Source organism: Stegostoma tigrinum, chromosome 5, assembly GCF_030684315.1.
Source record: "Stegostoma tigrinum isolate sSteTig4 chromosome 5, sSteTig4.hap1, whole genome shotgun sequence".
Lineage (NCBI taxonomy): Eukaryota > Metazoa > Chordata > Chondrichthyes > Orectolobiformes > Stegostomatidae > Stegostoma > Stegostoma tigrinum.
In genome coordinates this window covers 122,851,517-123,139,874 of record NC_081358.1, presented here as the reverse complement: position 1 = coordinate 123,139,874, position 288,358 = coordinate 122,851,517, and the positions used below count along the sequence as shown (strand labels likewise).

The following is a 288,358-nucleotide window of genomic DNA, read 5'->3' as shown; positions in this document are numbered from 1 at the left end:
TCCATGCCGACCAGATATCCTGAGTTAATCTAGACCCATTCGCCAGCATTTGGCCCATATCCCTCTAAGTCCTTCCTTTTCCCAACCAGCTGCCTTTTAAATGTTGTAATTGTACCAGCCTGCACCACTTCCTCTGGCAGCTCATTCCATATATGCACCACCCTCTGCGTGAAAATGTTGCCCAGTTTAACTGGGACAAGGTATCCGTAGTAAGCCAAGCCAAACATAAACATTCATGGAAATTCCTAGAGGCATGGTTTTCCACCCATACTTCAATCAGCAAACGTATGTAATTGGACCCCTATATAAACCCATACAGATCAAAACCAGAAATGACAGTCCTCACCACAAAGACTGGACAGTATAAATTCCAAGTGGAGTAGAATAATGATACAATGTGAGGCTGGATGAACACAGCAGGCCAAGCAGCATCTCAGGAGCACAAAAGCTGATGTTTCGGGCCGAGACCCTTCATCAGAGAGGGGGATGGGGTGAGGGTTCTGGAATAAATAGGGAGAGAGGGGGAGGCGGACTGAAGATGGAGAGAAAAGAGGATAGGTGGGGAGGTAGGGAGGGGATAGGTCAGTCCAGGGAAGACGGACAGGTCAAGGAGGTGGGATGAGGTTAGTAGGTAGATGGGGGTGCGGCTTGGGGTGGGAGGAAGGGATGGGTGAGAGGAAGAACAGGTTAGGGAGGCAGAGACAGGTTGGACTGGTTTTGGGATGCAGTGGGTGGAGGGGAAGAGCTGGGCTGGTTGTGTGGTGCAGTGGGGGGAGGGGACGAACTTTAGGGTTTAGGGATGCGGTGGGGGAAGGGGAGATTTTGAAGCTGGTGAAGTCCACATTGATACCATTGGGCTGCAGGGTTCCCAGGTGGAATATGAGTTGCTGTTCCTGCAACCTTCGGGTGGCATCATTGTGGCACTGCAGGAGGCCCATGATGGACATGTCATCAAGAGAATGGGAGGGGGAGTGGAAATGGTTTGCGACTGGGAGGTGCAGTTGTTTGTTGCGAACTGAGCGGAGGTGTTCTACAAAGCAGTCCCCAAGCCTCCGCTTGGTTTCCCCAATGTAGAGGAAGCCACACCGGGTACTATGGATGCAGTATACCACATTGGCAGATGTGCAGGTGAACCTCTGCTTAATGTAGAATGTCATCTTGGGGCCTGGGATAGGGGTGAGGGAGGAGGTGTGGGGGCAAGTGTAGCATTTCCTGCGGTTGCAGGGGAAGGTGCCGGGTGTGGTGGGGTTGGAGGGCAGTGTGGAGCGAACAAGGGAGTCACGGAGAGAGTGGTCTCTCCGGAAAGCAGACAGGGGTGGGGATGGAAAAATGTCTTGGGTGGTGGGGTCGGATTGTAGATGGCGGAAGTGTCGGAGGATGATGCGTTGTATCCGGAGGTTGGTGGGATGGTGTGTGAGAACGAGGGGGATCCTATTGGGGCGGTTGTGGCGGGGGCGGGGTGTGAGGGATGTGTTGCGGGAAATACGGGAGACGCGGTCAAGGGCGTTCTCGATCACTGTGGGGGGAAAGTTGCGGTCCTTGAAGAACTTGGACATCTGGGATGTGCGGGAGTGGACATCAGTTACAAGCTGGTTGCCTGAGATGGAGTCTGTAGGAAGTGGGATCAACCCTAACCCTAACCCATCCCACTTCCTGCAGACTAAAGGGGTGGCCATGGGCACCCGCATGGGCCCCAGCTATGCCTGCCTCTTTGTAGGTTACGTGGAACAGTCCCTCTTCCGCACCTACACAGGCCCCAAACCCCACCTCTTCCTCCGGTACATTGATGACTGTATCGGCGCCGCCTCTTGCTCCCCAGAGGAGCTCGAACAGTTCATCCACTTCACCAACACCTTCCACCCCAACCTTCAGTTCACCTGGGCCATCTCCAGCACATCCCTCACCTTCCTGGACCTCTCAGTCTCCATCTCAGGCAACCAGCTTGTAACTGATGTCCATGTCAAGCCCACTGACTCCCACAGCTACCTAGAATACACCTCCTCCCACCCACCCTCCTGCAAAAATTCCATCCCCTATTCCCAATTCCTCTGCCTCCGCCGCATCTGCTCCCACGATAAGACATTCCACTCCCGCACATCCCAGATGTCCAAGTTCTTCAAGGACCGCAACTTTCCCCCCACAGTGATCGAGAACGCCCTTGACCGCGTCTCCCGTATTTCCCGCAACACATCCCTCACACCCCGCCCCCGCCACAACCGCCCCAAGAGGATCCCCCTCATTCTCACACACCATCCCACCAACCTCCGGATACAACGCATCATCCTCCGACACTTCTGCCATCTACAATCCGACCCCACCACCCAAGACATTTTTCCATCCCCACCCCTGTCTGCTTTCCGGAGAGACCACTCTCTCCGTGACTCCCTTGTTCGCTCCACACTGCCCTCCAACCCCACCACACCCGGCACCTTCCCCTGCAACCGCAGGAAATGCTACACTTGCCCCCACACCTCCTCCCTCACCCCTATCCCAGGCCCCAAGATGACATTCTACATTAAGCAGAGGTTCACCTGCACATCTGCCAATGTGGTATACTGCATCCACTGTACCCGGTGTGGCTTCCTCTACATTGGGGAAACCAAGCGGAGGCTTGGGGACCGCTTTGCAGAACACCTCCGCTCAGTTCGCAACAAACAACTGCACCTCCCAGTCGCAAACCATTTCCACTCCCCCTCCCATTCTTTAGATGACATGTCCATCATGGGCCTCCTGCAGTGCCACAATGATGCCACCCGAAGGTTGCAGGAACAGCAACTCATATTCCACCTGGGAACCCTGCAGCCCAATGGTATCAATGTGGACTTCACCAGTTTCGAAATCTCCCCTTCCCCCACCGCATCCCTAAACCCTAAAGTTCGTCCCCTCCCCCCACTGCACCACACAACCAGCCCAGCTCTTCCCCTCCACCCACTGCATCCCAAAACCAGTCCAACCTGTCTCTGCCTCCCTAACCTGTTCTTCCTCTCACCCATCCCTTCCTCCCACCCCAAGCCGCACCCCCATCTACCTACTAACCTCATCCCACCTCCTTGACCTGTCCGTCTTCCCTGGACTGACCTATCCCCTCCCTATCTCCCCACCTATACTCTCTCCACCTATCCTCTTTTCTCTCCATCTTCGGTCCGCCTCCCCCTCTCTCCCTATTTATTTCAGAACCCTCACCCCATCCCCCTCTCCGATGAAGGGTCTAGGCCCAAAACGTCAGCTTTTGTGCTCCTGAGATGCTGCTTGGCCTGCTGTGTTCATCCAGCCTCACATTGTATCACCTTGGATTCTCCAGCATCTGCAGTTCCAATTATCTCTGGAGTAGAATAACATCACTTCATTGGAGTCTCCACTGATGATATCACCCAGCATGGTGATAAAATGCCTGAATGAAAACAAGTCAGCTTTGCGAGCAAGTCAACAAGCTAAAATGCAATGCCTCATATTTATCTAAATTAAGCACCATCTGTCAATCCTCAGCACATCTGATCAAGGTCCTGTCATACTCTGAGTTAACCTTCTTCACTGTCCACTATACCACTGATTTTGGTGTCATCTACACACTTGCTAACCGTCCCTCCTATCATTTATATAAATGACAAAAATCAATGAACCCAGCACCAATCCTTGAGGCATACCACTGATTGCAGGCCTCCAGCCGGAAAAACAATCGTCCACCAATGGTAGTATATCTTTCCAAAGATGCACTTGCTGTAAATCAGTGATCTGATGGATCAGAAAGTTCCAATTCAAATCCCACTCGGGATATTAAAATCTAGACCAACTTTCCTCATGTTTCATTTTCTGTAGTATTGTCTTTCAGATGAGACATTAAACTGAAACTCTATCTGACCCTTAAAGAACATAAAAGATCCCCGTGTGCTGCTTAGCGAATTATAAGGGAAAGAAGGATGCATTGAACAATGTAACAGGGAATAATCTCTTCTGCATGCTAAAAGTGAAGAGGAGGGAAAACATGTTTGGTGGTGATATTACTCTGAAGTTGGTGGAAGATGAAGCAGGGAGAATGCAATGTGTGGAATATATTTATTACAGGAAGAAGAGTGTTAGGAACTGCAGTCAAATTAGCTTCACAAATGGGGAAAGGGAAGGGAGCTCAAAAACAAAGAGAGAGGAGGGGTGGAGCTGGGGAAAGTAGGTGAGATGGTGATAGATGAGTGCAGGTAGGGAGTGGTGGGAATTGGTCAGTGAGGTGGGAGGACGGATAGGTGGGAGAGAAGATAGACAGGTTGTGTCAGGCCAAGGAAGTGGGGATGAAAGGGAGGCTGGGGGTGGGGAGATTTTAAAGCTGGTGAATTCCATGTTTAGGCTATCAGACTGTAGGCTCCCAAGGTGGAATATGAGATACTGCTCCTCCAGTTTGCAGGTGTCATTATTGTGAAACTGGAGGACGCTCAGGATGGACAAGTCACTGAGGGAGTGGGAGGGCCCCCACATTGATGACACCAAGCGGAGGTTGCTTTGTAGAGCACCTGCACTCTGTACGCAACAACCCACAACATCTTCCAGTCATGAACCATTTTATCTCTCCCTCCTGCTCCTTCTTCATAATTGGGGAAGGGGAGGGGAGCTCAGAAACAAATATAGAGAGAGGAGGGGTGGGGCTGGAGGAGCAGCACTTCATATTTCACCTTGGGAGCCTACAGCCCAATGGCCTAAACACGGAATTCACTAGCTTGAAAATCACCCCATTCCCTGGCCTCATCCCCGCTTCCTGACCTGACCCGACCTGTCCATCTTCTCTCCCATCTGTGCACTCCTCCCACCTCATTGACCAATCCCCACCATTCCCTACCTGCACTCACCTATCACCATCCCACCTACCTTCCCCAGCCCCACCCCTCCTTTCTATTCATTTCTGAGCTCCCTTCCCCCTCCCCCTTTCTGAAGAAGGGTCTATCCCGAAATGTCAACTTTCCTACTCCTCTGATGCTGTCTGGCCCGCTGTGTTCCTCCAGCTCCATACTGAATTATCTCTAACTCTAGCATCAGCAGTTCTTGCTATCTCTCTTTAAAAACATGGTTGCTGGAGCACATCCAGTTGTTAGTACAAATTGCAAGCATGCTGTAATGGCTGTGGAGTGGCTGAATGGTTAGGCTGGTGGTTCATCCAGTTCGCCAGGATTTTTAATTTGATGTTTTTGTATTCAATAACCCAATGATTATTAACTTACGTAGTAGAGATTTGTGATGAACACCAAAGTAGAAAAAGAGAGAATATTCAAGATAGTTTAGGGTAGAGGAAAGTGACTGACTGACTTCAGTGTGGAGATGTATGAGAGATGTACTTTGGATTGACTGATATAGAAAGTACCATGGACAAAACGCATGATATATTTCTGAATTTTCTCATCTCCAGAGTGGGTCCGAAGGAAATAATTTGATTGGTAAGTTTTTGTGACTTTAAAAATGCATTTATTTGTTCTCACACCCCCAATATTAACGTTATGTGCTCAGTCTGTCATATACATATACAAAGTTAAGCTGGCCAACGTAAGACATTTTCAATTTATGGATAACTTGGCATCTGAATTGTGATTTCTGGTTTCTTACAAGGTAAGCTTCTAGTATAGAAAATAGAACTGTACCCCACAGGAACCGTCTACGATGTTGTGCCAAACATGACACCAAATTAAACCAATCATTTCAAAGATATCTTGCAAAGATATGATGCTTTAAAATTAAACCTTGCTTCTTGTGAAGCAAAGGATAGCAGGATGTGAGGATTCCTGTCATCAAATTTATAAGAGATTGATTCTCAGGAGAAGTTGAAGCTGGGACAGTTTAGGGAAGTCTGTATCTCTACTTGGATCTCCTTGTAAGATAGTGCTGTTAGTTGTCTTGGCAGCTTGAATTACCTGCAGCATAAAAGATAGTTTTTGAGGCATTTCCGACTAGAACCAGCTTCTAGCTCATTTTAAGGCTGTGCCTATTGTCGCCACCTGTGACAATCTTCAGCCAGAAGTGTTGAGTGGATGATCCATCTCAGCCTCCTCCAGTGGTGCCTAGTGTTACAGATATCAGCTGTCAGCCAATTTGATTCACTCCATATGGTATCAAAAAAGAGTTGGAAACACTGCATACCGTAAAGGCTACATGCATTGACAACATGCTGGCAATAGTACTGCAGACTTATACTCCAGAATATGCCACACCCAAGCTGCTCTAGTACAGTTTCACAAAAAACAGGACAAATCCAAACTGGCTAGTCAGCCTACTCTCAATCATCAGTAAAGTGATGGAAGGTGTCATCAACAGTGCTATCAAACAGCACCTGCTCAGACATGACCTGCTGAGTGACGCTAAGATTGGTCTCTGCCAGGACTGCTCACGTTCTGACCCCATTACAGCCTTGCTTCAAACATGGACGAAAGAGCTGAATTCCGAGGTGAGGGGAGTGTGACAGCCCTTGATATCAAGGCTGCATTTGACTGAAGGTGGTATCAAAGAGCCCAAGCAAAACACAATTCGATGAGTGTCGGGGATAGATTCTTTGGTGGTTAGAGTCGTACTGACACTTCAGAAGATGGTCATGGTTGTTGGAAGTCAGTCATCCCAGCTCCAGTGTATCTCTGCATGCATTCTTCAGGCTGGTGTCTTAGGCTCAACCACCTTCAGCTGCTTCATTAATGTCCTTCCCTCCATCATACGGTCAGAAGTGGGGATATTCGCCAATGATTGCACAATGTTGAGCAGCATTCATTTCTCCTCAGATGCTGAAGCAGTCCATGTTCAAATGCAACAAGATCTGGATAATATCCAGGCTTGGGCCGACAAGTAGCAAGTAACATTCATGTCACACAAATGCCAGGCTATGACCATCACCAATAAGAGACAATCTAACCACCGCTCCTTGACAATCAAATGTTGGCATCACTGAATCCCACACTATCAACATCCTTGGGGTTACCATTGACCAGAAGGTCAACTGGACTGACCACACAAACCCACAATGCCATTAGGGAGGGAATTCCAGGATTTTGACACAGTGACAGTGAAGGAACAGCAATATATTTCCAAGTCAGGATGGGAACCATTCATTTGATAATACCCTTCTGGACTCACCACATAAACTTAGTGGCTACAAGGGCAGGTAATAAGCGAGGAATACTGCGGTGAGTAACTCATCTGACTCCCCAACGTCTGTCTGCCATCTACATGGCCCAAGTCAGGAGTGTGATGGAATACTCCCCACTTGCCTGGATGGGTGCAGCCCCAACAACACTCAAGAAGCTTGACACCATCCGGGACAAAGCAGCTGCTTGATTGGGACTACACCCACAAGCATCCACTCCCTCCACCACCGACACTCAGTAGTAGAATTGTGTACTATCTACAAGATGCAGTGCAGAAATTCACCAAAAATCCTTAGACAGCATCTTCTAAACCCATGACCACTTCCACTTCGAAGGATGAGGGCAGCAGAAACAATGGGAACACCACCAAGATCAAGTTCCCCTCCAAGCGACTCACTGTCCTGACTTGGACTATATTGCCATTCCTTCACTGTCACTGGGTCAGAATCCTGGAAGTCCCTCTCTAATGGCATTGTGGGTCAACCCATAGCAAGTGGACTGCAGCAATGAAGAAGGCAGTTCCACACCATCTTCTAAAGGGCAACTAGGGATGGGCAATAAACTTTGGCTAGTCAGCGATGCCCACATTCCACAAATGAATAAAAAAAATGCATGGGTGCAACACAGTGCACGTTTAAATGGGGTTGGCTTTAAACTTGATTTGGCTGTGGGGTGTGGTTGGATCTATGGGTGTGGGGGGAGGGGAATCAGACAATAACATGGCTCCTTCATCATGTGACTTCCTAAATGTTCAATAAATTTACCAAGTAAGGATAATGTGTATATTGATTCCAACATCTTCTATTGTTGTTTAATATATTGAAACTTTCAGGCAGTATCTGACTTTGATTGGCCCATTCAATTTGATAATACCCTGCTGAATTAGTTTCTGGAAAGAAGATATTGATTCAATATCAGTCTGGAATATCGCTTTTGTTCTCTGTTGAGAGACAGTAATGATTTCAATCCACTAAAGAAACCAGGTGACCTTTGCTTTTTCTTTCTACCCTTTCTCCTCCAGTTTTAAAGAAAAAAAGTACGTTGAAGGTGGTTGGCTCGCTGAGCTGGTTTGTCATTGTTCCGCAGACGTTTCATTACCCTACTCGTATTGATGAAACTTAATGACAAAGGCAAAAGTCAGTGGTCTATGAATGGTGTGATTTGGGAAGTGTAAGTGAGAGAGACATTTTACTATTTATGTATAAAATAAATGTTTTTGGATGGCATTACAGATTGATTAGATGAGTGAAAATATGGAAAACATACTTGTATATAGCAGCATGGAATATGAAAGAAAAATACTTCTAGAATTCATGGATTAGATGACCTGAGCTGGTGTATTGTGGAAAATTCCAATTTTTGAAAAGTACCTATGATGTGAGCATCATTGTCAAGACCAGCATTTATTGCCCATCCTGATCGTGCTTGAGAAGGTGGTGAGTAGCTTTTTTGATTCTCATTTAGTGGTTTGGTACACCATTTCAGAGAGGAATTAAGAGCTAACCATATTGCTGTTTTTCTGGAGTAAGTCAAAGATGGCAGATTTCCTTTCTTAACTGTTCCAGTACAGTCAGAAAACTGGCATCTACCCAACAATGTGAACTTTTTATATTGCAAAAATATGCTTCATTCATAGAAGGAAATATTTATGTATATCCACAGTTAATGTAGCCATTCTGATCTATACTGTCATTATTTACAGAGAATAAAATAAACATTGGTGTTCACCTTTCTCTATATTTACAATTAACTTCTTGGCATTTAGCTGAGGCAACAGCAGGGTCTATTTACTGAATGAAACCCCTGCTTTGCTTTGGCGGAAGGACCTTACACAGTGAACTTGCCCCACTGCACCTTGGCAGCAGTTGCCCCAAACTTTATTGTGTCCCTCAGCACGTAGTCCTGGAACTTTGAATGTGCCAGTCGGCAACACTCAGTCGGCGTCAACTCTTTCAACTGGAAGACCAGCAAGTTTCAGCAGACCAAAGTGCGTCTTTCACTGCATTGATGGTCCTCCAGGCACAGGTGATGTTGGTCTCGGTATGCATTCCGGGAAACAGACCATAGAGCACAGAGTCCCCAGTCACGTAGCTGTTTGGGACAAGCCTTGACGAAAACCACTGTATTTCCTTCCAGATTTCCTTTGCGTAGGCACATTCCAGAAAGAGATGTGTCCCCTCCGCAGCCACTTTGAGGGCAACGTGCTGTGGCGCAGAGAGTCCGGGTATGCATGAAGGATCTCACAGGCAGATTCCTTTTCACCGCCAGCCAAGCAATGTCCTGCAGCTTGTTGGAAGGCTCTGATGATGAGGCATTCTGCCAAATACTTTGGCAGTCTGCACAGGGAACCACTCGACAAGATCCACCCTCTCCTTTTCCTGAAGGTATTTGGTTTGGAGGGGCTGGGGCATGCACCAGAATTTGGGAGAAGCATGTCACCAAAGTGAGGCAGAAACTAGTCAGATGGGAGCACCAGCCCCTCTCCGTTGTGGGGAATAAAACCTGGTCATCAGATGTGAGGTTCTCTGTTGTTGCATGGCACAAGTCTGGCCTATTCCCCAAACCTGCACCGCTGCAGTCACCCAGGCCATCTTTCACTTCATTTGGAAGTCAAAGATGGACCAAGTTCAAAGGAACATTATGTATAAAGAACTGGACAGAGGGGGAAAGACATACCCAATGCTACCTTTATGTGTGGCTGCATCAAGCTTTGCGTAGACCCTCAGTATGCAAAAACCAAGTGTCACTACTTACTGAGGTTCTATCTGTCCCCAAAGTTGCAAAGGATAGGCTTGGCCTCATTGCAAACGCTTCATGTAGTTGGACTGTCCCGTATCACCTGTCTTCATGGTCCTTCCTGACCACAAGCCCATCAGGCAGTGATCGGCATGAACCAAATACTCAGCACCTTCAGGTAGTCTGCCCTAACGGTAAAGGGAATGAAGGATCGGTCAGCCTATTTCCCAAAGAACATGCCTTCACTCTTGCCCCTATTGACCTTGGCACCAAAGGCCAGTTCAAACTGGTCGCAGATGCAGATGACTGCAGATCCGTGCAGAAAACGGTGGCGTCATCCATGTACAGGGAGGCTTTGCGCTGCAGGCCTGCACTGCCAGGAATAGTCATCCATCTCAGGCTCATATCCTTCCTGTTGGACTCAGCAAAAGACTCTGTACAGCATACAAACAAGGCCAGAGTGAGTGGGCAACTCTGCCTGACTCCAGATCTGATATGGAAGATTTCCAATTTCCACCCAACGGTGTGGAAAATTGCCAGATATGTGCTGTATACAAAAAGCAATTTCTGTGATTTTAGCATCTGCTTATCTCTTCAGTTGGTGATAGTGGGGATTCAATGATGACAATGCCATTGAACATCATGGCGCAATGGTTTGACTGTCTCTTGCTGGAGATGACACTTGTGTGATCCACATGTTACTTGCCACTTATCAGCCCAGCCTGATATTGTCTAGGTCTTGCAGCATTTGGAAATGAATTGTCGCCGTATCTGAGGAGTCACAAATGCCGTTGATTGTTGTGCAGTTGTCAGCAAACGGCTCCACATCTGACCTTGTGATGGAGGGAAGATCATTGGTGAAATTACTGGTGATGGTGATAATGATTAGGCCTAGGAGAGAACCTGACAAATGAATACAATGATGTCCTGGGACTGAGATGACTAGCTTCCAACAAACACAACCATCTTCCTTTTGTATTATGTTTGACTCCAACCAGTGAAAGGTTTTCCTCTGATTCCCACTGATTCCAGGCTTGTGACGGTCCCTTGACGGGATTTGAACTCGTGTCCTCAGAACATTAACTTGGGCATCTGCATTACCAGTACATAACCACTATACCACAGGCTCTCACAGTGAGTGTAGCTCCAAAGAACACTAGAAGAAACTTGACAACATCAACGAAAAGCATTGCTTAGCAGCCCATTCACCACCTTAAGCATTTGCTGCGTTGCCATCAGTATTATGTACCATCTGCAATAACACCAAGGCTGTTCCAACAGTACCTTCCAAAATACAATCTCCACAAGGACTTCTAAGATGGCGGCAACACGGACGGCAGCATTTGGCTTCTGAGCACGATGCTTGGCCACTCATGGCTCATACAATGGGTTCTGCCAAATCCACACAACTTCTATATTGTCTTTCCAGCTTGATAATTTTTTTTTCATTTTTGTTGTCCTGGGGCCAACTCCTGCTGGAAGCCAGGGCCCGTGTACCTCCATCACCTCTTCATCTCAGGTGGTGGCATTGGAAGATGAGCCGGGATCAGTCAATTGACGGTCAGCATCAGAGGAGGTGTGGACACGGAAGCAATGGCAGAAAAGGGGCGCATTGCCAGGATGGGAAGGACAGTGTCAGATGGTGGTGCCAGGAGGTGCAGAGAGGGTGATTTCTATGGAGAAGGAAACATGAACCTTTTGAAGCTGTTTCAGTTTTAATAATATAACTTTAACATTAATTTGTACAGTATTTTGCCATTTATATAACTTATTCAATAATTTATTCCGTAATCCAAGATGGTGAGGGAACATGGTGACATTATCCACTTTTCCCTGTACCTAGGTATAAGAGATAATATATTCAATAAATAAATCTAAACCATCTGGAAGAGTCAGAACAGCACCACTCCAAGCCCAATTATATCACCATTTCTTTATTGTAGCTGAACAATATCCTGCAACTCCCTTCCTAACAGCTTCATGTCATTTTTTTTATGTTTCTGTAGGTGTCAAGGTATACAGGGAGAGAGCAGGAGCATTGTTGTTGAGTCATGCTCATACTGAATGGCAGAGCAGGCTGAATGAGCTAGCCAGCTGACCCCTGATTCTCACTTCTGTTTCCACATATTTAAGGCATTTTAGGGAGTCTTGAGGTTGTGAAATGTGTTGTATGAATTTGAGTCTTTTTTAACACAAGCTCTTCACAGTCCTTTCAATATAATTCGTGCTCAGACATTTGAGGTACGTTTTCTTTCTCATTGCACTTCAATCCTTTTATACTTGAAATAAGATGCAAAGTGAACGTTTGATCCACTCCTCCCTGCTTCCAGTCCAAATTTAGGTAAGCTTCAAACCCATTGGAAAATATACCCTTTGCTTCCTGTTTGCAGGTTGCTGAGGGAACGCTTGCCATATTAATTATGTATTTAAAAGGCACAATAGAAATAATTCTACTCCATTTTCCTGTCATTAATATTTTATAGATGCTGTACATTTTTCATCACTAAAATTTCTTAACAGGAGAGTATCTTTAAGATTGTTCAGTGCCATTAACCTGTGTTATGTTGAATGGTACCTCGGCTGGGCAGGTAATGTTTACTAGGTTGATTAACAATCTTGGCTCAAAGAAATTATACAATTGGAAAAACGAAGCAACCTAGTGCATATGTTATAAATATTTCAGGTACCATAGCATGCTAGAATGTAGCTGTATACTGTAGATTCCCCACCAGGGGAGTTCCTGTTTTGAAACTGGCTGCCAAAGAGAGCTATCAAATAGAGATGAAACATATCACTTCTGTGCTAGCTTATAACAAGCACAATTGGCAGACACCTTAAAATGGCTTATTTGTCAGGCCAATTAAAGAGTTTTGCATAGTCCAGGATAGAGCAGGAACAACATGTCAAAATGGGCAAGAAAATGTAAGCATTAGTTTAAAGATGCATTCTGTTCCAGGAACCGATATCCTACCAGTTAGAGTCATAGAAATGTACAGCGTGGAAACAGACCCTGCAGTCCACTTCGTCCATGTCAACCAGGTATCCTAAACAAATCTAGTCTCATTTGCCAGCACTTGGCCCATATCCCTCTGAACCATTTCTATTCCTATACCCACCCAGATGCCTTTCAAATGTTGTAATTATACCAGCCTCCACCACCTCCTCTGGCAGCTCATTCCATACACGCACTGCCCTCTGTGTGAAAAAGTTGCCTGTTAGATCCCTCTTAAATTTTTCACCTGTCACCTTAAACCTATGCCGTCTGGTTTTAAACTTTCCCACTCCAGGGAAAAGACCTTGTGTATTTACCTTATCTATGCCCCTCATGCTTATATAAACCTCTATAAGGTTACTCCTCAGCTTCCTATGTTTGAGGGAAAATAGCCCTAGCCTGTTCAGCCTCTCCCTATAGTTCAAGCCCTCCAACCCTGGCAGCATCCTTGTAAACCTTTTCTGAACCCTCTCAAGTTTTGCAACATCCCTCCTAAAAGAGGGAGACCAGAATTGCACACAATATTCCAACAGTGGCCTAACCAGCTGCAACATGACCACCTAACTCCTATACTCAATGCACTGACTGACAAAGGCAAAATGTGAAATGCCTTCTTCACTATCCTATCTAACTGTGACTTCATTTTCAATGAACGATGAACCTGTATTCCAAGGTCTGTTTGTTCAACAACAATCCCCAGAACCTTACCATTAAATATCTAAGTCCTGCGCTGATTTGCCTAACCAAAATGCAGCACCTCACCTCTAAATTAATCTCCAACTGCTACTCCTCGACCTGTTGGCCCAACTGATCAAGGCCACGTTGTATCCTGAAGTAATCTGTGTCACTGTCCACCACATCTGCAATTTTGGCGTCATCTGCAAATTTAATAACCATATGTCCTATGTACACATCCAAATCATTTTTATAAGTGACAAATGGCAATGGACCCAGCACCAATCCTTGTGGCACACTGCTGGTCCCAGGTCTCCAGTCTGAAAAGCAACCATTCATTACCACCCTCTGTCTTCTACCTTTGAGCCAGTTCTGTATCCAGATAACACGGAGTGAAGCTGGATGAACACAGCATGCCAAGCAGCATCAGAGGAGCAGGAAAGTTGATGTTTCGGATCAAGACCCATCTTCAGAAATGGGGCAGGGCAAGGGGGTTCTGAAATAAATAGGGAGAGAGGGGGAGACGGATAGAAGATGGATGAAGGAGAAGATAGGGTGAGAGGAGACAGACAGGTCAAAGAGGCGGTGTTGAAACTGGTATGAAATTTCTGTTTCTACTGAAGTAGAAGGTCAATGACCTTTGTTCAAGCCAGATACTTCGGCGGCTTGAAATCGCATCCTGTCGTTATCAGTCACTTTGTGAACGATCAATGCTGTATCCTGTTCTCTTTATGTTCCAAATGTATTAATTGTTTTATATATCAGCCAAATAGAGAATAAAAAGCGGGGACTGTCCGCTGTTCGGGGAGAATCGCTTATGGAACTCTGCACTCTGTGCTGGGTTGAGTACAGCAATCCTCTGCACTTTGTACTTGCTTAATAATAAAGGATGTGTTTTTGTAGCCAGGTCAGTGTCTTGCTATTGCATCAAGTCCGTGAGGATCTCCGAAAAATGAACCTAACATTTGGCGCAGCGAGCAGGGTTCCAACATTTACGGAGGTCGTACGTGGAGGACTGAATAAGTGATCGTTTGGGTGTTAGTGATGTGAGACGAAAAGGCCCACAAGGTATGATTTACCTTGGTCCCTCTCACTAACCTACCACCCATGCGACCCCTTGTCCCTATGTGGCTCTGTACTGACGGAACCCCGAGACTACTCACGATCTTGGACACTGATAAATCCTCATGCCTGGAGGTTAGAGTCCCTAGGGCTATGATAAACTAATTCCGGGAGGTTAGAGTCCCCCAGTGACAGGTGTTCGAGTCCCCAGGTCAGTACAAATTGACAAACTAATTCCAGGAGATTAGAGCCGCTAGTTGTCCTGGGTTCGAGCCCCCAGGTAAGGGTCGGGAATTCGGAGGTTAGAGCCCTCCAATACTGGGGTTCGAGTCCCTGGGACGTAGGTAAAAGATAACTACAGTGCTTGTCTCAGCCTCCCCGCCTTAGACTGGTTCTTAAGAGGGGAGATCCCCCACCTGAAGGTCAGGACCCTGAAGTGGGTGTGGGCACCAAGGACATTGGATTAGGAAAGAGACGCAAGAAGTAAAAGCGTTAAAATGGGCCAGACGTTGGATAAGTCGAGTGTCGGAACTCCCTTACATCGGTTGTGTCGGGATGACCCTGAAAATGAAGTACTGTTCAGACGTCTGTTGGCATGCCTAAACAAAAAATTGGGAAATGGGAATTGGCCATTAGGGGGAGCGTGGGATGTAGATCTATGTATTGAAGCCGAGGAGGCAATATGGACACATAATGCGGGAAGCGAATGGAAAGAGTTAATGTCATCCTGGAGAAAAAGAGCTGAGGAGCTGACTGAGAAATCAAAACTGGCCAGTTGGGTGGATAATGCATGTAGGAGAGGGATTAGCGCCTGTGATAATGAGGGGAACCCAAAAACTTGGGACGTTTTAAAGCTGCAGTGTGAGGATCATGAAATGAATAAACAGGAAAGGGTTAAACAAGAAAGGCTGGAAAGGGAAAGACGAAACAGAGAACGGGGATTACAGCGGCAGGCTGAGTTGACGGAAAATAAAAAATCGGAGGTACCTCCTGACACATCTGGCTTGCCGATGTTGTTCCAAAGCAATGACACAGACGAGGAGGACGGGGGAAGGCACCCCTCTGCCCCATCGGGACCACTACCCCCTCCACAACTCTACCCGTCTTTGGCCAACCTACACCTACAGCCATCCCAACACTACCATAAGCCCCAGCAATCGTCTATGTCCTTAGCACCGCCACTATATGTTGTCCAAGCCCAAACCAAACCTCCTGCCATAGAATCTCCAGTACTTACAGTAACCAGCCTAACATGATTCACTTGCTGAACCCGCGGCTTCTCTTTCTGCCGTGCATCCGACTCGGGGCCATTCACAGACTCTATCTCCTGTTGTACTATGTCTAAAACTAAACATGGAACAGACCACCAGTGGACAAAAGGAGGGAGGGCATGATTCTTTTAAGACCCACAGGGAGAGCCCGAATAAACATAAGCCCCGCGTGCAGTTTTCTCGGCCCTTTAGTGCCTGCCTAGTGTCCCCTAGCGATTCTGCAAATAGTGAAGAGTATGATCGTCCCGATTCACAGGCAGAGGATAATGAATCTGAGGACAGTGTTTGGGAGGGACCCTCATATAACCATCCCATAAAGAAGGACTCCTGTAAAAAGAAATCATCGACAATTTCCTAATCGCACAGTCCCTCATCCGAACCCACCATAGGGGGGTCAAAATACCATGCAGGTCTACACCCCTTGGAAGCTGCAAGAGATGTGTTTAATTATGTCAAGGGTCCCTGATTGAAAGACTAACCCTGACGACTTCATAGATTACATCCTGGGCACTATTCAAATGTACCAAGCCAGCCCCCAAGACCTCTTTAGCCTATGCTGTATGGCTCTTACTTCTAGTGAATGTACTAGGTGGAAACCCAGCTCCCCAAGATTGGGATGCTTTTTACAGGTCTTGTGGCTGAAGGTCTTTGGCTGCAAACCATTAAAAGATGCACTTAAGCGAACCTTACAGCAGCCGGTAGATGTTACCAAGGTGCTAGAGTGCAAACCCAAACCCGGGGAGGATGGCCCTGATTTCTGGAACCGTTATTGCTCCAGCTATGCCACCTATACTGGTGGTACTGCCTACGTTGCAGGGAATCCCTCAACACAGTTCAATGCTCTTTTGCTGCAGTGTTTCCCTGAGGCTGTGGCGACAGCTACTCGCACTAACAACATGGATTGGCCAGATAATACTCGTCCCCAGAGGAGAAGGGCCTTGACTTATTACTGGAACACTGCTATGGAATCCAAACTGACCTGGGTCAAGTATGACATGGTGCAGCATCCCCCACACCAACCCAGGCGCAAAAACGCAGCACCTCTAGCATCGAACTTTAAATTAGCGAGGGCATATCAAATGGAACCCCAGTACTGTGTTCCTGGACGGGTCGACAATTACAGTAAGGGTTATGCTACCCATCCACATGGTCCTGCTGCTCCTCAGTATGGAACTCCATACTCACCTGCTCTCCCGTTCCGTAGATCCAGTGCCCCTCTGCCGTGAGGCAGAACACCCCGCTCTGCCCAGGGATGTTTTAACTGTGGCAGTCGGGATCACTGGAAGAGAGATGGTCCTCAGAATCAACTTCAAGGGAGACCCCAAGGAAGAAGGCAACCTTTTTCCACTAGTAATCCTTTTTCAGCCTGACTACCTTCGCCTCATAATTTTCCCATTTTAAGTAGAGATCCAGAGGATGAACCAATTGTTAATCTAACTGTACAAGGTGTAGGGATTCCCTTCATGATTGATACTGGGGCCACGGCATCTACGCTGGATGCTTCATGTGTACAGCGATACGGGTTGAAGTTGTCACCCGTCTCAGTAAGTCCTAGCCGGCTTACCAGGTGGGAAAACACCTACTCTCTAACAGAACCGTTGACAGTCCGATTTGGCCCTCAAGCCTGTGTTATTCGATTTGCCCAGACCCTCAATTTGGGAGTTAATTTAGCGGGGAGAGATTTGTTGTGCCTTCTTCAAATTGAAATTCAAGTCTCAATGAGGACATTAGCATAAAAAGTGACCGATTAAGCGACAGTTTTGGGTTTATCAATCGCCACAATGGTGGCCAACTGACTTATCTCCTCGAGATTTCACCCCTTCTCTACAGATCCCCAGCCCTCATGTTACCTTGTGTTCTGACCCTACAAGTACTTCCCGTGAATTGGCTGTTATTTAAGCCCCCTATCTAGGATCACGTTTATCTGTTCCCATTGTAGGGTTTATTGAGGGAAAGGAAAGATCAGCGTTTCTGGTGGAGGTGCCACCCCACCTATGGCACCAATTAGGTCTGGTGTCCCCTCACCTCACACTGACTGTGAATACTGGCTATAGGGCTAAGTCCTTGGGATTTCTGGCACACCACTTGATCCAACATTCAGACCCGAAGTGAAGGGTTCTTCACAGTGGTTGGCTGATGGCCTCATTACATGTTATTGCAATCCTTTTATTGTCTTTGGGCCATTACATCACCACCACCCTCATCATAGCCCCTCTGAGGAGCCTTCTCCAGACCTGTGGTCTGCTTCCACACATGAGGTAGGATATACTCCGGTCACCCCCATAAAAATACAGGTAATCCCGGGAGCACCCTTACCCTCGATACCTCAGTACCCAGTCAAACCTGAGGCAGTGGAAGGAATAGCGTCCTTGATAGATTCACTCCTCCAACAAGTTATATTGGTCCCTTGCCAATCGCCTTGCAATACTCTTATTTTACCCATCCCTAAACCTGGCTGCCAGGAATGGAGACTGGTCCTGGACCTCAGACAAATAAATAAGGTATTCCAACCCTTACATCCAATTGTCCCTAATCTTGCCACTATCCTTAGTAACATCCCCTCGGATGCGTGTGTCTTCACTGTTGTGGACTTGGAACATGCATTTTTGCTGTTCCCTTGGACAAGGTGTCTCAGTATCTGCCTGAACTTTTAAGGGCCAGCAGTATACCTGGACTCGTCTCCCCCAAGAGTTCGTTCACTTGCCTACCCTATTTTCCCAGGTCTTGCACCGCCAGCTCCAAGATGTCCAACTCTTGGACGGCTCCACAGTTATCCACTATGTTGACGATTTGCTTTTAGTCAGTCCATCAGAATCTGCTAATGTTGCAGATACTAACCGGCTTTTGAACGCTGTCCACTCTTGGGGATATGTTGTGCCCACCGCGAAGGTTAAGCGTACCCAACGGCAGGTACAGTTCCTAGGAATTCTGCTCAGCGCCTCAGAACGAACGCTCACCCCTGAGCGAATTGCCCCTATTCTTTTGACCCCCTCACCCACCACCCCTAAACAAATGAGGGCATTTTTAGGGTTGGTTAATTATTGTTGACCATGGGTCTCTAATGTAACTTCACTTATTATACTACTGGCCACTTTGGCTTCTTGTAAAGCCCCAAAAACCGTCACCCTTTCTAACAAACAAAAATCAGCCTTTACAGACTTAAAGGCCGCCCGTGCTGCCGCCCTGGCTTTGGGAAGACCTTTATATGACAGGCTTTTCCAGCTATATGTTAATGTTCTGGATGGGTGCGCCACTGGAGTCTTGACACAGACTCACGGCGATCGCAAACGTCCGGTTGCCTACTACTCTGCCCGCCTGGACCCTGTAGCTCAGGGATTACCCCCTTGTTCTCAGATTCTTCCTGCGATTTATTCTTTAGTCACTGAGGCCTCTAATGTAACTCTCCACCACATGAGGTATAGACTTACCGTCTATACCTCATGTGCCATTGTAGCCCTTCTCACCTCCCACCAGACTCAACACCTTACCCAGGCACGTTTAAGCCGCTACGAAGTTGCACTCCTTAACAATCCCCTCTCGATATTCTCTTTCTGCTCCACTATTAACCCAGCCACATTTTTGAGCGCCCCCCCCCCCCATGAGTTCTTAGAACCCCCACATGACTGCTTACTAAGGAACCAATTTCTAACCTCTCCCCGCCCAGACCTTAATGGCGTCCCACTCCCTTATCAGGACCTTGTCTTGTTTGGTGACAGCAGTTCCTCCATATCCCCCAAAGGTACCCCGCTCTCTGGACACGCGATTGTTGATGCTGCCTCCACATTAGAATCAGCAGCATTTGAGCCCCCGGTGTCTGCTCCGAAGGGAGAACTTTTTGCCCTCACCTGTCCTGGCATCCTACCCTCAGAGAAGTCAGCAAATATTTACACTGACTCTCGGTATGCCTTTGGTGTCTCCCACGACTTTGGCCAACTGTGGTCTCAGCGTGGGTTTTTAACATCTTCAGGTGCTCCCATCCAAAATTCCTTGTATGTCAAAAACCTTCTTCAGGAAATCCTCCTCCCTACACAATTGGCTGTTATCAAATGTGCTGCCCGTGCCTCCAATGACTCTGTAATTACTCAGGGCAACACTCGGGCTGATCACGCTGCTAAACAGGCTGCTGCAGATCAAACATTTATTGTGCCCTCTATGAACAAGCAGGTGATAAATCGCTCGCCTTTTTCGAACATGACGGACATGCCAGATATTGTCACTGTTCAGCACTGGCAGGGGGACACATCTGCCTCTGAGAAGGACATTTGGAAGGCATATGCATGTTCGCATTCTGCGTCATCAGGCCTTTGGGTTAGTCCAATTGGCCACGTGTGTGTACCCGATGCTTTGTTGCCTTTGCTCATTGTCTTCATTCTGATACCCACCTTGGCAAAGAGGGAATGAGTGGTATCATGCTCCGTACCTGATGGGACCCCTGGCTGGCTGAGGCAGCCCAGTCTCTTATAACATCATGTTTGACATGCCAGCAAAACAATGTTGGTCAGGGGGTGAGATGCTCACCAGGAAGAACACCCTTGCCTGGTGGACCGTTTGAATGTATTCAACTAGATTTATTGAATTACCACATGTGAATTGTTAGAAGTATTGTCTTGTGATTGTTGATGTATTCAGTAGATGGATAGAGGCTTTCCCAACGACAAATAACAAAGCCTCAATGGTAGTAAAATTATTATTAACTGAGGTAGTACCAAGGTTTGGAGTGCCTCGACAAATTAGTTTGGATAATGGCCCCCACTTTGTAGGAAAGATTAATAAGGAATTGTATGATGCGTTACACATCCAACAACAATTCCACTGTGCCTACCACCCCCAGGCGGCAGGAATAGTGGAAAAAGCTAACGGAATTCTCAAAGCTAATTTGACTAAGCTAACATCCGAAACCAGCCTTAACTGGTTAAAGGTTTTGCCCCTAGCTCTGTACCACATGAGAATAACACCCCACTCTACCACTGGACTCTTGGCGGCAGAGATTGTCTATGGGCCAACCCCTGGGATGCCAATACCAGCCCACCCGCCCAGATAGATTTAAATGTTATGGGAGAGGAAATGCAAAAGTACTTTCAGCAGTTAAGGTCGTCTCTAAGGTTTCTCCATTCACAGGTAAAGTACGCCTTTGGACCGCCTTCGCAGATATCAGACCAGGACCTTAAGAATCAGAATTGCTCTTCGTGGGCACAGATAGGAGATTTCATGCTCATTCAGGACTGGGATCGTCCCAAGCTTGGACCAAGATGGAAGGGGCCATTTCAAGTACTTCTCCAGACTCTGACAGCCCTTAAAGTCAAGGAGCAGAATTGCGGGATCCACCTAAGTGACTGCAAACGAGGGTCCCCTCACCAGCTTGCAACTAATCATTGGACTGAGTATTATTCTGACCGTTTGTGGGTTGGAGGACAATTTGTTTTATAGGACACATTTCCAACTGTATGGTGATCGAACAGCATGTTATCCACTAGCACAGTCTGTAGAGGCTTCTTTATTTGTACCAACACCAGGATAGAACCTTCACTAACTCTATGAAGTAGATTATTCTGGTAGGCCTTGCCAAGGAGAGGGAGGAACTTGGAAGAGGGGTAAATGCATAGAATTGGTGTTTGAGGGCCCCTCCAATTGTACAGGTACTAAACCTAAGCCTGGGAAGGAAGGGACCAACTGTACGAATCCTAACAGCGATCCGCTTTGTTTTAATGGTGCTGGAACTTGTTGTGTACATGCTTTAGTAAACGTCACTAACCATCCCCATGATGCTTCATGGCCCCATCAGTGTGTAAAAAGAACTTGCACAACTAACAGAGGACTATTGAACTGCCCCTGTTTGGAATCAAAACCGGTGAATGTGACTTCGGGGTATAGGACATTTCCATTTCACTCCTCGGACTTCCAACCATTTAAGAGTCAATCCTCCTGGAATAGTTACAAGATAGTACGTGAGTCCATTACCTGCTACTGTGCTAAGAAGGGAGTCGTTTTCCTTCTCAACGGGACCTTTCCAACTGCTGCTCCAACTTTGCTGGTGCTGTTTGCCGTTGGGACCATTGGGCCTCTCACGGTCCCTTGTAGCCAACGAGCACACACTCGATGACGAATTGTCACACGCTCCATAAGCGAGGAGTTTTGTCCTGAGTCGCAGAATCTGGTCACCTTGGGCTCTCCCTTGGGATGCAGCTTCCTGGGAACTGTCAGTTTGAGAGGCTGCTCAGGGGTAGTGTCCACTAAAAACCAAAACTACCTTACGTGTGGACTCACCACCCTAGGAAATAGTACAATGTTGGCGTTGGAAGCAGTAAATCAAGAATTAGCCAAACTTCGGCTCTATGCTCAGCAAACTCGATACGCAGTGGACTATCAGTTGGCCAACAAGGAGGAGTATGTACAATTATAGGGGATAAGTTCATTACCCATGCTACCGATGAATCCTGTAATATTACCCAGGCCATTCAAGCCATACAGGGACAGTTGGACCGGTACAGAGAGGAACCCCGACCTGGGGAAGGATGGTTGGGATGGCTTCTCGGTTGTTCTTGGGGCTCATACCTACTGCATGGGGTGGTTATCTTGTCATAACTGTTTGTTGTGTATTTGTGGTATGCCTGAACTCCTGTTGCAGAATTACAGCTGACAGACTAGTACCTCCCTTCTTAGCCCCGATATAGGTTATCGTGGAATGATAAAAGGTTGGAATGAGATGTTAATGGGATAACAGCCCATTAATTTTTATGCTCCTTATCTTCTTACACAGGTATATGTGGAAACTGTCTTAAACTTCCTGCCCGAATAGGATTGGGTGGAAAACATTTGCAAAGGTGTGAGACTTCTGTAAAGATAGGAAACTTCTGTTTCTACTGAAGTGGCCAGGTCAGTGACCTTTGTTCAAGCCAGACACTTGGGCAGCTTGAAATCACATTCTGTCATTATCAGTAACTCCATGAATGATCAATGCTGCATCCTGTTCTCTTTATGTTCCAAATGTAGTAATTGTTTTATGTATCAGCCAAAATAGAGTATAAAAAGCAGGGACTGTCCGCTGTTCGGGGAGAATCACTTATGGAACTCTGTGCTGGGTTGAGTACAGCGATCCTCCACAGCTTGTACTTGCTTAATAATAAAGGATGTGTTTTTGTAGCCAGGTCAGTGTCTTGCTATTGCATCAAGTCCGTGAGGGTCTCCGAAAAACAAACCTAACAGGTGGCCTTGCTGATCTTTAAGGGGCCCTATTCTCTCCCTAGTTACTGTTTTGTCCTTTAATGTATTTGTAGAATCTCTTTGGATTCTCCTTAATCCTATTTGCCAAAGCTATCACTTATGTCCCCTTTTTGCCCTCCTGATTACCCTCTTAAGTATACTCCCAGTGCCTTTATACTCTTCTAGGGATTCACTCAATTTCTGCTATCTATACCTGACATGTTTCCTTCTTCTTAACCAAAACCAAATGAAAAATTCTCCCTAAAACCAGTGGTAGGAATATTACTCAACCTCTAAAATAAAACAGAAACAAATAGTTCCATTTGAAACTCTTTAAGTACGAGCAATGAATTAATTCCAAGTCTACAACATTTAATTATTAGGGGGTAAATTTTACTTTTATGTATATTTGAAATCACTCGACAATCTCATTGAATCTCTGTTACACTATTTGTCTTGCGCAATGCATAGCACCAAAGGGTGCTAGCTCATTGTATGTGTAAGTAGCCAATTTCATAGCAACAGATGTAAGCCACTCAACCCCTCAAGCCTCTTCTGGCCTTCAATTAGATTATAGCTGATTTCTCTATTCATTCCAACCTAGCTATGTACCTTATAGATTGACTCTGGGCAAACAAATTTATTTCATCAGGTTATGCCTGTGTGTTGTTTTCATAATGCTTAATGCCTCAAATTACCTGGAATAATAGCTGACTCTCTTGTGGTCTCATCATTTTCTATTAAGAATATATTTGCATATATTTAAAACTAATAATGCTTAGGACAAATGTTGAAAGTTTAATCACATGCGAATTCAATGCAACTCTGAGCACTTCCATGCTCATCTAATACATGTTCTAATATATTAGAGCAAAACATTAAACACTTTTGGTCGAACATTGGTACAAGTGTGGAATAATTTCCATAATTATCTTGAATTCAGCTGAATGTCACAGGAGGTTAGGCACTTATGACTTTGAAATGGCACATTTTATTTTAATATAGCTTTGCCCCTGATTAATAGTTCTGGAAATGAACTGCAAGAAGCAACTAAAATGGATCACTGGAGATTCTGAAACAGTTAAAGGGGACAGTATAGAAGGGTAAGGAACAACTTTCCTCTCCCTTGAAGCTCCTAATTTTCTGATCATGGGCAGAAATCCTTTGAATGAGTCAGTATTTTATCATATCTCTGTCAATATTAAGAGGTACGAGAAACCTTGAAGTCAACAAAATTAAAAACATGCATTGATAGTGGTAGGCAAAAAAATCACTTGCTTAGAAGTGACTGTCCAGATAAACTTGAACAAGGAAGGGCAGCAATTCCAGAGAAATTAACAGTCAACACATATTAGAATAATCACGTGGCATTTCCAAAATGAACTAGTTACACTTTAGCAGCAGTTAGAAGGGAAATTTTGAATTTGCAGTGATGTAGTCAGGCAAATAGAACACAAATCATAGCTCAATCTTTTATAATTCTGGATATTATTTAATAACAAGGACATCCAGGTTTTCATGCAGAGAATGGTGATTAAATTAATAAATGGATACATGCCAGTTGACTAGGTCTTGTGGTACAAGAGGTACCTGCCTGTAAGCTGAGGCAGTGATAATGGGAACTGCAGATGCTGGAGAATCCAAGATAATAAAGTGTGAAGCTGGATGAACACAGCAGGTCAAGCAGCATCTCAGGAGCACAAAAGCTGACGTTTCGGGCCTAGACCCTTCATCAGAGAGGGGGATGGGGTGAGGGTTCTAGAATAAAGGGAGAGAGGGGGAGGCGGACCGAAGATGGAGAGAAAAGAAGATAGGTGGAGAGGAGAGTATAGGTGGGGAGGTAGGGAGGGGATAGGTCAGTCCAGGGAAGACGGACAGGTCAAGGAGGTGGGATGAGGTTAGTAGGTAGGAAATGGAGGTGCGGCTTGGGGTGGGAGGAAGGGATGGGTGAGAGGAAGAACAGGTTAGGGAGGCAGAGACAGGCTGGGCTGGTTTTGGGATGCGTTGGGGGAAGGGGAGATTTTGAAGCTGGTGAAGTCCACATTGTTACCATCGGGCTGCATTGGACAGTTGTGGCGGGGGCGGGGTGTGAGGGATGTGTTGCGGGAAATGCGGGAGACGCAGTCAAGGGTGTTCTCGACCACTGTGGGGAGAAAGTTGTGGTCCTTGAAGAACTTGGACATCTGGGATGTGCGGGAGTGGAATGCCTCATTGTGGGAGCAGATGCGGCGGAGGCGGAGGAATTGGGAATAAGGGATGGAATTCTTGCAGGAGGATGGGTGGGACGAGGTGCATTGCAGGAGGGTAGGTGGGAGGAGGTGTATCCCAGATGCCCAAGTTCGTCAAGGACCGCAACTTTCCCCCCACAGTGGTTGAGAACGCCCTTGACCACGTCTCCCGCATTTCCCGCAACACATTCCTCACACCCCGCCCCCGCCACAATCGCCCAAAGAGGATCCCCCTCGTTCTCACACACCACCCCACCAACCTCCGGATACAACACATCATCCTCCGACACTTCTGCCATCTACAATCCGACCCAACCACCCAAGACATTTTTCCATCCCCACCCTTGTCTGCTTTCCGGAGAGACCACTCTCTCCGTGACTCCCTTGTTCGCTCCACACTGCCCTCCAACCCCACCACACCCGGCACCTTCCCCTCCAACCGCAGGAAATGCTACACTTGCCCCCACACCTCCTCCCTCACCCCCATCCCAGGCCCCAAGATGACTTTCCATATTGAGCAGAGGTTCACCTGCACATCTGCCAATGTGGTATACTGTATCCATTGTACCCGGTGTGGCTTCCTCTACATTGGGGAAACCAAGCGGAGGCTTGGGGACCGCTTTGCAGAACACCTCCAGTCAGTTCACAATAAACAACTGCACCTCCCAGTCGCGAACCATTTTAACTCCCTCTCCCACTCTTTAGACGACATGTCCGTCATGGGCCTCCTGCAGTGCCACAGTGATGCCACCCGAAGGTTGCAGGAACAGCAACTCATATTCCGCTTGGGAACCCTGCAGCCCAATGGTATCAACGTGGACTTCACCAGCTTCAAAATCTCCCCTTCCCCCACCGCATCCCAAAACCAGCCCAGTTCATCCCCTCCCCCCACTGCATCACACAACCAGCCCAGCTCATTCCCTTACCCCACTGCATCCCAAAACCAGCCCAGCCTGTCTCTGCCTCCCTAACCTGTTCTTCCTCTCACCCATCCCTTCCTCCCACCCCAAGCCGCACCTCCATTTCCTACCTACTAACCTCATCCCACCTCCTTGACCTGCCCATCTTCCCTGGACTGACCTATCCCCTCCCTACCTCCCCACCTATACTCTCCTCTCCACCTATCTTCTTTTCTCTCCATCTTCGGTCCGCCTCCCCCTCTCTCCCTATTTATTCCAGAACCCTCACCCCATCCCCCTCTCTGATGAAGGGTCTAGGCCTGAAACGTCAGCTTTTGTGCTCCTGAGATGCTGCTTGGCCTGCTGTGTTCATCCAGCTTCACACTTTATTATCTTGGATTCTCCAGCATCTGCAGTTCCCATTATCTCTAACACTCAATATCAGTTTGCTGCAAACCTATTGCTTCCAATTCCAATTGTAGACCTACTCCCACCTCCCAACTGATTTCTCCTTCCCACCCAGTCCTGATTTGCAATGTACCACCCTGTTCTTCATGGCCTGCCTCCCCACCCAAATGATTTCCTCCTGCAGCCCTACTTTCAGCCCAAACCTGTCTCTCCACACCCGTGGTTACATGCCTCCTCTGCATCCTCTGACCGCCAATCTCAGGGCCACTCCCTCTCTCTGTTGGCAGACAGGGGAAGAATGTAACAGAACAGTATGGTTATGACGGAAGAATTTAATTTTCACACAGACTAAGAGAAGCCATACAACCATCACCATTATACAGGACCTTTAACATAATAAAACATCACAAAGCACTTCACAGAAGCATTTTAAACCAGAATTTGGCACTGAGCTACATTAGGGCTGATGACCATGATTTTTTGTTTCAAATAGTGCTTTAAAAGAGGAAAGAGATTTAATTCCAGAGCTCAGTCCCCAGTCAGCTGAAGGTACAGAACAGGAGGTAGTAGTCTTAGACATAGTAGAAACTGCAGATGCTGGAGAATCTGAGATAACAAGGTGTAGAGCTGGATGAACACAGCAGGCCAAGCAGCATCAGAGGAGCTGATTGTGGCAGAACAATAAAAATATGGACAGTCAAAAGGCCAGAGTTTGAGGAGTGCAGCAATCTTGAAAGTTTCTGAGGAAAGGATGTGAATTTTAAGGTCAGGAATCAGGTATTAAGGATCAAGATGATGTGTGAGCAGGGATAGGGACAAGGAAGGACATAGGCAGCAGAATTTTGGAATGAGCTCAAACGCACAAGAGGGTAAAATGTGGGAATCCGGCCTGGAGTATATTTGTCCTGTCAAGTCTCGAGGCTCAAGTCATAAAGGTGGCAAATTTCTATAACAGTGCTTCCTAACACCTTTTCCTGGTGTGACCCCATTTTTATTTATTAGTTTATTTGGTTATGGGATGTGCCTGTCACTGGCTAAGTCAGCATTTATTTCCCATGTCTAATTGTCAACATTAAGTCAACTGCATTGCTGTGGCTCTGAAGGCACATGTAAGGCAGCCCAGATGATGATGGCCAATTTTTCTCCCTAAAGGACCAGATAGCATTTCTTTTAAACAATGATAATTACACCATCACAATTAGACTTTATTCCAGATTTTTATTGAATTCAAATTTTCACCAGCTGACATGGCTGGATTCTAACTCTCATCACTTGCATAAAACCCAGGGTTGGGGTGTGGTGGTGTCTGGATTACTATGCCTGTGACATTACGCTACCTCGTCCCCACAAATTTTAATGCCTCAGACTTTGCAACTCTCAGAGAAAGTGTGAAGTTTAGGAAACCTGCTTAGCAGGCTGTTGTGGGGAGAGTGACTTCAATTCTCAATTGGAATGGTGGAGAGTGTTTAGTTCTTCATTGGAATTGCATGGGGAACATTGAGCTTGAGAAGAATTGATGAAAAGGCAGGGTGTCTACTCTTAAAAAAAAGCTTCCTTTCCATAGACTTTTCTTACAGCAGCAATCAGGCCTCAGAAAGCAGTCCACTTGGCAACCTCTATCGATGGAAAACATGCAAGGATGAAAAGGGGCCTTGTAGCTGCCAGAGATCAGTCCAAGCTCCCATGGCTGCCACTGCTCCTTAAGAATTCACAACCAGAAATTGTTGTCTCACGACCTCACTAAGGAATTACTACCCAGACTTTTGAAGACTATAATCTAGAATGTATTGAGGCTGGTTTTCTGTTACAATGTCAACATGTGAAAGTGCCAGATCAGAAATGACACTACTGCATCAAACCTGTACCACACTCTCATGATAAATTGTGAATCACATAAACAGTCTATGCCTCCCAAAATCCATGTGAACTTGCAAGGGAGAAGTCTGTACCAGATGATTAATGAACCAGGATGAGTTAACAATCTGATGGTAAGAGAAAATGTTTCAAATAGTGATTGTGAACTAACTGAATTTGATGGGAAGCTTGAAGAAGAAGAGTTCATTGCTGAGGTATGAAGTTCTTAAATTTCAGTAAGGCCAACTTCAGAAGGATCAGAATTGAATATTATGGTAAATTGGACTGAGGTTTTAACAGGCAAACCTACAGCACATTGGGAAGAAATGGAAGATGTCTGACAGCACACAGAATTGTAGGGAGGTTCATAGATTAGCAGGTGAGACATGACATATTTCAACAATTGATGTTTGGTGCATTGGTTCTGTTACCATTGCTCACAAAATTGGGGGCGGTGTGGTGGCTCAGTGGTTCGCACTGCTGCCTCACAGCACTAGGGACCTGGGTTCAATTCCAGCCTTAGGCAACTGTCTGTGTGGAGTTTGCACATTCTCCCCGTGTCTGCGTGGGTTTCCTCCAGGTCCTCTGATTTCCTCTCTCAGTCCAAAGATGCACAGAGTAGGTAGATTGGCTGTGCTAAATTACCCATAGTGCCCAGGGATGTTTAAGTTAGATGGGTTAGACATGAGAAATGTAGGGGAAGGGTTCTGGTTGTGATGCTCTTTGGAGGGACAGTGTGGACTTGTTGGGCCAAATAGCCTGTTTCCATACTGGAGGGATTCTATGGTAAAATTCATTAGACAAATAGACATTGGACATTTAATGGAGAATATAAATTCTAACTAGGAAAGACTGTAAATCTGTGATGCTTACATTTTAACCCTCATGCCCTTATTCCACTCATGTTCCATAATTCAGCTCCAGTAGTTTTTCATTTGCCCCATCTCTCAGCATGATTATCCTAATTATTTTTCACTATGCAAGTGTTGACCATTCACAAGAAGCACTCAGGCAACATTAAATTTATTATCAACAAAACTACATCCAATTAACAGTGTAGTATTTAACCACCCACACCAATGTAAAATAAATGCAGTGAAAAACAGTAATTAAAATCTATAAGTTTTTGATTCGTTTAGTCACTAAGCTGCAAGTGCATAAGGTGAAAACAATAAAATGAAGGTTACATGGAAAAACACAGCCTTTGTTAACTGCAAAGAAGTGCCTGTAAATGAATGCATAACGGCCAGAACTACATGGCTAGATTTTAAATGGGAGCCAGTGGGTAGTGGTGAGGAGGTCAGGCAGAACAGTACTCAGCAGTGGCTTTATAACCTAGCCACCTCCTTCATCCATTATTTCCAGGTTGCTGGGCAAATTAGTTTGACTTGTCAGATGACCAATTTTTTCTTTCCTTTATTCATTCACAGGATGAGGGTGTTATTGGCTAGGCAGCATTTGTTGTCCAGAGGGCAGTTAAGAACCAATCATAGTGCTGTGGGTCTGGAGTCACATGTAGGCCAGATCAGGTAAGGATGGCAGTTTCCTTCCTTAAAGGACATTAGTGAACCAGATGGGTTTTTCCAACAATCAACAATGGATTCATGGTCATCATTAGATTCTTAATTCCAGATATTTATTGATGCAGATTCCACCATCTGCCATGGTGGGATTCAAACCCAGGTTCCCAGAATGTTATCTGGGTCTCTGGATTAACAGTCCAGCAATATTACCACTTGGCAATTGCCTCCACTACTTGCTCTGTTGATTTCACCTCCAGTGTTTAAAGGGGCTTTGCAAACATGAAATTTATCAGGTTTTGGAGCTACCTACCATAGAGACATCAGGGCAAGTCCTTCCCCCCCATCACATCTCTGCTATTTGATAAGATCATGGCTGATTGTGGCCTCAGTTCCCTTTTATTGTTTAAACCCCACTACTGAAATGCTGAATAGTCACTTGGTAGAAGAAAACATTGCTGAGAAGAGATGTGCTATCACAGTGTCCATCTTGCACTCATCAGGACAGACCACAAGAATACCAAATCTCAAAGGGAGTAACAATTTATCCTCCATGAAAAGTGGGTTCTGATTGATTAGTAAGTGCATGGACTTCTTTTTATTGTTCATGTGATGCAGCATCCATGGCCAGATAAGTATTTATTACTCAATTCTAATTGCCCAGAGGGCAGTTAAGAATCAACCACATTGCTGTGGGTCTGGAGTCACATGAAGGCCAGAGCAGATAAGGATAGCAGATTTCCATCCCTAAAGGGTATTAGTGAACCTGATGGATTTTTAATAAGAATAAGAAATAACTATGGCATGGTTGCCGTTATCTGGCATAAAATGCTAGCCTTTTTATTTAATCCAAATTTCATCACCTGCCTTGGTGAAATTTGAGCCCATCACCCCAGAATATTAGCCTGGGCCTGTGAATTACAAGTCTACTTGCCTTTACATCACTGGCTCTGCTTGGTAGACAAGTTGGCATAAAGAATACATCTGGGAACAATTAATCATCAAACTTCAGTTTAAATTCAAATAAGGTAAATTGACTCTGATTGATCAAGGCATAAATAGCCTTTTTTTTTCCACTTCTTCCTCATGTTGCCCTTTAATTGCCTGCCAAGTGGTCTTTCTTACCTAGGAATAAATTGATGCTGAGCTATAGGTGGTTATGAAAGGTGTTAGTGTGGCTGCTTTGCTTGGAGGAAGTGGCCTTTGAATGCATCATGCCAGCAAAATAGGCTAGTGGACATTAAGTGAATGTTGCAATAATGGATAGATACCGGACAGCAATCATTGGTGCTTTGGCCAATGCATCTGTCCTCCTATTCTTCCTTGGAATCATTTGTAGGGGTTCTGTTCTCTTCTTGTTTCTTCTCCAAATTTAAACAACACAAACAGCCATTGTGGAGATTCAGGCTGTATGCAGTCTTACCATGTCCCCAGAGTACTGGTTCAGTGATTTTACCATTACACTGCCATCTCTCCTATGATAACACATAGGAGCAATATATTTTCAAAATACTTCATTAGCCGTAAAGCATGTTGTGCTTGGGAGCTGAAAGAACGCTAAAAATTATAGGAGCTGGAGGAGGACACTCAGCTCCTGACTCTGTGCCACCATTTGATTAAGATCACAGTTGATCCAATTTTGGCCTTGACTGCACCTTTCAGTCTGCCCATCACCCCATAACCTGTCCAATCTGTCCAACTTCACCTTGAAGATATTCAATAACTTGTGCATTTCAAGGAGGCCACAGATAAAGTATGTTTTAAATTGCTGTCATGGAGCAACTGAAATTGACACCCAGGCTACTGAATGAGCTATGTTAAATTCAGAATTTGGAGTGAGATTGAATGGTTGCCATTTGCTTGGTGCTATCAATCTCCCATACATTTGATCCAATCCCCACTGCTCATAACCCACAAGCTCTCCAAAAGTTAAAAATTTAACCCCCTCTCCAAATCCAAGTGCTTCTTGGGCTCCTACTTCTTTCCAGAATTTGTTACCATGTCTGCTGATTTTCTCGCAACTTTTCTTTACATAATATTAGGATTGTTTGATAGCTCTCACCATCTCTATCTCACTTAAAATGAAGGAAGCTAGAACCACTGAAGGAAACTAACTTGTACCCACATCTTGCTTTTTATTTTAATTTTGCTGACTTTGTTTCAACTGCCTGCATGTCACAAAGTCTGGAAAGAAAGCTTCTCAATCAGCTTTGACACAAACTTGCTGTATTCGCTAATTTCTCTCCACATTGCATAACGACCTGCCTATGCTACCTTGAGTCAGATCTCCTGAATTCACATTCTCCACCATGGAATGTTCTACCTTGGAAAGCAGCAATCTTTTCAAGACTCACATGTCATGTTATATTGGTGGTGTCTTGACGGTGTTAGTGCTAGGGAAAAGAATTTACAAATATTGATCTGGGTGAAAGTACATCATGCTGTGGAAGGTATATGTAAAAAGCCAGTAGTGATGAGGTGAGCAGAAATGCAGAACCAGAAATGCAGAAATGAGCCTGACTTTATAAAAGATCTTAAAGTAAGGGAACACTTACGAGGCAGCGATCATAATATGGTAGAGTTCAGTCTGCAGTTTGAAAGAGAGAAGGCAAAATCGGATGTAATGGCGTTACAGTTAAATAAAGGTAATTACAGGGGCAGGAGAGAGGAATTGACGAAAATCGACTGGAAGCAGAGCCTAACGGGGAAGACAGTAGACCAACAATGGCAGGAATTTCTGGGTGTAATTGAGGACACAGTACAGAGGTATATCCCATAGAAAAGAAAGATTATCTGGGGTGGGATTAGACAGCCATGGCTGACAAAGGAAGTCAGAAATATATCAAAGAAAAAGAGACAGCCTATAAAGTGGCCAAGAGCACTGGGAAATCAGAAGATTGGGAAGGCTACAAAATCAAACAGAGGATAACAAAGAGAGAAATAAGGAAAGAGTGGATCATATATGAAGGTAGGCTAGCTAGTAATATTAGAAATGATAGTAAAAGTTTCTTTCAATACATAAGAAACAACCAAGAGGCAAAAGTAGATATTGGGCCACTCCAAATTGATGCTGGAAGGCTAGTGATGGGAGATAAGGAAATAGCTGAAGAACTTAATAAGTACTTTGTGTCAGTCTTCACAGTGGAAGACATGAGTAGAATGCCAACAATTAGGGAGAGCCAGGGGGCAGAGTTGAGTATGGTAGGTATTACCAAAGAGAAAGTGCGAGAAAAGCTAAAAGGTCTAAAAATTGATAAATCTCCTGGCCCCTGTGGGCTACATCCTAGAGTTCTGAGGAAGGTGGCTAAGGAAATAACGGAGGCTTTGGTTGTGATCTTTCAAAAGTCACTGGAGTCTGGGAATGGTTTAGAAGGGGTGGATACTAGGAAGTTGTTTGCGTTAGGCGGGGAGACTAGGACCCATGGGCACAGCCTTAAAATTAGAGGGGGTAAATTTAAAACTGAAATGAGACGACATTTCTTTAGCCAGAGAGTGGTGGGCTTGTGGAATTCATTGCTGCAGGGTGCAGTGGAGGCCAGGACGTCGGATGCCTTCAAGGCAGAGATCGACAAATTCTTGATCTCAAAAGGAATCAAGGGCTACGGGGAGAGTGCAGGGAAGTGGAGTTGAAATGTCCATCAGCCACGATTTAAATGGCGGAGTGGACTTGATGGGCCGAATGGCCTTACTTCCACTCCTATGTCTTATGGAAAGTACCAGATGATTGGAAAATCACTGTTGTAACCCCCTTGTTTAAGAAAGGATCAAGACAAAAGATGGAAAATTATAGGCCGATTAGCCTAACCTCAGTTATTGGTAAAATTCCAGAATCCATTGTTAAAGATGAGATTTCTAAATTCTTGGAAGAGCAGGGTCCGATTAGAACAAGTCAGCATGGATTTAGTAAGGGGAGGCCGTGCCTGACAAACCTGTTAGAATTCTTTGAAAAAGTAACAAGTAGGTTGGACCAGGGAAACCCAGTGGATGTTATCTATCTAGACTTCCAAAAGGCCTCTGAGAAGGTGCCTCACGGGAGGCTGCTGAGTAAGGTGAGGGCTCATGATGTTTGAGGTGAGCTACTGGCTTGAATTGAGAATTGGCTGTCTGACAGAAGGCAGAGAGTTGGGATAAAAGGCTCTTTTTCGGAATGGCAACCGGTGACAAGTGGTGTCCCGCAGGGTTTAGTGTTGGGGCCGCAGCTGTTCACTTTATATATTAATGATCCGGATGAAGGAACTGGGGGCATTCTGGCAAAGTTTGCTGATGATACAAAGATAAGTGGACAGGCAGGTAGTACTGAGGAGGTGGGGAAGCTGCAGAAAGATTTAGACAGTTTGGGTGAGTGGTCCAGGAAATGGCTGATGAAATTCAACTTGAGCAAATGTGAGGTTTTGCACTTTGGAAAGAAGAATACAGGCATGGACTATTTTCTAAACGGTGAGAAAATTCATAAAGCAGAAGTACAAAGGGATCTGGGAGTGTTGGTCCAGAATTCTCTAAAAGTTAACTTGTAGGTAGAGTCTGTGATTAAGAAAGCAAATGTAATGTTGTCGTTTATCTCAACAGGGTTGGAATATAAAAGCAGCAATGTGCTTATGAGACTTTATAAAGCTCTAGTTAGGTCCCATTTAGAATACTGTGTCCAATTTTGGGCCCCACACCTCAGGAAGGACATACTGGCACAGGAGCGTGTCCAGCAGAGATTCACACGGATGATCCCTGGAATGGTAGGTTTAACATACGATGAACGGCTGAGGATCCTGGGATTGTATTCATTAGAGTTTAGGAGGTTGAGGGGAGATCTAATAGAAACTTACAAGATAATGTATGGCTTAGAAGGGGTGGACGCTGGGAAGTTGTTTCCATTAGGCGGGGAGACTAGGACCCGTGGGCACAGCCTTAGAATTAGAGGGGGTACATTTAAAACTGAAATGAGACGACATTTCTTCAGCCAGAGAGTGGTGGGCTTGTGGAATTCATTGCCACAGAGTGCAGTGGAGGTCCAGACATTAAATGTCTTCAAGGAAGAGATTGATAAATTCTTGATCTCACAAGGAATTAAGGGCAACGGGGAGAGTGCAGGGAAGTGGAATTGAAATGCCCATCAGCCATGATCAAATGGCGGACTTGACACAGTGGGCTGAATGGCCTTACTTCCAATCCTATGTCTTATGGTCTTATAGAATCACAAAGAGAGTTGGTACAGAGCTGAGACAGAAAGGTGACAGATGAGGAAAAGGGATGGCTTGGAGACAGAAACAGAAGAGATAGAAAGCCAGTAAAAGTTTAAGTAAAAGCCAAGCTACAGTGAAATCACTTTTACAGTTTCAATCTTCCCTGTTCCCTTCAGTCTGACTGAATTGATTGCGACAAGGTACAAATTCTTCCATTATCTTCTGTCTCCCAGACCATTTTAAGATGATCTATTCTTCCTTCAACATTTCTTCCAGTTAAAGCTTGTTGGACAGTGCTCACATGCTAACAGGCCTGTTTGAATTAATTCCACTCTGCTCCTCGATGCTTACATGCACTGTGATTCTCCAGTCAGGCCTAAAGTTGGGCCTTGAGCCATCTCACCAACGATCCCTTAATCAGGCCACCCAGTCATCTGTTGTACTGACCCAGACCTCAAGTCTTGCATTTACAGCCACCTTGTAATCAGTGCTGACTTAGCCAACAACACCCATGTCCTGTGAATGAATTAAACAAACCTGCCTTTTCTCAGGCTCTGCGACAGCCCATTTTCACTTTCTCTAGCTTTTGGATTAGGAGTGTTCTTCTGAAACTTGGCTGCCTGCAGAAATTCATCATCATCTCATTCCTGCAGCACGATATCATGTAAGCTGTGGTCCTCATCAACGGAACAAATATATCCATAAACTGGGGCGAGGATGGCTGTGTCATCACACCAACAGCCTGCCCTATCTTCCTTGTCAGCACGCTCCATGCCCTGTCCGTGGAGCTTCCCACTAGAGTTACACTTCTCTATAGAACAAGTGGGAAGCCGTTCATTCCCCCATTGCCTCTAGCCCAGAACCAAAATTACCTCAATTTCCATCATTGAACTACAGTATACAAATGAAGCTTTTGTGGGCACATATTCAACGGCCAAGGTCCAAATGATTCAGAGCCATGTATGAGAGAAAGGGCTATCAAGTAAAAATCTGAAAGGAAAAGCCTATTTCCACTGGTCAACACTGTTCCCCACTATCAAGATCTATGGTGAGACAGTAGACAACATGGATTGTCACACCTTGGTGCTTTCTCTCAATGAGGGCAAGTTTTGATGATGAAATTCAGCGTTGTCTCCAGTGCGCAAGTGCAGCTTTTGGTGATGGTAAGGACCTCAAACCCAGCACTAAATCTATGGCCTACAGAGCATCAGTTTTACCAATCCTTCTGTCTGTGTCTATGTAAGGGCAGCAGTATGACAACAATATCACTGAACTAATAATGTAGAGCCCCCAGGCTAATGTTCCGGGGTCCTGGGTTCTTGGACGAGTGAGACTGAAGGGTCTGTTTGCATGCTGTACATCTCCATGACTCTATAAATCCCACCATTGATGAATGGTGAAATTTGAAGTCAATAAGATCCTGGAATAAGAAACTACTCTAATTTAACCACTGTCTTAAATAATTATGTTCACTATCGGTCTTTTGGGAAGAAAACCACCTTACTTGATTAACCTACATGTGACTCCAGACCAACTCTTAAATGCCCTCTGAAATGTCCTTGCAAACCACTCAGTTCAGGGTGAAATTAGGGACTGGCAAGGGCAGGCCGTCCATTAGCTGTGACCTCTCTCAAGCCAACATCCCCTGTGTTTAGACACAGCTTACTTTCAGGCAGCTGTGTTAGCCAAGCTACATCTTACACATACTTGACGCAAGATTTCAAAAACAGACAAGCTCTGTATTCCAAGCTTCATCACGGCAAATAATTACCAGGAAGATGGAAGAAATGCTTCCAGGGAAGACAAGGTTGAGTCAAGTGTCTAGGATAACTGAAAAATTAGAAAGAAAACAAAGAACTATCTGGCTTAAGATAATAAAATGTGAGGCTGGATGAACACAGCAGGCCAAGCAGCATCTCAGGAGCACAAAAGCTGACGTTTCGGGCCTAGACCCTTCATCAGAGAGCTCTCTGATGAAGGGTCTAGGCCCGAAATGTCAGCTTTTGTGCTCCTGAGATGCTGCTTGGCCTGCTGTGTTCATCCAGCCTCACATTTTATTATCTTGGAATTCTCCAGCATCTGCAGTTCCCATTATCTCTGAAACTATCTGGCTTGGGGTGAGTTCAGGATAAGTGCAAGAACATTATAATTAGACACAGGCAGGCCACTAACATGTGATGTCAGGAAACACTTCTTTGCATAAACAGTCATGGGAATGTGAAACGCTTACGCCCCCAAAAACGCCATTGAAGCTGGCGTTTGAGTGAAGAACTTAAGATAGATAAATTTGAGTTAGGTATGAATGGTTAAGATTAAGAAGCAAATATGGAGCTCAGAAGCAGGTTAGCCATGAGGTAGGAACAAAACTCTGTGGTTGCTGAGATCTGAGTTGGTGAATATTTCCAGCATTTTCTGCTTTTTGTACATGAGGCTGTCTGAATCCTTCCTCTTCCTAAGAGATCTCCATGTCCATGTACACAGATCCTTGAAATTTGCCACCCAGGTTGACGGTTGTTAAGAAGGCATACAGCGTTTTAGCTTTTATTAATAGAGGGATCGAGTTCCGGAACCAAGAGGTTATGCTGTAGCTGTACAAAACTCTGGTGCAGCCACACTTGGAGTATTGTGTACAGTTCTGGTCACCGCACTATAAGAAGGATGTAGAAGCTTTGGAAAGGGTGCAGAGTAGATTTACTAGGATGTTGCCTGGTATGGAGGGAAGGTCTTACGAGGAAAGGATGAGGGACTTGAGGCTGTTTTCATTAGAGAGAAGAAGGTTGAGAGGTGACTTAATTGAGACATATAAAATAATCAGAGGGTTAGATAGGGTGGATAGGGAGAGCCTTTTTCCTAGGATGGTGATGGCGAGCACGAGGGGGCATAGCTTTAAATTGAGGGGTGAAAGATATAGGACAGATGTCAGAGGTAGTTTCTTTACTCAGAGAGTAGTAAGGGAATGGAACGCTTTGCCTGCAACGGTAGTAGATTCGCCAAGTTTAAGTACATTTAAGTCGTCATTGGACAAGCATATGGATGTACATGGAATAGTGTAGGTTAGATGGGCTTGAGATCGGTACGACAGGTTGGCACAACAGCGAAGGCCGAAGGGCCTGTACTGTGCTGTAATGTTCTATGTTCTATGTCTTGCACATGATGTAGTATTGGGAGCAAGAGCTGGAGAACTGGCGACAATAGAACTGTATTAATTGGTCTTAGTGAAGTGTTTATTCGGGTTATATTTTTGTAAAAGCTTATCAAGGAAGATAGTTTGCAGATTTCTGCTGGAATTGAAGCCAGGAAGCTGTTGCAACACCCACAGCTTTTGAGTGCAGTGACCTCTTGCAGCACAGTGCCAGTTAATTGTTCACTTTGCAGCTGCCGCTTGTGTTCAGATTTAATGAAGTTGTGAACTCATTTCTCTTCACAATTAAGATTGTGATCAGAATCCATAATTAGAAGAATTGCTTCATGATAGCTTGTAATAGCACACAGTAAAGATATGCATGTATTGTAAAATAAACATCCAATCACATTAATTGTTTCTTGTTACAGTTATAGTGTCAGTGGAAATTTCCAAAGCTTTTTACAGTAAAAACTATAAAAGTAAGATTTACTGAAGTATTGCAAATTTGTAAAGTTGTTCTTTAGAAATGAACTTGAAATTATGTTTGAGGAAACCCGTGAGAATCTCACCTCATGATCATGGGAATTGAAGAATGTCACAGCAGAAAAAAAACATCATAATCTATTTCCATTTAAATTGAGCTATCTGATGTTTGGAAAGAACAATTTAGTCGGCTGTACAAGCAGGGCTAGAGAATCTTTGTAACCTTTCATACACAAAGCTTCCCTGGCCAAATTTCCAATCCTTAGCTAGGTTTCACAAGTGGGAATGACGCTTATGGTTGGAAAATCTACTACAAAATGAATTGTCTGTGAACTCTGACATTTTTGTTTCTGTGCCATATGGTCAACCTTTTGTCATTCATAATCTTGCTAACTCATCTGTTGTGTCATGTTGCATGCTCTTGCTTATACTCATGTGGAATGTTGTGTGCAGTTTTTACCACCATATCGAAGAGGGGCATTCTTGTTATTGATTAGATTAGATTCCCTACACTGTGGAAACAGGCCCGTCGGCCCAACAAGTCCACACCGCCCTTTGGAGCATCCCACTCAGACCCATCCCCCTATAATCCGCACACCCCTGAACACTACAGGCAATTTAACATGGCCAATCCACCGAGCCTGCATATCTTTGGACTGTGGGAGGAAACCGGAGCACCTGGAGGCAACCCATGCAGACACAGCGAGAATGTGCAAAGTCTGCACAGGCAGTTAAACGAGGCTGGAATCAAGCCCGGGTCCCTGGTGCTGTGAGGCTGCAGTGCTAACCAGTGAGCCAACATGCCGCCCCTTGAGGTTATGATTAGATTCCCTACAGTGTGGAAACAGGCCCTTCGGCCCAACAAGTCCACACCGCCCCTTGAAGCATCCCACCCAGACCCATCCCCCTATAACCCACACACCCCTGAACACTATGGGCAATTTAGCATGGCCGATCCACCTAACCTGCACATCTTTGGACTGTGGGAGGAAACCGGAGTACCCGGAGGAAACCCACGCAGACACAGGGAGAATGTGCAAACTCCACACAGACAGTTGCCCGAGGCTGGATTCGAACCTGGGTCCCTGGTGCTGTGAGGCTGCAGTGCTAACCACTGAGCCACCGTGCTGCCCTTATCTATAATTATTATTCCATATATCTAGAAAGATGCATTGAAAAGTGTTTTGTTGCCACAATCTGGTGCCATTTTGAGTTAGAAAAGAATAAAAAGAAATTACATCAATAGACTTCCTCTTCTATACATGGGACATTGCAACATGGGTCCAGAGCATCTCCAAGGCGACAAGGAGAACTCACGCTTAAGGCCTACTGAAACCAGGAGTCCTCACAGCAGACACTGCCACAGCCAAAGACCTGCCAAATTCCCAAGTCCACTCTCCAGGCCTACAGTATCCAGACATCCTTGTTCCGGGCATTGCCATTGCAGCCAATGACCCACCATGCACCAGGATGTCAGAGATGAAATAAAGAAATAGAGGAAGTGCAATAAAGGTTTATCAGACTGACCCCTGGGATGGTGAGACTGACGTATGGGGTTGAATTAGTTAAGATTATGTTCACTAGAGTTCAGAAAAAAATGGGGTGCGGAGTAGATCTTATTCGCAACTCATAAAACTGTAACCAGATTAAGCAAGGTAGATAGAGGAACAATGTTCTAAATGGCTGTTAGTCCATAGGTCACAGTCTAAAAAATTATGATAACCGCTTAGGACTGAGGAAGAGAAATTTCTTCACCCAGAGAGTGGTGAGCTTCTGGAATTTATCATAGAATCCCTACAGTATGGAGGCAGGCCATAAAGCCCATCAAGCGCACACTGATCCTCTGGAGATCATCTCACTCAGAACCACCCACCCAACCATTGTATCCCCACATCTCCCGTGGCTAATCCAATTAGCCTTTACATCTGTGAACAGTATGGGGAAACAAGTACCACAAAAAGAAGTTGGATATATCTCTCGGGGAAAAAGAGAGAAAAGGACATGGGGGTGAAGAAAACGGATACAGTTGGATGAGCAGCCATGATTGTTGTAATGGTGGAGCTAGCTAATTGGACCAGACTGCATTTTCCTGCTCCTAATTTCTGATTCTGTTGTTCATTGCGACAGAAACTGAAATATGTAAACTGGAGAAAATATGCCACTTGTACGTTCATCAGATAGACCAGACCTGGAAGTGCACATCAAAGGTTACCTTATAGTCCACCTATGTGTGACTAGTTGGTGAGGAGTTAAATAAAATACGAATGATTTTAGTAATCTACATTTTCACAAATCATCTACTTTCTCTTTCATTTGAAAATGGGCAAGTCCATTTTAAACTATTGCTTAATGACACAACCTATTCATAATTAAGGTAGTTGTCAAAAGAACAAATGGGAATATCTGAAGTAAATTATTGTGATCAGGAATATGGTGCCAAGGGGGTAGAAGCAGATTTAACAATCTTTCAAAAGGCAATTAGATAAATACTTTAAAATGTATGCTTATGAGGCTTTGAGGGAAAAGCAGAGGGAGGAGGACCAAGGGGACATCCGATTGCACCTTCCTCGTAGGGGATAGATGGGTAAAGGGATTGTATGTCCATGGTAAAGGAGGCAGCTGGAGCCTGCAAACTAGAAATTTTGAAACCGGCGTAAAGTGGAATCGTGGACATACATGGGTAGGGCCTGAACCAGGGGAGAGAAGAGGGGGTCAAGGTCGGAAGAGATGGGTTCTGTGGAGCAGGAAGGAGCAGGTTGAAACAATGGGTCTGCCTGGACAGGTCTGTTAGTGAACTTTTGGAATAAAGGTAGAAGTGAGCTGTGTGGGTCTTGGGGAGTATCTGCTTGAAGGTGGGGGACCGGTGGAAATCACCAAATGAAAATGTGGTCAGTGACCGTAGTTGATACAATGCCTGATGTGTCATGGTGGGGTCATGGTCCAGAAGAAAATAGGAGGAGGTATCAGCCTCTGCAAGGTAGAGGACAGTATGCCAGACGACAACAGCACCACCTTTATCGGTAGGCTCAGTTACAAAGTCAGGGTGAGATCCAAGCACATGGAGTGCAGTCGGTTCAAAGGGAAGTAGGTTGGATTGGGTAAGGGAGGGGGAAGCAGAAAAATTGAGGCAACCAGTATCACATTGTCAGTTCTCAATGAATAGATAGAGTGCAGGTAAAAGGCCAGATGGAGGGGTCCAGATGCAGGGAGTGTTGAAACTGGGTGAAGGAGTCCATGGGATGGGCAGAGGACTCTTGTCCAAAGAAATGAGCACAGAGGCGAAGATGGTGGAAGAAGAGTTTGGCATCACGTTGTGCCCAAAATTGGTTAGGGTGGGGACATAGAGGGTTAAAGCTGAGGCCTTTACTGAGTGCAGAATATTCAGCATCAGAGAGCAGAAGTTGAGGAGGGATGATGACTACTTGACAGGATATGGAGTTGGAGGAAGGGATGGACTCAGAGGGAAGGGGGAGGAGAGGAAGTTTCCAGAGGGCCAAGGGTATCTCCTAGTTGTTGCATCTTGTGGGCCTTCATGTCTGAAAGGAAATGAAACAGTTTCTTATTAGGACGACCAATGAGCTGGATAATGAAGTGGAACTGCAGAGTAGTGCAGGACAGAGGCAGTCACTGAGAAATGTGATATGGCTGCAGGAACGGGTTTTAGCAAATTCTTGGTCGAATACCAGGAGTGACAGTGAAATTAATAATCGGGTGGACAAGAAGAATGATCAGAATGGAAATCCCAGAGGAGCAGAACTTCTTCAAGGTGGCATGCCTAAAAGATATGTGGGAGTGAGTTAAATACTAAATAAAAACCGAAAGAACTATGGATGCCGTTAATCAGGTACAAAAGCAGAAGTTGCTGGAAAAGCTCAGCAGGTCTGGCAGCAATCTGTGACGGAACAATCACCAGTCACTAACAGTCTCCATTAACAACTATTTACCCTCCTAGCCAGATTGTTATCAGCTCCTTTGTCTGTCCAACTGCTCATCTCTCTCTCTCTGGGCTCTATCCTTTATCGTATCGTTCACTCCCTACCCTTCACCCACCTTATTTTCTGAATTTAAATTGATGTTATCCTAGCTACCATCAGTTCTGAGGGTCATTGGACCAGAAACATTAACTCTGATTTTCTTCTTAACAGATGCTGCCAGACCTGAACTTTTCTAGCAACTTCTGTTTTTCTCGCTATCTAAGGAGCCTTGTTGAATACTTAAGTGTATCAACCAACAAACTGGCACCCTCCTCTGATGCAGCATAAATCCCTCTCAGTTTGGCATTCTTGCTATTCTGTCCTGCTGAGTGCAAGATGAAAAACCTCAACAGCAGTTCTCTTTTATCAGCAGTCCTTAAATAAGGTTCTCCTAAATTCTCAAGACAGTCACTGATTATTTCAATTATGGTCGATGATCCTTATCTCTCATCGCCAAGAATGGAAATCTTTTCGACATGTACCCTAACAAACCCTATTCTTACAGGCCACTATCAAGACTCAATTTCAGAGAAAAGGGCAACTGATGTGTGTTTCTCAATTGATACCACCTCATTTTGTCAACAAAATGTAGCTTGAAGTGATTTGCTGGCAACATTTACACTGTCAGCAAAATTCCTATAAACCTGCTTGTTGAGTTCTGAAATTTCTATGGCAATACAGAGTTTCAGGGTTAACCAAAAGCCTATTTCTCAGAACTGGAAACACAGCCAACAAACACAGTGATATCCACATCCTGTGATCAAATTAGAAAGGGTTTACACATTCAAATGAAGCTGCTGGAAAACTATACTGACCAGCAATTCAAACATCAGACTTTACCAAATGGCTTGACTGAAGGAAACATGGACTATCAAATTAAATATAAAGTGGGCCAGTTGCATTCTCAATGTCTATTAGTGTTAATATCTAAACTCTGAAGGAACTTCAATCACTAAGTTCAATATTCAAAACTTATTCATTTATATGCCACATATGCCTTTTATGCATGTTTGGTGTAGAAAATAAACCATTCAAGCTAATGAAAGACAGTGCTAACTGTATTCTGCAAGAATCAAGACCGCACTGCCATATCACCACCTTGTGGGCAAGTGATAATTGAATTCACAGGTTAATCTGTATTTGTCACTAGTTTACCAGGCAACTTTGTGTGGACTGGGAGTTATGTTCAATTTGCAGAGTTCAGGTCAAGCAGGAGAGAACAAGGACAAAGCCATTCAGCCCGTTGAACTTATTTCACCAGTGACACTTGAATGGGAGTGTCACAGGGAAAGCCAGGTCTTGTTGCCCATCCCCAAGTGTTTTCTGAATACTTCACCAGACTGTGCACTAAAAATCAATCATATTGATCTCAGAGCAGGTACAGTTTAACTTCCATGAATTACATTGGATAGTTAACACTTCTACCTCTCAGTTCCAGGGTCCTAGGTTCAATTCCACCCTCTGGCGAACGTACAAACTCCACACAGACATTCTCCTTCGGGTGCTCCAGTTTCCTCCCACAGCCAAAGGTGTGCAGGGCAGTTGGACTTGCCATGCCAAATTGCCCATAGTGTGCAAGGATGTGTAGATTAGGTGGGTAATAGGCTTGGGTGGGACCCTCTTAAGTTTCACTGTGTGCTTGTTGGGCCGAAAGGCCTGTTCCCACAATGTAGGGATTCTACGAATGATCATTTATTGCCCTTAAGGTGGTTGGTCAAAAAGCTTTCTTGAACCACTGCAGTCCATACAGTATAGGGACACCCACAATGCTGCTAGAGAAGGATTTACAAGATTTTGATACAAAGGAAGAGAGTGATGTTGTTCTAAGTCAAGATGGTGAGTGGATTGGAAGGGAACTTGCAGATAGTGGTATCCTAGAGAACTGGCGGGTGACAGTATTCCCATTTACCTGCCCTTGTCTTTCCAGGTTAGGAAAGTGCTGTCTAAGGAGCCTTGGTGAATTTCTGCAGTGCATTGTGTGGATTGTGAACACTGCCGTGGGGGAAGGAACTGTCTGTGGCCTAGGTGCCAATCAAGCAGACTGCTGTGTCCCGATCAGGGTCAAGCTTCTTGACTATTGATGGAGCTGTGCTCAACAAGGCAAGTGGAAGTATTCCATCACACTTGCGCAGCATAGACAGGTTCTGGGGAGTCGGTTGGCAAGATTTACCATACAGACCTGGCCTTCTCTCCACAGGTCAGTTTCCAGCCAATCCAAGGATGCTGATAATGGTAGATTATGTAATTATGACGCCATTGAACATCAACATTTCATTGATTATCTCCAACAAGGGAGAATTTAACACACATTATCTAGGACAAATGTTACTTGCCACTGATCAACTGAAACCTGGTTGTTATGGAGGTATGGCTGCTTTTAAAAGGGGTTTTACAGCATGAGTTGTGAATTTATACTCAATGTTGTGCAAACATCAGTGAACATCCCCATTTCTCACTTTATAACGGACGGTAGGTTGTGGATGAAGCAGCCGAATATCCTTAGGCTTAGGACACTATGCTGAGGAGCTGATATGACTGACCTCCAACAACCCCACTTACCCTAAACTGGGCCAAGTATGAGTCTAACCATACTTTTCCACCTGATTCCCATTGATTACAGCTTTTCCTGTCTTGATACAGGTACCCTCACCTCTGGAATTCAGCTCTTTCATCCATGTTGGAATTATGATTGTATGAGGTCAGGGACTGATTGGACCTGGTAGAACTCAGCATCATACCTGTCTTCGGTTTTCATTATATACAGTCACAGGGATGGTTCAAGCAGAAAATAACAATCAGATTGGGGGGGGGGGTAAGAATCAGCAGATAAAGAAACAAGAAAATACAGTCTAAAGAAAAGGACACTAGCACACTTATTAGTATGGATATTCAAGAAATACTGCAGAAATATTTATGTATGTTGCATCTGAATCCCAGATAAGTAAATACCAATTTTAAAATTAAATTTCCCACTTTGAACTCTCAGTTACATTGTTACTTTGTTCAATTCAAGCCAGTTTTTAGTTCTCTAGAATCTAAATCACAGACCAAGTAAATCAGGGATACATTTCCTAGTATCAACGTTCTGAACTTCCCACCCTACCCCACCCCCAAACCTCTGCTTCTCTACCCTTGAAGAGACTCACTCAACCTGATTTTAAGTCAGTTGATCTACTATCTCCTTGTCACATTTTTCTGATAATATTCCTGTGAACCATCTTATGATTTTACTACACTAAGGACGCTACATAAATGCAGCCAGTCCTTCAAAACCCTCCTTTCACACTGCCAGTGTAAGGTAGTGTAAGTTGGCTTCTACACTCGCTAGTCACCTAGATATTCTAAGTTAACATTGCGACTCCACTGGAGACTGAACTTGATCATTTTGGACAGTTATAATTAAATTTGCCAATGCTAAGGGCACAGTTTTGATTTAGCCCATTGCTCATGGGAACAACTGAAAGAAAGGATGAACTTGCACTTATTTAGCACTTTTCACCACCTCAGAACACTCCAAAATCATTTACAGACAATGAAGTACTTCTAAAGTGTAGTCACTGTTCTGATGCTGGAAGATCTTATAAATGGTAAGATATTTGTTTGTTTTTATGTCAAAAACTAGGGTTTGACTACTGGATATTTCTGGTCACAGCTCCACTGCCCTTTCCTCAGAAATAATACCACCAGATCTTATGTTCACCACTGGACAACAGCTTTTAGCATGTTACCCATTACTTTAATTCCATAATTTAAAAAAGCTTACGGCAATGTTATTTCAGTAACATTATTCAATGTTTAAGATTGAGCAGCATATACATAAAAATGTTGGTAATTAAAGGAATTATAATAAAATAAAAATACAACTTGACCACATCCTCACCAATTGTTGCATTATCTCCATGGAATAATGACCACCACACAGTCCTGTCTTCATAACCAAGAATACCCTCCATGGCTGTGTGGTACAAACACCATTCTAAATAGCTGAAACTTCAGACAGATCTAGCAGCTCAAGACTGGGTATCCCTGAGGCCATCAGCAGCAGCATAGTACTTTAACAATCTAACATCTGGGCATGGCACATCCCCAGCATGGGGATTAACCCTGGTTCGAGGACAACTGCAGGACAGCGTGATAGGAGCTGCACCAGATATACATGACAATGAGGAGTCAACCTTGTAAAGCAACAAATTAATGCTGTTAATACAGTTTGGCAGGCAAGTAGTAAATGCTGGACAGAGCCAGTGATCCCACAACTAGACCAGATCTAAGCTTTAGCATGTGAATGGCACATTTAAAAACTCAGTGGAGGAGGCACCAAAAATATCCCCATCCTCAACATTGGGGGATCCCTGCACATCAATGCAAAAGTTAAGGCCAAAGCATTCACTCCAATCTTCAGCCAGAAGTGTCAAGCTGATGATCCAGCTTGGGCCCTTCCAGAGTCCCCAGCATCATAGATCCATCCTGCAGTCACTTTCAACTCACTCCAAGTGATATCAAGGAATGGCTAGTGGCACTGCACACTAAAAAGTCTATGGGACCTGACAACATTCCAGCAGTACTGAAGGCTTGTACTCAAGAGCTTGGGGCAGATATAGCCAAACTGTTCCAATACAGTTACAACACTGGCATCTATGTGACCACATGGAGAACTGCTCATGTCCTGTAAACACAAAGCAGGACAAACAAATCCAACCTAGCCAATTACTGCACCAGTCTACTCTCAAATCAAGAAGTGATGAGAGGTGTTGTTAATGGTGTTATCAAGTAGCATCTGCTCAGCAACACTGAGTTTGGATTCTACCAGGGCCACTTAACTACCTCATATCCAACGTTGCTTCAAACATGGGAAAAACGTGAATTCCAGAGGTAAGGCAAGAGTTATAGCCCTTGACATCAAGGCTGCATTTCACTAGATTTGGCAAAGAAATGTAGCAAAACTGAAATCAAGGGGAGTTGGAGAAAACTCTCCACAGGCTGGAATCCCCTACCTGGCACATAGGAAAATGGGCTGTGGTTGTTCAAGGTCAGTCATCTCAGCTCCAGCACATCTCTGCAGAAGTTCCTCAGGGCAGTGTCCTCAGCCCAACCATCTTCAGCTGCTTCATCACTGACCTTCCCTGCATCACAAGGTCAGATGTGGGGATGTTTGCTGACAACTGCACTCAAACTGAAACAGTGCATGTCCAAATGCAACAAGATCTGGACAATATCCACATTTGGACTGACAAGTGCCAGCCAATGACCATCTCACCATGACCCTTACACAATCTTCACTCAATGCCCCATCAACATCATCCTGGGATTAGCGCCAACCAGATATTCAATTAGCCATACAAATACCAGCATGTTAGAGGCTAGGAATTTTGTAGTGAGTAACTTGCCTCCTGACTCCCCAAAGCCTATAAAGACACAAGTCAGGAGTGTAACGGCTTACTTGCCTCTTGCCAGAACGAGTGCAGCTCGAAATAAAACTCAAGCAGTTAGAAACATTCCAGAATAAGCCACATCCACAAGCTCCACCAATGCTCAGTAGCAGCTGTGTGCGCTTTCCGCAAGATATGCCACAGAAATTCAAAGCATGGCAAATAATACTTTCCAACCTCAAAGCCAATATCAAGAACACCTGATACATAGGAACACCGCTAGCAATCTGGGAGTTCTCATCCAAGGCATTTGGATTTCCCAACTTGGAAATATATCACTGTTTCTTCAGTGTTGCTGAATCAAAATCTTAGCCCCCAAAATACTGCTGGGGAAGGAGTGCCATCTATAGCATAGGGGGTGGTTCAAGAAGGCAATTCACTACAATCCTCTCAAGGGCAACAAATGCTTTCCCAGCCAGCGATACCTACACCAAGAATAAATGTTTTTAAAAATTACTTTTCCATGTGACAGTCAGAAACAAACTCAATTATATATGTGTTATGTTTTATTCTATTTACAGACATTAGCTATAAATATAATACATCATTTCTTGAAAAGACATTTGTGTTCATTTTAATTCTGTTGATACATTAAATAACATTACATTTGCAAAGTTCCATCATAATGTAGCTAACTGGGTCCAACTCAAAACCCTGTGGCTGTGAAAGAAACTTGGGCTTGAATTCAATCAAACCAAAAAGACAGATCGAATAGGTCTGCTTCATTATTCAGCTTTATCTTTCAAACCTGAGATAATATTGAGGAAACAAATGAGTATGTAAAACAACAGGGCAGAGGAATAAGATGTATAAGCAATGGTTAATTTTACACCTTAAAACGGTGAACATGAATGATTTGCTTTTGCACAGTTACCAAATGAGGAGTTAGCTCATGCATTAATGCGGTTTTCCCACAAACTACACAGTTAGTGATCACCGGTCTTTTGATTTAGCGAGAAAGAAATGAAGGCTGAAGAAAAAGCCAAAATTACAAGAGACATCCTCTCGGACAACTGCAGATATTCAAACAATTGATGGAAAAGCAGTTTTAAACTGCATTATTAACAGATGGCCCAAAACTGCACATCTATATTCAATGTTCGCATTAAAAAAGGTCTAATTATAAGCAGGGATGAATGATAAATATATTCAAAAATCATCTTACATATGCACATCCAAGTTCAGAATTCCTTTTATTGTGAAAGACAAAATAATTTTAGGTCTGGTTTAGTTTTCATTTCCTCCACCTACCAACCACCCCCCACCCCTTCCCTCCCATTTATTCTGTACAATTTTGTGATATTAGTTCTGTATTTTTTGTGGGTGCAGGGTACAACTGCAGGAAATTTCAACAATAGCTACAAAAGAAAGCAATCAGTATACGATTCTTTCCAAGACTGATGGTGATCGGGATGTTTGGTTCTGCCCGTTCCTCACATATTGTTGATAATTATCAAGGCTGGTGTTGAGTTCTGTTGGCTGGTTTCGCACTGCACATTCTGGTCAGCAAGCCTGGCAAAGACTCTGGGTGTCCCAAGATTATAAACACCAGCGTGAACAAAACAAGCCTTCAGTGGAACTGTGTAAACCTCCTGACCCTTCAGCTGAATTTTGTATTGAGTCTGCCCAAGCCAGGTGAATGAACCATGGATCTCCAACATTTCTGGACTGGAAGAAAGAAAACAAACATTCACAGTTCAGTCACAATCTCAACGAATAGCAAGTTGCTCGATAAATTACTCTTGCTCCTAAACCAGTTCTAACTTTTTTTTTGAAAAAAGCAATGGAGGGGGAGGCAACTGGAAGGAAGACGAGAACAATGTTGCACCTATCACAAAATTGCAAGCAAAGCTCCAACCTATAAAGGCTTCAATAGTAAAACTTCGATTTAGAGAAAGTAGGTGGAGTTATAGGGGAAGCTGTTTGATGCAAGGACAGCTTCAACCACTTGGGAGTAGAGTGGACGAAAAGGGACTGCTTGTGCCTCTGCTCTAAAAGGAGAAACAAAGCGGTCTCCCACTATTTTGCTGCAGACAGATATGTAGAAATGGAGTCAAGACAAGGAAAAGATTGGGGCCAAAAATACTAAGTGTAAGGTGACTCACCTGAAATGTTAATTCTGTACTTTCAACAAATGGTGATGAACATTAATTTTGGTTAAAACACGCTGGAGCAACCCAATTTCAATTCCAATTGTACTTTAGATAGTATATAACATTCAAGTAATTTTTAAGACCAGACTAAATAGATTTGTCCAGTGCAAAATAAATGATCCAAAGGGATAAAATTAACAAGCTATCAATGGAGTAAACATAGGAAGTAATTTTGTGCTGAGAGGACAAGTAACACACCAACATGGCACCCATATTCAATAAAGGTAACATCTGACCTGTTAGTGATGCAAAGACTGATAGTAATAAACTTACGAACAATGGACAACAATGATTCAGAACGGGAGACCCTATCTATCTCAAAAGCTTCTCTAATGAAGTCAAATCCCAAATGGACATTCCTGGCTTGTAAAAACGTCTGACAGCAGTCAATCGTGCAAGTTTATTTAAGCTTCAGGGAATTCAGGTTTTAGAAAATCCAGAAGAAAAAAATTATCCGGAAGGTAGAAAGAGAAAAGACAACTTTCTCTGCCAGCTTTCAAAAAATCTTAGGAGACCCCAAAGTGCTTTACAATCAAAGTGGAGCTGAACTAGTCGTTACAATTGGTGAGTGTTTAGAGGAATTTTGTCAAGTGGCTCAAATCACTAACCGCGGTCCCCCCCGGAATGGATGCTGGGAATTTAACAACCAGGATTCACAGGTGCAAAGCAAAATTCTTAAGTTTTCACACAAACCGAAAGGCAGTTTGGGGAAAAACAAAGAAGCTGATTGCAAAGTATCTAGGAATAGCAAGATGAAATTAACACAGACAAGTGTTAATTACTGCACCCAAACTGAACTGACATCAGTACTGCATAATTATAAAGAAAAAAGTTAGAAGATGCTTTGAGAGGGATTTATGTATTGATAACATTTAGCAGATGTACTGACATCACTGGTGTTCGTACTCCTGAAGAAATATTTCCAATACACAAATTGTAAAGGTTGTTCCCACTCCCTTTGAACTCCAACTTGTTATTCAACCTGTTCTGCCTTCCACTCGATCACAGATCTTCCCATGTCAGTTCTCTCCACACTATCAGCTGCTTAAAACATTTAATTTTTAAACTTTTCCCATTTCTGTTGAAAGATCATTGATCTGAAACACTAACTGCTTCTCTCTCTACCCCTGCTGTCAGACCTGAGTATTTTCAGAACTTAGCTTTTAAATCAAAAATAAAATGAAATCCAACCAATGAGAACAGATAAGGATGAAAAGCTCCAGGCTATTCGTAGCAAAACTACAGGGAGTCAGGCAGCACTTTACTAGTCACCGAAATGTACACAATAGTGAGACCTTGGTGCAAGTCATTGAAGGTGGCAGGACAGTTAAGAAAGCACATTCCCTAAACTTTATTCATAGGGCTATAGAGTACAAGACCCAGGAGGTTTTTGAACTTGTACAAGTCATTAATTTGGCCTCAGTTGTCTAGCTTTGGTCACTACAGTTTAGGAAGGATGTGAAAGCACTGGAGGGAGAGTTATGATTGCTTTCCTTTGAGAAGTAGGTAGCTCAGAGAAGATTTGATAGAACTATTCAAAATCATGAGGGCTCCGGACAGCATAATTTAGCAGAAACTGTTCCAAGAACGAGAGGGCACAGATTTGAAATAATTGGTAAAAACAACAAGAGGAAAACATTTTCGTGCAGCAAATGACTCAGATCAGGAACACACTGCCTGAGTGCGGAAAGACAGGTAGGTTTAATCAAGGTTTTAGAAAAGGAATTTGACCATTATTTGAAGGTGATAAATAGGTGAGATACTCATTTGGAGAGGTGACAAATTGGACTGGGTGAATGGCCACCTTCTGCATTGTAACAATTCTGTGGCATGCATAATAAGGCAAAGCATCACGGGATGATAAAAGCTGGAGTAACTGAACAGCTACAAATCTCTGGAGGCTTGTTTATGATGGATTGCTGTCCAGCACTGGAATAGGAGAAGAACACTTAGACAATTCGTGAGGCCTGTGCTCTCCTCCAGATTGGGTAGATGATGCATAGACTGGGTGACCGCTTTGCAAAGCGCCTAAGTTCTGTCCACAAAAGTGACCCGAGATTTCGGCTGCCTGCCATTTCAACGTATCACCAGGTTTGCTAGTCTATATCTGGCATGGACTTGCTGCAGTGTTCCAGAAAGTCTCAACCCAAACTCGAAGAATAACACTTCATTTTCTGGACTCGATATCAAGGTCAATAATTTTTAAGGTCTAAGCACCTTCTCCCATGACTTTACTCTAACACACACATACAAAGCCTTGATCCTTGTCATCACATAGCCTGGTACCACAAACAATCCACTGTCAGCCAATAACAGTCCCCATTATCAGCTAAATCACTCTCCCAGGCTGATGTCGGTCCCTGGGTTCCAACTTTACCTATCATTTAGTCCTTTCCCCTCCAGCCACCCCTCTCCCAGCACATATACCAAACTCTTCCTAGCACAAATCAGTTCTGAAGCATTACTCGAACTAAAATTTTAGTTACACCCTTGGCTTCCATTGATGATGCCAGAGTTTTTCCAGCAATTCTTTTTTTAAAACATCTTACACAACTCTCCAGTTACTGAACACAGCCTCAGTGAATTTGTTACCAGGGTTACTTTTGAATGCATATCAGCAACAAGCAACATACACAATACATAGCAGCAGCTTTATCAGAGAGATTTTGTGCTAAGAAAAAGAGATTTTAACAGAGGATAATATCAAGTTTTCTTCTCCAGGGGATATTAGTGAACCAGTTGGGTTTTAATGCCAATCCAAACAGCTGCATTGTCACCATGACTGATGCCAGCTTCCTCATTCCAGTTCAACACTTCCTAATACTATACAAAAGGTCAGTTTAGTTCAGGAGGCTGGATGATTATTTTGTGAACAGCGTGACACCGACAGCACAGGTTTAATTCCCAAGGACCCTCCTTCTCAACCTCTCCCCTCGAAGGTGTGGTGGCCCTCAGATTATAGCACCACCAGTTGTCTCTCTCTAATGGGTGAGCAGCCCAATGGGCTGTAAGACTGTGACAATTTGATTGTACAAAACAGAAATCACATTCCTTGCAATCAGTGCTCTAGTATAACAAACAGCATGCTGGAGAAACATAACAGATCTAGCAGAAGCTGTAGCGAAAGAATCAGGGTTAACGTTTTGAGTCTGGAATGACTCCTCCTTCATATGTTCACACTGGACTCAACGTTAACTATTTCTGCCCACTGATGCTCCCATACCCACTAGCTTTTCCAGCATTCTCTATACTTATTTCAGATTTCTATTATCTGAAGTATTTTGCCTTTACTCCAGAAAAATAACCACTGAAGTAACAAAAAAATACAAAGCATACTTATTATTTTTGGTTTACGTTCACAATGGCAGTTTGAAAACAAAAACTTAGAAGTTTTAGAATCAGCCGTACCTTGTGGCCTTGTGTCGTAAATCAATGATAACATCCACTTCAATCTGGCAGCAGTTGAAAAGAACAAGAGTAACAGGTACTATACATAAACTGCAGAACAAAGAAGACAAAATCACAAAAGTTAATAGATTCCAAGTGCCTGAACAAACTTCTAACATAATATAAAGCTGATATACTAGAATTCTAAATACTTCTAAACTGACCTATCTTTGACAAAAAGGCCATAAAAGTCAAAACTATTTGCTTCTATCTGAATGCAGGGAGAACATTAAGCACTTGATTTACCAATCACATGCAATTATAAAAACTGAGTCAATTATGGTATAACTCAATAACTCCAATATTTTCTTAACCACCACTAACTTGCCTTTTATCCATTTCAGTCCTGTGACCGAACTAAGTATTTTGCTGCAATATGTCTTTCTAGATTTAGTTATAAAATTATATTTTAGAAATCATAAATTGTTCTAACTAGTTTATCAGTAAGTAGAATTAATCCAGATTCAAAAATATTTTCAGCTAAAGAGTAAATACCAATCTTTTAAAATCAGATTTTGCTAAATACATTGTCGTGGACAAGACCAAACCTACTTCAACTGAATCAACACGACAGCCTTCAGGTTTATTTAAAGGCAAGCATAAGGTACGATGTTGCAGATGTTACTCAGCTTTAAGCAAAACATTATTCTTTAGACCCAACTAAAATACAAAACAACGAAAAAAAGGAGAGAAGAATTGGTGTCACTAACTCTATTGGAAAACTTAATAATAGATTATTTAACTAAACAACAACTGTTCCAATATAGTAACATCCCATAAACACATCCTTGGCAAAAGGCAAGTTCTGTAAAATAGATTGTCTCACATCATTCTGACAGAGAGAAACAATTCTACCTTTATACATGGCTGAGGGGGATGTAACAGCTTCCACAGCCAACTTCAAAAGCACAACAACTGAAACGCAAATTAAAACGCTGGTTCTGCGGGAAGGCATTTTCACTTGCTGATGCTGCTTCTACTGTTGCAACTTGAAAAAATGTGCAGGGCCTCACAAGCTGTTTGCTTTCCTGGACTGGAAGAGACAACTCTACACCTCTGGCTCAAAACCTCTCCAAAAACCAGAAAAAAGAACAAAATACACCTCCCAAAACCGTAACATCATCACAATATTATGATGAAAGGTGTCCAATTCATTATCACATGGGAAGTTTGTGTTTTAAAAGTAGCAGAATTGGAATCTGACAAAATTCAATAGTGAGTCAAAGGTGCAAATATCCAGAAAGGGTAACTAAATACTTCAAAGAGAAAGGTTTTAACAAAGGTCTTGAAAAGGAGGGTACTATGGAGAAACAAAGTTAAGAAATTCCAGGCCATAAAGCGATTACCAAATAGGTAAACAGAGGGCCCTTGGGAAGGTTAGGCCAGATTTGGAGCTCTGCATTATCTTATAGAAAATCATGAGATGTGAGAATCACTGGCCGGACTAGCAATTATTACCCATCCTATATTGCTCAGAGGACAATTAGGAGTCACATTGCTGTGGATCTGGAGTCACATATAGGTCAGACGAGAAACAATAGGCAGTTTCTTTCTATGAAAGACATAAGTGAACTTGACGGATATTTCCTAGCAGTCAATTTGACACTTAGAATATAGAACATAACAACACAGTACAGGCCCTTCGGCCCTCGATGTTGTGCCGACCTGTCATACCGATCTCAAGTTCATCTAACCTACACTATTCCATGTACGTCCATATGCTTATCCAATGACGCCTTAAATGTACCTAAAGTTGGCGAATCTACTACCGTTGCAGTCAAAGCGTTCCATTCCCTTACTACTTTCTGAGTAAAGAAACTAAATTAATTCCAGCCTTATACGGAATTCAAAGTCTGCCTGCCATGACAGAGGTTCTGGATTAACAGTCCACAATAATACCACTAGGTAAAGTTTAAGAACATTAGCAATAGGGAGAGGACAGGTACAAAGTGATTTAAACACGACCACAAGTGTTGGATCATGTAAACTGATGAGCACGAGGGACAGTAGAAGAGCAAGGGTGACATATTTCAGAATAACATGCTTTGGTCTTCATGTTTAAGTGGAAGAAACTATAGGACATTTAGGACTGAATGTTGAAGTGATATGACAGAACTGAGTGGAGGAGACAGATGTGTATACAGCAAATATTTATACAGTGTCTTTAGCATGATAGAAACAGGGCCCAAAGCATTTCACAGAAATGTTATGAAAAAGTATGAAATTAATTCACCCAACATGTTAGGAGACCAAAGGTTTAACTAAGAGAGCAAAGTGCTTTCAAGGGGTAAAGACTGGAGTTTGCAACATGGTCACCAATGCTGAAGTAATTAAACTTGGAGGTTCACAAGAGGCCTGAACCAGAGACCCACAGAGAGGTCAAGGGTCGCAGGGCTGAAGTAATTGGGCCTCACCTTTGCTCATTAGGTTATCAAAGAAACAGTTGTAAGTGAGGAAGAGGTGGCAGCTAAGGATAGATACAAGGAGCACTCTTATAGCTAACAATTGGGTATTGGAGGAGGTAGATGAAAAAGATTTTGCTGATACTGACCTAGCTACATTTGAAAAAGTAAGAGTAAAAGTAATCAAGGTCAAAAGAGGAGAGACACCGGAGGGGAAAAGGTCTAAGTGCCCAAATGACAAGTCAAGGAGGAGAAAGGCAGTGCATGATGTTCACAGGTATGCCACTGAAAACATCGATCTTTTAGAGCTGTGGCAGAAGTGGAAACCTAAAAGGCCTGAGAATTGGAAAAACGGGAATGGGACATGACAATATGCTCATGAACTATGCAAAGCAACGGGAGATTGGAGGTGGGACTCCAGTTTGGCAAGCGTAGAAAAGAGGAAGACAAAGATCTTTGGAGGCCAAGGGCAGAAACCATTTGAAATATCAGCTACCATGGGTGTCAGGAAGAAAATTTGCATAGTCAGCAATTTAGTCAGGTGAGTTTCATGGCAAGACTTAGAGATACGGTACAGGACAGAGACATGTCAAGTGGGAACCTGTAAGGAGGCTTGGTGGGAAAGGAGAGTGATTGCAGAAGCAACTGAACAGATGGTATCAAGGTCAATGACAAAATATGGGCACATGAGATCCTGGCAATATGAGAGAGTGGAGGGAACAGGTCAAACAGTGAAAAAGATGCTATTTGTTTGGAACTAAGCTAGAATTTAACAACTCCCACCTCCAAGATGATCCTGGCATAATATTTTGGTGATAGCGATCACAATTCTGTTATGTTTACTTTAGTGATTCAAAGGGACAGGTGTATACCACTGGGCAAGAGTTATAGCTGGGGGAAAGGCAAATTACAATGAGATTAGGCAAGATTTAGGGAGCATAGGATGGAGAAGGAAACTGCAGGGGATGGGCACATTAGAAATGTGGAGCTTATTCAAGCAAAAGCTCCTGTGTGTCCAAGATAAGTATGTACCTGTCAGGCAGGGAGGAAGCTGTAGAGCGCGGGAGTCGTGGTTTACGAAGAAAGTGGAATCTCTGGTCAAGAGGAAGAAGGCGGCGGTTTATGTTAGATGAGATGTGAAGGCTCCATTAGGGCGCTTGAGGGCTACGAGGTAGCCAGGAAAGACCTAAAGAGAGAGCTCAGAAGAGCCAGGAGGAAACATGAGAAGTTGCTGGCGGATAGGATCATGGTAAACCCTAAGATTTTCTATAGGTGTATAAGGAATAAAAGAATGACAAGAGTAAGATTAGGGCCAAATCAAGGATAGTAGTGGGAAGTTGTGTGTGGAGTCAGAGGAGATAGGAGAAGCACTAAATGAATATTTTTTGACAGTATTCACAGTAGAAAACGAAAATAATGCAATTAAGGCCATTGGAGAATAAAACTGAACAGTGCATAAAATGGGAAACCTTTACTCAAGAATCTAACAAAATGACATTTATATGCTGTAGTGAGGAACAATTTTTCAATCTTACATTCACAATCTACCATGATACTCAGCCCAATAATTAATTTTTCCCTATCAAGCATATTTCAGCATGGTTAAGTCCATGCCAGGACACTGCCAATTAGTCATGCTTAAAAAGCAAAATTACAAACCTCTTTTGATGAAATGGATGGTCATAGTATTCAGGGTAATGCAGGCTGATCTTAATAAGATGGGAGAGCTGTTCCATGCTCGGTCTTGCAGGCAGATGTGGCTGTTCAGGTCGCACAAATTTCAACAGACCCATTTCCTGTGCTTCCTGGAACATGCAAGACAGGGATCAAAATAAATATTCAAACTTGACAACTCTTATTTCTTCCCAAAACCGAACACAACAGGAATCATTACCCAAGGTGTGGAAAATTTCTGCAATTCACACAACACCTTTAAATGCATGGGATAACAAGGTGTAGAGCTGGATGAACACAGCAGGCCGAACACAGCAGGCCAAGCAGCATCACAAGAGCAGGAAAGCTGATGTTTCGGGCCTAGACCCTTCTTCAGAAATGCCTTTGAATGCATGGTTGCCAGAAGCAATTATAGAATCAGAGACCAGCTCTAGCACATGGCCACATTCAGGCAGTGCATTCCAAATGCTAATGCACGTGGACTGCAGTGGTTCAAAGCAGCAGCAGCTCACCACCACCTTCAAAGGCTCTGCAGACAGACAATAAATGCTGGCCCAGCCAGTGACAGGCACATCCCATGAGTGGAAAAAAAAGTCACTCACTAGCGAGTTTTGAGAAGATTTATAGCTCAGGTTGAGGTTCTGGATGCGAGTTTGCTCGCTGAGCTGGAAGGTTAGTTTTCAGACGTTTTGTCACCATTCTAGGTAACATCAGCGAGCTTCCGGTGAAGCGCTGGTGTTATGTCTCGCTTTCTATTTATCTGTTTAGGTTTCCTTGGGTTGGTGATGTCATTTCCTGTTCTTTTTCTCAGAGGATGGTACCTCTGGAAATGACAGAGGTACACCAGCGCTTCACCAGAGGCTCGCTGATGATGTTACCTAGAATGGTGACGAAACATCTGAAAACTAACCTTCCAGCTCAGCAAGCAAAACTCACATCTAAAATCACTCACTGCTTGATGATGCTTCTTCTCAGGTCATCATTGTTGGCTGTCCTCCAGGTCCTCTGGCACTCCTCCAGTGGACAGAGCGGACTTGAAAATTCATGCCAAAGTCCCTGCAATCTCCCTTCTTGCCTCCCACAGCAGCCTTGGACACATCGTATATCAGGCTGAGGATTTATACACGAAGCCTGCTAAAACCACAAATACCACCTACCTCAAAGCTAATTTGTTCAAGTACATCACAGTTCTCCTCCCTTGGTCTATATGAATAGATACAAAGCATTCACTGAAAACTTCAGCTGCATCTTGGATTGTCATTTGGGTCCCTAATGGGCCCTACTCATTCCCTGTTTGTTCTTTTGCCTCTAATATACTAATAAAACACCTTTGGATTTTCCTCAAAGTTACCTGCAGTGTTTCCCCCCACCCCCGACCAAACCCCGGATTTCACATCTTCACTCTCCTAACTTTAAGCAATCCCCTGCATTTTCTATACTCCTCTGCACACCTGCTGCTGTTTTGAGACTTCAGTACCTATAGCAAATTTCCTTGTCCCAACCCTCCCCCTCATCTCTCCAATCCTGTATATCTTCAACATCCAGGGTCTTTTCATGTGTTGGTCCCACTCTTCATGAACACAATGACTTGATCCAAGTTCAAGTGATCTTGTTGCGACTACATGTCGAGGAGTGGCTGCAGTTTTGGTCTCCATATCTACATACACACTTACTACAGAGGGAGTGCAGCAGAGGATTACTAGCTGATAACCAGGGATAGTAGGAATGTCCTATGGTGGTAGTTTGGTTTGACTAGGCCTGCATTCACCGGAGTTTAGAAGGATGAGAGGGGGATCTGATTGAAGTGTATAAAATTACAGCAAAGCTGGTCAGACTAGATATAGGGAGCATGTTTCCCTTGGGCTGGGGAGTCTAGAATCAGGGAATACAATCTCTGGGTATGGGATAGACCATTTAGGACTGAGTTAAGGAAACATTTCTTCACTCGTAGCACAGTCAACCTATGGAATTTTCTACTATGGGAGGCTGCAGAAGCTGATCACGGACTATTCAAGAAAGAGATTAATCCATTTTTATAGATTAAAAGACACGGGTCATGGTGGAAAAGTGGAAATATGGCAAATAGGACAGATGATGATCAGCCATAACCATACTGAGTGGCAGAGCAGGTTTGAAGAGCTGAATAGCCAACTCCTGCTCTCAGTTTGGAATGTTTCCCCAAGTTGTAATTGAAAAGAGGCATTGACATGGAGAAAGCACCACAACCTACTGACCCCTACAACTACGTCAAGAGTTGCCTATTCAGAAAGCCTTTGCAGACACAATGAGCTTGACAGCCTCATTGGGCGGTCTAACAATTCTGTGACACCGAAAGTAACTTATGTTACTGTTGAAGTAAATTTCAGGAGGGGGCAGATTCAAATTAAGTGTAAATACAGGCCTGATATTATGAGCTCATTCTTCACACAAAATTGTCAACATACGACAGAAACTTCCATTATGGAGATGAAACCACGTGGAATTATTTTACATAAACATTGCGTTGTTACATGGGGCGTGGAAAATATTTCTGGCTGGATAAATCAATAGGCTTGCAGAGATAATGGGAACTGCAGATGCTGGAGAATTCCAAGATAATAAAATGTGAGGCTGGATGAACACAGCAGGCCAAGCAGCATCTCAGGAGCACAAAAGCTGACGTTTCGGGCCTAGACCCTTCATCAGAGAGGGGGATGGGGAGAGGGAACTGGAATAAATAGGGAGAGAGGGGGAGGCGGACCGAAGATGGAGATTAAAGAAGATAGGTGGAGAGAGTGTAGGTGGGGAGGTAGGGAGGGGATAGGTCAGTCCAGGGAAGACGGACAGGTCAAGGAGGTGGGATGAGGTTAGTAGGTAGCTGGGGGTGCGGCTTGGGGTGGGAGGAAGGGATGGGTGAGAGGAAGAACCGGTTAGGGAGGCAGAGACAGGTTGGACTGGTTTTGGGATGCAGTGGGTGGGGGGGGGGGGGGGGGGGGGGGGGGGGGGGGGAGAAGAGCTGGGCTGGTTGTGTGGTGCAGTGGGGGGAGGGGACGAACTGGGCTGGTTTAGGGATGCAGTGGGGGAAGGGGAGATTTTGAAACTGGTGAAGTCCACATTGATACCATATGGCTGCAGGGTTCCCAGGCGGAATATGAGTTGCTGTTCCTGCAACCTTCAGGTGGCATCATTGTGGCACTGCAGGAGGCCCATGATGGACATGTCATCTAGAGAATGGGCCTCCTGCAGTGCCACAATGATGCCACCCGAAGGTTGCAGGAACAGCAACTCATATTCCGCCTGGGAACCCTGCAGCCATATGGTATCAATGTGGACTTCACCAGTTTCAAAATCTCCCCTTCCCCTACTGCATCCCTAAACCAGCCCAGTTCGTCCCCTCCCCCCACTGCACCACACAACCAGCCCAGCTCTTCTCCCCCCCCCCCCACCCACTGCATCCCAAAACCAGTCCAACCTGTCTCTGCCTCCCTAACCGGTTCTTCCTCTCACCCATCCCTTCCTCCCACCCCAAGCCGCACCCCCAGCTACCTACTAACCTCATCCCACCTCCTTGACCTGTCCGTCTTCCCTGGACTGACCTATCCCCTCCCTACCTCCCCACCTACACTCTCTCCACCTATCTTCTTTACTCTCCATCTTCGGTCCGCCTCCCCCTCTCTCCCTATTTATTCCAGTTCCCTCTCCCCATCCCCCTCTCTGATGAAGGGTCTAGGCCCGAAACGTCAGCTTTTGTGCCAATAGACTTGCAAGTTGCTTTTCACTTTTAATAATGTGCAATCCAGAGCTCCAGGAAAATAACAACATGGATCATATTTAGATTGAGAAAATCAATTTCAGAAGCAAATTAAAAGAGCAAAAGACAAACAAACAATCCCATTAATGGAATGGTCTGGACTGGATTGGATTGATCTAGGCTGCAACAAGTCACAGCAGTGCAGCAGCAATAGGCGAGTCAGTAATGTGTTACCTGTACTTGAGGCAAAGAACTGGCTTCTTTTCCAATTGACTCCAGAGCAACATGAAGCTGGCCTTCCAATATAAGCTGCTTATTGTCTTCAACAACATATGCCTGTAATAAGAACGGTAAACTAAATTTCCAAGCCATAAATATTTCATTGAAACTTCAGCCATTGTACAGTGAGAAACTGTTCCTTCTCTAAACTACATACTGTATTAAGAGAATATAAACCAGGTACAAGACTTTTATCAGTTCACATATGAAGCCTGTTGCTCCCTTACTCTGTACATAATTAGTCTAGTCGTGGTCAGTCAACTTTTCACTAAGTTGCAAAAATATGTTCTACACCTAGATGGCCATTAAAGCTAATCAAGTCAATCCCAAAACACTAACAAAGGTGGATGCCTCCCCAAACCCCATGCCCCGACTGTAACGTACACAGCAAATTTGTACATTTTCATACAAATTAAGAAAACCCAAACGGAATAAGGCACTAGGTAAAAATAAACACATCAATACAAACAATACTACAGTTTTCCTCATTTCTGGAGGCATCTTTTGAGTTGGATACTACTTTCAATCAGGCAGGCATCCTTTGGCAGGAAGTTTCAACTCATGGGCTATCAGCTACACCTCATGACACTTCAGTATCCTTTTTCAGGCAAGAGCAAGCTGAGAACCTCACTTGGTGGCTGCAACAGAAGATTCTGAAGAGGCTGAGAGAATTTTTCCATCAAGGTAGGATCTGGGACCAGCAGGCGGAGTCTCAGAGTAAAGGCGCACCAATTGAAGGCTGAAGTGAGGAAGAATTTCCTCTCTCGGAGGGTTGTGTTTGGAGTTCCTTTCCGCAGGAGAGCTGTGGGGGCGAAGTCCTTGTATACATTTAAGGCGGAGTTTGACAGATGTGGTGATCAGTTGGGGAATCAAGGGTTATGAGAAAACAGGCAGGAAAGTGGATATGAGGAATGTTCAAAGAATCCCTACAGTGGAAAAACAGGCCGTTTAGCCCAACAAGTCCACACTAACTCAAGGGCATTCCACCCAGATTCACCCTTCGACAGGATCCCTGTAACCCTGCATTTTCCAAGGCTAATTCACCTAATCCACACATTCCTAAACACATCGGGCAGTGTAGCATGGCCAATCCACCTAACTAGCGCATCTCTGAATTGTGGGAGGAAACCAAAGCGCCCAGAAAAAACCCGCATAGACATGGGGAGAATGTGCAAACTACACACAGCCGGTTACTCAAGGCTAGTCTCAAACCTGGGTCCCTGGGCGTTGTGTGGCAGCAGTGCTAACCGCTGAGCCACCGATGTTGTCGGATTAGCTATGAACCTATTGAATGGCAGAGCAGGCTCAAGGGGCTGAATGGCCTATTTCTTGTGGTCTTATGGTTTTCTGACAGACCACTACAAATGATAAGTTGCTTCCTTTGACCCCATGACAATTAGCACTCAAGTAATCCACCTCAGCAGAACTAGATTGACCCATCATAACCAGTAATAACAGTGACTACTTCTGCTAATCAGTTATTGAAGTGTTACCCATATTTTGTCTTGAACCAAACCACTTTTGCCCAGCATCCAATGCTATGTCAAAGATATCAACGGAGTGGCCAGGTGAGCAGAGAAGTGACAAATGGAATTTGACACTCAGAAGTGAGGGGTGATGCATTTGCAGAGATCAAACAAGGTAAAGGTGTACAATTAATGGAAAATGCAGAGGGGTAGAGAAGTGAGGAACATTGAAGCAAGCCCATTGTTACCCGAAGTTAGCAGGGCAAGTCAATAAGTCAGTTTGGAAGGCATGTGAAATCCTTTATTAGTTGAGATACAGAGTGCAAGAATCAGGTGGTTACACTAAAACTGTAGAAATCATTGATTAGGTCAAAATATGAGCAGTAGTTTTGCTCACCTCTTTGCAGAAAGGATGCAATTACACTCGGAAGGGGACTGTGCAGATTTACCAGGATGGTGCCGGGACAGGAAAAATCACAGCTTGGGAGGAGGACTGGATAGGCGCAGGTTGTTTTCTTTGGAACAGAAGAGACTGAGGGGAGAATTGATTGAGATGTACAAAATAGTGGGGGCCCCAGAGTGGACGGGAAGGACCAATTTACCTTAGAGAGAACAGAACAGTGCAAATTTAAGAGTTAATGTGGCCAATAGAGAAGTTAGATGGTTGTAGTGGGTGGGTGGGGGGTGTGGAGAGAAGGAAGAGGGGAGCAGAGAAATAAAACATTTCAGAGTGCCTGAAGGCTGAAATTTGTTACCTGAAAGCATACTAGGGGCAGAAACATTCAACTCATCAACAGGTGAATGAATTTTCACTTCATGAGCTGGAACGTGCAGGGGTACTGACAAATTGCTGGAAAATGGGATTAGACTGGGTGGCTTGCTCTTCAGCTGCCTCAGGCACACAGTCGCCTCTTTCTGTGCTGTGAACATAGACAGGTGTACATTTTCTCCTGGCGCACCAACCCTTCGAAATTATGGCATGTTTAAATTCCTGAAAGCTTTACCACCCCGGTCTTGCTTGTGCACTACAATCCCTTCTTGAAACATCTCTTCACCTTTAAGGCTTAACTCAATGCCCAAGGTTTTTTAGACCCATTATTCTGATCAGGCTAAGTAATGCTTTGAGAGGTTTCTCAATGTCATAAATGTCACAAAACAACAAGTAATCATCGAGAATTACTGCACCTTGATGATTCAGTCAACCTGAGAAAATTTCCCATCAGATATTGATCAGAAGAGGTAGAGAATAAAAAGTATAGTGAAGAAAAGCTCGATATCACACATTTTTAAAGACAATAGGAAGAAAGGAGATGGCCATTTGGCTTTAGAGGACAATTTGAGTCAATTTACGATGTTAATACATTACTGGAGACTGCACTGAGCAGAGGAAAAATGGGCCAATTGGCCTCCTTCATTGCCACATATTCGCTGATTTCTACGGTTCTATTTGAGAGATTTACTGAAAATAAACAAACAAATAGCTTAGCTCCACAAAATGCTCACAACATACACTGGAAACTGCCAGAATCTCGAGCTGCACTGTCACCATCAAATTAGAGTACATTGTGGAACTTTCTTAATATTTCATTATTTAATATAACAGGGTAAGCAAGAACATTTTCAAATAACTGTTCATTTAGAAAGTGATTGAAACAAGTGTTTTCCGTATACTCTCTGAAGTAAAAGAATCCTGTACATTATTCAAAAATAAACCCTCCAACTGGCATGGCCTTTGAAAGCTCACCTCATCATGAATGTTTAAAGTATTATACAAACCTTCCATAGTACTATTACATTGAGATCCACCTCACTGCACATCTGCACCAATTTGGCAAGATCAGTAGTTTTTGGTCTCCCCGGGCCTGGCGTTGTATGTGGTATCATCTTCCGAGATCGTGCAGCATAGCAACTTTGAAAGAAAAAGTCTGCACATGGAGTGGTTGCACTGATAATCTGTAAAACAAAGCAGAACCAACTCTCAACGATACAAATCTCGTGGCTTAGTTTGTATTTGCCAATTGCTCAACAACTACCTTACAGAAACAAAGGGCCTCCAGGGCAAAATACATTGAACTTTTTGCAAAAGAAAACAAAATGGACATGGTTCCAAGAATCAAACAGATGGAAACCATGTTACTTAATAAGAGTGATCAGAGATAATGGGAACTGCAGATGCTGGAGAATCCAAGATAACAGTGTGAAGTTGGATGAACACAGCAGGCCAAGCATCTCAGGAGCACAAGCGCTGAAATTTCAGAACCCTCTCCCCATCCCCCTCTCTGAAGGAGGGTCTAGGCCCAAAACATCAGCTTCTGTGCTCCTGAGATGCTGCTGGGCCTGCTGTGTTCATCCAGCTTCACACTTTGTTATGTTACTTAATAAAACTGCTTTTGATTTCACTGAAATTTACAATTGACAGGTCTGTTGAAAGTACGCACTAGACCCAGGTGTGCATGCGAGAAAAGGGTGGGGAGGGGGTGCTTGGGACAGAAACGCAGAACTAATGTCAAAGAAGAGTCTTTAGAACTGTTTTAAAGTTGTATGCAATTCAAAACAACAATTTCTCTCTCCAAAGATGCTGCCAGACCAAAGTATTTTCAGCACTGTTTTTGTTGAGATTTTCATCATCCACAACATTTGCTTGTATTTTAATGAGTTTTCACTCCTGTTTCAACAGTTTCACTCAATCAGAACTTCCAGCGTAGAACTTGATCTTTTGAACTACAACAGACCAATAATTCAGTTTTAGCAGAATGTAACTATTGTTATGCAAGGAAAATAGTGTAAAGCATCCCCATTTCTACCCCAGACTAAATAAGGTTAAAAATCTAATGCTACTCACTGCTCCAAGAAAACAGTGAACAATAATGCAACAGTCAACTTAAGCAGTGTCCTGCCAACTCTTCTGGTCACTATTTTAAAAGAAATACAGGTATCAGACAAAGTGCAAGAAAGATTTGCAAGGATGACACCACTTAAGGGTGGCACATCAGTAATGCCCCTCAGGGTCCCAGGCTGACACTCCGAGGAAATAAAAACAAATTGCTGGCAGCATCTGTGGAGAGAAAGAAAGAAGAAAGTTCACATTTTGGGTCCAGTAGCCCTTCTTCAGAACTGGGTTCAAATCCCATTCATGGTAGATGGTGGGATTTGAGTTCAAACTACAAATTTTGCATAAAAAGCTAGCCTAATGGCGATCATGTAACTGCTGTTGATTGTCACAAATGCCTTAGTGGGAAGGAAATTTTCTATCATAGCCTGGCCTGTGTGTGACTCCAGAACAACAGCAAAGTAGTTGATTCTTAACTGTTCTCTGAAATGGCCCTTCAAGCCACTCAGCTCAAGGGCAATTAGAGATCAGTAATAAATGCCAGCCTCGCCAGTGATGCTACATCCTATGAAGAAATAACAAACAAACTTCAGGATGCACCTATAAACAGGAAAGATGAGAGGATGGATCTTTTTCCCTCTTCAAAAACACTGGGGTGGGGGGGGGGGGGGGGGGGAAGAAGATTAAAGGTTTTGAGAGAGAGAGAGTGGGCAAACAATGCTCCTATTTTTGGAGAAGTGCAATACCAGATGCCACTAATAGAAGAAAGTATCAGAATCAGAACTGTTATAGTACAGGGCAGTGATGCAGCCCATCACGTCTGTAATGGGTCTCCAAAGACAAATCGCATAATGCCATTTTCCTGCTTTTTCATAACCCTCCTTATTGTTTCTCTCATTTCCTTTATGACTTTGCTCTGAAAATAACAAGAATGTCAAAGTCTCAACACTAAAAACAGCATAAAACAGACAGTATAGATGCAGTGAAGGAGAAACTAAGCAAGCAAATGAGGAAGAAAGGAGCAGAGGTCTACAATGGAAGTTTAAGGAACAAAGCCAGGAGCAAATTCAAGTGGAACAGAAATCCCAGTACTGGCCGAGTCAAATGGCCTGAGGCTACACAACCTACAAAATCCCCAAGTCCAAGAGAATTAGCTGAATCGCCCACTACAACGTTCCATGCATTCTACTTGCAAGAGTTGTTAAAAGTGAGTGTTCACATCAATTACTCTATCAAGTTAAATTATTAGCAGCAATGTTAATTGCTGCTAATAATTTACTTCCTCTTCAAGAGAAAAGAGCTTACCTTTCTTACCATTACAAACTATCAAATGATTGAGTCATGTTGGAACTGCCTAGAGCAGCAGGCAATCAATTTTCAGCTTTTGCCTCTGAACAACCAATACTTGGAAGCACAATCTGGGAAATGTGGAACGATCTTTCAGGGTGGTTACGAAGGCATTTAGTACACTTGCCTTCATTGATCAGACCGTTGGGTATAGGAGTTGAGACATAATATTGACATTGTACAGGATGTTGGTCAGGCCACTTCTGGATTACTGCGTGCAGCTCTCATCACCCTGCTATAGGATTTGAAGAAAGTTCAGAAAAGATTTACCAGGATGTTGCTGGGACTGGACGGTTTCAATTAAAAGGATTGGCTGGAACCCCCCCCACCCCGTAGTATGGAAGGTTGAGGGGTGACCTTATTGACGTTGATAAAATCATGAGGGGTATACATACAGTGAATAGCAAAGGTCTTTTCTCCACAATGCTGGAGTTCAAAAGGAGGGGAAATATTTTAGGGTGACAAGAGTAAGATTTTTAAAAAAGAGCCCCAGCAGCGACTTATTCACAGAGGGTGGTTTGTGTGTGGAATAAAGTGCCAGAGGAAGCTGCAGGAATAGTTACATTTAAGAAACATTTTAACAGATACATGGATAGAGAGTTTTAGAGGAATACAGACCAAATGCAGGCAAGTGGGACTAGTTTAGTTTGGGAAACTTGGTTGGCATGGATGAGTTGGAAGGAACGGTCTATTTCTGACCTGTGGGACTTTATGACCTCTACCAAGACATGCAGAAAACGAATTTGTAGGATGACCACAAAATTACAAACCTTGCTGTAAAATTCACTGGCTTGCCAAGGTCACCCAACAGAACAAAATCTGCCACATTACAGCCCCACACCAGCTGTAGCAACAGCAAACGGCAAGGAAGCTGGTGCATTCCAAGTCATCCCAAATACATTTGCAGGATTCTGTCAAAACTGACCCAGCTTAAAAACTCTGCAGAGATTATCAGCAATAAGCTGCAAGACCCAGCTAGAAAACTGAGCTACCAACATCAAAGTCAAAAAGAATAACAAAATCCTGCTGCAGGTTAAAGATCACAGCACATTACATAGCTGATTCTTATGGAAGCACGTTATCTAGTTATAATTTTTCTTGCGTATAAAACATGGCTTCAACTGCTTCCATCACCTTTTCAGACCAACTGCCAATGTTAAATACTTAAAAGAATAAAATCCCCGACATGTTCCAGCAATCACAAGCACAGCAGAAAATTAGTTGCAAGAAATGCACTGAAATTGAGTGGTAAGGAATTAAGCTTACTCACTTGTTCAGTCCCCAGAACGATATCTGCAAATATATACTTTCCTTCTATACATGAGGTAGCTAAGAAAGCAAAACAAAAGAATATTCACCTTTATTGCTGTCACCATTCTAAATGCTAAGCTATTAGAAAAAAAATTAAAGACAGCAAACATCCAGATTTTATGACCTCACCTTCTGAATTCTGACACCTTATTGCGCGAAAGCAGAGTTTTGCCCTCTCCCGACTGCCAAGTTTTGCATCTGAAATGTCAAAATGCAAACAGAGGAAAAAAAGTTACACAAGGAGCAGAAAAAGAATTGTTAAAGCACAGAAAAAACACCATTCAGCCCATCAGGTCAACAAGACTCTCAGCAGATGGAGAAATAACAAGGTGTGCAGCTGGATGAACACAGCAGGCCAAGCAGCATCGGAGGAGCAGGAAAGCTGATGTTTCAGGTCTGGACCCTTCTTCAGAAAAGGGGGAGGGGAAAGGGATTCTGAAATAAATTAGGGGGAGGTAAGGGAGTAGATAGAGAAAAGGAGAAGATAGGTGGAGAGGAGACAGACAGGTCAAAGAGGCAGGGATGGAGCCAGTAAAGGTGAGTGTAGGTGGGGAGTTAAAGAGGCGATAGGTCAGTTCAGGGAGGATGGGCAGGTCAAGGGGGCGAGATGAGGTTAGTAGGTCGGGAATGGGGATGGGGCTTGAGGTGGCGGGCGGGGGGGGGGGGGGGAGATAGTGGGAGGAAGGACAGGTTAGGGAGGCTGAGATAAGCTGGGCTGGTTTTGGGAGGCAGTAGGGGGGAGGGGAGATTTTGAAGCTGGTGAAGTCCACATTGAGACCATTGGGCTGCAGGGTTCCCAAGCAAAATATATATGAGTTGCTGTTCCTGCAACCTTCAGGTGGCATCGTTGTGGCACTACAGGAGGCCAAGGATGGACCTGTCATCTAAGGAATGGGAGGGGGAGTTGAAATGTGAATGGAGGTGCAGTTGTTTAGTGCGAACTGAGCATGGGTGTTCTGCAAAGCGGTCCCCAAGCCTCTGCTTGGTTTCCCCGATGTAGACAAGGCCACAATGGGAACAGCAGATGCAGTATACCACATTGGCAGATGTGCAGGTGAACAGCTGCTTGATGAGGAAAGTCTTCTTGGGGCCTGGGCTGGGGGTTGGGGGGGTGGAAATGTAGGCATAGGTGTAGCATTTCCTGCAGTTGCAGAAAGAAGTGCCCGGTGTGGTGGGGCTGGAGGGGAGTGTGGAGCGGACAGGGGAGTCACGGAGAGTGTGGCCCCTCCGGAAAGCAGATAAAAGGGTGGCGAGGGGAAAAAAAAAGTAGTGTCTTTGGTGGTGGGATCAGATTGCAGATGGCGGAAGTATCAGAGGATGATGCATTGGATCCGGAGGTTGGTAGTGGAGTCGTCTGTTTTGGTTGTTATTGCAGGGAGGGGCTGAGAGGGATGAGTTGCAGGAAATGCAGGAGACGTGGTCGAGGGCGTTCTCAACCATTATTTTGGGGTGGGGGGGGGGGGGGGGGGTGGTGTGTGGGGTGGTGTTGCGGTCCTTAAAAAAAAAAAGGACATCAGATGTTCAGGAGTGGAATGCCTCCTCCTGGGTGCAGATGCAGTGGAGGCAAAGGAATCGGGAATAGGGGATGGCATTTTTGCAGGAAGCTGGGTGGGAGGTGGTGTCTTCTAGGTAACTGTGGGCTTGAAATGACTAATTGGTTTCCAGGTGATCCCCCTCCTACTGCCTCCTTGATCGTCACCCCACCTCTGACCACCAAAACATCATCTCCCAAATCATCCACAACCTCATCACCTCAGGTGACCTCCCACCCACAGCCTCCAACCTCATCGTTCCCCAACCCCACACCGCCCACTTCTATCTCCTTCCCAAAATCCAAAAACCTGACTGCCCTGGTCGACCCATTGTCTCCGCTTGCTCCTGCCCCACCGAACTTATCACGACCTATCAACTCCATTTTCTCCCACCTTGTTATCTCAGATTCTTTACTATCTGAAGTTCCTACTATCTCAGCAGACAGTTTACCTTGTGCCATTGCCCTGGCTTCTCCTCACAACACACATCTTTGCTTTTCAAAGAACAATCCAATTTCCAGGTATATTACATCTATTGTTTTTCTTCATCTACCTTGATTGTTACTGCCTCAAAAGAATGCTATTAAGTGTGTCAGGTATTACTGCCTCTTTGTGCAGCCATGCTGACTCAGCTTGATCTAAATGTTCTACTACATAAAGACTACTGCATAACAGGCATTCAGTTAATTGGCCTTTGGTTATGTGTTTTGTCGTCACCCTCTTTTGAATCAAAGATGTTATGCTGACAGTTTTCCAATCCCCTCAGACCTTTCCAGAATATGAAGATTCTTGGAAGACTACTCCCAGTATATCCACTATCGTTGGAGCCACCAAGTTTTTTTTTTCCTGTATTCATTAACAGAATGAGGGCGTCACTGGCCAGGCAGCATTCAGTGCCCATCCCTAATTGCCCAGAGGGCAGTTAAGAGTCAAACACATTTCTGTGGGCCTGGAGTCATGTGTAGGCCTGACCAGGTAAGGATGGCAGTTTCTTTCCCTACAAGAACATGAGTGAACCAGACGGGTCTTAACTGACAATTGACAATGGGTTCATGGTCATCATTAGATCCTTAACTCCAGATATTTCATTGAATTTGAATTCAATCATCTGTCATGGCAGGATTTGAACCTGGGTCCCCAGAATGTTATCTGGGGGTCTTTGGATTTACAGTCCAGCAACATCACTAGGCCATTGCATCCCCTCTCATACCATCAATGCATCCATCAATACTAGGAAATTATCAGTCTTTAGCCTCTTTTCATGGTCAGCATTATGAACCTAGTTTTATAACCCAGTTAGAATTTAAATTTGATTAATAGTATCAGCTGCTATACGGGATTTAAAAACATGGCCACAGAACTGGTTTCGTGCTCCAGTGAAACTCTACAGTCAGTGTCTCCCCAAACTGCACTGCATCCCTGATGGTGCATTACAGCACTTTCCTTTATTAAAGGCACCATATGAATGAAATTGGCAATGGGATATATTCAACTTCTCAATCTTAATAAACATTCTGAAGAATTAAAATGGTGTTTCTTAACAGTATAGTTAAATGATAATAGTTCATGATTCTACATTTACAAAATTGCCCAACGAAGCATGGCACATGCTCTCTGATTTGATCGGTCTTCACACACATTCTGCAATATACATGGGATATTTTAACCCGAGCGTGTACAGGGAGATCAGATATTTGCATTTATTACTGTCACATGAGATTGCAAACAAGAAAAATGAAAAGGGAACAAGCCAACCTTTATCTTCAGTGGGATTAATGCATCTTTGCAACTTCCAATGTTCACTACCACTGGACACCTGGATTATGTGGAATTCCCTCACACCTGCTTCGCTCTGAAAAATTAAGGCTTTTGTTAATACACTACTCATACCATATGAGAAACAACAAAATGCTAGTTGCTCTGAAAACATTTAAAATTTGTTGCTTTTAAAAGCAACAAGGGAATATTTTTGTTGTTCATGATCTGAATTGCCCGGAAGGTTTGCGAACTTCTCCCCTTGAAACAGTCTGCCAAACTGGTTGGTGCAAAAAAATGCTGGCACTGTTCTTATTTGGCTACCTGCATTTATGGGCAATGCCACTGCTAGGTGGAACAATGAAAGTGCAAAAAAATGCACTTTTGCTGAGAACTCACTGATTGTAGTTCTGCCTGTTCACTGTGTGTGCGTGTGCAGGGCGAGAGATGATGGTTATGAACACCTCAGGAAACTCAAATCCGTATAAATCGCTATATTTTGTGACCAGCAAATTATATCTTTACCCAAACGAATGATTTTGATTTCATGGCAGACAGCATCACAATTTGCCAAAACCACCACGTGGAATCATTTACCCACTCAATAACCATTTGAGTTTATACGTACCTCATTCAATTTCTACAAATTAATTATTCTTCAAAACCACTGAAATTGTGAAATCTTAGAAGACCCAGTGCAAACACCTGTGTAGCAGCAGATGCATTAGCATACACCTCTGCATGTGTAAATGGGTCACAAGGGAAATTTAATGGTAGCATTCTCACACTCACATTTTACATTTGCAGATTTAAGTATTTACCCACTTCCTTCACGAAGCAGCCTCCAGCCAGCTAAAATTGAGTGTTCCCTTTCAGATGTGGTTATACCAAGGCCCTGTATATTTCTACCACTGTGTTTCAGTCCCCTTGCAATAAATCAACATTACAGCTGAATAGTCTTTCTTCACATGAAAGCAGAGTATTGCAGCAAAGAATTTGGAGGGCCTCATGCACGTATCGGAAGAAGTTAGCATGCAAGTTCAGCAGGTAATATGGAATGCAAATGGTATGCTGGCCTTTGTTTCAAAGGGAATAGAGTATAACACCAGTAGGTCCTGCTGAAACTAGTAAGGCACTCATATGGTGCCTTAAAAGGTGGAAAATGAACAGTTTTGGGTCCCTTACCTCAGGTAAGGCATACTGCCATTGGAGACTGTCCAGAGGAGGCTCATTGGGTTGATTCTGGGTATGGTTGGATACTCTTAAGGACAGATCGAGGAGGTTAGGCTTGTACTCATTGGAGCTTAAAAGCAGAGGAGACCTGATAGAAACACACAAGATTCTTAGGGGGCCTGACAGAGCAAGTATAGAAAGGGCATTTCCTCTTGTGGGAGAGTCTAAGACCAGAAGGCAATTCTCAAATTAAGAAGTCATTTATTTCCAAGGAGAGATGAGAAGAAAACTATTCTCAGTCGGTAGTGAACCTGTAGAATACTTTCCCCAGAAGGTTGCTGTGGCTGGGTTGAGACACAAATTTTTAGTTAGTAAGAGAATCAAGAGTTATAGGGAAAAGGCAGGAAAGTAGAGTTGAGGATCCAGCCATTATTGCATCAAATAACGCAGCAGACTCAAAAGACTGTGTCTTATTTCAGCTCCTAAATCTGACAACCTTCCCAATAACCCGCTGTACCTGCATACTAACATTGTGATTCATGTATCAAGGTAGTCAGATCCCTCCGAATTCTCCAATCTCTATCCAGTTAAATGCATACTTGTCTGTTTTGGGAGGAAGGATAGACAAGTTCATGTTTATCCATCGGACCGTCCAACTGCCAAATATTTGTCAACTCACTTAACTTACCAAATGAGCATTCTTTAACTCTAGCCAATCATTTACTGTTCCTTTCTCCTGCATGTAGGAAATTATCTTGCCCTAAATGCAGCAATTTTTCAGGATTTTCTTCATTACTGCAGTCAGTAAGTTTAAAATTCTAAAATCATTAGTACTTTTTTCGGCAGAACAAGAATATTGTAATTCACAATTGCTGGCTTAAATGATTCAAAATCAAGTTTACTAGAATTTCCAAATGAAATTATCATTTAGGAGTACACAATCTTTTCCCACCACATACACAAAACAGCAGTTTGTGCTGTGGGCGGTAGTTCATCCTCTGTAGCATAAGTTTACTTTGTTTTTGTTTGGGAACATTCCTGCATCCCATTTTGTGACAAAAGTGTTGTAAAAGAGGATAGGTCATTCAACATTTCAGTGTAAGTAACTTACCGTATTAATATTTGCTACATCCAAAAACACCAACAGATTATCGCTGTCACTCTTCCCTTCAGCCTCCAGGACATTACTTCTACATGCTGTCGCTTTCACACTTAGAGAACGGCTGGTGCATATTATCGCTGTGTGTCTTAGCACTCGATGACTGTTAAAAGAGAAGATTTTTAAATTAGTGGGCTTGCAGTTTAAAAGCGCTCTGTAGAACAGTACAAAAGAAGTTGTACAGTCTTAGAATATTCCCGAGCACACGAAGCTACATTTGATGTTGATACTGGCATATGCCATCTTGGTGTTTATATTGTATTCATCTCAGACTATCAGCATATACCGGTGAGGCTGCAACAGGAGTACTGTGTATAGTATTGATACACGAAACTGACATTGGAGAGAGTTCAGAAGGATTTCACCAGGCTCATTTCTGGGATGAAGGAGCTGACTTATCAAAAAGTGAACAGGTTAGGACGGAATTCATTACAAGTTAAAATAATAAAGGGGTGAACTTTTGAAACAAGCAACATTGAGGGATTTCAACAGGGTGAACGCTCAATTGATGGTCTCACGAGTTGGGGAATTTTGAAGTAGGAGACATATTTAAAGAATAAGCAAATAATCATTTAATACCAAGATGCAAAAGGAAATCCTGAGAATTATGGAGGTTATATCATTCAAGTATCAAGGGAAGGTAAACAGATTTTTGAAATATGGAGTTAAGACCTGGGTCAGATCTGGCACGATTTTATGGAATGATGGGGAAGGCTTGAGGGGCTGAATGACCTAATCCTACTCCTATTTCTTAGGTTCTCTGAACTGCTTCCAATGCAAGTATAATCAATCCTCGAATAAGACCAAAACTGCCTGTAGTATTCCCAGTGCTGTCTCAATGCCCTGTACACTTGTAGCAAGTCACTGGCTGTACCTGCATACTAATTCTGCGAGAATCACAAAAGGATATGCTGAACCCTCCATACTGCAGTGTTCCGCACCAAAATAACATGATGGCAATTCTTCAATTCCTCTACCATATGTCAATAAGTACATTTTATCTGCTTCATCTCAATCCCTATCGTTACACAGGCAGCTTTCGATTTACGTGCCCAACCTTTCCCCTTCATGGAGATGTACTTCGACAGTACTCAAACACTTATTTAAAGACAATGTATTTTTCTGCTAATCTTCAACTGCAATTATCTGGGCCAGATCCATTATGATTTCATTTGTTGGCTTTCCTCTGGTTTATTATTTCCATTCTGGGTTGCTTCTGGTCTGCTTCCACAGCCAAACTAATGCTTATGACACAAATACCATTATCCTCCAAATATTCTCCTACTAATACTTGATCCACCTTATTCAAGATGATGATCCAACAATTTCTCCCTTTTGGCTCCTTTCAATTTACAGTCTCCAGTTTAAAATGAATAAACTGGGTGTTTCTGTGGGCTAGAAAATCAAATCGCCTACAGGATGTTTCTCCAGAATTCCCTTCAAAATACATCTAAGCTGTATCTCTCCCTAATTACAGCTGGCTCTAAATTTTATTTCAAACTCTACACTGCAATCCAAAGTTCTACTGTTTGCAGACTGAGATTGTTCCACAGTGTGGTATTCAAGTGCAAGCTGCTCCATTTTCTTGAGACCTTGAAAGGGATACTTTGGTTAGTATAGCTAGAAACCTGTAAAACTGTTGCATCACTACTATTCTAACATGAAAATATCTGATCATAGAACCTGCAAATGTCTTGGATGAAATAAACTAGCAAATCAGTTCACACTCAAATGACCAGGCTAAATGCACAAGTCACTGAAGAGACACAAATGTATCTCTGCATGAATTTTATTTCAATCTTCAATTTATTTCCAAGTTTCTTGGGCAAGTCAAACATTTTCAGTATCTCACGGCTGAAAAATAATTGCCTCAGTATGTTACTTACGAAAGTGACAAATCTATGGACTGCTTACATCTAGCAGCTTCCAGTAGATTCTAGTATTCCTAGCAAGTGCAGATTTTAAATTGTCAAGTAGCCCAGTGTCACTGCAGATTAAATTACACCCATTTTGAACACTTCTAAACTCCACACAAGTTTATCCATTGCATGAACAATTTGTACACAATAAAAAAAGTCACAAAAAGCAAAGTCCAAAAAGTGATTTCAGCTTTGAATCACCCCCACCCCACCACTCCTTTGGACGTGGGTGGACTATAGTTGGCCAAGGACCTGTTAATTACGTGAAAGGAAAAAAGTCACCGAATCTTGCTGGCTGACCAGTACCTAGTGCATGTCATTTGCCAGTGAATACGTTCAATAAAGAACAGAATCCTGATCAGGTGTGGTTTCTCTCTCATAATAAGTTGCCTCTACACACCCAGACTCGCAAACTAAAGGAACAATAGGAAGTAAAAAGCACGTGTGAAATGATTCCCAAAAGACTGAAGAACTGGAGAGAGGCCGGACACTGAAATAAAACAGGTTCGTAAAATTTCACACACTCCATCTCTCACAGGTTGGAAAGTGAAAGGTGAGATTACAGACCACCAGATCAAACCAGCTATCACTTTTTAAAAACCTACCTCAGCTTCGAGTGTGGTTTTGTACTTTCATAATAAAATAAAAAGTTTATTTCATGAACTCCCTCTTCATCTGGTCCACGTAACCACATAGGGAGCTGCACAGAAGCCCCGGGCAACAACACAGAGTCAGGAAGTGGCACATGTGTTACCCAAAGTGGATTTCCTGTGTCCATTCCAAAGTCCGTAGGGGAAACGGATGATGTCACAGCAGAAGACGTGCACGCGCAGTCGATCACAACTGTCTTGTAGGCGCTACAGTTTTCAGAAGCCGTCGGACTAAGTGGTGTCAACACAGCGGTTTTGCTCCCAAAGGAAAAGAAATCTGGATCTTTGCACACAACTTTCAATCCAGTAAGAGGGCACTTGCTTACATTCACAAATTCCACATACGTTTTTCTTATTTCTCCACAAAGTAGTCCCGTAGGAAAGTTTATGAAGAACACCTGCACACAGAAAACATCCCATCAATATATAGTTAACCTTAAAGTTGAATCTGATGTTCATGTAATACGTCATTTATCCATTCGAGTCATTAAAATAAACAACGGTCCCAATGAAAGTCGCAATGTTTATTTTCGATCAAAGTGCTCAAAAATCACAATGGGACTAGCACGGAATGCAGCAGTTTAGCCTTTCATTTCAGGACTGGGTACTCAAAGGGAATCCTCTTCCCATACCATGCAATTCTTCTTTTGCAGATAATCTAATTCCCTTGACAAGATCTTGTTTGAACCTGCTTCCAACACAAATTCAGGCAGTGCACTCCCAATCCTAGTCCACTCACTGCATTCAGTTTTTCATGTCTCCATTGCTGGTTTTGCCAGCTATCATAACTCTGCACCCTCTTGTTGATCCTTGGCCGGTGTGAACAGTTTCTCGTTAGCTACTCTACCCAGACAGGAAGTGTCCTGTCCAGGTAGTTTTGAGCACTTCTATCAAATCCCCTCTCTACTTTCTCTTGTCCACAAAGGGATAAACCCAATTTTTCCAGTCTAGTTACATAACTGAAGTTCCTCATCATTGGAATTCCTCCTTCAAATGCCTTTGGATTTTTCTAAAGCTATGGCACTCAGAACTGGTCACAGAGCTCCAGTTGAGGCCAAACTGGACTTTTATGCAAGTTCAAGACAAGTCCTTGGTTTTGTATCTCATTCGTTAATATTGAATTTAATTGTTCAGGGCACTGCTGTGATAAATGAGCTATCAAAAAGCTGTCAGCTAATGAGTTTAAACAGACGCAGTGTGCAGATTGTTGAGGCTGTATTGAGACTTACAAAGCACAGGCCAATAACAACACAGTCCTTCTCAGACTACCACGGAAGGGCAAAGTATCTGAAAGGTTTGAGCAACAGGTGAGGTTCACTGTTTCATGCAGCTGCTAATGCAGTAACACAAGTGGCATTGCCACTAACCAAATGCAGCCAACAAGCCAAAGAGATAGTCTGCCTCTCATGAGGAATGTGGTATGTTGCTGGTATGTTACCAGGTATGTAAGGTTTCACAGCCCAAAGAATTGCAGCATGTAACAAACAGCTTTTACTTTAACTGTTCACAACAAGAGCCTGACCACAGCCAGTCTGCGCTGCAAAACTCAACAATGCATAACATTAGATGAGATTCTGGAACTGGACCACATTTGATAGATAACCCTGAATGTGCAAAGAATTACACTGTGAACCTTACAATCCTTTTAGTGTATGAACGCAGGTGGCAATTTTCTGCCAACTTGCACGTACCAGAAGCTCCATGTGTTAGTACACAGGATCCTGTTCTTTGCTATCACAAAGACCGGTGCAATTGTTTCAACTCGACAAAACCAGTGATTGCCATTTACTGCTTCATTTCTTGGGGAAATGTCCTAACTGAACGTAGAGAGTGAACTTACCCATTTAAAAATTTAAACAAAGCCTAGGATGTGTATGGTTTACGATACCAATCTCAGCCTTTAATGATGTATTTTATATCATCCCTTCAGAATTCTGCAAACAAAATTAATCAGTTTACACCTATCTGCATAGAATTTCATCTATCATTTCTTCAATGATTCCAACAACTTAAATCCTTTTGATCCTCAACGCTACTTCCCATGGTTCCCAATGCTTTGAAGTTTTGTATCACTAAAATGTTGAAATCGTTCCACAAACACCAAAGTCTAGATCATTTCACAGATCAGGAAGAGCAGGGATTATAACAGATACCTGGGTAACTCCACCATAAACTTCCCTCCAATCTGGAGGAACAGCTGTAAATGCCAGTTTCCTACTGGCCATCCAATTCTGAATTCATATTCTGTCCCCTTTATTCTATGAGCAATAGCCTTGCATACAAGTCTGTTGTGCAACAGTTTAAACATTTTTATACTGACAGGAATATTGTTCTCAATGTAAACGCTCAAGACTGAACCTCATTATGTTAGGCTTTTGTTTTTATTAAACATTGAATTTTCCACAACTTAAAAATTGCTTGTCAAATTTTATATCCTTTCATAATTTGTCATTACAAGTTTGAATGCAGGTGGCAATTGATTTTTGCTGAAATTCTGTTCTTATGGCTGTGCTGTAATGCACTGGTATATGCATAACTGCACACCTACTGAGATGTCTTTTAAATATTAAGATAGGAACAAAATACAGAAACACAAAGCTAATTTCAGAGACAATAAAATATCCATATGGCAAGCTGATCAGAGTTATTGAGCCAGAGAAATGAAGGACACAGCAAAAATTGGCTCCCTTTTAACTGTTAGAATTTCATATTTCTATTGTTCCCAATACAGATACTCAAAATTATTGTTCAATTTTCTAGTAACACAAATTACTTTTTTTCTGCAGTTGAAAAATTGTTACTGAAGGCTTATGAATCTGTATTGCTTTTACGATTCATTCATGGGATGTAGATGTTGCAGGCTGGGCCAGCTTTTATGGTCTACCCCTAACAGTACAGAAGGCAGGGGGGTGCAAAGAACATTTCTGTGGGTCTAGAGTCACATGTAGGCCAGACCAGCAAGGAGAGGTTTCTTTCCTGAAAGAACAAGACATGGGTTTTTACAACAATCAACATGGTGCATTACATGATGACCAAATCAGCTCATTTTTTTTTTTGAGTTTCATAGATTTTAAATTTCAAATTAACACTGCCAGAATCTTCAACGAATTCAGACTTAACTATTTCACTGCTCATCGTTCGAAAGTGGCCTCTGACAGGCTTCTCCCAGATTTACTGCAACACTTGACAATGCAAAGAAATCAAAACAGTAAACAGAGTTTTACTTTTATTCTTTATTCATTCGTGGGATGAGGGCATCACTGGCTAGGCAGTATTTATTGCCCATCCCCAATTACTACTGGGTAACTAAGCATCAACCACATTGCTGTGGGTCTGGAGTCACACATAGGCGAGTCCAGGTAAGGATGGCAGTTTCATTCCCCAAAGAACATTAGTGAACCAGATGGGTTTTGCCCGACAATTGACAATGGATTCATGGCCTTCGTTAGACTCTTCACTCCGGATATTTATTGAATTCAAATTCCACCGTCTGCCATAGCAGGATTTGAACCTCGGTCCCCAGAACATTATCTGGATAAACAATCCAGCAATACCACCACTAGGTCATCCCCTTTACTGGGTGTGTTTAAGCTTCCAAAGTTCACAATCACATGAACTTCAGAAATGTAAACTTACATCTTAGAATTGCCCAATTTTCTTTCACTTGCTGCACCAGCAACCGGCAGATCACCAAGAGCTCATCACAAAGCTGCAAACTTTGCTATAAATACTGACCAGCGAGGCTTGAAAAGTAGCTCCTAAAATGCTGCTCCACTGCTACTTTTTTTACTAGGCTACTAGATATAAATTTTTATTTCATTATCTAACCAGAGTCCAACTACCAGAAAGTGGGGAGGACTGATGCGAGGTTTCTGGAGTGGTGGGGCTAATTCATGTCACAACGGATATTACCTCCAATAAAGGCATTGCTTCTGTGATGATGGGGTCTAGCCGTCGATCCGATCCATACTTAACAGATGTTTTCTCCTCTTTAGTGCTATTGAGCCTAGGTCCCTGGATTTCCAAATCTTGCCGTCCTCTTACCGATAATCCATGAGGTGCCTCGCCTAAACCAAAGGGAAATGGGTGCATGAGCAAAACTATGATGTCACAGAATATCAGAATCACTACAGTACAACACAGACGCTGTTTGGTCCATCAAGTCTGCAGTGACCTTCCAAAGAGCATCCCACTCAGACCCAGAGCCTGCATTCAATATGATCATGGCTTATCAAACTCAGTAACCCATTCCAATTCTTATCCATTTCCTTTGATCCCTTTAACCCAATCTGTTATATTCAACTCCTCCTTGAAATCAGTGGTTTTGTGGTAGCAAATTCCACAGGCTCACCAGATTCTGGATAACACATGAAGCTACTTAACAAGGGCCCATGGTGTTGGAGGTAGTAGTATTAGCACGGATAGAGGATTGGCTAACTAAAAGAGGGGGCTTGGAATATGGAGGCATTTTGGGGAAGGTGACCTGTAATTAGCAGGATTAGTTAAGAGCCACAATTATTTATAATTCACTTGGATGAGGAAATTGAAGGAGCCAAACAAAAAAGGCAGGTAGTGAAAACGAAGTTGCAGACAGTATAGACAGGTTAAGCGTAAGAACTAGAAGCAGAAGCAGGCCATTCGGCCCTTCGAGCCTGCTCCACCATTCAATAAGATCATGGCTGATCTTTTTGTGGACTCAGATCCACTTATCTGCATTCTCACCGTATCCTTGAATGCCTTTATTGTTCAAAAAAATTTACCCGAGTCTTAAAAACATTGACTGAAGTAGCGTCAACTACTTCACTGGGCAAGGAATTCCATAGATTAACAACCCTCTGGGTGAAGAAGTTCCTTCTTAATTCAGTCCTAAATCTGCTCCCTCTAATCTTGAGGCTATGGCCTCTTGTCCTAACTTCACCTGCTAGTGGGAACATCCTCTCTACTTCTGTCTTATCTACTCCCTTCATAATTTTATATGTTTCTATAAAGATTCACCCCTCAATCTTCTGAATTCCAATGAATACAATCCCAATCTACTCAGTCTCTCCTCATAAGCCAACCCCCTCAACTCTGGAAACAACCTAGTGAACCTCCTTTGCACCCCCTCCAGTGCCAGCACAGCCTTCAAGTATGGACACCAAAACTGCACACTATACTCCAGGTGCGGCCTCACCAGCACCTTATACAGCTGCAACATAACCTCTCTGCTTTTAAACTCAATCCCTTTCACAATGAAGGACAAAATTCCATTGGCCTTCTAATTACTTGTTGGACCCGCAGACCAACCTTCTGTGATTCATGCACAAGGACACCCAGGTCCCTCTGCGTAGCAGCATGCTGCAACTTCTTACAACTCAAGTAATAATCCCTTTTACTATTACTCCTACCAAAATGTATGACTTCACATTTATTTACATTGTATTCCATCTGCCAGACCTTCGCCCACTCACTCAATGTATCTATGTTCCTCTGCAAAGTTTCACAGTCCTCTGCACGCTTTGCTCTGCCACTCATCTTCGTGTCATCTGCAAACTTTGACACCCTACATGTGGTCCCCAAATACAGTGCAATATAAATTGTAAATAATTGTGGTCTCAATACCGATCCGAGGCGCACCACCTATCACCAATTGCCAAGTCAAAATAGCACTCATTTATCCCCACTCTTGGCTTCCTGTTAGTCAACATATGCTCTATCCATGCTACTACACCTAATGCCATGCATCCTTATCTTATGCAGCAGCCTTGTGTGCAGCACCTTGAAGGCCTTTTGGAAACCTAGGTACACCACATCCACTGGGTCCCCATTGTCCACCTTGCTCGCAACATCTTCATTATTGGCAAAGTGGGCAAAGCTTGACAGATCAATACGAATCCAAAATAGATCATTTGCTCAATTTCAACTTTGAATATGAAGAAAAAAACTACAATATATTCTCTCAGTTAATACTGACAAGAATTACAAGACTTAAAGATGAACAGCTCAAACAAATTATGAAGTGGCCTTCAACTAACAGTCAGTTTGGCTAAATTTTGGTGTCGAACACAGGGAGTCAACTTTAATGTTCTCAGGCTTGGCATGTAATGAGTAGACAAATTATTCTTGTCTAGCACATTCACCAGAACTACTCTAGTAGCTACTCCACCACCACTCTTCATCAATTCAACTAACCTTCTGTCCAGCTTAGTCCTTGGAAGTATTCTAGTTGATCTGAAGGGCTGGACTGATGGAGGCTGTAAGGAGCCTGCTGTTTGCTTCCAGACTTTCCCAGGCGGAGGCTGCTGGCATTGAGGTAACTGCCTGTGTAAACCGATCAGAGAAAAAAAGTGACAGGAGCAAGTCAACACAATCTTCCCACACATAAAATAACACAAAGTGCTTAAAATATGCAATAGATCAGCCAGTGGCGAGAGAAAATGTTTTATGAAATAAAAGTAGGAATAGGCCATTTAGTCCTTCTGCCATTCGATACAATCACAGCTGACCTACTACCAACTCCACCTTCCTATACAAAGCACAGACGCGTAGTATCTCAAGTAAAAAAACTGTCAATTGCAGCTTGACTATATTAATGACTGAGCTTCGAAGTTCTCAAGGTGAAGTTCCAAAAACTCACCATTCAAGTGAAGGAGCTTGCATTTTATCCTCAAATGAATTATTCAGAGATTGAGAACCACCTGCTATGCTCACCAGCAAAGGAAAACATGCCACCTCAGCATTTATCCTGTCAAGTCCCTAATGAGTTCTATAAGATTCTATTACACCACCTCAAATTCTACCAAATTGCACACTCTGCAGACGGAGGCAACTCAATCTTGTCTCGGAGAACAATCACGTCACCCCAGCCATCAACTTAACGAAATGTTCTGGGACTCAGGTTTGAATCTTATCATGGATTAAGGCAGAATTTGAAATCAATAAAACCTCAAGTTATTATGTCTTATTTGACATGATGCCTTAATGCAGAGCATCCTAGGCTTGCCCTCGAGGTGGATCTTGAACTCTGAATCTTCTGACTTGTGATAGGATGTGGACCATGAATCCATTGCTGATTGTTCTAAAAACCCACCTGGTTCACTAATATCCTGCAGGGAGTGAAAGTGCCATTTCTACCCAGGCTAGCCTATGTATGTGACTCCAGAACCACAGCAGTGTGGTTGACTCTAATATAAACTGAAAGAACAGCAGGCACCGTATATCAGAAACAAAAACAGAAATTGTTGGAAAGCTCAGCAGGTCTGAGGAAGGGTCACTGGATGCAAAATGTTACTTCTGATTTCTCTTCAGAGAGAAAACTGCTGAGCTTTTCTAGCAATTTCTGTTTTGGTTTGTGGTTGACTCTTAACTGCTTTCTAGGCAATTAAGGGTGGGAAATAAAGGTTGGCCTAGCCAGCAATGTCCTCATTCCACGAGTGAATTAAAAAAGTGTTGCACCTGCTAAAGGTAGGTACATCCTTCCTTGGTAAGGAAGCAAAAACTGTACTCTACTCAGACGTGGTCTCACCAAAACCCTTCCATGAAACAAGGCTCCTGCACTTCAACCCCTTTATAAATGTAACAAACTTGAAAAACTGAAGGGCTCACAGGCACTTCCTGACTTGAATACTTCTAGTCTTTTCTGCTTTTGTTTGAGATTTCCAATATTCGCTGTATTAAAAATATAATGTGCTTTCAAAAATGGCGCAAGCTGCTTCATTAGATAGGCAGTATTTGCCCACATCACGTGCCCAAATCAACTGGGCACGTGCAGGCTCCAGAGTCACACATGCAAGAGAGTGCGCATACAAAAATCTGAGTATACTGTGCGCGCTCCAGTGTCAGAAAATGCAGCCCATTCAGTAAGATACCTGAGAACCAGATGGTCTCACCTCCTATCTGCATTCCAGGACTGTAGTCCATTCCATCTTGTGTAGGAGATGACTGTACAGTGCTAAGATTATATACAACACCAAGAATGCGCAACTCTCCTGTCTGATGAGGAAGCAGTTTTAATCTTGCCTAAAATCACAAAAGCACAAGTTATTTTCAAAAATATTCTTGACGTACAGGGTTATCATACATTGAAAACGTTTTCAAAGGCTGACGCAAAATATAAGCATATGGTGCCAAGCTGAAATAACATTTAAAAATGCTAGATCTGTCAAGATGGTTTTTACTGGAGATCAGTGTTCTGGTCAGCAACAGGTTCACAATGAAAGTATTCGTGAAAATTATTTTAAAACAGGTACTTAAAGGAGTAACTTGCTTTACTGATCATATGTTGTTTACGATTATACAATTTGACAGCCACTGACGGTGGTGACACTCCTATCACGAGTCAGAAGGTTCAGAGTTCAAGATCCACCTCGAGAGCAAGCCAAGGATGCTCTGCATTAAGGCATCATGTCAAATAAGACATTAAAGCCAAGTCCACATTGGACTTGTCATCAGGAATGTGGCTATTAGGATCCAGGGCTGAACTAAATGTCCAAGGATAGTCAGCCTATTGAAAGAGCAGGCACATTAGCAGAAGGGTGACTTGTTAGCAGGACATTAAATGAAATCATTAGCAAGAGGGTAGTAAGAATCACAGGGTGAAGAATCTGCAAAGGCAGAGCTGAGAAGCCATAAAAAAGGAGAAAAGACTCTAATGGGAATTATGCACAGATATCCCAGCAGTATTCAGTATGTCAGTAAGAAATCAGGAAATAGTGCCTTTCTGGGATGTCTTTTCTATTACAATAATCATGAGGGACTTGAAGATTTCAGGTGGATTGGGGAAATGAGGTTGGTAACTGATCTCATGAAAAAGGAATTCATGGAATGTTTATGAGATGGTATCATTTTTTTTGGAGCAGCTGGTGATTGAGCCCACCAGGGAATAGGTAATTCAGAGCCTGGTGATGTGTAATGAGGTAAATTTGATAAAGGAGCTAAAATTGAAGGAATCCCTAGGGGACAGTGATCATGAGAGAATACACACTACAGTTTGAGGGAGACAAGCTGGAATCAGATGTAACAGTATTACAATTGAGTAAAGCTGACTGCAAAGGCATGAGGGAGGAGTGGAAGGGGAGTCTATTAGGGAAGACAATGGTGCAACAACAGCAGGGATTTAGATTAGATTAGATCCCCTACAGTGTGGAAACAGGCCCTTCGGCCCCACAAGTCCACACCACCCTTTGAAGCATCCCACCCAGACCCATCCCCCTATAACCCACACACCTCTCAACACTACGGGCAATTTAGCATGGCCGATCCACCTAGCCTGCACATCTTTGGACTGTGGGAGGAAACCCGAGCACCCGGAGGAAACCCACGCAGACACGGGGAGAATGTGCAAACTCCACACAGACAGTCGCCGAGGCTAGGGTCGAACCCGGGTCACCTGGCACTGCGAGGCTGCAGTGCTAACCACTGAGCCACCTTTCTAGGGGTAATTTGAGAGGCACAGCAGAAATTCACTCAAGGGAGAGTAAAAAACATATGAAGGGGAGGACAAGGCAACCGTGGCAAAATAAAATGCATACAATGCAAGGATTAGTGTAAAGCCAGAAGATAATTGAAAAAGCAATAAGGGAAGAGAAGATGAAATGTGTGGGTGAGCCCAGTAATATGAAAGATGCTTGCAAGAGTTTAAGATTATATAAGAGAGGCAAGAGTAGACACTGAACTGTTGGAAAAATGAGGCTGAAGTAGATGTAAAGGGAACAAAGAAATGGTGGAGAAACTAAATAGTCCATATGCGATGGCACTTTAAACAAAATATGCACCTGAACACTTAAGTCTCTGTTCAACAACACTCCTCAGGGCCCTACTATTACATGTCCAAATCCTTTCTCTGATGAAGGGTCTAGGCCCGAAACGTCAGCTTTTGTGCTCCTGGGATGCTGCTTGGCCTGCTGTGTTCATCCAGCCTCACATTTTATTATCTCAAATCCTTCCCTGGTTGGTCTTATTGAAATGCAAAACACCTCACACTTAACAAAATTAAACTCCAACTGCCACTCCTCCGCTATTCAATCCAGCTAATCCAAATCCCACTGTATCCAATATACCATCAATTTTGGTATCATTTTCAAGCTTATTAACCGTGCTATCTACATTCACATCCAAATCATTTATATGAATGGAAAACTGCAGCTAAAGCTTTCAGATGACGACAATAGGAGGAAGAGCAGGCAGAAGCTGGGAGACTGCAGAAGGACTCGAACAAGCCATAAGAGTGGGCAAAGTAACAATAGATGGAATAGTGGGAAAGAATGAGGTTATGTACTTGGGCAGCAAGAACAGAGGCATAGGCTATTTTTTAAACAGGGAAAGGCTTTAGAAATCTGAAGCCCAAAAGGAACTTAAGGGAATCCTGAACTAGGACTCAAGGTTAACATGTAGGCTCAGTCGGCAGTTAATATGACAAAGGCAACGTGAGCATTCATTTCAAGATGGCCAGAAAATATAGAGATATACTGCTGGGGCTGTACAAGACTCTGGTCAGACCACATTTGGAACACTGAACAGTTTTAGGTCCTGTATATGAAGGTATGGTGTGGTGGTGGTTTGTTTGTGGTGTGGGCAGCAGAGGAAGTTTACGAGAATGATCCCAGGGATGAATGGCTTCTCATTTGAGGAGTGGTTGAAGAATCTAGGTCTGTATTCAATGGAATTTAGAAGGATGGAGGGGGAATCTCATTGAAAATTTTGGGAATGTTGACAGGGCTGGATAGAGTGGACTTGGAGAAGATGTCTCCACTAGTGGTGGAGACTAGCACCCAAGGACACAGGATCAGAGTAAAGAGATAATTTTAAGAGCCAATATGAAAAGGAAATTTTTTCAGTCAGATGGTGATGAATCTGTAGAACTTATTGCCGCAGAGGGCTGTGGTGGCCAAGTCACTGACTGTATTTAAGACAGAGATAGACAGGTTCTTGATTAGTAAAGGGATCAAGGATTACAGGGACAAGGCAGGAGAATGCTGTTGAGAAACATCTCAGCTATGATCAAACAACGAGAGATAATGGGCTGAATAACTTAATTCTGCTCCTATATCTTTCTGATTTGAGGATACCTCATGTAACCCCACTATTTAACAGAGATCACAAGAAAACAGGCAAGGTCAGCATGGCATTGATAGTGAGGAAATGCTGAAGTCCACTATAACAGATTTTGTAGCAGAGCAGTTGGAAAATAGGGATGTGGTAGGGTAGTCAGTGTGGATTTACGAAAAAGGAAAAGGAGGAGATCATGCTCGATAAATCTACTGAAATTCTGCAAGGGCATTAACTGGTAGAGTTGATAAGGGGAGCCAATGGATATAATTCGTTTGGACTTGGAGAAGGCTTTCAATAAGGTTCCTCATGAGATTGTGTAAAATAAGAGCACATGGGAATGGAGACAACATACTGACATGGAGAGAGAACTGGTTGACAGATTGGAATAAGTGGGTCTTTTTTTCCTGTATGGCAGATAGTGGCTACTGGGGTACTGCGGTGACCAGTGGTCAGATCACAGCTATTAAGAATATATATTCATGATTAAAATGTAAACTAAATGCAATATCTCCAAGTTTGCAGATGACACAAAGCTGGGTAGTACAGTGAACTGTAAGGAGGATGCAAAGACACTCCAGGTGAGATTTGGAAAAGAAAGCAAGCGAGCAAATACATGACAGGGTGAAATATAATGAGGATAAATGTTGAGGTTATTCACTTTTGCAGCAAAAACACAAAGCAGATTATCTGAATAGTAATAGATTGGAAAAGGGAGTGGTGCAGTGAGACTTGGACGTACTTATACACCAGCCACTGAAGGTAAACATGGTGTAGTGAATGGGAAAACAGTACATTGAGCTTCATAGTGAGGGGATTAGGAGTGCAGGAGCAGGGATGTCTTCCTGCAATTGTACAGGACCTTGATCAGACCACACCTGAAGTAATGTGTGCAGTTTTGGTACCTTTTTCAGGAGGATAGATGTTCTGGCTATGGAGGGAGTGCAACAAGAGTTTACCAGAGGGATTTCTGGAAACGCAGGACAGACATATGAACAGAGTCAGTTAAAATTGTATTCACGCAAGTTAAGAATGATTGTGCACTTGGGGCAAACAGGATCATAGGTTATGGGGAGAAAACAGGATTAGGCTATTGAGTCAGGTGATCAGCCATGGTTGTGGAGAATAATGGAGCAGACTTAAAAGGGCCAAATGGCCTCCCTCCTGCTCCTACCTATGTTTCTACGAGAAATGATCACATAGAAAGGGTAAACACAGGAAGGTGATTTCCAATGACTGGGGAAATCAAGAACCCAGGGGGTCACAGTCGACAGGGCAGGCCATTTTGGTCTGAGATGAGGAGAAAGTTCCTTATCCATGGAGTGGTGAACCTGTGGAATTCTCTGCCACTGAAGCCAGTGGAGGCCAAAACACTGAATGTTTGAGGAGGAGTTAGATTTAGTTTTTATGGCTAAAAAGAGACCAAAGGGTAAAGGGAGAAGACACGAAACGGGTGCTGAGTTAGATGACCAGTCATGATCATAGTGAATGGCACAGCAGGCTTGCAGGACTGAATGGTCTAATCCTGGATTCTGCACCCCCACCCCAACCCAGGAAGCCATTGTTCTGTAATGATCTGTCCTGCCAAACTTTTGATCTAATTCACCCAGGATAGCTCTACACTCTAATGTAATGAATTTCTCTCACCTCTAACTATCTTAGTCTAAATTAGTACCCATTTTAGCTTGTACAGGTTGGAACGGCCCAAAACACCTACCCTGCTCCAAAACTGAGGCTTTCCTTCTGGATTACAAGTAAAAGTTGAGTTGAATATTTTGATCCTTCCAAGCATGCTCTGCTAAATTCAGCTTGAGCTTTTTTTTTTAAATCTCAACTTAAACTATGTTCTAAATAGGCAGGATATCACGGACAAAATTTTGATTGTGTTCTAACTGTAGAGTAAATATGTCATTCAGTGGCTGCTAAAGTGCCAGTGAGCAGACTACATACATTGATTGAACCACGAAAGTTTGTTGTTACACCGAGCATGCTTTTTGTTCATCAGCACTTTACGTGTGTCGTTCACTTTACAACAATGTGTCAAAAAAAAAAACAAGCAGCTTGGATTTAAATGAGCATTTGGAAGGCCACTTAACAAGAATAAGCAAAGCACAGGCTCTGCTTCAATTCTTGTGTTGAAGGAAATGATCTCAGCCTCTGCAGTCACAGGATACGATAACTGGCCTCCAAACCCTCAGGGAGGCAGACAGGACCATGTTTAAATCTGTGTTCCCATTGGTGGAAATGTTAATGTGGATTAGGATTAGCCTCAGTTATGTTACTCTTTATGGAATTATTAAGATGCAAAAAGGGAGAAAAAGAGCCACCCAGAGAAGCTGCCAGGAAGCAAGTGGAACACACGTTGCCATTCAACAAGTTAACGTCTGCTGGGCGGTGGGGGAAGAGCTAGAGATGAAAATCGTGATTTGCAAAATAAGAAGTAGCATACATTCTATTTCAAGACCAATCTCACACTCACCACTTTAGTCTCTTCACCATTTATTTGAAATTCACTTATTACCTCTGTGGCAATACCAGGGGATGTCTGTAATCATGAAAAACAGATTTTAATTAATGCACACAACACGCTTCCTCTGACCGGTAGTTTTCATTCTCCAAACAAACTTAAAAGACAAGTTTGCTTCAAGCCATAATCGTACTTAAAAACAGGCATGCCTTTCTTGTTCCAACTTAATCTTACAAGAGTGCATAAGATACATAAAAGATCATGTCTAAAAAAAAAGTGGCGAAAAAAGTCAATAAACCGACTGTCCACAACAGATATGTGACAACTATTACTGGGGAAGTGCTATTTAAATTACTATCTCACAGAAACAGTGACCACAGCTGGACAGAATTCCAAACAGGTAGCACTGGTTAAAAAAATGGCTTCCTTGGCTGAAAAAAGATTGACCAAAAATATCTCCATGCCTGCATATCAATTAAGTATGAACAAACTCTTTAACACCGAGTTTACTAAATTAAACAAAGTCAAAGTCAGTCAGTAACTTAAACACATACAATTTTTTTAAAGATTTATACACAATATAAACTCAAGAACAGTAAATATCACTTAGTTACTCAAAAGTATTTTACACAAAGCACAAACAAGTATGCTGGCTCAGTCCACATACTTGACTTGTTACTGTATCATATCCGAGGCCAGGCTGCTTTAGAGGCAATAGATTCCTTATGATAAAAATAGCACAAGATTATATTGAAATATCTAATTCCTACAGCGAATAAAATGTAGATGATCAGAGGCTACTCCAAATGCTTGGCAAAGTCTACAAACTTTAGAAAACAATTTTGCATGTTGCATCTTGAAATTAAGCACTTAGGGGAGAAGAATCTTCTTAGCTTAAGGTTTGTGGATTATTGGAATTCCTCACCTCAAAGTGGAGTAGTCAAATGAAATCCTTATCCCATTCTTGAAGAGTTGGGCTCTTCAAGCTAAGCGATCAAGTCAGGAATATGAGCAACACACCACAATGTGGTGCAGCAGGTACTTCTTGTAAGGCAACGGGTAAGTCACTTGAGGTGCAAGCAGACTTAAACATCTTAGATACGGCCAATGAGAATTGGCACAAGGTGACGGTAGTAACTCACCAAGCTAATCTAACAGCCACTGAGCCATCGGAATACAATCACAAGCAAAAAAGGTAGATAAACTAAAAAAAAATGTTTACCTTGAGATCAGCAGCTTTTTCATTGCTAATTGATTGCTTTGCATCTTCCTCTGGACTTCTATTAAAATCTCTAAAATTAAACTTCCACAACAGCGAGAGATCTTTTAACAGCAGAGGAACCTTCAATGGATTTTTGAACACAACTTCAACTGTGACTGGTTCTACACACAAAAATAAAAAACACACTAAGAATGACAAAGGAAATTGCTTGATAGCATATTACCAAATCAAATCACTTGTTTAAGGCTCAATGAAGACAGCATGTCTCTGGTGCTCCGAAGAAAAAAAGCCGTGATGAATGTAAAAAGAAATTAGACCCTAAGAAATTCCATTACTGAATTTTTGGAATCACTCTGGAAAATGAAGGTGTCAATACTGATAGGGAACTTGGAGGCTTTGGCTCAGGCAGGCTACAGCTTAAGGCTGCACTTCTGAAATGAGATTCAAGGAATGGTGAGAAATGTGTGGTGTCCTGTATTTTAAGAAAACACATGATCAAGGCCAAAAAAGTGAACTCTCCAACCTCACACAAAGCAAACCACAACACTTTTCAACTGAAGTGTAAACATTGCTGCAATGTAGAAAACTTTGCAGGCAACATGCACACAGCAACCTCCCACAAACAGCAATTAAATAAACAAGTCAATAACTCATATTGAATCATGTTGGAGGATAAAGATTGGCCAGGGCAGGAGTACTTCCCAGATCTCCACCAAATACTGCCGTGACATGGGAAAGAACAGAGTGGGTGTCAAGTTAATTCAAATAAGCGAACAGGATTCTGTCCAATAGGTTTCAAACCGGGATCTACTAGGACAGAAATTTTAAACCTTGCATTAATTGGTTAAAGATTTACATTCAATACATAAGCATCCATACAGAAGAAATCATTGAGACCAATTTACCTTCCACTACAGCCACAGGAAATCGCAGGTTGTCTGTCTGGGTGTTTAGGCAGTACTGAGTTGGCTGAAAATTGAGTGGTACTGCTCCTTTATTCACCACGGCTACCACCTGCTCCTCAAGCTCCTTCCACTGCTGTGAGGCTTCACGCTCATATTCCTGATCTAAACTCACATGGGTGGCCGCTTGCTTTTCTCCTAATAGTGTGAAGAAAAATTACTTAAATATGCAGTGAATTAACTAACAGGGCTCCTTTACAGTACTGTAAATTCACTGCTACAGAGCAAGGAAATAAACAAGGGCAAAATCTCCTTGAAACACAATATAATTTGCTTTATTTGTTCTATTTGGAAACAAAGTGATGTAACAGAGCTTCAATTTTATCTAGATCTGTAACTCCCAAAAATTAATGGGATAAATTTTAACTGAGCAAACAAAAAAAAACTTTGACCAAAGACTTTAGAACTTTCTCCCCAACTCCTCAGGTGAAAATGATACAAGCCAAAAAGATTTGGAGGACTTGCAGGAAAATGGGGGATGCTATATTTAGCCATCAAATTACAGTTAATAGTTTAATTACTGAACAAAAAAGCTGACTGCTCAAGTAGTGTAACCAGATTCAGGACAATGCAGCCTACTTGAATGGCAGCATAACCACAAACATTTACTCCTTCCACCACTAACACTCAGTAGCAGCTGCGTGTACCATTTACAAGATGCGCTGCAGAAATTCACCAAGGTTCCTTAGACAGCACTTTCCAAATCCATGGCCACGACTATCGCGAAGGACAGGGGAGGAAGATAAATGCTTCCACCAGCTTCACCTAGTTCTCCATTTCGACTTTGAAACACAATTGTTCCTTCAACGTGACTGAGTCAAAATCTTGGAACTCCCTCCCTAATGGCATTGTGGGTCACCAACAGCACATGGGCTGCCGCGGCTCAAGGCAGCAACTCACCACCATCGAGAGCAACCAGAGACAGCCAAAGGCCAGTGACAAACATGGCTCTAGAATGAGTAAGGGGGGGAAATATCTCCATGCAAATGTGTGTGAAACATAAAATTTGATTAGTTTCTCCAGATGGTGGCGTTACTGGGCTAGCAAATCAGAGGCAAAGTCTTTTAATACCAAGACATGTTCAAATCAAAGTATGATAAACAATTGAATTCAAATTCAGAAGTTTTTAAAAACAAATAAAAAGTTGGTTACCACTAAATGTGACCACAAAATTATTAGGCTGTCAGTAAAAGTCAGCTGGTTCATGAAAGGTCTCTGAAGGAAGAAGGCTACTATCAATAGATCCAGTCCAGCCAAAATTTAACCACACACTCAGCAGATGGGAGCAATGAAAGGAAGCCAAACAAAAACAAAAGAAAGAAGGTCTAGCAAGCCAGTTACATAAGCTCAGGCTGCAAGATAAGCAAAAAACTAGTACCACTCTGAAGCCCAGAATGAATCAAAGGAAACCCTGCTTGTATCTTGTTGGAAGGATGCTAATGCATTAGAAAGAGTTCAGAGAAGGTTTACTAGACAATACCTGCAAAGTACACATTGCAGTATGAAGTGATACTAGACAGGTTAGGCTTAAATCCACTTAGGAATGATTCAATTACAACACAAGATCCTGACAGGACCCGACCAGAGGGATGTGGAAAGGATGTTTCCTGTTTTGGGAGAAACTAGAACTAAAATGGTGGTGGTGTGGGAAGACACTCAGGATAGAGAAGGGAGGAAAAAAAAGAGAAAATTCTCTCAGACAGCTGTCTTTGGAAAACACAAAAAAAAGCAACGGATACAAAATCTCCAAATTTTAAAGCAGTGGTCAATAGACTTTATTACCAAGGGGATGAAACATCAAGAGTATGCGAGAACATAGTTTAAAATCAGGTCAGCCATGATCTTATCAAACGACAGAGCAGGCTCAAAAACAGAACCAAGTAGCCTACTATTGTTCATATGCTTGTTCTTTTTGAACAGGGGTAAAAGATACAAACTCTAACAAACAACTAACCTTCAGAAGGCCGCCTGTCATGTCCAAAAAATACCCGAGTTGCTGAGCTGTTAATATAGGGTAGAGGAAGCTGGGGTAAAGGTCCATCAGGTGACAACTGGTTCACACTCTGAAATGTAAAGCGAAAGAAATTCAGACCCTGATGAAATCTGTTGGAGGAGAACCTAAAAATCTATTTAGAGAACCTGAAGAGACAGAAACCTTAATACTGTTTCGAAATTCATTCGCTTCTCCAGTCCCACCACACATAACTTCCATTTTTGTTTCATTAAAATTCATTGTTCTCACTACTTAATTTATTACAGTGAATAACCTCCAAAAGTGCCTTATAGGCTGTAGAACACTTGGATGCCCTGAGGCTAAGAAAAAGGACAATCTGAACATTTAGTACATGCAGAGAACATCTCAACAATGCACGTGATTTTTCTTAAAGTTCAAAGGTTCAGTACTTCATCAGTTCGCCAAATTAATTGCGGAAATGAAAAGAATGTGCTACAGTGAGAGACTGAAAAGAATATATGTATACACTAGGAACGGTGATCTCATTGAAACACAAGTTAAGAAGAGGGATAATAACATGTGAGGCTGGATGAACACAGCAGGCCCAGCAGCATCTCAGGAGCACAAAAGCTGACGTTTCGGGCCTAGACCCTTCATCAGAGAGGGGGATGGGGTGAGGGTTCTGGAATAAATAGGGAGAGAGGGGGAGGCAGACTGAAGGTGGAGAGAAAACAAGATAGGTGGAGAGAGTATAGGTGGGGAGGTAGGGAGGGGATAGGTCAGTCCAGGGAAGACGGACAGGTCAAGGAGGTGGGATGAGGTTAGTAGGTAGATGGGGGTGCGGCTTGGGGTGGGAGGAAGGGATGGGTGAAAGGAAGAACAGGTTAGGAGGCAGAGACAGGTTGGACTGGTTTTGGGTTGCAGTGGGTGGAGGGGAAGAGCTGGGCTGGTTGTGTGGTGCAGTGGGGGGAGGGGACGAACTGGGCTGGTTTAGGGATGCAGTTGGGGAAGGGGAGATTTTGAAACTGGTGAAGTCCACATTGATACCATTAGGCTGCAGGATTCCCAGGCGGAATATGAGTTGCTGTTCCTGCAACCTTCGGGTGGCATCATTGTGGCACTGCACGAGGCCCATGATGGACATGTCATCTAAAGAATGGGAGGGGGAGTGGAAATGGTTTGTGACTGGGAGGTGCAGTCGTTTGTTGCGAACTGAGCGGAGGTGTTCTGCAAAGCGGTTTCCAAGCCTCCGCTTGGTTTCCCCAATGTAGAGGAAGCCGCACCGGGTACAGTGGATGCAGTATACCACATTGGCAGATGTGCAGCTGAACCTCTGCTTAATGTGGAATGTCATCTTGCGGCCTGGGATAGGGGTGAGGGAGGAGGTGTGGGGGCAAGTGTAGCATTTCCTGCAGTTGCAGGGGAAGGTGCCAGGTGTGGTGGGGTTAGAGGGCAGTGTGGAGCGGACAAGGGAGTCACGGAGAGAGTGGTCTCTCCAGAAAGCAGGCAGGGGTGGGGACGGAAAAGTGTCTTGGGTGGTGGGGTCGGATTGTAGATGGCGGAAGTGTCGGAGGTTGATGCGTTGTATCTGGAGGTTGGTGGGGTGGTGTGAGAGAACGAGGGGGATCCTCTTTGGGCGGTTGTGGCGGGGGCGGGGTGTGAGGAATGTGTTGCGGGAAACGCGGTCAAGGGCGTTCTCGATCACTGTGGGGGCAAGTTGCGGTCCTTGAAGAACTTGGACATCTGGGATGTGCGGGAGCGGAATGCCTCATCGTGGGAGCAGATGTGGTGGAGGCGGAGGAATTGGGAATAGGGGATGGAATTTTTGCAGGAGGGTGGGTGGGAGGAGGTGTATTCTAGGTAGCTGTGGGAGTCGGTGGGCTTGAAATGGACATCGGTTACAAGCTGGTTGCCTGAGATAGAGACTGAGAGGTCCAGGAAGGTGAGGGATGTGCTGGAGATGGCCCAGATGAACTGAAGGTTGGGGTGGAAGGTGTTGGTGAAGTGGATGAACTGTTCGAGCTCCTCTGGGGAGCAAGAGGCGGTGCCGATACAGTCATCAATGTACCGGAGGAAGAGGTGGGGTTTGGGGCCTGTGTAGGTGCGGAAGAGGGACTGTTCCATGTAACCTACAAAGAGGCAAGCATAGCTGGGGCCTGTCTGTTTTCTGGAGAACAGACAACGAGCGTGCAGCTTGGGTGAAGGAGTCACTTACTTCGGATTAAGGTGTAGTGTAATATCTTCCCAGCGAGGTACAAAGATTGAGACTGCTGGATTTTTGCACTCTTGAAGAATTACTGGCTCAGAAAATAAGAACATACAGCTCTATAAAAGACATCTTTCAGAGACACTTAACGTCCCAGGTAAAAAGAAATTTTAATAGAAACAGATTGGGCTTAAAAAGGAGGTGGAATAGCACTCTTGGTCAAAGATGGAATCTAGTCCTTGTACAAGATTCATTAGAAAGAAGAACTAGATTCTACATAGTTGGAAGAGCAAAACAGGAAGGGAGCAGTGATTTTGCTAGGTATTTTAGAGATCTCCAAATTAAGTGGGAAGGAAACAGGAGAGCATTTGTATGTAGATTATGGGAACCTGCAGGACAAGTAGGATTAGAGATGGTTGGAGATTTCAATTCCTCTTGGGCAGACTGGGGGGAAAGGTAAAGTGTGGGGCAGGGAAGAGGAAAAATTCCTACGACATATGCAGGTGAAGTTGCTAGAGCAGTACATTTCCAGTCCTTCTAGAGAGGATGTTGTGCTGGATATGGTCCTGGGAAATGAAGACGGCCCAGTGGAAAATTGGGAAAGTGATCCTAATACAAAAAGTTCAATATTAAGTTGGAAAGTGATAAAAATCCAAAGATTAAAAGATCCCAGCCTGGATAAAAGGACAGATTTGAGGTCTAGAAGTTGAACTGGAGCTGACTGCTTAGAAACACATTTTGATAGACAAAAGAGTGGTTGAAAATGGAGACTTCGAAGACAGAAAGAGGAATAGGGTGTAAGCTAGGTACATACCCATGAGAAATGGATACAGAGTATCTAAAGTTGGGAGGACCTTGGATACTGATGAGAAAACAAGGCAAAAAAGGAAGCATTATTTTGTCTATTCATTTGTGGGATGTGGGCATCGCTGGCTGGCCAGCATTCCTTGCCCATCCCTCACTGCCCTTGAGAAGGTGGTGGTGAGCTGCCTTCAACCGCTGCAGTCCTCCTGCTCTGGGTTGACCCACAATGCTAATGATACATTCCAGAACAGTTACAACAAAAGAAATCAAGGAGGGAGTGAGTGCGCAAGAAAGAGGCTCAAACAAAGCATGAAGGATGGATGACAGGCTGCACTAAAACAAAATAGGTATATACTGTCCAAACATTAAGACAGAAAGCAAAGGATTGCTTGGGGTCCATATGGAACTGCTCACTAAGCAAAGGGCATGGCATGAGTACTAAATGAGCAACAAAACAAACAGAGGTTCTGGAAAAGCTCAGGAGATCTGGCAACATCTGTTAACAGCAAGGGTCTCTGGGCCCAAACTAGTAACTGATTTCTCTCCAGATCCTGCCAGACCTGCTGAGCTTCGAGCAACTCCTGTTTTTGTTTCTGATCTACAGTATCGACCATTCTTTCAGTTTTGATTTAGTACTAACTCGACACTTGCTTTCTGTCTTCACCAACCTAAAAAATTGGCGGCAACAGTCCAGTTGAAAATGTGGGTGTCGAGCAACTGAACAGTATAGCAAGGGGAAAAGGAGGTGCTAAAAAGTCTGGTAGGACTCCAGATAGAGGGGTCACCAGACACAGATGGGATGCATCCTGCATTTTTTTTGGGGAGGGGTGCGGGGGTAGAGGGAAGCAAATCTCAGTTATTGAGAGAAATTTTCCAGGCTCTTGTGAACACAGGATCTGAAAATTTCACGCAACACTAGGTGCAGTGTCATTCATGCCTTGTAGCTAAACTTGCTAACTTTTATACTCTGTTGCAAAATAAAGTACAAAAATGCCAAAATTTCTCTGGCTACTGGAAATCCCATCACTGAACGTGCTTTTCCGCCCACTTTACCTGCTTTGCTTGTTACATCTGACAATTTAAAAAATTAATAGATTCTAACATTTCCCCAATGACAGATGCTTGACGAACTGTCCTATACTTCTCACTTTCTCCCTTCCCTCTCCCCTGAAGGATGTCAAAATGTACAGTTCTTCAATCTACTCACACCTCTCCAGTATCTCAGGAATTTCAAAGATTGTAACCGGTGCATCCAAAAATCTCCTTAGTCACTTCCTTTTAGACCCAGTATGTAGGCAAGCAGATTCAGGGACTTGAATCCTCATATCCTTCATCCCCACTACTGTTCCACTCAAGATCTTCATTGATTATTCCCCACTTTTTGCACGGCACTTTATATGTGTCCCTCTTCAGAGGAGCAGACAATGTGTTTTCCATTCCCAATCCTGTCCTACTTAAAAGGGACCAACACTTACTTCAGCTGCTCTTTTCCCTACTGTATACAAATAGAAGCTTTCAAAGTCATTGTGTTTCTTGCTCATCTCGAAAATTTCCCCTCTTCATCTTTAGTAATCCTTGCACGTTACTAAAACAAATTCCCAATCTTCTGGATTAGCAGAACTTTAAGCATTGTCCTTTTTTTTCCTTCAATTTGATACTAATTTAAACTTCCTTGGTTAGCCAAGAAGAGAACATCCTTCTACTGTCTCTTTCAGTGGACCACAAGCTGTTTGAGAGTTTGGAAGTATCTCCTAAAATGTCTGGTCACTGCTTCTCTACTATTTTACCTCTTGCCCTAGTTTTCAATTTTACTTTGGTCATTCTTGCCTTCATTCCCTTGCAATGTGTTTTGGGCACAGAACAGTAAAGCATAGTGCAGGCCCTTCGGCCCATGATGTTGAGCCAACCTATTATCCTATAAGATCCATCTACCCTGCATACCCTACATTTCACTATCCTCCATGTGCCTATCCAAGAGTCATTTAAAATTCTCTAAAGTATGACTCCACCGCCACTGCCGGCAGTGTATTCCACACACCCACCACTCTGTGAAGAACTTATCTCTGACGTCTCCCCACACCTTCCTCCTATCACCTTAAAATTGTGCCCCTTCGTAATAGTCATTTCTGCCCTGGGAAAAAGTATGACAGAAGGTTCAGCCTCAAACGGAATCTGAAACTTTATCATGTTTTAATTGCTCTCCTAGCTAATCGTTTTGAAAGAGATAGTGTTTGTGGAGGTAGATAATCAAATCAAGTCACCAAAGAGAATCACCCACTGTTCCTCAAACTTAGAAATTTTTACATCTGCCCGTGTGCACAAGAGGCCTCAAGTTTATCATCTCATGATAACTAAAAACTGCTTCAGTATGAAAATGAACATAAATAATCCTTATAACTACAGTGCATATCATAAATAGAAGTTTTGATTATAATCCAGGTTGCATTTTTGTCTGACAAACCAAATTAAACAGAAAACACAGCAAATAGCCTAATAGTTCTGGTATGACCAGATTAGATTACCTACAGTGTGGAAACAGGCCCGTCAGCCCAACAATTCCACACTGCCCTTTGAAGCCTCCCACCCAGACCCATCCCCCTGAACACTATGGGCAACTTAGCATGTCCGATCCACCTAGACTGCAAATCTCTGGACTGGGGGAAGAAACCGGAGCTCCCGGAGGAAACCCAGGCAGAATGTGCAAACTCCACACAGACAGTCGCCCGAGGCTGGAATCAAACCCAGGCCCCTGGCAATGAGAGGCCACAGTGCTAGCCACTGAGCCACCGTGCCGCCCAAAAAATAGATCTAAATTTTAAAGGCAGAAGTATAATATCAAACTATAGAGTTTTGGTGACAAGATGAAGATAACAAGAATTGAAGTTTGTATCAGAGATAATGGGAACTGCAGATGATGGAGAATCCAAGATAATAAAGTGTGAAGCTGGATGAACACAGCAGGCCAAGCAGCATCTCAGGAGCACAAAAGCTGATGTTTCGGGCCTAGACCCTTCAGAGAGGGGGATGGGGTGAGGGGTCTGGAATAAATAGGGAGAGAGGGGGAAGGGGACCGAAGATGGAGAGAAAAGAAGATAGGTAGAGAGGAGAGTATAGGTGGGGAGGTAGGGAGGGGATAGGTCAGTCCAGGGAAGACGGACAGGTCAAGGAGGTGGGATGAGGTTAGTAGGTAGGAGATAGAGGTGTGGCTTGGGGTGGGAGCAAGGGATGGGTGAGAGGAAGAACAGGTTAGGGAGGCAGAGACAGGTTGCGCTGGTTTTGGGATGCAGTGGGGGGAGGGGACGAACTGGGCTGGTTTTGGGATGCAGTGGGGGAGGGGGAGATTTTGAAGCTGGTGAAGTCCACATTGTTACCATTGGGCTGCAGGGTTCCCAAGCGGAATATGAGTTGCTGTTCCTGCAAACTTTGGGTGGCATCATTGTGGCACTGCACGAGGCCCATGACGGACATGTCATCTAAAGAATGGGAGGGGAAGTTGAAATGGTTCGCGACTGGGAGGTGCAGTTGTTTATTGCGAACCGAGTAGAGGTGTTCTGCAAAGCAGTCCCCAAGCCTCCGCTTGGTTTTCCCAATGTAGAGGCAGCCACACTGGGTACTATGGATACAGTATAGCACATTGGCAGATGTGCAGGTGAACCTCTGCTTAATATGGAAAGGCATCTTGGGGCCTTGGATAGGGGTGAGGGAGGTGGTGCGGGGGCAAGTGTAGCATTTCCTGCGGTTGCAGGGGAAGGTGCGGGGTGTGGTGGGGTTGGAGGACAGTGTGGAACGAACAAGGGAGTCACGGAGAGAGTGGTCTCTCCGGAAAGCAGACAAGGGTGGGGATGGAAAAATGTCTTGGGTGGTGGGGTCGGATTGTAGATGGCGGAAGTGTCAGAAGATGATGCGTTGTATCCGGAGGTTGGTGGGGTGCTGTGAGAGAATCTTGGGTGGTGGGGTCGGATTGTAGACAGCATTGCAGGTCAGTAACTCAACATTTGACTACTAACACAAGGAAAACTAATTAGGAATTAGGTAAAACTGGATCTATTATTAATGTCCCAATTTTTCTTACCTTGTAAACATACAGGTACTCCCTAAGGAAAGCTTCCTGCTGAGCAGCTGTCTGCTTACTGTCATTGATCAAAATATGCCTGAAGGCTGACACTGCATTATCAAGCTGTCGCAAGGTAAAGGACTGGCGTCCAATTGTGAAGTTAATATGATCCTCTGCCAGACTCCATCCCTTGCCTTTGTAAACTTGCATGGCTTGGCTGTAACACCGCAAGGCATGCTTTCGCTGTAACAAAACAGGGGAAAAAAAAAATCAGTTTGTCTCAGACTCGAATTTGGGAAAGCAGAACAAGTCTCCTGCTGAAGATTCTATTGTCACATGGAAGTTTTAATGCACAATTGTTAGAAATTTTAAACTTACTGGCACTCTGCCCATTGTTTAGATACTTTTGGAGGACGTCAGTTAGAAAAGTTGGTGAAAAGCTGGTTTTCAATCACATTGCAGTGTGATTCCAATGTGGGTTCAATTCCTGCACCAGCTGAGGTTACCTCAAAGGGCTCTTCCCTTGCTGGTGACCCTCAGGTTAAATAACCAGTCATTTTAACCTAATGAGAGCAGCAGCCATAGGTTCTGGTCAGACTATGGCAACTTTTATCTTCTACTTAAGAGATTTTTTTTTAAAAGTTGCATACGCTTGTTTCCAATATTTACATGATTCACTTCCATATACATGGTACACATCAATTCTCGACATATGTGAGCATATGAACAAGGAACAGTGCTAGGGAACTGGGCCATTCAAGCTTGCTCCGCTATTCAATAACAACACAGCTGATCTGTTTTTAATCTCAACTCTACATTCCTACATATCTTGATGATCTTTCATCTCTCGGGTCACCAAGAATCTACCTCTGCCTTAAAAATACCCAAAGATTCTGCATCCACTGCCTTTTTGGGAAGGGAATTTCAAAGAGAACCTTCAGAGCATATTTTTCCTCATCTGTCTTAAATAGGCAACCCTTACTTTTAAAGGGATGACCCCTTGATATAGATTCTCCCAGAGGAAACATCTTTTTGACTATTTTCTCCTATTCATTTGTGATGTGGGCATCACTGGCTGACCAGCATCTATTGCCTATACCTAGTTGCCCTTAAAGGTGGTGGTGAGCTGCCTTCTTGAACTGTTGTAGTCCTCCTGCTGTAGGGAGAGCCACAATGCTATTAGGTTGTGAATTCCAGGATTTTGACCCAACAGACAAGAAACAGCGATATATTTCCAAGTCAGAATAGGGAGTAGCTTGAAGGGAGCTTGGAGGTGGTGGGGTTCTCCTATGTCCGATGCCCTTGTCCTTCCAGATGGAAGTGGTCATTGGTTTGGAAGGTGCTGTCTGAGGATCTTCTGTAAATTTCTTGCAGATAGTACACACAGCTGCTACTGAAAGGAGATGAAGGGAGCGGATGTTTGTGGATGTGGGGCTAGTCAAGCAGGCTGCTTTGTCTTGAGTGTTGTCAAGCTTCTTGTGTGTTGTTGGGCCTGCACTCATTCAAACAAGTGGGGAGTATTCCAACACACTCGTGACTTGTGCCTTGTAGCCTATAATTCCCCATTTTCTCTCTCTCTCTCCTTTCTTTAGAGGAGTTTTACATTAGCTACCCTCCAGTCCATTGGAACTCTTCCAGAGTCTACAGAATGGTGGAAAACAAATCACCAATATATCCGCTATTTCAAGGGCCATGTCCTCTTGTACTCTGGAAGGCACAGCATCAGGCCTTGGGTACTTATCCCATCAATTTCCCCAACAGAATGGTTTGAGCCAACTATAAGTCATTTTATTGCAACATTTCCAATAACCTATTAACTTCCATCTTAACTTATGCAATGATTGAGCCTCAACAGAAAAACATGGAGCACTCCACAGTTGTACACAGTCACTGTATAAACATATATACAAAAGTGCTGTATTTCAGAGGTAGCTCAAAACAAACGTTTGATGGCTTCCTTAATACACCGATTATAATAAGATAGCTCCTACTTACAAAAAAAGTCTGTGTTATCTCTGGTCCTGATTATTCCAATGCTCTCCTGGGTCAACTTCCCACATTCTACTTCTATAAGCTGGGGATCAAACAGAATTCTGGTGCCTGTGCCCTTACCAAGTCCCAATCACAATTACTTCTCGGCTCAATGACCTATCACGGCTTCCAAACTGATGTTGCCCATTCAACATAGTAAATTATTTTCAAATCCTTCTATGCCTGAAACCTCCTCAAGCTTTACAGCAGAGCTATCTTCATTCACTTAATTCTGACTTCTTGAGTATGTCCGATTTTAAATTACACCGTTGATGGGCATACATGCAAACACACAGACCAGCTGCTCCGGAAGAACTTCCCTAAATATTTTCATCTCTATGATGTGGTCCTCCTCCCCCCAGATGTTCCTTAAAACCTAAAGCCTTTGGCTCAGACTTTTGGCTGAGAAATATACAACATTGCAGCAGGTGAAGACCATATGGCACTTCAGGTTTGCTTCAGTGTGACCATAGCTACCTTAGTACCCTGTTCCAGTTTGCTCCTCATATCCTTAGATCTTCCTAGTCCTGAGAACTATATCTACATCTTTATTGAAAGTCTTCATTGTTTTGGCCTCAATAGTTTACTGTGGAAAGAATTCACCGGGTGAATCTCAGAATTAATAGGCCGATCCCTTATCCTTCAAATGTGACCTCCAATTCTGGGCTCACGAGTCTCAAGAACATCCACTTTGCACCGATCCTAACTAATTTCATTAGAATTTTAAGTTTCTATGGGAATTCTCTCTTATCCTTTGAAACTCCAGTGAATATAAATCGAAAGTGATCCAGTGTCACCTTGTATATAGGTCCTGCCATCCCAAAATTCAATTTGCACTCCCTCAATAGCCAGAATAAGGTGACCAAAACTGCACACAATACTCCAGGTGTGGTCTTACCAATGGAGTACAACTGCAGTAAAACATCCCTGGTCCTGCACTCGAATCCTCTCACTATGAAATTAACATTATGCCTAAGTCACCATGTATGGCATCTCCAAGTTCATTTTTGGCAACTGGTGTACCAGGACACCCAGGTCTTGTCACACCTCCCACTTTCCCATTTCAGATAGGGATTTGCCATCCTGTTTTTGCTATCAAAATGGACAACCTTACATTTCTTGACACTACATGGCATGTGCCATATATCTGCAAAATTAACTGCCTCGTGTGGCTTGTTTATCAACATTCCCATGAAGCAGTGTGTAATAAAACATTCAAATAACCTGCAAATAGACATAATTGGTTGTATTTATACCAAGAGAGAATAAACAGTGGTTTATGTACAGTGATATAATGTGTTGCGGACCGTCTTGACAACGACATGCATTAGCCATTAACTTCATGAAGCTTGCATTACGTACGATGATTCAGAAGTTAAAGAGAGCAAGTTAATTGGACAAAGTAGGCAAGAGCAAGTCAGAATGAGGCAACTCTGAAATAAACGTAGTTTAATTTCTCAAAGACAAGTAAGGCAGATGAACTCAGGGCCTGCTTGGGAACATGGGCCTGGGACATCATAGCTATTACAGCATGTGGGGAGGCGATGGCCTAGTGGTATTAATCACAGGACTGTTAATCCAGAGACCCAGATTCCATTCTGGGGCCCAGGTTCGAATCCCACCACAGCAGATGGCAGAATTTGAATTCAGCAAGTAACTGGAATTAAGAATCTAATGAATCTAAATGATCACCAACTTGACAGAATGCTTTGAGGAAGTTACAAAGTTGACAGATGAGGGAACGGCTGTGGATGTCATATACATGGACTTCAGCAAGGCATTTAATACGGTTCCCCATGGTAGGCTGATGGAGAAAGTGAAGTCACATGGGGTCCAGGGTGTACTAGCGAGATGGATAGAGAACTGGCTGGGCAACAGGATACAGAGTTGTAGTGGAAGGGAGTTTCTCAAAATGGAGAACTGTGACCAGTGGTGTTCCACAGGGATCCGTGTTGGAACCACTGTTGTTTGTGATATTCATAAATGATCTGGAGGAAGGTATAGATGGTCTGATTAGCAAGTTTACAGATGATACTAAGATTGGCAGAGTAGCAGACAGTGAAGGGGACTGTCTGAGATTGCTGTAAATATTAGCTAAATTGGAGAGTTGGGCAGAGATACGGGAGATGAAGTTCAATCCAGGCAAATGCGGGGTGATGCATTTTGGAAGATCCAAATCAAAAATGAACAAGACTGTAAATGGAAAAGCGCTGGGAAAAAGTGATGCAGAGAGATCTGGGTGTTCAGGTCCATTGTACTCTGAAGGTGGCAACGCAGGTCAATAGAGTAATCAAGAGGCATACGGCATGCTTTCATTCATTGGCCGGGGTGTTGAGTACAAGAGTTGGCAGGTCATGTTACTCTTGTACAGGACTTTGGTTCGACCACATTTGGAATACTGCTCACAGATCTGATCGCCACATTACCACAAGGATGTGGATGCTTTGGAGAGTGCGCAGAGGAGGTTCAGCAGGATGTTGCCTGGTATGGAGGACACTAGCTATGAAGAGAGGTGGAGCGGATTAGGATCATTTACATTAGAAAGGCGGAGGTTGAGGTGGGGGGAAACCTGATTGAGGTCTACAAAATGAGTGGTATAGAGAGAGTGTGACAGACAAGAAGCTTCTGCTGCCCACAGAGTGGGAGGCTCGATTACTAGGGGGTCACGCTTTCAAGGTGAGGGGGGAACAATTTAAGAGAGATATGTGTGGAAAGTTTTTTTTTAAAAACGCACAGGACGGTGGGTGCCTGGAATGCATTGCTAGCAGAGGTGGTAGAGGTGAGCACGATAGCATCATTTAAGACATATCTAGACAGATACTTAACGGGCAGGGAGCAGAGGGATATAGATCCTTGGAAAGCAGGCAACAGTTTTAGACAGAGGATCTGGATCGGCACAGGTTTGGAGGGCCTAAAGGGCTTGTTCCTGTGCTGTAATTTTTTTTGTTCCTTGATGATTATGAATGTATTGTCAAGAAAAATCCACCTAGTCCTCTTATGTCTTGTTAGGGAAGGAAATTGGCATTCTGACCTGGTCTGACCTGCGTGTGACTCCAAATCCACAGCAATGTGGTTGACCCTCAACTGCTTTAGGGGCATTTAAGGATGGGCAGAGGCACTCAAATCCCGTAAATGAATAAAGGAAAAAAAAACATGGTTGAGTGAGGGACAGGACTTGCAGCTCACTGCTTGGGGGTTTAGAGGCTGCTATAGGAAGGATAGAAAGGGAGGCAAAAAAGGGAAGCAGGAATGGTGTTTGTGATTAGGAAAAATATCATGGCAGTATTTAGAGCAGACATTCCTGAGGATGCGGCCAATGAAGCTACACAGGTGGGATTCAGAAATAAGGGGATGATCATCATCGTGGGACTGGACTAGAGACCCACCAATAGTCAGCAGGAAATGGAGGAGCAAGTACGCAGAGAGATCTTCAATGTGTAAAAGTAACAATTGTAACAGTAGGGGATTTTAACTTTCCAACAATATGGCATTACCTGTCTAAGTACTTGGACGGTGAGGAATTTGTTAAATGTATTCAAGAACATTTTCAATAACTTCTTTACCAATTAGGGAAGGAGCCAAAAAAACCTTCGCCTTCTCTTGGGAAATAAGGCAGAGCAGATGACGGAGTTGTCAGTGGGGGAGCACTTAGGGATCAGTGATTATAATTTTAGATTTAAAACAATTAAGGAAAAGCTAGGCCTTGCATAAAAGTTAAAGCTCTTAATGGAGTACGGTCAATTTCAACAATATGGCACAGGAACTTGCAAGAGTTGACTGGAGTCGACTGTTCGCAGATAAAGAGACGGCTTTCAAAAAGTGAGATAATGAGAGTTCAGAGGCAGTATGCTCCTGTTAGAGTGAAAGGTAAGGCTGGGTGAAGAAGGGAAGACTGAATGAATAAACAGATTAAGGCTCTGATCAATAGTAAGGAGAAGGCATGTATTAACTATTGACAACTGAGGCAGTGCGAATTTCTTGAAGAATATAAGAGGCGTAGGGGCAGCCTTAGAGGGAAATCAGGAGAGCTATAAGGGGATAAGATAGCCTTGGCAGATAAAGGTGAAAGGATAATCCGAAGAGATTTTACAAGTAGGTGAAGAGCAAGAGAGCTAAAGAGAGAATGGGGCCCTTTAAAGACCAACAAGGTCATTTGTATGTGGAACCACAGGAGAGGGGAAGAGACACTAAACAATATTCACATCAATATTTACTGTCAAAACAAGGAAGCTACGGAGAAGTAAGTAGTGATGTCTTCCAAACAGTCCACATTACAGAAGTGATGCTGCTAGAGGTGTTTAAAATAAACCAAGGTGGATAAGTATCCAGGATCTGATCAACCGTATCTGGGACATTGAGAGAAGCTGGGAAGAAGTTGTGGGGCCCCTGGTATAGATATTTGTATTGTCTACTGCCACAGGTGAGGTGCCAGAGGACTGGAAGGCACCTAACGTTATGACTTTATTTAAGAAAGGCTGCAAGGAGAAGCCTGGGAACTCTGGTGGGTCTGAAAAATGTGGTGGTTAGCTTTTGAGGAAATTCTTAGAGCTCAGATTTACATGCATTTGGAGAGGCAAGAACTGATTAGGGATAGTCAGCATGGCTTTGTGCATGGAAATCTGTAGCTCACAAACTTGGTTCAACTTTTTTTTTTGGGAAAAAAAGAATGTGACCAAAAAGACAGATGAGGGCAAAGCAGAAGATGTTGCCAACACGGAGTTCAGTAAACTTCGAGACAAGGTCGCGCATGGTAGGCTGGTTAGTTAAAAAAGTTGGATCACATGGAGTTAAGGAGAGTTTGCCAAATGGATACAAAATTAGCCTGACAATAAGAAAAGGTGGTGGGTTTTTTCCCCAAACTGGAGGCCTGTGATCAGCAGTGTTCCGCAGTCAATGCTGGGTCCACTGTTATTTTTAATTTACACAAATGATTTGAGAATTTAGGGAGCATGGTTCCTGAGTATGCGGTTTGGTGGACAATGAAGGCAGATACACAAGATTAAGGGATCTTGATCATTTGGGCCAATGGATTAAGAGTGGCAGATGGAGTTTATCACAGAATGATGAATCCCTAGTGTGGAAACAGGCCCTTCAGCCCAAGTCTACACCGACCCTCAGAGCATCCCACTCAGACCCAACCCGCTATTCTACACATCCCTGATCCCTATGGGCAATTTAGCATGGCGAATCCACCTAGCCTGCACATCTTTGGACTGTGGAAGGAAACCCACACAGACATGGGGAGAATGGGCAAACTCCACACGGACGGTCGCCCGAGGGTGGAATCGAACCCAGGTTCTTGGCGCTGTGAGGGAGCAGTGCTAATCACTGAGCCACCATGCCACCCACAGCACAGTTTCATTTGGATAAATGTGACACGTTAGATTTTGCTAAGACAAACAAGGCCAGGACTTGTACAGTTAATGGTAGGGCCCTGGGCAGTGTTGTCAGAGAGTGTCTTGGGCTTCAGGTACATAGGTCATTCTAAGTGTGGTTGCACAGAACATTGATGAGGCTAGATTTGGATTGTGTACGCAGTTCTGGTCACCCTGTAATAGGAAAGATATTATTAAATCAGACAGAGTTCAAAAAAAGATTTACCAGGACGTTGCTGGGACTGAAGGGTTTGCATCATAGAATCCATACAACATGGAAGCTGGTCATTTGGCCTGTTGAGTACACAACGAACCTCTGAACAGAATCCCACCCAGACCCACCCCCTCCACCCTACCCCTTTAACATCATTTCCCATGGCTAATCCACTCAACCTACACATCCCTGGAAAGTATGGGCAACTTAGCACGGCCAATCCACCCTAACCTGCATATCCTTGCACTGTGGGAGGAAACCGGAGGATCCAGAGGAAACCCACAGAGACACAGGGAAAGTGTGCAAACTCCACACAGTCACCCAAGGGTGGAATTGAACCTGGGGCCCTGGTGCTGAGGAAGCAGTGCTAACCACTGTTACACAAAGAGTTATAAGCAGAGGCTGGGACTTTATTCCCTGGAACGTAGGGAGGTTTATAAAATGGAGGGGCATAGATAAGGTGAATTGCAAGAGGTCTTTTCCATCCAGATAGGAGAGTTTAAACCTCGAGGCCATATTTTTAAGGTTGAGAGGAGAAAGATTTTAAAAGGGACCTCAGGGGCAACTTGTTCGCACAGATGTTGGTTTATATGTGGAATGAATCACCGGAGGAAGTGGTGGATGTCGGTACAGTTGCAACATTTGAGATATTTTGATAGGTACATGAACAGGCAAGGTTTAGATGGATATGGGCCAAATGCAGGCAAATAGAACAAATTTAGTTGGGGAAACTTGGTCAGCATGGATGAGCTGGCGTGAAGGGCCTGACTTGGTGACCGTGATATCTGGGAAATATTTTCAGAATGCAGGAAAGGAAGTCCAAAGCTAATACCACAACAAGACAAAGACATTTCTCCCCATGCTTTCATTCTCATGTTATCTACAGATGCTTTGCATTCTACACCCTTCCATTAGTTTGCTGGCAACCGTTTGCTAATAACGTTTTGTTACTAACTCAAGGCATAATTATTAGCATTACGCAAGTTAACAAATATTTAAAATTCTACGTGGCTTCACTGAGGCTCAAGTGATGGCCCCAGCCTGAGACAGTTAATTAGCAAGCCTCCAAACTGAAAAAAGTGATATCCCATTGATAGCAGTTACAGGCAAGGTCTTAATTTTAGAAACTACTTTGTCAAATTAATTGTATCGTGTACAGGTTCACAGATGATACAGCTGTACATCAATGAAAGAGTGTTAAAGAGGCCAATCTACCCAAAAATATTCATGGCAACAAAGTAAATTGCTGCAATTTTTAAATTTAAGGAAAGATTCAGTCCCAAAAGAGAGACCAGACCCTTTGAAACCTGAATGACAGGACTTCAAAATATTGTGACAAGAAAAACACTACCACACAGCCAAGCAGGGTTAATCAACTAAATGCATTAGCACATATACAGTACATTAAAAAACTATTTAAATGCACTATTCAAGCACATGCTTACCTGATCTGCTTTAGCAAACCGGTGCCCAGCCAGAATCATATGAAAAGCAAACTTGCGTACCATAGGAGTCCGCATGTTGATGAAGCAATGGGCAGCTTGTTCCAGTAAGAGAGCACTTCGGAGGTCTGAATCCTGCATTGGTGTTTTAAAATAAAAAAGTATAGGGTTTTGTGTTACTACAAATTTCAAAATTTATTTCAACACAATGCCACAAAGTCTAATTTAATATATTTGGAACTTTCCTTCTCAATTTAGCTAAGAGAGAAACACGAAACAAAAGGCTCAAAACTAAGTAACTACATTCAATAATGGCACTCAAGTATATTTTACCTTCACTGTAAAATGAAAAGAACAATGAACTGAAGAGATTCCACAAGGATAGTCTTTAATCACTCTCCTTTCCTCTTGAAAAAGTCAATCGGATAGAAATTTCATGTCTATAGTTGGCGTAACCAACTTGAGCTGTCTGTTCACTTCAAGCAATTGCTTCAAGACCCAGGTATCATTCTCTGGCGGCGACCATCAAATATGATAGACTTGGATGTGAAAGCACACCTGAAGGCTTCAGTTGTTGATCTGGTGAACCTTTTATTCATCCAAGTACCCCAACAACTTTGGCTCAGCCATCTAAAACTGACCAGAATTTTTGATGACAAGGTGTAGAGTCGGATGAACACAGCAGGCCAAGCAGCAGAGGAGCAGGAAAGGCTGACGTTTCTTCTACACCTTGTTATCTCAGATTCTCCAACATCTGCAGTTCCTACTATCTCTAACCAGAATTTTTAGTTGTTTGTTCACACGAGGTGGGTGCTATTGGCTAATGAGAGGAGAAGACTATTAATTGTAAAAGCATGTTTGACCTCTGTGGCTGCAGGAATGTCAACTCAGATCCTGAGCTGCAAGGGCTGGCACAGCTGGTACCGGCTGTGGCAATGGCAGGTTTGTAAGTGGGGAGGGGCTTTACTTAGAATTCTGAACAGCCCAGAATCCAAGGAACAGATGGATGAAGGTGCTCTAGTACAGTCACACGGAAATAGTATGCAAGTATTGTTGGTGATTAAGGCAACTAATGGGATGCTTTCCTTTCCTACAAGAGGAACTGAACATAAAAGTAATGATTTTAGGCTTGTATACAGGGCACATTGTGGATAGGACCACATCTTGAAAACTGCATGGAGTTTTGGGCTCCATATGCAAGGAAGGAGGTAAGATCAGAGGATGCTTACCACTTTGATATCTGGCTTCAGCAGCACTTACTGTTCACAAATATTGGGTAGGTTGGGCTTGTTTTCACTAGAATTTAGAAGATCAAGGATTAATTTGATATAATTTTGAAAATTCTATTGGATGTAGAATTGCCTACATCTGCTCTTAGTTTGGAAACATGTTGCCCCTCTCCAAGTGTCCTGGAGAAAGTCATGGCACTTTTTTGAACCACTGACATCTGTAACATGTAGGGTCACCTAGAGAGCTGTAAAGGAATTGAGTTACAGAATTCTTACCCAGTGACACTGAATGAACAGTGATAGGTTTCCAAAAAAATTTCTGCCTCTGACGTTATGATGGAGAGTTGGTGACTGAACATGATTGAGGCCAGAATACTACTGTAGGAGTTCCTCAGGGTAATATCTTTGCACAGAGATGGTTGACCTCCAACAAGTGCAGGCACTTTCATTTGTTCTCAGTATGACTCCAAACAGCACAGGTGATTTCCACGCCCTGCACCTCCCCTCCCCCTCCCCAATTCCACTGACTCTAGTTTTGCTACGGCTCCCTGATGTCATACTTGTCAAACACTTTCTTGATATCAAGGACAATCATTCTGATCTCACTTCTGAAATTGCTGTTTTATTCATGTTAGACCAAGGTTGTAATTAGGCGAGAAGTTGGGTCGGCCCTGGGTAAACCCAAACCTAGCAGTCAGCAGATTATATTTCATGACAAGTGCATGACCAATGACCATTTCACCACATTTGTAGAGATCAAGAGTAAACTGATAATGTGTTATTAGCATTGCTGGTTTTGTCCTGCTTTATGTAAACCCGACTTTTCTGGACAACTTTCCACATTGTGGCTGGTGAAGGTGCACTGGAACAGCTTGGTTAGAGGGCAGGTAAATTGTACTGTGCAATTCTTTGTTTTCTTTTGCCAAAAATATTATGAAGGCCCACAGCCTTCCGAGTATCCAGTGTCTTTCTTCACATTACATGGCACGAATCAAATGGACCGGAAGACCAGCACCTATGATGTTTCAGGCCTCCGGTAAAGACAAGAGGATCATCCACTTCACACTTCTGGTTTAACACGGATGCAGATTCTTCAGCCTCATCTTTTGCACAGATGTCCCTCATCACAGAAGATGGGGATATATTTGTGGAGCTCCATTCTCTTGTTGCCACCACTATTCATGACAGGATCTGACAGGACAGCAGATCTCCATTCTAAGCTATTGGAGAAGGAATTTCTTAGCCCTATTTACTGCACACTGTTTCCTGCCAGAGAACAGGCCTGAACTGCAGCTTCAGCATCTCACTTTTAGATACACCTGGTGCTGCCCCTGATAATGTCCTCCAGTGCCTATCACTGAACCAACATTAGATCGGCTGGCTTGATGTTAATGTTTGAGTCAAAATGGGCAAGGTCAAGAAATAACAAATTGTGGATGAAGACAATTCTGCTGCTGCTGATAGCCCACAGTGCTGAATGCTTGTTTTGAGTTGGGACAGCTTCTCAAAGTCTGCCCCATTTAGCAGGGGTACCACCATACAACACTACATAAAATATTCTCAAAGTGAAGAGGGTGTCCACAAGGACTATGTAGCAGTCATTCCCACCAATAAAGATGGTGAACAGACATCAGAGACGCTGGTGAAAATAAGGTCAAGTACGTATTTCCCACTTCTGCTCTCAGAACCTCCCACAGATCCAGTCCAGCAGCTGTGTCATTTAGGACATGACTAGATTGGATTGGCAATGGTGCTAGGATGTCTCTACGGAGTACATTCAGCACCCTTTCCATCCTCAGAACTTCCTCCAAGTGGTGTTCAATACTGGTTGCTGTTCAGTGTCAATAAGCATAAAAAAAGTTTTCCTCTGGAATCTCTGCATTCACAGCTTGTTCAGGACACAGAGAAGTCTTCCAGTCCCTCTTTAATAGTATCATCAGGTTTATGTTGGATACACAATGGATTTTCTTTTGAGAAACAGGAGAAGAAAACTGGTAGTTCCTCCCCGTTAACAGGCTGGTCACCAAGAACTCTAAAATCTTCAAAGCACAAACAGCTGCTTACTACCTGACAACTATAAGCCCAGGCAGAGGGTCTTTAGTAAGCAACTGGTTATCATCACGAGTGACTAACAAGAAACTGATTGTTAAAAAAAAATTCTCTAATCCTTTCACTCACTTCTTCAAAAAAACCAACAACCCAGGTATCAACAAACCTTCAAACCTAACTACGAAAGTTAAACATGAAGGCTGTATGCCACATGGGAATAGAGAAACACCTCAAAGTTAGAATCCAATATGTAGATTTATTGACACAAACCAAGGTGTTAAATGATGGCGTCAGCTTAGTCTTACAAGTAAGTGAAACCATATCTAGTTCACATTTTGTTTGAACAATTCCACCCTCAGGTGACCGTATGGAGTTTGCACGTTCTCCGTGTCTGCGTGGGCTTCCTCTGGATGCTCCACTTTCTTCCCACAGTCCAAAGATGTGCAGACTAGGTGGATTGGCCACACTAAATGCCCATAGTGTTCAGTAGATTAGGTGGGTTATGAGGGATGGATCTGGGTGGAATATCCAAGGGTCAATGCGGACTTGTTGGGCCAGGGGGCCTGTTGTCATCACACTGTAGGGATTCTACAATCCATGATCTAATAAACACGCTGTGATGAGACATAATGGAAAAAGATTAACCTTGATAAAGAGAGTGAGGGAGTGGCACAAACTAAATTAATCCTCAAACAGTTGCTGCTGATTTGAATAGCCTCCTTCTGGTTATACTATTCAAATTCTTGGGGAAAGGGACTCAACATCACAGCTTTCAAACATCATTCCAGGTGACTAAAGCTTCAAGTGGCAAATATCAGCTAAAATAACTGGTTCTAGCTGATGAACACAAATGCTCAGGGAAAGAAACATTTACACTTGGAAAAGAAACTGGGAATAACTAAAATCAACTGCAAAAGTTGAGCTTAACAAGCAAGCACTGTAATAACGAGCATCCGATATCGTTGACAAGTCTTGAGAGAACCGAAGAACGCAACCAAAAAGGCTATGCCCCTAAATTGATCGAGACTGAAGCATATTGAAGTTAAACGAAAACCTTAAAATGGTAATGAATGACTTTGTGTTCTTTGAATTACAATTCTATTAACAAAGTGTTGCACTTTAATTATTTAGCAGCATAATGCACTAAACGGCACATGGACAAAATTCATAGATCATGTTTCCAACAGCTCATTTGGCTTATTTTTCACATCTCTCACTTACTTTTGCATCAATTATACAGGCAAGTAGTAATAATAACCAAGACAATAAAATTAAAAATAAATTGAATTTTTTTTTGAGAATCAATTTCACTAAAAGCATCCCATCTGTGAAAGACTATTTTCAGAACATACAAAAACTTAATTGCAAAGCCAACACCAGATACAAGGCATTTCAACTTTTCCTACCTCACTTGTCATCCGGATAAGCAGAGTTGCAGCCTCAGAATATTTGGCTTGACTTTTTAAAATTTCAGCACTTAGCAAAGTACACCTTTCAGCAAGTACCAAATTCCTAAGATAGAACAAATACAAAGAAAAAATAAATTCCAAGTAAAATTTAATTAACCAAACCAAAATATTAAAAAATTCTTGCAGGTCACAGCAACTACTGAACTTCAGTAAGTGGTATTGAGCTTGATAATAACTAATCAGATGTACAAGACAAAAGCTTACACCCAAATGTCCTTGAATAATGTCTTATACAGGATACTGTGACAGAACAAAAACCAAAAAGTTGTTGAGCGAACATTGGTCTATCAGAGAGCATCGTTGTTCTACCAACTAATTTCCTACTGCTAGACTAATTTCAGCAACAACTCTTGAACTGAATCTGCATCCAACTGCACCATACCAGACTAACATTTACGGGTGTTAGAAAATGAATCTTTACAGTCAAGCTGCACTCCACACTGTTTCAATTTAACTAGTTTATAACAGACAACTTGCACTCTTCCTCAAGGTTAAATCCAACACCAATGAAGTCGAACGATCTAAAGTCGCATCTCAAATTTTAAAAAATACAACTACTTCTCTTTTTACGTGATAGTTGTGTGGAGGTTAGTTGGCTCGCCAAGCTGGTTTGTTGTTCTGCAAATGTTTCGTTACTGTGCTCGGTAACATCCTCAGTGCAACCTCTGGTGAAGCGTCGGTGTTTTCCCGCCTGGTTTTTAAACTCTGGGGTCTGTTGTGATCGAATGCCTCACTTCTGGGTTTCCTCTGTAGTGGAACATATATGGAGTCGCAACAGACCCCAGAGTTTAACAACCAGGCGGGAAAACACACTGGCACTTCAGAGGCTGCATTGAGGATGTTAGCAAGCACAGTCACGAAACGTCTGCAGAACAAACCAGCTTGGCGAGCCAACCAACCTCAACAACCACAACCCGAGCTACAAAATCTACTCCCAAACCTTAGATAGTTGTGTTCTGTGACCTCGTGCTATAGAAAATCACGTTACAGGGACATTGCTATACTGTACAGTAGAAAACTTGCATTGCTCAAAAAGACATCCACTATTTGTCAATCGCATTGCAGCCAATCCATGTTAACGAAACATGTATTATAGCAGAAATACCTGTAAATTGTTTAAATCTTTCCTCAAATAATTTCAAGAATCTTCTCTGCACTCTCCTTGCATGGTCAAAGCATTTGACTTTTGGGGAAGGACAAGACTGGATGTAGTGGCTTTCAGTTAAAAATAAATTTTGTTTAGACTCAGCTTACATTCTCTAAGTCATTTCTTGTGGAGCATCTCAATGGGCAACACTTGTTTAGATGACAAAGTGTGAAGCTGGATGAACACAACAGGCCAAGCAGCATCTCAGGAGCACAAAAGCTGATGGTTCAGGCCTAGACCCTTCTTCAGAGGTGGGGATGGGAAGGGGGTTCTGGAATAATTAGGGAGGGTGGGGCGCGGCGGGTAGAGGCAGACCGACGATGGAGAGAAAAGAAGATAGGTGGAGAGGAGAGTATAGGTGGGGAGCGGTCAGTCCAGGGAAGACAGACAGGTCAAGGAGGCAGGATGAGGTTAGTAGGTAGGAAATGGAGGTGTGGCTTGAGATGGGAGGAAGGGATGGGTGAGAGGAAGAACAGGTTAGGGAAACGGAGACAGGCTGGGCTGGTTTTGGAATGCAGTTGGGGAGGGGGAGATTTTGAAACTGGTGAAGTCCACACTGATACCATTGGGCTGCAGGGTGGCCAAGCAGAATATGAGTTGCTGTTCCTACAACCTTCGGGTGGCATCATTGTGGCACTGCAGGAGGCCCATGATGGACATGTCGTCTGAGGAATGGGAGGGGGAGTTAAAACGCTTCGCGATTGGGAGGTGCAGTTGTTTATTGCAAACCGAGCATAGGTGTTCTGCCAAGCGGTCCCCAAGCCTCCGCTTGGTTTCCCCAATGTAGAGGGGGTCACACCGCGTACAACATATACAGTATACGACATTGGCAGATGTGCAGGTGAACCTCTGCTTAATATGGAAGGTCATCTTGTGGTCTGGGATGGGAGTGAGGGAGAAGGCGTGGGGGCAAGTGTAGCATTTCCTGCGGTTGCAGGGGAAGGTGCCAGGTGTGGTGGGGTTGGAGGGGAGTGTGGAGCGGACAAGGGAGTCGTGGAGAGAGTGGTCTCTCCAGAAGGCAGAGAAGGGTGGGGATGGAAAAATGGCTTGGGTGGTGGGGTCGGATTGTAGAGGGCAGAATTGTTGGAGGATGATGCATTGTATTCGGAGGTTAGTGGGGTGGTGTGTGAGAACAAGGGGGATCCTCTTGAGGCGGTTGTGGCGGGGACGGGGTGTGAGGGATGTGTTGCGGGAAAATGCGGGAGACATGGTCAAGGGCGTTCTCGACCACTGCGGGGGGAAAGTTGCGGTCCTTGAAGAACGTGGACATCCGGGATGTGCGGGAGTGGAATGCCTCATCCTGGGAGCAGATGCGGCGGAGGAATTGGGAATAGGGGATGGAATTCCCAAAACCAGCCCAGTTCTTCCCCTCTCCCGACTGCATCCCAAAATCAGCCCAGCTCGTCCCCTCCCCCACTGCAGTTTAATGTGGATAAATGTGGGGTTATACACTTTGGTGGCAAGAACAGGAAGGCAGATTACTATCTCAATGGAGTCAAATTAGGTAAAGGGGAAGTACAATGAATCTAGGTGTTCTTGTACATCAGTCAGTCAATGAAAGCAAGCATGCAGGTACAGCATGTAGTGAAGAAAGCTAATCACATGCTGGCCTTCATCACAAGAGGAATTGAGTATAGGAGCAAAGAGGTCCTTCTGCAGCTGTACAGGGCCCTGGTGAGACCGCACCTGGAGTATTGTGTGCAGTTTTGGTCTCCCAACTTGAGGAAGGACATTCTTGCTATTGAGGGAGTGCAGCATAGGTTCACAAGGTCAATTCCCAGAATGGCAGGACTATCATATGTTGAAAGATTGGAGCGACTGGGCTTGTATACACTTGAGTTTAGAAGGAGGAGAGGGGATCTGATTGAGACATAAGATTATTAAGGGATTAGACACTGCGGAGGCAGGAAGCATGTTTCCGCTGATGCGTGAGTCCAGGACCAGAGGACAGTTTAAAAATAAGGGGTAGGCCATTTAGAACAGAGTTTAAGGAAAAACTTCTTCACCCAGAGATTGGTGGTGATATGGAATGCTCTGCCCCAGAAGGCAGTGGAGGCCAACTCTCTGGATGCTTTCAAGAAAGAGATAGACAGAGCTCTTAAAGATAGTGGAATCAAGGGTTATGGGGATAAGGCAGGAACAGGATACTGATTGTGGAAGATCAGCCATGATCATAATGAATGGTGGTGCTGGCTCGAAGGGCCGACTGGCCTACTTCAGCACCTATTGTCTATTGTCTATCCCAAAACCAGCTCAGCCTGTCTTTGCCTCCCTAACCTGTTCTTCCTCTCACCCATCCCTTCCTCCCACCCCAAGCCGCACCTCCATTTCCTACCTACTACCTCATCCTGCCTCCTTGACCTGACCATCTTCCCTGGACTGATCTATCCCCTCGCTAACTCCCCACCTATCTTCTTTTCTTTCCATCTTCGGTCCGCCTCCCCCTCGCTCCCTATTTATTCCAGAACCCTCACCCCATCCCCCTCTCTGAAGGAGGGTCTAGGCCTGAAACGTCAGCTTTTGTGCTCCTGAGATGCTGTTTGGCCTGCTGTGTTCATCCAGCTTCACACTTTATTGTCTTGGATTCTCCAGCATCTGCAGTTCCCATATCACTTAAGATGAAGCCCTTTTCAATTCATGTTCAAATATTTCAGTAAAATTCATGACAGAAAGATTAAAAATTTATGAAGGAGGGCAGGAAGCAGAATGAATCGTTCAATGAATTGCACAATAACTACTGTGCAAAACAGAGGGTAGGAATCAAAGGTGATCTCGTGCTGGAGAAATTTGGAAGTGGTGTGCTGCAGTATCATTTTGGCAGGAAGAATAAGGGTTACATGTTCCTTGGAAGACAAAAAATTAAATGAGGTAGAAGAGCAAATGACATGGGAATGTTAATAGAAACTATTAAAATTAGCAAGACAAATTGATAATAAATGCAGAGAATCAGAGAACTTCATAATACAAGAGACCATTCAGCCCACTTTGGCTGTTGCGGCTGTCAAAAGGGCTACCCAGCTAGAGCATTTTTCCAGTTCTGTGGCCCTCTATTGTCAAATAGACAACTTTCAAACATATATCCGGTTCGCTTGAAACCCATGGAAATCTACCTCTATCACTTCCAAGCAGGTCATTCCAATTCCTAACAACTGAGTAAAAAGTTTCTCCTTATCTCACAACTTGCTCTCTTACTGACAAACTTGAAATTCTGAACCCTAGTTACTTCCGCACCAACCAGTGAAAACAGAAAATCCTTGAGGTTGTTAGCTGGATCGCTGAGCTGGCTGGTTATCCTACAGACACTTTGTCACCATCCTAAGTAACATCATCAGTGCGGCCTCCAAATGAAGCTTTGCTGTTCTACTCCACTTGGTATTCCTATGATCCGGTCTGTTAAGTCAGCTTGTCATTTCCAGTTCTATTCTGCATGGGTTTGTTTATAGGGTCTAATTCCATGTTTTTTGATTGCATTACGGGTTAAAAACCAGGCCTCTAGGAATTCCTGTGTTGGCTTGAACTAGGATGGTCACATAGCCATCAGTTTAATTGGGACAATCATTTTCAGGGGGGGCACTGAGAGAAGGGAAAGTCTGTTGTGTCGTTTTGCTAATAAGCTGGCGTTCACATACCCTGATGGCTAGGTTCCTTCCAGTCTGACCAAGGTAAATGTTTGTTGCAGTCATTGCAAGGTATTTTTAATACAATCACAAACATATGGAATTAGACCCTATATACAAACTCATGCAGAACAGAACTGGAAATGACACAATCTGACTTAATAGGCCTGATCATATAAACACCAAGTGGAGCAGAACAAAGTTTCAGAGGCCACACTGATGTTACCTAGCACGGTGATGAAACATCTGTACAATAACCTGCCAGCTCGGCAAGCAAGTCAACGACCTCACCCACAAGCCAAGCTACAAGTCTTCATAAGAACCCTGAACAGAAAATCCTTCTCTATCTGGTCAAAATTGTTCATAATCTTGAACACCTCAATCCACTCTGCTCCAAGGAGAGTAAGCCCAATTTCTCCAATCTTTCCTGGTATCATGAAATAAGTGGGGCCACAAGATACAAACACAGCCAGTGTTAAACTGAAATAGTATCTTGGTTACATAACACTTGTCATATCTCACATCCTGCAGAGGGTATTGAAGCACAGGTGAAAATACAGGAAAGGTTTACAAGAACATGACATGAGGATGTAATGACTGAAAAGATTGACTAGGATGGGGTTCTTTATTTGGGGGAAGCGACAGAAGACCCAAAAGAAGATTTTTTTTTTAATTACAAGGAGAAGTTCAACAGGTTGGAATCCTGAAGAAAAGTCATGGGAAGAAGTAGTGAGCCTGTTGGCTTTGAAGCCAAAACAGCAATTACACTTTTAAATGGGAAGCTTGAAACACACATGAGGTAGGAGAAAGAGAGGCAAGTGATGGCTGGGGCTGAATGTTTCGGGCAAGTAGACTCTTGTAGAATATAAATACTGCCATAAGCAGTTCAGTCAGTCAAACAGCCTGCAGATTTTACGCAGTTCCACACTAGCACTCCCATCCACAACATTAGACCTAATTGTAACTGTATTCAGTCTACCAATTATTCAAACAAATTAAAATATAAGTTATTTAATCAACTAACGACAAAAACATGCTTTGCATTGATTTTGAACACTTCTTACCCGAGCAAATTATTCAATTTGAGTTCACAAGTATGTAACACTAACCTTTTCTACAGCCAAGGCCTAAATTAACGTTTTATCCTCCCCTCCAATGAATGAACAAAAAAATGCCAAATTCTCTCTTCTCTCCCCAAAGGACTGATGCACTGTAAAACTCAAATGACCCAAAACTAATTTTCATTGCAATCTTCATTCAATCAACTTATGTCAAACAGGAGCCTCTAAAAACAGGGCATTTGACAAGGGGTCAGGTGCATAGCAACATCAGCTAATTCCAAACCAATTCAAATTTACAAGTTCACACAAAGGGTTGGAGAGTTTGAGAGCTGCAACCCCAACTAATAATTCTACTTCATTAGTCCACGAGCATAGAGGTCATTGCAGCAACATATAATTAAAACAAACTCAACCGAAACTTGGAATTAAATATGGAATCTTTCATTGAAGCCTCAGTTTCACATTGGGCTGTGCACAAATAAATTTTATGTTCCTTTCCATAAGGAAGCTTGCGTGCATTTGATCTACATCCTTCATAGATTCAATGTCCTTCCACTGGCATGGGTCCTATATAGACTCTGAAGTCTTAAATACATGGGCTCATTATTACTATTAAGCATTTGTGTCTATGAATATACTTAGATTATCAACAACACCAATTCACCGCTACCTGAAAAATCTATAGTGCCTGTAATTCCACCATATTTCATGACAAAACAAAACTAACTATAACTAGGCCAAACAGCATCAGAGGAGCAGGAAAGCTTGATATTTCAGGTCGGGACCCTTCTTCAGAAAATCTTTTCTGAAGAAGGGTCCCGACCCCAAAACGGCAAGCTTTCCTGCTCCTCTGATGCTGCTTCACCTGCTGTGTTCATCCGTCTCCACGAAGTGTCATCTCCGATTCTCCAGCATCAGCAGTTCCTACTATCTCTCCCCAACTATAATCACATCATTTTCTCAGCACAGCAGAGGTCACATTCCTCAAAACCATTTGCTTCATTGTCAACTCTTTGTTATGAATTTGTCAGCTGCGTGCAATGTAATAACTGAAGTCCCATTCTGCAAGATCAGTCCTCTTTGACATTTGTTTAAGCCCCCAACTCCTCCTCCCATTCTCCTGAAGTAAGGGCTTCACATCAAACACAAATGGCTCCTAGCCTTAAAACACCCACAAATCAGCAGTATAGAAATTCCACTTCCTTTCCAACTTGTGTTAATTCCCAAGTGACTTGACCAAGATGCCACATACTTGCAGAGATCCTTGTACGTCTGAATAGCTGTCTCCATGTAATGGCTGGGATACTGCCTCTGTGCTCCCGACTGAAGAAAAACCGATGCTGCTGCCATTTCCTTTGATGTTAAAATATTACCAAAAAAAAAGGCATTATTCAAGTAGTACTATAACATCCAGCATTTCTACAAAGCAACTTGACATATATACTTCAAAATTAGGGTTTTAAAGGTAATATCCGATATACATTGAGAAGGAGTAAAAATAACTAAATAGAAAACTCACATGTAACATCAATATTATTTCGGCAACTACAGTTGTTTGGTTGCAGTGTTGAGAAAGACATGGTTCAAGCTTTTCATTTTGCAACCATTATCACAAAGGTTCACCAGAAACCAGGTATAATGTATACATGTTCTTTATATCCAAAAACAAGAGGATCATGTCTACAAACATGTAGCTTCCAGTATACACTGGCTTGTCACAGTATGGGTCCAACAATCTTAAAGCATTTAAGAAGTATTCTGAGCACACAATCAACAAATGCTGTCCCATCTCAGAATCACAAACTGCACACTTGTCTGACTTGAGCGCACGGGACAGCAATACAGTCAATACCTTGCTTGCCACAAACAAAAGAATACATTGCTATACATCCCAAGTAATAGTGAATCATATGGCCTACAGACTGAGCAGCAGACAAGTATTAATTTACAATAGTGTGGCAGTTACAGTCAATCTAACTGGAGCATTCTCCAGAGCAATATTTCTACCTTGCCAATGAATTACCACTTATTGTATACAGCATAAAATGCTGTTCCGCTTTATATTGGTATCTTCGCGAGTGTTCTAATGAATGCAATACAAAGAGTTTGGACAAAAACATTTTTCCAATATTCAAAATAATAATGTTCAAATGTCCCACCATGAATGACTTATGACCGCTAAATCAGACATTCTATTCAGTGTTCTCCAAAAGAAAGGCAAAACTAAAATGACTAAATGCCAGAGCTTCCAAAAAAAGGTAAATTGATCAAAGCAAGTATTTAAAAAAGGTATCCCATGCAAGACATGAGATTCAATTCCATCCTGGCCCACCTAAGTACCCAGAATAACTTTCTAACAAATGACATATCCAAGAAAGAGGTTATTTACCCCATGTCAGATGAGAGCAACTTAACAACCAATGGTCTTGAAGGCAGGTCAGCACTGATGTTATGGAACACACAGCTTTACTGACAAGACACCCTGGTTACCCACTGCATCCAGATCCAACACCAGCCATTTAGACAAGCCTTGCTCCAAGATCAAGGTAGGTCAGAAAGCAAGACAAATTATGTAACGTGTCATCACTAATCTAATTCACACACAAGTCAAGTTCATCACCTTTCTAACATGTTACCAATTATCTATTTGTCACATGTCCAGAAGTAATGGGCAAGCCACATAGTAGGTCATGTGGATTCGCTGGAAGCTGTAGCCAGGAACCTGTGCCTAACCAGTCAAACCATGAGGACACAGTAATTGGAGGACGGTGAACCCGGCAGCACTCAAATGGCTGAACACTCCTTTTCAAGGTTAAGAGTTAGAAACGTTTCCTCCATCTTCATGGCCAGCAGGACACAACTGGCAGGGATCCCATCTACACAGGCAAGCCAATCTCAAAAACAAGCAAGACTGACATGAGTCACCACTGGCACATAGATTCTGTACAATCTCCTAGAACACACTACAGTCAGCAGACCCGATATGCTGAGCATTAGTTAGGCAGCCAGTTACAATATTCAGATTGCTACCCACAGCAAGAATCATCTATCCAAGGAGAGGTACAGGTGGCATGGAAGCTGTGGCTAGTACCACTGCCTTTCAGCATCAGGGATCCAGGTTCAATTCCACCCTGCGGCAGCTACTTGTGTGGAGTTTGTACGTTCTCTCCATGTCTGCATGGGTTTCTTCTAGGAGCTCCAGATTCCTTCCACTGTCCAAAGACATGCAGGCTCGGTGGATGAGCCATGGCAAATACAGAGAAAGATTTCAGGAAGGTCTGGGTGGGATGGTCTTCAGAGGGTAAGTGTGGAGTCAAATGACCTATGTCCATTCTGGAAGGATTCTATGATCCTAAGTTCTGTGCAATGAACCTAAAACAGAATAAGACCCACAAGACATACTTGTGTATCCTTCCAAAAAGTTTTCACGTTCTCTCAGGTGTTGCTGTACAGGGGAAAATGCACAAAACTATTTACATGCTTATGTTTGACAACCAAAGGCAACAGGCTTACAATCCAGAGTGCTGCCCAACATAAGACGCAAATTCCTTTCTGTTGCACTTTTGTTTTCTTTCGTGGAGATGGGGAGTTGGCAAAAGGTAAATATGACTAGACTGTACAGAACTACTATAGAGGGAACAGAAAAAATATAATGTACCAGAATGGTTTCTTGCATGAGAGACTTGGTTATGCTGACATGTTGGAGAAGCTGCAGGTTACTCTTACTCAGACAAAATTACTAAGTCAAAATTACAATGGGTCTAAACAGAGTAAGTAGCAAGAAACTGCTCCCTTTAGTAGCAGGGGCAAGAATCAGATTGTTAGATGATCAGAGGGTTAGATAGGGTGGACAGAGTCTTTTTCCAAGGACGATGACATCAGCTTGTACGAGGAGGCATAGCTACAAATTGAGGAGTGATCAATTTCAGGCAGATGTCAGAGGCAGGTTCTTTACTCAGGAGAACGGTAAGGGCCTCGAACACCCTGCCTGCCAATGTAGTTAACTCAGCCACATTAGGGGCACTTAAACAGTCCTTGGGAAAGCATATGGATGATGATGGGATAGTGGGGGGGGGGGGGCTTAGATTAGTTCATAGGTTGGCTCAACACGGACAGCCAAAGGGCCTGTTCTGTGCTGTATTGTTCTATGTTCTAAGTTAAGATGAAAAGATGACAGACACTAGAACTAACAATGATGAGTTTTTTTTAAAATACAGAAAAAGCAGTGAATGGTTGAGGACTAGAATACGCTACCTCAGGTTGTGAAGGAGGAAGATTGGAGTTAGGTAAGTATTGGAAAAAAGCAAGTGGCATTTTGATGACTTGATAGTAGAGATTACTCCACTGCTCTCGAAGCTCTTGATTTGACCTCCACAAGGTTGGTTTTAAAAACCAAGGAATTGAAACAGAGAAATATCTGTCTCTGTAGGATTCTCCTCAAAATTACAAGTAATCACAATATGCAAGCTCAAGGCACCTGACTGAAATCAGAGCTAAAGGACAACTTCAGTTATACACAGATCACAAAGATTTGAAGAGATATTGGATACGGGGAGGCATTGGCCTCATGGTAGTACCAGTAGACTATTAATCCAAAGACCCAGGTAACCTTCTGGGGACGCAGGTTCGAATCATGCGATGGCAGATAGTAGAATGTGAATTCAATAAAATACCTGGAATTAGAGTCTAATGATGACCACCCATTGGTTGATTGTTGGAAAAACTCACCTGGCTCACTAACATCCTTTAGGGAAAGAAACTGCCATTCTACCTCATCTGGTCAACATATCACTTTGGACCCACAGCAACGTAGTTGACTCAACTGCCCTGCGGTCAATTCAGAATTGACCATGTGTTAACCTCGCCAATGAAACCCACGTCCCATGAATGAATTTAGAGGGTTATTCTCTGGAACCAAAATCAATGCAAATATTTTTAAAACCTGGCTACTTTCTGGCTTTCCTCTAAATTCCTCTTGCTTTAACAATTCTGCTTTTCCGAATGTACATAAGATATGGCAGCAAAGTTCTTACAGTTCCTTTTGTTGGGTTGGAACTGGTTTCTGTCCCCAAGCCCCAACAATTATTCGAGCTGACTTAAAACTCTTGCCACTTCTTCCTTTAAAGATTTTATTTGCTACAATTATTCCTTCAGCTCCATTCATTTTTACTCATCTATGGCATCCTTAAATATACATGCACGTCATTGAAATCTTTGAGTAACTGCACAATTGTACGTACCAACTTCCACCATTTCATCAAATCAATGGTCCCTGATGTGGCTTAAAAACATGCCCTAAATTGAATCTAGTATTTTAATTCCTGAATTGACTTGTTCTGTTTTTATAAATACTCAAGTCTCATCACTTTGTGAACAGCTCAAAGATGACAAGTAGTTTGAAGTGGTTAGCCAAATCAGATGGGCTCAAGGAGATGAGTTAAGAAACAAAGCAATTCAAACAGATCAAAAGGACAAGAAAATACAAAAGAATTTCAAAATAGTTAATTAATGCTAAACTACAGCAGCAGTTTAAAAAGCCAATAAAAAAGGACTTTGTTAAAACCTTACTTCACTGTTTTGAGCAAATAAGATTAAAGATGCAGAGCAATAGCCTCAATATAAATCAGAAGGGTAACTCAGCTAAGTAAAGTCACATTTGAACTAGTGACTTCAGTTTAATCTCCAGATTAGCAAGATGATACAGGAATATCACAGGGCATCTAGAAGTTGCCCAAAGTTGATTTCTGAATGAAGAGGACCAAATTAAGCAAATTAATGAACAAACAGCTTCCAGAGTTTCCATCTTTTGGACAGCAGGATAATGAAGGAGAAATGAACACATTATCAATTCAACAGATCAAGAATACTAATTAAGAAATTTTTTTCAGCGCAAGATTGTAGAACATATACCTCATTTTAGAACTGAAGGTGTCATAAGAATACAAGAAGTTTAGGCAACATTTGCTTTAAGACGGCACGACATTTGTAATATTGATTAAGTGTTCATCCAGGACTGGATGCACCTTTACTACGACTAAAAACAGTAAAAGGATCTACAAAGGGCTTGGAAGGTCCAATATGTGGCAACCAATTCAATAGTTGCTTTCGAGGGTAATCTGAAAAAGTACCTGAAGAATTGCAGAGACATGACCTGGCTGTGTCTTCAAAAAGAGCTGGCACATGCTTGAGCTATCAGTTGGCCTCCTAGTGCTTTACTATTTCATAATTCTTTACATCTTATATTGGAATTCTTCCAAAGTGTTATCCAATAGGCAAATGAGTCCAACCAGGCACTTTTTAAAATTCTTGTGTAACACCTACATTGTCAGTTAGACCAGCATTTGTTACCCATCTCAATTGCTTAAGATGATGATGAGTTATCCCTCTGAATCTCTGAAGTTGGGGGTGTAGTCAGTGCCAGGATTTTGACCCAGGTGATACTGAAGGAATGGCAATGTGTTTCTAAGTCAGGATGGCATGGAAGGGAACTTTAGGGTGGTAATCCCGTGCATCAGCTGCCCTTGTCATTCTAGACAAGAGAGGTCACAGATTTGAAACGTGCTGTTGAAGGAGCTTTGATGAGTTACTGTGGTTCACACTGCTGCTACTACTGTGCATCAGTGGAGGGAATGAATGTTTGGGGGTGTGGTGCCAGACGAGCGGGTTTAATCCTGGATGGTGTCGAGCTTGACATCTGAGCTGCACACACCCAGGCAAGACAATAAGTTTCTTTCATACTCCTGACTTGTACCTTGTAGAGGGAGCACAGGCACTGGGGAAAGAGGAAGCAAATTAACCACTGCAGAATTCTCAGACTCTCTATACACCTGGTCGAGTCTAGATTTCAGTCAATGACAACTGCTGGTGTGCTACAATAATGCCATTGAATATCAAAGGAGAAGGTTTAGAGGAGATGGGGCTAGAAACCTTTTCACTCTGTGGTGGGAATCTGGAACACTGCCTGCAAGGGAAGTAGAAATCCTCATAGCATTTTAAGCAGTATTTAAACATGCCTTTACAAAAAACAAGGCAGACAAGATTATGGGCCAAGTACCGGAAAACTGGATGACACTAGGTGGTTGCTTTTGATCAGCATGAATGTGATGGGTTGAGAGGCCTTTATCTGTGCTGCAGATCGCCATAACTCAGATGGTTCAGTTCTCTTTCGTGGGAAGTTAAGCACTTATATTGTCATGGCTTCGACTTTGTTTTTGTTTATTCACTAAATCTGCTTGCTTATGGCTTCAAGCTGGACGAACTTTAAGTTGTAAACATGAAAAATACAGCTGCTCAATCCCACTGAAATCTGCTAGTAGTTACCGCGACACCATGGGTTAAAACCACTGAGCGACTTTAGCTGTAACTTTCTTTTAAAAGCAAAAAGGAAATGCAATAGTTTGGCAGAAGTATTTGCTAAACACATGGCTGCTGCACAGAGATACTGATTTTTTGTAGGGGGGGGGGGGCGCCAAGACCAGGATGAAGAGAAGCTGAGAAAGAGAGACATGAGGCACAGATATACTAAATCCTTAAAATCAACCTGTACCTTTTAGTATGGAGATACATTCAATATGTAATATTCAAAACATGGTACATATTCTCAACATTCAGTTATCCAATGTTTTTAGTATCATAACCTAATGGTTAAATCATTTGGGTAATTAAGAACTAACCAATGCCCCTGCAGCATACAGCATTGCTTGATCGTTGAGGAAATCTTTCTTTGCTGTATGGTAGCAGCTGTAAGCCAGGTCATAATGCTGAACCAGGAAACAGAGATCAGCCATTTTTCTTATCTGCAGCTCTGGAGCTTCCGGTGGATACCTGATGAAGATCAAACAGAATCCAAAGTCAGCAACCAAAACTCAGCACGCCAGATTGCTGCAAGTGTCAAATTCAGCTGTGGTAATTTAAAGCGTTCCACAGGTACACCAGTTTGGAGCATTTCTTTCTTCACTTGTGAAAACAAGGCTCTCTCATTCCCCAGGAAGGTGGCTCAGTTTTGATTCAGAACCAAATCAGTGTACTCAAACATACCCAAAACGCAGATTATATGGTTAGCACTGGAAAACTCATCTCAATTTCATAAAGAAAGTAAATTTAAGCCTATAATAGTTATTCTTTATCACCTTGGCATACAACATAGCTAATTTTGAACAGATCATCATAAAGATTCAACCTGAAAATTAAAATCAATCTTCGCCAACTTGGCTGTACTTTTTTCTTAAAATGGAAGATGTCTTTCCAGCCAAACTTGTCATTTTCATTTCCTCCCCACAACCTCATTGAAGCCGGTGACCCTTCAATTTATTTCCCTGATGTAACAAAATTGGTCTCCATCCCTCTTTGGTATCCTTTGCATTTTAAGTCATTGCTAATTTTAATCACAAAATACTTGTTCCAACAGAACCTCAAATTAAAGCAATAAAAAGCCAATTCTAAACTCTTCCTTTCACTATAAAGTTTTGAATTTACATAATGATATAATTTGTAGTTTTTTTAAAATTCAAACCAAGAATTTTTGCAAAAAATACTTACAATATACTGCTGGCATTTTTAAGCTCATTTAAGGTTTTCTCTGGCACCTTACTCCCACTGAACCATTTTTTTGTAGCAGTGAACAAAGAGCGACTGAGACCTTTTCTGGATACAAGCTGCAGAAACAAAAGTGTAACCACAGGTTTTAGAAGAAATGGACAGTTTTAACAATTCGCAAATTGACTAAAGGATAAATTTAGGCCTCTACAATTCAAAAGGCAAAAATTTTATCAACAAGTCATTGCAGGATGACGGGAGAACTAAAAATATGCCCTTTAAACCAACAAACCCTCAAATCTACGCATGTGGCCTTGCAATTGAGATGATATCATTCAGGCAGCCCACAAGCAATCCTTTTTAGAGACTGCGCAGTGACAAAAAAAACATTGCAACAATTGGTCTCAAACTAAATGGATGCATCATTGCCTCGAGTGTTAATTATAAAGTTGACATCACTGGCACTAGCAACCATTTGGAGATCGGTTTAAGCAGGAAACCTTCATGGCTTGCGTGCTGTTCCAGACCTCCTCTTTTCAAAATAGAAGTGCATTTCAAACAAGTAGCAAATAAAATGGAACACTAGATTAATGCAGCATCAGATAGCACACTGGGAAAATATTGACACCTCCTTCTTTTCAGAGATGTATGCCATTTCTCAACATTATCCATTGTGAAAATACTATTTTTCAATCATAAACACATGCTACAATTAGTTCCAGAAAAATGTGTTGGACAACCATATCTCAAAATACGTAGGGTTAGTTTCAAAGGCATCAGACATTGCATAAAAGCATTGTATCAAGTTTCTTTTCAAATAAAAAACAGCTAAGCAGCATTACGTGTCCTACACATTTTACAGCCTCTTTGCTCCTTTGCCCATTTATAAGAAAATGTTGGAAAAGAGAAATAGTAACAGCAGATCACTAATTACAATCAGCAAGAGACAATTTATTAACCATGACGAGCCAGCCAAAATTTTGATGACGTTCACTGACGGTCACTTTGGGAGTGTCAGTTGGCCTTGCAGGTTGGCATTTATCTAGTGAAAGTTCCATAAATAAATAAACAGGGCTCGGTTCTTTGCATACGTAAACAGCACAGATAGATATTACTCTGTGGAGTTGAAACAGGTGTACGCCATTTCCTGGTTCATTCCTCAAGCCAATTAACTGGTCATCTTCAAAATTCAAAGATTCGTCAATTATTATTAACTGCAAGCTCTATAGCATGCCTCCATCAGAATTCATCTGCCAATCAGCACTCTCCACTCAGCATAAATGTTGGCATTCTGCTAAAGTTGATATTCTTACAAATTATCCTGATGAGTGTAAAAAGCTTTGAAGTATATCATTTTCCAACAATGTAGAGGTATAATCCCAATGTTCTAAGCTAACACCCATTAAAAATGAAATAAGGGCAACAAAATTAAGTTTTTAAAATAAATGCAATCTGTAAAAAATTACAGTACAGTTTAGTTCAGTCTCTTGCTCCATAAATTCATTTTTTAAAGCAGCTTTCAATTTACTGTGGCAGTATATCACATTAGCATGTTGAGGTACTTCACATTCTGTGTCACAGATTAAGTCAACATTTGCCAGTAATTCAACCTGCCCTGCTGATTTTCAAACTCCGCTAACTTGAAAGGCTTCTAAATAGGAAGAAATGAAGGTGAAATCTAATGAGGGGCTTGGGGAGGTAGTCTTCATCTCCAGATCACCTTGACCGAGAACGTGAATCTGATTTCAAGTTTAAAAGCACTCGGAATCAGAGGAATATCCATTTCAGTTTATTTCATAATTTCATCTCAATTTTCAAAAGCAAAATATTTGGGGTGATAACAAGAAAATCCACAACTTATGTAGCATCTCAGCCTCAGACGTCCCAAAAGTTTTTATTGCAAATTCAGTAATAGGGTTAAAACTTTGGAAATCCATTGCTCACGGCACTCTGCAGATATTACTGCAACGTAGACTGCAGCAGTTTGATTAGACTGCTCCCATCACCTTCAAAGGTCAGTTAGGATGGGAAACAAATCATATCCACATTTCGTGAATAAATAAAAAAGAAGTGCTTTTGCATCTATTTATCACTGTTTTGAAAGGTTACATTCAGAAAACTCAAGCACAGTAAGCTCCCACAAATGCAATAAAACAACGATCAGGTGATGCTTGAGAAAATAAGAACCTGAAAGAACTGCGGATGATGTAAATCAGAAAACCAGAAGTTACTGGAAAAGCTCAGGAGGTCTGGCAATTTCTGTGAAGAGAAATCAGAGTTAACATTTCAGAACCTGTAGTCTTAGGAAGGGTTACTCAACCTGAAACATGAACTCCAATTTCTCTCCACAGATGCTGCCAGACCTGCTGATGCTTCTTGAGATTAGTGCAGTATAAATATTAATGGAAAGTTCATGGAGGAGAACTTCTCTGGTCTTCCACAAAGTGTTTTAAAATCTTTTATATTTACCTGAAAAAGCCGCTGAGAACTTGGATTCGCGTTTTATCCAGCATCTCTGAAGTAACATTGAAAGAAATGCCTCAATTAACTGCTCAACAGTCCAAAGGACTTGAGCCTTCCACCTTGCAACAAAGTCAACTGAAGACTCAAAAATCCAACCTATGCAGTTTTAACTGAATGTATTCAAGATAACTGCAGCACAAATGTGATAAGCGCTAAAATGTACTATGTCCTAGAGAGGACACATAACAAAATTATGCTGCAGTGCTATTCACAAAAAAGATTACAGGTACACTTGCATTCGGGAGAAAAGCAAATATCGCACAAGGTAGAAAGTGACAAGGTGATGACAGTTCTTACAGTAAGTTCACACCAGGTCCCTAACAATTGGCGATTTACACTGAAACAGAACATTTACAGCACTTAATTAAGTCATTCAGCACATTCTCTGAGAAGCAAAACAGCTATCTTGCCTAACTATCCTTTACAGTGGCTGATTGGACCAGACAAGAGAAAAGTCCCCAGGTTCATTTAGCAGTGGGACTAAATTAGAGAAAAAATAAGTTGTGAATCATTTGCCGACAGTAATCTGCATTTGTAAAAGAGCATAAACAGATCTTATTGGCTAGAATGTCTAACTAAGCACTGGCCCCATAAAATGCAGCAACTTTATGTTGGTCCAAAAAAAGAAAGATGCTGTATTTAATTCACTGCACTGAAGATGCATGAACTATGCATTAGAGAACAGATTCAGTGTAACACAGCCAGTGATGACTAAATTGCACACATTTCTCAGGCTCAGGTTTGAACCTGGTTCCAATTTTACTAGCCTCGCAATTTGGAAGAAAGCCTATTCCTCACGGGTGAATTTAAAGCTTTTCAATATTGAAGTAGCAGCCTCACTTTAACATTCAACAGGTCACAAACAAATCACCACTTAAGTGAAGCTTACAAATATTTAATTGTGTGCACATACGTGGATACTACATCATGGGAGCCACCCCCTAGAGTGGAGGATTTCAAAACAAGGGGACATATTTCAAGGTGAGAGGAAACAGATTTAAAGGGAGCTGAGGGGCAAGTTTTTACACACACTAAGGGTGGATCATATGTGGAATGAACTGCCAGAGGTAGTGACAGATACAGGTACAGTTACAACATTTAAAAGATATTTGGACAGCTATGTGAATAGGAAAAGGTATAGAGGGACATGGGCAAAGCAAAAACAAGTGGGACTATTTAGTTTGGAAAACTTGGTCAGCACGGACGAGTCGGAGTGAAGAGTCTGTTTCTGTGCTGTCTGACTGATACTGGGCAGGGCTAATTATGTATTAATGGAGCTGTGGACTTAGAAAATAACGTTTACAAATCACACAAAACAGAGTTTCATTGAAGTGGTCAATGACGTGTAGATAGAGCTAAGAAACAGAACAATGGCCTAACTCAATGGCAGAATAGGCTCAAGGGGTTGAATGACCCATGTAGCACGTTTGTTCCAATTAACAAATTAAAGGAACAGCTTTGTTTTTTTTAGGCATGGTATGGAAGCCTCCTTCCTTGCCTTGCTCCTTAGGTGCTGCTGGTGGTGCCTCCCAAGTTGTATAAACATTTGTTTTTCTAATGGAGAGATGCGCCTTCAGTTCAAGTGGCCTACGGCTAATCATGTTGCCATCAATCAACACATTGCTTGAATTCTGGAGTTTTTTTAAATTGGGAAGAGTTTGGCTCAGACTTAAATTCACAAAGCAACCCTAAACAGCAGAGGGCTTTTGCACCACCTAGTGACTGCAAGTTATTACTACAAGACCCTCAAAGCAAAACTTTATATTGAAAATAAGATAATAAAATGTGAGGCTGGATGAACACAGCAGGCCCAGCAGCATCTCAGGAGCACAAAAGCTGACGTTTCAGGCCTACAACCTTCATCAGAGCTCTGGATTCTCCAGCATCTGCAGCTCCCATTATCACTTTAATAGTGAAAAACGTTTTTCAACAAAGAATTTTTCATCACACTAAAATTAGCAAGCATGGACACTTCTCTGGAAAGTACTAAAAGTTCATGAAATTAACACACAGCTAAGCCTATGAAGCTTGAAGTAATAGTCAGTTCTGGTATGTGGACAGACCCCTGCACTGTGTCAGGTTTTGCACCAAACTGTGGTTTTAAGAATGCTACATTTGATTTACAAGGTAGACTAGCTCAAATTTATTGTAATGTTAACTTTGCTCTTTCCCTCTGCCTTTGCATTACATCACTTCCCTATATCCTTTGAACCCTTTAGCCCCAACTGCTACAAAAAGCTCTCTCAAAACCAATGTTTTGGACTTGACTGCTTTCTGTGGCACAGAATTTCACAGCTTCACCACTCTCTGGGGAAACAGTTAACACACTATACACTTATATTTACATTGTGACCCATCAAGCACATGCTCAGTGCTTCTACCCATCTGACCCTGTCAGAATTTTATACATCTGAGATTTGCCTCATTTTTCCAAGATCCAGGAAATATAATCCTAACAAATTCAATCTCTCCTCATATGTCAGACATGCCATCCCAGCAATCAGTCAGGTAAACCTTCGCTGTGCTCCCTCTAGAGCAAGACCATCATTCCTCAGAGAAGGAGGCCAAAACAATATTCCAGGTGCAGTCTCAACACACCCTGTAATTGCAGCAAGGCATCTCTGCTCCTATTCTCTCATCCTTTCACTTTCAAGGCCAACATATTGTTCTTCTTGAACGCCTGGCGTACCTACATGCAGTGACTGGCATAGAAGGACACCCAGGTCCTGTGGCCCATTCCCCTCAATTTATAGAATTAATCCATCTTCCTGTTTTTGCTCCCTAAGTGGAGAACTTCACATTTATCTATGTTTTGTTGTATCTGCCATGTTTGCCCACCCACTCAGCTTGTCCAAACCACATCCTTCTCATTTCTCACACTCCCACCAGGCTGTGTGTTACTTACAAATTGGGAGATATTCAATTTAGTTCCCTCAAAGTCAGCTATGTTTTGACTAGCTGGGTTCCAAGCACTGATCCCTGCAGTACCCCAGTAGTTAGCAGATGCTATTCGGAGAGAGGCCCATTTATTCCTAAATACCAAAGAACTGCAGTTGCTGGCAATCAGAAACAAAATCAGAAATTGCTGGATAAACTGCCAGCATCTACAGAGGCAAAGCAGAGTTAACGTTTCAGTCTAGCGATCGTTTTTCAGAACTGATTCTAACTTGGAAATGGTTGATATGACGCTGGATGAGGGGTGGGGTTGTGGAGAAGGAGTAAATGTTAAGTAGAGATGTGGCTCCCTTTGTTGAATTCTAAACTGCTCCTACTTGGGTCTTTATTTTTTTGCTGGCTAAATTTGTTTGCCCCTGATACCACCTTTGAATTTTCCTCAATCCATGGCATGGCCACCTTCCCTATTTTGATTCTGCACTAGATACAAACAAATAATTGTTGCAGTTCATCCACATGCACTAAATGTTCATCATTGCCTTTCTGTCACCAGCCTGTAAGTAATGCCCCAACTTATTCTAGTCAACTCAAGTCTCATACCACTAATTTCCTCTATTTAGACTCAATACCCGAGTCTCTTAATCAACTACAACCGTCTCCACCCTGGTGAAGAATTCTATGATATTCTGGTCGCTGATCCCCCAAGGGGCCTCATACAATTACACTGTCAATCATTCCTTTTTATGCAATACCCAATCTCCCCACAATACAAATTTGGAGAAGAACAATCTAACACCTCCCTTCCGCCTGGGCACCCTATAGCCTGGAGGACTCAGTTCTCCAACTTCAAATAACCTCGCCACCAATTCCCCACCTCCCCTTCGACCCTGACCTCCTTCCTTCCATTCCACCTCTAAGCCTCCCACTCAATCCTCCCCTACCTCCCTCCACCTCTCTACCTGCAACTCCCCCCACCCCACATTGAGTCCTGAAGAAGGGTAATACCTGAAATTTTAACTGTTCCTTTCCTTCAGATGCTGTCTGGTTTGCTGAGTTCTTTCAGTCTCCTGTCTATCTACCTTGGATTCCAGCATCTGCAGTTGTTGGTCTCTACCCAATTCTCTGATATGTTGAGGAACCAATTAGCCCAGAAAACAATCCCATATGTGCTTTAAGAATCCCTCCTCTACATTATTGTTCCTATCTGATTTGCCTAATCTATAAACACATTAAAAAGTTACCCGTAATTACAGATGTTGCCCTATTGAACGTGTCTTTAATTTCTTTTTAGTGGCATTGCCAACTTCACTCCAATAATATTTTTTGCACCTTGGTGTTTCTCAGTTCTCTCAACATAGAATCCACATCGTCTGGGTTTAATCACACTTTATTAAATTTCCTCTTCAACAAGCAATGCGACTCTACCACCTTTTCCTTTTTGTCTGTTCTTTCCTGGGCACTAAACAGCCCCACCATAGACTTGCACAATTAATTCATTCACTTTACTGCAAATGCTCCGCATACTAAAGCGCAAAGCCTCAAGGCTCATCCGTGCCATCTGTAAACATTTTAACAATCCAGCTTTACTTTTATTACATTGTGTTAAGTGTGCGACTGGGAAAAAAAACAAACCAACATCGAGACTGTTCACCTGATACACGAGGCACGCAAAATATTTGTCCCATCTTCTTTTCTTCAGATGCTGACTGATCAGCAATTTTGCATGCAAGGTACATAATAGCTATTTTTTCCGTTTTCAAAAATGAACTTGTATTTGACATGACCTCAGGCCATTCTAAAGTGCTTTAGAGATAAAGTACTTTTAAAGTATCACGATTACGATTTGGCATTATCTAATCATCAGTTCATGACATGGGTATCTGGTCACTAACAGTTGACAGAAAATGATTAAAGAAATATACACGTAAAAAAGAATAGTCACACCTGATCATTCAGTTGCCGGATAGTCTTTTCAATGTGTGGCAGTAATCCACGAAATGTGAACTCCTGAATGAACTGTCTAATTCGATCATGATCAGTCAGTGTTAAACTGAGTCCATGAGCAGTTGAGGTGTTTTGTTTGATTGAATCATTCACCATCTCAGGCTTTGGTCGGTTAGGGCCATCAAGTCCCCCTGACTTCACAAAACCATCCTCTTGAAATAGATGGGATTTAAAGTCGTTTGGAATTCGATCTGTTAAAAATGAGAGCAAACAGTTAGAAACAGAGGGGGGGGGGGGAAATATGCCATTCAGCCCTTTAAACCTGCTTCATCATTCAATATGATCACGGCTAATCATCCAATTCAGACCCCTGCTCCTGCATTTTCTCCACACTTTGATTATAGTTATTAGCCTTACAGAGAATCAATCTCATATTAACCTCAAATCGCTTTCTGCGGCAGAGATTTCATAGGCTCAACTTTTTTTGAGTGATGAATTTTCTCATCTCAGTGCTAAATGGCCTACAGTGCATCGTTAGTTCCTGTTGGTATGTCTAAAGTTCTCTAGGCTCTAACAAAACCTCCCTGCTCTTCTAATCTATGTCTTGATGGATAAAGTCATGCCTTAACTACCCCATTAACCAGTTCAGTCACCTTTGGGGATTTGTAGACAGGCCCCTACCCCAAGTTTCCTCATGCTCTTCCATTCATTGGTAGAGTGTTAAATGAGTATTCTTGGCCTACTGTGTTCATCCAGCTTCACACTTTGTTAACTCAACATCCTCTGCTTCTCGCACAGATTACTTATTAGCCCCCCTCTGGGCCTGCTCTTCCACCACCTCCCCACCTTGATATCCTTGTACAGCACTTTCCCTAATCTTGTCCACTAGTGTTTTTCCTCCCACTCCTTTGCTGTAATTATTTTCCTAAGATTTCCCCCTTGCACTTTCTATATTGGTCTGATGCCTTCATTGGTTTGCTTTCATTGTACCAACTGTACATCTCTTTTCCTTAAATCCAGTCTTAAATACTTCTAGACATCCATGCTTCTCTGGGCTTGTGGCTCCTACATTTCAACTAAAAAGGGAACACGTTGGGCCTGTACTCCACCCCATAGCACCTGCCACTGTTCTGCCATGGATTTACCCTCAAGTATCTGTGTGCAGTTACTTAGGCCAGATCCTGCCTTATTTGAAAGCAATCTGCCATACCCCAATCCAAAACTCTGTATTGCTAACCATCTTGCGCCTTTTCGCTCAGAAATTTAAAACAGTTATGGTTGCCATCACTAACCGCTGCTCCCAGTGTCACCTTGAATATCTGGCTTTGTTCCCCAAACTTTGGCCCAATACTGCATCATTTGTAGGGCCATCTACACATTGATAAGAATCTCCTTTCATGAAATCTGCTCCTTCCAAACCCTTCATAGTATGATTCTCAATTAATATTGAATATGGAATACTGAATTTCCAAAAGGCATTCTTAAGTACATGTTAGGTACTTAAGAGGCCAATGCGTCAGGGGCAGCATTAGTTAAAAGATTGTCCCGAATCTGTATATTAGTCAACAAAAGGTGGCCAGTAATCTGTAACTACTGAAATACCACAGAGATCAGTGCAGAGGCCACAATTATTTACTATAACGATTTGGACGAGGCAAGCAAATGTACCATTGCCAAGTTTGTGATAGCACAACTGTAAGTAAAAAGACAAATGAGGGAAGATGACCGACTACACAGAGGGACATACACAGGTTATGCAAGGACAAAAACTTGGCATATTTAATACAACGTAGGTTATTCACTTTGGCAGGAAGAACAACTTTGATACTGTTCAAATTTTGAACTCTGCATCAAGCTGCAGACAAAGGAATTGCAGTGACCTAACGTATGAATCACAGAGTTAGAACATATGCTCAGGAGGTAAGAGGGAATTCAAATAGGAATATAGGCCTTCATTTCAATGGAATGTAATCTAAAAATAGGGAAGACATGCTAAAACGACACATCACTAGTTTGGGTAGTCACCAACTGGAATACTTTAAGACTGTATTTCAAAAAAAAAAGGACCAGGAAGAGGTCATTAAGCCCCTCAAGCATCATGGCTGATTTGACATTCCTGCCCTTTCCCTAGAGGCCAAAAAGATCTCAGAAAAACAGGAGAGTCATACTGGCCTCAAAAACGTTCAGTTTCTTTCCACAGATGCTGCCAGTCCTGAGTTTCCAACAGTTATTATTTCAGATTTCCAGTATCTGCAGTATTTTGCTTTGGCAGAAAACAGGATCAACAACAGCAGGGCATTCAGTCCCGCAAGAGACACTACAGGAAGATAAATAGGGAGAAATATTTCCTGTCAATGGGACAACGATCCTGGGTAGTTTTAAAGCCAGACTTTAGAAGGAATTTCAGGAATGTTTTTTCACCCAGAGTTGTGAACATCTGCAACACTCTGCCTAAAAGGGTGGTCGAGACAACAACTTCAAAAAAACATTTAATAACCATTTAGATGAGCACAGGAAACACCAAGGAGTGGCAGATGGCGTTTAGTTCAGATAAACGTGAGACACTGCATTTTGGCAAGGCAAATCAGGGCAGGGCTTATACACTTAATAATAAGGTCCTGGGGAATGCAGCTTCATAGTTCCCTAAAAGTGGAGTCGCAGGTACATAGGACAGCGAAGGCAGCGTTTGGTGTGCTTGCTTTTGTCGGTCAGCGCATGGAGTACAGGAGTTAGGAGGTCATGATATGGGTGTACAGGACATTAGTTCGACCACTATTGGAATACTGCACATAATTCTGGTCTCCCTGCTGCAGGAAGGGTGTGGTGAAACTTGAAAGGGTTCAGAAAAGATTTACAAGGATGTTGCTAAAGTTGGAGGGTTTGAGCTATAGGGAGGGACTAAACAGACTGGGGCTATTTTCCTTGGAGTGTCAGAGGCTGAGGGGTGACCTTACGGAGATTTATCAAATCATGAGGGGCATGGATCGGGCAAATAGCCAAGGTCTTTACCCCAGTGTGAGAGAGTCCAAAACTAGAGATTCAAAGTAAAAGGGGAAAGATTTAAAGGGACCTCAGGTGCTTCTTGCTTACACAGGATGGTGCACATGGAACGAGCTGCCAGAGATGGAGGCTAGTAAAATTACAATACTTTAAAAGGCATTTGGATGGATACGTGAAAAGGAAGAATTTGGAGGAACATGGGTAAAATGCTGGCAAATGGGACTGGATTAAGTTTGGATATCTGGTCACCATCAAGTTCGCCCAAAGGGTCTGGTTCCATGTTGTTCAGCTCTGACTATGACTACTGCAGACACAATGGGCTGAAGGGCCTCTTGCCATATTATAAAAGTTCTAAGATTCTAATATTTTAAGCTTGCCTCAGCATTTAAAAGATCAAACACATGTATTCCAATCACAGAGCCATTTTTACATATTATCCTGATAGCTTTAAGAATCTTTCCATCTCTGTCTTGAGTATATAACAAATTGAGTTCCATAGTTCTCTGGGGTACAGAATTCCAAAGATTCAACATCTTGTGGGGAAAGAGGGAAGGCATGTTTAAATATTTTAGCGCATTCAAAATGCAATGTAATTGCAAGTTATTACTGCTGCTCTGATGTACAGGAAAAAAAATCTCAAAGTTACTTCAGGCCTACATTCCTGTCACTCATCCCATCCCACGACTATGACCCGAGGGCAGTTTGCAGACTTTAACCCTGTATGTACTGGCTTTTTACTGAAGCAGTCAATATCTCAGGGGAAGACAATAACAGGATAGTATTAACATGGTAACTGATGGTGCTTAAAACCTCTTCCTCAAAATATGAGGTCATTAATTCTAAGGGAGGATGAGCAACAAGCCAAATAAAACCATTTCTAGTTTGATTTTATTTTGAGGAAAAAAGTCAGATTGCTTTCTGATTAATGTATGATTAAGATTTTAGGACAAGCAAATACACAGTGAGAATAAGCTTTTAGTTTTTGTGTAGTTTTAGTTCCTCTTCAAAAAGCAGCGCACAGTCCATGAGCATAAATAAATCTACTTCTCCACAGTAGTTACATGGAGAAAATAAAAACTGTATCTGGCTTTGAAACTGGTCACTAGTCATCATTTAACAGGATATTCCACTTAAAAGCAATTATCTTACCAACCACGTTTTAGGGAACCCTCTTCTTTGTATCATCCCCTATGTTTTTAAAGCTTTGAGAAAGTTTTCATGACGGATTGCAGGACACTGGATAGCCACCAGTAAAGTACAAAACAGTAATCTAATCAATGGACTAAAATAACAGCAAAGCACGAGTTGTTTGTGATTGTCAGCTGACTCTGAAATCCAATTCTTTCTGGATGTTGACCTAGTATTGGTGGTTATGTCAAAGTTGTTACTTAGCGCTGTGGTAGATTCACCAATATATTTATGCTAATGGACTGTGCACTGCTTTTTGAAGAGGAACTAAAACTACTCTGTACTTGAACTGGCTCCATTAAAAATCCTATTCAATTACCTCCTGTTCATCTCTTAACCAATACCAAATCTACTCCTGGATTAAGTGAAGAAAACAATTTCTCCATCTAAGATAATAAAATGTGAGGCTCGATGAACACAGCAGGCCCAGCAGCATCTCAGGAGCACAAAAGCTGACGTTTCGGGCCTAGACCCTTCATCAGAGAGCTTTCTGATGAAGGGTCTAGGCCCGAAACTTCAGCTTTTGTGCTCCTGAGATGCTGCTGGGCCTGCTGTGTTCATCCAGCCTCACATTTTATTATCTTGGATTCTCCAGCATCTGCAGTTCCCATTATCACTGATACAATTTCTCCATCTACTTTGTTACAGCATTCATATGAAGCAGACAGGGTCATTTGGTCCAACATGTCTATACCAGTGCTTTTGTTCCACGAGTGTCTTCCTGCTATTTACTGTGGCTAAGCTCATGACAACGTTGAATATGTTTCGTCATATTTTCTCATCCTCCTATGGCTAAAATGGGACAAAATGCAATCAGTTCTTCCAAGCACAGAATTATTAGCGAGGAGGCGGGGGGTGTGATTCAGGCCATCACGTCTGCACCAACTCTCAATGAGCACAGTGACTTCATGCTGTTCTCTTGCCTTTCCTCCCACCACACCCTCCCCACCCCAGTCCTAAGAAGTTTCACTTTAAATGATCACTGAACATAACTGAATCCCAGCATCATATACTCTAGGTTTAAATGTTGCTCCAAGTACAGGTTACGGTTGTGAAATTAAATCAGATCAGTCTTGATGTTATCAAGGACAGAGCAAAACAAGCTCAAGGGGCTGAGTGGGCTAATTCTGTTCCTAATTTGTACGTTTTAATCTTCACTTGCTGTCGTGAAGGGGATATACCAGGATATATAAAGCTATTACTTTAACAATCATGTGCTCTCAAAGAATAGTCCTGAATCAGAATTATCTTGTATTTCTTTGAATGCATTTACCATTGATTGAACTGTCCAATCCATCCAGTTCTAGTGCATTGGTACTGTTTTCTTTATTCTTGTTGACAAGCGGAACGAAGCCATCTTCACAGATTTCCTTCAAGAAGGAAAAAGTGATGAGACAACTTCAAAATAATCCCAAAGTAAGTTAAAATCCAAGGTGTTAAAAATTGGACACGTCTTTAGAAATGTGCAGTTCAGAGATGCCAGGATCTGGGTCAAAACTTGTGGGTTGAAGGTTCTCTCACAATAGATTATAACATTACTTTATTCTAGCTTTAAATGGTTGGGACATCAGTAGATTTAAACAGCAATTCCACTTTGGGCCACAAGGACAACGCAAGATGGGATTTTACTCCGGAGTAGGTCCTGGTGCATCCAACATCTGCACCTACATTAAATGCGTAAAAAAAAGGTCTTTAAAAAAGTGAAGTCACTGTTGTCCCTCCAGACAACAGTACTGTTCTCTCATTAGAAAGCAACAACTGGTAATGGTTTAAAATCAGAGGGTCATCAAACCTCAGGTCAGGAGAGAGGTTAACAAGGAAGAGAGTCCTTCATAGTAATCTCAGCTGGTGAGGAATTGCACCCAGTTTTGACATCGCTCTGCATCACAAACCAGTTGCTCCAGCAAGCACGCAAAGTCGGAAAATAAAAAAGTGAATATAGGTGTATTAAAAACAAAACAGACAGCACAAGTGTTAACACTACTTCACTGCAAGAGAGAACATAGAACAGTACAGCATAGTACAGGCCCTTCGGCCCACAATGTTGTGCCGAACTTTTACCTTAAGCCGAGTGTTGTCATTTACATTGAACATCTCTCCATTCTACCACAACAGGCATGGAAGGTCTTCAACTGCTCTCACCAGCATTTATCACTACCAAATTAGCTGGTGACTTATTTCTATGTTATTCATGGTAATTTACTTCCATAAAACTGACTGCTTTATTTGCCAAAACCACAATACCTACAACTCAAATTACTTCACTGGCTGGCAAGTGAATTCAGCTGCCCTAACACAGTCTTTCAAAATATACACACCTGGTTTTGCAAATTATTTCGATTCAAGTAGTGACTCCAAGGGTCAGGGATCTGCTCATCTGTTCCGCTTGATGGCAGCCGTGAGTTAAATTTCAGCAAATAGCACCCCTGTGACCCATATCTCTGTTTCATTTCTTCATAAACAGATTCCGCTCTGCAGAATAAAATTAGAATTTGAAGAGTAATGATTCTGACTCAACCCATTATCTATCAATCAAACAAAAATTAATGCCCAGCAGACTATTTGCGTTCCTAAATCTTTCCCGCATTTTTATACCAGCAAATCATGGATAAGGACATCCAAGCTAACTAACCCCTCACATTTAAGAAATACTATGCCTTGTTTTTTTTGAACAAAGGGTGCACTGGCCATACAGGAGTGAGGGGTTTACCAGAATCCCTAGAGTGGTGGAATGGTTTTGAGGAAAGATGGAGGAAACTGGGTCTGCATTCCCTATACTTTCAAAGAATGAGAGGTGATCCCATTGAAACTTGCAAAATTCTGAGCCTGACAAGATAGATAGATAGGATGCTTTCCCTGGCTGCTAAGTTGAGAATGATGAATCATGATCTCAGAATAAAAGGAACATGTCAAGACCAAGATGAAGATTTTCTTCAAAACAGGGGCAGCGAATATTTGGAATTCTCTAGCCGAGGGGGCTGTGGAAGCTCAACCCATGAGACGAGATTCAAAAGATTGAAACATTGAGATTCAAGACAGGAATGGGACAACATGATAGCTCAGGGGTTAGCACTACATTCTCACAGCACCAGGGACCTGGGGTTCGATTCCACCCTTAGGTGACTGTACGGTGTTTGCACGTTCTGCCCGGGTTTCCGTCAAGTGCTCCAATTTCCTCCCACAATCCAAAAACATCTAAGTTAGGAGGAAGTGGCCATGCTAAATTGCTCACAATGTCAAGGGATGTGTAGGTTAGTGCATTAGCCACGGGAAATGCAGGGTTACAGGAAGTGGTCGGAGGATGGGTTTGGATCGGGTCAGATGCTCGGTATGGATGTGTTGGGCCGAATGGCCCATTTCCACACTGTAGGGATTCTATGGAAACAGATTTTTCAGACTGATGACATCAAGAGATAGGTGGAGAAAATAGTATTGAGGAAATGATCAGCCACAATCTAGAATGGGCCTAGTCCTCTTCTGTTTATTTGGTTAAATCTGATTGACCATGGAGGCACATGGTGCCATGGACAAATGATTACAAAATTTAAGTCAAGCAAAAGGCAGCCTAATACAATACGAATATTTCAAATGAATTTCTCCTGCACATATGGACAAGAGTTCACAATGTGGAGTTGCTGGTATGGCCTGAACAAAGGGGCTATGCTGTGAAAGCGTGTTTGCAAAGAAATCGGGACTATAACCTGGCGTCATGTTATTTCTGACAATAATTCAAACCAAGCAAAACTGTTTGTGCCAACAGGAGTAGCATACTTAATCTCTCAAGCCTGTTGTGATGCAATGTGCAACAGAAATAATTCAATATGACATCTCCTCCAGAATCTCTCCAATCACTTCCTTCAATCAGGAGGTCAAATACCATTTGAAATGGAGAAGCATTTTTCTCATTTATTTTGAAATGCAAACTCTAGACATCTGGTTTAAAGCACTTGATTTAGTAACTTACCAACTTCGTCTTTCTTCCATTGCAGAAAATACTTGGCTTACTGTCTTACAAGTTACTGCCACTAATTCTCAACACGTGTGGGGTGAAGGTAAAATAAAACCAACAGCACTCAAATAGACAGGGAAAATAATGGTTCCTGACAGGTAACCCACCATCAGCTAAGAGTAGACGGTGCCCAGTGTCCAAAATGTCTTCAAAGAAAAGCAATGCAACACACATACAGACCCTTTAACCTTCCAAGTCTGAGCTGCCACATTTTGCCCTTCCATATCAAAACTGTCCTCGCTTATAGGATCCATAATCCCTCTATTTCCTTCCTACTCATGTATTCATCCAGGTGCTTGAAAGCTGCCACTGTGTCTGCTTCCACCACGCCCTCTGCCAGCGCATTCCAGGCACTCGCCACCCTTTGTGTAGAAAACTTGCCTTGCACAACTCTTAAACTCCTCCTCCCCCCCCCCCCCCCCCCCCAACCCCTCACACCTTCAACCGGTGTCCCTTAGTAACTGACCCCCCTCCATCTTGGGAAAAAGCCTCACACTTTCCATGCTATTTACAATCTTAAAAACTTCTACCAGGTCGCTCCTCAACCTCCTGCGTTCCAGTGAAAACAAACCCAGTCTACCCAACCTTTCTTCATAAAGAAAAGCCCCCAGACCAGGCAACATCCTGGTAAACCTTTTCTGTACCCTCTCCAAAACATCCACATCCTTCTGGTAATGTGGTGGCCAGAACTGTACACAATATTCCAAGTGTGGCCTAAAGTCCTGTAAAGCTGCAACATAACTTGTCTACACTTACACTTAACGCCCCTTCCAATGAAGGCAAACATGCCATAACTAAGTGTGGAGCTGGAGGAACACAGTAGGCCAGGCAGCACAGGAGCGAAGTTGACATTTCCAGTCAGGGCCCTTTTTAGAAATTTTTTTTTGGGGGGAGTGGCTCAGAAATATAAAAGAGAGTGGCGGGGGTAGGGCTGAGGAAGGTGGGATGGTGATAGCTAAATGCAGGTAGGGAGTGGTGGGAGAGAAAATGGTTAGATCAAGGAGGCAGAGGTGAGGGTGAGGTTTGGTCATGGGAATAAGGCTGGTGATATTGTGAAACTGGTAAAGTCCACATTTAGGACATTGGGCTGTAGGTTCTTGAGGTGGAATAAGAGATGCTGCTCTTCCAGTTTGCAGGGAGCATCATTGTGCCACCGGAGGCAGCCCAGGATGGGCATGTTATTCAGGGTGTTGGTGGGGGGTGGGGGTAGTTAAAATGGTTCACGTCCAGAAGGTATTGTTGTTTGTCACGAACAAAAAACGCAGATACTCTTCAGAACAGTCTCTGAACTTCTACTTGATTTCACCAATGTTGAGGCCACATCAGGAACAGCAGATGCTGTTGACAGATGTGCAGGCGATCCCCGGTCTAATGTGGAAGGTTTGTTTTTAAACGACCTTATCTACCTGCGTAGCCATGTTTGGTGATTATGGACCTGCACATCCAGGTGGCTCTGCATATCAATACTCCTAAGGGTCCAGCCATTCACTGTACAATTTTCACCTATATCTGACCTTCCAAAATGCAGCACCTCGCATGTCCAGATTGAACTCCATCTGCCATTCTTCTGGTCATGCCTCCAACTGATGTATATCCTGCTGTATCTCTAACCATCCTCTCACTATCCGCAACTCCACCAATCTTTGTACCCTCCACAAAGCTTACTCAATAGACCAGCTACACTTTCCTGCATGTCATTTATGTAGACCACAAACAGAGGTTCCAGAACTGATCCCTGTGGAACACCACTAGTCACAACCCTCCTCCCACAACTCCCCTGTGTCTCCTATGACTAAGCCAGTTCTGTATCCATCTTGCCAGCTCACAACTGATCCCAAAAGGATCCCTCAAACCATCCTGCAAGTGAATCTCAGGGTAAGAGTGGGAGAGGTAGAGAAAAAAAAGTGTAAGATTATAGTTTCTATACATAAATGTGACGTGGACACACTGGTGTTGGACTTGAGTGGACAACGCCAGAAGATTTAACAGCATCTTAAGTTTGCTTTATGCATGCGCAGTGGTGTGACCCTTGGATCTTGTACTTATAAATTCTGTGTGTCTGATACTACGTCTCTCACTAACACCTGGAGGAGTGAGGCTCCAAAAAGCTCTATACATAAAGGCAGTGTGCTGAAGGGTCTCTACCTCTGCAGCATTTTCAAAGAGAAAACCAAACCACCAGTGGGCAAACACACTTCATTCTTTCAAGAGTCTTTCCAGTACCACGTCATGATGCAACCAAATAAACATATTTTCCACTGCTGACTCACTGCCACTAGTACCACTTCAAATGGTGTAAGGTAGCAATTTGCAACAGTATCCAACACAGAAAGGCCAAGCACAGATAGTTTCTAACTATCCTTACTGATGGGGTTGTGCTTTAACTGCTGGAAAAGGACTGCAGTTACAGTTTTGGGAAACTATTTTCTACCAAGGATTGTTCTATCAAGATGGTCTGTTATTGTCTTTCCTGCAACTGAGTACTCAGCATTTTAGCACAGGGTACAATTTTCTCAGGGTGTCTAAGTCATTCCAGATGTAGACCACGCTTCAGATAAAGTCAGTTAAATGTAACTGACTCCAACACCATCTCTTTGTTAGAATCCATATTACCCAATTCGAGAGTTTGAAAGCAATTTTTAATATTTGAAGAACTGGCCCAAGGTCATATGTAATAAATCTTACCTTTGTTCCTCTCCTTCACTGACATCGTGTAATAAAACATAATATTTTAGTGTATTTGGAATGAACCACTTCGGGAAGGAATAGTCACTGCTATGTTGAATACGATGTTGCTCTTGTGATAACTTCAAAAACTGGTCCACTGGGTCAGAGTCCCTCGATGAGGCCACAAGCATGCCTTACAAGAACATTAAGGAAAACACTTCACAACAATTTCAGCCCAAATTCCTAAAATGTAATGAACTGACGCACCACCTTGGCTCAACTCTTAAAGGAAAGAGCAGAATTATGTTTGAGAATTCAAGGCCACCAATTCTTGTTCAAACAACATCCATATTTGGGATAAAAACCAAAGGAACCGTGGGTGAGTTCTGAAGAAGTGTCACTGGATCTGAAACATTAAGTCTGATATCTCTTCACAGATGCTGCCAGACGTGCTGAGGTTTCCCAGCAACTTCTGTTTTTGTTCCATATCTGGGCTCAGAGATTTGTCCCTTGGCCTTTCTGCAGAGACGACGTGGACATGCCATATTTACAATAAGTCAAGCTTGTATTACACGAAAGAAAGGTCTTATTCCACTCCATGTTTTGTAGAGCTTAGCATCTCAAGCAGGAGGAACTACTTCAGCCAACGTACAAGAAGTCTGGTATGAACAAAGAAGCTAGTGAATGCATCGAGTCTGAGCCTCACAGGAGATGGGTTTCTTAAAGATTGGCTGTCAGCAATGACTGAACTGCAACAGATGATTGAGAAGGTTGCGTGTTCAAGCCTCACACCAGTGACTTGAACACCAAACCTAGACTTGACAGGAGTGTTGCACTTCAGAGGATGAAAACAGAGGTCTCCCTGATGTTCTGATCAATGTGTATCCCTCACCCAACCTCTCAATAAAGAAATTTGGTTGTTGTCACAGTGCTGCCTGAGGAAGGTTGCAGTGCACAAAATGGCTGCTGCACACACCACTGTTCTTAGTATGAGATACTCATGAGCAAGGGATAGTGGCTTAATAAAAGATGGTATATAAATGCAAGGTTTTTTTTGTTTGACATCCTTTTTCTGAAGGACTTAGATCGTGATAATATACCATGTGTAATTTGAGTTCAATTTACATCAATGACTGTCCTCAAAATCAAGGTGGCTAAATCTCACCTCTGTTTACATTTAAACCAATTTAAACCTCTGGATATGTCAATATTCAAGTCGTTTCATTTCAACAATTATGTTGGTTCTTTAAAAAATTCATTTACAGAATGTGGGCATCACTGACAGGATCAGCATTTATTTAATTACCCCATCCCTGCCCAGCAGAAAATATCAAACCTAAAAATTGTTTCAGAGAAAGGTCTAGACCGAAAATGACAGCTTTCCTGCTCCGCTGATGATGCTTGGCCTGCTGTGTTCATCCAGCTCTGCAACTGGTTTCCTAAAAAATTGTCCAGCTAAAATTATTTTCTGCACATATGCTACATTAAGTCCTTTTTTTAAAAAAAAAAGGAGACTGTAGGAATAAAAGCCTGATCTTACCTTCTTCCCCAACACCCACCCACTCCGGAAACAGGAACATTTCAATGAGAACTGCAAACATGCATTATATAAAATAAGCTGAAACGAAAGGTAGAAGTAAAACTTCTGGTCAGGCATAATAATGAACAGTTTAATAGCACAATAAATTAGGAATAATCATTTGTTATAAGCGGCAAGCTCAGGTTTTTCATAGACAAAAACGTGCATAACTTATTGTAACAAAAGTTCAAGTATCAACTAGCTTTACCAGAGATTCAATGCACCTGAAAATATTTTTCATGTTAAATAATGAGATAAGGCATCAGTAGGAATGCAGACATCAATGGTCCCGAGGTGATGATGGGTACACTACGCTCTGTATAACTAGACATACCTTGCTAGGTCATTTCAAAGGATAGCCAAGAATCAAACACATTGCTGCAAGTCTGAAGCATGAGCCAAATTTGGTATATTTCCTTCCTGAAGTGTACCAGATGTGTTTTTATAATAATTCAGCAACTTCATGGCTTGAATTCTGTGCCTAATGACTAAGTCAATGTTGATACACTTAGCTCAAAGTAGATACTAATTGAGAATATCAGTAACTTTAAAACTAAAAGCTTGAGCCATTTAATATTTTTTAAAAAGTGAGACTGAGTTACTTTTAAGCTGTGCACAAACAACACACCTGAATTGCAGTCAAGACCCTAAAACATAATAAATAGGAACAACAGTAGGCTGTTCAGCCCATCAAGCCTGCTCCATCATCCAATGCAATCATGGCTGATCCAATGATCATTCACGTACACTTACCTGCCTTTCCCCCACAACCCTTAATTCACACCAGAGCAGCATTCCCCTCATTTTGAAACTGCACCCTGTTGTTTTACATGCACTAGCCATGGAAATATCTTGACTGCGTTTACTCTGTATATCTCTAAGTATTCTGTAGTTTCAATAAGATCACCTCCAATCTTCGAAACTCTAGAGAATACAGGCCAGTTTTGCCCAATCCATCTTTCTAGTTCAGTCCCACCATCCAGGGGCAAGGCTGGTGAACCTCTGTTGCATGCCCTCAATGGCCATCACTTTCCTGAGATAAGGAGGCCAAAAGAGCACACTACTCCAGATGCAGTCTAATCAAGTACCTAAACAACAAAAGCAAGACCTCACTACTCCTGTTTTCAAATTAACTTGCAAAGACCAATATGCAATCAGTCTTCCTAATAGCTTGCTGTACTTGAATGCCAACTTCTGGCGACATACAAGGTGTACTCACATTATATTTAGCCTTACAAACAGCTCCTGACCCTGCAGTAAGCTTTCAACCATCTGTGCCATTGATGAGATTGTCCACTTCCAATTCTGCTACATCTTCCAATTCTGCCCTGTTCATCTGTTGCTGAGATCATCACCATGTCACGTTAAATCTAGACCGGATTACTCCGATGATTTCCATTCCCATCTGTCATAAACTTGTACTCAGCCACAATTTGGCCTCTACTACTTGTCCTGACTCATGTAAAACCCCACTCACGTATCACCAAGCTTTCCCTGACTGACTTCAGCTCCCAGTTCAAAATCTCAATATTAAAATTCACCCTTCTCTGTGTAACCTTCAATTTCACAAACTGACAGATTTTAGTGCCTACCAATTCTGGCTTCAACCGTGTTCCAGAAGTGAAGTGCTCTGCCAGCAGCAGCTAAGCTTTCACTTACAGACCGACAGCTCCAGAACTCCTGCCCTAATTTGCTCCTCAGCTTTCTCAACCTTTACATAGTATGACAGCGGGTTAGACATTCAAGTACATTTTAAAAAACAAATTTTTTGAAAACGGGGACTTTAAATTTTGAACCGATGGTATGAGTTTATATGTCTGAGGGTTTAATCAACCTGTATTTTTGTACTCACGGTGATTTATTTTGAAATAGTTTGACGAAAGAAACTAAGGCCGAATGGATTTGTGTACATTCAGTTTACCAGCAAATAAAGTACCAGCATTGTACATTATGCTTTCTGATGGAATATTGTTTTACAAACATGACAAACGCTCACAGCTGGGATTGAAATTTCAGTTTATCTGAAATATCTACAAAGTTTTAATTGAAGATGGACGTGTAAAACAATTGTACCTGAGAAAGTAGAGGATAGCTTGATTTATTTAAAAAGTTCTCAGCAGAGAGAGGGATATAGTGATCGTTCCAGATCATAGATGTTTGGGTTAAAACTCCGAAGGGATTATTTGAAGCTGAGAAAGTTTCATCATGCAGAGATCATAAAAAAGGAACACATTGTTAACAGAATGTGAGGCTGGATGAACACAGCAGGCCAAGCAGCATCTCAGGAGCACAAAAGCTGACGTTTCGGGCCTAGACCCTCTCTGATGAAGGGTCTAGGCCCGAAACGTCAGCTTTTGTGCTCCTGAGATGCTGCTTGGCCTGCTGTGTTCATCCACCTCCACACTTTATTATCTTGGAATCTCCAGCATCTGCAGTTCATTATCTCTGACATTGTTAACAGCTCTGTTTGAAAAAATGTCTGATTTTGGATTTATGGTATTATATTTTTACCACAAGCTTCAAATTTTTAATATTTATGTAGAATTTGGTTTATTCTATTTTATCTTCATTTCTTTAGATTGTACCACATCTTCAATATTGCATACTTCTTTTAACTAATTCTTCCACTGGTTAAGACCAAAAAAAAAATCCATCGAGCCAGATTTCACTCTGGGATTGGACTTTTCTAGTAATAACATCAGCTGTGATTGCACACTTCCTCTGATCAAGCCTTTGATCATCTACCACCTCATACACTCTGGTGGCTTAGTGCACAACTTGGTTGGTTAATGTTTGAGATGTGTCTTTGGGAGTTTTACTAAGTTAAAGATGCCAAATAGAAGCAATTTAACTTCTTTCTTCATTGCAAACATACAGCCCTTTTATTGGTTGCACTCAGTTGTACAAAACATGCTTATAAGCAGCAATGGTAGGCCATTCAGTCTCTCAAGCCAATTCCACCATTCAATAAGATTATGGCTGATCTGACTGCAACCTCAATTCTTCATCCCGCCTATTGAGAAAGTTTTTCAAAATCTCCTGAATTAAAAATATTCATAGACTGTGCTTCCACAACCTTTTCAGGAATAGAGTAACCTTCAGAAACATTGGCCCAATCTGTTTTAAGTGGGTAACCATTGATTGTTGGCCAGTTACCCCTTGTTCTAGATTTATCCATAGGAGAAAATATCCTTTTCGTATCTATCCTCTGATTCAGGATCTTTTAATGTTTACAGTGCTACAAACAAATGGATGCATCTACCGTCCTTGAGCTTGACAACACCTCTCGGACCCTCAATTTCTAGCAACAATACACTTTACCTTGTACAAATGTGTGTATCCAACCCATGTATAATCCAGAAAAAGGATACAAGCCAAATAGTGATGTAGAAACTCGTGGTCGGATGGAGACATGGATTGAAAGAAGCTTTCTCTGTAGGCCTCAAACCAGGGAGTGGTAGCTAGAAGAGTACAGAAATTAAGAAATAAAAAGACCATTAACACTAATTCATTAATTTATATATTTTGACAGAAACGTTAACTACTAGAAAACACACTTTACAATTTGTGGCAATGCGCTGAACTTTAGCGTTATGTTCTATTATTCATTCTGACAGAAAAAGTATTAACAATTTTTTCCACAGGTGAAGACACTTATCTTGTGCTCCATAAAACAGAGAGGTGGGAGCTCCTGTGGTGCAGAAGTAGACTCTCTAATCCTGGACCAAGAGGCCCAGGCTCAAGTTCCGCCTGCTCCAGAGGAGTGTAATAACATCTGAAAATCGGTTGATCAGAACAATTTTTTAAAAATTAACTCAGTGTTTGCAAGAACTTAAACCCTAAGGAAAGCTTCAAGAATTATTCACCAAAATCAAAAATGATCAGTTGAATCCATCTGAAAGGGGCCAACTGAAATTATGCAACTAGCATCCTTAATAGATAATAAATTACAAGATGATCAGAGGATTAGACAGGGTGGACAGTGAGTGTTTTTCTCCCCCCTCCCCCCCACCCCCGAGGATGATGACGTTAGCTTGTAAGAGGGGGCACAGCTGCAAATTGGGGGGTGATAGATTTAAGACAGATGTCAGAAGCAGGTTCTTTACTCAGAGTGGTAAGGGCGTGGAACGCCCTGCCTGCCGATGTAGTTACCCCAGCCACATTAGGGGCATTTAAACAGGCCTTGGATAAGCAGGCGGACAATGATGGGATAGCGTAGGGGGATGGGTTTAGATTAGTTCACAGGTCAGCACAACATCAAGGGCCGATGGGCCTGTTCTGCGCTGTATTGTTCTATATAGACTTTCCAAAGTGCTTCACAAAATATTTCTGGACGAAGTTTAACAGGTAACCAAAAGCCTAAAAGACTTTTGTTTACAGGCAGCCTCTTTTTAAAAGAAAAAAAAGAGCACAACCAAGGGGTTTAGGAAGTGAATTCCTTAACTTGGAAGCTAAAAGCCTTGAAGGTCAAGATAAGGCTAAGGAAAAGGTAAAGCAAATCAGGGAAGCACAAGAAGCAAAAATTGATTAGAATCAATGCTGGGATGGTTTTAGGGCTCCATGCATTGGGAACAATGTTCCGTTTGAGCTGCATGGTCACTCTCAGATTCTGTGCAACGCTTGTAGTTCCAGAAGCCACTGCTGCACAAACCTTGGAGGTCCATGAAGTGGCAGGAAGTATCAGATCAAATGCAGGTTGGGAGAAGCAAGTCGATGTAGGAATTCATCACAAGGATGAGCATCTTACTTCTGAAGCACAGCCAGAATGGGGATCAATGTAAGTCAGCGATCAAAGAGTGATAATGATGAGAGTTTGTATACGGCCAACAGCCAATTGACTTCAAGAGTCACAAAGCTCTGTTTTTAAAACGGTTGAAAATTCCTAACTCTTATAGCTAAACGTACAATTTCACTTCTACCCAACAGTCACATCAGTTTCAGGGTTAAGTCTGCAATATCAACAATGCACATTTCACTGCCTAATGAAAACCTATTTTTCTGCAGTGTTTTCTCCACACAGAACGTTGTTCTTAGATGAGCTTTCATTCCCTCGGAAAATGAAATCGGAACTTAGCAATGTGCACTTCAATAATTACATAATCATGTGATGAAAATAATCCTGACAGGTATTCCAGTGCTGCTGGCCCCATTAAGAAAGAAAACTAAAATTATACTGTCGCAACTGTATAGCCTGAGTCCAATATTTTGTCCACTGTTCTACTACAAGACTTGCTAGTTAATAGTACAAGGAATACATGATTAGATTACAATATAGCAAGTAAACAGTCATAACATGGGTCTTCAGCAAGACTTTTTAAAAAAATCTTAACTGCAACAGTATATTGTTCAAAGTATATTTGTATTGGTACAATTCCACAAATTAAGCAAATCACCCACGTCCACAACTCATACAAGAGTCTCAGTATCAAAATGCTGACAAGCTAATCAGAGAAGGTGCAGAGCATTTTTTAAAATCCAATTTGCATGGATTTTTAGATAAGAAAGTCTGGAGCTGGATGAACACAGCAGGCCAAGCAGCATCTTAGGAGCACAAAAGCTCATAGGCAAAAAATTTGTGTAGGATACAACAGAGGGGGGCTTGAGACAATAGGATAGCGCCTCCCAGAACAGGTAATATCTAAACCATGTGGGTTAGTTAGGTAAGCGAATTCACACAAGATCTGACTGCAAACTGGAGCAGCCCTGGATTCCTCATTCTATCCAATTTGAAAAGGCCCACTTTGAAAAGGTTTGCCACTTTTGGTCTTTAGCATCATAGGCCAACCGCAATTATACTGCAGTGATCTTGAAGGGTTTGTTGCCTGCTGGGATGAGCCAGGCACAGAACTGTTTAATCTAGCAGGAACACCAATGTTTTTGCCCAGCACAGGACATTGCATATGAACTGTTCTGTCCCAGTCATTTTTGTTGCAGGTGTAGAAATTCTAGGCTTTCAGCATTTCAAGTGATTTCAGATCCTTTGTAAAGCTAAGTTTAACATAAAAGAGTACACTCTCGTTCCACTGATGCTCAACTGAAGTGTACAAAAAAATGCTTCTCTCGTGTGTCAGATCAGGCCTTCACTTCAGATGCAATTATGGAGGTTCATAACACACTATTTGGGTTCTAAACTAAGTGAGATGGGTTTTTAGGTTTCAATTCTGTGCAGAAATTCTTAAAGGTCAAACACTTCAGCAGTGGATAAAGACTTAGGAAACCACATGACTTAGATTAAATGACTGGGCAAGCTGCTCAGTGACATAACTGAAATGTTTACTAAATTGAGATTTACAACATGGTGGGGGGGGGGGTTAGTATTGAGGGGCAACAAGGTTGAGTTGAAAGTTGCAGCTGCGCAACTCAGCAATCTCAGAACAAAGTAGTTGGAAAAAGCTCCCAGGTTTTTTTGGAGTTTAACAAGGAGGCTGTGTTAACCTCTGTCTATCAAGGAGAGGAGAGATAGTGATGATGAGAATCACATCCAGACAACGTGCAGAGATTCATCCATAGGTAACACTCTCAAACTCATCAGTTGAGTATGAAATTGAAACTGATGACAGGAGTGATGCTGCAGCGGGGCTGAAGGACAGAAGAGAAATGAACTGAATCTTTCTTTTTGCTATTTACGAGATCTTCGAGCTTATAATGCCCCTGTTCTCCTGCTTTTATTGCCCCCACCAATATTCAGTCATATAGCTGTTCAACCAGTCCATGCTGAACATAATCTCAAACTAAACTAGTCCCCATGCCTGCTCCTGACCCATATGCCTCCAAACCTTCCCTATTCACATCCCCTGTCATTCTCTGCAAGAAACAATTGCTGCCACTGAATGAGTTACGGTATAAAGAAAAATAATACGAGTGACTTCATCCTCAGTCTCAACATCAGATAAATAATAAACAGTGATATTTCAGAGCACATGAACCAAGTCAGTTGCTATATTCACAGTGCTCCTCTAAATTGTTTTTTATACGGATGAGTACCTAGCAATTATACACTGGGCAACTCTTCCACTCGGAAAATTCTGTTCAAACTGGGAGTCATGACCTGGCATTGTCTCTAACCAGTCACCAGCAAAAATCAAAGTGCGAAGCTGGATGAACATAGCAGGCCAAGCAGCATCTCAGGAGCACAAAAGCTGACATTGCGGTCCTAGACCCCCTCTGATGGGTCTAGGCCCGAAACGTCAGCTTTTGTGCTCCTGAGATGCTGCTTGGCCTGCTGTGTTCATCCAGCTTCGCACTTTGTTATCTTGGATTCTCTAGCATCTCCAGTTCCCATTATCTCTGACCAGCAAAAATCAAATTCTCTTCAGACTAAAACCTACAAAGTCCTCAGCAAACAAATTTCAAATCCAAGTAAATTCCTGGATTGATACAAATGCTCTAGAAATACATCCAACTTCTGGAAGTAATACTTCCCAGTCTATTATCTCCAAAGGGAACGCTGACAGCATTATATTGGTCTGGATTTTGCCATCAAGCACTGAAAAGCACTTACTGCTGACTTCAAAAGAAAGTTGTTGCAAATAGCCATCTGTGTGTTGTGATTTTTCTTTGCCCATCAGAAAATTAAAAATCTGACATGATGCCAATTTCCAGGCATCCAGCAACAGGGTTGTCAGCAAATCCTCAACAAAAAGTATGCACGAAGAAACCAAGTTAAAAGGACAGCAAAAATCTTTCACACGTAATTTCAGATTTCCAATGAGAATAAATTTCTAATCAGATTTGGGCAAAACTAATAGGAAATATAAAAAAAGTGTAATGTTACGATCTCAGCTGAAGGCAAGACTGCAGAAGCCAGATCCGAGAGACCTGGCCAGATAGACTGAGAGCTTTTTTTGGTATTGTGAAGATCAGTCACTGAACAGTCACAAGATGCTTATATATTTTTCAAAAAAATTAATGTTGATTGCACAACAATTATATTATGGAACTATTTGAAACGATCTTATTACAAATATCACAAGCAGAAGATTCAACCCTTTTGTTGCAATAACATTTCAGACTGCCAAAGCTGAATGAACAGTCATCTCTCCACACAAACTTCCTGCTCAGGTGGTAGGGCTATAAACCATTTCTCTACTACAAACCTCTGCATTCCCTCCAGTGCATTTTTTTGGTAAAGTCTCTTGTGCAAACACTTAGGCAAACTCCACTCACTCGAGTATCATGAAATTCAACTCAAGAGCTTACAGAATGCCTTCCTCTCATATTTCAAAAGCCTTCCTGCTGGGTTTTTTAACTTCAGGTTTCTTCCCCACTGAGCCTTACTGCTTGGGCTGGTCACAACAGCCCTTTATCATCAAGGGCCTTACTCTTTGACCAACACTTTTTATATCCAAATCAACTTCTCCTGGTCTCCTTTCCCTCTGGGTTATAAAACACATGTCACATGCTATCATGATTTCTTAGATATCATGTCATTTTTAAGACACTGTCCAAAAGTGCTTCAACATTTTTTTAAAAAGACAAACTTAAACTAAAATCCAATGTGCCTCCATTTTAGAACCCAAATCTCAAACAATAATGAGTCACAAATCATAGTCAAAATCTGACATTCAACAAATAAGACGCGCATTTCTTGGCCAAAGGTGATGCTTTGCAATAACTGCAAACATTGTACGACTTCGCCATGCCACTGCCTCTCTGATGTATTGTGCCCCTGGTCTCAACCCAGGGTAATTGCACCACACCAGCTGGTGGAGTTTAAATTCAATAAGTCTTGAATTGAAAGCTAATCTCAGTAAGGATGCCCATGAAACAGTTGGGGTGTAAAGGGTGCAACTTTAATAGGTTTTTCAGTGAGATTAACAGTTCTCATCATCAATTCAGATTTCTCATTAATTGCAGGAAGCCCATTTTCAATTATTAGCTGATTAGAAAATATGAATTGGTGTTCTTAAACACTATTTTCTGAAGTTTTGTTAGTTTCAATGAAATAAATTCTGGCAATGAAGACTGATAGCTTCTCCATTAAAACCAGGGCCAAATACAGCCTCCTGCCCCAATGCAGACAATGTGTGCTTATCTTATAGCACACAGTTTATTGCCTTGATTCCAAGATAGTGACAGGGAGCACAGCTGCTTGCAGGCTCTTGCCCGTTGTTCACCACACTCCCACCTGCTTTCTTTCTTCCCTTTTCACTTTTCTCTTCCTTCGCGGGTTAGTCAGCACAGCAGTTCGAGTGGCAGCAGCCTCCCAGCATCCTGATGAGTGAAGGCAACAGCAGCATCGACAGCAAGGGCATCCACCCCAGGTTCAGGGCCGGTAATGCCAGGAAGGTGGAGGGGGGATTGTGGAGCAGGTGTAGTGCTGCTGGTGAGCTAACTCAGGACTCATGGAGGTAGCGGTGGAACAAGGATAGCCCCTCTTTCAGTTACATCTTTTTAACTCTATTCTTAAACCTTTCAAAATGGTGCTCAATTGTGGCAATAGTTGAAGCCTTCCACTGCATTTTACTCTATTAGTCACTTGCATGTTACAATGAATAAGTCAAATTTTAAAAAAACGACACCTCAGAGGATAGCAACCTGAGCAGGACTCTTGCCATGGCCATGGTCTGGCTTATCAGCAGAGCCAGAGATGCCTGGTTGCAGTCGGGGCAAGTGTGGGGTCAACTGGTGCCGGCGAGGTGGCGACAGTGACTGCAGCAACAGGCTAGTATGCCTGGAGCAGGGACTCCTGGTTATCAGCAAGGTGGCAGCAGCAGCTGGTTGCAGTTAGATATAGGGTGATGGCGCCTACAGAGCAGTGACTCTAATGATACGGAGTCCAGTGCGGAAGGCAGCTAGGTGGAAGGGAGACAGCGTGGCACACGTGCCACTGGTGAGCCAACTCAGGACTCGGCAGAGGTGGCATAAGGAAGATAGACCCTCTTTCAGGTTTCTTTTTAGTTTTAAGCTCTCATTCGTTGTAAAACGCAAGTGACAATAAGTCATTCAAAATCAAAATGCAAGTTTTTCAACAGCAAATTCTCTCATCTGGACACAGTATGTTATTAACAGCTTACTTTAGCAATGTTCTTCAATTTCTAACCAATACCACTTTTCCAGAAATGGAGAATCCTTTGCTGTCAACAAGTATTTGAATACCTACCTGGTAACCTGGCCATCGGCATCTTTCCAAGCCTATCCCCAAGCTGATTAAGCTTCCAGTATTTCTTGGAAATTCTTTGTTCAAGTGGCTTGAGACAGTCCGGCACAAATGGCATTAGATTAAGAATTACAAGGCACTGGTTAAGTGCATTTTCAGGATTTGCATTCTCTGCAGTAAGAGAATTCCAGAATCTTGGCCCTCAGCAGGGAAAATAAATCCCCCTCAACTTGCTATAAATACACAGGCCCTCTTTCCATAATAAAAATCGAAACAACTGCAGATGCTGTGAATCAGGAACAGCAGCAACAACAACAGCAAAGTTGCCAGAAAAGCTCAGCGGGTCTGGCAGCATCTGAGGAGGAGAAAACAGAGTGAACGTTTTGGGTCCGGTGACCCTTCCTCAGAACGGCCCGAAACGTTAACTCTGTTTTCTCCTACACAGATGCTGCCAGACCCGCTGAGCTTTTCTGGCAACTTTGTTGTTGTTCCTGATTGCGAGATGGTGCCCTTTTGTCCTGGGTTTTTCCATGAGGAAACAATCATCGTATATCTCTGTGTCAAGTCTCTTAAGAATCGGTTATGTTCAATTATGTCACCTCTCCTCATAACAGGGTCCCTCCATAACCAGGTCAATGTTCTGGGGACTGCATTCAATAGTAGTACATTTCCCTTTGGCAAGGAGATCAAACTTGTTCAAATTTTCCAAACGTGGCTCAACTAGTTCTGCTGTTTTAGAAAGACTTCGCTATTTTTACAGTTCAGTCACTTCCAAATGAAAAGGCCAACAGTCCATTTTCCTTCTCAATTACACAGTGTACCTAGATGCTATCTTTTTATGATTCATGGACAAGAATCCTGAAATCCCTTTGTACTGCAGCTTTCTGAAGTCTGTTTCAATAATATTAAGCTTGACAATTCTTCCTGTCAAAGCACATAACCTCATTTTCCCCATTTACCCAACCTGTCTACACTTCTCTTGACTGTTTCACTCTCACAAATTGCCTTTCCACCTATCTTGTGTCATCTGAAAACATGACAACAGAACATACACAATCAATCTAACCCACCCATGGCCCATCGAGCTCCTGTAGCACCAAGCAAGCAAAATCAGCATGATTTCATGAAGGACAAATGGTGTAACAAATTTATTAAGAGGAATTAACAAGCAGGATAGATAAAGGGGAAAACAATGAATGCAATACATTTGGATTTTCCGAAGGTGGTTGGTAAGATACCACACAGGCTTGCTCATAGAAGAAAGTGCGGTGTTAGGTAACACATTAGCATGGATAGAGGATTGGCCAACTAATAAAAGGTCAGACTTGGGATAACTGTGCCATTTTCGGGATAGCAACCTGTAACTACTAAAGTCCATCTCGTCCAATGCCTCACCCCTTCCCAGACATGGGCAGCCACATCTTCTTGACTTTGCTCTCAGCACAGTGCTTTTTCACACCTAAATTTACACCCATTTTTGATCTCTCTCCCCCCCCTTCACGATTAGCAACGGACTTGTTTCTGGCTCTGCACGCTCACTCAATCTGTTCCACTTGCTCCTTCTCCTCCTGGCTAAATCATAAAGTATACCTTTTCCAGCTCCGAAGAGTCAGATTGAACCTGGAAAGTTAACTCTCTCTCTAAAAATAGTGTTAGCAGCATCTGTAAAGTATATCTGTGACAATGCTGTAAATGTAATTAAAACATTGCACAACTCCTCTATGGTATCCTTTGCACAATCCTCAAGAGGAGAGCTGGTTTACTGCAAGAACTGCTCTTAAGAGTTCAAAGTATATAGCATTCACCTTAAAGGCTCTTCTATATGTTACTGAACACAAGTTAACCCTACCCATCACTTACATAGTCTAGTACAGTAAACTTTGTTTAAAAACTAGTTTGACTACTGGATCATCCCCAACCAGAAACCAAAAAGAATTTAACACTTGAAAAACTACAGACCATACTTATTACTTTACCTTAAACTTCCTCTTCTATAGCTATTGTGAAACTAGATGAAAGCTTTGAAAAAAATTAAAGGCAAGTGTTTCCACTTGGAGACAAAATTCTGAACGCACAGAAGTGTTTCTCAAACAGCTCTGCTTTATGAAATGGGCATTAATCCTTTTCTTTGCTCCCAGGTTCAGTACTCAAGCTGTCTTTTTAGCCAGATCTCTCCCCCACCACATTTCAATAGGCTAGGGTAGAATAAGGTAGTTTCTAAACTCAACATGTTACTTTGTAAACTGAAGTGCTCCTAGACTTTAAACCCTTAAATCAGTTTCTGAAGCGTACAGACACTGCATAGGGATTCAATGTTTCATCTAGGCAACTCACTTCATGAAAAAAAGGTACAAAAACAAATTCTCAGAGGCTTTTAGGGAGGTTCTATCAAACATATAGAGAGGCATAGAACGGTCCACAGGAATGCAAACCCAGGTATTGTAGCATCAGGAAAAACAGGTTAATGTAAAATACAAACTACAGCATGTTGTTATACAAAATTATATCCTGGTAAATATCCTTTACATCCTCTCCAGTGCTATCATATTCACCCCCCTCGCCCCACCAATAGATGTAGACTCCAGAATTGCTACAGTAGTCGGTGGTCTAGTCAAGGTTTTATTCAAACTGGAAGATCACTCAATAACACACTACCAAAATTATCAGGGCAATCTCAACTGGTTTCAGCAGAAACATGAACCAAATATAGACACTAAATTATCTTTATGTTTAATTAGCAGCATTTGCACACAACAATGGAATGGAGAATGAGGACAGATAGAAGAGAGCACTGCTGGTTTAGGTGACTGTGGAACAGATTGTAAACTAGAATACTGCTGGAACCATGCAGCTAGAATTCAAAAATAACCACTGCAACTGCAGCTGAAGATGAAAACAGCAAGACCAAATGTTCAGACTAACAACATAACAGGGAGTCAACACCCAGATGCATTTCAAATAAATTTTCCAAGATCAAAATTCATAAGAGAAAGTGATGCTTTTGGGTCTCCCGCCACTATGCGACATTCCTCGATCACCTGTATTAGATTATCAACTCTAAGATTGTGACTAATCTACATAGAGATATTTCCAGACTCATGTTAATAAAACTGTCAAATTTCTGTGTTCTGCATAACGCAACAGTACCAGTGTGAATTGAAAGATTAATCAGAGGAGCTGGTGTTAGTCTATGCCTTATACAAGGACTTCTAATTCTTCATCACCACCCACATACTCCAAGCAGTGTAAGAGAAGCAGTAGTAACAAATTTTAAAAATACACAAGGTCATCACATATTGCTTCCAAAAAGTAACCTTCAAACAGTGGGATTTGCCCAAAAGCTTCGATACAAGTTTGCGCTTTTCATTTTGACACCAAGAATTGTACATAATGCACATCCAAGAGAAAAAAAATAAAAACCTGAAGGAAAAACTCCAAGAAACCACAGTGAAAATTCAGAAGTTGAAGTACAGTGTCATGCCAAGCTCAAAGTTAGGAGGTTGGAAGTACAATTAAATTGGATTTCAAAACTTTGCTTCATTGAATCTTCAAGTATTTGCAATGTCAAAAACTGTACAATACAGTAATTTACTCCCCATTCTACTCTTTGAACACAGAAACATGTATCAATGTGCTTAACAAGGCAGAATTAACTACCTTGAAACTGGCTGCTTTACTTGTTTGAAAAGCAAAACCTTTAGCATAAAAAAAATCTTATTCCAACTTCTAACCGCATTCAGACATATCAGTTATCAGAAAAATTGTAACATTTAGCATACATTAGTGCAATAAATGTCATTGTGATGCACATCATCTAGTCTGATAAACAGTTCAAGTATGGATTGAAGAGTTGTACCAACGGATGCAACCTTTCAGATGAGGCGTTAAACCTGTTTTCAGGCGAGCACAAAAACTTCAGTGCCACAAATACAGTTATTTCATTGTCAGATTTTGTTTCCTGACGGTCTTATTTTGGAAGATCTGTGATGCAATGCTGAACACAAACATCTAATTCACATGTACCCCAACCCCTATTAGCAACAGGGCTGTGGATAAAGGGGAACTACAGAATGTATTGTACTTAGATTTCTGGAAAGCACTAGTAGATGCCATAACAAAGACTACTGTAGTGAACAAAAGATCATTGATTGGGAATAACATGATTTTCTGTTCATTCGGTGGGGGAGGGCTTCATGGCTGGGCCAGCATTTATTCCACACCCAATGTGTCCTTGAGAAGGTGGTGGTAAGCTGTTCCTTGAAATCTATTTGCAGGAGGGATACAGCATCATTAGGGTGGGAATTCCAGGATTTTGATCCAGCAATATTGTGGGAACTGCAACACAATTCCAAGGAAATGTGACCAGTAGTTTGTAGAGGAACCTGCAGATGATGTTGCCCTTATCCTTCTCGGGGCTAGCAGTTGGGGGTTGTGAATCTCTGGAATTCCTGATGGCGTGGGCTGTACAGAATGACTGTTAAGAATATTCAAGGTTGAGACAGTCAGGTGTCTAATCAGTAAGGGAATCAGTGTTGATGTGGAAGAAGCAAGAAAAAGGATGTGATCAGGCATGATCTCTCAGAATGGCACAGCAGACTCAATGGGCTGAATAGCCTACTTTTGGTCCTAAGACTTACGGTCAAGAAGGTGTTGTTTCAGGAACAGTATCTGCGCATTGCTGCAATACACCTGGCAAATAAAAAGAAACTAGCTACAGTAATAATAAATGGCTTGATTTCTGGTTGGTAAGATGCTGGTTACAGGGATCAGTGCTGGAGCCTTAACATTATTTGTATATTCACAACAATTATATCGGATGATTTGGATGAAGGGGCTAAAGGTATGATTGATAAATTTGCTCATGACACAACAATGAGTAAGAAGGTAAGTTGTAAAGGCGACATGAGGCTTCTAGACAACTTTACAAAAGGGGTACACAGGGCAAAAAGCAAGGTTCAAAAAAGGAGTCATACCAGACTCAAAACGTTAACAAGTTTTGCCCATTTCTCCACAGATACCGGCAGACCTGTGGAGCTTTTCCCAGTACCTTGTTTTTATTTCAAGTCTGCTGTATCCACATCCACTTTTATTACTAAAGCAACAAGATTACACAGGGATAAATGGGAACTGCAGATGCTGGCAAATCCAAGATAATAAAGTGTGGAGCTGGATGAATACAGCAGGCCCAGCAGCATCTCAGGAGCACAAAAGCTGACGTTTCGGGCCTAGACCCTTCAAGCCTAGACCCTTCAAGACCTCTCTGATGAAGGGTTTAGGCCCGAAACGTCAGCTTGTGTGCTCCTGAGATGCTGCTTGGACTGTGTTCATCCAACTTCACACAAGATTACACAGGGCATTGGTAAAGATAAAGACAAAGCATTGCACAAAATGCAGGTCTGATTTTATATTTATAATATGCAGATTAGTATCTAGAACATGTGGGTTGCCTCATGAGGAAAGGCTGGGCATGCTGGGCTTGCATCCGCTTGAATTTAGCTGATTAATAAGCATCTTAATTGAAAGATAGATCTTGAACAGTCTTCACAGGGTGGATGGTGGGAAGATCTGGAACTAGGAGATTATTATTGCTTTATTTTAAAAAGTAAGGAGTTCCTGATTTAAAACAGATGAGGACAAATTTTGAGGATCGCGAGACTTTGGCACTCATTCCTCAAAAGGCAATGGAAGCACAGACTTTTTTTTACAAATGTGATAATCAGATCAGCATAACCTTATTCAATAGAGTAGCAGGCTCAGAGTTCTGAATGGACTACTCATGCTTCTACATAATACATTCATGAACCAACTAATCCAGTGACTTAATAAATATGGCAAGTTTATTTCTCTCCAAGGTAAATCCCATCGTGCCTAACATCACCCTATATTTCCAGCTGTTATTTAACAGGTTTGTTTTGCCCAATTTCATTCTTTTATTCCTGAAAATTTAAACTTTGCATTAGAAAGCTTATCTCCAGAGAAGATTTAATAGTTTTGGAATGAACAAGTAGGATACTTATTGAGAAAAGCTATTATACAGATACTCGGCATGAAGCTGCCAGTGCACAAAACCAAAGTCAAAGCTGAGTACGTACAGCAGATTCAAAGTTATTGGAAGGACACTACAAAAGAGAACCACAACAAAGGAACAGACAAAACATAAAAAAAAATTGAGTGGCTGACAAGAACCCATTGCTGATTTCAAGTAATGTTATTAAAATTTAGATGTGATAGTGTTGAACTGGGGAGAACAAATTCAGAAATCACATGACACCTGATTATAATCCAACAGGTACATTTGATGTTGCAAGCTTTCGAAGCGCTGTTCTTGTGTCAGGTGAGATGACGTCACTCATGTGAAATCGCTCCGAAAGCTTCTGATTTCACATAACCTGGAGTTGTGTGACTTCTGACATTAAAATGTAGATTCTCCAGACACTTCTGTTTAAATTTAATCATATGATGTGGGCATCACTGGCTGGGCCAGCATTTTTTGCATAAAACTACCTAGAGGACAATTAAGAACCAGTTACATTACTTTGAGCCTGGAATCACAGAGGTCAGACCAGGCAAGGAGGACAGATTTCCTTCCCTAAAAAGGCATTTGTGAACAAAAATGCTCTTTTTTACAGCAGTCAGTGGTCACCAAAAGGCCATATCTTTTTATTGAATTAACACGGGATCATCTGCACAGGTGGGGCTCAAAACAATATCACCATAACATTAAATTGGGGTTCTGGATTATTTATCCAGTGACATCATTATGCCACCACCTCCCTTACGTCCAAAAAGAACATTACTCCAGCTTTAAGTAGACTAGCAGAGCCAAAATAAATTGACAAGCCATATACCGAAGATTGTTATTCCGCACCACCTCCTCCCCCAAACTTTCACTCAAATCTCATTAGTTTGTCTAAGATATCTGAGCACAAGTACTCATATCGGATAATACTGCAGATTCATGGATTAGGTCTCCCATTCTGCCCAGAGATGCACCACTATTCAAATGAGATTACAACTGATCTGACCATCTTCAGCTCCATTTTTCTGCTTTTTCCCTATAACCTTGAGTTTTCTTGCAGATTAAGGATTAGTCACTCTATGCCTTGAATATACTTAATAATTTAGTTGCAACAACTCTCAGTGGCAAAGAATTCTAGACTCACTTCCTTCATAAGAAATTCCTCCCCCTCTATCTTAAACATGCAACCCTTACTCTAAGGGTATGCCCGCTGGTCCTAGATGCTTCCCAAGGTGAGCACAACCTTTCTACAAGGACAAGATTCCAGGCGAGTTGATAAGTTAAGTTGTTTCAACAAAATGGCCTCTCATTCTTCTATATTATAATAAAGGGCATATTTAATCTACTCAACTTCTAAGACAGTCCCTCCATGCCTGGTCTCAGCCGAGCAAACTTTCTCCAAACTGCCTCCAATACCTGTAGAGTCTTTGTAAAGACAAAGCAGCCCAAACTGTAAACAATATTCGAACTGTGGTCTGGCTTGTTTCTTGTCTAGTTTTATCAAAACCTTCTTCCTTTTATACTTCATCCCTCTGAATAAATGGCCAACATTCCATTTGTCTTCCCTATTATCCACTGAGTTTAGATGCTAGCTTAGGGATTTCATGGATTAGGACTGCCAAACCCCTCTGTTCCATACCATTCTGCAGACTCTTCTTCCATTTAAACATTCAACAGCTTTATTCTTCCTGACAAAGTGCAAAATCATTTCTCCACACTATAATCCATGTTTCAGGTTTTTGCTCATTCGCTTGACCTGTCTAGATCCCTTTGTAGATTCTGCCATCCTCATCATTTGCTGCCCCACGTATATGGCCTCCGGAAACAATACAAAAACAGTAGATTAGATTAACATCAAAAACAGAACTGAAGATCGGGGAAAGTCAGACAGCTTTACAGAGCAAGTGTTTCAAAAAAGCTAAGAAAATGGAAAGCGAATAGAAGAAGAAGTGTTAACTGTTAACCCCACACCAACTGATGAAAATACCTGCATGGAACTTGGACGAACTCAGATGCATCAAAGTGTCTTTCCAATTATTGTACCATGGAACACTAGCTTTAACTGAGCGATCTGATGGAAAACAGAACATGGTATTAATGACTTATTACCGAATTGAAGATCTTCTCGTCTATGTACAGAATGTCCAAAACTTAAAAACAGGAGTCATAAAACAACATTGTTTTATTCTTTTTACAGAATAAGATACAAAAATACTAAGTCTTAGTTCTTGCAAGTACTGATTCACAAAATAAATGACTTATTGTATACAAACTCGACTAATCCCACAGTGCGCTGATGATTTGTCAGAGGCAATTACAAAATGTGTCACTTAAATCATGTCAGCAAGTCAACTGTTCTGATTAGTTCATCAGATGCTGATACTTGGACTGTAGAATGAAGTCAAAGCACGCTTTTAAATGCTCTCAGTAATGTGAAAATTAGAAGTTCCTACTGAAGAACAACAATTGTTTATTTTCATAAATTAGCAATGTTTCATGCTTGAGAGCACTGACAGCACTCCAGTTTAATGACTCACCCTCTAGTGGTAAGAACCATTTGCCCAGTCTTTCTTCACAATGAAAGTTTCATCTAACTTTACACTGTTGGCATCACTGGGATTTGCAAATGTTTGCATAAGACAGTTGTGAAAAGGTACTATATAAAAATGCAAGTCTTTCACGTTCACAGAGCATTGACGCTTATTCAAGACTGAAAATGTAGGAAATGCAACAGCCAAATTGCACACCGCAAGTGAGCCACAGCTGAGACAACGCAAGTAACTATAGTGATTCTAAAAAGATTTCACTCTTAGGTTCCGTTGTAGCAAACTGGGACTAACTTGAGCACATCATTCTAATTGTCACAGTCAAGATTACCACACACACAAAAATGGACCAGCTGGTTGTTCTTTTTGATTTTACCAGAGCATGTACTTTAGATAAAGCCACATATACACAAGTCAATGAAAGCAGGTGAACAGGCTCACACTGACAAACAAAGCAGACAGTACATTGCTCTTGTATTCTATGCTGTAATTAATAAAACCAATGTGGAATCTGCATAAAACATAAGTTTTTGATAAGATTTGTAGCTTGGGTTATGGATGAGGTTGTAGACTTGCTCCCCAACGTTTCATCACCCTGCTAGGTAACATCGTCAGTGAGCCTTCAGTGAAGCATTGGTGGTGTTCTGTCCCATTGTCATTTATATGCCCCAGTTTGCTGGGGTGGATGACATTATTTCCCATTCTGTTTTTCAGTGCTTTGCATATAGGTCCAGTTCAATGTGTCTGTCGATGAAGTTCCGGCTGGATACCAGGCCATACTCTCAACCAATAAAACTAACCTAATATTAAAAAAACCATACAAGGACTGAAAAACATTCCATAGCCCAAACTGGAAGAAAACTGGCAATAAAGTATACACAAACACCAGTGACCCAAGTGACACAACTGATTCTCACTGGTCTCAGTACACCCAAAGGAGGGCACGGATTCGACTGGGACAACGTATCTATTATAGCACGAGCCAAAGAGAGACATACCCGTAAATTCCTGGAGGCCTGGCAATCCAATCGGAGCTACTACACTGTATATTGGGCCCAGTCCAAACCACTGAAAAACAGAATGGAACGTAATGCCAACCACCCAAGCAAACCGAGGAACATAAATAACAAATGGGACAGAGCACTAATGTTTCAATGGAGGTGCACTGATGCTGTTACCTAGCAAGGTGACAAAACACCTGCAACCAAACATCAGCTCAGTGAACAATGCTAGTTCCATCTCAAATGGAGCACTGCATCCAGTTATGAGAAATATACTTTAGGATGTGAAGGCATTAGAAAGAGCGCAGAAGAGATTCCCAATTATTCCAGAGTTAAGGAATTCTATTATGTAGACAGATGTATAAACAGAGGGTAGGAGCAGGAATAGGCCATTTAACCCTTCAAAACTCTACACAATTCAATACAATTGTAACTAGCTGTGGAGCTCAAAGCCCTAATCCCCAACTCACTCATGTCCTTTGATCCATTCAGTCACAACAGCGATAGAGCTCCTCCTTGAAAAAGCCACATTTTAGCCTCAACCACTTTGTTAGTGAATTCTATAGACTCAGCACTCCCTAGATGAAGAAATTTCTCATTTCAGTCCTAAAAGAGGCTTATCCCTTATCCTGGGCTCCGCTCACTATCAGGAACATCCTTCTCGCATCTAACATGTAGAGTTCTGTTCAAATTTTTATAGGTTCACAGGAGATTCTCCCCACCCCCACCCCCCCTTACTCTTCTGAAATCAAAATATGATCCTAACAGACTCAGGATCTCCTCATACTTGCAATTCCAGAAATCAATTGGGTAAACTTTTGCTGCACTCCCTCTGTAGCAAGAGCATCCTTCCCCAGGTACGGAGACCAAAATTGCACACGACTTTCCAAGGCCTTGCCAATGCCCTGTATAAGTGCAGCAAGACATCCTTATTCCTGTACTCAAATCCACTTACTATGAAGGCTAACACAAGAGTTTGCTTTCTTAATGCCTGAGCGCTACACTTTAGGATGTGAAAGCATTGGAAGAGTGCAGAAAAGATTCATGAGAATTCAAGTTAAGGAATTCTATTACGCAGACAGATGTATAAACATAGAAGATAGATGCAGGAATAGGCCATTCTGGACTGAAGATTGAAAAACAATTTTTCCACTGAGTGGAAGGATCAAGAACAAGGGGGTCAGGCATTTTCGATATTTTTGGAAAAAGCAAAAGAAAACATGCAGATTAGTTAAATTGTTAAGAGTAGTGGAATATACAGGCTTTGGGGCAGGGTATGGGGACTGGGTGGGTGGTTTGGAGAGGAAGAATAGTATTGGGTAAAGAGTAGGTCCAGTCATGGCAGGTCTCCTGCACAGCAATCACCACGAGAATGGCACAAAATGTGCCAATTTGAAATGATCATCTCTCTTCTTTTGTAAATGATAAACATGACTTCAAACAATAATCTTCTATAACACATAAATCTAAACTAACAATTCTTTTAAAACTGAACGGAGGTAAGGGGGAAAATCAGCACGTGTACTGACACTTCCAAGGATTTTCCTGATCCTACAAAAGAAGTTGGAATATTTTCCGAGTACAATTCTCTTCCATTAAAGGATTGTTCAGATTAGACCATAAAATATGTAACTGTTAAATCTGTTCAAGCAGTCTTACTCTGTGTTAAAACAAGCAGTGCTCTATTTTGCAATTTTGATGAAAAGAGTCCAATAGTCTGCATTTTCTTCATTAAGCAGGTTACCTTAATTTTGGATTAGTTACCAAACATCTAATTACTTTACCATCATTGAAGACATGGATGTCAATTCCCAATGATCCATTACAGAAACCAATTCTATTTACAGCAAGCAAATGGGGCCAAAGCCAAAGGCACGCAATGCAAGAACAGGTTCAGCCAAGCAGAGGATGGTACTGATTAAAATAGATGCCCAAAAAGCAGAGGGCCCTCCAGGTGTCCTGGTGAAGGATGGTGGTGTAAAGGAAGTCACTTATTCAAGTGACTCATTGACACTTCTGCCTATCAGTCTTTCACACACTGCCCCATCTTCTTCACTATCTTCTACCAACACCTTTCCTTGTCTCTGCCCTTGGTAGAAATCTGTTGCATCAAAACTGGAAAAATAAAAGGGACGTACAAGGCCATTGACTCAAACCTTCATTCTAAATTAAAAATCAAATAATCTGAAGTTAAAAGTTCTAAAAAAATTTTTCCCCCCAAAATTATGGCATTTTTAATTAATTGTTGCCACTAATGAACTTTTCTATCAGGTGTCCAATTGACAACTGGACATTGTTAAGGTCTCTGAGGGTCCTAACAATTTCTTCATAAGGGGTCAGCCAATGAACAACATGGATTCATCTTAAAATTACTGTCCAATTGCCAAACTAGTTCAGTCATTTCCCCATTTGGCAACATGGAGAGTTAATCATGCAGAATCCAATTCTCAACTAATAGTCCTTGCAATGGATGGTGTAGGCAGGAACAGGAGGCCAGGTGGTGAAACCAGGGCAAAATTAATCCCCAAACTGGGTGCACTTGCATCTTTGCTTTTCCACTTTTCTTAAGCATTGTCCTTCACTGGTGGCCCACTAGTTTATGGCACCAAAGCCAGAGCCTGCCTTATGCTTCTTAAGATCTTTGGATTAGCATCTGGGTTACTCCAGCAGTCTTGAAGAATCTACAAATTCTCTATGCTTCACTGACAAATAAATAAATAAGTCACTGTTGCCCAAAGGCACGGACCCAACACTAATCAATTGGGCCATTGGATCAGTCCTGATAAAGTAACTCAAGTTTCTAGTTGCAAAGATATGACGCAGCTGAGCTACATATCTCAGAGCCCATTCATCAAGGCTGCTCATTTCTCCCACTTGCCCCATTCTGACTCCAGTGAAATCCTATCAAAACCTAGTTATAACCAAACTGCCCAAAGTAGTGACCCAGCCCACCACCTGTCCTATCTTCAGTGAAGCATTAGCCCAATTTAAAATCCTTGTCCTAACCATCAACTCCAAAGCAGCACGGTGGCTCAGTGGTTAGCACTGCTGCCTCACTGCGCCAGGCACGCAAATTCAATTCCACCCTCAGGTGACTGTGTCGAGATTACACATATGCCCCATATCTGTGTGGGTTTCCTCCCGCAGTTCAGAGATGTGCATGTTAGATGGATTAGCCGTGATAACTTGCCAAGGGATGTGCAAGCTACATGTATTAGCCATGAGAAATGCAAGATTACAGGAATGGGGTGAACTAGATAGGGTGCCCTCCAGAGGGTCAGTGTGGCTCAGTGTGTCCTATGGCCTGCTTCCACACTGTAGGGATTCTACAGCAATTCTAAGGCATTACCACAACACTCCTGCCCTTCAAGTCCAGCCTTTTTTTTTTGTATTTCCACCCCTTACCCACTGAATGATTTCAGAATATCCAGCACCTCAGCTCCATTTTCCAGAACCCGTAGTCAAAAATCCATCATCACTAACCAGGGTAGATTGCCCATCCCGAATCAATTTCCATTTCACTCTCCTCTTAAAACAGCTATGAATGCTGCATCAACTGAAAATTTGTATGACAGTTGGACAGAAGTACTTTTGATCAACAAGGACTTCAAGGGATTCTTAAAAAAGTCATGTAAACAGATTTGAGAGACAGATCAATTAACATCTGGTAAAATGGGAGCACAGACCTCAGTGGGCTGAATAGTTGATCCTATGTGCACCGTATTATATTTCTTTGTTCACAATTGCAAGTTAATTAAAAATGAATGCCTGGAAACTTCTCTCCTTTGGCATTCTGTAATGTATGGTACTTCTCTTCCTTATTTCCTTTTCCTAGAGAAGTTATTTCAACAGGAAAGCAACCTTAAACATTAGGTTTTCCACAAGACCCAGCTGTCAAAAATCTCAGATTGGACATCAGGCAAATCTCAAATACTATTTTACAACTTCAATCCTTCCAATACCTGATACCATGGCACTCTGTACAGACATGCCTCCATAAATAAACTGAATCACTACTCCAATTCGACTCGTCAACCTCAGAAGACAGAGGCATAAGTGTTTCCACACGCAACAGTAATTTCAGAGAGGAATTTGAAAGTACGTACATACAGAAATGCAAACTGGGAGAGCTACCTCCACAACTGCTTTAAGCACTACATTCATTCAATGATCAGGATGATGATCTGGACTGGGTTGCACACATTTGCCCAAAGTATTTTTAACAGCACCACAGAACAATTAGCCTGAAAGAAGTTAACACTAAATTCCCACTTAAAGTTGCAGTTTTGTCACTGAAAAGTTGACTTCGTGAAACAACTTTAAAGTGAATTACATTTCCCTATTGTAAAAGCAACAGGAGTCAGCCACAGGGATAAGCGAAAGAAAACATACAATGTGACTAAGACTAGTGGTAAACCAGAAGACTGGGAAAAATCTAAAATAAGTAGAGTTGAGGGGGAATAAATACAAAAGAACAAAGAAACCTACAGCACAGGAACAGGCCCTTCGGCCCTCCAAGCCTGCGCCGATCAAGATCCTCTCTCTAACCTGTCATCTATTTTCTAGGGTTCTATGTCCATGTCCATTTGCTCCCCGCCCATCTATGTACCTGTCCAGATATATCTTAAAAGACGCTAATGTGTCTACGTCTACCACCTCCGCTGGCAACGCATTCCAGGCACCCACCATCCTCTGCGTAAAGAACTTTCCACGCATATCTCCCTATGTAAATACAAGATTTAATCGCAACAAAAAAAAAGGAGATTACTGAGGCTAAAGGCACCTGGACTGGAAGCAATGCATCTGAGGTTTTTGAAAAAAAAGGTATCTGCAGAGAGAATGGAAATCTTCCAAAATCCTTCCATGCTTGAAAAGTTTAAGATCAGCAAAGTGTCAATGTGACACTCATTCCAAAAAGGAGACAAAAGAAACAGGTAACTTAGGCCAGTAAGCTTAACATCTATCAATGGAAAAAGGCTAAAGTACAAAACAAAGGATGCAATTGTAAAGTACTTAGAAACAAAGTATAAATTAAGCAGAGTCAATATAGCTTCGTGAAGGGAAGCAGAAGTTAAGATAGGAGCAGGTGGCTGCCATTCACCCTTTCAAGCCTGCTCTGCCATTCTTCACAATCATGGTCGACAATCCAACTCAATAGCCTAATCCTGCCTTTCCTCATAACCTTTGATCTCGTTCACCCCAAGTGCTATATCCAGCCATTCCAAATACATTGAATGTTTTGGCATCAACTACTTCGTGTAATTAATTCTACAGGCTCACCACTTCTTGGGTGAAGAAAAATCTCATCTCCATCCTAAATCGTCTATCCTGAATCCTCAGATTGTGACCCCTGGGACTAGACACACCCACTATCGGAAACATCCTCCCTACATCTACCCTGTTCAGTCCTGTTAGAGATTTATAAAATTCTGAGATCCCCCAATTCATCTGTTATAATAAAAGTGATTATTTAAAAAATGTTATGGTTCTCAGAAGTAGTAACAAGCAGGATAAACCTAAACCAGTAGTTGAAATGCATTTGGATTCCCAAAGGATGTGATGATTTAATCACATAAAAGGCTACTCAAAACATTCAGAGCTGAATGATGTTAGGGGACTTTGTTAGTATTAGCTAACTAACAGAAGTGAGAATTAGGATAGAGGGGCCATTTCAGGATGACAACCTGCAACTAGGAGTGCCACAGGGACCAGTGTTAGGATCACAATCATTTACAAAACGCACTAATATCTTGGCAGAGAGAAGAGAATGTGCTACAACAAAATTTGCAGGTAACCTCAGTAGGAATGAAGGCAAGTAGCAAGAACAACAGAATCTAGAGGCATATAGGCAGACTAAATTCAGCAGTTGACAGGGAAGGCAAGTGACTGTTCTTTTGGAAATGAACACAGTATAAAAAAACGGGGAGGTCTTACTAAAACTACACAAGACACAAGTCAGACCACACTTGGAATGCGATAAAACAGCTTTGGTCTCCTTACCCAAGATATACTGGCATTGAAAGCAGTCCATACTCTACACTGCCAGAGCCCTATAAAGCATCGTTCCACAATAATTCCAATATGTATTTTCATTTCCCCTTTTGGGCAGAAAACAACACTAATCCAGAAATGAATGGATTTTCTTACAAGAGGTTGAGTAGGTTGACCTTGCGCTCTGGGAGTTAAGAAGAATGAGAGTAAACTTTACTGCAACAAAGGATTCTTAAGGGACTTGAGAATTAATGTCAAGAGGTTGTTTACGCTTATGGGAAAGTTTAGATTCAGCAGGCAAAATCTCAAGTGACACGATCGCACAGTTGAGAGAGAGCGCACAAGAGCAATTTCCTCAGAGGTCAATGAATCTGTGGAATTCTTTACCAGAGGGCTGCAGAGCTGGTTATGTATATGCAAGGCTGCAATAAATTCATCTTTTATCATTAAGGGGAATTCAAGGGTTGGGGGGGCAAGACAGGAAGGTAGATTTGAGGATTATCAGATCAGCCAGAATATTACTGAATGGTAGAATAAACTCAATGAATGACCTCCATCTACCCTACATCTTATGATCCAAGATCTAAACGGTGAGAGACCAGAGCTTAGGTGCACAAGGATCTGTGTATCCTAGTGTGTGAAATTCAAAGATTAATGTACAAATGCGAGTAAGACAGCTAAGAGTATGCTAACACAATGGAATACAAAAGGAGAAGTTACATTTCAGTCATACAGTGCATTAGTGTGTATGGTATTGGTCTCCTTGTATAAAAAGGATTAAAACAGAAGGACGCAACTGCATTGGAAGGAGTTGAAAGGTGTGCCAGGTTAATACTTTGAATGAGAGATAATGGGAACTGCAGATGTTGGAGAATTCCAAGATAATTAAAATGTGAGGCTGGATGAACACAGCAGGCCAAGCAGCATCTCAGGAGCACAAAAGCTGATGTTTCGGGCCTAGACCCTTCATCAGAGAGGGGGATGGGGAGAGGGTTCTGGAATAAATAGGGAAAGAGGGGGAGGCGGACCGAAGATGGAGAGTAAAGAAGATAGGTGGAGAGAGTATAGGTGGGGAGGTAGGGAGAGGATAGGTCAGTCCAGGGAAGACGGACAGGTCAAGGAGGTGGGATGAAGTTAGTAGGTAGATGGGGGTGCGGCTTGGTGTGGGAGGAAGGGATGGGTGAGAGGAAGAACCGGTTAGGGAGGCAGAGACAGGTTGGACTGGTTTTGGGATGCAGTGGTGGGGGGGGGGGGGGGGGGGGGAGAAGAGAGAAGAGCTGGGCTGGTTGTGTGGTGCAGTGGGGGGAGGGGACGAACTAGGCTGGTTGAGGGATGCAGTAGGGGAAGGGGAGATTTTGAAACTGGTGAAGTCCACATTGATACCATATGGCTGCAGGGTTCCCAGGCGGAATATGAGTTGCTGTTCCTGCAACCTTCGGGTGGCATCATTGTGGCAGTGCAGGAGGCCCATGATGGACATGTCATCTAGAGAATGGGAGGGAGAGTGGAAATGGTTTGTGACTGGGAGGTGCAGTTGTTTGTTGCGAACTGAGCGGAGGTGTTCTGCAAAGCGGTCCCCAAGCCTCCGCTTGGTTTCCCCAATGTAGAGGAAGCCGCACCGGGTACAATGGATGCAGTATACCACATTGGCAGATGTGCAGGTGAACCTCTGCTTAATGTGGAATGTCATCTTGGGGCCTGCGATAGGGGTGAGGGAGGAGGTGTGGGGGCAAGTGTAGCATTTCCTGCGGTTGCAGGGGAAGGTGCCGGATGTGGTGGGGTTGGAGGGCAGTGTGGAGCGAACAAGGGAGTCACGGAGAGAGTGGTCTCTCCGGAAAGCAGACAGGGGAGGGGATGGAAAAATGTCTTGGTGGTGGGGTCGGATTGTAAATGGCGGAAGTGTCGGAGGATGATGCGTTGTATCCGGAGGTTGGTAGGGTGGTGTGTGAGAACGAGGGGGATCCTCTTGGGGCGGTTGTGGCGGGGGCGGGGTGTGAGGGATGTGTTGCGGGAAATACGGGAGACGCGGTCAAGGGCGTTCTCGATCACTGTGGGGGGAAAGTTGCGGTCCTTAAAGAACTTGGACATCTGGGACGTGCGGGAGTGGAATGTCTTATCGTGGGAGCAGATGCGGAGGAATTGGGAATAGGGGATGGAATTTTTGCAGGAGGGTTGGTGGGAGGAGGTGTATTCCAGCTACCTACTAACCTCATCCCACGTCCTTGACCTGTCCGTCTTCCCTGGACTGACCTATCCCCTCCCTACCTATCTTCTTTACTCTCCATCTTCGGTCTGCCTCCCCGCCCTCTCCCTATTTATTCCAGCTTCCTCTCCCCATCCCCCTCTCTGATGAAGGGTCTAGGCCCGAAACGTCAGCTTTTGTGCTCCTGAGATGCTGCTTGGCCTGCTGTGTTCATCCAGCCTCACATTTTATTATCTTGGAATCTCCAGCATCTGCAGTTCCCATTATCTCAGAGATAGATATGTGCTTGATAAGGGGTGAAAAGTCAGTAGTAGGCAGGAATGTGGAGTAGGCAGATGAACATTCACCTTTTGAAGCAGCGCAGGATCAAAGTTGCTGAGTGGCCTACTCCTGCTCCTAATTTGTCGGTTCAAACTGACATTTCACTGTAGAGGTTATAATATAAATTGTGGAGCAAGTGCAAGAAAATAACCATGACAAATTTGCACAACTCAGTTACAATTTCCTGAGCGTAAGAACAAATTTACCTATGCGTATTTCATAACAAGGTTTCCTCAAGCTCAACTGAAAAAAGGAACCTCCTGAAGTAGGGTCACTGCTGCACCATGGAGAAACTCAACTGCCAAAAGCTAAATAAATGAAAAGAAGCCATTTGCACAAAGAGAGATAACGAGCAGGGCATCAGTTTTGATAATGTTGAGGGTTTTTAAAAATCTATTTGAGAGATTTGGACATCACTGGCTGGCCAGCATTTACTGCCCATCTCAACTTGCCCTTGAGAAAGAGAGTGGTGGTGGGCTGCCTCCACAAACTGCTGCAGTCCACCTGCTGTGGGCTGTCCCACAAATGGTATTGCAGAGGGAATTCCAGGATTATGATCCAGCAGTGAAGGAATAGCAATATTTTTCCAAGTCAGGATGGGGAGTGGTTGAGAGCAACTTGTGGCTGGTGTTCCGATGTAACTGCTGCTCTCATCCTTCTAGATGGAATTGGTTCTGGGTTTGGAAGATGCTGAAGATCCTTGATGAATTTCTGCAGTGCATGTTGTAGACAGTACACATTCTGCTACTGAACGTCAGTGGTGGACAGAGTGGATGTGGTGCCAGTTGAGCAGGCTGCTTTGTCCTGGATGGTGTCAAGGTTCTTGAGTGTTATCGGGGCTGCACTCATCCAGGCAAGTGGGGAGTATTCCGTCACACTCCTGACTTGTGCCTCATAGCTGGTGGATAGGCTTCAGAGAGTCAGGTAGAGTGTTACTGGCTACAGTTTTCCTAGCGTCTGATGTGCTCTTGTAACTACTGAGTTTGTGGCAAATCCAGATGAGGTTCGTCAACGGTAACCTGAGGATGTTGACAGTGACACCACTGAAAGTCAAGAGATCGTTGTTAAATTGTCCCTTATTGATGATGGTTATAGTCTGGTATTTGTACCTAAATGTTACTTGCCACTTGTCAGCCCAACACTGGATTTTGTCCAGATCTGGTTTCATTTGAACCTGACTACCCCAGTAGCTGAGGACTTGTGAATGATACAAAACATTATGCAATAACAAGGGAACATCCCCACTTCTGACGTGATGGAGGGAAAGTTATTGATGAAGCAGGTAAAGATGGTTGGGGATAACCTAAGGAAACCCTGCAGAAAGTGTCCTGGAGCTGAGATAAACAACCACAACCGCCTTCCTACATGTCTGGTATGGCTCCAACAACTGGACAGTTTGCCAACTGATACCCACTGATTTCAGTTTTACTTGGACTCTCTGATCCCACACTCAGTCCAATGTAGGCTTGATGTCAAGGGCGGTCTTTCTCACTTCATCGCTGGAATTCAACTCATGTCCATGTTTGTAACAGTCAGGGCCGTAATGAGGCCAGGAGCTGAGTGGCACTGAGCAAGTCACTGCTGAGCAGATGTTGCTGGATAGCACTGCTGATGACCGCTTCCATCGCTTTACTGGTAGATTAGAATGAGGGAGGGGTGATTAGCTGAGTTAGATTTGTTCTGCTTTTTATGTACAGGACATACATGGGCAATTTTCCATATTGTCAGGTAAATACCAGTGTTGTAATAGCATTGGAAGAGCTTTGCAAAGGGAACAGCAAGTTCTGGAGCACAAGTCTTCATTACTGTTGTGGCATGTTGTCAGGGCCCATAGGCTTTGCAATATCCAGTGCCTCCATCCATTTCTTGATTTCACATGAAGTGAGTGAATTGAATTGGCTGAAGACATCTGTCTGTCACGCGGGGGACCAATGGAGGAGGCAGAGATAGATCATCCACTTCAGGCTGAGAATTGCTGCGAATACTTCAGCCTAATCTTTTGCACTGATGTGCAGGGCTCTTCAATCATTGAGCATGGGGAGGTGTGTGGAGCCTCCTCCTTCAGCAAGTTGTTTAATTGTTCATCACCAATTCACAGCTGGATGTGACAGGGTTACAGAGCATGATCACCTAAGTCTTTCACATGCAGCTTATGCTGTTTGACATCCAAGTAGTCCTGGCAGTTTCACGAGGTTGGGACCTTTTCTTCAGGCACACTTGGTCTGCCCCTAGCATGCCCTCCTGCATTCTCCATTGATGCCCTGATTTGATGGTAGTGGTTGAGTGGGAGATATGCCAGGTCATGAGGTTGCAGGTTGTGGAGCACAATTCTGCTGTTGACAGCCTCTAGCATCTCTCAGGTGCCCAGTGTTGAGTTGCTCAATATGCTTTTTGTCTGAGCCATTCGGCACAGTGATTGTGCCACACAACACAACTGCAGGTATTCTCAATCTGAAGGTGGGACTTCATCTTCACAAGGACTCTGCAATGGTCACTCTTATTGATATTATCGCGGGCAGATGCATCTGCAGCCAGCAGTTGGTAAGCATAAGGTCAAGCTTTTCCTTTATCGGTTCCCTCACCACCTGACCCAGACTCAGTCTAGCAGTTACATCCTGGTCAGCTCATTCAGTATGATATCTGTCGAGCCACTCTTGGTGGAGGGCAATAAAATCTCCCAGAGTACATTTTGCCATCCAGTGCTTCTGCCAAATGTCATTCAAACATGGAGGAGCACTAGTTCATCAGTGGAGGGAGGGCAGTACATGGTAACAAGCAGGCATTTTTTTGACCATGTTTAACATGAAGCTACAAGTCTTCATGAGGTCCAGAGTCAATGTTAAGGACTCCCACCTGACAATACATTACTGTGCTGGGTCCATGCTGCTGGTGTGACAGGACATATCCAGGGATGGCGATGTGGCACCTGGGACAGTCATTCTCAGGGAACCACAATGTTAGGCTATAACTTAACTACTCCGACAGGCAGCTCTCCCAGTTTTGGCACTAACCCAAATGTTAGTGAGGACGAGTTAGCAGGGTTGACAGGGCTGTTTCTGCAGTTGTCTTTTCCAGTGCCTGGGTTGAGGCCAGGTTATCCATCCAGTTCTATTTCTTTGTAGAGATTGGTACAACTGAATGCTTTACTAGGTTATTTCAGAGGGCAATTGTGATTCAACATCATTGGTGCAGTTCTGGAGTCACATGTAGGCCAGACAGTTGAGGATGGAAGATGTACTTCCCTGACGGACATTACTGAACCACAGGGGTTTTTCCTGAATAGTTTCAGGGTCAATAGATTCTCAAATCCAATTATTTTTTATTGGAAGGGTTCAGAAAAGATTTACAAAAGGATGTTGCTGAGGTTGGAGGGGTTGAGCTCTCGGGAGAAGCTAAATAGGGTAGGGCTACTTTCCCTGTAGCATTGGAGGCTGAGGGATGACCTCAGAAGTTTATAGGATCACTGCGAGCATGGACAGGGTAAATAGATAAGGTCTTTTCCTCAGGGTGAGAGGACATAGGTTTAAGGTGAGAGGGAAAGATTTAAAAAAAGCACCTGAAAAAGGTAACATTTTTCCCCCCACAGAGGGTAATGCATGTATGGAACAAGCTGTCAAGAGCAAGTGCAGAAGCAGGTACAGTTACAACATTTAAACAGCATCTGGGTAGGTATAAGCATAGGAAGGGTTAAGAGGGATATGGGCCAAATTGGGATGTCTTGTCGGCACAGACAAGTTGGACAGACGAGTCTACTGGGACATGATTGATGGGCATGAGTTCGGATCAAAGGATCTGTTTCCATGCTGTATGACTATTTGCCATGGTGAGATTCAAAGTCCGTTGCTGTGTTTCTGGAATAGGTGTCGAGGGATTATACCGCCAGGACACCCCCTTCTCCAAAATGAAGGTTGACGAGAAGACGAAGCAGAGAAGGCTGATAGATCTTATGGGCATATGTGTTGATTCCATCTTGTGGGCTATATGGCCAAGGGGTCATAATCTTAAGGTAACCAATTTTAAAACAAATCTCTCAAAAAAAGAGAGAGAGACATTAGAAACCACTTACTTGCACATGGAATGGTCAGAATGTAGTCATTTACTGGGGAAAAAGTACTAATGCCAATGACTTCCTGGACTGAAAGTGCTGCAGCCGAGAAACAGTCCAATGATGCAGTTTCACCAAAAACAGAACTGCAACTACAGTTGTCAGATGTTAACTTTTGACATTAAATTCCTATTCGGTTGCTCAATAAATGATTCAGTCATTAGACTTAAACATAATTTCTGACCCTCAAAATGACGATGTGCAGAAATGGATCTTGACAAGCTTCTGATTAGCACACACCTTTAAGAATCTATAGGCTTTGTTTGCTGTTGCACATACTGAACAAAAGCTACAAGCTTGAACGAACGTACTTAACCACAAACCACATCAGGTTCAGTACAAAACTTATGTTGCATGTTGTACAAGTCTTATGTTGCTCACAAAATACTCAGTAGACTCACAATCGACTGTTCGGTTTCCAAACAAAGAAACCACCAAATCATTTGAGAGCCATTATCCATATGAGAAGCTCCTGCAACATCAGGTGTCTACAACCTCTAGTCAAAGGGAGGTTTAACAATGTTAAACAATCCTACACAACATGCAGAAACCGACACCCCTTGCTTAACAATTAATTTCCTAATTCAAGTATAGTCAGCAAGGAACTGCAAAGGATTAAAATGAGCCTGTGTCATGATTGGGCTAACGACATTAATTTTTAAAATGGAATTCAAAATTCACCATCTGCCATGGTGGAATCCCGAAAAAACCTAGCCTAACAGCTACCATATTATCACTGCAGACTGTCCAGTTCCTAAAATGTTCTTCAGAAAGAAAATTTGCCATCCTCATCAGGTCATGCAAAACATGTGACTATATCCAGAGTCTTACAGTTGACTTATGTGCCCTCTCAGGAATTTGGGTTTACTGTCTCATGGAGGAGAGATGCCCAAATCACATGAATGAATAAAACACATTCGTTATCAATACCATTACCTACCAGCAGTGAGATGCAGAATCACCTTAAATTGTCAATTGCTGTATCATACATAACAGCTTGAAATAGCTCAGTCCCAGATTTCAACATACTACACTAAAAAGATAAATTTCTCTATCTTTAAAATTGACACTGTTTTCGAAAACGGATTGCTCATTTAACCAAAAGCCAAAAAAGTTTTGAAATTCCAAAATAAGGACCAAAATTGCTGGAAATTAAGTCATGTGGCATTTCTGGAGAGAGATGAATATAGCTAATCTTTTTGGTTACTGGATTTTCAGCAGAACCGAAAGGGGCTGGAGAGTTAACAAGTCTCACATCATAAATGTCAAGGAAGGAAAGAGAGATGGACCAGTGAAGACAAGCAGGGGTGAATGAAGTTTATGAAGTCTTTTAAAATATGTCCAGTTCTAACATATAAATTTGAATCCTCAACTGTCTTGCAACGACCAAAGTGTTTCCAGAATTCTATGCTGATTGCACTTTCTACTCAGCACATTTTAACCTGACTTCTAAGCTTTTTACATCTGCATTTACTTGCACTGGATGATTTGTCTTATCTCAGAGCACAGCAGTGACTAACCATCTTCAGGGAACTGAGTGGCTATCTAGGAGTTATGAATCAACCACCAGAACTGTGGATCTGGAGGTACACGTACATTTGACAAGGCAAGAGCTGCAAACGTACCTTCCAAAAAAAGAGTAAATGCTTCCCCATCTCCCCCCATCCAATCTCGGTCATCATGTCAGGATGAAACTATGACTGGTTATCAATTATTCTATCAGCGATAATGGGAACTGAAGGATCTAGGCCTGAAACATCAGCTTTTGTGGTCCTAAGATGCTGCTTGGCCTACTGTGTTCATCCAGCTTTACACGTTGTTATCAGTTATCAATTGTGGGGTTTAAATTTAACAACTGGTATGGTGGGATTTGAACTCTGGTCTCTATGTTACCAGAATAGGGTTCTGGGCTTCCAGAATTGCAACCAACACAACTAAAAAACAGTGCAATGATGGTGAACAGTCAGTATTCATGGTCATTATCCTTGTAACAATCTCAGTTGATGGTCATATTGGACAACTCAGATGCCAGAGTAAAACCCGGCTGAATCAAACAAAATTACCTTCACTACCTGTGAATAGAATCAGTGACCATCACAGCAAATAAATGTCTGCCAAAGTATTATTTCCCAACCTGGGAAACATCTTAAAGGGGATAGACAAGATAGATGCAGGTTAAGAGTTTTCTAAGCTGCAATGAGATCTTCGAAACTCTTTCGAGTCTACACCAAGTTTGCATATTCACACCGTCCCAAGGTCTGTGAAGCTTTGCTGCATTCACTGTTTACAAAAATCTTTCCTAAGATAAAAAGAGATCAAACAGTACAAAATATTCCAGGTGTACTCAACCCAAGTCCATAGTAAATGAAAGATTTCACTCTACCTGTACTTCAATCCTCTTGCAACAAAATAACATTCCATGAGCCTTCCTAAAAGCTGTTGCACCTATATATTAGAGTTCACCGAAACTATCATAAAAGAGACACTTAGGCCTCTTGGTACAGCTCCACTTTCCAACCTCTTACTATTTAAAGACTCTGCACATCAGTTTCTCCAAGCAAAGTGGATGACTTCACATTTTTCCATACTATATTCCTATCTGCCATGTTCTTGCCCACTCAGTCAAAGTCCTTCTGAAACATCATAGCATTTATTCCAAATTAGCTTTGTATTATGTACAAATCATGAAATATCACATATTGTCCCCATGTCCAAACGAGGGATATAGATGGTGAACAGCTGGGGTGCCAAGTACAGATTTTGCAGTACCCCCACAAGCCAAATTGAGAGTGACCCATTTAGTCCTGTTTTCTATTAACCAATTATTAATCCATACTATTACATTACCTATCCCTTGTCTGACTTCTAACCAGACGTCTAACAGGGATTTTATCAAAAGCCTCATTGTACGGCATCCATCAGCTCTCCTTTATCAATGTTGTTAATAAATTCAAACAAACACCAAGTTAACAAAATACAACTGCCAATTTATAAATCCACGCTGACTATGCCAATCAGATCATTACCAACCATGCGTCTACTTCCTTCCATCCATCTAGAGTTTAGCATTTTCCCCAATACCGATACAAGACTAAAATCAGTAACGTTCCCTCTTCCCCCCCCCAACTTTCTCTATCACCCCTTTCTTGCATTTGCTATCTTCCAGCTACAGAAATCATTCTAGAATCTCTAGATGTTGGGAAGTTAATCACCAGTCCATCAACTGTCTCTGTAGTCTCCTCCAACACTCGGGATGCAGACCTATGGATCTATTGACTTTCAGCTCTATTCATTTTATTACTGCAAAGAGGTCCTCCTTTGTTATGATTCCAGTTGATCATAATGGACAAGTCAGATCCAGGATGAAACTTATCCTTATAAACTACAGGTCTAATTTTTGCAATTGTTAACTACGACAGTCTCTGAACATATTCACAAATAGCTAATAATACACTTTTAACAAGAACCATGTTACACTATACAAATGTCTGAAACTCTCACTTTACCAGTATCAGAAATAAATGATTCAAACCACTGACTCAATAATGATCTTAAAGACATTTAAATCTCACCACTAACTCTATTTTAAAACTGTTCAGTTGGCTTCCCCTCGAAGTTCTACATTTACTTCATGTTTCCTTTGATTAATATTCTTTAACTTATGTTCCTAAGGAGCTTCTAGAGATTCTGTTCTTACTGTCAAAATTATTGTCGAATATGCATTCCTGAAGCTCATCTCAAAAGGTCTTATTTCTGGATCTCCTCTCTTCCTGGAATTTACAGCCACCACTTTTTCAACTAAATAGTTACCATTTTTGGAACGACTAGCTCCTTTGATGCTACAATGTCTTTCTCTCCTAAATATCCTCACACTATCTAAGATCTCCTAGACATTTGAGGTACTCTTGGCCCAATTGCTCACAAATAGCAGTTTTTCCTCCCCTAATGGACTGAACTGCACACTGCAAAGATTTAGCCACCTCATTTAAGTGTGAACAAACATTTCCAGACACCTTGCCACTAGTCATAACTTTAAAACGTAAAATTATGTCAACACAACATAGAAATGCAAATCCAATTCAAAACTACAATTTACTGTTTAAAAAATATAACCTCTCAAGTGAAATATTTTATCAAGCTTCTACACATTTCATCAGATCTGACAGGAATTTTCAAAGTCCACACAAGGTAGAGGTCCAGACATTGCTATCATGCTCTGATGAAGGGTCTAGGCCTGAAACGTCAGCTTTTGTGCTCCTGAGATGCTGCTTGGCCTGCTGTGTTCATCCAGCCTCACATTTTATTATATTGCTATTAGTGATTTGGCTTCTCACTTAGGTACAATTTTGTGGCATCTGCAAGTCATAAAGCAATGACAAATCATTCAACTGGTGACAAAGTCAAATTTGCATGGTTAGTCTTGCTATTACAACTGAGAAACAAAGACATAATACTGAAACAAATGCAACTGAATTTTTAAACTGTAAAAACTTCGTAATTACTGAACTCTCTAAAAATGACCCCAAAAAAGGTAATTTTCTATTTGTGGAATGTCAAATTTCTTTGTGATTAAAAACTTCACACATTTCTTTAGAAGTTTATTTTAACTTTATCTAATTATAATAACCAAATATTTATATTTTGAAATATTAAAAAAACTTGAGGCATTTGGTGCTTCCTGTTTTACTTATCCTGCCATCTCTGCTACTGCACATCTTTGTCAGGTTTAAACTATTACTGAGAAAAGATAAGTCCGCAGGACAGAGATCACCAGATCTTGGAGGGTACTTTTTAAGATCAACAAGGAGCATTATTGCTTTACCACTGACTATTAAACCTGGGCCAAACAGAAGGCCAAGCATACGAAGCTCAAAACTAAATGAAGGTATTTGAAATCAAAAAGACAATTCCACCACTGCAAAATAGTTCTGCAAATTCTTATGAAAACCTATTTTTTAAGGATTGGAATTTCCAGTTCACAAGAGTTTCCTCGGCATTCTTTCCCCAGAAAACAATGGGTTAATTCATACTGGGCTGTTTAAGTTCATCTCATCACAAAATTAAATTTGAAAAGCAAACATTTTTAAATGGCAAAAAAACCAAATAGTGACAACTTCGAGGCTTGGGGACCGCTTTGCAGAACACCTCCGCTCAGTTCGCAACAAACAACTGCACCTCCCAGTCGCAAACCATTTCCACTCCCCCTCCCATTCTCTTGATGACATGTCCATCATGGGCCTCCTGCACTGCCACAATGATGCCACCCGAAGGTTGCAGGAACAGCAACTCATATTCCGCCTGGGAACCCTGCAGCCATATGGTATCAATGTGGACTTCACCAGTTTCAAAATCTCCCCTTCCCCCACTGCATCCCTAAACCAGCCCAGTTCATCCCCTCCCCCCACTGCACCACACAACCAGCCCAGCTCTTCCCCCCCCACCCACTGCATCCCAAAACCAGTCCAACCTGTCTCTGCCTCCCTAACCGGTTCTTCCTCTCACCCATCCCTTCCTCCCACCCCAAGCCGCACCCCCAGCTACCTACTAACCTCATCCCACCTCCTTGACCTGTCCGTCTTCCCTGGACTGACCTATCCCCTCCCTACCTCCCCACCTACACCCTCTCCACCTATCTTCTTTACTCTCCATCTTCGGTCCGCCTCCCCCTCTCTCCCTATTTATTCCAGTTCCCTCCCCCCATCCCCCTCTCTGATGAAGGGTCTAGGCCCGAAACGTCAGCTTTTGTGCTCCTGAGATGCTGCTTGGCCTGCTGTGTTCATCCAGCCTCACATTTTATTATCTTCAAATAGTGACAACTGAAAGGTTTCAGGTTAATAAATGCAAATTTGATTATGTACATGCACATTCTCATTATAATTAGTCACAAAAGGATCAAGACCCAACGTAATTTGCAACACCACCTCACATCCTATTCTATACACAAATATAAGTTCCCTATACTAAGGCCACAAAGTCCCACAAACCTTTAAGTCAAAGCTACCAGAATGAGAACACCCACCTGCAAGACCATGAGCGTCATTCAGGATAAGCTAATATCTTAAAGAGAATATATAATAATAGATCAAACTTCATACATTTTGACTTGGGACTGCAGGAACTATCCTGAGCAAAGCACAGTGTTACATAAAAGGAGTGGATAAAAATAAGGTTGAGAGACAGGGTGCTATGTTGATTTGTAACAATTTAAAAATAAAAGCTTCTATCCAGTTATTTGGCCAGGAAACAAAAGGATGCCAATTAACACCAAGATCCCGCTGTTCCTCCACACTGCCGAGAATCCTGCCTTTAACCCTATATTCAGCATTTAAGTTCGACCTTCCAAAATGCATCACTTCGCATTTATCCAGGTTGAACTCCATCTGCCATTTCTCAGCCCAGCTCTGCATTCTGTCAATGTCTCGCTGAAGCCTGCAATAGCCCCCTACACTATCAACGGCACCTCCAACTTTTGTGTCATCAGCAAACAGACTAACACACCCCTCAACCTCCTCATCCAAGTCATTTATAAAAACTACAAACAGCAGGGGCCCAAGAACAGAGCCCTGCGGGACACCATTCAGCACTAACCTCCAGGTAGAATATTTACCATCTACAACCACTCTCTGCCTCCTGTCAGCCAATCGATTCTGAACCCAGACAGCCAAATCACCCTGTATCCCATACCTCCTGACTTGATGAATGAGCCTGCCGTGGGGAACCTTATCAAATGATTTGCTGAAGTCCATGTACACCACATCCACTGTCAATCTGTCTCGTGACTTCCTCAAAGAACTCAATAAGATTTGTAAGGCATGACCTGCCCCTCACAAAGCCATGCCGACTCCCTTTAATCACGCTATGCTTTTCCAAATAATCATAAATCCTATCCCTCAGAATGCTTTCCAAAACCTTGCTGATCACAGACACAAGACTGACTGGTCTGTAATTTCCAGGGATTTCCCTATTACCTTTCTTGAAAAAAGGAACAACATTTGCCTCCTTCCAATCTTCCGGTACGAATCCCGTGGAGAGTGAGGAAGCAAAGATCTTCGCCAGTGGCTTAGCAACCTCTTTTCCTCGCTTCCCGGAGAAACCTAGGATAAATCTGGTCTGGCCCTGGGGACTTATCAATCTTAATGTTTGCCAAAATTTCCAGCACATCAACTTCCTCAATCTTGATCTGTTCAAGCCTGACCAGTTCTGGTCGCCCTACTATAGGAAAGATGTGGAGGCTTTGGAGAGGGTGCAAAGGAGGTTTACCAGGATGCTGCCTGGACTGGAGGGCTTGTCTTACGAGGAGTGGTTGACTGAGCTTGGACTTTTCTCTCTGGAGAGAAGGAGGAAGAGAGTTGACCTGATCGAGGTGTACAAGGTAATGAGAGGCACAGATAGAGTCGATAGCCAGAGACTTTTCCCCAGGGCAGGATTGACTGCCGCGAGGGGTCATAGTTTTAAGGTGTTAGGAGGAAGGTATAGAGGAGACGTCAGAGGGAGGTTCCTCACCCAGAGAGTTGAGAGAGTGCAATGGTAGTCGTGGAAGCGGAGTCATTAGTGACATTTAAGCGACTGCTGGACATGCACATGGACAGCAGTGAGTTGAGGGGAATGTAGGTTAGGTTATTTTATTTTTGGATTAGGATTATTCCACGGCACAACATCGTGGGCCGAAGGGCCTGTACTGTGCTGTACTTTTCTATGTTCTATAACCAGTCACATTTTTCCATCTCAGCCTGCAGGTATTCAATTAGTTCAATAAGGAGGTTGATCTTTGTGGCAACACCTTTCCAGAATCTCTCCTGTTAGGATTTTATATCTTGCTAAGTTTAGTCATTTTCAGAGCTTTGTAAGCTGGAGATGTTTTTAAAAAAAGCAGAGACAGCAGATCTCCTAGAACTGGATGTCATTCTTTTGAGGATATGTACATCAGCTAACTTTCAGAAGCCCATTCCACAGCAGATGTCTATTACTAATCTACTTTAGGGCATATCCAAATAATGGTTCTGTTCTCTAACATACCAGGAAAAGTAAAATCACATCCAGTACAAGAATGAACTTATCAAATCACTGGTACCATAAGATGATGCACAGTTCCAATCTCTGCATACTGTGCAGGCATTTTATGTCTGAACAAGTTGCTTATAAGACATATGCGCAATGCACTGTGCTAAATCCCATACAAATTCTCATGTGCAGTGGTTCTTCAGTGAAGTAACTCCTCCTTCAAATAGATCTCGTTCTTTACAGCTCTTCCTCTCAGGCAGTCTGTCTATTTGTAATTTTCTACTCCTGACTTTTACAGTCCCCTCAATAAAGATGCACCAGATTGATGCAGTGAAGTCATCTAACAGCCAGAGACAGAATCAAGGAAACTAGTAACAGAACAAAGAAAACATCTCACTCATTCACAATGCCCTGATCATTCAAACGTTCCAGTTAGTCTAACCAACTAGGGGCAGTTCAAGATGTGCAACAAGACCCACATGCTCCTTATCCATGGCCACATAGTATGGCCAAATCATGGTGGTTGCTCCCCCAAAAAACAAAAACACTTCCAGCCAGACCTGCAGACAGCCACCTTGGCTGGGCCTGAAATCAGGCAAACAGGAAAGCCCACTGACTCACTCACTCCCTCTGTCCCAGGTGACTGAAAATAAGGCACCCCAGATGGAATTTTGCCAAAGGGGTGGTGCGAAGTGGTCTGGGAAGGCTGGTTCCTTCTCAAACCTCGCCATCATCAGGAGTCACTGCAATCTAAATCCTCAATTTTCTTCTTACCCAAAGCAAACACTGAAATCATCTCATGCCTACTTTAATCATCCACAAACAGGATGGATAATGAATCATCCACTTTGCAAACTAATAGTACGGTCAATGGGGAAAAAATGGTCATTTCAATGTTTAGCTAGAAACATTTACACAATTATGCATTTGAGCAAAATCCCCTTTCAATTGCAGACTACTGATACAGAGAATATCCGCCCAATTTCAGGACCCAAACTGTCTTAGAGATTGCAAGTTATACTCTACTTGTAACACAATTACATAAATACAAACAGTGAAAAACATCAGGAAATCTTAGCTAATCAAGCTGTTTGAATTTCCAACTCTAAGAATAAATCTAAACTTCAAACACCTTCCACAACTGGAGGTTCCTTTCACAGCAAAAGTAATTCAAAAAACAAACATGAAACTGAGGGCTTACCACTGATGTTGAGATCATAATCTCCTGCTGTAATCACATTAGCAACCAATCCTTCTGCAGGTTGACTGGCAGAAACCACTTCACTTAACAGTTTCCGAATAGCAGTCTGTTGTGGCGGCTGGGTAACAATTCCAGTAACGTTGATCCTCAGGTTTTTAATAACATGGCTCTGGTTGTTAGGATCTCGCATATGAACTAGGCAGAAAGGAAAAAAAATGGCAGAAAATTCACTAAACAGATGAAACCAACATTCTGCTTATTGTTTACTAATGTTGCATGTTCTAATTCAATTCTGATTACATACCGACTTGGAGTACAGAGATGCAGTGTAATTAAACAAAGCAGACGGATACATGAGACCCTAGATAGCAAGATGTAGAGCTGGATGAACACAGCAGGCCAAGCAGCAGAGGAGCAGGAACGCTGACGTTTCCAGGCTAGACCCTTCTTCAGAAAAATGGAAGAGACCCCAGCATGTCAGAAGGCAGTTCAATCGATCCTTCTTTAAAATAACGCTACAAACCCCACTTCACAATTCCCCCAAGTATTTCTCCAACTATTTCTGGAAGCTACAATTGAACCTGGTTTTACTACCCTTTGAAGAAGCTCATTCCAGATGAAAACTCGCTCTGTTGAATCTGACGTCTTTTCAAAAATCAATAATCTCAAATCTAAGTTCTCTGGTTCGTAACCTTCCAGTCATTGAAAAAAATCGGTGCTCCTTCTTGCCTTAAACTCTTCACTTTGAAGATTATTAAATCTCAGTGTAATGCCCCCCTTAGACCAGTGGTCAATCTACAATTCATTAGTTCATACCCATGATTCTCATTACCAAGTAAGTATTAAGGATTTATAACAAGCTACGACAGCGTCTTAGTTTTGGTACTCCATACTTCTACGTAAGTCTAGGACTCCTTACCCTTTGTAAAAACAACTCAACGTATCTCACCACCTTCAAAAGATTTGTATGGAAACACCCAAGTCTCTGCACGTGCATCCTCTTTAAACATGGTACCATTTAATTTATAAACCTTCTGCCTTTCAAATATATATATTTAAAATTGCACTTTTCAGGATAGTTGCACAAAGCAATCTGACAGCCACTTAAACAATTTTACAAGCATAGGCGCTGCTATAATACAGGTAACAGAAAAATTAACTTGCTGCAGCACAGCAAGCTCCTACAAATAGCCATGTGACAACAACCAAATCACGTTTCTGTGAAATAGTAGGAACTGGTCTGCTGTGTTCATCTACACCTTGTTGTTCTAGTTTCTATGATTTTAGTTCAGTGCTGGATATTGAACAAAGAACACCTCTTTCCAAGAGTGCCATGAGATCTGTTGCATCCATCAGAGGATGTATAAGCAGCTTTACTTCTAAAGTCACAGCAAACAAATACGTACAGCTAAGAAAATCGTGTATCAGTACCATAGAATTATGGAATTCCTACAGTGTGGAAGCAGGCCATTCAGTCCACACCAACCCTCCAAACAGCATATCACCCAACCCTCCAAACCCCAACCCACAACCGCCACCTCAACTCCCCCATCCCCATGGCCAATCCATCTAACGTGCACATCTTTGGACTATGGGAGTTAGCCTAAGCACCCAGGGAAAACCCACATGGGGAAGAGGGGCAAACTCCAAACTGTCACCCATCCAAGTCTGGAATCAAAACCTGGTTCCCTGGCACGTGAGGCAGTGTTGACCACCAAAACACTGTCATCCCACATTGGAGCGTGTTGTACTCCTGCCTTTTAGTATTTAGAAAACCTACTGTATAAAATTAAACCAAGCAACTTCGACCTTGTGCAGCTGGAAGTGACTTCATGACTATTAATACAGATAAGAACAAAGGGAGAACAAAGTCAGTCTAACAGAACAATTGAAAGAATCATGTGTCAAGGAAGATCAAATGTCAAAGAAAACCAAGCATGGAATGTAACTGCCATAATATTTGTAAAACTTGTATGTGAAATTGTAAATGTGAAAACAAAAACTGAATTTTCACAACTGAACAGAGTCTTCATTTTCACACTCAGAGATGGGATGGACAACCAGATAAGTAGCCTTCAGGGTTGATAAAAGCCCAGAGGATTTTAAACAAAAAAAAAACCATGTAATTGTGGGAAAGATGGTCGACACATTATGGAAAATAACTGAGTTACAATGCACATCAACAGTTATAGGTCATCCATTCAGTTTTCTACTTTTATGACACAGTTATGTTTTGGGAAGTTAATTTTTCTGTTACCTGTATTATAGCAGCGCCTATGCTTGTAAAATTGTTTAAGTGGCTGTCAGATTGCTTTGTGCAACTATCCTGAAGTTTGCCCCTCTTCCCCATGTGGGTTTTCCCTGGGTGCTTAGGCTAACTCCCATAGTCCAAAGATGTGCACGTTAGATGGATTGGCCATGGGGATGGGGGAGTTGAGGTGGCGGTTGTGGCGGGAGGAAGAATTTGGAGAGCGAACGTGTGACAATTTTAAAGCCGACGCAAAAAGGACACTTAGGAGTGTTGTGCACAATTCCTGGACAAGGAAGGAAACGAGTTAAGACAGTATTTAAAGTTCCTGAGTTTCTGCTAAATCGAAATGGTCAATTTTTCGAGGCACAGAAGAAAACATACATTACAGAAACATGTACCCAACATATACAGAGATGGCATAGCTGAGAACATTCAATCCAAAAGCTTGTGCCTATCAAAATCTAAATTCAATGATCATTTTGAAAATGCACCATGGATGCGTTTTAGACCACTGGGATCCTGAAACTTGGGGAATAAATACAAGAATAAAATAACGAAATGTAAAATTATGCAAGATTTATCCGTTTGTTCGTTAAATCTATTTATAATTCATAAGACTCAGCATTTCCTGTCTTTCCCGCTCCCCCCCACCCAATTTATTCGTTTGATGTTGCAGGTTTGGCTAGCACTTACTACTCTGGAAAAAAAGTGATGGTGACCTGCCTTCAGGAACTGCTGAGGAGCACATGGCACGCATTCATTAAGTGCTGTTAGGAAAGGAGTCCCAGGATTATGACACAGCACTGATGAAAACACAATGACAGGAGATGGTAGCATTGCAGGGCTAGCAGTCTAGAGGCCAGGATTAATGGTTCAGAAACAGGTTTAAATACCAGTGACTAATGGAATTTAAACTTAACCAGTCCGGAGTATAAAGTTAGTTTGTTATGGTGCACCAAAAAAAAAATCAGCTTTAACTAAAGAAAATCTGCAGTCTCGGTCTATTCAAGTTTACATTTGTCTCAGACCTGCAATGTGGCTGACCCTTAAGTGCACTTGAAAATAGCCCAGCAAGCCATGCGCATTTAAAATACCTTGCCACCATCTTCTCCTAAATGATGATGAATAAAAATTAGTAAAATCTCATTAAACAATAAGAACCTAGCGATTATATCACTGAAGCAAACAAGATTCTGATGGGACTTGAAATAGTGTATATCAAATGGATATTGACTCTTGCCAGGGAGACTAAAACTAGGGGAAAACTATTTAGAATGAGGCCTCTTTTTAAAAGGTGGCAGTGGGAGAATTTTTCCTCTCTCAATCTGTTGAGAGTTTGTAGTAATCACTTCCTCAGCAAACAGCCTAGAGGTTATCATTGACCAGAAACAAAAATGAATAAAACAAGTGAAGCATTGCTTGTTGAATTTAGTCCAGGCTTAGTGAGACAGATCCTTTTTGAACAAGGTAGTCAAGGGTTACAGGAGGCAGCCAGAAAAGAGGATTTGAAACCAGATCAACTAAGATCTTACTGAAAAGCAGAGAAGACCAACTTCTCCTGGTCAAAATCTTACATTCCTGAAATTTTATATATCCAGGTCAAGATGAAGACTGCGAGGCAGGGCATTTCCAAGTACTTGTAAATACCAGTGTAATACAACTGATGCACATTACTTCTTTCCAGTGGATTCATTAACACAAACGTCAATGCCAGGACACACATCTGCTACATGCTACACGTAGGCTTCAAGATTCAAATCACCCAAATCAAAACTGTGACATGAAATTCAATGTGGCAAAGACAATTTCATACACTGATCTGTTCAATGTATCACTAGTGAATTTGTAAATCTATTGAACTCAATGCAACAGGCCAGTATTATTTAATTAAAAAAATTAAACAGATTCCATTCTTGCTCCCATTTCCAGTTGTTCAGCCCAAATGAATTATTTCTGCACAAGCACATCCCTATTAAACAAAGCATAAGCTGTACTAGTTATGCATCCAGCAGTTAATTCTCTTTGGGAGAAGTGAATCTCATGATTGTTTTATATCAAGTACCAACACACTACAACACCTACACATTAAATACCCTCCCAGTTTTTTTTTGGTTTCCCTCACCAAAGACACATGTAAAACAGCAAAAGCCTTCACTTTACATAACTGCAAATATGATGCACTATTTTCAAGTATAAATCCATTCACTTGAGCATAGAATGAAATCATAATTACAAGCAATAAGTCAGCCTGGTCAACTTCAGACGTGTTTATTAGACTGGTGCTGAATTTGAAGTATAATACATGAGCTTCGTTGGACCTCTGTCTAGAACAAAGTTTACTTGAGTCAGCTGAAAAGCTGATCAGTTGTTTACTCAACAGGCTTCGAAAGCTTTCTCACTAAAGAGTAGAAACGTCCCCTGCTACAAAGCCATTACACGTCTAACTTTTTTAGCAAATTGGCATCGCCGTGAAACACTAATTCTTTCTCCCTGTCCGGTATCAGACCTGTTGAGTATTCCCAACACTTTCTGCAGCATGCTTTGTAGGGAATCATTCGGCGCAGAAACATTTGCTTAGTGTGATTGGACTTTGACAGTCACGGGAAGGTAAATGAACCTTCAGTAGCTGAGTGGAGAACGGCGGTGTAGGGTGAAAGAGATGCTGAATGAAGCGCAGAGACAGTTTACGAGGAGGACGTGTGAGGGTGACAGAGCCCAGGGGAACTGACGACAGGGGAAGCGAATAACTAGGCACCTTCAGGCCAAAGACCTGAAGGCCTCTATTTCTCCCTGACTCCCTCCCATCCGGTAAACTCACCTTCGGAGGTGAGGCGGCAGAAAGGCCTGACCATCTCGGCGAAGCTCAGGTTGTTTTTCCGTGTCGAGCTCTCGGCGGCCTCGCTGCACAACACGGCCACCATAGGCACGAAGGTGTCCTGGATGAACTCCTGGACGCTCTGCACACACTGAGCCATCCCGAGGACCCTCAAAGACGCGCTGACGGCAAACTCCCCGCTGCTCTTTATCGACGAGACGACAAGTGGGTTCCTTCAGGGGAAGGATGCCAGGCCCAACGCCGCCATGTTGGATGCAATCTCCCTGCCTTCCCGTCACCGGGTCACGTGACAGTTGTCCACTGCCCCTCCCCCGCACCCCGAATTCCAGCTCCGCCCCCTCCCCGAGAGGTCCCGCGCAATAGACTTTACCGTCTGAGGTCCGCCCTCACGTGGCGTCACACTCATCCCGCCTCCTGGAAACGCCCCAGTGTACCCTCACCGTGCACTGTGCTGTCAATCACTTTCCAGGACCCGCCGTCATGTGACGCGACTCACACGCCGCCGCGAGGACGCGACTGCGCAGTTCGACGAACCTACACTGCTGTCAATCACCACGAAGGTTCCCCACCCCCTCGGAGGGCCTCATCGCCCCGCCCCTTTGGTCACGTCTGCGCAGTACTTCCAAAGTCTGCATTCTCAAATGGTGCAGAGGGTTTATTACTGAATATTTATTGCTGAAGCCTCCAGTCAGAGTTATGCAGCATAGAAACAGACCCTTCGGTCCAACCAGTCCATGCCGACCACAATCCCAGACTAAACTAGTTCCACTTGTCTGCACTTGGTCCATATCAGCAACCCCCCAATTCATGTACCTATCCAAATGTGTTTTAAATGTTGTAACTTACCCACATGCACCACTTCCTCTGGAAGTTAATTCCACACATAAAATCTGTTGTGCGAGAAAGTGTGCCATCCCCCAGTCATGTAATTCCCCACCCTAGGGAAAAGACACCTGTCATTCAGCTCACCTATACACTTAATGCTTTAAAAAAGTTCTGTAAAGTCACCCCTCAACCTCTTTTCACTCCAGTGAAAAATGTCTCAGTCTATCCAGCCTCTCTTTATAACTCAAACCCTCCATTCCCAGCAACATTCTGGTAAATCTTTTCTGTACCCCCTCCAGCTTAAGGATATCTTCCTATAACAGGGCAACCAGAACTGGACACAGTGCTCCAGAAGAGGTCTCACTGATGTCCTGTGCAACCTCAACATGCCTTCCAAACTCCTATATTCAAAGGTCTGAGTAACGAAAGCAAGACTGCTAAATGGTTTCTTAACCAAGTTGTCTACATGTGACATAAACTTCAAAGAATTAGGTACTTGAACCCCTATCTTTTATGTAACTTTCTGTTATTTAACCTGGTTTCTCTACAATTTAGACTGTTAAGGGATGACTGAATGAAGATTCAATATATTCACAAAAATAACATGTAAAAAGATTAATTATGTTACAAAGACTAATATTTTCAAGATGACAGTGGACTAGCAGCACAATGTGGGCTCAACGGCCCAGGAGACCTGAGTTCATCTACTTCACCGACCACTTTTTCTTCACCGAGGTCCTCCTCAACCATCTCCTCCCCTTGGCTGAGGAGCTCCTGTTGGAGTCGCGGTGTGGCTCTTGGATGCGGACGGGCACAAAGGACATGATGCAGGAGAAATGCTGAGAAAGGAACCTACCCCTACATGGCCTAGTTTGACCTTACAAGGGTCATTGACACCATTGATTGGGTAGCATTATGGAGGGTCCTTCTCCATTTTTGTTACACCATGAAGTTTGTCGCCATACTTCGCCTGTTCCATGACACCATGGAAGAAGTGGTAAACAAAAATGGCTCCACCAACATCCCATTCCCCTTATGCACCGGTGTCAAGCAGAGCTGCATCATCGCCCCAACACTTTTCTTGATATACCTTGCTGCGATGCTTCACATCACTGCCGACAAGCGCCCACGCCGGAGGGAAGCTAACTTACAGAACTTGTGCAAAAATTAATCAACCTCTGCTCACTTCAAAATAAAACCAAAGTCAACTCAACCAGCGTCATCGAGCGGCAGTATGCAGATAATGCTTGTGTGTGTGCAATCTCAGGGGACATACTCCAGACCACTGTCAACACCTTTGCAGAGGCATATAAGAGCATGGGTCTCACCCTGAACACCCACAAGACAAAAGGGCTCCATCAACCTGGCCTGGCATCGTGGTGCAAACTCCCAATCGTTAAGGTCCACGGGGAGGCCTTGGAGAGCGTTGACTATTTCCAATGCCTCAAAAGCATTCTGTCAATCAAAACAACTATTGACGAAGAGATCCAGCACTGCCTCCTGTGCGCTAGAACAGTCTTCGGCCACCTGGGGAAAAGGGAGTTCGAGAACAACAACATCAGATCTGACATCAAGATCATGGTTTACAGAGCTGTGATGGTTCTGGCTCTCCTGTATAGCCCTGAGACGTGGACTGTCTACAGCAAACACCTCAAGGTACTGGAGCAGTACCACCAATGTGCCTGCACAAGATCCTGTGAATTCGCTGGGAAGAAAGATGCACCAACACCAGTGTCGACAACCAGGCCAAAGTCCCCAGCATGAAGGCACTGAACACCTTTGATTGGCTACAATGGGCTGGGCATGTCATTCGCACGACTGTCACAAGGCTCCCCAAGCAGGTGCTCTTCTCCCAGCTCTGAAACAGCAGGTGAGACCCGGGTAGTTAGAGGAAGCGGTTCAGTGAGACCCTCAAGGCTCACTGGCCCAAGACTATGCAAAGTGGAGGAAGATCATCCGGGAAGCGCCAAGCACCTGGGGACTTGCAGTCAGGAAAAAGTGGAAGCCAGGCAAAAACGGCAAAGGCAGCACACTACCACCCCAATGCCCCACCAACCCTTACCTGTAACCATTGCCCCAAGTGTAACAGAGTCTATGGTAGCCGCATCAGTCTGTGCGGTCACTTCTAGACTCACCCTGAGAGTGGAAGAGAGTCATCATCGTCTGTAAGGGACTGCAGATGATTACTTCTTTCTACAGTTTTTTAAAAATATTTTCATTTATCACGGTACCTTGCCTTGTTTTAACTACTTCAGCAGAAGGCGTCTTCACCCAGCCCAGGCCCAGCGATGAAGTCGCCTCCAATGGCCCAGAATGGTGGGATAGGCCTGGCGCCTGGCAGGGCAGTCTCCCATTGCGGTAGTCTTGTTCGGGAAGGGTGGTCTCAGCCGGGAATAGCATTCCCGTCCTGTCGTGGAGGATTTTGCATGGATTTTGGCAGGCCAGCATGAAGGTCTGATCCCAACACAGAGGTCTTGTATTGGCGTGGAGGTCTCATCCTTGCTTTGGAGGTGACTTCTGGGCCTTCCAATGGCCCAGCGTGGAAGTCAAGTCCCAGCATGAATGTCACGTTATGGCGTGGCAGGTCAGTCTGAGCCAGGCACAGCGTTACAGTGTCGGCCCAGTTTTCCAGCATGCTCCAACAGCAGGAGTTGTTAGTTGAACTGTGATGAACTTTTACTTTTTTTACTTCTTATTTATGATTTCTATCATTACTTTAGGTGCTGTGGCATGGTGACTTATAAAACTTTCCACTGTATTTGTTCAGTAGGAATACTCATGACAATAAATTGCCATTCTATTCCACTGGTTCGGGATTCTAGAACTAGGGGCATAGTCATGAGAAATAGGGACAGACCATTCGAGAAGCCCTTCTACACAGGAAGAGTGGTAGAGGTTTGGAACTGTCTTCCACGGCTGCTGGATCAGTTTTAAATCTGAGATGGATAACACTTTTGTCAGTCAAGTGTATTCAGGGTTATAGGCCAACATGGAGTTAGACCACAGTTCAGCTATGCTCTCATTGAATGGTAGAACAGGCACAAAGGGCTGAATAGCCTACTCCTCTTCCTATGTTTGTCTTTATAGCATAAACTATTCAGAATCCCTCTTCCCCCAAAGACAAACGGCAGAAAAAGAATTGGATATGCATCTTTTCCACATCCTCTCTGGCCACAGGAGAAATACCAGAGGACTGATGGACAGATAGCGTGGTACCATTGTTTCAGAAGGGCTGAAGAAATTAATTACGGGAAAAGAAGAGATAGGAGGAACTCCTGATGCTGGAGTCTGAGATAACAAGGTGTGGAGCTGGATGAACACAGCAGGCCAAGCAGCATCAGAGGAGCAGGGAAGCTGTCGTTTCTGAGCTCCTAAGATGCTGCTTGGCCTGCTGTGTTCATCCAGCTCCACACTTTGTTGTTTCGGGTCTGGACCCTACTTTATTTTTTTCTGAAGCTCTACACTTTGTTATCTCCCGTACATTCAGATTGCCAGCTCTGGAAGAGGGGATTCTTGGACCTTTGATCATGTAGCATTTGGATACATAGAATGATGTCTATTATGAAAGTTAGATTGAGTACATCGTGTCATGTTGTCGTGTCATGCCTTCTATAGCGTGGCCCCATGTACTCTTTTTCACACCTACAATTTACACCTATTTATCAGTCCTTTACCATCATCAGTATTCCCTTTGCCCTGTCCCACCCTGTCACCATCTGTTTCACTTCATCTTCTTCCTCTACAGAAAGCTTAAAAACTATCATTTTCAGTTTTGAAGAGGAGTTATATCGGACTCAAAACATCAACCCTATTTCTCTGTCCATAGATGCAGGCGACCTGCTGGGATTCTCCAGCATCTCTTTATATTTCACATTTCCAGCACCTGGCATATTTTATTTTTACTTGAGAGGAGAAGGAATACTGCAGAGCAATGTCAAAGAACAAAGCATCATGCAGAGTGAGTATTTATGGAACCAGCCCGGATTTTACAACTATTCCTAACAATTCCGTAGTTGCCACCGGACTAGCTTGTAATTGTAGATATTCCCGCTACGAACATGATTCAAGTTTAAAGTGAGAGGGCAGAGGTACAAAAGAGGCCAGAGAGGCATTTTTTTCACACAGAGGGTGGTGACTGTCTGGAACAGGCTGCCAGCAGTAGTGGTGGAGGCAAATACAATTTTGTCATTTAAGAAACATTTATACAGGTTCATGGATGGGATAGGTATTGAGGGATATGTATTAAATGCAGACAGAATGGACTAGTTTAATTATGAGCTGGGCAGTATGGACATGTTGGGCCGAAGGGCCTGTTTTCATGCTGTAGACCTCTATGACTACATTTGTTTTCTAGTTTGTTACCAGAGTATGAAATAAAGGAGAAAGAATTACAGTTTGAAGGCATACTATACACCATTAGTGGTAAGTATTATAAATATTTAAAATAGCAGTACATCCCAACCTCTTTCCCACTGCAACTCCATATAGAGGCTCGAAGATTATCACAGCCACTCAGAACAGTGAGAGTGGAGTAGGGGGGCTGTGGGAGCAGGAACACACTTGTTATAATTCAGTTTGATCTCCATTATTGCCATCTCAGAGCAAGGAGCCCCAACATTTCACCTCCAAGTCCCACTTTACAAAGCTCTGCCGTACATGATCATAGAATCACAGAACTGCTGCAGAAGAAGACCATTTGGTCCCATCGTTTCTCACCCACCTCCTGAAATTTTACCGTAGTGACAATCTCCACAATCTGTCCTGGTCATGAAAGCACAGCAACATATCTACTTCTTCAGGAGGCTAAGGATATTCAGCATGTCCACAAGGACTCTTACAAATAATTACAGATACACTATAGAAAGCATCCTATGTGGATGCATCACAGCATGGTATGGCAACTGCTCTGCCCAATACTGCAAGAAACAACAGAGTCATGAACACAGCCCAGTCCATCATACAAACTGGCCTTCCATCCATGGACTACATCGAGACTTCCAGCTGCCTCGGGTAAGCAGCCAACATCATCAAAGATCCCTCCCACCCCGGTTTACTCTTTTCCACCATCTTCCATTGGGCAGAAGATACAAACATTTGAATAAATAGAACATAGAACATAGAACAGTACAGCACAGAACAGGCCCTTCAGCCCACAATGTTGTGCCGACCATTGATCCTCATGTATGCACCCTCAAATTTCTGTGACCATATGCATGTCCAGCAGTCTCTTAAATGACCCCAATGACCTTGCTTCCACAACTGCTGCTGGCAACGCATTCCATGCTCTCACAACTCTCTGCGTAAAGAACCTGCCTCTGACATCCCCTCTATACTTTCCACCAACCAGCTTAAAACTATGACCCCTCGTGCTAGCCATTTCTGCCCTGGGAAATAGTCTCCGGCTATCAACTCTATCTATGCCTCTCATTATCTTGTATACCTCAATTAGGTCCCCTCTCCTCCTCCTTTTCTCCAATGAAAAGAGACCGAGCTCAGTCAACCTCTCTTCATAAGATAAGCCCTCCAGTCCAGGCAGCATCCTGGTAAACCTCCTCTGAACCCTCTCCAAAGCATCCACATCTTTCCTATAATAGGGCGCCCAGAACTGGACGCAGTATTCCAAGTGCGGTCTAACCAAAGTTTTATAGAGCTGCAACAAGATCTCACAACTCTTAAACTCAATCCCCCTGTTAATGAAAGCCAAAACACCATATGCTTTCTTAACAACCCTGTCCACTTGGGTGGCCATTTTAAGGGATCTATGTATCTGCACACCAAGATCCCTCTGTTCCTCCACGCTGCCAAGAATCCTATCGTTAATCCTGTACTCAGCTTTCAAATTCGACCTTCCAAAATGCATCACCTCGCATTTATCCAGGTTGAACTCCATCTGCCACCTCTCAGCCCATCTCTGCATCCTGTCAATGTCCCGCTGCAGCCTACAACAGCCCTCTACACTGTCAACGACACCTCCGACCTTTGTGTCGTCTGCAAACCTGCTGACCCATCCTTCAATTCCCTCGTCCAAGTCATTAATAAAAATTACAAACAGTAGAGGCCCAAGGACAGAGCCCTGTGGAACCCCACAGATTCAAACAGATTCAAAAACAGCTTCATCCCTGCTGTTAGCCACTCAAAGATCGAAGAACTGCAGGTGTTGGAGTCAGAGATAACACAGTATGGAGCTAGAGGAACACTGCAGGTCACAGAACATCAGAGGAGCAGGAAAATTGATGTTTCGGGTCAGGACCCTTCTTCAGAACTGGAGAGGGGGAAGGGAGTTGGAAATAAATAGAGAGAGGAGGGGTGGGCCTGGGGAAAGGTAGGTCGGATGATGATAGTTGGACACAGGTAGGAAGTGGTGGGGATTGGTCAGTGCGATGAGTGGGGTGGATGGATGGGAGAGAAGATGAATAGGTTGCGTCAGGTCAAGGAGGCAGGAGGGAGGATGGGTGGAGCTGGAGAAAGGTAGGTGGAGAGGTGATGGGTGGATACAGGTAGGGGGTGGTGGAGATTGGTTAGTGAGGTGGGAGGGACAGATAGGTAGGGAAGAAGATGGACAGGTTGAGTCAGGTCAAGAAGGCGGGGATGAGAGGGAGGGTTGCACATGGAATAAGGCCAGGCATGGGGAGATCTTAAAACTGGTGAATTCTTTGTTCAGGCCATTGGGCTGCAGGCTCTCGTGGCAGAATATGAGGTGTTGTTTCTTCAGTTTGAGTGTGGTGTCATTGTGCCACAATGAGAAGGAGGCCCTGGATGGACATGTCATCAAGGGAGTGGGAGAGGGAGTTAAAATGGTTGGCAGCAGCAAGATAGTGTTGATTGTCACATAAAGTGCGCAGATGCTCCACAAAACAATCCCCGAGTCTGTGCTTCTGAAAAAGGGTCATAATCTGAAACATCAACTTCCCTGCTCCTCTGATGTTGCCCGACCTGCTGCGTTCCTCCAGCTCCACACTGTGTTGTCGCTTCATCCTCGCTGTTATCAGACTTTTGAATGAACTCTCAAATGTCTATTCTGACCTCTCTGTGGCTGTAACACTGTATTCTCGCTCAGTTCTGTTACCCTGATGCACTTGTCTGCTACGATCTGCCTGCGTAGCATTGCAAAACAACACTTTTCACTGTATTTTGGTACTTGTAAGAACAATAAGACCGTAAGACCATAAGACATAGGATTGGAAGTAGGGCCATTCGACCCATCAAGTCCACTCCACCATTTAAATCATGGCTGATGGGCATTTCAACTCCACTTCCCTGCACACTCCCCGTAGCCCTTGATTCCTTGTGAGACCAAGAATTCGTCGATCTCTGCCTTGAATAAATCAAGCACCATAACTCAGCATGTTGTTTCTTTTGAATAATTATCCAACATCCTTTTAAACATCTCAGCTGAATCTGACTCCACGATATTTTCAAGCAGAGCACTCCAGACTCTAATTACTTGCGGTGTGAAAAAGGTTTTGCTCACCTTTTATTTGTTTCGTTTGCAAAATACTGTAAAATTGTGCCATCTAGTTTTCAACACATTTGCTGGTGGGAGCTGTTTCACACTCTGTTCAAAGCCCTCTAGTCACTGAAAACATTTATCAAATCATCCCTTAGCTTTCTCTTTTCCAAAGAAAACAGTTCTAACTTATCCAATCAGTTAGCTTAGTTGGGTAGATGGCTGGTTTCTGATGCAGTGACATCAACAGTACTGGTTTAATTCCTGTTTCCTGGTGAAGTTACCATGGAGATCCCAAATTTTCAACCTTGCCCCTCACCTAAAGTGTGGGGACCCTCAAGTTAAACTCATCAGAAGTCAGCTCTGGGTCCTCTGGGAATATGAGGATTTTACCTTCAAATCAGGAAAAGCAACCTGCACCACCAGATAGCCACGGCCTTTGACCCTGAGCTCTGTACGTCATCCTAACCCCACCAACCATCCTCCAGCCCAAAAGAAATCCGCTGATATTACTCTCTGTTTCCGATCACTCAGCCACGTTTGTGTCCACTGTGTCTCTTTTATTCCATGACTTACAACACTCCTCACAACACTTGAGTGGCACTGTATCAAATGCCTTTCGGAAGTCTATGTAGACCACATCAACTGCCTTCCCCTCATCAACTTTCTCTGTTACCTGTTCCAAACAAAACTACAGCAAGTTAGTTGGACACTAAAGCAGAAATTGCTGGAGAAACTCAGCAGGTCTGGCAGCATCTGTGGAGAGAAAGCAGAGTTAACATTTTGGAGGCAGCTCAGTGGTTAGCCCAGCCGCCTCACAGCGCCAGTTCAATCCCACGCTCGGGTGATTGTCTGTGTGGAGTTTGCACATTCTCCCTGTGTCCGCGTGGGTTTGATCCGGGTGCTCCGGTTTCCTCCCACAGTCCAAAGATGTGTGGGCTAGGTGGATTGGCCGTGCTAAATTGCCCGTAGTGTTCAGGGGTGTGTAGTTTAGGTGGGTTACAGAGGGATGGATTTAGGTGGGTCGCTCTGAGGGTTTGTGTGGACTTTTTGGGCCGAATGGGCCTGTTTCCACACAGAAGGGGTTCTATGAAATAAGGGTCATCAGAACTGAAGAAGGTCATTGGACCTCTAATTCTGCTTTTTCTCCACAGACCTACTAAGTTTTTCCAGCATTTCCTACTTTTGTTTCTGATTTCCTGCATCTGCAGTTTTTCAGATTTTTTTGGCTAGACACTGTTTACTTTTAATGAATCCATGCTACACTTCCGAATTAACCCACATCTTCCCATGTGACTATTAATTTTTTTAGATTAGTTTAGATTCCCTACAGTGTGGAAACAGGCCCTTCGGCACAACAAGCCCACACCGCCACTTGAAGCATCCCACCCAGATCCATCTCCCCCCATAACCCACACACCCCTGAACACTACGGGTAATTTGCATGGCCAATCCAATTCTATCCCAAATAATTGTTTCTTGAAGCTTCCCCATTACTGAGATTAAAATGGTTGGTCTGTAATTTCAGGGCCAATCTTTATAATGTAAAACATTTCAAAGGTAAAATTGTAAAGCAAACTTTGGTATCAAGTCACTTGAAGAGATAGAATAGGTAAGAAAATTCTTTATCAGAGGGATGTAGAGTAATAGAGTTTAAAGGAACATCTTAAAAGATGTGAGGGAGAAGTGAGAAATATTGGGAGTGCTACTAGGCTGTGTTTACCTTTATATTGAAAAATCAACTGGTTCATACTGTGTCTTGGTGAATACTGAGTTTCCTCAGCCACTAAACTGTTACAATAAACAACACAAAATGAGATAACAAGGTGTGGAACTGGATGAACACAGCAGGCCAAGCAGCATCAGCGGAGCAGGAAAGCTGACGTTTTGGGCTGAGACCCTTCTTCAGAAAAAGTGACAAAGTGAGAACAGCCTTCGAGCCACCAGAGGGCAGTAACATTCCTTCACACAGAGCTCAGAATCAAGGGCTATGGCTGCCGTAGTGGACCAATTAAAATTAGGAACAATTAAGAAAATGTTGGATGGGTACAAGATCCAGGAGTGTAGTGGCGCCAAAAGTGCTTGTAAAGACAGAGAGCACGAGGCAATGAAAGGTGAAAAAGCACGTATGAGAATTTTAAAATCAAGGTATTACATAACAAATCATCAAAACTTTCAGAGTTCCAGAGGACAGGTGACCCAGAGGGGAAATCCTGTATGGACCAGAATAAAACCAAGGCAAGATTACTGACATAACGTATCAGAGATAATAGGAACTGCAGATGCTGGAGAATCGGAGATAACAAAGTGTGAAGCTGGATGAACACAGCAGGCCAAGCAGCATCTCAGGAGCACAAAAGCTGACGTTTCGGGTCTGGACCCTTCTTCAGGGTTTTTCTGAAGAAGGGTCCAGACCCCAAATGTCAGCCTTCCTGCTCCTGAGATGCTGCTTGGCCTGCTGTGTTCATCCAGCTCCATACCCTGTTATCTCCTGACGTAATGGTTTTGTTCTGGTCAGATCTGGATTTGTACTGAAGGTAACCATGAGAACAGTCATTCTGTCACTCTGAAATCTAGCACCAGAATACTCCACAATTAAACCAAGCCTCTCTGCATCATTCATTTGAGTCTTAGATTCTTCAGCTCACTTCTTTATTTTCATTTTTAGACTGTTCCTGCACCGTACCAGCCTCTATTTCCTCATTTATGATTGCAGTCGACAGATTTAAATAAAAATACTTAATGTTCACTATAACAAAGCATGAAGCTGGATGAACACAGCAGGCCAAGCAGCATCCCAAGAGCACAAAAGCTGATGTTTCGGGCCTAGGCCCTTCATCTAGGCCCGAAACGTCAGCTTTTGTGCTCCTGAGATGCTGCTTGGCCTGCTGTGTTCATCCAGCTTCACACTTGGTTATCTTGGATTCTCCAGCATCTGCAGTTCCCATTATCTCTGATCATACTTAATGTTCACTGTTATTTTTCATGTTATTACAGACTAAAGAGTTGCGGGATCTGTTATGGACCAGACCAAAACTCCTCAAACTGTGAAGGAGATAGGCTGGACCCAAACATTTTCTTCCCTAATCAGCAAGTGCCAGCCGTTGCATCCTGGCTGTAATTTGCTTGGTCACATTACCAATCTTGAAGCAAAACACATTTTATTCATACACTATAGTTAAAATACAACAAAAGAAAGAATTGGAATAATTTAACTCTTTTGGAAAACATAACAGAATAATAGATTATTTAACTATTGAATGGTAACTGTTCCAATGTAGTAACATCCCATAAACACACCCTTGGCAAAGGCAAATTCAGAAAAATAGATTGTCTCACATGCAATTCTAGCAGCAGGAAGAGAACTTTTAGCGGCAACAGAGAAGGGGAAAAAGAGCTTCCACATCCAGCTCAAGATCCCAGAAGCAACTGCTGCTGAAAATTAACACTAAAAATCCTAATTCTGTGTGCACTTGACCCTACCCATTCAGGCTGCTTCTATAGTTGCAACTTTTAAAAAAAAGCCAAGCCCTCACAAACTGTTTAATCTATTAGTTCTAAGCAGACTGCTTGAACCTCTCTCTTGACCTTCCTTCATGAAAAAAAAGGATGAAATACTCTCCTAAAGCCATAATATCGTCATGGAAGGGGTGAGTACCTTCACTGTAGCAAAGCCATCTTTTTGGACTCCAAGGTGAGGGGAAAAAAACAGCCCATCCAGGTAGAAAGCCAACCTCTATTGTGCCTTGGTGGACCAGGATAAATATTGGTAAAGGTTACATATCAGTGCTCAACAAGGATCAAGAAAGGGCTGCAAGAGGAGAACCAGATGGACAATGCCCAGCTCCTACACCCACGACAGAATCCTGTCAGGAGCTGGGTCCCAAGCAGAATGAACACTCAGGGAGAGAAATGAACATGGAAATTAAGAAAAACAGAGCGAATGAAATGCACTCACAAATGGAGAAAGAGTGAGCTAAATTCTCAAGTGGTTATGAGTACAAACCTTTGAAATTAATGCCGAATCTCAGCAGCAGGCACTGAAATTACTTTACTATCTACTCCAGAATGTGTCAAGCAAGGTACAGCCACACTAAACAAATATATTGATCAAACGGCATTGGGCATTGAATGCCATTTAATCAACAGCAAGGAATTCTTTTTGAATAATTACTCTTCCCTTATCAAGAAATATTGGATGATACAACACAGCATAGAGGCTCTTCAGCCTAACAAGTTCACATTCCAATGCTACACTAAATCTACACCAGTCCCATCTTCCCACACTAAGCTCCATAACTTTGAATGTTATGAAACTTCAAGGGTTCATCCAAGAACTTTAAAGTTGTGAGGTTTCCTGCCTCAACCACCCTTCCAGGCAGTATGTCCCAGACTACCCATCACTCTCTGAGTGCAGAAATCTTTCCTCAAATCCCTTCAAAGCCTCCTGTCTTTCACCTTAAAATTATGCCCCATTGTTTTTGAATCTTCAACTAAGGGGAACAATTACTTTCTGTTCACCCCATCCATTCCCCTCATAATCTTATACCCCTCCCTCAGGTTCTCCGCTCAACCTTTTCTGCTCCAAAGAAAACAACGTGAGCTTATCGAGCCTCTCCTCAGCACTGAAATGTTCCGACCCAGGCAATATCCTGGTGAATCTCCTCTGCACCCCCTTCAGAGCAGTCACATCCTTTGTGTAGTGTGGAGACCGGTACCCAAGTTTAGGCCTAACCAAAGCCCTATACAGATCCAACGTACCCTTCTGCTCTTATAATCAATACCTTGACTGAAAAAGGACAAGTGTCCCATTTGCCTTCCTAATTGCCCTATTAATCTGCCATGCCACCTTTAGAGATTAATGGACCAACATCCCAAGATCCCTTGAGCTTCCAAGTGTCCTGCCATTCATTCACTACTCCCTGTCTTGTTACTTTTTGCAAAGTGCATGGCTTCATATTTATCAGGGTTAAATTCTATCAACCAATGACCTGCCCATCTGACCGATCTCTTTATATCATCCTGCAACATAAGACCTTCTTCCTCACTATCAACACCTGGCCAATCATCTTGTCATCTGCAAACTTACTTATCATCATCCGCCGCTGCCCCTGCCCCGGCAACTCTCATCTTTATTTATATGAAAGGGACACAGCACTGATCTCTGTGGCACACCACTGGACACTGGCCTCAAGTCACACCAACAGCCTGCGATCACCACCTTCTGTCTTCTGTCATGAATCCAACTTGCGAAGTTATCCTGGATCCAATGTGCTTGTACCTCTTTATCAGCGTCCCATGTGGGACCTTGTCAAAGGCTTTGCTGAAATCCATGTAAACTATGTCAACTCCTCATCTACACACTTGGTCACCTTTTGAAAATTCAACCAAATTTGTTAGGCACGACATCCCTCATACAAAACCATCTTGACTATCCATTTGTCAGAGGGAGATCATGCCAAGCCAATCTGGCTGAATTTTCAAGAAGGTGGTCAAGTTTGTTTAAATACAACTTGACAAATTGGCTTAAGTCAACCAATTTTGGATTGTATTAACACCCAGGCCAGAAACAGCCTATTCTTTATTGGTTGAGATAACAAGGTGGAGAGCTGGATGAACACAGCAGGCCAAGCAGTTTCCAAGGAGCAGGAAAGCTGATGATTCGGGCCTAGACCCTTCTTCAGCCTTTCTGCTCCTCTGATGCTGCTTGGCCTGCTGTGTTCATCCAGCTCCACACCCTGTTATCTCAGATTGTCCAGCATCTGCAGTTCCTACTATCTCTGTTCTTTATTGGTTCATGGGATATGAGTGTTCTAGCTAGTTTAATGCCCATCCCTGATTGCCCTTAAGTTGAATGGTTTTCAGAGGGAAGTTTAGAGTCAACCACATTGCTGTGGGTCTGGAGTCACATGTAGGCCTGCCCAGGTAAAGCCGGCAGATTTCCCATCACCAAAGGGCATTAATGAATCAGATGTGTATTTACAATAATTGCATCATTCCCACAAGATTAACTTTTTTTTATATTCCAGGTTTATTAATTGAAATCAGATTTCACAATCTGCTGCGTTGCTATGCAAACCCATGTGCTGAGAACATGAGTAGCCAAGTGATAATAAACTACATCACCACTTTGCCGTCCGTCAAATGCGGTTAAATTGACAACTGGATCAATTAATGTCTGCTTACATAATCATCAAAGAACTCGGAATGTAAGGACAAAAAGAAACTTTTCAACTCATGATTACATCCAATAGCACTTAAAGCATTAAATGTGAAATATGTACGTATTATTAACTGGTGAAATTTAAAGTGACAATGCCAATTGATTTCCTAAGATTGGCTCATGTTCCACCATTGTACCTTCAGCAGAAACCATAAGACCGTTATAAATATGAACAGCAATGGGCTGTTCAGCCATCGAGTCTGCTCCACCATTCATAGGATTATAGCTGATCTGACATTCCTCATATCCACTTTCCTGCATTTTCTCCATAACGCTTGATTCCCTGACTGATTCCGAATCTGTCTATCTCAGCCTTAAATATACAGAAGGACTCTGCCCCCTTAGCTCTCTGTGTCAAGGAATTCCAAATACACTCAACCTTCTGAGAAAAGACATTCCTCCTCATCTCAGTCTTAAATTGGTGCCTGTTTTTTCTGAGACTACGCTGCCTGGTCCTAGATTCTCCCACAAGGGGAAACATCCTCTCAGCATTTATCCTATCAATCCCTTAACAATCCTGTATGTTTCAATGAGATCACATTTCATTCTTCCAATTCTAATAAATAGAGTCCCAACCTGTTAGCCTTTGCTTATAACGGGGAAAATCCAGAGACGTGGTTGAAATTTTCTGAGCAATTTACTGATATATGAGGAATTCTGAAGTTGGGTTTGGTCAAACAGGCGGGTTTTACGGAACGGCGAGAAAGGTGAGGAGAGAGAGATGGAGATTTGGAGAGGTTTAAGGAATCCCAGAGTTTTGAACTCAACCAGCTGAAGGTACAGCTACTAAAAGAAGCAATGAAAATTAGTAATGGTCAGAAAGCTAGAATTAGAGGAGTGCAGACATCTTTCAAGGCTGTCAGCACTTCAGGAGATTGAAGAGGTAGAAAGGACTGAGGCCACAGAAGAATTTGTAAATGAGGATGAATTTTTTTGATGCATTGCTGGACGAGGAGCCAATGTACAGCAGCGAGTGTAGAGATGATGGATAATTCGTTCAGCCCATTGATTTTCTCTGTTGTTCATCTTTTGTGTCAAAATAGCATCTCTTGTACATTTTATTTCCTATGTTTGTATGACTTGATGTCACCCTTTGTCAATTGGTGTGATTAATTCAAGGATTTTCTTTTTTGAAATAAGTACATTGGAGAAATTGTTGGGAATATATGTTAATAATAAGGACCATGAGAAACTGGTATATTGAACTACTGGATATTCTGGATTGAAATAGGTTGACTAAGGTTTTGAAGAGATATGTTATTTCTTGAAATTGTTTAGCAGTAATCTGAGCTGTGACTCACCTGTTAATCGCTAAACAGACTGTCACTTTGGAAAGTAAACAGGCGATGGTCTTAAGAAAGATAAGAGACGAAGTTTATGGATTTAATTGCTGAACAAGTTTAGTTTGGAAGAGTTGGGGCCTATGTGCTTTGAAGATTGCCTAACAACAGTCTTCTCCAGTTTGTTCCTGGTTCTTCAGCTCGTGAAGAATAAAGATCTCCATAGTATGCTTTGGGCAAGACTTTCACTCCCGAAGGAAGAAAGCTAATCTAAGATTACAAACAGCTTTTGATCGATTGGGTCAATGAGGTAATGAGTGGCAGATGGGGTTTAATTTCAGTAAGTGTTAGAACTTGCATTTTGGTAAAATGAACAAGGGCAGGACATATACAATTAAAAGTAGGGCTTTGAGTCGTGCTGTAGAACAGAGAGAGACCTAAGGGTACAGGTACATAATTCTTTGAAGCTTGCATCACATGTAGACAGGGTAGTTAAGAAGGCATTTAGCACGCTTGCCTTCATTGCTCAGACCTTTGGGTATAGAATTTGGGACATCACGTTGAGATGATATAGGGCATTGGTAAGGCCTCTTCTGGAGTACTGCGCCAGCTCTGGTTGCCCTGTTACAGAGAGGATATTATTAAGTTGGAAAGCGTTCAGAAGAGATTTACCAGCATTTTGCCAGAAATGGAGGGTTTGAGTTATAAGGAAAGACTGGATTTTTTCACTTATTTACATCAGTACAACAGTTGATAAATATCTACATCAAGCTATATGTAAAGCAGAAGTCAGATAGCGATCTTATGAGCACAAGACATAAACCGATAAAAGTCCACAGTGCAAACGATTGTGAGAATAATAATAGTTTTGAAGGCAGTGTAAGGTGAAACTTATTTCACTTCAGCATGATACATAGTAGTGGTTACTCAATAAGAGTTTATTTTTGTTCAGGTAGTAGTTCACTGTGTAGTCAGGGATTTTCCAAAGTGGGGCGTGTTTCTTGGCTGACTGCTACGAAAGCAACACTGTGCAAGTTTAAATTTCTCACAAGGACATAGCTTATCTATTCTGGGAAATGCAGCTCATCACAAAGTCCAACAGAATCCTTAAATCTGTTCTGCTGGAATGTAGCAGTATCTTTTGAAATTCTTTCACAGGTTGAGGGTGATGTCGCTGGTTGGACCAGCATTTATTGTCCTCTGCTAATTGCCCTTGAGAAAATGGGGGTGAGTTGCCTTCTCGATTTGCCAGTGTACAGGTAGTCCCTGGTTTGTGAACAGGTTCAGTTCTTGAGTACATTCCGAAGTTGACTTGAATCCCACAACACCAGGTTATAGTCCAACAAGCTGATCTGAAAACACAAGCTTTTGGAGCCTCGCTTCACTTCAGGGGTTAGTGAGAGAAGTAGCATCAGACACAGAATTTATAGGTAAAAGATCACAGGTTCCACACCACTGAGGAGGATGTACTAAACAAAACTAAGATGCCGTTAAATCTTTAATCAGTTTGAAGGTTTTAATTGATTAATATGTACATGTAAATCCCCAAATTCCTTTCAAGTCATAATCCTGAGAGACTAAAGGCTTTTTCAGTGTAAAGAAGAGGTGATATTTTAGATCAAATAATGCATGTTAGGTGTGAGGCCTTGTTTAGAATCTGTGTGTGTGTTGGTTTGGAGTCAGACTGGTTTTAGTTCCAAGGTAGGAATTTATAAAATGCCATATTGACTGGCTGCCTATAAATTGTGTGCTTTTTGAACAAAATAGAAAGTATCTGCAAGTACAAATTCACCCCATAGATTTGTGTGTGTGTGTATGTGTGCACGTGTGTGCGAGTGCGAGTGTGTGTGCAAGTGTGTGAGTGTGTGTGTGTGTGCGTGCGAGTGCGAGTGTGTGCGTGTGTGCGCGAGTGCATGTGTGTGTGCACGAGTGCGAGTGTGTGTGTGTGTGTAAGAGAGAGAAAACGTGGGTGAGTGTATGAGAGAGAGTGTGTATGTATGTGTGTGTAAGAGTGTATAGTGCAGTGGGGTCACATATAGTGCAACGTGAACCCAAGATCCCAGTAGAGGGAATCCTCATGGGGACCAAACTTGGCTCTCAGCCTCTGCTCAGCAATTCTGCATTGTTGTCTGTCCCAAAGTCTACCCGAAGACCCAAGGCTGAATGTCCTTGACCCCTGAGGTGTTTCCCCACCAGGAGGGGACATCCCTGTCTGGCGATTGCTGCACTGGGTCCATTCATCCATTATCGAAGCGTCTGCGTGGTCTCACCGATATACCATGCCCCGGGGCAACCTTGCCTGCAGCGTATGAGGTAGACAACGTTGGCCGAGTCACATGAGTATCTGCCGTGTACCTGGTGGGTGGTGTTCCCACATGTGATGGTAGTGTCCATCTCGATGATCTGACATAGAACATAGAACATAGAACATAGAACAGTACAGCACAGAACAGGCCCTTCAGCCCACAATGTTGTGCCGACCATTGATCCTCATGTATGCACCCTCAAATTTCTGTGACCATATGCATGTCCAGCAGTCTCTTAAATGACCCCAATGACGTTGCTTCCACAACTGCTGCTGGCAACGCATTCCATGCTCTCACAACTCTCTGCGTAAAGAACCCGCCTCTGACATCCCCTCTATACTTTCCACCAACCAGCTTAAAACTATGACCCCTCGTGTTAGCCATTTCTGCCCTGGGAAATAGTCTCTGGCTATCAACTCTATCTATGCCTCTCATTATCTTGTATACCTCAATTAGGTCCCCTCTCCTCCTCCTTTTCCCCAATGAAAAGAGACCGAGCTCAGTCAACCTCTCTTCATAAGATAAGCCCTCCAGTCCAGGCAGCATCCTGGTAAACCTCCTCTGAACCCTCTCCAAAGCATCCACATCTTTCCTATAATAGGGCGCCCAGAACTGGACGCAGTATTCCAAGTGCGGTCTAACCAAAGTTTTATAGAGCTGCAACAAGATCTCACGACTCTTAAACTCAATCCCCCTGTTAATGAAAGCCAAAACACCATATGCTTTCTTAACAACCCTGTCCACTTGGGTGGCCATTTTAAGGGATCTATGTATCTGCACACCAAGATCCCTCTGTTCCTCCACGCTGCCAAGAATCCTATCCTTAATCCTGTACTCAGCTTTCAAATTCGACCTTCCAAAATGCATCACCTCGCATTTATCCAGGTTGAACTCCATCTGCCACCTCTCAGCCCATCTCTGCATCCTGTCAATGTCCCGCTGCAGCCTACAACAGCCCTCTACACTGTCAACGACACCTCCGACCTTTGTGTCGTCTGCAAACTTGCTGACCCATCCTTCAATTCCCTCATCCAAGTCATTAATAAAAATTACAAACAGTAGAGGCCCAAGGACAGAGCCCTGTGGAACCCCACTCACCACTGACTTCCAGGCAGAATATTTTCCTTCTACTACCACTCGCTGTCTTCTGTTGGCCAGCCAATTCTGTATCCAAGCAGCTAAGTTCCCCTGTATCCCATTCCTCCTGACCTTCTGAATGAGCCTACCATGGGGAACCTTATCAAATGCCTTACTGAAGTCCATATACACCACATCCACAGCTCGACCCTCATCAACTTTTCTAGTCACATCCTCAAAAAACTCGATAAGGTTTGTAAGGCATGACCTACCCCTCACAAAGCCGTGTTGACTGTATTTGATCAAGCTATGCTCTTCCAGATGGTCATAAATCTTATCCCTCAGAATCCTTTCTAACACCTTGCAGACGACAGATGTGAGACTTACTGGTCTGTAATTGCCGGGGATTTCCCTATTTCCTTTCTTGAAGAGAGGAAATACATTTGCCTCTCTCCAGTCCTCAGGTACGACTCCAGTGGAGAGCGAGGATGCAAAGATCTTCGCAAGTGGCGAAGCAATTGCATTTCTCGCTTCCCAAAGCAGCCGAGGACAAATCTGGTCCGGGCCTGGCGACTTGTCAATCTTAATGTTTGACAAAATTTTCAGCACATCAGCTTCCTCCATCTCTATCCATTCCAGCATGCACACCTGCTCTTCAAAGGTTTCATTCACTACAAAGTTCGTTTCTTTCGTAAAGACAGAAGCAAAAAACTCATTTAGGGCTTCCCCTACCTCCTCAGGCTCCACACACAAGTTCCCTATGCTATCCCTGATCGGCCCTACTCTTTCTTTGACCATTCTCTTATTCCTCACATAAGTGTAAAATGCCTTTGTGTTTTCCCGGATTCCTTCTGCCAAGCCTTTCTCGTGCCCCCTCCTGGCTCTCCTCAGACCATTTTTGAGCTCCTTCCTTGCCTGCATGTAATCCTCTCTAGCTGAACTTGACCCTAGCTTCCTCCACCTTGTGTAAGCTACCTTCTTCCTTTTCACAAGAAGCTCCACCGCTCTCATCATCCAAGGTTCCTTTACCTTACCCCTTCTTGCCTGTCTCAGAGGGACATATTTACTCATCACTCCCAACAACTGTTCCTTAAACAGTCTCCACATGTCTATAGTTCCCTTACCATGGAACAACTGCTCCCAGTCCATGCTTCCTAACTCATGTCTAATCGCATCATAGTTTCCTCTTCCCCAATTAAATATCCTCCCATTTTGCCTAATCCTCTCCTTCTCCATAGCTATGTAGAATGTGAGGCAGTTATGGTCACTATCACCAAAATGCTCTCCCACCACAAGATCTGATACCTGCCCGGCTCGTTTCCGAGCACCAAGTCTAGAATGGCCTCTCCCCTCGTCGGCCTGTCAACGTACTGCGTTAGGAAACCCTCCTGAACACACCTTACAAAAACAGCTCCATTCAAATCTTCTGCTCGAAGGAGGTTCCAATCAATATTAGGAAAGTTAAAGTCACCCATTACAACCACCCTACTGCGTGCACACTTTTCCAAAATCTGTCGACCTATGCTTTCTCCAATCTCCCTGCTGCTATTGGGGGGCCTGTAGTAAACCCCTGACGAGGTGACTACTCCCTTGCTGTTCCTAATTTCCACCCATACTGACTCAGTAGGCAGATCTTCCTCGACAATGGAAGCTTCTGTAGCTGTGATACCCTCTCTGATTAGTAGTGCTACACCCCCTCCTCTTTGCAGAGATTACCATGACAGGGTTGTGTGGTGTTGTGGTCGATGTTGTCCTGAAGGCTGGGCAGTTTGCTGCGAACAATGGTCTGTTTAAGTTTTGGTGGTTGTTTGAAGATGAGAAGTGGAGGCGTGGGGAAGATCTTGGTGAGGTGTTCATCGTCATCGATAATGTGTTGAAGGCTGGGAAGAACATGGCGTAGTTTCTCCCCTCCCAGGAAGTACTGGACAACAAAGGATACTCAGTTAGTCTTGTCCTGTATCTACGCCTAATGACCTGTGTCATTATAGAACATAGAACATTACAGCACAGTACAGGCCCTTCGGCCCTCGATGTTGTGCCGACCTGTCATACCGATCTGAAGCCCTGTATTTGTATGTTACGGCCCAACTAAATTCATCCTGGGAAGTTAAATCTCCTCATCATGGGGGCAATTTTAGCCACACAAACTTGCTGGTGGGTTGATGCTCTGGTGAGTTGATAATATGTGAAAATTAGAATCATAGAGCCATGCAGCACAGGAACAGACCCTAGAGCCCAACCAGGCAGCCATGCCAACCAGATATCCTAAAGTGAACTAGACCCAATTGCCTGCATTTAGGTCATATTCCTGTTAACCTTTCCTATTCATGCACCTGTCCAAAACTCTTTTAAATGTTGTAATTGTACCAGACTTCACCACTTCCTCTAGCAGCTCGTTCCACACACAAATGCCCCACTGTGTGAAGAAGTTGCCCCTCAGGTCCCTTTTAAATCTTCCCCCTCTCACCTTAAATCAATGGCCTTTGGACTCCTCTATCCTGGGAAAAGGCCTTGATCATTTACACTTTCATGGGCCCTCATGATTATATAAACCCCTATAAGGGCACCCTTCAGCCTCCAACATCGCAGTGAAAAAGAAAATCAACACCTGCCCAATCTTACAGCAGATCCATCCTCCATTCCCAATTTGAACAGAGATAGAGCTGGGAAAAGTCAAGCAACAGGCTCCCAGTTGACAGATTGGGTTATTAAATGATTATAATGAAGCTGTGTAACTGATTAAAACCATCTTCCAGGTTTAACCTCGATGGCCCCAGGAGGCAGAGAGGGATGCACGGAATGTTAATTGTTTTTCCAGCACTGCTTATGAACCAGGAAGAACGGGAACTGCTTCCCTTCCCAGCCCACCTCCCTGTCACCCCTGAGATCTAAAGGTCCCCTACAACCAACTATAAACAAACTATTTCTCTGCTGCTAGAAACAGCAACCCCCAGCCCCCTGATCGAGAACCAGGCCTCCCCCAGGAATACTCCCACTACCCCAACATTGAACTCCTGGGCTTTGGCTTGTCTGGAGTGCTCCATCCCTTGAGGAAGCCAAACCTTTTCTGGGCACAGGGTTCGCTGTTTAATGAAGCAAAAAGCTGCAGTATGTGGTGAGGACGGAAAATCCCCAGGTCACCAGGAAACTCCTGAATGTTCTGGGCCAAAACTCATTTCACAAAGGCTGGCTCAGTGAAGGTCCATGTCGCTTTGTTTATTTAGAAAATGCAAATACCTGGAATCGAGTGATCGCTTCCTCTTTTGCTGAGTTGAAGTTGATTATTTTGCCCATTAAGTCTGTGGAAGGGACATGCCTTTGTACTGTGCAACATTGTCTGTGTCTTTGTCCTGAGCCCCAGCGATGCTTGGGGACCCTAGACTTGTCCTGGAGCTTAGCAAAGACCACTTCTGCCATGGGCCATCTGGACTTTGTCACCAAGAATCTGTTGATGACTCTCCATTCCGTGATCCTAGAGGTGGATCTAACTCTGGAAGTTTGCTCTAAATGGACTGGAGGTGAGAAGGAGGTTTGCTGAGCACCAGAATAAACGCAAATCACTCTAGATGTTGGAGATTGGAAATAAAACTTAGAAATTATTGGAGAAACTCAGCAGCTCTGTGGAGAGAGAAGCAGATTGAATGTTTTCAGTCCAATACGATTTGTTTAGACCCGGTCAATGGAACCATTAGCCCTCTGTTCTGAGGAAGGGTCACCGGAACTGAAACATTAACTCTGATTTTTTTTCTTTACAGATGCTGCCAGACCTGCTCAGCTTTTCCAGCAGCTTCTGTATTTGCACCATTAGCCTTTCTGATATCTTGCTAAACTTGCCTGTTAGCCTAATGACAAGGACAGGCAAGTCACTTTGGACATCAAATCTTTTTTTTAATTTCAAAAATATATCACTATTACCTTTGCTATAATCTTTCTCGACCAAATCTACAGGATGAGCAAAGATTTAAGCAGAGATTTTCTTTAATAGATATTGGGAAGACTGACTTTGGTCTTTGCAGCGCAAAGTTAGTGGTTAGTGAAGTTTTACATTTGTTCCTTCTGCTGCCAACTCTGAACTTTTCGGAACTTTTGGGCCTCTTTGAACTTTGTTGTTTACGACTTTCTTTTATAACATGCAACTATTAGAGTAACCTATAGACTGTAAGTGATAGTCTATCTGACCTTTGCTGTTGCTACTATTAGCTGTTCATGTTGAAGTACTATATTTAGGCTCAACATCACAGATCGTTCCAATAAACACTCAGTTAATAACAGCTTCAGCTTATGTTGCACCTTTAATGTAGTCCAATGTCCGAAGGTATTTCACTGGGGTGTTTTCAAAGAAAGTTTACACTGAGATACTAGGTAGGACAGATGATCAAAAGCTTCGTCAAAGAGTTAAGGTATAAAGAGTATCATTAAAGAAGAGGGAGAAATGGAAATGTTTAAGAAGACAATTCCAGAGTTTATGGCCAAGAAATTGAATCGAAACTAAATTAACACTGTTATTAGATAATAGCCAAGAAGATAAACCTCTGGATAGTTGAACACTAGCCAGATAAATCAACCGTGTCAAAGGTAAATAATAACGCTTATTTTCAATCTTCAGTGCAGAAATATGAAAAATCATTCTCCAGCTCTCAAACTAAACTGTAACAGAATCTCAGTCTCTGACTAAACATTTGGTAGAATTTATTATTGACTGCATCACAGTGTTGCTATTCTACTCTCAGTACTTTCAGAATAATGGTAACAGGCTCAGACTATTGAAGTTCCTTTTAAGACACATTTTTTTATTTAAATAGATCTGTTGATTTCAGCCCTGGTTGCTGACCAGGCATATATTGGAAAATGCACAAAAGAAATTTGAGGGTGCATACATGAGGATCAATGGTCGGCACAACATTGTGGGCTGAAGGGCCTGTTCTGTGCTGTACTGTTCTATGTTCTATGTTCTATATCTTATTCATAAAAATATCTTAATATGCGCACATAGTCACAAATGCAGTTTGGTTCTGTGCAGTAACATATCAAGAAAACAAGCAAACATTTGGAGTTTGTCTCTGGCCAAACAAATCAAAGACATCTCTTACCTTAACGAGGCTATATTTACATATAAATGGGAGGGTTCAATAACTGAACAGGACCCTGTTTAACTTTAGCAGAATGACCCCAGACAATAGTCTTTCCCCACTGCACCTTGGCAGCAGCTGCCCCAAGCTTTAGTGCATCTCTCAGCATGTTGCCCTGGACTTTGGAGCATGCCAGTCTGCGACGCTCGCTCAGGGTCAACTCCTTGCTCTGATGGCCAGTAAGTTCTGAGCAGACCAACAAGTGCCTTTCATTGAGCTGACGATCCTCCAGGCACAGCCGATGTTTGTCCTGGTGTGCATCCCGGGGAACCGAACGTACAGCACAGAATCCTGCGTCACAGACCTGCTCAGGATGAACCTCGACAAAGATTACTGCATCTCTCTTCAGACCTCCTTTGCAAAAGCATACTCCAACAGGAGATGCGTGACAGTCTTAACCCCACTGCAGCCGCTTCAAGGGCAGCGTACGGTGGAACAGACACACTGAGTGTACATAAAGGACCTCACGGGTAGTCCCCTTCTCAGCAACAGCCACGTGAAGTCTTGGTGCTTTTTGGAAAATTCTGGTGATGAGACATTCCGCAAAATGACTTTGACGATCTGCTCAGGGAACCATGCGACAGGACCCGCCGTCTCCTTTTCCCACAGGGCCTGGAGGATGCTATGTGCTGAGCACTTGCTTTGGACATCAATACTTTTCAATCTCCCAATGCTCAGTAAGTACTCTGTACATGCTTCTCCCATCAAGGTGAACAACCTCACAGTTATCCCCATGATATTCCATCTGTCGTGTTCTTGCAAACTCTCTTGGCCTGTCTGAATCCACTTGAAATCTTGTTGCAACCTCCTCTCAAGTCATTTCCCACCTTGTTTTGCATCATCCACAAATTTGGAAACGTTGCATCCAAGTATCCACATTCAAACCATTGATATAAATTGCAAACAACTAGGGCCGCAAATGTAGATTCTTAAAAATCCATCTATCTGTCCTCTTTGCTTTGTCACCACAAATAAACCCTGCAAACCTAAGGAGACATACCAGCCTACAAAAGGTTGACTCTGTTTTTCTGTCTCCACAGATGCAGCCAGTTTCTCCAACAATCTGTTTCTATTTCAGATTTCCAGCACCCTGAATAATTTGCCTTTTCTACATATTAACCTCTATTGCACAGAACTTCCAGAGCTATGGAGTCTCATTCCTTCACACTGTAACTATTTTGTCATCCAATTACTTAAACTTGCAAAAACTTTAGTTTAAAATCGCTTTCACATTTCACATTCAAACTGCATTCTGTCCCTTTTTACCTCGTGTATCTGGTTAAGACCAAAATTTTCTATTTATTTTTCTCTCTCTTAAAAAGGCATCAATTTGAGGTTAAGACCGGTGTGAGACAGAAAACAGCAACAGAGTTTCACTAAATGTGAAAGGCAGAGCCCACCCCCACACTGCAGTGAACGCAGCTGTTCAAATGGGGAAACTGAAAGTGATTTTTGAGTCTGACTTTCCGGAAATGGCAGCACATGTTAGGGGAATTTAACGCTGCTTTGAGACGTCCCACTTGATCCAGTAAAGTAGACAATAGCACCGAGCTGCTGCAGTTTCAGTTTGTCAGTTTCCACGCTCGCTCTGGGACTGCATCTCCACTGATAGTGTTCAGTTGTTATTTATCTCTGGGGTTGGCTGATTCCGAAAGGAAGATCTCACAGTTCACCTCAGAAAGAACCCAGGACAGATGAATTCGAAAGAAGCTGAGGAATTTGAGTGCCCTATCTGCATGCAAGCACTGCACAAGCCGATCAGAACCCAGTGTCAACATGTGTAAGTAATGTTTGAACATTAGGGCAAGGTTTTAGAGTGTCATTCTTGTCCACTTTTCGGTGAAACTAGCTTTCTCTTCTTGGAGAGGTTGCTGTTGCTAATGCAGTACAAGTGCTGGGAAGTAATGCTGAACTTGCATCAGACACTCACATACAACAGAATGCAGCTTACTGGAAATCTGAAATAAAAACAGGGACCCAGCAATCCTGGCAGCATCTGTGGAAAGAGGAACAGATAACGTTCCCAGTTCTGCAACCCTTTTTCATTTGCAGTTAACTCAGTTTCTCTGTACATCGATGGTGCCAAATCTGCTGAGTTGCTCTGTGTTTTGTACTGATTAGATCTCAGCTACAGTTTCAGTAGGAACTGCTGATGTTGGAGAATCTGAGATAACAAGGTGGAGAGCTGGATGAACACAGCAGGCCAAGCAGCATCAGAGGAGCAGGAAAGGCTGATGTTTCGTGCCTAGACCCTTCATCAGAAAACGTCAACCTTCCTGCTCCTCTGATGCTGCTTGGCCTGCTGTGTTCATCCAGCTCTACACCTTGTTATCTCAGATCTCAGCTACAGTTCTGAATTGGAAGCATAGGAACGCATTGGAGAGAGAGCGCAAAAGCAGTTTACAGGAATGGTTCCAGGAATGAAAAAGCTCAGCTATGAGGGTAGATTGGAGAGGTTTCGAATCAGTTTTTGTTGGAGAGGAGAAGGCTGAAGGGCGATGTAATGTTTTCACAATCATGAAGGGTCTGGATGGAATGGATGAGGAGGAACTTCTGCTTGTAAGAACTAATGTGCCCAGATTTAAAGTGATTTTACAAGAGAAGTAAATGTGATGTGGGAGAAAATGTTTTTTCCTCAGCGAGTAGTCAGGGTGTGGAATGCACTGCCTAGAAATGGGGGCGGGGGCAGGTTTAATTGAGGCATCCAAGAGGGGCATTGGAAGAAGCAAAGTGCAGAGTTACGGGACAAGGCAGGAATATGCTCCTGCGTTAAAATGCTCCAGGAATCAGTGCACACACTATGGGCTGAATGGCTTTCTTCAGCACTGTAACAATTTCTGTGAATCTGTTCACGATCAAAGCAGAGGGGAAAAAGGGCTGGCTGCTCGTTGGAATTTGTAATAATGATAGGCGATCTAATTAAACTCGAGGCGATCGAGCGCCTGTAAGAAGTGTGGTCCCAAAGTGGCTAAGCAATTTCAAAAGACTGTAATGTTTGACTTTTAGCTTTATTTCTTTATTTTTCTACCTAATACTAAGAATTACTGTAATGTCTAACTTTTAACTTTGTTCTTTCTTTCTGCGTTTTTCTTATGATTCTGTACCTATTTTGCCTTGTGTGGTGACATTATACACTTTTCACTGTACCTCTGTACAAAGAACAAAGAACAACGCAGCCCAGGAACAGGCCCTTTGGCCCTCTAAGTCTGTGCTGACACATTTTGCCCTTCCATACTAAAAGTGTCTTCACTTACTGGATCCATATCCCTCTATACCCTTCCTATTCATGTATTCGTTCAGGTGTTTCTTCTGCTTTTGGACATGTAATAATAAAACTTAAATCTTTAAAAAAAATGTAAACATAGGTCCTGAAGGGACTTGATAGGGTGGGTCTGAAAGGATGTCTCCCCTTGCGGTAGAGACTAGAACTAAAGCATTTCTGAAGATAATAAAGTGTGAGGCTGGATGAACACAGCAGGCCCAGCAGCATCTCAGGAGCACAAAAGCTGACGTTTCGGGCCGAGACCCTTCATCATTTCTGAAGGGTCCAGTACCGAAATGTCAGCTTTCCTGCTCCTCTGATGCTGCTTGGCCTGCTGTATTCATCCAGCTCTACACCTTGTTATCTCAGAGCTAAAGGGGGAACCAGTTTAGGACTAAGGTTCTCCCATGTGAGAATCAGGGTAGGATTGTTATTCTGCAGAAATGTTTTTCCACAGAGAGTGGCAGAGGCAGGCTTATTGAATATTTTTAAGGCTGAGGTAAATAGTTTCTTGATTGACAAAGGAGCTAAAGACTGTTGGGAGGTAGGCAGGAATGTGAAGTTGAAGCCACAATTAGATCAGCCATAATCTTACAAAATGCAGGAAGGAGACCATTCCTTCCAGCTCATTCCAGTTGTCGGAATGTTCCTCAACCAGACATCTCTGAACCAGACGTAAGGTCTAATTGCAATGAGTGGTTAAGGTTTGGAATGCACCACCTGATAATGTGGTGGAGGCAGACTCAGTGATAACTTTAGAAAGGGAACAATATTCTGAGATGAGAAAATTTTCAGAACTAAGTGGGAGAGAGAGAGAGTGCAAGTGGAACATATTGCATTACAGTTGCTGAGAACCCGACAGGGATAAGCCAGACAGAATAGCCGTACAGGATGCTGTAATCATTCTATAGTTCTTTGTTGTGGAGGTGCTGGTGCCAGACTGGAATGGACAAAGTCAGAAGTCACGCAACACCAGGTTATAGTCCAACTGGTTTATTTGAAATCACAAGCTTTCTTAGCGCTGCTCCTTCATCAGGTGAAGAATTCATCTGATGAAGGAGCGAAGCTCTAAAGCTTTGTGTTTTCAAATAAACCAGTTGGATTATAGCCTGGTGTTGTGTGACTTCTGACTTTGTCCATTCCGGTCTGGCACCGTCACCTCTGCATCTCTGGGCATAGACATTTCATTTTAGTCATAAAAGATTTATCCTTTATCCTTAATCTCTGACCCTTGGTTCTTGGGTGCCGATAATGCCAAAATCTCCTTTTACAATCAATGGACTCTGGTTTGGACGCTGCATGTCATTAATCATGGTTGGCTTTAGTCCTATATATGTACATGACAAGTATATGAACATACAAACAAGGAGTAGGCCACGTGGCCCTCGTTTATGCTCTATCACTCGTGAAAAGCATAGCTGATCTGGTTGTTCCACATTCCTACTCATCTGTAAATAATCTTCCACCTCTTCCCTGTCAATAGTCTATCCATCTCCGCCTCAAAAATAAGTAAATGAATTTGTTTCCATCACCTTTCAAGGAAGTATCTCACCACCCACAACCCTCTGAGAGAAGATTTTTGGCTTCTTTCTGTTTTAAATGGGTAACCCCTTATTCTGGAACAGTTGACCCCCTTGTTTTAGATCCTTCCACAAGAGGAAACATTCTGTCCAGGCCCACCCTGTCCTGACCTCTCATGATCTTAATCATTTCAATCAAGTCACCTCTTACCCTTCAAAACTCCAGTCGATATTGTCTCACAATGCCATGTATAACTGAAGCATTATCTCCTTGCTTTTGCCTCCTGGAAGTCTATGCATAGTATATCTACCAGACCCCCTTTGTCAATAGCATGTCACTTTTTTTTAAAGAAGCCTGGTATGTTTAGTCAATACAAGCTTGCAGGCATTAGTTGCCTAATGCCTTGTCCCTAAATGCTCATGACGTTTGTGCCCGGTTCTGGGTGTCATCCTTTCAGATGGACTATTGAATCATGGAATCCCCACAATGCAGAAGAGGCCATTTGGCTCATTGAGTCTGCACCAGCCAAGTGTCCAAAGAGCATCCTATCCAGAAACCCTCGGGTGAGTCTCTTCTTCAGAATAGACAAGATGTTATGTGTTAGTGACTGTCTTATATTTATGATGCTTGATTTTGGTCTGTACAAAAGTGGAAACATTCCAAACCATCAGACTGGACTTGAAAAGTCAACTCTTTTTTTTTCTCCCTGCACAGATGCTGCCAGACCTGCTGAGTTTCTCCAGCACTTTCTGTTTGTATTTGGCAAGTTCTCTCTGTCTGCTCAATCAAGCTTCAAATAACTACAAACTACAAGCTTCATAACTACAAAGGCCATTCCATCCCACCCCCCCACCCCATCCCCACCATGCCGTCCTTCTCTCTGTATTGGAAAGAACCCCAGCCTCACTGTTTTCTTTGATTCTTTTCCTTTCAGCTTTTGCCAAGAATGCCACATTAAAAACTTCAACACGAACAGCGGAAAATGTCCATTGTGCCGGAATCCCACTTCTCCCATGGAGGAGCCAGCAACCGACATTGAGACCTGCATGAGAACAGTGAAAGCAAATTGCAGAGGTTGTGACATTGAGGTTAGTTCATGAAGAGCGGGCTCCTGAAGTTTTGGCTACCCCTGTTGTTTTCAGTTGCAGAGCCTGCACCAGCTCATCTTAACCTACGGAGTTTGAACAGACTCGACCAGGTTTCTCCATTTTTGTCTGAGACACTGTAATGTTGGCAAAATCTCGGAGATAGTAGCGCACTCTCATGACCTCTTACGTTTGGCGACACATCTGGAGAAGACACACATCCAGGAGTCAGATGTCTGTAAGAATAACAGGGTTGTAACGGTAGGGGAGTTTGACTTTCCAAACATACACTGGGACTGCCATGGTGTTAAGGGCTTGGATGGTGGGGAATTTGTCAAAATGTGTACAAGAAAATTTTCTTTATCAATATGCAGATCTACCTTCAAGGGAAGGAGCAAAACTTGACCTTCTCTTGGAAATAAGGCAGGGCAAGTGACTGAAGTGCTAGTGGGGGAGCACTTTGGGACCAGTGATCATAATTCTATTGGTTTTAAAATAGTTATAGAAAAGACAGGCCTTGTGTAAAAGTTAAACTTTGAAGTTGGAGTTAGGCAAACTTTGGTGGTATGAGACAGAAACTTTCAAGAGTTGATTGGAGTAGACTGCGGATAAAGGGATGGGTGGCAAGTGGGTGGCTTTCAAAAGTGAGATAACGAGAGTTCAGAGACATTATGTTCCTTTTAGAGTGAAAGGTAAGGCTGTTGGAGTGGTAAACAATGGATGAGAAAAGGTAATGAGGCTCTGGTCAGAAATAAGAAGACATATGTTAGACATAGACTACTGGGATCAAGTGAATCTCTTGAAGAGTATAAGGGGGTGTTAGGGGCATTCTTAAGACAGAAATCAGGAGGGCAAAAGGGGATATGGAATAACCTTGACTGATAAGGTGAAAGATAATCCAAAGAGATTCAACAAGTACATTATAGGCAAAAGAGAATAACCATCAATGAGATCGTCTACGGGTGGAGCTACAGGAGATGGGAGGGATACTAAACAAAAATTTTGTGTCAATTTTTACTGTGGAGAAATTCATGGAGGCTAGCAACCTCAGGGAATTAATATTTATGCCACTGAAAACAGTCCACATTACAGAAGAGGTGGTGCTAGAGGTCATAGAAAAAACAAAGATGGATGAATCTTTGGGATCAGTGGTGTGCCGCAGGGATCAATGCTGGGTTTGTTTTTGTTTGTCATTTAAACATTTGGATGAAAATTTAGGAAGTAAGTAAAAGTGCGTAGGTTTGTGGATGATGGTATAGTTCACTGTGAAGAAGGTTCTCTAAGATTGCAGAGACAATGGGAACTGCAGATGCTTGAGAATTCCAAGATAATAAAATGTGAGGCTGGACGAACACAGCAGGCCAAGCAGCATCTCAGCAGCACAAAAGCTGACGTTTCGGGCCTAGACCCTTCATCAGAGAGGCGGATGGAGAGAGGGAACTGGAATAAATAGGGAGAGAGGGGGAGGCAGACCGAAGATGGAGACAAAAGAAGATAGGTGGAGAGAGTATAGGTGGGGAGGTAGGGAGGGGATAGGTCAGTCCAGGGAAGACGGACAGGTCAAGGAGGTGGGATGAGGTTAGTAGGTAGGAGATGGAGGTGCGGCTTGGGGTGGGAGGAAGGGATGGGTGAGAGGAAGAACAGGTTAGGGAGGCGGAGACAGGCTGGGCTGGTTTTGGGATGCAGTGGAGGGAGGGGACGAGCTGGGCTGGTTTTGGGATGCAGTGGGGGAAGGGGAGATTTTGAAACTGGTGAAGTCCACATTGATAGCATATGGCTGCAGGGTTCCCAGGTGGAATATGAGTTGCTGTTCCTGCAACCTTTGGATGGCATCATTGTGGCACTGCAGGAGGCCCGTAATGGACATGTCGTCTAAAGAATGGGAGGGGGGGTGGAAATGGTTTGCAACTGGGAGGTGCAGTTGTTTGTTGCGAACCCACCGGAGAGGAAGAACTGGGCTGGTTTTGGGGTGCAGTGGGGGAAGGGAGAGCTGCTCGGTTTGCAACAAACAACTGCACCTCCCAGTCGCAAACCATTTCAACTCCCCCTCCCATTCCTCAGACGACATGTCCATTATGGGCCTCCTGCAGTGCCACAATGATGCCACCCGAAGGTTGCAGGAACAGCAACTCATATTCCGCTTGGGAACCCTGCAGCCCAATGGTATCAATGTGGACTTCACCAGCTTCAAAATCTCCCCTTCCCCCACTGCATCCCAAAACCAGCCCAGTTCGTCCCCTTCCCCCACGGCATCCCAAAACCAGCCCAGCTCGTCCTCTCCCCCCACTGCATCCCAAAACCAGCCCAGCCTCTCTCTGCCTCCCTAACCTGTTCTTCCTCTCACCCATCCCTTCCTTCCACCCCAAGCCGCACCGCCATTTCCTACCTACTAACCTCATCCCACCTCCATGACCTGTCAGTCTTCCCTGGACTGACCTATCCCCTCCCTACCTCCCCACCTATACTCTCCTCTCTACCTATCTTCATTTCTCTCCATCTTCGGTCCGCCTCCCCGTCTCTCCCTATTTATTCCAGTTCCCTCTCCCAATCCCCCTCTCTGATGAAGGGTCTAGGCCCGCAACGTCAGCTTTTGTGCTCCTGAGATGCTGCTTGGCCTGCTGTGTTCATCCAGCTCCACACTTTGTTCTCTGAGATTACAAATGGGTCTTGGTCAATTGTGCCAATGGGCTGAGAATTGACAGATGATGTTTAATTTGAATGATTGTGAGGCATTGCATTTTGATAAAACAAACAGGAGCAAGACTTACACAGTCAATGGTAGGGCCTTGGGAAGAGTTGTTGAATAGAGAGACCTAGGGGCTCAGCCACATAGTTCTTTGAAATTTGGGTCACAGGTTAGACAGGGTAATTAGGAAGGTGTTTAGCACACTTGACTTCATTGCTCAGACCATTGAGTATAGGATTTGGGAAGTCATGTTGTGGTTGTACAGGACATTGGTGAGGTCACTTTTGCAGTATTCTATCCAGCTCTGGGTGCCCTGCTGCAGGCAGCTTTTATTAAATTGGACAGGGTGTCTAGGGTCAGCGTACACAATCTCAGAATAAGAGGGCACCCATTTAAGACGGAGATGAGGCTGAATTTCTTGTCTCAGAACGCAGTGAATCAGTGGAACTCTTTACCATAGAGGATTGTCAAGGCTGGGTCATTAAATAAATTCAGGGATGAGACAGAAGATTTTTAATCGGTGAGGGAATCAAGAGCTGTGCAGAAAAGGCAGGAAAGTGGAGTTGAGGATTATCAGATCAGCAATGATCGTAATGATAGAGCAGACTCGATGTGCTGAATGGCCTATTCGGCTGCTGCATCTGATTGTCTGATGCTACTATATTTCTGTGTGTATATCAAAAGTGTGGGGTTGTTTTCAGGTGTATCTGATCAACATGAAGGCACACACTTCAGCCTGTGCAAAGTATTTGGAGGAATACGGTCCATACGACAATACAAGTGCAATACCTCAGCCAACACCTGCATCATTCAGGTAAGCTTTGAATCTGCCAGGGAATAAAAATAATTCCACATCAAAATAATAAAATGTGAGGCTGGATGGACACAGCAGGCCCAGCAGCATCTCAGGAGCACAAAAGCTGACGTTCCGGGCCTAGACCCTTCATCAGCGAAGGGGATGGGGTGAGGGTTCTGGAATAAATAGGGAGAGCGGGGGAGGCGGACTGAAGATGGAGAGAAAAGAAGATAGTAGGAGAGGAGAGCATAGGTGGGGAGGTAGGGAGGGGATAGGTCAGTCCAGGGAAGACGGACAGGCCAAGGAGGTGGGATGAGGTTAGTAGGTAGGAGATGGAGGTGCGGCTTGGGGTGGGAGGAAGGGATGGGTGAGAGGAAGAACAGGTTGGGGAGGCAGAGACAGGTTGGACTGGTTTTGGGATGCAGTGGGTGGAGGGGAAGAGCTGGGCTGGTTGTGTGGTGCAATTGGGGGAGGGGACGAACTGGGCTGGTTTTGGGATGCGGTGGGGGAAGGGGAGATTTTGAAGCTGGTGACGTCCACATTGATACCATTGGGCTTCAGGGTTCCCAAGCGGAATATGAGTTGCTGCTCCTGCAACCTTCGGGTGGCATCATTGTGGCACTGCAGGAGGCCCATGATGGACATGTCATCTAAAGAATGGGAGGGGGATTTGAAATGGTTTGCGACTGGGAGGTGCAGTTGTTTATTGCGAACCGAGTGGAGGTGTTCTGCAAAGCGGTCCCCAAGCCTCTGCTTGGTTTTCCCAATGTAGAGGAAGCCATACCGGGTACAATGGATGCAGTATACCACATTGGCAGATGTGCAGGTGAACCTCTGCTTAATATGGAAAGTCATCTTGAGACCTGGGATAGGGGTGAGGGAGGAGGTGTGGGGGCAAGTGTAGCATTTCCTGCGGTTGCAGGGGAAGGTGCCGGGTGTGGTGGGGTTAGAGGGCAGTGTGGAGCAAACAAGGGAGTCACGGAGAGAGTGGTCTCTCCAGAAAGCAGACAAGGGTAGGGATGGAAAAATGTCTTGGGTGGTGGGGTCGGATTGTAGATGGCGGAAGTGTCGGACGATGATGCGTTGTATCCGGAGTTGGCCTCTTTGGGCGGTTGTGGCAGGGGCGGGGTGTGAGGGATGTGTTGCAGGAAATGCGAGAGACGTGGTCAAGGGCGTTCTCGACCACTGTGGTGGGAAAGTTGCGGTCCTTGAAGAACTTGGACATCTGGGATGTGCGGGAGTGGAATGCCTCATCATGGGAGCAGATGCGGCAGAGGCGGAGAAATTGGGAATAGGGGATGGAATTTTTGCAGGAGGGTGGGTGGGAGGAGGTGTATTCTAGGTAGCTGTGGGAGTCGGTGGGCTTGAAATGGACATCAGTTGCAAGCTGGTTGCCTGAGATGGAGACTGAGAGGTCCAGGAAGGTGAGGGATGTGCTGGAGATGGCCCAGGTGAACTGAAGGTTGGGGTGGAAGGTGTTGGTGAAGTAGATGAACTGTTCGAGCTCCTCTGGGGAGCAAGAGGCGGCGCCGATACAGTCATCAATGTACCGGAGGAAGAGGTGGGGTTTGGGGCCTGTGTAGGTGCGGAAGAGGGACTGTTCCACGTAACCTACAAAGAGGCAGGCATAGCTGGGGCCCATGCGGGTGCCCATGGCCACCCCCTTAGTCTGTAGGAAGTGGGAGGAATCGAAAGAGAAGTTGTTGAGGGTGAGGACGAGTTTGGCTAGGTGGATGAGGGTGTCGGTGGAGGGGGACTGGTTGGGCCTGCGGGACAAGAAGAAGCGGAGGCCCTTGAGGCCATCTGCATGCAGAATACAGGTGTATAGGGACTGGACGTCCATGGTGAAAATGAGGTGTGGGGGCAAGGGAATTGGAAGTCCTGGAGGAGGTGGAGGACGTGGGTGGTGTCATGGACGTAGGTGGGGAGTTCCTGGACCAAAGGGGAGAAAATGGAGTTCAGATAGGTGGAGATGAGTTCGGTGGGGCAGGAACAGGCTGAGACAATGGGTCGACCAGGGCAGGCAGGTTTGTGGATTTGGGGAGGGAGATAGAAACGGGCCGTGCGGGGTTGGGGAACAATGAGGTTGGAGGCTGTGGGTGGGAGGTCCTCTGGGGTGATGAGGTCATGAATGGTGTTGGAGATGATGGTTTGGTGCTCAGGGGTGGGGTCATGATCGAGGGGGCGGTAGGAGGTGGTGTCGGAGAGTTGGCGTTTGACCTCGGCGATGTAGAGGTCAGTGCGCCATACTACCACTGCGCCACCCTTGTCTGCGGGTTTGATGGTGAGGTTGGGGTTGGAGCGGAGGGAGCGGAGGGCTGCCCGTTCTGCAGGGGAGAGGTTGGAGTGGGTGAGAGGGGTGGAGAGGTTGAGGCGGTTAATGTCTCGACGGCAGTTTGAGATGAAGAGGTCGAGGGAAGGTAGGAGGCCTGGGGTGGTGTCCAGGAGGAGGACTTGTGCTGGAAGCGGGTGAAGGGGTCAGTGGAAGGAGGGTTAGGTTCCCGGTTGAAGAAGTAGATGTGGAAGCGAAGGCGGCGGAAAAACTGTTCTACGTCCAACCGTGACTGGTATTCGTTGATGTGTGGGTGGAGGGGGACAAAGGTGAGCCCCTTACTAAGGACTGACCGTTCGTCCTCAGTCAGTGGAAGGTCTGGGGGGATGGTGAAGATGCGGCAGTGTTCTTCTCTGTCTTCTCTGGGGTTGCTGACTGTGGAGGTTGTGGGCGGAGCAATGAGGTCGTTGGCTGTGGGCAGGGTTCCGTCGGCCGTGGGCGGGGTTCCGTCGGCCGTGGGCGGGGTTCTGTCGGCGGTAGGAGGAGCGGGGTGGGCGGCAGCAGCTGCGGTGAAGGTGGTGTGTGAGATGTTGTAACTGGAAGTGGAGGCGGTGACTGCAGCAGCGGTCCCGGGAGTGGTGCGGCCGGCAGAGGCGGATGTGACTTCATCAGTTAGATCTCCGGCCATGTCCTCATGGTCAATGGTGGCGGTTACATGGTGGGGGAGGGGCAGGGACAGGCTCGGGATTTGGGAGGCGCAGGAATCCTCTTGTGGTTGGCAGGAGCCAGTGAGTTTGTTGTACTTACAATTTTTGGTGTCCAGTAAATCTGAGTAGAACTGGGTGTTCAGTCTGTGGATCCTGCGGAGGATAAAAAACAGCAGGGGTCCTTTGCAAGTCTGGGAGAGGGAGGGTCTGAGCTGGGGCAGGCTGGATTGCAGTGTCTGGAGATGCCGGCGCATGGCTGCGAGTGTCTGTTTCAGGACTCACAGGGAGAAACGCTTCTGAAGGGTCTGAATATTCTGGGTGTAGAGGTGGTCACGGTTATGGCCAAATTGGGAAGGCTTGAATGTAGACTGTAGTCCACTGGGGATGATCCAGTTCCGTAGGCAGGTGCTGAGGAAGGTGATGTGGCTGTGGTACCTGGTTTGCTTCAGGACATGGTCGAGCAGTTTCTAGGCTGAAGAGATTACAAGAGAGTTGCAGTGGGAGAGAGATTCCCTGAGGTTGGTCCGGAGGGAGGAGGGTAACTTCTTCAGGTTAGGCATCCCTGGAAGAGGCTTCGCAGTGAGGTTAAAATTGTAACAGTGATAATGGGAACTGCAGATGCTGGAGAATCCAAGATAATAAAATGTGAGGCTGGATGAACACAGCAGGCCCAGCAGCATCTCAGGAGCACAAAAGCTGCATCCATTGTACCCGGTGTGGCTTCCTCTATATTGGGAAAACCAAGTGGAGGCTTGGGGACCGCTTTGCAGAACACCTCCGCTCGGTTCGCAATAAACAACTGCACCTCCCAGTCGCAAACCATTTCCACTCCCCCTCCCATTCTCTAGATGACATGTCCATCATGGGCCTCCTGCAGTGCCACAATGATGCCACCCGAAGGTTGTAGGAACAGCAACTCATATTCCGCTTGGGAACCCTGCAGCCCAATGGTATCAATGTGGACTTCACCAGCTTCAAAATCTCCCCTTCCCCCACCGCATCCCAAAACCAGCCCAGTTCATCCCCTCCCCCAACTGCACCACACAACCAGCCCAGCTCTTCCCCTCCACCCACTGCATCCCAAAACCAGTCCAACCTGTCTCTGCCTCCCCAACCTGTTCTTCCTCTCACCCATCCCTTCCTCCCACCCCAAGCCGCACCTCCATCTCCTACCTACTAACCTCATCCCACCTCCTTGGTCTGTCCGTCTTCCCTGGACTGACCTATCGCCTCCCTACCTCCCCACCTATACTCTCCTCTGCACCTATCTTCTTTTTTCTCCATCTTCGGTCCCCCTACCCCTCTCTCCCTATTTATTCCAGAACCCTCCCCCCATCCCCCTCTCTGATGAAGGGTCTAGGCCCGAAACGTCAGCTTTTGTGCTCCTGAGATGCTGCTGGGCCTGCTGTGTTCATCCAGCTACACACTTTGTTATCTTGGATTCTCCAGCATCTGCAGTTCCCATTATCACTCCACATCAAAATGTCTACTCTTAGATGTGATTCCAGAACTTGCTGAACAATCCTAAATTAGATTGGATTCCCTACAGTGTGGAAACAGGCCCTTCAGCCCCACAAGTCCACACTGCCCCTTGAAGCATCCAACCCAGACCCATCCCCCTATAACCCACACACTCCTGAACACTACAGCCAATTTAGCATGGCCGATCCACCTAGCCTGCATATCTTTGGACTGTGGGAGGAAACCGGAGCACCTGGAGGAAACCCACACACACACGGGGAGAATGTGCAAACTCCACACAGACAGTCCCGAGGCTGGAATTGAACCCGGGTCCCTGGCGCTGTGAGGCTGCAGTGCTAATCACTGAGCCACCGTGCCACCCTACTGTGCTCATAGTGACACCAACAAACAATTTATGATAAACTGTCACACCTGTTATGTTGTTCAGTTATGCTCATTAACGGTAAGAAACATTTATGCACAAATCAAAGGAATATATCAAAGCTTTGCGCATTTTATGAATTAGTTTGGCGACCCTGTTTTCCCTGGAAAAGCTCAGCAGGCCTGGCAGCATCTGTGAAGGAAAAATCAGAGTTAATGTTTCCAGACCCGAAACATTAACTCTGATTTTCTCTTCACTGAAGCTGCCAGACCTGCTGAGCTTTTCCGGAAACTTCTGTTTTTGTTCATGATTACAGCATCAGCAGTTCTTTCAGTTTTTATCCTAAATTCCCTGTTGCTTCGTTCATGGAAATGCTGCACCGTCTTCACAGATTACTTTATCTGACTGGTGCCTGGAGGTTTCGACTCTGAGGCAGTCCAGATACGAATGCAGGACAAATGAAATCCAAGTCATTGATAAAATGTAATTTAATACATGTGAATGCTTGTACCTCAACACTTCATTAGGTGCTCAGTAACGTGGGAAAATAGCTTTCTCTTGTGGTTCATTGGATTATTTGCATCGCTGAGTACAAATCTCCAACACAAGGAAGTTAGTGATGTTTTACTCATTCTGCTCATCTATGTTCTTCTACAAAGATTTGTAGAGGTTTGTTTCAGAGAATTGTCCTATAAGTGGTTTCGCAGTTGTTTATTGCTGCTCGTCCATCAATGTGACCTCAAAAACAATGTAGCACAGTACTTCTTTTTTCTCTGTCTTCAAGTGCCATGGATCCAAACGGATCTACATTTACCTGTCCATATTGCCAACAAACGGGTTATGACATGAGCGATCTCGTGCTGCACTGTTGCACAAATCATTATCATGACAATCAGCATGTGGTAAGTGCTTTCATGTTGTTTCTTCTTGATCATTAAATTGTTTGTGCAATGGAAACGTTTACATTGTGAATGCCACTCTTCAGAAAATCAGTTGGCGCTCTGCTTGATGATGGTGCGAGTTTAACTGACGTTCAAATCAAGAGGACCCTCTGCCCTTCACTCCACTCCAGCAAGAGTGACATTGAAGGTTCATCTCCGCTTTTCCTGTTGGAGAAAGAAAGACCAACATCTTGCATTTTTATGTTATTTTGTGACCTCAGAATATCCTCACTGCAGAAAATGAAACACTTGCTAAAGACCTTCGTCCTTTGTATCTAACTGGGAAAAATTCCCATCCACACCCAACTGATAAGATACATTAAGACACTGAGAATGGAGCCCAGTTTCCGGGAGGATTCACAATGAACTCTCAATCACTCTCCCCATCACAGTGAGCTTCATATTGTTGCGTCAAGGCAATATGTTGGATTCAACAGAACCATTGTGTGGGAAATCAGTTCCGTTTTTAATGTCAATTCTTTGCACCAAAATTACTCAAATATTGCCTGAGAAATTTGTGGAGTTGATGGAAACAAAGACTTGCACTTTTCCCGACCACCAGAGGTTCAGAGCCAATGAAGTGTATTCCCTGTTGGAATTGTTTTGCTTCACTCATGTCGCCAGCTGACCAGCAGTTCTTATTGGAAAGATAGAAACCAATTCATATACAGCAAGTTACCACAAACATCAGTGTAGTAATTACCAGATAATATGGTTTATTGTGATTAAAGGATACCTAATTGGGTAGATTACCAAGGAGGACACCCCTGCTGTTTTGTTAATGTGCTAATGTAGCAGCAGTATGTACTATCTACAAGATGCACCAAAGATCCTCAGACAGCACCTTCCACACACATGACCACTTCCATCTGGAAGGACAAGCGTAGCAGATACATGGGAACACTACCCCCTGCAAGTTCCCCTCCAAGTCACTCACCATCCTGACTTGGAAATATATCACTGTTCCTTCAGTTTCACTGGGTCACAATCCTGGAATTCCCTCCCTGATAGCATTGTGGGTCAACTCACAGCAGGAAGGCTGCAGCGATTCAAGAAGGCAGCTCATCACCACCTTCTCAAGGGCAACTAGGGATGGGCAATAAATGCTGGGCCCAGCCAACGACACCCACATCCCACAAAAATGAATAAAAAGAAATGGGGTATTGCTGGTTAGGCCAGCATTTATTGCCCATCCCTAACTTCACTGAAGAGGGGAGTGGCCAGCTGCCTTCTACTCTAGAATAGTATTGTTGAACCTTTTCTCGTCGCCAGAGAGGCCAGAAGAGATGATGGTTTTACATCACATCCAGTTTGAAAGTGCAGTACTCCCTCAGAACTATACCAGAGAGTCTGCAACGATTATTCTACTCAAGTGGGACATGTACCATCAACCTTTTTAAAAGATGAGAATGCTATCGTTTAACATGGCTGTGCTTTTTTATCTGAAGCTGTGGATTATTGTACTGTAGGTCTGTCCGATTTGTGCATCAATGCCCTGGGGGGATCCAAATTATCACAGCAGGAATTTCATTCAGCACCTGAGAGTCCGACACCGATTCCACTACCAATACTTTGTGGTGAGTGTAATTTTTGATGTTGTGTTTACATCATGCCGATTGCAAGAAATTGAGAAGGTCAGCTGAATACTATCCTTTATTCTGAGTGGAACATTAAAGTGAAATTATGCTTCAGGTACAGAGGGTATTGGTGAGACCACATCTCAAATATTGTGTGCCCTTTCAGTCTCTTTATTTAAAGATTGATGTGTCGGAGGTGGTTCAGCAGGGTTTGCTAAATTGATACCAGCAATGACTATGTTTTTGTCGAGTCACACCGTACAGAAAGGGCCCTTTGATGTAAGTCTACACATATATTGAAAGAAAAGAAACGTTAGACACATTGGTGATAATGGGAACTGCAGATGCTGGAGAATCCGAGATAACAAAGTGTGGAGCTGGATGAACACAGCAGGCCAAGTAGCATCTCAGGAGCACGTTAGACACATTGGGCTAGTTTACAGTGGAGTTTAGAAGAGTGAGTGGTAATTAAAGTATATATCACGGAGAGAAAGTGAATGTGAAAATGATATTTCCTCCTGTGGGTGAGTCCAGAACTAGGGGGTGTTTTTAAAAAATAGGTGTTGCCCTTTGAGCACAGGTATGAGGAGAAATACTTTCTCTGATAGAGTCCCTACAGTGTGGAAGCAGGCCACTTGACCCATTAAAGTGCGCACCAACCCTCCAGAGAGCATGTCAGTGCAGGAAAGTGGGACCAGTGTAGATTTAGTGTAGCTTTGGTGGTACAGACTTGATGGGCTTGAGGGCCTCTGCTACCGTCTATGGCTCTGTGATCCTTTGCAGGAGGCAGCGCGATGAATTGAGAAAATCAGGCGGGTGCAAAATGTCTGAATGTTCATCTCAAAAATTTTTTTCTCTCCTTGTTTCAGAATTTTAATCAGGATGAAGAATTGATGCTGCAAGACACCATTTGGAATTCATATCAGGATTTTGATTAAATCCCTTTTCAAGAAACATTTCCTCCAGAAAATCACTCGCTCTCCTTCTGAAACAAAAAAGCTACGCTTTTCAAATCAGCTTTGTAAAAATGAATTCACAAGCAAGCTTTGAAGCTCATCGTCCTGTTGAAAGTTGGTTTGGAGTTTTATTTGGAGCATCGTTGAAAGAATCTTTCTGCCTGTTGATGAAAAGTTGTCGATCTCACAGCAATAATTCCTCATGATAGTCAGTATTACTTGAGGTTTCCCTTTTGTGAATGTTCATATTCAGTTGTAAACCTTCAATGTATCATGACAATAATCCATACATTATTGCACTTTTTCCTTATTCTTTTGTGGGATGGTGGCATCTTTGCCAAGAACAGTGTGCGTTCCCCATCCCTGATCACCTCTAGAATGCAATGACTGGACGGGCCATTTCAGACAGCGGTTAAGAGTCAGACATATCGTTGTGGGTCTGGAGTCACATGTAGACCAGACCAGGAAAGGATGGCAGATTTCCTTCCCTCAAAGAGATTGATGTGCCAGATTTTTTAAAAAACTGCAAATGACCACCATTTCATGGTCACCATTACTGACACCAGCATTCAATTCAGGATTTGAATTAAATCATTTGGATTGACAATTGATTTAAGTGCCAGTGTGTAAGGTTCGAACATGTGTCCCCAGAACAATAACCTGGGATTCTGGATTGCTACACACTGTTATACAAACAAGGCCTTTTGATTCTGTTGTGCAGTTCAGTAAGACCATTGTCGATCTGATTTTAACTTCAGCTCTCTATTCCTGGCATCATAATGCCACTATCACCATGTGACTTTTTATAACTCTCTTTTCTTTCTCCATCACCTTCTGATTAGATTGACAATCCTGCCATATTGTTCTCTTCTTTAGTGACTGACACAGTACTGTTCACATGTTACTGTCACATACGTTCCAACACAGTCGTCATATCTTGCAATGTCTGACTTTTCCCCCTGTGCATAAGGCCATCATTGCTCTTATCCCATGAATAAACATCAGTGTAGATGAGATGAAACTTTTCCTGAACATATGTTTTCAGCAATATTTATCCCTCAACCAATATCATTAAAATCAAATCATCTGGTCACTACACATTGATGTTAGTGGGATTTTCCTGAGCCTAAGTGTTCCAATATTGCAACACTTCAAAAAGTAGCTCCTGATTGTGAAGCACTTTGTGGTAAATGGGACAGAAAGGTCCGAAGCACTGCCCTGTACAATGTCATGTGGAATGGGGAATGGAATCCCCAGCTGCGGATCCCAAAACCCAACATCAAGTCCACCTCAAAATCTCAGGAACATGGCCATTCTATCAATGTAACCTGGAACTAGCCACTAACATTGTAATAACTGCTTCATGTTCAAGACAAGAACCTTTTCTAGTTAGACTGCGAAGTGGTTTTCCTCAGCCACTCTGGGCCAAGCAGGGCCTGTTGTTTCCTATACTTAAAGAGGACGGTGGTGACAAACCTACTGATTGTTGAGGTGCACACTCAATTTACACACATGTAGAACAATCTTCAGCATGCGAAAATTGCCACTTAAATGCAATTCCTTCTTTCCTCTCCTTTTTATTCCCTTCCTTTGTATCTTTCTCTCTATCCCTTTCTCTTCCTTATCCTTTCTTTGTCGCCTTTCTTTCTCTTTCTGCCTCTCTCTCCTTTTCTTTCATTCTCCCTTGTTTTTTTCTCTGTTTTTCTACTGCTTTTTACCTTCTTGCTCTGCCTTATCTCTTTCCTTCCCTCCCTGTCTCTCTCTATCTCTTTCCACTCACGTCCTTTGTGCTTTCTTTCCCCTTTTCTCTTTGTCTATCTTACTTTCAGTCTGTTATCTTTTCTCTCTTTCATTCTAGAGAACACAGTGTGAGGCTGGATGAACACAGCAGGCCCAGCAGCATCTCAGGAGCACAAAAGCTGACGTTTCGGGCCTAGACCCTTCATCAGAGAGGGGGATGGGGAGAGGGAACTGGAATAAATAGGGAGAGAGGGGGAGGCGGACTGAAGATGGAGAGTAAAGAAGATAGGTGGAGAGAGTGTAGGTGGGGAGGTAGGGAGGGGATAGGTCAGTCCAGGGAAGACGGACAGGTCACGGAGGTGGGATGAGGTTAGTAGGTAGCTGGGGGTGCGGCTTGGTGTGGGAGGAAAGGATGGGGTGAGAGGAAAAACAGGTTCGGGAGGCGGAGACAGGCTGGGCTGGTCTTTCATTCTGTTCGGTCACTGACTGAAGCGCAGGAGAAATTTTGTTCATACCCACTAATGACATTCTCCTTCAGTCATCTGATCAAATGACAGAAATCTTGAAAAGGTGGAACAGCAAGTAGGAAATACCAACACCTCTTCCTTGACTTAGCACTTTGACACTGGGGATTAAATCAATGGTTTTTATGTGACTCTTTGCAATACTTGCACACTATCCTTTGCACTCAGAAAGCCGGACTGAGTATAGCAAGATAATAAAATGTGAGGCTGTATGAACACAGCAGGCCAAGCAGCATCTCAGGAGCTTTTGTGCTCCTGAGATGCTGCTTGGCCTGCTGTGTTCATCCAGCCTCATTTTATTATCTTGGAATTCTCCAGCATCTGCAGTTCCCATTATCACTGAGTATAGCACTTAGTTTATGTCTAACAACTTCCTGTAGTGTATCCATCATTGCGTTCTGTTGTCTTTTAAATGATATATTTTAAGTAGAATTTTGAAGGTACTTCCTTCATTGTATTGTCTATTTTTATTTGCATTGATGAATAAAACTTACACAATAAATATGAGTGAACTTTAATCTGAAATGTGTTTCCAAATCTTTATGTTGTTTGTGATGACTTTATGGCGGTTAATTTTTGACTGACCTAAAGAATGATTAGCGCTTTCCTGGGTAATAGCACAGGCATGATATCTCCTTGCTGATTAATCAAATTATAGGAGCAGGAGTAGCCATTCGGTCCTTCAAGCCTGCTCTACCATCCAATAAGATGGCGGTTTGATTGAAGAGGTAGATTCTTATGAGTGTCTGAAATCTTCTTTTCAGACATGGGACATGATACCAGCATTAATGTTATCGCTGGACTGTTAATACCAGGGACCCAGGTAACATTCTGGGGACCTGGGTTCAAATCCCGCCACGGCAGATGGTGGAATTTGAATCCAGTAAATATCTGGAAATAAGAATCTAATGATGACCGTGAATCTATTGTTAATTGTTGAAAAAGCCCATCTGGTTCACTAATGTCCTTTAGGGAAGGAAACTACCATCCTTACCTGGTCTGGCCTACATGTGACTCCAGCCCCACAGCAACGGGGTTGACTCTCAACTGCCCTCTGGGCATTTGGGCATGGACAATGTATGCTGCCTGGCCAGCTTATCCCATGAATGAATAAAAAAAATTATTGCCCGTCCCTAGTTGCCCCTTGAGAACATGGGGGTGAGCTGCCTTCTTGAACCACTGCAGTCCACGTCCTGTATGTAGACCCACAATGCCCTTAGGGAGGGAATCCCAGGATTTTGACCCAGTGACACTGAAGGAAAGGTGATTCATTTCCAAGTCAGAATGGTGAGTGGCTTGGAGGGGAACTTGCAAGTGATGGACCTCTCCAGGATCTGCTGCCCTTGCCCCTGAGATGGCAGAGGTTGCTGACTTGGAAAGTGCTATCTAAGAAACTTTGGATGTTGTAATAGGCATTGTTATTGCCTCACGGCTAATATGCAATACACCTTCAAGACTCAAGCTCATAATATCATCACCATATCATGAAAGTCCTCAGTCTCCAACTTATTGTGACTGCTTCTAGCATGGCACATTGAGAGGAACATCCTCCAGTTTGTGACTCCATTGCTCAGTACTAGCCCATACACAGCAATGCCTAGGATTGTGATATACCTAGGGAATGGGGGCTGTAAGAAACATCTACAGACTCTTTCAATGCTATGTTATCTGTTTCTAACTCGGATATTATAGGAGCTAAAATATGTATCACCTCATCAGGCATGGATACCGCACTAAAGGTAATAATTCTGCCAGCGCTGCGATGGCAGATTGTGAGTGTGGAACAGATCTGTGTGAACAGCTGTTGACATTTAAGAAGAAACAACTCCCTGATCCTATGTATGACAGGTAAGTGGCAGGCAGAATTTAACCCTGGTAAGTGTGAGGTGATGTGCCTTGGAAGAATTAATAAGACAAGAGAGTACTCAGTGAATGGCAAGGCATGGGGAAACCCAGAGGGACAGAGAGATCCATGTGTTCTTACCCACAGATCCCTGAAGGTGGTAGGACAGGTTGATAGGGGAGTTAAGAAAGCAACTGGGATCCTTGCTTTTATCCATCAAGGCATAAATGAGAAGAGCAAGGAGGAAATGTTGGAGATGTGCAGGACTTTGGTTGGGCCACAGCTGGAGCACCCTATCACAGCTCTGTTCACTACACTATAGGAAGGATGTGATCACAGTGGAGGGGGTGCAGAGGGAGATTCACCCAGATGTTGCCTGGGATGGAGCACTTCAGCGATGAATTCATGCTGGGTAAGCTCATGTTGTTTTCTTTGGAACAGAGAAGGTTGAAGGGGGACCTATGAGAGGTGTATAAGATGACAGGGGCATCGACAAGATGGATGGACTGCAGACGTTCCCCTTAGTTGAAGGATCAAGAACAAGAACATTTTAAGGTGAAAGGCAAGGGGTTTAGAGGGGGCTCAAGGAAAGATTGTTTTTTCACCTAGAGGATGGTGGGAATCTGGAATGCACTGCCAGCCTCTAAATAGATCTATGACTCTACAACTTGATGAGCACTTGATGTCTCATAACATTCAAGGCTCTGGGCCAAGTGCTGTAAAGTGGAATTAGTCTACTTTCCTGGATGAGTGCAGCGCCAACAACATCAAGAAGCTTGAAATTATCCAGCACAAAGCAGTCTACTTGACTGGCACCACATCTATTAACTTCAACTTTTAGAACCACTGCACAGTGGCAGCAATATACATAATGACCAAGATATATGCAACAACTCACCTCCAATAGCACTTTTCAAACCCATAACCTTAGAAGGACAAGGGCAGCAGATCCATGGGTACACCATTGTCTGCAAGTTTCCTTCCATTCTGACTTGGAAAGAATTGCCATTCCTTTAGTGTTTCTGGGCCAAAATCCTGGAATTCCCTCTCTAAGGGAATTGAAGTCCTACCTGTAGTACAAAGACTTCAGCAGTTCAACAAAGTGGCTTTACCACACCCTCTGAATAGTTAATTAGACCCAGGCAGTGATGTTCATCTCTCACAAGTGAAGTTTAAAAATGTGAACAAGGTCAGAAGCCACACAACACCAGATTATAGTCCAACAGGTTTATGTGAAATCACAAGCTTTTGGAGCTGGGCTTTCTCATCAGGTGAAGTGCGAGAGAAGCACACAGGCACAGAATTTACAGGCAGTGAGATCAATGGGCAGAGATATGAAAAGAATGTACAAATGTTGTGAGTGGAGTGTTGATAGGTTGAATAATTAATCTCTGCAGGTGATCAAAAGTGTCAGATGGTGTGAGTAAAGTGTCCACAGCTGAATAGCAAGTGAAGGGAAGGCCAGTAAATAGATTAATTGAGACAGCAAGATAGTTAAACAAAATTTAAAATAAGGTGGTGCTGCAGCCAATCCAAACCAGCTAGAATAATATGATAAATGTAAGAGTCGCATGCTGAGGGTCTAACCAAAGTAACGAGGAATCCAAAACTGTACAAATTAGTTAAGGTAAAGACTATAACTAGTTATCAAGGTGATGGTGTCAAAACAGGACTGTAAGGAAGGTTTTACAGATGCAGAACAGTGTGGTGGGGTCACATGTACCGCGGCATGAGCCCATGGTCCCAGTTAAGGCTATCTTCATGGGCACCGAACTTGGCTATCAGTTTCTGCTCGGTGATTCTGCGTTGCTGTGTATTTCAAAGGCTGCATTGGAGGACACTTGCCTAAAGATTGGAGACTGAATGTCCATGACCCCTGAAGTGTTCCCCAATAGGGAGGGAACGTTCCTGTCTGGTGATTGTTGCGCAGTGTCCATTGGTGGACATTGCTGGCTACACCAGCTTTTGTTGCCCATGCCTAGCTGCCCTTGAGAAGGTGGTGGTGAGGCTGGCTTCTTGAACTACTGCAGTCCATTGACCCACAATGCCATTTGGGAGGGAATTCCAGGATTTTAATCCAGTGACACTGTAGATATGGTGATATATTTCCACATCAGGATGGTGAGTGGCTTGGAGGAGAACTTGCAGTTGGCAGTGTTCCCACGTATCTGCTGACTTTGTCCTTCAGGATGGAAGTGATTGTGGGTTTGGAAGGTGCTTTCTAAAGATCTTTGGTGAATTTCTGCAATGCATCTTGTAAATGGTACACATTGCTGTTACTGAGTGTCGGTGGTGGAGGGAGTGGGATGTTTGTGGATGTGGTGTCAATCAAGCGGCTGCTTTGTCCTGGATGGTGTTGAGCTTCTTGAGTGTTGTTAGAGCTGCAACCATCCAGGCAAGTGGGGAGTATTCCATCACACTCCTGACTTGTAGCTGGTGGACAGGTTTTTGGGGAGTCAGGAGGTTAGTTACTCCTCTGGTTTGCTCTTGTTAGCCACTGTACTTACATGACTAGTCCATGGAAGAATAAAAAAGAGACAATAATTGATACCTGTCTTGTAATATATCTCAATGGTCTTTTACAGCACACTTTTCCCATTATCGTTTCAGGGCCCAAACAGATAATGCCAGTACTAATGTTTGTGGAAGAGATTGTAAATTAAAAACAATGAACTCAGACTGGAAACCCAAATGCAAAATGATATTATCAGAAATTGTCATGAACATAGTCATCTTTGACAGCTGCCCCAAATGTGATTCTCAGTATTCGGATTGTTTGCAACATATGTGAATATTTCCCTGATTTAATTATGTGAGACAAGTGCACAAGTTCACCAACATTCCCTTTCCTGAGAGAAGTCTGGCAATCTCCCTCTGTCACTTTTCTGCTGTCAAAGCATTTGAGTGTCAAAGTCCTTGTGCAAACTAACAAGTCGTGTACTAAAGTCCCAAAGCGCACAGAGATAGATACACCTCAGTCAGCATGGCTTCCAGCTTGTTCTACTTTTGTTTGTGCTTTGCCACGGTCTCAACTGTTACATTTGCTTTGGTAAGTTAACAAGAGAAATAATAATTACCTTTCTCTCCTTGCAATGATTAATCAAAGGTGACTAATGTTCATATCTTTGTAAAACTCAAAAGCATTTTGTCTCAGTAACGTGATGATTATTGATTTTTCGTGCAAAAAGTTATTGTTGCATCTGGGGCAAAAAATGTGCTAAATTATAGGGACAGGTTGCATAGCCCAAACTTGTAACCAGTCTTTGAAGCGTCACTTGACCCGAAACATCTCTCTGCACAGATGCTGCCAGACCCGCTGAGCTTTGCCAGCAATTTCTGTTTAAGTTTCTGGAAGATTAATAGTTTGTCTATTTGAGGTGTTTATAAGGTTTATAGGAATGGATAGGGTCAAATGTATTGTGAAGCAAAGGTTGACCACATCACCCTTCCCAGTGACTAAAACGGAAACACCCATAGCGACTTGCCTTGCCTCATAATCTGTTATGAAGAAGTATGAAAAGTGGTATAACCTGCCACTTGCCTCCCAATCTGTTATAAAGGAGTGGTTAAATAAAATAAAATCCTTTCATTCACTCTATAATCAGCCAGTAACAATTTATTTATCTAACATTATTGTGAAAAAAAATCAGAGCGACCAGGAAACCAAGCGATTCCCCCTTAACTACTATCTACTTCTGAATAAAACAAAATTTGAAAGGTATGCCGTTCAAATAGACACAAATCCCAATTATATAAATCAAATTAATAAAAAAAAACTTAATCTCTCAAAATTACAATCAGATTAAGTCTTCTGGAATGTTCTTTGTCTTCTCTGCTGTCCTCCAGTCAGAACTGCCTTCCTTCTTCAAATTCTTGTGTCAGGAATATTGGCTAAGAGTGCTACTCTACCTTTAGTTTAGATGCTGGTTTTAGAAGAGCTTAGAGAAATCTGTGAGAGGCAATGATTCTTTCTTTTATAGCTGAGAGCTGTTCTTTTGGTAGCTGACAGTCAACTCTCACCCTGATTTTCAAATGCCCTCTTTTTTATACCCTTGATGCCCTATTAATTTGTGACAATGGGATTAGTCCTAGGTTGTCAAAACCTTCAGATTTACTTTTAATTGGGTTTTGGTATGCAGAGTCTGGTTTAAATTAATCAGCTAAATTCAAAAACATTTTGTCTTAGTAAAAATGTTGCTTTGCCTGCGCAAAGTATAGCTTTTTGATACAATGTTTCAATTTCAAGAACTCTCTGTATATCTGCTGCTGCCTGGAGACTTTCTTTTAAAATCTCTAAGCCTAAAAAACACTTCATCGTTTAAAAGGACCACACATTCTTCCCTCCTATCATTTTACAAACATCAAATTCTAACATCTTACCTTCCAATCTACAAATACCCCACTTCGCAACAATAGTCAGAAATGATTTCCCCTGATAGGTGATGGTCCAAAAAACAAGGGAAAAAGCTTTGTAATCAGAGCGAGGCTGTTGAGGGAGTACATCAGGAAGCAATTCTTCTAAAAAAAAGTGACTGAAAATTTGGATTTCCCCAGATTTACAAATAGGTGTTTGATGCACTATGGTCAATCAAAGAGTCTGCCTGGTTCTGGTCTCTGTATGATAAGAAAGATTAGCAGACAATTGTCTTGGATGGAGTGAACATTTAAGGAGACCCTGACCCTCCTGATAACTCTACTGCATTCTGAGTCCAAGGGAGTTTGCCTTTTCCAGTAATGCCAACATACTTTGAAAGAAGGGAGCTCAGGCAGCTTGGTGGCTCAGTGGTTAGCCCTGCTGCCCCATAGTACCAAGGACCTGGGTTCAATTCCACCCTTGGGCACCTGTCTATGTGGAGTTTGCATGTTTTGTCTGTGTCTGCTTGGCTTTCCTCTGGGCGTTCTGGTTTCCTCCCACATCCCAAACCTGGGTCCCCCGGGCATGAGTTTACTACTGTCACATGTACTGAGGCACAGTGAAGAGTGTTGTCTTAGGTGGATCGTTCTATACAAATGCATCAGTGTAACAGAACACAGTGCAAGATACAATGTTACAGCTACTGCAAAAGTGCAGAGAAAGATCAACATTAGGATTTGAGAAGTCCAATCAAAAGTCTGATAATCGGGGGGAGGGGAAAAAGCTGTTCCTGAGTCAGTCGTATGTGTTACACAAACTTTTGTATTCTCTGCCTGATGGAGGAGGGTGGAAGAGAGGAGAACTGGAGTGGGAGGGAGTCTTCGATTATATTGGTTGTCTTCCTGATGCAAGTAAGGTGGATTGGCCATGCTTAAAAAAGTAAATCAGCCTGTAGTGTCCAGAAATGTGTAGGCTGGATGGATTAGCCATGGTAGAAAACCTATTGGGGTTATGGGGATGGACCGGGGTGAGGTCTGGGTGGGATGTTTTTCAGAGGATTGGTGCAGACTCATTGGGCTGAATTGCTTCTTCCTGCACTGAGGGGATTCTGATTATTAAAAAAATGAGCAAGTCACTCAAAGATAATACAGCCACATTTAAAAATTTTTTTTTTACAAAAAATATGCAAATTTCTATTGTTAATCATTAAGAATTAGTAGTTTGGAGAATAAAAAGTATTCTGCATAATAGCCTAAACAATAAGTTTGGCACGTTAAAGAAGATTGTGGTTTGAATCTACAATTGGGGAAATGATGTCTTTCTTTGATAAAAACAACATGAATGTGTCTCCAATAAACATAAAGAACTGCAAATGCGGGAAATCTGCAAAAAAAAAGCAGCGAACCCTGGAAAAATACAGCAGGTCTGGCAGCATCTGGAGTTTATGATGAAGGGTCACTGGATTCAAAATGTTAATTCTGTTTCTCTCTCCACAGATGCTGCCAGGCCCACTGAGTTTCTCCAGCACTCTTTGTTTATGAATCTTTGTCCCCAACTCAGAAATTAAAACTCACTTAGAGAATGTACAGTTAATATATTTCTCTCAGATTTATAAATCTCATTTGAAATAAGCAATTTCATTAATTGGGTTTGTATTGTGGAAAGTACCAACCTCTTGTTGTTGACATGGACTCACTTGAACAATTGGCCTCTTTCTGATTTGTTTTAATTCTATGTCTCTACAATGATAAGATCATAGGATGCAGTTAGGCCATTCAACCCATTGAGCCTGCTCTGCCAGTCAACGAGATCGTGACTGATCTGATCATTCTCAGCTTTATTTCCTGCCTTTCCCCCTTAGCTCTTGATCCTCTTGCTGGTTAAAATCTGTTTATCTCAGCCTTGAATATATTTAGTGATCCAGCCTCGACAACCCTCTGTGATAAAGAATTCCATAGATTCCCTATCCTGCGACGAGAAATTCCTCCTCATCTTTGTCTTAAAAGAGTGACCCATTATTCTGAAATAATTCACTTTCAGCATGGATGTCCCCACAAAACGAAGCAAGGTTTCTGTCAAGTCCCCGAGAATGTTATATGTTTCAAAAAGATTTCCTCTCTTTCCTCTCCAATGAGCACAGGTCCAGCCTACTCAACCTGTCCTCATAAAAAAAACCCTCCATACCCATTATCAACCTTCTCTCGTCTGCCTTCAATGCCAATCTATATTTCCGTAGATAAGGAGCCCAACATTGTTGACAGTATTCTTGCTGTGCTCTGAGTAGTGCCTTGTATAGTTTTAAGAAGACCTTCCTATTCTTATACTTCATTTGATTTGCCTTCTCTATTACTTGCTGAAACTGGATGCTAGCTTTTTTGTGACTTATGCAATTTTTAAATTCATTTGTGGGACATGGGCATCAGTTATTGCCCATCCCTAGTTGCCCTTGGGAACAAAAGTGGTAGTGAGCTGCCTTTTTGAGCCACTGCAGTCCATGTGCTGTGAGTAGGCCCATAATGCCCTGAGGGAGGGAATTCCAGGATTTTGACCCAGCAACACTGAAGGAACGGCAATATATTTCCAAGTCAGGATGGTGAGTAGTTTGGAGGGGAACTGGCAGATGGTGGTTTTCCCATGTGTCTGCTGCCCTTGTCCTTCCAGATGGAAGTGGTCATGTGTTTGGAAGGTGCAGTCTGAGGATCTTTGATGAATTTCTGCAGTGCATCTTGTAGATAGTACACACTGCTGTTACTGAGCGTCGGTGGTGGAGGGAGTGGATGTTTGTGGATGTGGTACCAATCAAGTGGACTGTTTTTTTCTGGATGGTGGTGTCAAGCTTCTTGAGTATTGTTGGGGCTGCACCCATCTAGGCAAGTGGGGAATATTCCATCACACTCCTGACTTGTGCCTGGTAGATGGTGGGCAGGTTTTGGAAGTCAGCAGATGAGTTACTCGCTGCAGTATTTCTACTTTCTGACCTGCTCTTGCAACCACTGTATTAATGTGTTGAGTCCAGTTGAGTTTCTTGTCAATAATAGCCCCTGGTATGTTGATAGTGGGGGAATCAGCAATGGCAACATCATTGAATGTCAAGGGCCGGTGGTTAAATTGTCTCTTATTGGTGATAGTCATAGCCTGGCATTTGTGTGGTGTGAGTGTCACTTGCCACTTGTCAGCCCAAGCCTGGAAATTGTCCAGATCTTGTTGCATTTGAATGTGAACTGCTTCAGTATCTGAGCAATCACGAATGGTGCTGAACATTGTGCAATCGTCAGCGAACATCCCCACTTCTGATCTTATGAGTTGGGAAGGTCAGTAATGAAGGAGTTGAAGATGGTTGGGCCTAGGACACTCCCCTGAGGAACTCCTGCAGAGATGTCCTGGAGCTGAGATGATTGACCTCCAACAACCACCAGATATGCCAGGTATGACTCAAATCACTGCAGAGTTTGCTCCCTGATACCCATTGATTCCAGTTTTGCTAGATCTCCTTGATCACTCAAATGCAGCTTTGATGTCAAGGGCTGCCACTCTCACCTCACCTCTGGAATTCAGTTCTTTTGTCCATGTTCGAGCCAAGGCTGTAATGGGGCCAGGAGCTCAGTGGCCCTGGTGGAACCCAACAGGGCGTCACTGAGTGGGTCATTTCTGAGCAGGTGCTGCTTTATAGCGCTGTTACTGACACCTCCCATCACTTTACTGATGATCAAGAGGAGACTGATGGGGCAGTAATTGATTGGGTTGGATCTGTCCTGCTTTTTGTGTACAGAACATACCTGGGCAATTTACTGCATTTATGGGTAGCTGCTGGTGTGGTAACTGTACTGGAACAGCTTGTCTGGGGGAGCGGCAACTTCTGGAGCACAAGTCTTCAGTACTATTTCCGGAATGTTGTCAGGGACCATAGCCTTCGCAGTGTCCAGTGTCTCCAACCGATTCTTGGTATCACATGGAGTGAATGGAATTTTACCGTATTGTCTGAAGACTGGGGTCTGTAACACTATGGGCCAAAGGAGGAGGTTGAGATGGATCATGAAGATTGCTGCAAAAGCTTCAGTCTGATTAATTGTTTTGGTGTGCTGGGCTCCTCCATCATTGAGGATGGGGATATTTGTGGAGCCTCCTCCTCCAGTGAGCTGTTCTAACCATTCACCACCATTCATGACTGAATGTGGCAGGACTGCAGAGCTTAGATCTCATCCATTGGTTGTGGGATCACTTAGCTCTTTCTATCTTTTGCTACTTATGCAGTTTGGAATGCAGATAGTCCTGTTTGGTGGCTTCACCAGGTTTTCACCACATTTTTAGGTATGCCTGGTGCTGCTCCTGGCATGCCCTCCTGCAGTCTCCATTGAACCAGGGTTGACCCCCTGGCTTGATGGTAATAGTTGAGTGGGGGATATGCCGGGCCATGAGGTTATAGATTGTGGTGCTGGAGTACAATTCTGCTGCTGTTGATGGCCCTCAGCACCTCATGGATGCCAGTCTTGAGTTGCTAGATCTGTGTGAAGTCTGTCCCATTGAGCACGGTGATAGTGCCACACAACACGAAGGAGGTTGTTCTCAATGTGAAGGTGGGGCTTTGTCTCCACAAGGACTGTGCGATGGTCACCCTTACCGATACTGTCATGGACAGATGCACCTGCAACTGGCAGATTGGGAAGGATGAGGTCAGTTATGTTTCTCCCTCTTGTTGGTTCCCTCACCACCTGCTGCAGACCCAGTCCAGCAGCTATGTCCCATAGGAACTGACCAGCTCGATCAGTGGTCCTGCTGCTGATCCACTCTTGTTGGTGCACTTTGAAATCCCCCACCCAGGGTGCATTTTGTGCCCTTACCATTCTCAGTGTTTCCTCCAAGTGTTGTTCAACATGAAGGAATATCAATTCATCAGCTGAGGGAGGACAGTATGTGATTATCAGCAGAGGTTTCCTTGCCCATGTTTAACCTGAAGCCACAAGACCTCATGAGATCCAGAATATATGCTGGGGACTCCCAGGGTAACTCCCTTCCAACTGTACCCCACTGTGCCGCTCCCTCTGCTGGGTCTGTCCTGCCAGTGGGACAGGACGTATCCAGGGATGGGGAAGGTGGTGTCTGGGACATTGTCAGTCAGGTATGATTCTGTGAGTATGACAATGTCAGGCTCTTGCTTGGCTAGTCTGTGAGGCAGCTCTCCCAGTTTTGGCCTCTAACTCCCATATGTCAGTGAGGAGGACTTTGTAGGATAGATAGGGTTGTTTCTGCCACTGTCCTGGTGTCTAGGTCGTGCCAGGTGATCCTTCTGGTTTCATTTCTTTGAGATTATGTCGTGATTGATACAACTAAATGACTTGCTAGGCTATTTCAGAGGGCAAATGAGGATCATCCACATTGCCGTGGAGTCACGCGTCGACCAGGCCAGGTGAGAGTGGCAGACTTCCTTCGCTGAAGTACATCACTGAATCAGATGGGTTTTTCTGACGATCAACAATGAATTGCAGTCATTAGGAGGTTTTTAAGTCCAAATTCCACCACCAGTCCTGACAGTTTGAACCTGAGGCCCCAGAACATTGATTTATTTGATTTATTACTGTCACGTGTACTGAGGTACAGTGAAGAGTGTTGTCTTAGGTGCGTTACAGGTGGATCGTTCTGTACCAACGCATCAGTGTAACAGAACACAGTGCACAACATTACAGCTGCTGCAAAAGAGCAGACAAAGATCAACATTAGGATTTACGACGTCCATTCAAAAGTCTGATAACGGAGGGGAAGAAGCTATTCCTGAGTCTTTTGTGTATGTTATACAAACGTTTGTATTTTCTGCCGATGGAAGAGGGTGGAAGACAGTATAACTCGGGTGGGAGGGAGTCTTAGATTATGTCAATTGCTTTCCTGATGCAGCAGGAAGTATAGACGGAGTCAATGGATGGAAGGTTGTTTTGTGCGATGGATTGGGCTGTGTTCACAACTCTCCATAGGCTCTTGCAGTCTTGGGAACAGCTGTTACCATACCAAGCTGTCATGCACCCCGATAGGATGCTCTCTATAGTGCATCAATAAAAATTGGTAAGAGTTGAGTTTCTTGATTAGGAGTTGAGTGATAATACAATTAGACCATCACCTCTCCTTTCAGTTTTTCATAATTTGAATAATATTCAAATCTTCTATTCTTCCTGCCAAAATGCATACCCTCACATTTTTCCATTTTATACCCAATCTTCCAAGTTTTTGCTCATTCCTTTAATCTGAATATATTCCTCTTTGAGCCATCTTCACCTCCTGCCTCCCCACCAATGTCTTTTCTTTTCATTAAATGTGTCTATCATATATTCGCTTCCCTCAGCCAGGTCATTAATGTATGACAAGTATTGGCCCAAGCACTGAAACCTGTGGCACACCACCACATATTGCCATTCTGAAAACCTTCCACTTTGCCTTCTATTAGTCAGTCAGTCCTCTATCCATCATATACCACCTCCAACACCATGGGCTTTCATTGTACTAAGTAGCATAATGTGTAGTAGCTTTTTAAACACCTTCTGAAAATTGAAATGTATTACCTCCTCTGCTTCCTCTGTATCTATACTTGCTTGTTATCTCCTAAAAGAATATGAGTAAATGTGTCAGACATGATTTTTCCTTCATGAAGCCGTACTAAGTCTGTTTGATTTTATGATGTGTTTATAAGTTTGTTGCTACATCCTTTATGGCATCTGTCATTGACAGAATAGAACATTTTCTAATTTGTAATTTCCTTTATGTTTTCACCAGCCAACACCACAAGTGATTGGTAAGTTTGAGTTCATTTGTTGGTAAAAGTCAAGCTATTTGAGGCAATAACAAAATATATTTCATGAATTCTGTGTTTCTCTTTGGTCAAGTTACATCTTGAGCCCTCTTGCATCGTCCATTCCATCGATCTTTGTGTAAACAGTTCCATCCAACTGTTCTACTGAATCTTAATTTCTGAATTTTCAGGCACTCCGCCAGTGCCTTGAATTTTTAATTCTCATTCTTCTTTCCAAATCCCTTCACTTTGTCTTTGTAATATCTTCCAGCTCTACAACCTTCTGAGATATCTGTACTCGTCTAGTTCCAGCCTTTTGCACATCTGCAATTTTAACCACTCTAATGTCGGTCCTGTGCCACAAGGTTTGCAATCTCTAATCCTCAAACCTCTTGACATCTCTCTCTCATCCATTAAGATGCTCCTCAAATTCTTCCTTGTTGACTGAGCTTTCAGCCATCTTGTAAAGCCTTCTTTCACGGCTGTTTATCCAATTCTGTCATACGACACTCTTGTGGGAGGCCATTGGATAGTCTACTGCATGAACGGCAATATATAAATGCACATGGTTGTTGTAACCAAATATTGCTGTTTCCTTGCATTTGTACATTGAAAGAGAAAGACTTTTTCAATTACCTTTATGATATTACATAATTGCCATTGAACTTTGATACTAATTAAATTTAATAGTTTTAGTCTAGCATATTGAATTTACTTCAGAACCTCCTCATGTAGTTTACCATCAATTAAATACTATTGAAGTGCAGCATATCAGAAGGAATTTGGATCAGAGATAATGGGAACTGCAGATGCTGGAGAATCTGAGATAACAAGGTTAGAGCTGGATGAACACAGCAGGCCAAGCAGCAGCAGAAGAGCAGGAAGGCTGATGTTTCGGGCCTAGACTCCTCTCCGATGAAGGGCCTAGGCCCAAAACATCAGCTTTCCTGCTCCTAAGATGCTGCTTGGCCTGCTGTGTTCATCCAGCTCCACATCTTGTTATCTAGAATGATAGTGGGGCTGTTTTGGGATATTAATGTCAATATTCTAGTTTATTTACCATTGGGGCCTTCAATCAAGTCACATTGAATTTCGATAATCAGAAGACCTAAGATGGAAACTGAAAGTTCTGAAGTAGGGTCTCTTGACCCAAAACGTTAACCCTGATGTCTTTCCACAGATGCTGAGCTTTTCCAGCAATTTCTGCTTTTTGTGTTGAGAACAGCTAAGTTGTTGACTGAGGCTTTCCTTAGATCCCAATCATCCCAAAATACCTTCAGCATCATCAAGCATCGTCACTCAGTGAGGTCACCTTGTCTTTTTAACCCCTCGGGAACAATTAGGTCAATAATTCTTCAAAGATCAGAGCTACATGGTGCTGTATGGAGTTTACTGCTCTCAATGTAGATTTTGTTGGTGCTTTTCTCAGAATATGCTCAGATTAGAAAACTTCAAGACTGGTGCACAACGGCGGTTGGGGGGTCGCAAATGGATTAATTAAACCCTACAACAGTGATGCAGAATTACCATCCATAATCCCTGACGTAATAACATCCTTACACTCAGCAACTGAGGGGGCAATTACTTAGCTTCAGAGATTTGTATTAGATAAACAGAAAAAAGCACAAGAGTTGGCCATTCAGCCCATTTAGCCCATCATGCCATTTCCTAAGACCATGCCTGATTTTTCCATACAGAGGCACTATAAATAACTTTCAGTCCTGTTGTCAGGTTGTGTGCTCTGCGCATCACTGGAGAAACCAGAGAGGGTGATTTTTATTTTCATTCATGGGATGTTGACATCACTGTTTGGGCTAACATTTATTGCCCGTCCCTAGTTGCCCTTGACAAGGTGGTGGTGAGCTGCCTTCTTGAACTGCTGCTGTCCATGTGCTGTGGGTGCACCTACAATGCTGTTAGAGAGGAATTCCAGGATTGTGACCCAGCGACAGTGAAGGAACGGTGATATATTTCCAAATCAGGATGGTTAATGGCTTGGAGAGGAACTTGAAGGTAGTGGTGTTCCCATGTATCTGCTACCCTTGTCCTTCTGGATGGAAGCGGTCGTGGGTTTGGAAGGTGCTGTCTGAGGATCTTTGGTGAATTTCTGCAGTGCATCTTGTAGATAGTATACCCTGCTGCGACTGAGCGTTGGTGGTGGAAGGAGTGGGTATTTGTGGATGTAGTGCCAATAAAGTGGGCTGCTTGTCTGAGTTGGTGTCAAATTTCTTGAATGTTGTTGGAGCTGCACCCATCTAGGCAAGTGGGGAGATTCCCATCACACTCCTGAGTTGTGCCTTGTAGATAGTGGGTCAACTTTGGGAAGTCAGGGGGTGAGATACTCACTGAAGGATTCTGACTGTCCTGTAACCACATTATTTATATGGCTAGTCCAGTTCTATTTCTGATCAGTGGCAGTGTCCCACGATGTCGGTGTTGGGGGTTTCAGTGGAGGCAATGTCTTTGAATGTCAGGGGGCAATGATTAGATTGTCTCTTATTGGAGATGGTCATTGCCAGACATTAGTGTGACATAATTTTTACTTGTCCTTATGGTCAGTCTTGTGCATCTCCAACTTTCATTATTCTCCGATAGGTAGCTGTTCCTTCTCCCCATTCCCATCTCTCTCTTTCTCCTCTTTTGTGACCTGCCTTCAAAATCAACCCCTTTGATCAAGCTTTTAATCATTTGTACACAGGTATACCAGGGCCAAAAGATATGGCAACAGGCTAGCAAATTTGACTGAATGGTTTCATGCTGGACTGTCATCAAGATGCAATTTATTAGTAATGAGAAAATTTCTGAATCATCAGGGCATACTAGATAAAGGAAATCTGTTCACCAGTTGAAAACAGATTGTTCGTTCATTGCCCTCCAGCTCACAATATAATTCCAATAATATTCAGCAGGGCATTTGCCTTGTTCTCTTATTGTAAACTGCACTACTGCCATACGGCACTGCTGCTATCCTGCTTCATTGTGCAATGTGAATTTACATTCAGTTGCAGCTTAGAACAGATAGGAAGATTTTACATTATCTAGTTTGCTTACACATCAGTTTTTGGTTTGGTAACAGTACTATCCATGAGTGCATTGCCTGGGGCTTGCATGCCATTGGGCTAGTAACCCAGGGCTCTGAGGGCTTGGCTTCAAATCTCACGGTTCAATTTGAATTCAATTGCTCTGTCTGGAATAGATCATTAACTGTTCTGAATGTTCACCGATGTCCTTTGGGGAAAGAAATCTGCCAATCTTACTTGGTCTGGCCAACATGTGATTCCAGACCCACAGCGATGCTTCATTACCCCCTGAAAAGGCTGAGCAAGCCACTCAATCCAAGAGCAGTTAGGGATGAGCAACAAAAACGTTGTCTTGCCTGCCTCACCTTCCATCTGATGACCAGTAAATACAATTTTAATGTCGCACTGTACCTGTGTAGACACTTTCAGGCACCAATTTGCAAAGAAATACACAGTCAGATTATAACTGTTGCTGTGTTTCCCTGGTCCTTACAACTAGCTTAAAATGTAATGCTATGCTGACCTGACTTGTAGATGGATCATGGTGACTTTATTTGTGTTGGGAACAAACATTCTGTTAGAACAACAAAACAAATTCAAACTGAGACTGCCCATCACAAATTACCTTTGAATTTAGTGCCTTTTTCACCTATTGCAGACACCAGTTAAGAGTCAAGCACAGAACAGGTAAGGATGATAGAATTTGAATTGAATTGAATTAGCTGCATTGTCACAGGTACTCAAATGAGTGCAGTGAAAAGTTTATAAGCCACCATTCACAGAAGGTGCAAATTCTTTCTGACAAATTCTTACGAAAAATAAAACTAGAAAACTAAAGAAATAAAAAGACCAGATTTACAGATCATATGACAAATTAACAATAGAGAAATAAAAAGTTCAGAACAACAGTCCTTCCAACCCACAGATAGATCCAAGATGGTCATGGGGTAGGACGCTTCAGTTGGAATTTGTCCACTCAGTCTGTCTCTTTTTCTTTTTTCTACTCTTTTGTGTTTTTATTTCTCTCTTCTTTGCTCTTGGTGATATCCTGAACACCAGGCCTCAGCGTAGACTCAGGCTCTCAGGCTCAGCACGGACCCAAGGAGGCATCCCTTCGGCTAGGCACAGCGGTCTCCCTGGATTTTCTTCCCTAAAGGACATAGTGAACTCAATGTAATCCAGATGGCTATTAATTCTAGACCTTTTTTTATTGAATCCAAATTTCACCACCCACCACCAATGCCCCCGGATTATTAGCCTGGATTATATCTGGATCACCAATCCAGTAACATTACCAGCATGCCAACCCCTTCCCCACCACAGAGCTGCCTGTTGAAGTCAGGAATCTGTTGCAGCAGACAGAAAAACAAGCCAAAATAATTTCTGTTGCCAGACAGGAGCAAAGAAAAACAAGAATTTTCCAAATGAAAATGGATAAATGCCTGATGAGAGAAAAAAATATCCGGGTCATGGGGAAACAGCAAGGACATTGGGTCAAATTGGACAGCTTTCTCAAAGATCTGGCATAGGCCTGAGAGACTGAATGGCCCTCTCTTGCATTGCGTTATTCTATGTACCGAACATAATATTCTTAACCTTTATGAAAAAGATCATTGATTAAAATTTATTTTCATTTCTTCTTAGAAGTGGATGTTGATGCTGGATTAGATCAGGACATATTTGAAATAAATGAAGGTAACTTGGATTTATTTTCTATCTATTGAAATCAATCTTTCAGTTACTTTGTGGGGCAGTACAATAATGACAGTGCAATGTTATGAGTCCAGCAATTTTGTTTAGGGTGGAAGATGTTTAATTGATCTTGACTTCTCATCTGTGGCACATTGCAACATTTTCTTCCCTGTCTGTACAATCAGTGAGGCACACGTGCTTGTTCAGCCTGGTCTGCATTGTAGGCTGGCCGACTGCAGGCAGCATTGCGCTTCCCACTACATTTGGTGACACCCAGACGTAGTGCAATGTCCCTACTGACTTGAGATTACTTCTTCATTTTTTTTAAAGAAAAGTACATCACCTTTTATTTTTGATGAGTATACCCTGATGCATGACCTAATTTTATGTTGGATTACGTTGAATCTGCACAATCATTTGACCCATCTGGTCTGTGCCAATATTTATTCCGTGTATTTCACCTTCTCAAAATGTCGCCTGTTCAATTCTCACTTCTGTGTCAATCTAGCTTCTTCCTAAAAACATTTTCACCGTGCTCATCCACTCTGTGTAGCAGCAAGTTCTTCCCACTCTCAGGGTAAAGGTGTTCTTCCTGAATTCCCTATTGTAAATGCAACTGATTATTCTCAATTTCATGGTGTTGAAGTGACCCACAACGGGAAACATCTTCCCAACATCTACCCTCACAAGCTCTGTCGTCCACTTTACAGTCATCTCTTTCCAATCCTTCCTGATAGTTAAAGCCTCACAGAGTTCTCGATTTGTTCTGCCATATCAGTTTGTGCCTTCTCCAATCCCTCAAACTTTATGTTTTGCCTCTTGCAGACCTAGGTTTGAATCTTGAAGAAGGGGACATCAAAATTGTCAAGGTAAGCTTTCTAGCCAAAGGTTCAGTCAAACATCAGATGCATTCCTTCAGATGCATGTCCTGTGTTACATGTACGTTCACAGTCCCATGGTCTCGCTCTCTTTTGCTCCCAGATGATTGACAGAAGCTCCATCATGGGTGACAAATACAGATGGCCAAAAACAATTCCATATTATCTGGAAGATAATTTAAGTAAGTAATGATACATATCAACTTGAATTTCTTACCATCTAAATTTGTGTTTCTCTGGATGTCTTAATTTTGGGACAATGAGGACTTTCAGAAGTGCTTGGGATGGAATGGAGGCAGGCAACAGCTAAAATTAGCATCTAGCAGATAGTTCACACTTACTGGTCATATTAGGTTACTTATCTCACTCTCCGTTGCAACATCGATCCAGTTCCCACTACAGCGACTGGTGCAATTTAAATTCCATTAACAGGGGAGGTAATGTGGTACTATTGCTCAACTATAGCCCCAGGTAATGTCCAGAAGACTCAGTTTTGAATCTCACCGCAGCAGATGGTGGAATCTGAATTCAGTAACAATCTGGAATTAAGAGTCTAATGATGGCCATGAATCTGTTGTTGGAAAACCCCATCTGGTTCACCAATGTCCTTTCGGGGAGGAAATCTGTCATCCTTACCCAGCTTGGCCTACATATGACTCCGGACCCATAGCAATGCTCTCTGGGCAATTAAAGGTGGGTAATAAATCTGGCCCAGGTAGCGATGCCCTCACCCTGTGATGGAATTTTTTAAAAAAATCAGTTTGCTTCAGTATTAGCAACCAAAGGTGGAATCTTCCCAGTCCCGACATGACGTCGATGATGGGAAGAAAGTTGATGTCACCTTGTCTCAGGGATGTGCAGTTTCGCATTCTAGCAAGTGTTGGATAGTTAAAAGTCAGAGCACGCACCCACATGAACCCAACTGGCACCCCCTGATCTCTGTCAATCACCAACATCTGAAACCATTCTCTGTGGGTGACAACTGTACATAGTGGTTTATAACTGCAGCGAGAGTCTATTTCATTATAATACATAGGCAGTATTGTTAAGTGCTGAAAGCTGGTCCGTGCTTTCTGTGAACCTGAGTATGAAGACTGGTAAATTGGGGAATAATCTGTACACCTTAAATTCTTTAACTTTTGTGATAACCCTGGGAATAGTGGGGTTGTATTTCCAACACACTACCCCAGTGAGCATGTTGAAGTTTGGGGCTCACTGAGTATTAGGTTGGAGACAGAAGCAACGACGATCTGGGTGTGGTATTACTAACTAGCACAATTGAAGGAAAACACCACATTCTCGATTGTATTTATGATATAGCACTGGAAATGGCAAAATACTTCTTGCAGCTGGCAGAGTTGTCCCCAGCAGTCTTAAAGGAAATTTCAAAGGCAAGGTTGCTTGACTTGGCATTTAAACTGGAGGTCACATTGCTTGGCAGAGCTAACAAAGGCAGAGATAATTAAAGTACTCGCAAGGCAATTGGGTTTAGATGAAAGACAAAAGAGCTCTGGTACTTTGGGGAGTAAAACATTGGACTCAGGTGATATACAGTTGCAATTAAGTTACAATTAAAGCAACTGGAGCAAAAGGAGAGAATGAAGAAACTGGCACACACTGCTAATGGGACATGGGCTTATGGGACAAAAGTGGGCTTCAAGAGTTAGATCACAGATTGACCATGAGTAGTGAAACAGGGTGAAGGGGCTGAATGACTTCTTCTTGGTCCCATGTTCCCCTACAAACATTTAATCAGTGCACTTAATTTTGCTAAAACTAAACAAGTTGGGATGCTACTCACTTGAGTTTAGAAGAATGAGAAGTGATCTCATTGAAACATATAGGATTCTGAAGGGGCTTAACAAGGGTCAATGCTGAGAGGATGTTTCCCCTCATGAGAGAGTCTAGGATCAGACGGTGTAGTCCCAGAATAACGGGGCACCAATTTCAGACTAAAATGAGGAAGAATTTCTTCCTCTGGAGGGTTGCCATACCGCTGCTACCGAGTGGTGGTGATGAGGACAGTGGGTGTAGTGTCAGTCAACCGGATGCTTTGTCCTGGGTGGTGTGAAGCTTCTTGAGGGCTGTTGGACTATTCCAACACATTCTGGACTTGTGCCTTGTAGATGGTGGACAAGCTTTGAGGAATCAGGAGGTGTGGTACCTACTGCAGGATTCTGACCTTCTATCCTGCTTTTGCAGCCACAGTATTAAATAACTAGTTCAGTTCAGTTTCTGGGCTGTTCTCAGACATATGATGGTATGATTATGTGACGGCAACTCATCCAGTAATAATTTTTTTTCTTGCAGACGTAAACGCTAAAGGTATGATCCTAAAAGCATTTGAACAGTACCGCCTCAAATCCTGCATTGACTTTAAGCCTTGGATGGGGGAAGAAAACTACATCTCTGTATTGAAAGGCAGCGGGTAAGGGTGTTTCCTCTCAAGTCTTGCCTCTGATACTGGTGCACCCCTTCAACTAGACTCACACTGTTCCTCTTCTTCCTCCAGTGTGCTTGACTTGAGTGGGTTCTCTCAACTTTTAAGCACTTGATTCCTCAAACATACCCTTGCCTTAAAAAAAGGGATTGAAAACCAAATGACTCCAACTTTGCAAATCATGCACAAAGAGGCAGTTTATCAGCATTCTGTCCTGTTATCAACCAGACCAGACCTCCTCAAGATATTTTAAGAAAGTAGCCGAGCCCCTAATGTTTTCTTATTTTAAAAATAAATGTAAAAAGCTGTGTTCAGATGCAGTATGACTGGTCAAATTACTCGACATTAAGCAAAACACAATTTACTCAAACATTATAGTTAAAATACAACAAAAGAAAGAAGACCTGAAAATAACTTAACTCTGTTGGATAACTTAACTGAATGATAGATACAGAAACTGTTACTAATTAACTATTCCAATATAGTAGCATCCCATAAAAACTCGCTTTGGCAAAAAGGCAAATTCAGAAATCAGATTTTCTCACATGCAATGCCCATGGTAAGAAGAGAAACCCTAGCTTCTAAGTGTTACCACGAAAGGGGGAGAAATAGTTTCTTCTTCTTCAAGATTCAAGCAGCTTCTGCTGAATCTAAAAGCTAAAAAGAACCTAGAAATCCTGGTCTGTGAGAGCTGGCCACACCCAGCCAGGCTGCTCCTATTGTTCCAACACTTAAAAAAAGGCCTCACAAATTGTTTAGGTGTTCAAAGACTGCTTGGTACCTCTCATTCAATCTCTCTCTTAAAAGAAACCAGGTCAAAATACACCTCTTAAAGCCATTGGATCATTACATTTCTCATGTGCAAGCTGATTTAATTGTAAGTTTTAATTGCAGAAAATTTCAAGGAAATTTCACTGCACTACATGAATAGTCAAAATGGTGGCAAATGGATTTCAGTGTAGGCAAAATATGGGATCATCCAATTTTGGCTTAAAAAGGATAAAACGGGGGAATTTCTAACTGGCGGCATAATAAGATTAATGGAAGTCCACGAAAATATGTGGCTTCACCTGTTTTGTTCATCTGTGAATGGGTACTGAAAGTTATCGAAGAGGCCGAAGGAATGCTGTCCCTTATATACCGAGGACTTGAATACAAGTGAGTTCAAGTCAAGCTTCATGGAATGACAGAGCTGTTAAGGTGCACAAAGAGTCTGTTCAGCCCATCGTAGCTGCACCAGATCTCTAGCATGTTACCTTTCTCCTGATCTCCTGCATTTCCCTGTAACCATACACATAGGATGCTTATTTAAATGGTGACAATGCCCTCTTGAATGTCCCAATTGAACCCGTCTCCACCACACTTCCAGGCAGAGCATTCCAGATCATAAATACTCACTGAGTGGAAAAAGTTTTGCTCACCTTCCATTGGTTCTCAATCCATTTATGAGTGGGAACATTTTCTCCCTAGTCGCTCCATCTGGAGCTCCCCACGACTTCGAAAACCTCAATCAAATCTTTTCTTCATCTTCACATTTCCAACCATTCAGAATCACAGAATGTTACAGCATGGAAGGGGGCCATATGGCCCGTCGTGTCAGCACTGGCTCTCCAAACAAGCATCATTACCTGGAGCTGGGTTCCTGCCTTTTCCCCCATATACTTGGCCTCTATTTCTAGCTAAATAGCCATCCAGTAACCCCTCCTGAATGCCTCAAAGGATTCTGCCCTCCACCACCCTGTTCCTGACTTGGCAAGAACTGCAGTACAGCAGTACTTGATTTTCTGAAAAAGAGGAATCGAACTGTACAACGCCGGAGTGAAACCACACCTGGAGTTTCCATGAGCAATTCACCTTAGGGAAGATATTTGGCATTGGAACTTTGAAGGTGAAAGGACTATTTGATTTGGGGTTTTCGTGGTTATTTCTAATGGAGCCCACAACTTATTAGATGCAGCTCTTTTAGGAGGGAAATGAGGAAAGATTTCATAGAAACATAGAAACTAGGAATAGGAGTAGGCCATTCGGCCCTTCAAGCACCCTTGACCAGTCAATATGATCATGGCTGGACCTCTGATCACACTTTCTCCCCTTGATGCCTTCAAAATCTAAAGAAAACTATCTCGCTGACACACAAAAGATGGTAAAAGTTTGGAACAGAAAGTAATTCATGCTGAATCAGTTGCAAATTGTTTGGTTAGCCAAAGGTATTAAGGCTTATGGGACACAAGTGGGCTTCAGGAGTTAGGTCACAGATTGACCATGAATAGTGGGACAGGGTGAAGGGGCTGAATGGCTTCTTCTTGGCCCCATGTTCCCTTACAAACATTTAACCAGTGCATTTAATTTTGCAAAAACTAAACAAGTTGGGATGCTACTCACTAGAGCTTAGAAGGATGAGGAGTGATCTCATTGAAACATATAGGATTCTTAAGGTGCTTGACGAAGGTCAGTGCTGAGAGGATGTTTCCCCTCACTGGAGCATCTCAGACCAGACGGCGCCGTCCCAAAATAAAGGGGCACCAATTTCTGACTGAGATGAGGAAGAATTTCTTCTCCTCGAGTGTTGCCACAGAGAGCTGTGCAGGCAGAGTCCTTGTGTACATTTAAGACTGAGATAGATAGGTAGATAGATAGAAAGATAGACAGACGGATACATATATAGTTAGATTCTTGTTCAATCAAGGCATCAAGGATTAGAGGGAAAGGGCAGGAAAGTGGAATTTCGGATTAGGCATGGTCCTATTGAATGACAGAACAGACTCAAGGGGCTGAATAGCATCTTAGGAGCACAAAAGCTGACGTTTCGGGCCTAGACCCTTCTGATGAAGGGTCTAGGCCTGAAACGTCAGCTTTTGTGCTCCTAAGATGCTGCTTGGCCTGCTGTGTTCATCCAGCTCCACACTTTGTTATCGCGGATTCTCCAGCATCTGCAGTTCCCATTATTTCTCAAGGGGCTGAATGGCTTTATGGTCTTATGAACACAGCCCAATCAATAATTTTGCTGCTTCCAGTTTACAATGATTTAATTGTTTCCCCTTTATTCGACAACAGAAGTCTTCTCTGAAGATATTATAAAGTCAGGAGTAGTTTCACTACAGTATTATCATTTTAACCTTCCATTTGACGTTTTCAATGACCAGTTCTGGACTGACCTACAAAAGTTGTTGCATTGGTGCAAGTGCTCCTTGCCATGAGAGATGCAGTGCTGAGCTTTGGTCTCCTGTTCCAATCATTTGGATGGAACTGAAAGACCCTACAGAACAAATTACAGAAAAGCAAGGCGTTCCGGTGTCCAATAGTCCAATGACAGCCAATAACACCCCCCAAAAAAGCTAACTAATCATAGCTGTAGCACATTTTGTAGCACTCTCACCACTGAGTCAAAAAAATCACTGAATTGAGTGCATAACAGACTGAACCCTCCCAGCATAGTAATAAGAGATTGCTGTACTGTTGGAGCTGTCTTCCTGAAAGGATGATTGAGTCAGAAAATCTTGTTACATTGAGGTAATAATTGTATATTCACTTCTGTTGGTACAGCCTCCAGGGCTATGGACCAAGAGCTGGAAAATGGAATTAGTAGATCTTTGTTAGCTGGTGCAGTCACTCTGGGCTGAATGGCCTCCTGTCTGTAAATGTCTATGGGCCTGAAATATTAAATCCATCTCCTAGCTGATAGATTTAAAGGATCCTATAGCATTATTTTGCAGAAGATGCCCTTCCGGATAGTCAGCCCCTCCCCATCAACACCTGAAAATTAAAATAATGTATTTATTAAAACATTGCTGTTTATGGGAGCTTGTTGTGTGCAACATGGCTATTGCATTTCCTGCTTTAGAAGAGCAACTAATGGTCAAAAAATACTTCATTGGCTATTAAGTGCTTTGGGTCATCTAGATATCATGAAAGCTGCTCTAGATATAATTTATCTTTCTGGGTCACTGTCTGCAGCGTGTCCTCTATGTCTACCTATGTAAGGAGGAATTACTTCTCTCAAAGGGTCACGAATCTGTGGAATGTTCTAACACAAAGCAACTGTAGATGCTGGGACACTGAATAAATTCAAGGAGGAGATAGATAGAATTTCATATCATAGTGGGATGAAGGGTTATGGAGAGTGGGCAGGAAGGTGGAGTTGAGGCCAAGATGAGATCAGCCTTGATCGTATAAAATGGTGGAGCAAGCTTGAAGGGCTGAAAGGCCTACTCCTGCTTCTAGTTGTTGTGTTCTTGTGGTCTTCAAGCAAGAAGAAAGACTTTCATTGAGGTAGCACCTTCTACTAAGGTGACATCCCAATGTTTCTTACAGTCAGGATAGTTTGGAAAATCTGGGCTTCTTTCTGCTGGAGTGGTGAACACTACGGGGTGAATTGACTGAAGTGTATAAGATCCTAAACAGTGATAATGTGGCTGTGGGCTCCATCCGGAAATATGAGGCAATAGTTTTCAATTTGGGGTTGACCTTTTCAGAACAGTGATGCAGAGAAATCTTTTCTCTCAGAGGGTTGTGTGAATTTGGACTCAGAGAGTGATGGAGGAGGGGTTGTTTATTAGTTTTGAGAGAGAGGTGGATGGATTCTTAACTTAAAAAACAGGGAATGCTGGAGAAGCTCAGCAGTTCTAGCTGCACTTGTGGAGAGAGAAACAGAGTTAATATTTTGAGTCTAACAGGTTTCCTCTTCACAGCTCCAGAAAGAGAGTACCATGCCCCTCATTCAGCCAACTCCCATCACTCTGCCCAAAATCACCCCCAGTGCCTGCACTGAAAACACCATTGGCCAGCACGTTAGAGATAATGGGAACTGCAGATGCTAGAGAGTCCAAGATAACAAAATGTGGAGCTGGATGAACACAGCAGGCCAAGCAGCATCTCAGGAGCACAAAAGCTGACGTTTCGGGCCTAGACCCTTCAAGAGATGAAGGATCTCGGCCCGAAACGTCAGCATTTGTGCTCCTGAGATACTGCTTGGCTGGCTGTGTTCATCCAGCTCCACACTTTGTTATCTTGGCCAGAACATTAAGTGTCTTGCCACTGATTGTACCAAACCGAAGAATGTGATACAGACAACAGTAACAATTAGATAAATTGTCCCAAATACTGCTCAAGAACGACAGTCGACATTGAGCCACATTGAGGATAGATCAGGACAACATTTTAAAAGCTTGGCTGAAGAGGTAGGCAGGAAGTGTCTTAAAGGAGAGAGAGTTGAAGGAGCTGAGTGATTGAATTCTAGAGCTTAGGGCAGAATAGCTGAAGGCACAGCCACAGTGGTGGAGTGATTAAAATCAGGAGTGCTTAGAAGTTCTGAAAGTATGAAGCACCATGGTGGGCTGGACGCAATTGCAGAAATTGCAAAGAGGAAATGTCACCACCAGTTTTACACCACAAAATGCAGGAACAAAAGATGTGGAACCAAAGTGCTTAGTTCCTCAGGGTCTATCAAATGCCTGGTTAAGCTGGCCATTCATTTTTGGTACTCTACCCTTCTTTTGTTACACGTTAAGGAACAGAAACATAGAAAATAGGAGCAGGAGAAGGCCATTCAGCCCCTCTAAGCCTGCTCCACCGTGATGCATGATCATGGCTCATCACCAACTCAGTCCCTGTTCCCACTTTCTCCCCATATCCTTTGATCCATTTAGCCCTGCATACATCACCTTCTTGAAAATATTCAATATTTTTCCCTCAACCACTTTGTGTGGCAGGGCATTCCACAAGCTCAACATTCTCTGGGCAAAGGCATTTCTCCTCATCTCAGTCTTAATTGCCTTCCCCTATATCATTAAACTGTGACCCCTGTGGTTTTGGACTCCTCTGTCATCGGGAATACCCTTCCTGGATTTACCCCCATCTCATCCTGCTAGAATTTTATTAGTTTCTATTAGATCTCCCCAGACATTCCTCTAAACTCCAGTGAATAAATTCCTAACCAATCGGGTCTCTCTTCATGTTCCAACATCCCAGGCATCAGTCTGGTAAACCTTTGCCACACTCCCTTCATAGCAAGATCATTCTTCCTCAGATGGGGAGTCCAAAACAGCACACAATACTGCAGGTGAGGTCTCACCAAGGTGCTATACAATTGTAGCAAGACATTTCTACTCCTGTACTCGAATCCTCTTGCTGTGAAGGCCAAAATACCATTTGCCTTCTTCACATACCTGTTTACTTTCAGCGTCTGGTGTATGAGGACAGCCAGGTCTCATTGCACCTCCTCTTTTCCCAAACTATTGCCAGTTAGATATTCTGCCTGAGATAGCAGCAACTGCAAATGCTGGAGAATCTGAGGTAACAAGGTGTAGAGCTGGATGAACACTGCAGGCCAAGCAGCATCAGAAGAGCAATATCCTAGATATTCTGCCTTCTGATTTTGCTACCAAAGTGGACAGCCTTGACATGTATCCACATTATACTTCATCCTAACATGCACTCAACTTGTCCAAATCGCACTTGAGCATTTCTGCATTTGCCTCACAACAAACCTCCCCGCCCAGCATTGGTCGTCTGCAAGAGGAGCACATTTAACACAAAGAATTCATGAATTTTTCAGGTGCTGGTCCTTTGTAGGGAACCAACAGGAAGGTCGGCAGGAACTGTCCATTGGTGAGGGATGTGAAAGAATGGGGACCATCGAACATGAATTCCTTCACGCCCTGGGATTCTGGCATGAGCAGTCACGAGCTGATCGTGATGACTATGTCACCATAGTCTGGGACAGGATTGAAAATGGTAAAGAGTGACGATTGTACCCCGAGACAGTCAGGAAGAGCAAGGTTGTCACTGCTGATACAAGACAATTTCTTCATGAATCCTTTTGTTGCTTTTGACTCAGGTAAAGAACACAATTTCAATAAATATAATGACAAGGAAAGCAGTGACCTCAACATACCCTATGACTACACCTCAGTGATGCACTACAGTTCCACAGCATTTAATAACGGCACTGAACCAACAATCATCACCAAGATTGCAGAATTCGATAACGTGATTGGACAACGGTTAGACTTCAGCGATTATGACGTTCAGAAACTCAACCGACTCTACAACTGCAGTAAGTTCCAGTGGTTTTGGACGTAATAGAGTGCATTTGGAATTTGCAGTCAGTTAACAAAATCTAAAGCAAATTAGAAGTGCAAAGACTGAGATTTCACCAGGTCAGGTTACAAGCAATCACCAATTATCCACAACGCAGTGAATAAAATGTCACGGTTGTGTTGCGAGAACGGGAATCCAAATGTCACACATGGATTCATGACAAGGGCAGCACAGACTTTAAATCTGGTGAATAACTTTAATATTAAAGAACTAGAGTTGGTAATAGTGACCATGAAAATAGTGAGCTGTCATATTTTTTCTATTCATTTTCTGGGATGTGGGTGTCACTGGCTGGGCCCAGCATTTCTTAACTATCCCTAATTGGCTCTTGAGAAGGTGGGGGATGAGCTGCTTTCTTGAACCACTGCAGTCCCCCTGCTGTGGGTTGACCCACAATGCCCTTAGGGAGGGAATCCCAGGATTTTGACCCAGCAACACTGAAGGAATTGCGATACATTTCCAAGTCAGGATGGTGAGTGGCTGGAGGGGAACTTGGAGGTGGTGGTGTTCCCATGTATCTGCCACCTTCGTCCTTTTAGATGAAAACTCATCCTCATCACCAAAGACCTTTAGTGAAGGAAATCTGTCATCCTCATTTGGTCTGGCCAATGTGACTCCAGACCCACAGTGATGAGCTTGAGTCTTAATGGTCTAGCAAGCTTCTCATTAGTTCATGCGATGTAAATGTTGCTGGCCAAGCCAGGTTTCATTGCACATCACTCATGAAGATTTAATGAATTATCTTCTTGAATCGCTGCAGTCCATGGGCTGTAATTATCCCCCCACACTAACATCAAGAAGCGATTTCCAGGATTTTGACCCAGTGTCACTGAAGGAATGGCAATACATTTCTGTGATGGTGAGTAGCTTGGAGGGAAACTTTCAGGGGTCGGAGTTCCCATGTATCTGCTGTCCTTGTCCTTCTAGATGGAAGTCATCGTGGGTTTGGAATGTGCTGCCTGAGGAACTTTGGTGAATTCTGCACAGTACAGTGTAGATGGTACACACTGCTGCTACTGATTTAGAGATAGTAGCATTTGATGATCAAGGGAATGGCTGTTGAATAGAAGGTAGGAGATGTGCTGCCAATTAGACAGCCTGCTTTATCCTCAACAATATTGAGTTTCTTGAACAAAAACAGAAGTTTCTGGAAAAGCTCAGATGGTCTGGCAGCATCTGTGAAAGAAAAAACAGGGTTAACGCTTTGGGTCCGGTGAACCTTCCCCAGAACAGTTTTTATTCCTGATTAACAACATCCGCAGTTCTTTCAGGTTTTATTGAGTTTCTTGAATGTTGCTGTTGCTGCATCCATCCAGGCAAGTGGACAAAACACAAGGTTAGAGATCAGCCAGAGCATCATGTGTGGAACACAATTCAGAGGATTGGCAATTGTTGAAACAACGAAGCAGAGTATTGATTCAGATAATGACAGAATAAAGGTCAATTCTGACTGAAAGTAAAGTTATGAGTAGAAGTTACACATTGGCACTTTTGGGGGGAAAATAGCATTCAGATTGGCACACAGCATTCCTGACGTCAAGTGCTTGATCTCAATGTTGAGTCCAGCTCGCTTCGGTGGAACACAGCAGCTGGTGATGGACAGAAAGGGGAGCATTAGGACGAGATGGTGAATTGAAATGGCCAGTGACTGGGAGATCAAGGTTATGTTTGTGGAATGAGCTGAGGTCACCTGGTCTATGTTTAATCTCACCGGTATGGAGGAGACTGCATTCTGAGCAGCAAATATAGGGGACAGAGTAGAGGTGGAAGCCCTCGTAACATTGAAGAAGTATTTAGATGTGCACTTGTGATGTCAAGGAATACAAGTGTATGGGCCCAGTGCTGGGGAATAGGATTGGAATAATCAGGTGGCTGTTTTCGACCATTACAAACTTGATGGGCTGAAGGGCCTTTTAGTGTGCTGTACACCTCTATGGATCAATGAGACTAGATGAATTGCTTGTTGCAAAGAAGACCAACTCAAACTGGAGAAACACTGAGAGAATGCAGGGAAAAACAGTTAACGTATTGATTCCCAGTATGACTCTTCTTCAGAACATATTTGACCCGAATCATTAAGGCTGTTTCTCTCTCCATAGACACTGCCAGTACTCCAGCGTTCTCTGTGCTTGTTTCAGATTTCCAGCATCTGCAGGATTTTGCCTTTATTGAGCCTGGAGAACATCATTTTGCAACATCTGGCTTCTGAGTCACAAAGTTGTGAGTTCAAGTCCCACCAGAGCAGAATTAGTGAGGCTGAGTCAGAGATGCTGCCTTTCTGATAAGATGTTAAACCACGGCCCTCCTTTCTCTCTCAGGTCAGTTATAGTCCTGTAGTTCTGGATTCATGTGAAGGCTCAGACCAGATGGTGGGTCGCTCTTCTTCAGAATTTTAGTGAACCAGACGGGTTTTTAATAATGACTAATGATATTCTCAAGGTCATCTTTACTGTCACTAGCTTTATAAGTTCCGATTTATTAATTGAATTTAAAGACAGAAACTAGCAGCAGGAGTAGGCTGAGGTCCTGCTCCATCATTCAATATGATCAGAAATGATCTTTCATCTCAGTGCCACTTGAAATCCTACTAGCAGATGTGGTGAAATGGAACCCATGGCCCCCAGGTCAGTAACTGGAGCCTCTCAGGGGATAGGGTGCATCTGGGTGGGATGGTCTTTGGAGGGTTGGTGTGGACTTGATGGGCTGAATGGCTTTCTTCCACACTGTAGGGTTTCTATGATTCTGGATTAGCAGTCCCATGCAGTTACCACTAGGGCGCCAATTCCCAAACTAAGACATCCACTGAGTTTTTCCTTACACTCTCTCAGTGTTTCTGAGTTGGTCTTCTTTGCACATCCTAAAACATTCTCAATGTTATGAATAAGAGCAGCAGCTTTATCCTGGCCAACCCTTAACCCTCGATCATCATCAACAAAAACTGTTTGTCTGGCCATTATCCCATAGCTGTTTCTGGAAGCTTGCTGTGCACAAATGACTACAACAGTGACCACCTTACAAAAAGTATGCCATTGATGTTAAATTTGTTCGGGATGTTCTGCTGTCAGCGTGAAAGGTACCAAATAAATGAAAACAGCCTTTGTCGTAGTAAAGAATGAACTCACCTTTCTGCTTTTGTTTCCATCTTAGCATCCTCTCTTAGCTTTCTGGATCGGTGCAGCTTTGAGCTGGAGAGCATCTGCGGCATGATTCAAGTTCCAGACAACAGGGTCGTTTGGCAACGTGTTAACCAAGCCCTGCCTGGGCCTGACCAAGACTACACCAACATGGGTGATTGCGCAGGTACAGTCACATCCCTTTGTAAAACGTTTCATCAGGAATCACATTTCCCAACCTAACTCATGGCAAGCAAGTGCCCACAATGGAAATCAGCAGCACTTCCTCTTCGCAACAGTTGACATTAGATTGGCATTCAGTCAGAGGATCCCTTTGGTGCATTTGAGAAGTGGAAATCTGAATCCTACATTCCTGAAGAGCATGTAAAGGCCATTCAGCCCTTTGAAGTGCATGCTTTGACAGAGCCAGGTAATTAGTTCCACTCTCTTTGATGCAACAGGGTTGTATCAATTTAAGGGGAGGTGCTGACTGAGTGGCATTATCGCTGGACTGTTATCCAGAGGCCCAGTATCAAGCCACTCAATTCAGGGAGTAAACAGGGACAGATAACAAATGCTGGCCTCAACATCACCTGCATCTATGAAAGAATAAAGGGGAAACAAAACACCCTGAACCATAGTTCCACTGTTGAATACAATATTCCAAATCAGACTTATGATGGTGTGTAGTGGTAGCGTCTGGTAATCCTGACACTCCCAGGCTAACGTTCTGAGGACAGCAGCTCAATTCTTACCATGCCAACTTGAATTCAATCAATAAAATCTAGCTTAATGATGAACATATAATCCCTGTCAATTGTTGTGAAAACTATTTGATTCACTCATGCCTTTTAGGGACCGAAATCTGCCATCTTTACCCAGTCTGGCCGACCTGTGAGCCACAGCAGTATGGTTGATTCCTGATTGCCTTGGGGGTAACAAATGCTGGTCCAGCCAGTGACACCTACATCCCATGAACAAATTTTTACTAAGTTAGCATAACTCCCCTGCTTTTTATACATAATATTCGGTTAACTGAAATAGTCAGAAGTCACTTCACCTGATGAAGGGGCAGCCCTTCGATATCTTGCGATTTTTAATAAACCTGGTGTCATGTGACTTCTGACGTTATCCACCCCAGTCCCACACCAGCACCTCCACGTTATGGCTACCAATGAATATAGCGGTGGCTTTGTTAACCAAACACTTTAATTCTGTTGTTTGGCAGGTATCGGGTACTTCATGCATTTTAGCGCCAATCAAGTCGGTGAGAGTGCTCTACTGGAAACTCGAATCTATTACCCGAAACGCGGCTTTCAGTGTCTGCAGTTTTACTCCTACAACAGTGGGAGTGTGAACGATGAGCTGAACATCTGGGTGAGGGTTTACGACGAAACTAACCCCAATGGTACCTTAACGAAAGTCAATGCAGTGAAAGGTAGGTGACTAAAGGTCAAAGAATGAGCTTCACATCATTTAAAAATGTGCAGCCTGCAGGACGGTATAACCCTGACAGGATTACAAGTTAAAAATAAACAATACCACCTCTTTCTCAAATATAATTCACAGCTCCAGGCCATAGATGTGCTTTATGCTACAGAGGACCGGCATCCTTTCTGGTAAATCATCAGATTTTGAATTCAAAACCCACTCCAGATACTAACCTGAAGAAGTTACCCTCCTCCCTCCGGACCAACCTCAGGGAATCTCTCTCCCATTGCACCATCTTCGGTCCGCCTCCCCCTCTCTCCCTATTTATTCCAGAACCCTCACCCCATCCCCCTCTCTGATGAAGGGTCTAGGCCCGAAACGTCAGCTTTTGTGCTCCTGAGATGCTGCTTGGCCTGCTGTGTTCATCCAGCTTCACACTTTATTATCTTGGATTCTCCAGCATCTGCAGTTCCCATTATCGCAGATACTTCACTGTCTGATTGAGCAGACAGGCCTCCTCAAAATGTTTTTAAGAAGATAGCCTAAACCCTAATGTTTTCTTATTTTAAAGACAAATGTGAAGAGCCTGTTCAAGATGCAGTGTGGCTGGTTAAACTAATCAACTTTAAGCAAAACGCAATTTATTTAAATACTGTAGTAAAATACGACCAAAGAAAGAGGAATTTGGAATAACTTAATTCTACTGGAAAACTTAACAGACTAATAGATATTACTAATTAACTGTTCCAATGCAGCAACTTCTCATAAACACACCTCTTGGCAAAAACTCAAATTCAGACACCAATTCTCACATGCAGTCCTCCAATCCAGGAGGAAAGAACATGGAGAAAATTTAGAAAGAACAGCAGCCAGGAAATATTCACAGAAGCTACCAACTCAGTTGAGACCCCAAAAGTTTCTGTTTAAAGATAAACGCAAGAACCAAGAAATCCTGATGTCTGAGAGCTGGCCAGACCCATTCAGGCTGTTTAACAAAAAACCCAGGGTCTCCCAAGCTGTTGAATTACTGGTACTGTAGGCTGCTCGGTGCCTTTGATTTATAACCTTTCTTCAAAAAAACACCAGAACAAAATAACTTCTTAAACACACAGCCTCGTGACATCTGTAATAATCAATGAATGCCCTGGTGTGATATTTAGTGAGTAGTGGAAAGATGTGAATGTCAACTGAGATGTTTAACTGAAGCTCCTCTTTGCAATTTGTGGGATCATTTTGAGAAAGAACAGGGGAGATTTCCCCAATGTTCTGGCTAATATTTAATCTTCAACCAACATTGCAGAAAAAGGTTATCTGGTCACTGTCAGATTTCAGTTTTAAAACCTTCTAACTCATTAAAGATTTAACAGCATCTTAGATTTGTTTAGTAGATCCTCATCAGTGGTGTGTCCCTTTGATTTTTTACTGATAAATTCTCTGTCTGATACTATCTCTCTCACTAACATCTGAAGAAGGAGCAAGTTCCGAAAGCTTGTGTTTTCAAATAAACTTGTCAGACTATGACCTGGTGTTGTGTGATTTTAACAATGGATATTTTTGTTAACCATAATATTGAGGCACACGGGCAAAGGTAGCTATAGAGCTTGGTTGTAGATCAGTCTTGCACTCATTGAGTTGTGGAAAAAGCTGAGGCACCAAATGTAAATAATTGGTAGCAAATAAAATCAAAAAACACTAATGACCAATCCAAATATCATGCCTTGAAGTTCTTTCAATGGTTGTGGGGAAAGAGAAAGGGGAAATTTGGAGGCAGTCCAAAAATACATCACATTTAAACAAATACGGGTCAAGTCAGGAGTGTGATGGAATACTCCCCATTTGCCTGGATGGGGTGCAGCTCCATCAACTCTCAAGATACTTGACACCCTCCAGGACAAAGCAGTCCACTGTTTAGCACCACATCCTGAAACATCCTCTCCCTCCACCACTGGCACTCAAGAGTGTACCATCTATAAGATGCACCATTGCAACTCACCATGGCTTCTTAGACAGTACCGTCCAAACCCACGACCATTCCCATCTAGTAGGGCAAGAGCAGCAGAGACATGGGAACACCAACACTTACAAGTCCCCAAGCAAGACACTCACCATCCTGACTTGGAAATATATCACTGTCACTGGGTCAAAATCTTGGAATACCCTCCCTCACAGCATTGTGGGTAACCCTACACCCCAAGGCCTTCAGCACTTCACGAAGGTGACACACCAACACCCTCTCTCAGGTAATTCGGTACGGGCAATAAATGCTGGCCCAATCAGCAATGCCCACACCCTATTGGATGAATTAAAAAAAAAGATTTTGAGTGTGTAAAAATTGACAATAACACACTGTTCAACACACACAATCCTTGTACAATTGCAACACAGCGACAAACAGAAATTGCAGGAAAAGCTCAGCAGGTCTGACATCTGTGGAGAGAAAGCAGAGGTAATATTTCAGGTTCATCGACCTTACTTCAGGGACAATGATAATGGACCTACTGGCTAATCTTAGCGATCAATCTTCATCCATTAGTTTGCATCGAGTCCAGAAATTGAGTTATTTCATTACTAGCAGAGATCGTGCCAGTGTATTTTCCAGTAATGTTCCTTGATTTTGGGAGGTCAGACCTCTTAGAGCCAAAGCACTCAAAAATTCAAAGCAGCACTAAGATTACAAGAAAATATTTCTGAAACCTGCTTTGTTTCCTTGAACAGGTGCAGATCTGAATTATTGGCAACTTCACCATATTAGCCTGGCTGTCTCCAAGAAGTTCCGTGTTGTGTTTGAAGGAGTGAAAGGGGCAGGCAGTTTGACTGGAGGAATCTCCATCGATGACGTCAACCTCTCGGAAATGCATTGCCCCACCCATGTGTGGCATATCAAGAACTTTACCCGCCTTTTAGACTCTAGTCCCTCGGGGGTGGATGGCATAATTTACAGTCCGAGATTGTCCTCGAGCGAGGGGTACGGATTTCAGATTAGCCTGTATGTGAATGGAACAAGCAGTCGCCCCTCCTACCTAGCTGTGTATTTCCACTTGGTCAGCGGACCTAACGATGACAATTTGCAGTGGCCATGCCCATGGAAGCAGTGCACAATGTTGTTGATGGATCAACATCCAGATATTAGACGGCGCATGTCCCATCAAAGAAGTGTCACCACAGACCCTGAAGAAGGTCAGGGAACATCCTTATCAGTCCTTCTGCATTCGCTTCCAATTTTGGCTGTCCATGTTAACTGTGGTATGACTTTGCTTTACAGCCTACCAATCATCCTACTTTTGGGACAGACCTGACAAAGTCGGAGTTTTAGTAACAGATACTGATGGCACCAGGTACTATCGGGGGCCTGGAAGTGGGACCAGTGTATTTTTATCCCACGAGAGGTTGAAAAGCAGAGAGTTTATCAAGGGAGATGATGTCTACTTCCTGTTGACCATGGAAGGTATGATTCTATATTCTAGCCATTTTTGCATCCTTCTGCACCAGAACAGTTATATGGTGAAAAAGAATTAAAATTTTGCTGAAAGGGCAATCACGCTGCTGAAGATTTTGGTCTTGTGTCCTTCAAGAATGTCAATTTCAAACCATTTATACAGTACAGAGAGGTTCCAGCTGGTTGGCAGTCACCTCAGATTTGATTGAGGTGTTGCCAGAGAGGAAGCAAAATGGAACGATAGGCTCCCACATTCCAGGGTATTTCAGGGTCAAACATTTTCCTTTTCTATGCGTAGAACAGGACACTTGGCGCGAATGTATGGTACTTTTAGAAAGGGTAAATGACTGATCTTATGGGGCTGATTGGTTTTCTTAAATTAGTTCTCGGTATTACTGTTAGCACACTTGGATTGTTCCCCAACTGTTGCCCAGCACCAGAATCACATCTCATGGCAAATATGTTGGTATGCGTTTTACCAACATGGACTCAGCCAGCCTGTGCTTGCAAACCCAGAATAACGCCACTCCAGTTGGATATGTATCCATGATTGGAAAACTTGTTGAACAATGCCAAGTATACTAACACTAACACTAAGAACCAATTTAAGATCATCAGCCAAACTTGTAACACTGTTCATTTATGGTTACTAGAAAGAACATATTTTTATACGTGTACTCTGCAAACTAAAGGAATATTTTCAAGCCTCAAGACATTTTGTGAAGTTATATGCAGGAGATTGAGCAGCTCTAGCTCCGCCTTGGTTCTGACAAGTCAATGCCCCAGCTACTGACAATCTGAGTTGATTTGACAACCAATCAGGAACCCTTTCCCATGTGATTCAAGCATTTCAAAGCAGGTAATGAGAAAAGGCTGTCAAACTACTTAAATCAGAAGAGCATCTACCAAATATCACCTGGGTATAACGAATTTCACCAGGGTCGAACCCAAATTGCCCTAATGTGTTTACTTTGTCTTGACATAAAGCCAACAATATAAAACAACCTTATCCATTAACACCACAGCGGCCTGCCACACAGTTTGCTCAAGTCAGAGATAGTCACATGTCTTTTGAGCAATGATGTGTCTGTTCCAAAATGACTTTCTGACCCTTTCAAAAAGAAATTGCAGAACTGACCAAAATCTCTTTGCTTCTATCTTAAAATCCAACTTCCAAAGAAAGACGACAATTTCTTAGGTAAAGGTAAAGCCACCAACGTGCCGCCCTCTCATTTAAGAGAGACAACTGGTTGTGGTTTAACCTGAGGGTCACCATGTTTCGGTGAAAGGGAGAGGTTGGGAAGGAGAGACTTTCATAGTAACCTCAGCTGGTTCAGGATTCAGGCCCACATCGTGCATTCCGCATCACAAACTAGCCATCCAGCCAACTCCTTCACAGTTATTTATCAGTACACCTTTAATTACATTATATTAAAGTGAAATTGCATTAAGTCAGACATGACGGCTGCACATACTTCACCTCCTGAAACTTGGTGTGGATTTCATGCTCCCCTTGTGGTAGCTGCACAGCTGTTGAACTCACAAAATGCCCACGAATGTTCAATCCACATCCTACAGGCCCAGCCCTGCCGCAGGTTTCCCAGTGAGGGAAATGATCTCAGCAGCCTGCCTGCTTGGGATAATAGAAGCCACAAAGTCAAGAGCACAAGCTAGTCTGGCAACCATTGGGAGCTTACTGGTGTATAAGACGGTTAGTGCCTGAAAGGGTGCCTGAGGGGCCTGGCCCATCAGAACATAAAGCAATGTTCCAGGGAGGTGCTAACCATTGCTGTACCAGTCTTGTGTTTGTTACAAAGCCATGTGAGAGTATTTTAGCTGTAATAATTACCCTGTTCAGAGCTGTTATTGCACACCTCTGGATCAGGGGGGAAGGGGGACTCGAATCTGAGAGATAGTGGAATTACCACAAAAGCATGTCTTTTCAGCTGTTATGATACATAGGTTGTACCTGATGTCTCAGAAGGGACCATCATGAGACCTCAGATGTCATGAATAAAAACCAAAAGAACTGTGAATGCTGGAAATTAGGGACAACAACAGAAGGTACTGGAAAAGCTCAGCAGGTCTAGCAGCTTCTGTGAAAGAGAAAACAGAGTTAACATTTTCCCAAAACATTAACTCTGATTTTCTCTTCACAGATGCTGCCAGACCTGCTGAGCTTTCCCAGCAACTTCTGTTTTTCTCTCAGATGTCATATCACTGCTTGAACAACCTCTGCCATAAACCTACTCAACCAACCCTGCCTATGACAGAAGCCTTTTCCTGGGAATCCTCCATCACACAATATTATCAGTTGTTGAAATCAATGCCAACGATCAGGAAGGATCTTGGTGGTGAATCTATCCCTCCCCCTACAGCATTACATATGGATGATCAGGATAATATAAGATTCGGGAGCAGTGGGACAGACCCATGGAAGGAATAATGGTAGTGAACCAGGGGTACTCCTCCCTCGTGGGGTCCCTGGCACCAGTCCCTGCAAAGCATTGCTGTCATCCTGGGTTAGCCCCTAGACTCCTCTCCTTCTGACGTGTCATGGCATCGAAACAGGCTCTTCAACCCACCGTGTCTGTGCCAACCAACAAACCCCAAACTACACTAATCTCATTTTCCTGCAATTAGTCTGTAGCCCCTGGCAGATTCAGTTCTCATTCAGATGGCTTCTTGAGTGCCTGCCTTCACCTGTCAGGCAGCACCTTCTCTGAGTGAAAATATTCACTCCCAGATCTCCACCAAACCACTTTCTCCTCTCTGTAAGCTTACACCTTCTGGTCTGAGATGGGGAAAGAGATTCTCACAACCCACACTTCTGGACACCTTCAATCAGATCCCTCCCTCAACCCCGGTATCCCTTCCCACTCCACTTTGCTTCCCAAACCATCAGCCCCTCAAGCACTGCTAAAAGTGGACTGCTAGCCCAGCACCAGTGATACGCCCCTGCCCCTGTAAAGCCACACCAAACTCCATGCACTAGAAACAGGCTTCAATTCCAGCCCCCTCTTGGTGGCACAGCTGGGGCAGGAAGGCTGCTGGTCACTTGTAGCTGGAGGCAGGATAGTTAGGGCCTGGGCAGCAGTAAATATCCTGCGGCTCAAATTGCCATGGATTGGCTGGCTCCTGTTGGCCAGGGCTGAGAGGATAGAGTCCCCATGGGCCGCCATTTTTCTCTCACCTCCCCTTTCTCTCTGTCCTTCCCTGCTTATACTGCCCAATCTCCGGAAACCGCGGGCATTTTGCTTTTTATTTGCGTTTTCGACGATGAATCACAGCGTTGAGAGTTGACAAGCCTTGTCCTCGGATCTTTTAGATGTATCCCATCTTGTTGGCCCTCAGCCAACACCATCAGTGCCAACTCCGTCAGTAACCACACACACGGTGACATCCACTCCTGGCGGCTCGACCACTCAGCCAGTGACTGGCGCCCCAGATTTGTGCGCTGATTTTAAATGCGAAAACAATGGCATCTGCGTCATATCTGATGGAGAACCCCATTGCAGGTAACACCTCCTGTTGTTGTTTCAGTGTGGGATGGCTTACAGTAACATTCTCGTTTGTAATGAGCAGAGAGGAGCTTTTATCCCAATAGCATCTTGCACTGGCACATGTCAGCCAATGACGTGTTTTTGGAGTGCCATCACTATGGTAATGTTGGAAATGGAGCGGCCAATTCGTGGACAGCAACTGCCCACAAGCAACAATGCGATTACGAGCAGATCGCATTCCTTTATCTACGGAGATAGTAGGTACTGCAGATGCTGGAGAATCTGAGATAGCAAGGTGTACAACTGGATGAACACAGCAGGCCAAGTAGCATCAGAGGAGCAGGAATTTCAGAAGAAGAGTCTAGGCCCAAAGTGTCGGCCTTCCTGCTCCTCTGATGCTGTTTGGCTTGCTGTGTTCGTCCAGCTCCACACCTTGTTATCCCTTTGTCTTCGGTGTTGATTAATGGCTAGGATACTGTGGGCCAACATATCCTCAAAGAGTGGCTCCAGACAAAGACAGCGAGAGAAGACCAGACCTTGGTTTGCTGCCTTAGGCCGAAGACAGCGGCTTCTTAGGGACTGTAGTTTCCCAACACCCCATTGGAGGGCAGGGATAGGTGGGACAGGGCTGGGGGTTGTGTCATCTTCCTTCCACTGCAGATGATTCCCCTCCCTGCCCAAGAGGCGGGACAGAAAGACAATTAGCCAATCACTGCAATGATTGTTCTGTCACTATATTCTTACTGGCCCACAGGACTGCTGTCTCATGAGAGAGAGAGACAACTGATGGTATAACCTGAGGGCCGCCACACCTCAGGGTGAGGGGACAGGTTGAGGAGGAGAGTTCTTCATGGTAACCGCAGCCGCTGATGGGAATTAAACCCATGCTGATGGCATCATACTCCTTCACAAACCAACCGTCCAGGCAACTGAGCTAAGACCCAACTGTGGAATTTTACTCCAGCCACAGCAACCTGCCACCCAAAGACTATCTGTTTCTTGGATACAGACTCAGTTAGGGGGGAGAGGGGGTGCAGAATAAAAGTCAGGGGTTCCCTGTTGCAAAGAACGGCTGTGCTCATGAGAGGCAGAGCAGGATCAAACAGCGGGCTTGCCGCCTCCAACCCCCAATTTGCTGATGGCGCCATTTGCCTCATGGAAATTGTCCAGGCTGGTGAGGCTGTTCCCTGTGAGGCAGGGAGGGGGTTCCCCTTGCGATTCCCAGCCTGCTTCAGCTGCCTGGGTGGGCCTGGCGGGAGATCCAGAGCCTGTGGAGTCACTCGCTGAGGCCCAGGATCACGTCTGCTCCCCCACGCTCCCCAATCTCCACAGGTACCTGAGTGAATGTCACCGCCCAGGGAAAACCCAGCTGTGTTAAGTCAGTAAGCGCGTTGCAGTAGACATCATTCAAAGCGAAAGAAGTTCCCTTCTGTACCCGCTCAGGACTGCACTGTCTGATCCGTAACTGAGGTGCTGCTTTCTCCAGGTGTCGAACGGGTGAGGATTGGTGGTATTCTGGTCAATACTGTCAGACCTACAGCAAACAGGAAGATACTGTGATGATAGCAGCAGTTTCTTCTGTCGTCGTGTTTCTGGCCATGCTGATAGTCACCGTGGTCACTGTTTACCATCTTAGACGGAAATATCGCAAGAAAGTGGAGAACAATAATCGAGAGCAAGGAACAAATCTAACCAACGTGAGTGTTTTGATGAAAACTGACATTTAAATGCATACTTTACTGGCGAATTACTATCTGTATTATTTTGCTTCAGCTGGCAAATCAATGACACAGAATAAAAAATAGGAGCAGGCCCCTCAACCCTTCCAGTCCACTCTGTTGTTCCATACAACCTACCGATCTCCACTTTATCACCTGCTCCCCATGTCCCTGGATTCCACTGAACCATGGAAATGGTACAACACAGAAGGGACTGTTTGGCCCATCTTATTCATACTGACCCAAAGACACCCAGATGCCCTTTCCAATCCTGTCTCCCGGCCCATGGCCCATAGCCCATAGCCCTGCAGCTTACACCACACAAGGTGCAGATCCAGGTATGTTTTGGAAGAGTTTAGGGTTGCTGCGTCCACCACTAACTCAGGCAGCGAATTCCCAGTCCATCCTCTATGTAAAAATGTCCCGTCTAATCTTTCTGCAACTTAGCTTGAATCTATGATCCCCTGGCTTTTGAACTCTCCGACAAGGGAAAAAGGTTCCTCCAGCCTACTCTATCTCAACCCCTCGCAATGTTGTATACCTCAATCACGTCACCCCTCAGCCCTCTCTGTTCGAAGGAAAACATATTCAACCTGCCCAACTCTCCACGTAGCTGCAATTCTCCAGCTCTGTCAGCATTCTAGCAAATCCTCTCTGTACTGTCTCCATAGGAATTACATTCCTTCATGTAATGTGGTGACTTATTTTTTTCATTCATGGGATGAGGGCATTGCTGGCCAGGCAGCATTTATTGCCCATCCCTAATTGCCTAGAGGGCAGTTACAAGTCAACCACATTGCTGTGGGTCTGGAGTCACATGTAGGCCAGACCAGGTAAGGATGGCAGATATCCTTCCCAAAAGGGCATGAGTGAACCAGACGGGTTTTTCCTGACAATCAGCAATGGTTTCACGGACATCATTAGACTCCCCTACTTCCTACCAACCACTTGTCATCAGCACATATACATTATTTTCCCAGCTACGATCAGTTCTGAAGAAGGGTCACTGGACCCGAAATGTTAATTCTGCTTTCTCTCCATAAATTCTGCCAAATCCTGCTCAGTTTCTCCTATAATCACTGTTCTAGTTACATTCACTTGCAACCTGCCATCCCTACAGTGAAACTGGCGAAGCTGTTGTTTTTTTCTGGCCATCCTGCGACCTACTCTGAATCAACACCCTCCCCACCTGCCAATACCACAGAGGCCCTGGGATAAGGACTCGGTTTTACTGGATCCTGGCCCAAATTCAACCCTTGAACCATGCACCAATTTTCCTCTGTAGCCCCGCAGCAGCAGGAAGGCACCCTAATCGACTCAATACCATGGCCTTCAGCAACTCATGGTTCTGGATGGGTGGATTTAGGCTGTAATTGCTGGCAAGACATTCCACTATTGCAGCATCAGAACCACGCTTGACTCCCTCCTCATTCAGCACTCACCAATGCCTTTTCGGTATAGTCACTGAATACAGAAGAGGAGTGGGCAATGCCAGCTTTAGTTTTCTTTTTGGATTTTGGTCCGGGGTGCACATTCCAACTTTTAGAATACTGCCTACAATTCTGGTCACCCTTCTACAGGAAGGATGGTGTTAAACTTGACAGAAGATTTACAAGGATGTTGTCAGGGTCCGAGAGTTTGAGATATAGGGAGAGGCTGAATAGGCTGGGGCTATTTTCCCTGAGTCACTGGAGGCTGAGGGGGTGACCTTATAGAGTTTATTGGAACCATGAGGGGTGTGAATAGGGAGAATAGCCAAGGTCTTTTCCCTGGGGGTGGGGGAGTCCAAAACTAGAGGGCATAGGTTTAAGGTGAGAGGGGAAAGATTTAAAAGGGACTTTAGGGGGCAACTTTTTCACACAGAGGGTGGTGTGTGTATGGAATGAGCTGCCAGAGGAAGTGGTGGAGGCTGGTACAATTACAGCATTGAAAAGGCATCTGGATGGGGTCACGAATAGGAAGGGTTTAGAGGGATATGGGCCAAATGCTGGCAAATGGGACCAAGTCAGATTAGGATATCTGGTCAACATAGACGAGTTGGACTGAACGGTCTGTCACTGTGCTGCAAGGCTCTATAATTACATCCTGCTCTCCTTTAACATTGAGGTTAACCCATTTAAACGGAATCATACCCTTCTGCTCCTTTGAAGTGATCTGTAACTTAGGCAATGCACCCATCTGGAAAGTATTTCTTGAGGGCTGGTGACCTGTCACCAAGTCCTCCTTTATGTCCAAATGTGTAGTACATGGCACTGACCCAACTCCCTCAGAGCCAGCTCTCAGAGTGAGCGGGATAACTGACCCTCCTGGTTATATCAGTCAGCCAGGGCTCCCTGATTGGGCCAGATTAACAACACCAATCAGGGAACTCAGATTCTATGAGGTCCAGGTGGCTGACCTCGTTACAATTACTACACATCTCGAGCAATCTATTGAACAGATTGGTTCCGATGAACAAATTGTTGATGATTTTCTAACAGTTCTGCTCAGTCTAAACCATTATTGTCTTCACAGCAAACCCCAATGTGAGAAAACAATACGAAACGGATTCCTCAGGCACTGGGAAAACACAGGAAGAGTCAAACAACAGTGATGGGAAACAAATCCTAATCAAATAATGAATGGTGTTTTTGCTTTGGGAATATTTCCCATTCTGTTTGAAAATTGGATTGAGTGAACATAGGTATTGGTTTTGAGATGAAACTGAACATTCAGCAAAGTATCAAAATTCTAAATAACGTAACAATGATGTCAGCTAGAAAAATACCAAAATATTTCACACTCCAGTTCATGGGCATTTATGAAGTTACATGATTGTATCTTCTTAATCTTCATTCAAGATTTACAAATGTACATAAAGTCAATGTTAGCTGTGATTCTATCCTGATTCTCAACTCGTCAATGAATTTTATGTGAGAGTACAATTACTGTGATTGCCTGTGACCTACTGTGCATTTAATTGTGCCAGCCAATTTCACGGATACTTATTAAAGCAGCAATTGACCCATCTTGTACTCATTGTTATTTGTTTGAGCTCATAAGCAGCCAACAGCTTTTAGGTGGTAGGCCAGTTTATTACACATCTCCTCATGACAAAGACTCACTGCTGCCATTCTCCTGAAGTGTCAGAAATTACACGTGCTGCTCCATCAGGTTTGAGAAAAGCCACCTCCCTGGTCCAGCTAGAAGAGTCACAGAACATAGAATACTACAGCGCAGTACAGGCCCTTCCGCCCTCGATGTTGCATCGACCTGTGAACCCAATCTGAAGCCCATCTAACCTACACTATTCCATTATCATCCATATGTTTATCCAATGGCCATTTAAATGCCCTTAAAGTTGGTGAGTCTACTACTGTTGCAGGCAGGGCATTCCACGCCCTTACTACTCTCTGAGTAAAGAACCTACCTCTGACATCTGTCCTATATCTATCACTCTTCAATTTAAAGCTATGTCCCCTCGTGCTCGCCAACACCGTTCGAAGAAAACGGCCCTCACTGTCCACCCTATCTAATCCTCTGATCATCTTGTATGTCTCTATTAAGTCACCTCTTAACCTGCTCTCTAACAAAAACAGCCTCAAGTCCCTCAGCCTTTCCTCCTAAGGCCTTCCCTCCAAACAAAGCAACATCCTGGTAAATCTCCTCTGCACCCTTTCCAATATTTCCACATCCTTCCTATAATTCAGCAACCAGAACTGTACCCAATACTCCAAGTGTGGCCCCACCTGAGTTTTGTACAGCTGCAACACGACCTCATGGCTCCGAAACTCAATCTCTATACCAATAAAACCTAATACACCATATGTCCATTGAAGTTAACAATTGTTCCACATAAGCAACTAGCTATATTGACATGATAGTTATTGTTGGTGGCACGGTCTATATGCCGAGTGTGAGCACTGACCCCCTACCTTATCCCTGCTGTATTCTCCCCTAGTGCCTCTGAGATAAGACCTGAACAGGTTCACATGCTGGTGACCCAAGGCTTTGTGAACATACGAAATAGGTGCAGACGTAGACCATTCAGCCCCTCAGCTCTGCTATTCAATAAGGTTGTGTGGTACTTCATGCTCCATTTCCCATCCACCCGTGATTTTTGTCTCACACAAATGTGTCCACCTCTGCCTTAGAAATATTTAATAACCCCTTCACCACTGCCATCTGAGGCAGAGAGCTCCAAACTCACATAACCCTTTGAGAGAAAGAACTCCCCTCATCTCTGTCCTTAAAGAGTGACCCTAAAGTTTAAAACAGTGTGCCTTTGTTCAGAACTCATCCACAAGAGGCACCATCCTTTCCTCATCTACTCTGTAAAGGCCAATCTGGAACTTATACATCTCAATCAAATCACTCCTCCCTCTCTAAACTCAAGTGGAAACACGCACAGTCCGTCCAACCTTTCCTCAGGAAACAATCCACTCCTTTTAGGTATCAGCCTCACAAACCTCCCTGAACCACGCTAATACATTTACATCCTTACTTCAATAAGGATACCAAAGGTATATGCAGTATTTGAGATATTTCTCACCATGTGTAACTGAAAACATTATATCCTTCTTATTGTGTTCAATTTCTCTCATATTAAGGATACCAACCCATTAGCCTCATGTTTAACTGTTGTACCTACCGGCTATCGGTTTGCAACTCATACACTTAGGCATCTAAATCCCTCCTCACCTTCAAATTCTGCAGTTGTTCTCCATTTAAATAACATTTGTCTTTGCATTCTTTACGTTCTCCCACCTTGTACACAATCTGCCAGATTTATGTTCATTCATTTGGTCTATCAATTCCCATCTGCATTTCCTCAAGTCTCCTTCACAATGTCCCCCTTCTTACTTGTTTTGGTATCATCTGTGAATCATGTCCTTGCTCCCTCATCTGAAATGTTGATGGAAATTGTCAATCATTGGGACCCCAAGACAGAGCCCTATGGTTCTCCGATCATTATCCTGTCAATCAAACACAGTCACACACTCTCTGTTATCCGCTAGCCAACCAATCTTCTATCCATGTTAACCACTCACCGCCATCTCCCCTCTTAGTTTACACAACGGCACCTTATGTGGCATCATGCGAAATGCCTTCTGGAAATTTAAGTAAATCAACAGGGTTTCTTTTACCCACAGCATGTGATGCTCCTTTAAAGAATTCCAATAAGTTGGTCAGAAGTTATTTCCCTTTGGTTAGACCATCTTGATTGCTCCCAGTTCCCTTGGATTTTTCCATGCGCCCAGCTCTAAGTTCCTCAGTGATCAATTCTGACACCCTCACCATGACTGACAGGTTGCCTCTTTCAGTCTCCATGATGTCCCTGGACTAGTAATCCAGTGAGCTGGGTTTCCACAAAGTCGTAAAAACCGGAAGAACCACGGATGCTGTAAATCGAGAGCAAAGACAGAAGTTGTCAGAAAAGAATCAGCAGATCTGGCAGCATCTGTGAAGAAAAAAAATCAAGAGTTAATATTTCAGGTCCGCTGACCACTCCCCGGAACTAGTTTTGAGCTTTTCCAGCAACTTCTGTTTTTGTTGTTGAGCTGAAGTCTTGTAGGAATCAGTTCAAATTCCCAACACAATAGTTGGCGGGTTTAGAGTTTAACTCGTAAATATAAAGTTTGTCTCGATAACAGGGATCATGACAATCATCATCAACAGTTCAGTTATGTCCTTCAGGGAAGGAAATTTGCCAAACTTACCCTGGTCTGGCCTACATGTGACTCCAGACCCACGGCAATGTGGTTGACTCTTAACTACGGTCTGAAACGGCCCTTGCAAGACACTCAGATCAGGGGCAATTGGGAATGGGCAAACAAAAGTTTATCTCAACGGCCCACCAAAAGAACACCTCTGGGTAAATGGCGGGAGGTGTGGAATCTGGGAACCAGGGCAGGGTCCCAATAGGTAGAATTCTACTGCACACTCTTCGGTGCGTCTGCCTCTCCAGCCCTAAAATTGCCCCTTTGTCCATTGCTGGGGCTGGAAGAGGAATGCCCTCAGGCATCTGTTCAAACAATAACCAAGAAAAATTCTCACAGGCCACAATCAGTCAATGAACCTGCAACTAGGCTTGATTGATCATGTAATTTGCTTTAATTTGTCAATGGATAGTTGACTGAAATGGAATGAAAACTGTCTTTCCATGCACTGAGTTACTTATTACATATGAAGTGAATCCACATCTTGGCCTCGGTTGCCACTAATGACTTATAAAATGTGTAAAGGAGCACGCAGCAAGTGTCCAATCCCCAGGACTGACAAGAGCAGGAATTCCTGCCTCAGACTGGGTGGTAAAGGAAATCTGGTCACATGGAACAGAGCTCCACCTGAGAGAGAGAAGCCAGTGACACAATGTGAGCGGATGTCTCCTGTCCCAACAACACTCAGGGAGCTTGACAGCAACTTGGACCCCTCTTGACTGACACCACGTTGACCTGCTGCTGGTTAGGCCTACCCTCACTCGAGTTTAGAAGCATAAGAGCAGAACTAAGATGTTAATAAAAGATTGGCAAAGCAGATGTAGAGAAGATGTTTCCCCTTGTGGGGCAATCTGGAATGAGAGGATAAGGGGGAATCAGATTTAAAACAGAGATGGGGAGGAATTATTACTCTCAAAGGGTCATGAATCTATGGTGCTCACTCCCCCACGGTGCGGGGATGCT

The 288,358-nt window shown here is 43.2% G+C and overlaps 3 protein-coding genes across 8 annotated transcripts; 2 read left to right on the top strand and 1 right to left on the bottom strand.

The window, feature by feature from the left end:
• Nucleotides 1-46,393: 46,393 nt before the first annotated feature.
• On the bottom strand, nucleotides 46,394-196,500 carry trappc8 (trafficking protein particle complex subunit 8). Of its 2 annotated transcripts, XM_048529398.2 has the most exons (31): nucleotides 196,184-196,500; nucleotides 191,115-191,309; nucleotides 167,733-167,816; nucleotides 152,999-153,088; nucleotides 148,067-148,241; nucleotides 143,691-143,844; nucleotides 142,646-142,742; nucleotides 137,185-137,435; nucleotides 129,826-129,941; nucleotides 128,961-129,111; nucleotides 122,540-122,640; nucleotides 115,400-115,505; nucleotides 110,719-110,850; nucleotides 101,672-101,896; nucleotides 94,590-94,698; nucleotides 92,579-92,773; nucleotides 91,674-91,834; nucleotides 90,464-90,529; nucleotides 84,828-84,957; nucleotides 83,131-83,259; nucleotides 80,872-81,026; nucleotides 76,915-77,357; nucleotides 74,343-74,493; nucleotides 72,059-72,155; nucleotides 68,901-68,969; nucleotides 68,731-68,789; nucleotides 65,060-65,236; nucleotides 61,773-61,874; nucleotides 57,794-57,939; nucleotides 53,694-53,783; nucleotides 46,394-49,800 (listed from the first exon to the last, which is right to left on the bottom strand). In XM_048529398.2, the coding sequence occupies exons 1-31, from the start codon at nucleotides 196,338-196,340 to the stop codon at nucleotides 49,566-49,568; spliced, it is 4,548 nt and encodes a 1,515-aa protein (XP_048385355.1). In that variant the 5' UTR covers nucleotides 196,341-196,500; the 3' UTR covers nucleotides 46,394-49,565. The 2 variants fall into 2 exon arrangements, with proteins under 2 accessions (XP_048385355.1, XP_048385356.1); XM_048529399.2 differs by lacking the exon at nucleotides 167,733-167,816.
• Nucleotides 196,501-219,705: 23,205 nt separating this feature from the next.
• On the top strand, nucleotides 219,706-240,636 carry LOC125451401 (E3 ubiquitin-protein ligase RNF166-like). 4 transcript variants are annotated; one of them, XM_059646382.1, is made up of 7 exons: nucleotides 219,706-219,934; nucleotides 225,729-225,834; nucleotides 226,206-226,359; nucleotides 229,744-229,856; nucleotides 235,445-235,562; nucleotides 237,071-237,178; nucleotides 238,048-240,636. In XM_059646382.1, exons 2-7 carry the CDS (start codon nucleotides 225,758-225,760, stop codon nucleotides 238,114-238,116), a joined length of 639 nt encoding a protein of 212 aa, XP_059502365.1. In that variant the 5' UTR covers nucleotides 219,706-219,934; nucleotides 225,729-225,757; the 3' UTR covers nucleotides 238,117-240,636. The 4 variants fall into 4 exon arrangements, with proteins under 4 accessions (XP_059502365.1, XP_059502364.1, XP_059502367.1 ...); XM_059646384.1 differs by lacking the exon at nucleotides 219,706-219,934 and adding an exon at nucleotides 222,160-222,268; XM_059646383.1 differs by lacking the exon at nucleotides 219,706-219,934 and adding an exon at nucleotides 222,804-223,047.
• A 4,531-nt stretch (nucleotides 240,637-245,167) lies between these two features.
• mep1ba (meprin A subunit beta a) lies at nucleotides 245,168-284,703 on the top strand. 2 transcript variants are annotated; one of them, XM_048528439.2, is made up of 15 exons: nucleotides 245,168-245,290; nucleotides 253,352-253,370; nucleotides 258,032-258,082; nucleotides 258,905-258,948; nucleotides 259,061-259,139; nucleotides 261,268-261,385; nucleotides 267,951-268,129; nucleotides 268,233-268,451; nucleotides 271,643-271,795; nucleotides 272,837-273,046; nucleotides 275,755-276,216; nucleotides 276,302-276,484; nucleotides 279,804-279,993; nucleotides 281,465-281,675; nucleotides 284,211-284,703. In XM_048528439.2, exons 1-15 carry the CDS (start codon nucleotides 245,225-245,227, stop codon nucleotides 284,223-284,225), a joined length of 2,199 nt encoding a protein of 732 aa, XP_048384396.1. In that variant the 5' UTR covers nucleotides 245,168-245,224; the 3' UTR covers nucleotides 284,226-284,703. The 2 variants fall into 2 exon arrangements, with proteins under 2 accessions (XP_048384396.1, XP_048384397.1); XM_048528440.2 differs by lacking the exon at nucleotides 253,352-253,370 and having other exon boundaries at nucleotides 245,183-245,290.
• Nucleotides 284,704-288,358: the final 3,655 nt, after the last annotated feature.

Bases quoted from the DNA above. Each gene is read 5' to 3' on its own strand.
- LOC125451401 (XM_059646384.1), top strand. The intron at 226,360-229,743 runs GTTAGTTCATGA...GGTTGTTTTCAG, and splicing joins GCAGAGGTTGTGACATTGAG to GTGTATCTGATCAACATGAA. The intron at 235,563-237,070 runs GTAAGTGCTTTC...ATTGTACTGTAG, and splicing joins ATCATGACAATCAGCATGTG to GTCTGTCCGATTTGTGCATC.
- trappc8 (XM_048529398.2), bottom strand. From the start codon at position 196,340: ATGGCTCAGTGTGTGCAGAGCGTCCAGGAGTTCATCCAGGACACCTTC. The intron at 122,641-128,960 runs GTTAGTTCTTAA...TTAACATCAAAG, and splicing joins TGTATGCTGCAGGGGCATTG to GAAATGGCAGCAGCATCGGT. The intron at 90,530-91,673 runs GTAAACATTTTT...TCATGATTACAG, and splicing joins AAAAAGCTGCTGATCTCAAG to ACATCCCCTGGTATTGCCAC.
- mep1ba (XM_048528439.2), top strand. From the start codon at position 245,225: ATGGCTTCCAGCTTGTTCTACTTTTGTTTGTGCTTTGCCACGGTCTCA. The intron at 276,217-276,301 runs GTCAGGGAACAT...TTTGCTTTACAG, and splicing joins CACCACAGACCCTGAAGAAG to CCTACCAATCATCCTACTTT. The intron at 276,485-279,803 runs GTATGATTCTAT...CGGATCTTTTAG, and splicing joins CTTCCTGTTGACCATGGAAG to ATGTATCCCATCTTGTTGGC.